Source organism: Atheta coriaria, unplaced genomic scaffold (genome assembly GCF_025399875.1).
Source record: "Atheta coriaria isolate IRGN ID8LTWV9N9 unplaced genomic scaffold, Caltech_Dcor_3.1 hic_scaffold_5_pilon, whole genome shotgun sequence".
Classification (NCBI taxonomy): Eukaryota; Metazoa; Arthropoda; class Insecta; order Coleoptera; family Staphylinidae; genus Dalotia; species Dalotia coriaria.
The window spans coordinates 11,213,361-11,500,428 of NW_027045447.1; the positions used below are offsets into that span (position 1 = coordinate 11,213,361).

The 287,068-nt window shown below is 36.2% G+C and overlaps 29 protein-coding genes and 4 long non-coding RNA genes across 50 annotated transcripts in view; 17 read left to right on the forward strand and 16 right to left on the reverse strand.

Annotated features, from left to right (window-relative positions):
• Positions 1-8,353: 8,353 nt before the first annotated feature.
• Arp10 (Actin-related protein 10) lies at positions 8,354-9,938 on the forward strand. The gene is made up of 4 exons (XM_065302230.1): positions 8,354-8,533; positions 8,586-9,100; positions 9,215-9,634; positions 9,699-9,938. Exons 1-4 carry the CDS (start codon positions 8,463-8,465, stop codon positions 9,818-9,820), a joined length of 1,128 nt encoding a protein of 375 aa, XP_065158302.1. The 5' UTR covers positions 8,354-8,462; the 3' UTR covers positions 9,821-9,938.
• A 108-nt stretch (positions 9,939-10,046) lies between these two features.
• Positions 10,047-11,808, reverse strand: ND-39 (NADH:ubiquinone oxidoreductase subunit 39). Its single transcript, XM_065302229.1, is given in 4 exon segments — positions 10,047-10,900; positions 10,903-11,134; positions 11,313-11,512; positions 11,648-11,808. Coding segments are annotated over 4 exon segments (1,191 nt in total). The 5' UTR covers positions 11,685-11,808; the 3' UTR covers positions 10,047-10,178.
• Positions 11,809-11,906: 98 nt separating this feature from the next.
• Positions 11,907-14,062, reverse strand: LOC135791725 (N-acetylglucosamine-6-phosphate deacetylase). Its single transcript, XM_065302228.1, has 8 exons — positions 13,809-14,062; positions 13,376-13,631; positions 13,050-13,324; positions 12,863-12,992; positions 12,725-12,813; positions 12,516-12,660; positions 12,283-12,459; positions 11,907-12,231 (listed from the first exon to the last, which is right to left on the reverse strand). The coding sequence occupies exons 2-8, from the start codon at positions 13,578-13,580 to the stop codon at positions 12,056-12,058; spliced, it is 1,197 nt and encodes a 398-aa protein (XP_065158300.1). The 5' UTR covers positions 13,581-13,631; positions 13,809-14,062; the 3' UTR covers positions 11,907-12,055.
• Positions 14,063-14,383: 321 nt separating this feature from the next.
• Ork1 (open rectifier K[+] channel 1) lies at positions 14,384-19,611 on the reverse strand. The gene is made up of 6 exons (XM_065302793.1): positions 18,738-19,611; positions 18,483-18,669; positions 15,888-16,064; positions 15,521-15,642; positions 14,685-14,907; positions 14,384-14,613 (listed from the first exon to the last, which is right to left on the reverse strand). The coding sequence occupies exons 2-6, from the start codon at positions 18,634-18,636 to the stop codon at positions 14,384-14,386; spliced, it is 906 nt and encodes a 301-aa protein (XP_065158865.1). The 5' UTR covers positions 18,637-18,669; positions 18,738-19,611.
• Positions 19,612-20,732: 1,121 nt separating this feature from the next.
• Positions 20,733-21,691, forward strand: eIF3k (eukaryotic translation initiation factor 3 subunit k). Its single transcript, XM_065303228.1, is given in 4 exon segments — positions 20,733-20,892; positions 20,996-21,215; positions 21,272-21,616; positions 21,618-21,691. Coding segments are annotated over 4 exon segments (648 nt in total). The 5' UTR covers positions 20,733-20,839; the 3' UTR covers positions 21,648-21,691.
• A 119-nt stretch (positions 21,692-21,810) lies between these two features.
• LOC135791620 (mitochondrial disaggregase-like) lies at positions 21,811-24,241 on the forward strand. The gene is given in 8 exon segments (XM_065302066.1): positions 21,811-22,311; positions 22,373-22,566; positions 22,635-22,861; positions 22,917-22,926; positions 22,929-23,030; positions 23,082-23,576; positions 23,635-23,724; positions 23,727-24,241. Coding segments are annotated over 8 exon segments (1,860 nt in total). The 5' UTR covers positions 21,811-21,985; the 3' UTR covers positions 24,143-24,241.
• Positions 24,242-24,308: 67 nt separating this feature from the next.
• LOC135791621 (uncharacterized) lies at positions 24,309-35,100 on the reverse strand. Of its 6 annotated transcripts, none has more exons than XM_065302068.1 (12): positions 34,751-35,100; positions 33,859-34,653; positions 28,571-28,842; positions 28,309-28,510; positions 28,108-28,119; positions 27,546-27,756; positions 27,228-27,305; positions 26,437-26,597; positions 26,239-26,376; positions 26,012-26,177; positions 25,817-25,958; positions 24,309-25,755 (listed from the first exon to the last, which is right to left on the reverse strand). In XM_065302068.1, the coding sequence occupies exons 2-12, from the start codon at positions 34,021-34,023 to the stop codon at positions 25,518-25,520; spliced, it is 1,785 nt and encodes a 594-aa protein (XP_065158140.1). In that variant the 5' UTR covers positions 34,024-34,653; positions 34,751-35,100; the 3' UTR covers positions 24,309-25,517. The 6 variants fall into 6 exon arrangements, with proteins under 6 accessions (XP_065158140.1, XP_065158141.1, XP_065158145.1 ...); XM_065302069.1 differs by having other exon boundaries at positions 33,859-34,216; positions 34,374-35,100; XM_065302073.1 differs by lacking the exon at positions 34,751-35,100 and adding an exon at positions 33,212-33,281 and having other exon boundaries at positions 33,859-33,983.
• Positions 35,101-35,531: 431 nt separating this feature from the next.
• Positions 35,532-39,287, forward strand: LOC135792309 (uncharacterized). Of its 2 annotated transcripts, XR_010548257.1 has the most exons (5): positions 35,532-35,765; positions 35,922-35,978; positions 36,042-36,142; positions 37,574-37,610; positions 38,834-39,287. It is a non-coding gene; the product is annotated as an uncharacterized lncRNA (long non-coding RNA). The 2 variants fall into 2 exon arrangements; XR_010548258.1 differs by lacking the exon at positions 36,042-36,142.
• On the reverse strand, positions 36,972-45,688 carry LOC135792310 (uncharacterized). 2 transcript variants are annotated; one of them, XR_010548259.1, is made up of 2 exons: positions 45,616-45,688; positions 36,972-37,746 (listed from the first exon to the last, which is right to left on the reverse strand). It is a non-coding gene; the product is annotated as an uncharacterized lncRNA (long non-coding RNA). The 2 variants fall into 2 exon arrangements; XR_010548260.1 differs by having other exon boundaries at positions 45,631-45,673.
• LOC135792652 (uncharacterized) lies at positions 39,424-40,990 on the forward strand. Its single transcript, XR_010548420.1, has 3 exons — positions 39,424-39,500; positions 39,619-39,655; positions 40,883-40,990. It is a non-coding gene; the product is annotated as an uncharacterized lncRNA (long non-coding RNA).
• Positions 45,689-59,116: 13,428 nt separating the features above from the next.
• On the forward strand, positions 59,117-63,230 carry LeuRS (Leucyl-tRNA synthetase). The gene is made up of 4 exons (XM_065303829.1): positions 59,117-59,284; positions 59,392-60,078; positions 60,149-62,795; positions 62,883-63,230. Exons 1-4 carry the CDS (start codon positions 59,282-59,284, stop codon positions 63,086-63,088), a joined length of 3,543 nt encoding a protein of 1,180 aa, XP_065159901.1. The 5' UTR covers positions 59,117-59,281; the 3' UTR covers positions 63,089-63,230.
• On the reverse strand, positions 63,094-67,045 carry Hmt4-20 (Histone methyltransferase 4-20). The gene is given in 5 exon segments (XM_065303830.1): positions 63,094-64,613; positions 64,680-65,252; positions 65,255-65,792; positions 65,917-66,230; positions 66,649-67,045. Coding segments are annotated over 4 exon segments (2,214 nt in total). The 5' UTR covers positions 66,223-66,230; positions 66,649-67,045; the 3' UTR covers positions 63,094-63,816.
• Positions 67,046-67,157: 112 nt separating this feature from the next.
• Positions 67,158-72,126, reverse strand: LOC135792989 (probable phosphorylase b kinase regulatory subunit alpha). Its single transcript, XM_065303827.1, is given in 13 exon segments — positions 67,158-67,477; positions 67,524-67,781; positions 67,844-67,993; positions 68,059-68,531; positions 68,590-68,973; positions 69,031-69,201; positions 69,253-69,417; positions 69,881-70,028; positions 70,126-70,235; positions 70,291-70,557; positions 70,560-70,677; positions 70,751-71,430; positions 71,433-72,126. Coding segments are annotated over 13 exon segments (3,540 nt in total). The 5' UTR covers positions 71,821-72,126; the 3' UTR covers positions 67,158-67,249.
• Positions 72,127-72,326: 200 nt separating this feature from the next.
• LOC135792464 (G1/S-specific cyclin-D2-like) lies at positions 72,327-80,846 on the reverse strand. Its single transcript, XM_065303111.1, has 5 exons — positions 80,294-80,846; positions 78,947-79,162; positions 76,352-76,511; positions 74,694-74,836; positions 72,327-73,760 (listed from the first exon to the last, which is right to left on the reverse strand). The coding sequence occupies exons 1-5, from the start codon at positions 80,495-80,497 to the stop codon at positions 73,575-73,577; spliced, it is 909 nt and encodes a 302-aa protein (XP_065159183.1). The 5' UTR covers positions 80,498-80,846; the 3' UTR covers positions 72,327-73,574.
• Positions 80,847-113,102: 32,256 nt separating this feature from the next.
• LOC135792801 (splicing factor YJU2) lies at positions 113,103-114,685 on the forward strand. Its single transcript, XM_065303534.1, has 3 exons — positions 113,103-113,263; positions 113,326-113,538; positions 113,599-114,685. The coding sequence occupies exons 1-3, from the start codon at positions 113,240-113,242 to the stop codon at positions 114,379-114,381; spliced, it is 1,020 nt and encodes a 339-aa protein (XP_065159606.1). The 5' UTR covers positions 113,103-113,239; the 3' UTR covers positions 114,382-114,685.
• Positions 114,469-124,395, reverse strand: LOC135792799 (sortilin-related receptor-like). The gene is given in 9 exon segments (XM_065303532.1): positions 114,469-115,637; positions 115,695-116,071; positions 116,074-116,446; positions 116,508-117,590; positions 117,654-120,647; positions 120,707-120,946; positions 121,011-121,172; positions 121,229-121,462; positions 124,139-124,395. Coding segments are annotated over 8 exon segments (6,153 nt in total). The 5' UTR covers positions 121,433-121,462; positions 124,139-124,395; the 3' UTR covers positions 114,469-114,917.
• On the forward strand, positions 121,457-123,970 carry LOC135792800 (monocarboxylate transporter 3-like). The gene is made up of 5 exons (XM_065303533.1): positions 121,457-121,780; positions 121,837-122,082; positions 122,135-122,664; positions 122,731-123,187; positions 123,677-123,970. The coding sequence occupies exons 1-5, from the start codon at positions 121,516-121,518 to the stop codon at positions 123,937-123,939; spliced, it is 1,761 nt and encodes a 586-aa protein (XP_065159605.1). The 5' UTR covers positions 121,457-121,515; the 3' UTR covers positions 123,940-123,970.
• Positions 124,396-126,728: 2,333 nt separating the features above from the next.
• On the forward strand, positions 126,729-241,107 carry LOC135792928 (uncharacterized). Of its 3 annotated transcripts, none has more exons than XR_010548491.1 (9): positions 126,729-127,007; positions 127,116-127,152; positions 129,920-130,128; positions 240,257-240,308; positions 240,420-240,471; positions 240,584-240,635; positions 240,748-240,799; positions 240,913-240,964; positions 241,076-241,107. It is a non-coding gene; the product is annotated as an uncharacterized lncRNA (long non-coding RNA). The 3 variants fall into 3 exon arrangements; XR_010548490.1 differs by having other exon boundaries at positions 126,731-127,007; positions 129,920-130,121; XR_010548492.1 differs by lacking the exons at positions 126,729-127,007; positions 127,116-127,152; positions 129,920-130,128 and adding an exon at positions 239,676-239,735.
• Positions 141,571-155,227, forward strand: LOC135793054 (ATP-binding cassette subfamily G member 4-like). Of its 5 annotated transcripts, none has more exons than XM_065303912.1 (11): positions 141,571-141,814; positions 149,337-149,454; positions 150,668-150,866; positions 150,933-151,078; positions 151,141-151,379; positions 151,501-151,599; positions 151,876-152,015; positions 154,145-154,313; positions 154,368-154,468; positions 154,520-154,675; positions 154,742-155,227. In XM_065303912.1, the coding sequence occupies exons 1-11, from the start codon at positions 141,586-141,588 to the stop codon at positions 155,075-155,077; spliced, it is 1,932 nt and encodes a 643-aa protein (XP_065159984.1). In that variant the 5' UTR covers positions 141,571-141,585; the 3' UTR covers positions 155,078-155,227. The 5 variants fall into 5 exon arrangements, with proteins under 5 accessions (XP_065159984.1, XP_065159982.1, XP_065159981.1 ...); XM_065303910.1 differs by lacking the exons at positions 154,145-154,313; positions 154,368-154,468; positions 154,520-154,675; positions 154,742-155,227 and adding exons at positions 152,739-152,907; positions 152,970-153,070; positions 153,235-153,390; positions 153,455-154,052; XM_065303914.1 differs by lacking the exons at positions 141,571-141,814; positions 154,145-154,313; positions 154,368-154,468; positions 154,520-154,675; positions 154,742-155,227 and adding exons at positions 142,225-142,626; positions 152,739-152,907; positions 152,970-153,070; positions 153,235-153,390; positions 153,455-154,052.
• On the reverse strand, positions 155,269-156,010 carry LOC135793056 (cytochrome c oxidase assembly factor 6 homolog). The gene is made up of 2 exons (XM_065303916.1): positions 155,711-156,010; positions 155,269-155,633 (listed from the first exon to the last, which is right to left on the reverse strand). The coding sequence occupies exon 2, from the start codon at positions 155,594-155,596 to the stop codon at positions 155,342-155,344; it is 255 nt and encodes an 84-aa protein (XP_065159988.1). The 5' UTR covers positions 155,597-155,633; positions 155,711-156,010; the 3' UTR covers positions 155,269-155,341.
• Positions 156,102-157,874, forward strand: LOC135793055 (ATPase ASNA1 homolog). The gene is made up of 3 exons (XM_065303915.1): positions 156,102-156,336; positions 156,392-156,525; positions 156,588-157,874. The coding sequence occupies exons 2-3, from the start codon at positions 156,416-156,418 to the stop codon at positions 157,477-157,479; spliced, it is 1,002 nt and encodes a 333-aa protein (XP_065159987.1). The 5' UTR covers positions 156,102-156,336; positions 156,392-156,415; the 3' UTR covers positions 157,480-157,874.
• On the reverse strand, positions 157,866-160,001 carry LOC135793057 (synembryn-like). Its single transcript, XM_065303917.1, is given in 6 exon segments — positions 157,866-158,561; positions 158,564-158,593; positions 158,642-159,180; positions 159,234-159,464; positions 159,520-159,659; positions 159,750-160,001. Coding segments are annotated over 6 exon segments (1,626 nt in total). The 5' UTR covers positions 159,828-160,001; the 3' UTR covers positions 157,866-157,953.
• LOC135792646 (facilitated trehalose transporter Tret1-like) lies at positions 177,524-179,309 on the reverse strand. Its single transcript, XM_065303305.1, is given in 3 exon segments — positions 177,524-177,910; positions 177,913-179,127; positions 179,190-179,309. Coding segments are annotated over 3 exon segments (1,374 nt in total). The 5' UTR covers positions 179,227-179,309; the 3' UTR covers positions 177,524-177,788.
• LOC135791853 (insulin-like growth factor-binding protein complex acid labile subunit) lies at positions 187,131-227,585 on the reverse strand. The gene is made up of 4 exons (XM_065302410.1): positions 227,371-227,585; positions 208,186-208,254; positions 191,539-191,661; positions 187,131-188,265 (listed from the first exon to the last, which is right to left on the reverse strand). The coding sequence occupies exons 3-4, from the start codon at positions 191,659-191,661 to the stop codon at positions 187,138-187,140; spliced, it is 1,251 nt and encodes a 416-aa protein (XP_065158482.1). The 5' UTR covers positions 208,186-208,254; positions 227,371-227,585; the 3' UTR covers positions 187,131-187,137.
• On the forward strand, positions 228,240-232,696 carry LOC135792923 (DNA repair protein XRCC1-like). The gene is made up of 6 exons (XM_065303723.1): positions 228,240-228,401; positions 228,472-229,009; positions 229,073-229,790; positions 229,860-230,051; positions 231,645-231,881; positions 231,998-232,696. Exons 1-6 carry the CDS (start codon positions 228,351-228,353, stop codon positions 232,173-232,175), a joined length of 1,914 nt encoding a protein of 637 aa, XP_065159795.1. The 5' UTR covers positions 228,240-228,350; the 3' UTR covers positions 232,176-232,696.
• LOC135792927 (DNA repair protein XRCC1-like) lies at positions 230,159-231,881 on the forward strand. 2 transcript variants are annotated; one of them, XM_065303730.1, is made up of 4 exons: positions 230,159-230,542; positions 230,606-231,323; positions 231,381-231,584; positions 231,650-231,881. In XM_065303730.1, the coding sequence occupies exons 1-3, from the start codon at positions 230,209-230,211 to the stop codon at positions 231,574-231,576; spliced, it is 1,248 nt and encodes a 415-aa protein (XP_065159802.1). In that variant the 5' UTR covers positions 230,159-230,208; the 3' UTR covers positions 231,577-231,584; positions 231,650-231,881. The 2 variants fall into 2 exon arrangements, with proteins under 2 accessions (XP_065159802.1, XP_065159801.1); XM_065303729.1 differs by having other exon boundaries at positions 231,381-231,572.
• On the forward strand, positions 232,859-235,897 carry LOC135792926 (parathyroid hormone/parathyroid hormone-related peptide receptor-like). 2 transcript variants are annotated; one of them, XM_065303728.1, is made up of 8 exons: positions 232,859-233,266; positions 233,319-233,581; positions 233,725-233,893; positions 233,964-234,120; positions 234,182-234,312; positions 234,375-234,433; positions 234,532-234,682; positions 234,918-235,897. In XM_065303728.1, the coding sequence occupies exons 1-8, from the start codon at positions 233,090-233,092 to the stop codon at positions 235,143-235,145; spliced, it is 1,335 nt and encodes a 444-aa protein (XP_065159800.1). In that variant the 5' UTR covers positions 232,859-233,089; the 3' UTR covers positions 235,146-235,897. The 2 variants fall into 2 exon arrangements, with proteins under 2 accessions (XP_065159800.1, XP_065159799.1); XM_065303727.1 differs by having other exon boundaries at positions 232,861-233,266; positions 234,375-234,463.
• Positions 235,172-238,665, reverse strand: Cnx99A (Calnexin 99A). Of its 3 annotated transcripts, none has more exons than XM_065303724.1 (7): positions 238,509-238,665; positions 237,955-238,054; positions 236,734-237,900; positions 236,534-236,674; positions 236,186-236,320; positions 235,903-236,102; positions 235,172-235,786 (listed from the first exon to the last, which is right to left on the reverse strand). In XM_065303724.1, the coding sequence occupies exons 2-7, from the start codon at positions 238,027-238,029 to the stop codon at positions 235,714-235,716; spliced, it is 1,791 nt and encodes a 596-aa protein (XP_065159796.1). In that variant the 5' UTR covers positions 238,030-238,054; positions 238,509-238,665; the 3' UTR covers positions 235,172-235,713. The 3 variants fall into 3 exon arrangements, with proteins under 3 accessions (XP_065159796.1, XP_065159798.1, XP_065159797.1); XM_065303726.1 differs by lacking the exon at positions 236,186-236,320 and adding an exon at positions 236,357-236,482; XM_065303725.1 differs by lacking the exon at positions 238,509-238,665 and adding an exon at positions 238,145-238,279.
• A 16,410-nt stretch (positions 241,108-257,517) lies between the features above and the next one.
• Positions 257,518-265,069, forward strand: LOC135791507 (calpain-D-like). The gene is given in 11 exon segments (XM_065301899.1): positions 257,518-257,902; positions 260,803-261,388; positions 261,463-261,695; positions 262,040-262,237; positions 262,297-262,488; positions 262,546-262,664; positions 262,667-262,981; positions 262,984-263,028; positions 263,085-263,376; positions 263,379-263,585; positions 263,637-265,069. Coding segments are annotated over 11 exon segments (2,880 nt in total). The 5' UTR covers positions 257,518-257,687; the 3' UTR covers positions 264,115-265,069.
• On the reverse strand, positions 264,979-272,887 carry LOC135791504 (cilia- and flagella-associated protein 44). The gene is given in 13 exon segments (XM_065301896.1): positions 264,979-265,449; positions 265,505-265,754; positions 265,812-266,011; positions 266,069-267,565; positions 267,628-267,885; positions 267,948-268,133; positions 269,320-269,506; positions 269,678-270,059; positions 270,121-272,007; positions 272,073-272,336; positions 272,339-272,381; positions 272,431-272,593; positions 272,645-272,887. Coding segments are annotated over 13 exon segments (5,907 nt in total). The 5' UTR covers positions 272,851-272,887; the 3' UTR covers positions 264,979-265,065.
• On the forward strand, positions 268,191-269,277 carry PI31 (Proteasome inhibitor 31 kDa). The gene is made up of 2 exons (XM_065301898.1): positions 268,191-268,264; positions 268,324-269,277. Exon 2 carries the CDS (start codon positions 268,373-268,375, stop codon positions 269,240-269,242), a length of 870 nt encoding a protein of 289 aa, XP_065157970.1. The 5' UTR covers positions 268,191-268,264; positions 268,324-268,372; the 3' UTR covers positions 269,243-269,277.
• Positions 272,888-273,000: 113 nt separating the features above from the next.
• Positions 273,001-275,964, reverse strand: LOC135791505 (arylsulfatase B-like). The gene is given in 8 exon segments (XM_065301897.1): positions 273,001-273,665; positions 273,668-273,979; positions 274,087-274,222; positions 274,288-274,445; positions 274,509-274,764; positions 274,883-275,109; positions 275,592-275,751; positions 275,893-275,964. Coding segments are annotated over 8 exon segments (1,851 nt in total). The 5' UTR covers positions 275,950-275,964; the 3' UTR covers positions 273,001-273,120.
• A 7,700-nt stretch (positions 275,965-283,664) lies between these two features.
• LOC135792394 (arylsulfatase I-like) overlaps positions 283,665-287,068 on the forward strand; it is a 4,535-nt gene continuing 1,131 nt past the window's right edge. The window contains exons 1-6 of the mRNA XM_065303020.1: positions 283,665-283,763; positions 283,881-284,027; positions 284,860-285,121; positions 285,191-285,643; positions 285,851-286,078; positions 286,218-287,068. The exon at positions 286,218-287,068 is cut by the window's right edge and continues 226 nt beyond it. Coding sequence (XP_065159092.1) covers positions 283,689-283,763; positions 283,881-284,027; positions 284,860-285,121; positions 285,191-285,643; positions 285,851-286,078; positions 286,218-286,447 — 1,395 coding nt within the window. The 5' untranslated portion in view covers positions 283,665-283,688 and the 3' untranslated portion in view covers positions 286,448-287,068. The remainder of the gene's footprint in view (positions 283,764-283,880; positions 284,028-284,859; positions 285,122-285,190; positions 285,644-285,850; positions 286,079-286,217) is intronic.

The following is a 287,068-nucleotide window of genomic DNA, read 5'->3' on the forward strand; positions in this document are numbered from 1 at the left end:
TTTTTTAATCTATATATATATAAAAATGAATTGCAGTTCGTTAGTCTCGCTAAAACTCGAGAACGGCTGAACGGATTTATCTTATCTTGGTCTTGAATTATTTGTGGAGGTCTAGGGAAGGTTTAAAAGGTGCGAAAAATTCGAATAATTGCCGGGAAAATCCTCAAAACAGCTATTTTCTATAGAATAAAATTTTACATTGAGATTCAATCATAGTTATAGTTAAATAGTTGAATTCGAGATGGCGCGCTGAAGTGCATTATTGACAAAACTTTATATGTAATTAATTTCTTTAAATTAAAATTGCTAATCTTAAGCTGGATAGAATCTGACTTTACTACGAGTATGTTCAGAATTCAAGAGAGTAAAAACGAATTACATTTTTATTAAACACTGCCGGAACGAAGTCGTGGCAACAGCTAGTTTAAAATAAAACTGTTATTATTTAACCTAATACCATGGCTGCCGGGTAGCGTGAAAATGAAATGATATAATCAAGCTAATTACTAGTTACTCACCGACGCTTGGAGGAGATGAGGACGGCAGAGATTCATTAATCTTCGCCAATTATTAAAATTAGCACAATGTAATCGAATTATCCACCTTCCATCATCTTCCTGGCCGGTGTACAAACATATCACCCAAGCACCGGATACAAGTTGAACGCAGTGACGCAATCCCACGTAACACGTCTTCATTTCCGCGTGGTGGAGGCGGATATGTTGGCGGTGCTGAATAAATATATGTGTTACATGTTGACGTAACCCGCTGCGGCGTGGGGCAAGGATAATTCGGTTAGGATTTAATTTCAAAATTTAGGTTTCACCTTCGTTTGCATTTCCATCGTTGAACATTACATGCGGATATTCATACTAAACTCAACATCTAAATGTAAACATAAACAAATAAACATAAAAAAATAAAAGTTATTAAAGTGCATCCTAACGACATCTCGCGGTGAATTTTATAACTAAAACATTATTTATGTATTTTTAAACATTTCCAAGGTTAAAAATATTTTTAACACTAACCCCATCATTGTTTATGCATGAAAACGTTTAAAAATTCACGTTTGCGTTTAAAATATTCTTATTTTAATAAAATTAAGATTTTTATGTTTTTTAAGTGATTAGTAAAGATTAATGAAATATAAACCCATCGTTAAACTAAATCAAACGTTGACAGACTATTATAAATTAGATTGATTTGATAGGAGAGTTCCGCCGTTCAGCCCCGCAATAAAAATTCGCCAATACACACGCAAATGTGAATAAATAATGCGATTTGAACGTTGCCGGCAAGCGCGCCGCAATCGATCATGGATGACACGTGTTGCAAAACCACAGGTACGCAATTTCACCCAAAATCCATCTCGGCACCAACTCGAACACCAACAGATTTGAAATTTTGGTAGCATCTGGTTCTTGGGGTGTAACATCCTGCAAATATATACGAAATCTGTAAGCATGAAGTTGTAGTATTGGTATTACTGTCTTAGAAGTCGCAGAGGCCGTAGGAATGTCCGACATGATTAAAGCGTTAACTCGCCGACAGGTCTATGAAGCACTTTACGCTCAGCCGATGACAAATATCTCGGCAAGCACGCGAACACGTCGCGTGCGGACGGAAACTTATCAGGGCAATGGCGAGCGAGGGCGGTTGGTGTGACGGTTTTCGAACTGCTTCGAATGCGGCTTGCGATCGGCATTCGAGCATTCTCCGAAGCAGGCATGCGAATTCAGTAATTCGTGCATGGTCGATGGACGAAGCGGTGAATTCCGACGCGCTGAGCATCGAACGTCATTGTTGGATTTCAACTTGATTTCAACTAAAAACCACATTAACTTTTATAACAATGGTTGCAAATTTTATTACTAATGCATCTAAACGCTTCGATGATTTTATTCAACATTTTATGATTGAAAATATTTTATTTTAAGTGCTTTGTATTAAAATCTAAAAATAAAACAAATAGTTTTAAAACAAAACAAAACAAAAAACATTATTGAAAGATAAATCGATATTTAAAAGCTTTCTAGTTTAATATGGTAATAGTTGCTGCAGCAACAAAAAGAATGTAATAATGGTGGAGGCGCCGAGCGTGTTAATTTGCTTGCCCGCTTGCATTTGCAAACTGATTAACGAGGACAAAAGAGTTTACAACTTCGGCGACCTCGTCTACAAACTGCATACAGAGTGCAGTATTTTTTAATCCCGCTGCTGATGCAGCAACGCGCCCCCGAAATAATAATTTGGGTTTTTAGCATCAGCGAGCGCGAAAAACTTTCTACGTTTTTACGCCGCGTCGCATTTAAATCGGATTTGGCGAATATTTTGAGACAAAATTATTACGTTTTCATTAATGTAGTCGAATTCAGAAAGTTTGTCGACGTTCGAGACATTCAGGAAGGTGGAAGAACCTGCGAGCGCAGCAGTTTGGAGAAAAGTCGCTTTTAATATAACTTGATAAGTCAAAATGGAAATGAGAAAGTTTCGTTTTTTTTGTGTCACAGCAAAGGAAATGTTTCTTTTTTACGGAAACCAGCTTCGCATTTCCCACGTCATGTGACATTATATTATACAAAGTGTTAAAATACCTTTTTATCATAAAAATTGTAATTTTTATAATAAAATTAATTTAAATTTCTTGTAAATAAACGTAAATAATTAATTTTTATGTCAAAAAGTGAAATATCACTTGGTATGTTATAAAATAAGAAATACCTTGGTGAAAATCCTAAATTTCCCTCCTTCATCAGTTGAAGAAGCCAGTAAAAGCATATAAAACTGAGCCTGGTATTCCGCACGCTGAATACAGGGTTGATGAGCACGAGGTAACAAACACCAGATTCAGCTCACATATGCTATTATTTTGGCCCCGTTCCAGCTCCGGCCCCCGAAACACAGCGGCGAAATTATGTCATTTCTCAAACACCATCTCATTTGAAGCTCATTGTAACCGGAACACGCGTGCATCTTCGTTTTTCGATATTCTTCACGCTGCTTCTCGCTTTCCTACCCTCTGCATGTCTTAAAACCTTGTCTTTGACAAACAAGTCGCTTTTGAATTGCGTTATTTTACTCCTCGCGAATGGCCTAATCTGGCGCAATTGTTCGTTTATTTTTATTCGGATTAAATGCGCTATGAATCGGCGAGGAGTGAGACACGTTTTATATTATTTGTTTGCTCCGAAATTGTGAGATTCTTTGAAATTGAAATTACTTTCAAAATCAGCAGGAGTTTGTACAATAATTTTGTTTGTTTGTATGTAATATGACAAAAAAATTTATAATTGTATTATTTATTATTATTATTAACAATTGTATTAAAATGCTTATGAATCAAAAAATAAAAATTTCATGTTTTGTTATAATTCTGTTTTTGTTGTGTTGTTATATTTTAGACATTTGTAAATATAGAATTTTTGTGTTCTAGAATAATTTAAAATATTATTCAGCAATTTTACTGTTTGCATTGCGGTGTCAATCCTCTTGCAAATTTTTATTGCGATTCAAAAAAGGCAAAACTGGTTCGTTGACAACAGGTTGATTTGCAAACTGTATTTCGCTGGCGTTCAATGCGCATAACTTTGTTTGCATCAACTTGACAGCGTTTAAAAACTTTTCGTTTCCACTTTCCAATGCACCAACACTCCAAACTACATTTTTAAAAACTTTTCTATTTCAAACTCAAACTCCAACTCAAAATCTAAAACTCCAACCAAACGTCCAATCTTTATCCTGATCTGTATCTTTATCCTTCTGTTATTGTTGTGATATTTTGTATTATAGAGATGTATTTCGGTTACAGCATGAATTGTTTCACTCCGAAAGGAAATGTGCACAATGTAAACAACAAATGTATTCGTTACGTCATCGCCGCGAAAATTTATCAAGCGCACACGGGCCGGAAACAAATATGAAAGGGCGGGCGAGCCGAAAGCCACTGACAAATCGGCGCGATTTTTTTCGTCCGGTTCAGTTTTGGCACATCTTGAATTGTCACCGTATCCGATGTCTTCTTTTTTGTTTTTATTGCGCGCAGTATTTATGAGGAAAGTTCAGCGCAACTTTTCGGCGTGGGTTAATACTTGGAATCTTTCGATTAATCTCACATCTTAAAAAAATCACAACAGAAGTTATATTTGGAAGTTATATCTTCGAGTAAAACCACAAAACTAAATAAATGTGGGAATTTTATTTTCAGATTTCGTACAGATGGAGACATCTGTTAATTTATTTAGGGAACTTTATATAAACAATCACAAAACAAGTTTAAACATGCAATCAATGTATCTATATATATATATATAAAAATTAATTGCTGTTCGTTAGTCTCGCTAAAACTCGAGAACGGCTGAACGGATTTATCTTATCTTGGTCTTGAATTATTCGTGGAGGTCTAAGGAAGGTTTAAAAGGTGAGAAAAATTCGTATTGCTATAGTTTGGGGATTATATGAAATATTTCAATTTTTAGATGATTGCGTCCGATTTGATTATGGATGTTTGTGTCGCTGCGTTCGCTTTGCAATCACGCATGCATCACGAACCAACACACACCATATGCCAATCGAAAATCACTCATTTTTTACACTCCCACTCGATTATTTACAATTTCCACATCAGATCACAGTGTATATTGATTGGATTTTCATAGTGCGAGTGTACATCCACTAAACGAGGAGGTGATGTGCGTCAGCGTTAATATTTTTCGAAATTTAATCGAATCTCCACGAACCGCATGCAAATGGAAAAACAATTCGTAAAATGTAATTAAACATATGTATACGTGCAGTTTATTGCAACTAACTGAGTTTTCACCGTAAAAATACGTTGGCTACTAATTTACAGGCAATTGGATTGATTTTTATAAATAATGAAATTTAATAATATGCTGAATGTTAATTGAAAACCTTGTCGTTTGTGATTTGTTTCATCATCGTGTTTTTTGCTTTGGTTTATTTTGTAAACAGTAGAAGCGCTTTAATTCCATTGGCAATTTGAATGAATAAAATATTCGACATTTAGCATTATGGGTGCATTTTCTCCGGATTCAATGCTTTGTATTTATCGAGAAAACTGATCCGGAACCGGGAAGATGCACTTTTCATGCTAAATTATTCCGCCGGATGCTTGCTCGTTTTGTTTTCGTGTGCACGTAACGATTCCATCATATCCATTACATTACGGGAAATTGCACATAAAAATTCAACCCGCCAAAATTGGAAAACAAAAAATTACACCTGTGCTTGATGACAAAAATTACTTTATACTCAAAGTATATTTGGTTGCCTATAATTAGTAGCATAACCACAAATCTGAAGTATGTGTGCAAACATAGCGGATTTTTTTACTTCCGCGAAAGTATTTCAAACAACAATATAAGATTGCAGCAGTTGGAACATATTTGTCTTACTTTATAAGTTTTCCAGCCATGGCAGACGGCGAAAACTTAAAGCACAGAAGAAAAAAATGCGAAGAACTTTTAGGCAAGGAGCAACGATTCGCCGAGCGAAACTATTTTAAAGTTTTGCCTTTGTCTCTTCATGAAAACTAATTAAAGTTTTAGTTCTTGTGCCGGCGTTGAAAAACTTATATTTTTACGCAATCTGTCTCATAAAACAATACAAAACTAAGCTTTTTTTGTTAACGTATACAACCAATTTTATAATAAAAAGTTTTTTAAAGTGTTAATTACATTATTGATGCTTTTTGTTGATTTTATTTCTAGGGTGTTTACTTTCTGACATCCTACATTTAATGCTATTGTTAGGATTAATTCTAAAAACGTATAAAGCGAAATTTAGCAGCGTAGCCTAATTATCCGCGTTTAATTAAGGTACGTCCCGGGGATTCAATGCGTAAAAAGAATGCTGCGAGACTTTTTACGCCGCACATGTGTATAATTAGTGCGTGTGCTTAATTAAATTGTATCGACTGGGTGTTGGGCGAGATTTCTACTGGGAATACGTAAGTTGCCCACGTTTCGCACGTTATTTGCATTTATATCAAGGGTTAGTACACGTAATATACTTTTGTATGTTAAATTTTCATTTTGAAACATCGAGGTCAAAATATTTGAAGATTTTATGTTCAAAATTTTAAAATTAAATTTTTTTCAACTAAATAAATGTAATAATGTAATAATTATTATACAAAAACTAATTAAAATATAAATAGTTGTTAATCTGATAATTTTTAGTTAAATTTATTAAAATAAAGTTTTTATATAACCCGGAACACACGCCGACATAATGTTAATTTACGCGAAGCACCTAAAGTAACACAAAATATGTTTTTGTTGGGCTTTAATTCGCGAAATTTGCGCAACTTTCGCAAAAACACTCTGACGCACTTGGTGCGAACCAAGCAGGTGAGCGGCTAAATACTAAACATCACATCACGACATTTATAATTTACAATCTCCCACATTCTGAACACACAGTATGTGTTTTCTTCCCTGAAAGCAAATACCTCTGAAAATTAATTAATATAGATTGTACACTGAAGTGGTAAACTTTTTTCTGTTTGCAAAGTCTCCTACGAAGAAATCAAAACATCGAAAAACATATAAATGTAAGATACGAGTATACCTAACCACAATTCGTGGTTCTACTTGTTTAATATTGATGTCAATGTGATTGTCTTGTGTTTTGTTTTGTTGGTTGTCTATAGTCAGAGGATATAATATGTGTTTGCTGGGATTCTGTGGTTTTTTCGCTCAATTCCGTGAAAACTTCTTTAATAACCCGAGAGTCCTGCGCTCCCATGATATTTATAACCACGCTTATATACTATATTCTAGCGAAATTTATATCGCGCCTGAGCGGCGGGAGCTTGCAGCCCCCGGGCATAGTTCTGGCACTCACCGTGAACACTCCTAGTCGTAGTTTGCCGACTCCACACGCCTGTAAAAAAGTTCAATTATAAAAAGGCATTCCACGGCGAATATCGCGCGCCTTACAAATATAACGATCCGGCATTAAAATTTGCATATTAATGGAAAAATCTGTTTAATTAGGTGAAGTTTATTCGTGGAGACGGCGTCGTTCGAATAAATGGCAAGTAATTACTTTCAATTTTCATTCGGCGCGCGCGACGCATTAAAAAGTAAATAAACGCGGCAACGCGCGCACAGGCGCAGGATGTGAATTTAGTGAATCAAATTGCACGTTGACGCGCTGGAAATGGAATATAAATTCAGGCGAGGAGCAAAAGTCACTGAATTACCAATGAGAAATTTGTGAATGTACGATTTAATCAAGTGCATAATGTAATATTTGTCGCAAATATCGCAGCGTTTTAAGAAGAAAATTAAATTTTCACGAATTTATTTACATTTAATCGCATTTTCAATGAAAAAATATTAATATCAAACATAATAAAAAATAAAGGATATAATTCTGTTAATTTTGATGTTAATAAAGTTACCTGTGAGATATTTATTAAGCGCAAAATGGAAAATCAAGTTTTTTTCTTTCATTTTATGTTTTTGTTAATTTAAAAACAAATCAATTAATTATTGTTCATTTACCAAACCAAATAGTTTAATACTTTTATGCTATAAATTCATGTTATGAATTTATCAAATAATGTAGAGCAAACATCGCTTCATCATAAAAGAACTGCGTAATTAAAAATTTCGATATTGAAACAAACATTAACGCAACAAATAGTTTGGTTGTTACATGAGTGGCTTCCATTTCATCATCCTAAAATAAAATTAATACTTATTAACTAATTTTCGTTTAAATATCGTAATCTTACCTCTGGAATATTTTCTATTCGATAAATAACTATTTGTTTCATTATTTTGTATTTGTTTTAATGTATTTAATGAAGAACCACAATTGGAGTCACAAACGTGTTAAATTAAATTATTCTATTGAATGGAATAAATCAGAAATTCACTTTCCAAGAATATAATGAAAATGCAAGGAAAGGGAAATTATACAATTGCAATTTATTCGCATATTAAAATATTAATGTAATTATGGTCAAACGCTGGTGATTAATTTATTAGCTTATTAATTTTGTTAAAAACACAAGTAATGTGAGCAATTTTGTTAATTACTTCGGCTATTTCCTATATTATTACTAAAATTAACCGACATTAATTAAGCTTAATTAATTTTGCAATAATATTAATAATATTTTGCAAGCGGAAATTAATTTAAACTCAATATTTCAATATTTTTACTGGTATTGTATATTATAGTTGGTAATGTTATTGTTTGGTTTTTTATAACTCGGATAGATAGATAACTCGACCATAGTAAACAAGCAAATGATAAAGGCTCTCTTTACCTGAAATAATAAAATAAAACGGTACATCTAGCGACATCTATGTGTGCTAATGTAGAACCACTTGAACAACCTTGACGTTTGAACATCTGTTTCTCTGCCTTTACTTATATTAACAAACACAGTTTTCTTAAATTGATTAATATAACTTGTTAAAATGCCTATTTACGAAAGTGAATCTCTGATAAAACTCCATATTGTCCTAGAAATAGGCACAGCTTACACCAGGTAAAATCTATAACAAGACAATTTACTATTTAGTTAAAAACATTTCTCGCAGGTTGGGATTCAGTGGAGAATTTGCACCAAGATTCATAATAAAATCCGAAATACGATGCAAAACCACCAACAAAATGAGGAAGCTTTCCGATTACAAGGACCAGAATGATCTGTATGATATGCTCGTCGAATTTATCCAGTTAATTTACTTCAAATATGCATTAATATCACCTAAAGATAAACCAATTGTATTGGTGGAGTCAATTTTATGTCCTACATTATTCAGATCAACATTAGCTAAGGTTTTATTCAGTCATTATGAAGTATCTGCAATTTGGTATCTACCCTCACATCTTGTGAGTTTAGCACCATTGGAAGTGGACACTGCATTGGTTCTTGATGTTGGATATTCTGAGGCTGTAGCTGTGCCAATTTGTCATGGTTATCCAGTGCTGCATGCATGGGAAGCCCTGCCAATTGGTTCTCAGCATGTTCAGAAGAAAATAATGGAGTTGCTGTCCAGTGACAATTTGGGTGTGCAAAACTTGAATGAAGATGTTTTAGAAGATATTAAAGGTAAATTATTCTTTAAAATCCATTTGTTGGTTAAATTTTGCATGTATATATGAATTGCTTGTTTAAAATTTGATTTTTTCAATAATTTTGTGTTTAAATTTGCATTTTATTTAGATAGATGCTGTTTCGTGACCAAAATCGACCGCGCAGAAAACTTTTCATCTGCAAAACCTACAATTACACCGTGTCCGGAAGTTACCTACCCATTAGGAGGCAACAAAATGTTGAAAGTCAGCGGTAAACTTCGTGAAACTGCATTTGAAGTGCTCTACAATGAAGATGTCGATGGCCGTTGCCTCACCACGATGATTCTAGACGCCCTGTTGAAAGTGAATGTTGATTTGCGGCTCAAACTTGCCGGCAATATTTTACTTACTGGGGGGACTATCATGACGCCTGGATTCAAGGCGCGTTTGAAGGCAGAGCTCCACAAACAACTTGAACTTCCCAAGTACAAACATCTAAAAACTGAGAATTTTGTTTTCAAGTTCCACAATCCACCTTGCAAGGACAATTATACAGCTTGGTTGGGTGGTAAGCACCAAGTTTCATTATTAGGTGATGAATTTAAGTGTTGTATGTTTGAATTTGTTTCCAGGTGCAATTTACAGCTGTACAGAGTTGTTTGCTTCGAAAGCTTTGACCAGAGATCAGTATTTGAAAGAAGAGAGAGTTCCAGATTGGTCCAACATGAGAGATAATGTCAGAAGTACAGCTTAGAGACCAATTGGTATGGTAAATTGCCTTTTCTAATTTATTTTATACTTTTAATTAAAAAAGTCGGCAATATTTTATTTCTATCTTCAATTTTGTGCAAAATAAATAATATTTGCTTCAAGTTTCATAAGTCAACTTAATTTTTAAGTTTAAACTCATTTTTGACTGCTTTTCACTTGATTATACTGGAATCTATCATATATTGTGCTCAAATTCTAAAATTAGAATATTTTCCTCGGTTTAAACTTCGTGGATTCTATTTGTCGACCAGTAAATCAGTAATATATACATTAACAAATAATTTCTCTAAGATTACACAGGTTTTCAATTGGTTTTATTTTTTAAATATGTTCCTTTGTTTTTAATTCGCTGGCCTAGGTGGTGGAGGCTGAGCAAACGGCTCCTCAGCCGCCTGCGCATAATACAAGCCGTAATTATACGGCCGTAACTCCCATGGGACTTGATCTTCCATTCGCGTTAAATTCACGCCCAAATCCTCTAATGTGGGCAAGTTGCGTTCGACCACATCAGTTCCACACTCTCTTTCCAACCTCTCCCAATGTAAATTCGCCATCGGATGCGATGGACTTATCATTTTCGTCATAGACACCTTCATTTGGAAGAATGGGTCCCATTTCATATCATACCTCCAATAACCCCATTCTTCATCCTTTTTCATTACTTTATAGAACCAATCTACCAAATCGGATAGGTAATACCTGGTTGGGCCTACAGCTTGATAGATTTTCCCGGCAGTGTCTGGGTCTTTTAATGCAGCGACGATTCCAGCTGCTACATCGCTGACAAACACGGGTTGTTTAATGGTGCTTTCACCTTTCTTGTACAATGGCATCCATTGTACTTGCCTCCTCCATGCGTGCGCGTAATACCGCAGAAATCTATCTTCCTGGCCGTAGATATCCGAAGGACGAATGATTGTGGCTTCGGGGAATTCGGAAAGCACGGCTTGCTCGCCGCATGCCTTGCTTTTATAAAAGTTAGACCCTCCTTTGAGTAGATAGCTAGCTGGATGTTCATCAGCGTTGAGACATGAGACATGAATGAACCGCTCAACGCCAGCTTTTTTGCTGCTCTGGCTAAGGCCTGAGCACCAACGCAATGAACATCATTGAATTTGAAGTTTGCGGTCTCCCAATCGCGACCGACTAAGTTGATTACAACGTTGGAATACTTGACGGCTTTGTCAATTGATGCTTGATCTTTTAAATAGAAGGGAGTGAAGAGGACTTGGCCAAGATCGCCGCATAGACGCAAGCGGAGTGGCTCGTAATTGTCACCTCTATAAGGGATGATTAACTGAAAACATCATGAAATTCATTCAAAATTGTGTTGATTTTCAACAGAAGCAATGAAAATTGATTAAAAAGAACATTAATACCTTATTTATATGCACACAAATATTTTATAGGCCAGTAATTGTTGTCTCCAGCTATGTTACCCCTATTTTCTGTATTGTTTTGTGTTTATACCTTACCTGAGAGCCAATCTTGCCAAGTTTATTACACACATAGCGACCTAGGAAGCCAGTAGCTCCAAAAACAGTCGCAACGACGCCGTTGAAACTCGACCGGCCACCAGTACCACGCTTCAAGGAGCTGAGATTGAACGCCTTCTTCTCGCTGCTGTAGTTATTTACACGAACGTATGCAATGGAGACAATTCCAGTTTGTTGCTCTGTTAAAAGAGATATGAGGTTAAGTTATGTAACTTGTTTTAAATATTTCGAAAGGAAATTTGGCACTTAGCTTCGACCCATTTTGTGAGGGGTAGCTTGCATAACGGTATACAAATTATAAAGGTATCACTTACTTAAAAGTTGGGCCCCAGTGCAGATTACCGCTGCCATTGCGACGATTACATTCGATGGCAGAACTCAGATGTTTGGGTGCTAGATGACAGATAACAAGATTTTGTGGTTGCATACCAATCATGTTGGTAGCCTAGCTACAATAATGCCTCATGTTTATGAAAAATAATTGAAGATTCAATTTCAGTTTCTTCATCATTATAAGAATTATACACAATTCTTGTAATTACTTTATGCAGGGGCCATTATATACATATCTCCTTTAATATGTATATGTATATTTATATATTGTATGTTTAGCAATCATGTAAAACTTATGAAAGATATAAAATTGTGTATATGTATAAAAAGCTATAAGATTCAGACTAATTTCAATAGTTAGTAAGCGCATATTACTTAATTTCTAAAACTTAAACCTTGTAAACACATTCGCCCGCAATCCACGTTGATATTAAGTTCAATTCATCGTCTACAAACACCAAATCTGCATCGCAGCCAAAATCCAAGCATCCCTTGCGGTCGGAAATACCTAAAGCTTTCGCCGGGTGAAGAGAAGCTGCTTCAAGAGCAAATTCTTTGGTACAAGCTAAAAAAAATTTATAGTACATCCATAAATATCTATTAACATTTAAATTACCAGTTTCTCTGTGAAACTTTTGAACGCATTCGTTCATGGTGGCGATGCTCCCGCACAAAGTCTCCGTCCCAGCAATGCACGCACGTCCATTTTTTATATCAATCAGGAACTGACCAATATTATGAGTGCCTTCTTGCAATCCCATCGCGGATATTGCATCTGTGACTATTACTAGTCCTTAAAATATTATTTAATGATTATTAAAGTATTAATTAAACAGTTTATCAATCAACCTTCAGGATGAGCTTTGTAAGCTATCCTTAACGCTGCTGGATGCGTATGAATCCCGTCTGGGATAATTCCAAAGTATATTGTTCTACCTGCTGGAATGTTATGTGATTGCAGAAGGCCTACTAAGCCTGGATCACGATGGTGAAACTAAATACATTGTTTACATTCATATTTTGTTGCATTTAATAAGTTTTACTTGACCACAACTTACAGGAAGCATAGCATTAAATAAATGCGTTATCAACGATGCACCTTCCTTGACTGCAGCTTCACCCTCAAGTAAATTAGACATGGAATGCCCTAGAGTAACATTTTTAAGCAATTCTTAATTCTTTTGTTTATAACTTACCAACTGATGTGACAATTCCTCTTGCCGTGAGTTCTTTGATAACTTCTAAGGCGTTTGGCAGTTCTGGCGCTAAAGTAATAAGTGACACGTTGTCGATTGATCCGTAAGTGTCCATTAATGTTTTAAATCCCTAGGAATTTACTAATTTGTTAAAAAAAGGAAAAAAGTTTCTGATTAAAACACTTACATTACTTAATTCTTTTATACAATGAGGTGGATGTGCTCCTTTCTTCTCTACATTAATAAAAGGTCCTTCCAGGTGCAATCCTAAGACAGTAGCTCCATGTTTACCTCCTGGGTGTCTTTGGATATTCTTTATTATCTTGTGGTAGACCTCCACTGGTGAAGTAACCATTGTTGGACAATAAGAAGTGACACCATGTTGCAATAATCCTTTGGAGATTGTTAAGATTTCTTGCTCGTAATTCTCACCAAGATTTGAGAAGTCAATACCAAATGCACCTTTAATAAAACTTAATTTATTTAAATCAGCAATATTATACTATATCTTACCATTTATTTGAGCTTCTATAAACCCAGGAGCAATGATACATCCATGACAATCAATCTGAACATCAGAGCTTCTCCTTTCATCAAAAAACACCTGTTCAGGATTCACAATTTTACCATTGCGTACCCACAAGTCATCCTTCACCAGAATGTGATCTCTGAGGATACGACAGTTGATAAACTGGATTAATTGTTCATCCATTGTCATTACTGGTTTATTTCATTCACAGTACTGCCCAGTACATGCCTTTTTACGGCTCTGAAATTAATATACTATTTTATTTACTTAATTATCAGTGCAGTTCAGTGACCTGTCCAAAGTTATTTGATTTAACATTTAATGTAAATGTTTGGAAGGCAAAATGACCTAGATTTATTTACTCCGCGTATATTTATTCAAACAATATATTAATTGATAAAATAATGCATAACTTACGATTTATACGTTTATTATTAAACTTGTTGAACAAAGTAAAACTCTAACCTTAATAAAACGATTTGTTTCTCTTCTTTTGGGCATATGAGTGTGGCAATATGACTGTAACAGCACATAAAGAGCAATTAACTCTATAATTACAGGAATGTGATCAAATTATCATCATAGATAGCGATAAGTAAACAAACCACTTGGAACTTTAGTTTATTACACTTTTTTATTTATTTCAAATGTGATAGACTACCAAACATTCATCAGTGGGTGAAAAATGTCAAAAATGAAAATAAAATAATAAAAACTAAATAAATAAGATGAATTTTAGTTAAAACCTCTCAATTTCTTTATTTGGAAACTACAAGTTTTCCCTTTTTGTCTCTATCAACTCATCAACCTTGGTTCTACTTACATTATCTGTTGATAAATTAACAATTGACATGTTTGTAAATTAAATTTATATCAAATCTACTAAATATTAGTAATATTACTAAAAATCAATAAAACAATAGAAAACAACACGGAATAAATACACTATCTCCTAATATATCCTAGATAATATTTGTTCATAACAGTTTTGTTTACTGCAAAATCTCGTAGACCATTGATTTGAGAGCTTTGAATTTCAGCGGAGTTTGACGTATGTTGTTGACTAGAAGTTGTTCCATTTCTTGGACCTTTTTACTGCGCATTCCTCGAGTTATGAAACCAAGTACCATCACCACATAACCCAAACCAATGATAATCCAGACAAGGAGGAAGATTTTATAGGTTGTGAAGAGAAGATCACCAAATTTATTATCTTGCACGCCTTAAATTCAAAAAAATAACAAAATAGTAAATTGTGTATTTGGTTGCCTACATTGTAGTAACAAGATTTACCTGCAACGTAATCACCAAATCCTATTGTTGTTAATGTAACAAACGCGTAGTAAACCGCCACATCATAATCCCATCCTTCGAATATCATAATGGCGACAGAAGGCAGAAAAATAAGTAAAAGAAATCCAGGTAGTAGATAAAGTACTATTTGCCCTAGGAGGCCGAGATTTGCGGTTATGTTATGGATTTTGTCACTTTTCCAATTTGAATAATACTTTTGTATCTGAAACATTAAATTATAATCAACAATCTATTTAATTATCAAAGATATTAACCAATATTTAAACTTAAATCAAAATAATGTTAATTTAATTATCATTTCCCAGTTAATTTTATTATATCTTAAAAACTAAAGATGTCTGATCAGCTTTTTTGCAATTTATTACATCTTCATGTTTTTAATTAGCAACGTGTCTACTAGCATTGCTTTTCTGTGTTTATTTAAAAGTACTGAAGGTGTGAATTTTCAGGCGTAATTCGGTTGCCTTGTGGCGTCGCAACAGACGTCATTTGGTCTTTTAGCGCGTATCACGCAATAATAATAATTGGCGGCGTAAATAATAATTGTCGTTGATTCATAGAAATTGCAAACTCACAGCGATCTCATCTCAGCGTTGTGTTTTCGTAAAAATTTACACGTGATTCAACAATCCTGATACTCTTGACTAATAATTTTTATAAACAATTAAATTATTTGTTAAATAATTGTTTAAAAAATATTACCAATGAAAAATTAATGTTTATTATTAAAATTTGTATGTTTTTCTTTCATTTATTGAACTTTTGTATTGAAATATTTGAATTTTTAGTAAATTATTAGCAAATTTTGTATTTACCCTTCTTCCGAACATTCCACCAAGAGTTACCATGACGATACCATTCAGTGGGATGCCAAAAAGTCCGTAAAAGATCATCACAATTCGGCCTTTCATTGTTGTTGGTGCTAAATTGCCGTAACCTAATAAAAAATTGATAAAAATTAATAAAAGCAGTAAAATTTTATTAAATTTAAAGAAAATTATTTCACAATGTGATTAAAAACATCTTATGACTTTTAAAATTTTTCTAGATTAGTCATTTAGTTATTATCATCAAATTTTCAATAATAACTGCAACGTTGCTTCGATAAGATGCAAAATTTTGATAAAAAATAAAAAATACAAAAAAAAACAAAAAAATACAAAATTTTTAAATAAAACCTACCAATGGTACTGACGACAGTAATAACAAAAAACAACGAATGATAAAAATCCCATCTAAGGGGTGGAATATCCTGGGACATCCTGGCATGCATGGGTTTCCCACAATATTCAGTTAATTTCTGAAATATTTCTTCCTGCGTGGCATTTTCCGTAGGGTGATAGTGATAAATTAATAACTCTATAAAAGAAAATAAACAACATCAAATAAAACAATAATTAAAATAAAACGCATTTCGTAAAGTAAATAAATAAATAAATAAAGCACCGGATTAAGATAAAAACATAATGATCAACATTTTTGACATTTTTAAAACCCATTGATTGATTAAACTTTCAATAAACTAATCGGATTAATATTCAAGTGTTTTATCAAATTTCCCGTAACAAATTCACATTTACACTGATAAATCACTGATAATTGAAATCAAATTACGATAATTGCATTGTAAATTGTAAATTTTTTGTAGTGATTTCTATATATTTTGTAATATAACGTTCAAGTGTAAACAAATGGCGGAAAATTACGATTACAATAAGATTAGCTGGAATGCTGGCAACAAAACGTGAAACTTGAGTTTGACATACGTGCAGTTATCAATTAATTACCAATTGACAACGTTGGCGATAATAATTGGATGCGGAATCACCGATACTCGTATAAAACTTGAAAACAAAAACGTGATCATTCCTAAGTGCAAAATTTGTAACAATTGCAAATTGCGCGTATTGAATCATGCAAAGGTTAATATTTTTTATGCACTTACTGAATTATCGTGTGAAACTTCCCATTACGTAGAAATTTATTAATTTGTTTTATTTTTTTAGACGTAAGTAGTTGTTTGATAAATTTATTTTATATTTTACATTAAAGGTCAATAAAGGTTTCTCCTATCAGTAATTTTATACTACTTTTAAACAATTTGTTGATTCATGGCACGCCAGTGCATATGATAATTTAATTCATGTCTTGTTCCTGACTTTGTGTTTATGTAGATATTATTATTTATATTAACTTGTATTACATAGCCTTGTTTTAATGCAAATGAAGGAAATTGAATGTTAATATTCATGTTGTGTTTTGTCTTTATGCTGAAAAACTGAATACTTGAAAAAAAAAAAGGTTAAAATGGAGCATAATTCGAGATAATATTAAATTAACTAAGTGTATTGCTATGGTAACCAACATAAACATAATATTTTTATGTTTTACATTTGTTTATATAAAAATCTATATAGGTATATAAAAATGAATTGCTGTTCGTTAGTCTCGCTAAAACTCGAGAACGGCTGAACGGATTTAGCTTGTCTTGGTCTTGATTTATTCGTGGAGGTCTAGGGAAGGTTTAAAAGGTGAGAAAAATTCGAATAATTGCCAGGAAAATCCTCAAAACAGCTCTTTTCTATAGAATAAAATTTGACATTGAGATTCAATCATAGTTATAGTTAAATAGTTGAATTCGAGATGGCGCGCTGAAGTGCATTATTGACAAACCGTTATATAATTAATTTCTTTAAATTAAAATTGCTAATCTTATTGATAGAGATGACTCTTACTACGAGTATGTCTAGAACAAGAGAGTAAAAACGAATTACATTTTTATTAAACACTGCCGGAACGAAGTCGCGGGCAACAGCTAGTTTGTTAATAAATGTTACCTTTGACATTGATCTAACCTTAAAATTTTAACCTCACAAAAGGACTACTTTTGAATTACTCATAAGAAAAATGAAAAAAATAAAATGCTATATAAATAAATCGCCTGATAATATTTCTAATGAATATCATGTTACCAGGTAACGAAATTTTGGAGTTTTTAATCCATGTGGAGTGCGTACATACATTATACTATAGACACGTTAATTGTAATGGGGCAAGGTTTGTTTTGATTGTCTAGGCAAGTGATATCAACATTTCAAAGTTAATAATATGAAAAACTCATGTTTTTAGAGATGTGGATTCACCTGGTGATAGACTTTCACTCTCTGGCACTTGCAGAATACTGGGACAAATGATTAAGTTTAGAGTTTTATCAATTCTGTAATTGAATGTTTTATTTCATTAAGCCAATGTAATTGTTCATAATTGTTATTGAATTTGAACTCGGTTAGAAACAAGCAGAGGTCATAAATGTTTTTTAAACCTCTCAGGTTATTTACAACTGCAAAACAGAGTAAAAAGTTTAAGAAAACAGAACAATATAATTTTTTAAAACGTTTTTTGTGTTTTTATGTTAAATATTCGTAGAAATCTTAGTTGAAGTAGATAATAAAAGAAAAATTAGTATTTTTCTAGTATAAATTAATTTAAATATAGGTAAACTTCTTAATTTACGTTTCCATTTATAAATTTAAAAAGTATTTCTGTTATTAGTATACACCTACATTTTTTGCAATTGATACTCGTAATCATAACAGTTTTGTCGTCGATGTTTTCATGTTTGTTACTAAAACCGTATGAAATGTCGTTGTAAATCAACTTTTACTACACATACATTGTTTGAGCTACTCGTAGTTTATTAGTACACATTTCTAAACTTACTGCTAGTTATTTATTCCCTAATAAATAAAATAATAACGACTATTCTCGTAAACCAACCTTCAATTTCTCTCCTTTCCTCTCTTTCCACTTCCAAACGATTTGTCTCTTCTAAGGACTCGATCTGATAGAAGAATCCAGCGCCCAACAGAAGATAACTTATTTCTAGACACAAAAGCACGAACCACTTCCTAAAGGACATTAACGGCTCCATGATTACAGTTTTTTATATATTTTTTATATAATTCTGCAAAATAAACAAAAAAAAAACGGTTTTATTTTATTTTATTTCATATTTAAAGTTTCTATACTTACAAATCAGACTTTTAAGGCAATTTAGCTTTAATTCTCACTTCCACTTTAATTTTCACCAAGCACAATAAGAAAAGTTATATAACAACAGTTTAATTAAACAAAATCACACGAGTATTCGAAGCAATCCGTTGATTTAATACTGATTTGAATTTTTTCGCACTCCTTGTTCCAAATTATGTACGGTTTTAAATGTTCGATTACGCGATGAAAAGCGATCGTCAAATGCGCGCGTTTTCAGGTAGGTCCAGTTGCAACAAAAGCATCAACAGCATCAACTCAATGAGAGCAACAATGGACCATTTGTTGAAGGAGTGTTCCTGCTCCCGTACGACGCGCTTTTCAGCACACGACACGATTTTCCGCTTCACATCCATTGTCACAACGTTGAACCAGGCAAAAATTAAATGTATTCATCACTTTATATTTAAAAATTCGCTTTTTGGATTAAAAACTTTTTCGTTGTAACTTTCAAATGAAGCAGTGACTAACTGAAATCTTGCGGTGTTATTAGAGCGTTGTAAATCGTGGCATCGATGTTTGTTTAAGTAATTTTATCTGTTTAGAATGTAGCGCGTATTATATTGATGATGACACTCGAAGCGTCCGTACAATGCGGTGATTTCAGGTTGTCGATGTATTTATGATAATGCGTACGATTTCAGCCGTCTCAGGTGCCAGTAGAGGGGCATCTTGAAAATTACAGCAAATATAACAAACACACACAAGTATACAGTTTTATTTTCACCGCTGCACTGATTTAAATGAAAATATATTTAATTATTTTCAAGGCGAAACATTTTTACACGTTTTATTCGTTGTTGTCGGCTGCGTTGCTCTTGAAGCAAGACAAGCTGTCTTAAAAAATGATTCTGCTTGCATCAAGGGCTTGCAAATGAAATTAAACCTGTCTTACAGCTTTCACGTTCGTAAAAAACTTTGTCTGGAGCAATTTTTATTGATTTATTTCGTTAACGGATTTGCACTCGTTTATTTAAGACTTTAAGTGTATTTAAAGTTGCATACATTTAGGGGCATAAAATGTGTGTAACTGGAAGACTATTTTAGGGATAAATTCGGATTTATTGCGAATAACGCAAGTTGTGTTTACAAAAATCAGTTTTATGTTTTATCAGTCATTATGTCACTTTATCTATAACGGAATTCCATCTTAACATACAGGTTTATAGTCCAAATCATCCAAATTAATGATTTTACGCAAAATTCCTAAAATTTTGCGCAATACTCAATTTCAAGCTCTATATTAATAGAAAAGGGGATTCCATCTTTTATATAATTGTAACTAAGTGAATGATTACTCTGGATTACCAAGAAAAAGTGTATAATATAGTGATATGATTTGTGCATGTTTAAAAGTGTGTCAAGTGTGTAGTATTGTCCTCTCATGTACGCGCACGTACGATGTCCATGTAAAAATGACTTTATTGACGCACTATAGACGCAGACGTAAAAAATCAGATGTCTCAATACGCTGCAAAATCGTAAACACTTCGAAGATAACGGAAAATTAATTCAATTGTGGAAAAACTTTTGCTTGCAATAATTGTTTCAAATAGAAAATATCAACTTCGGAAATTTTAGACGAAATTTGCTTTGTTTTAAAATTTGCGCGTTTAATTGTTTTGTCTACATACTCTATATTGTATCATCGTGCTGTGAACAGGTCAGTGCTAATTATTTTGCGCGATTACGGTCAGAAATTGGTTCATTGAAACCAAATATTTTTGCATACAATTAGTGTAATTATTATTTACTAAAGAAAATGAAACTAATGTTGTATAGTTTAATTTATTAATTAAACGTTGTTTTTTACATGATGCAAAAGAAATAATACAATGTACTACTGTTAATATATCTTATATTAACTTATATTATTTTATTTAACATTAAAGAGGCCATTTTAGAAACTTTTGCGCACCCACGTTGTGACGTTACTGACATCTGTCGGGAAAGTTGCGAACTAAGTCGCACTTTGACAATTTTAATAACCCTCAAGTTTCTTTTCGGCTTTGCCAGTGCGTCAAGCATTGAATCTGCGTGAAAACTTACTTCAAACTCATAAGAATACTTTTCCTAAGGCAAAAATGGCAGAAGCTATGAAGAAGACCGTTGCTGGTATGCTGAAAGGTATTGAAAGGTGAGTTTATCCTCAGGAAAATACAAAACTATACAAATAAATATTTCTTATAGGTTATGGTGTGTTATGCTTGAATATGTTTAATGTTATTTTGTTTTTTAAGGTACAACCCGGATAATTTAGGAACTCTGGAGCGTTATGTCGAGATTCAAGCCAGAGAAAATGCATATGATCTTGAAGCTAACTTAGCAGTGCTGAAACTGTATCAGTTCAACCCAAGAATGTTCAATATTGACATCACTCAACTGATTCTCCTGAAAGCACTCACAAACTTTCCTCATTCAGATTTTATTCTGTGCAAATGCTTATTAAATGAAGCAAAGGTACTTCTTATACTAATTTTTTCTTGTTTTTGTCTATAATTTTTACTTTTTTAAAGCTTGCACAAGAGCCAATCAACCAAATCATTTATCTTGCACACATTTTGGAAGAGTGTGACTTCCAGTCATTCTGGAAGAGAGTAATGGCTGCTCCAGAAATGACATCAAAGATTGCAGGTTTCCTGGACTCAATCAGGAAATTTGTATGTCATGTGGTTGGTATTACTTATCAGACAATCGAGCGCGGGCATTTGTCACAGTTGCTCGGCGATATTGACGACATTACCATGAAACACTGGATCAAGAAGTATGGTTGGAAGGAGGAGGACAAGCTAGTGTTTATTGCCAACCAGGATGAAAACATTAAAACCAAGAATATTAATGAGAAAATCGATTTTGAATCTGTCGGGGGCAGTTATGGCGGCTTCACGCTGATTCAGTATTCAATTTCCTTAATAAAATTTTATAAAACAAGTAAATTTTTCCATTTCAAAATCAGGAACTTTATTTTATAGTCTTAAATTTCTCATCAATTCAACATACACGATGATGGATAACAATTTTTATCATAAAAGTCGTTTTTATCCAAGTTTACTTTATTGTCGTCATTGATATAGATGTGTATGTGAAGTTGCCTACAACATCACATTTCCAACCTCATTTAGTTGTCAAACCATATGTAATGTCTTTAATCAGTTAAAAATCAACATTTTCAAATTACATCATTTCACCACCAAAAATCAACCAAATTACAGCAATAGGTCAATAGAATTATGCAGAAAATCTACAAATGCATAAGCTACCACAGAGGTAAAATCATTCAGCTGCAATGCTGTTTTCATCACAAACAACATTCGCTTACAAAGCAAATCATCCTTGGAAGTTACAACAACTACCAGCAGCATAAAAATGAACACAAAAGTTTCTTTGACTGGCTGAAAAGTTTCAAGCAGAAGTTTTATTCAGTTGCATTTTTCACTGGTGCTGTGTCATTGTCAGCACTTACAATAAATTGTGATGCATTGATCAACAACACCAATCATTTCGAGAAGAGATTCTTTAGGTCAGTTCAATATGGAATTGAACAAGAAGTAAAAAGGTATGACAACAATCATTGCATATTTAAATTAAATTATTTATAAGTTTATCTGATTTAATAGAATGTTAGTCTCAAATCAAATAGATGTAAATGCAAGGCACACACTTGGATGGACAGCATTAATGGTGGCAGCTGTGAATGGTAGGACTGATATTTGTAAATTATTGTTAGCCAAAGGAGCTGATCCAAATTTAGGTGATATGTACAAAAGTCCACAGAAGGTAGCACATGAGTTAGGACTTCATGTACTAGAAGGTATAATATAATTCATTGTTTAAAATGAATAACAAATTTGGTTTTAAAAATATCGTAAATTATTTTAGTTTTGCTTATGAGAGATGAAGAGTTCTGTAATAAATTAAACAACAAAGCAACTTTTCTTGGTTTCACACCTTTGCATTATGCTGTGCTTGCTGATAATTATGAAACAGTGAGGATTTTGCTTGAAGCAGGCGCAAATCCTTTGCAGGAGAATGATTCTGGTCACAGAGCTATTGATTATGCAAAAGATGGACCTATCAAGAAGGTTTTACAGGACTATACAGCAAAGGTGCAAAAAATTTAAATAAATTTTATGTTTTCATCAATCATTTGATTTATTTTAGTTTGATGCAATTAAAAACAAAAAGAACTTGAGGAACGACGAAGATTTCCGCTTGAACAGAGAATCAAACAGTTTATTGTTGGACAGGAAGGTGCAATCACAACAGTGGCTGCTTGTAAGTAAAACATTCATTTAAATTACCGGAAATAAATTCAAATATTGTTAGGTGTAAGAAGAAAAGAAAATGGATGGGCAGATGATGATCATCCGCTTGTATTTCTATTCTTGGGTTCTTCTGGCATTGGTAAAACAGAACTAGCCAAACAACTCGCATCATATATTCACAAAGATAATCCAAAGTCATTTATACGTCTCGATATGTCTGAATACCAAGAAAAACACGAAGTAGCCAAGTTAATTGGAGCGCCACCTGGGTACATTGGTCATGAGGAAGGTGGGCAGTTAACAAAAAAGCTGAAGAAATGCCCGGATGCTGTGGTTTTGTTTGATGAAGTAGACAAAGCGCATCCTGATGTTTTAACGGTTTTGCTGCAGTTATTCGACGAAGGACGCTTAACTGACGGACAGGGTAAAACAATCGAATGCAAGAATGCTATTTTTATTATGACTTCTAACTTGGCAAGTAATGAAATTGCTCAGCATGGTTTGGAAATTCGCAAGGAAGTGGAAATTATAAAGAAAGAACGTTTACAAAAGAAAGGTTTGTATTTTTTAAATTTTTGAATTAAATAATGATTATTTTGATTGAAATTGTTTAGAAACCGCGGCTGAGTGTATAACAATCTCAAGAAAGTTCAAAGACAATGTGGTGAAACCAATTCTACAGCGACATTTTAAACGCGATGAATTTTGGGTCGAATTAACGAAATTGTTTACTTTTTGCCATTCTCCCGTAGCGAATTATACGAATTAGTCGATAGAGAGCTGCAACTGTGGGCAAAACGAGCGCAGGACAAGCATAAGATTATCCTGAAATGGGACGGAAGCGTTAAGTCTGCTTTAGCAGACGGTTATGACGTAAATTACGGGGCAAGATCTATTAAATATGAAGTGGAGCGCAGAGTCGTTAATCAATTGGCGTTAGCGCATGAAAATGGAGTTATTGACTGTGATTGCACCGTTAAGGTGTCCGCGATTACTTTGGAGAATAATCCTGAGACACCAAGGATTAAAATCAGCGTGCAGAGGAAAGGAGTGAAGGATTTTGTTGATTTGGATGCAGGAGAGAGTCCTATTAAGAGAACTGGAGGAATATTTGGCCGGTAAAATAAGAGTGATTACGGTTGCATAACTTTCGATGATGCTAACCTCAAAAACTAGTAAAAATTAACGAACAAAAGAGAATAAAGCAATTTTGAATACGAATCACTTTAACTGATTTTAGTGTGTTTGTGTCCTGGGTTGTTTTGTTTGTGGGTAAGTAAACTTTAAATCAATAATGATCCATTTTTATTTTAAACGTGTACATGTGCGTGCTAATACGTAAATATCGCTTTAATTCCTTCACATTTCCCAATTTGCATGTTTGTAGAAATATCTCAATATTTACTTTAAATATATCATGATTTCTTTGGCGCATTTTTCTCATATCGTCGATTCGAGTATAATAATTACATTAATTACGTTACAAATTAAATATTCATCAAAAGATTAATTTTCCAAAAAACGCACGTCAATAGTTCGGCACAGAATATTTAAATAAAATAAAAAACGAACGAATTATAAATGCAACATTAAATCAATGTTTGTCTGCAAGTTTTGTTTGTGCTAAAGACTTATAAATCTTGGTGTTACGAGTATCAATGATAATAATTAAGAGACGTATTTAAAAGAGATAAAAATACAATTACGTTATAAATAACACAAAGTATGTTTGCGGCGTCTTTAAAACTTAGCTTATGATTGCTCTTGGTTAAAATGGAACACAAATAAGTATGGAAACATGACTGAATAGAAGATTTGTCGCGTCTTACATCGTTAGCGAGTATAAATGCACAAGAAAAACATTTCCTAACGTCAGCACATTTAACACTACGTTTTCATTTTTTTTGCAAACAGTTACCCTGTAGTAAATAGCGAATGTTCCAGTCATGATTTGAGTGTTGTACATTTAAATTAGAAAATCGAATTGAACAAAGTAATGTGCACGTAAATTTCATAATTACACAGCGAATCTTCTCTAAGCAGTAGATTAAAATTAACTAAAAGGTACGAATACAAACGCGGTGATGTTTACATACAAATACAAAATAAAAACGGTTCGAGGAATGACTCAAGATGTACATTTCATCCAAATATTAAAATCATTGGTCAATCTTATACAATCTAGTCTCTCATCCGTTCTTGCATCATCATATCGTCACATATAAAGTTATTAAACATTAATAATAACACGCATCCGCTCATCTTCACATTACACACTATCATATCAATAATTTTAATAAGTTTAAAATATAAAACGTTGAACAAAAAAGCGCGCAGCGCGTGCGCGCGTTGTTTCTCAATTTGGTTTCGTGTTTGTTTGTATAGAATATAAAAATACAAGTATTGTATATGAATAAATCGTTGGCACTCACAAGTTAAGTTGTTGTTGTCTTTGTAATAAGCGTTTTCTTTTTTTGTGTTATTATGTGTTGTGTATTCAAATTCGCGGCTTGTAGGTGAGTGTAACGTGTATCGTCTCCGGTACGGTCTTGACGCCAGTGTCCAGCGCTTGACCGCCGACGTTGTTCACATCAGGCGCACCGCTGCCAGCGTCTGAAGGGCATGAACACAACTCCGCTTTGCTTTTGAATGAACACGATCGCGGTATGTTTTCGTACTTGAGTTTGAAGCTGCCGGAACGTGAGTTCGTCGCTTTCAATTCGCGTCCTTTAAAACTGAAACAATATTTATGCGTGTGTTTATAATATATCGAAAGTAATTGCATGCTCTAGTTACCTATTTGAACGTGAACTGGTTACTTTCGCTCGTCGGCTTGTGGATCGGTGCAAGTAGGAGCGTTTGTCGCGCGAGTTGGAGCGACGAATGCTTGGCCGTTTTTGTACTGATTCTGCACTTAATGACAGCCCAACTGCACCAACTAAACGAAAAAAATTATTAATTTTATTTCTTTTGTAATTAATATATATTTACCAATGGTTCCTGAAGATGATTTGCGTAAAAGAGCACTGGTAAGTGCAGACATGTCGCTTTCATCCAATGGAATATCCAAAGAACCGCCACAACTGGTGCATTCCACCGAAGGCGCTAGGAACCATTGCGAGCGCGTTTTCATGCGTTCAGTTTGCCGTTCATGCACCTAATAACAAATTAAATATTAAAGCGTAAAAGTTTTGTTTGCAAATAAAATCTTCTGATACCTCTGGAAGATAACTCAAACTGCGAGTGCTTTCTGCATAGCGATTGACATCTCGCAGCTCATCAAGAGTCATGTGCGGCCCTGAATGGCTTTGGCTTGTTTTAGAGGAATGACTGGCACTGGACGAAGTGCTATTACCCTAAACAAATAAAAACATCATTAAATTTCAATCTTAGATACTAATATATGATAATATCACCTGGAAAAATCCGTTTTGCTCTAAGGAAATGGAAAGTCTCGTGCAGGACTCAAGAAGAGAATGCTCGGCAATCATACCCAGACTGGTGGAGCTAACCGACGTGGTCGGTAGTCCTGTTTCCACCAGCGCGGGTGTCGACTGTGACTCGTCCTGCGCCATCGCTACAAAGACCGAAAACGTTTCAATGATCGATGGGCGTGAATTTGAGGGTAAAATAATATGATTAGTGATATTAAATGAATATGAATCAAGTGCGAGCGTTAAGTAACAAGTTATTTACATGACATTCAATAATCAAACACTAAAATCTAAAAAAACACATTCAATAAACAAATTAATAGCAATTACAGTGCAAAATCATAAAAAAGAAAATATGTATAACACAAAAATAAACTAGTAGTAAATGTGTTTATTACAAATCTTTGCAAAAATCATATCACAGTGCCATTATCATTATAATAATAGGTAGTAATCGCAGTTAACAGTGCAAAACATTTGTGAACAAAAGGTCGGTGCACGCAAAGCCGCATTCCGCAGTTAGTCAACCAAACATCAACGCTAGGAAGTCTCAATGAGCGTGACCGCCATCATTTTTTTCAATTTAAAACCTCCTCCAATCTCTCTCTCTCTCTCGCCATGACAATAAATATAACACTAAAATTTGTACCAGAAAGGAAAAAAAGAAGAAAAACCAAACGAATAACGGAATGAAACAACTCTCGGCCGAGGGAATCAAAACTTCGAATCGAAATCAATGCACATTATTGAATGTTATGTTTTCTTTCGTTTACCTTCGAGTCGGTACTTTGTGCGCCACCGGTCGCTTTCGCATTGCAACCAGGTCTTTTCAACCTCCATTGATATCTGCCCTATATTCGATCAGTGACAGGAGAAGAGAAGCAAAAAACATAACATTTGAATGTGCGCTTCCAAAAATCGACATATGAGAAAGAAACACAAGTGGTGGGCAATTGCCGGCCAATCGCGCACACAATTCAACGCTTAGAAAAGTTGAAGGCAGTCAACAATAGTGCGATCGGCTGGCTCTTAGATATCCACCTGAATTGCGGCAACGGTAAAGAGCATTCGGAGTAGAGGAAGTTGCTCACCTAGGAAGTAGTACTGCTCCAGTGCGCTCAGGTGATTGCCAAACATTTGATTCTTGTTCGCTGAAGGGGGATACTGGAACGAGCAGATCCATTCGCCCTGCACGCGCAGGACTCGTCCGGTAACACGTGCGTAAAACTCGTAATTCTCGCGTCCGAAGAGGTCCGATGTGGCAAACTCTTCAATAAGGTGTTTCATCACTCGTGTGGCGACCTAAATACAAAACACACATTAACATAAAACACTTACATTTCAAACTGGGCAACAAGAACAAGACCAACAAAATGTAAACATGAATATTTCGAATTAATTCGTTTCCTGCGTGTGTTTGTGTGTATATGTATGTATTTTACCTCATTAGTCAAGCATGAGTTAAATTACCAATCGAGTTTCGAAAGTGTAAAGTGGAAAGCGTAATTTTAATTTTCTCTCCCAATACCCTGATACAGAAAACAAAAAAACGTGCAGAAAATTATTCGACATCAAAACAAAATCATCTAACGAATGAATGAAAGTCGAAGAAGATAAATTGTACAACTGTAGCTAATAATAATTAAAACTTACATTCACTTCGGCCTGCATGTTGCAAAAAAGTAAAGCGTTGTACAGCATAAGCAGTCAAAAACGTGAATCGATCATTATATTCATCACCAAGTTATATTACCAACAAAATCGTCTACCGACTCATCTCTCATTTTATCATGTTCAAATAAATGTACTAAATGTAAGAAAAAAACCTAACAAGAAAACTATATGTGAACGCACCTTGAACCGCATCACGTCTTCCATTTTAGCAGTTTTGCCATCACTGACGCAGGTATGAAAGAAGCTGGGCGCCACGCTCACTCCTAACGCTTCGCTCGTCATTCCTGTGGCGGCGCGATCACTATTCGCGGAAATCACTCGAAATGTGCCAAATAACAGCACTAATAATCTTTGGGTGTAGACTGGAAGTGATGCAATTATTCTGAAAGTAAAAATGTCAATAAAAATAAACATGATTAAAAAACAGGCAAATATTTTATACCTGTGAATATCATCGCGTTGTTTCTGCACGTCACTCATCTCGATGATGTCGAAAAACTGATGCTCGATATCTCTACCGAAAACACCACCGGGTATCTTGCGCAGAAACTTTTTGAGAACGCTGGCAATGGTGTAGACACTAAAATTCTCCATATTGATGAGTCGGCCGGTCTGCAGGAAGTGCGTGAGCTTCTTCATGGCGCCCTGGTTGCCCGGTGCGCGGAAGACATCTTTTCTGTACGGCGCTTCTTTGTTAAGCTTTAATATCAACACCTGCAAATATTTCATTTCATTTCAAGTTAGATTTTATCTAATTATTACAATAAAATTATTGTTAAACTACTATTCTATTCGAATCAACAAACAGAAGGACGTTAGTAACATTATTGACAATGATGACAAGCGAAAAATGCAAATATTTACAACAAATGATGAAAATTTACGAATAATTCTTCAGATTTTGATTAGATGCCTATATTTAGCAGGTCGTAGTAATTTGTAATTGCCGACGCGCTTAGAAATTGAATCCGTAACGAAGGTGGTTGGCGTGGGTGGAGGCGCGCGCGACCACGCACATCAACCCATCGCCACGGCAACCAATACGCTCATATCTGCCCTAGATTCGCGAGTGCAAGCCTGCAGCTCTCCCAGGCGCTCAAACCTCCGAGTGAAGTAGCCATTGTAAATAAATTCGAAGAATGCTCGACGAGCAATTCAAGCAACACTCGAGGTTTCTTAGCGCAGATTTTCCCAAGCAAAGCGAGTTGGAAATTTGTATACTACATAGAAATCACGTTTTTTACTTGAAACTGAGCCTGAAATTTAGCAATCGTTTGAAATTCAATGGATTATGCAAGGTATTACTAAATAAAACCCACATATTTTTCTTTGTAATAAATTCTTGAAAAAAATAAAATGTTAGTAATAGTAGGACTCGCCCAATATTCAATATTTGATTAGTTGCTTTAAAATTTATTCAGCTTATGATAAATTGTCGATAAATATCGTTTCCGATCAATGAAAACTGTTTAATTTGTTGATACGCTAAACACATAATGATAATAACAGACATATTGAACTAATATTAAACTGTTTTAAATTGTGTATCATGATATCGCAAAATGACTCGATTTATTGCAAATTTTATGATTTAACAATAAAAACTGTCAGTTAATTTCACCAATTAATATTACAATGATAAAATAATCTATAACGCCTACAAAAAATATGCTTATGTTACAAGCATCCGTGACACTGCCAGACCAAAAATAGGAAAAAATATAAATAATATTTATATTCGACTTTCCAGTATCCAGTAATGACGTATTAGGAATATGTAATAACAAATATTGCATTATTACAACAATGGAAAATTATTATTTTGCTGCTGTCGTCAACTTCACTGGTTTAGACAATAAACAAGAATTTGCTTCAGAAACTGCAGAATTTGAATTAAAACAACCAAAAAATCATTAAACGATGATTCCCCTTTATTAATTTATACTATAAAAGTGCAAAATATATTAAGAAACTACATATTTATCTAGATTTTGTATTGTATTAGATGTTGATGTCGATTTGCACGTTGCACGTTCACATTGCTAATTATTTATTATTGCATCGTCGCCAGTTGGCATTAGAAGCGTGTTTGCATGTTTGCAGGCACATCGTCGATTGCGCGATGCAACAATATCGAATGTCTTATTCCAAGCATAAATCACGTCGCATACATGCTAGTGCGACCGCGAAAACAATAAATACATGACTCATACGGCAGCGCGCGAATTCCCCGTATTTTAATAAGGTACGCACAACGCATGTCTGTGCGCTCACATTGTTGTTGCATGGTGTACGTTATGAATAATGTTATGAAAGCGTAAGCGTCGCAGGATATAGCACGAATTCATATCAACTATTAGGTATGCATGTCCAGACGCACGCAATTGTAGTAAATATTTAAATTTTAAACAAATCATCAAATTATTCCTCGTTTTTCAACAAAAAGTAAATAAATAAATCAACTATGACTAATTTGAAAATAAGCGAATAGAAAATATATACTCGTAATTGCAGTGACTATAAGGACTCAAGAAAGAACACATAAATTCTGCAAACTTTATCCCTACTAATATTATAAATGCGAAAGTCCTGATGTTTGTTACAATTTCACGCAAAAACTACTTAACCGATCATCATGAAAATTTGTACACATATTCTTAGTGGTCCCCGAATGGTTATAGGTACTTTTTATTTAATAAAAAAAATTAATTTTTAAATAAAATAAAGAAATTGTTTAGCCAATAATACCTCTGCATCTGGCTATTTGACTACTTTAACGCCATCTAGCATTCCAGCAATGCAGCTCAAACCTAAGTACTATAGTACCATCACACTGTATTATCACACTGTATTACCGACAGCTACGTCAACATCAAATCCAATTGACTACACTATGGAGACTGTACACTATACTTCCATAGACTATACTTTCAGCCATTTTAAACTTCCCGCCATTCTACTTCATTGTTACTTCTTCTGTGACTACAGACGCTTACGGAAGCAACTTCATTATTTTAGATATTCGCGAGCGAAGCCGCGGGTTAAAGCTAGTACTCGTATTTCATAAACATGTTTTGCGCAGCATAAGACTTTCATAATTAACGCTGTAAAAGAAAGTAAATAATAAACATTTACCTAATCGCAAATTTCCGCGACTCCAGCCTAATCTGTTGAAACGTAGGTATTCACAGAATTGAAAGTGTTACTAAAGCAGATGAGAAATCTTGCGACTAACGCAAAGAGTCAGTCAAAAGTTCCGAGAGGATGTATGAATCACAGCTCGCATTTTGTCAGCGATAACCTCCTATTCGCCTAGTTCACGATAAATAATTCCATGCATTAGAAACGCATCATAGCATAACTACACAACTAGTTTCACAAGTTGTCATTATTGTGTAACGATTGCCCTTGAATTTTAATAATTTGAGAGCGCAACTCATTCTCATTATGATTTATCGGAGTAAATAGCAATATAAACCATATTTGGACTTAGCTAGCAGTAATTGCATTATTGTACAAATGCGGTAATATCAATAAGTAATTAATTTAATAGTTTCATAAATGGAATAGGTAGCTACGTGGTTCAAATGAGAATTTATCCTCTTGAATTAAAATTATGTCAATAATTCTGTTGTTATTATTTGCAGAATGATAACAGCAACTCTGGAAGTTATTTATCACGAAAAATAGCTATCTATTGAGGTAATAAAGCTGTGTTGATTTAATTAGAAGTAAAGTTTACGTTGTGAGTAATAATAAATGCGTTTTGTTTCAAAATTGTGAAAATATGTGGGCATAAACAAACAAAAACATTTACAAAATTTCGTTGCGAAAGTTAATCGAGCGTAGGTATGCACGTTCTCAATTTCAGTACAAAATTTATTCAATTGAATTTAATTGCATGAATTCATTTATTCAAAAACTTGTTTTTAATGCATGGCTATACAAATATTTCACTGCAAAATTATCACAATTTTAAACGTTCTAATTAAACAAATAAAAATGTTAACACGTCAATAAATTAAATATGATGAATCCATGATGATTCAATTTTTCGTTTTATTGTGCACATTAAAATGAATCACATTAAAAGCTGACTGGAATGCTAATTAAGAAGAATTTATCAAAGTCCACAAATATCAGACATTCCTAACGACAACTGCGTCGAGACACTTTCCTGCATTCATTGAATATTACTTAAGCTGTAAACCAATCGAGTCAATAGTAAATATTAAATATTACTATATTTACAAACCGTAATACGTAAGTCTGCGCTTCGCAGCGATTAAAATAATGAGTCACAATAATAACAATCAACAACTATCACAATAATAAATGCTTTATAATTTATTTTTGATTCGCCACAATATAATATAATGCATTCCTTTGTTATATTATTATTCCACAATTCAAGATAATCTAAGTGTCATCAGGTAAATGACGCTTGCAAAATGCGAAAAAAAAACACAAGAAACATAAAAAGTTCCGTTCTTAATTATAAAATAATTGTTTCATTCACATAGTGTCTTCGGGCACATCAGCGTAAAGTTAAACACAATTTTCTCTTCTTCATCCTTGATGACTTGATGATGATTGAGGTTCATCGACACAAAACATTAAACGTCAAGCGGTTTAGTCACAAGTCACAAAAGAAACAAAACGGGAACGAAGCATATAGAAATGACAAGATGCCAGAGATACGGTTCTGATAAAGAAGATTAAGATGATGGGCAACGGCATTTAATAACAATAACAAATATATAAATATAATGCTAGTGAGTGAAAAGAAACTACTCGTCAACTCGTTCAACTCTCAACTCCACTAAGCATGAAATAACAACAATTGAGATAATGTCGTTTTGGATAATGTTGGATAGATTGTTAAATTGTTTATAAACATATTTTACAAGAGTTCGGTGATTCGGTGTGATGAGAATGTTGCGTAATGTACTTGCTGGTTGTTGTATTTTTTAGTGTTGTTCTGTTTGCGGTTGGGGTTTTATTTTCATGAATGGCGTGTTCGTGTGCGTAGTGTGTAGTAATTGTGCGCTCGCCACACACACCAGAGCAAAACGGTACTTACGACCGAGCCATCTCATCGACATCATCTTGTTATCTCTCGACGCGCGCTCGGTAATCGCTCGACAAATCGGCTGCCGCGAGCAGCGAATCGAAATTATTTTCACGACACCGAAACGAAAGAGAAAACAAGCACAAGATTACAAATTATTTCCTCTGCATTCGCTTACTTCAATCACAGAGTGTCAGAAACAAGATTGAAACATCTTATATTAACAATTAAATTATTTATTTAGAAAAAAACTGTGTTTTCTTATCAAAAAATTAACTTTTTGTGACTAAAAACGCGATCAAACAATCAAACTCTTTGAAAATACATTTTTTTACTAATTTTACTTCATGAAACTCTCAGAAAGTTAAAACAAATAAAAATTGATCAAAATTTGAACTTTTTTATATTTAAAAAGGTTTTTATTGAATTCACGAACTTTAAATTTAAATATCTCGTTGAATTAATAATTTAAAGACCTGAAAAAGGTGATTTACCCAAGAATATCTTGCCGTGACACTCTGTATCTGACATAATTCAAGAATATGTCTTAACCTATGCCGCCTATGCGGACAATTGCATAATGCGGTTCACGAAATAGTTTTCGAATACAAACAACTATGAATGGACAGTAGGTAGTTGTGCATTTCGTAGATACTCACCAGCAGCGGCGCGGGTATATCGTTCTTGCAGACCTCCTCGAGGGGCACGCCAAATTTGACTTTGTCAAGGCGGCGCGGGTAGGGCCCGGACGGGTGGCCGCACGACGTGACCACATTGCCGAACGTGGCGGCGCGCCGATGCATTCTTGCCGCCCAACTGCTCATCGTCGTCGTTCGGTGCCCGGACGCGCGCTCACCGGTGCATCGCCCGGCCAATTTCACACAATGACACACTTCACTGGTTATTCATTACACGAATTATTTTTTAATTTTAAATTTTAATCAAATAATGAATTTTTTGACGAATTTTCTTTTCTCTGCGTGCTGATGACTTGTGTGTTGATTGTTTTCACCCAAACTGAAAATCAACAAGTTGTAACAAGTTGTAAAGCACTGGTTGTGGATGTTTTCGGTTGTTTTTCTCCCCCAGGTGATGGAAATAAACAAATTGTTTTGTTGCAATGTAGCGTTGCGCTTTGTGATGATTGAGTTATTTATGTAAAATAATTATTTACCACGCCTCCGTTGTCGCGCACATGCGAATTATCGATCGACCGTCCGCCAAACACTGAAGCAACTGAACTGAGCAGCAGCTGTTTTCGCCGAGCGACGACTGACGACGCCTCGAAGCGCTTCGAAAGACGGGGGAAGCGCCGAACTAGACCAGACCACTGGGCTAGACGTGCGAGCATGAACCGCGCTCAACTTAAGCTGTTGATAATTCGTCCACCACCCACGCTCAATCAAAATTGGATTTTCGAACACGAACACACAACACAAATGTGTTAAAAGTTTCTAAAAAAGCAACAAATTGCATTCGACTAACCAAAATTGCTTGAGGTTGTTTATAATCTTGATTCACGAGTCAGATTACAAACAAAACGACGCTCACTTGATTACACACTTCTTTATCACAGCAAAAAATGCCTAGATTTTTGGTTTGCATGAATGTTCATCAAACTTTTGTCAAATTGTCTGCCCAGGTATTTGTAGGCCAGCACTTATATCCCATTTTGTTTGCACTCGTTAATTTATACTCGCGCGCGTCGTGATAACCGCTGAAGGAAATTATTGAATGAACTACCGTTAGTACATGGACCTGAGCCGCTCTAGCACCATGATCGCTGCCCATGAGAGCATCTCGACACGTAGATCTCGACACCTCTCTGGCCGAGATACGTGATATCAATTTACAGCGGTTTTTAGGAAAATTTGCTTGTGTTACGTATGTCAAAATGTCGCTCACAGATGACAGATGACAACCGGTTTTAAAATGGTTGGTATCAAACAGGTTTCAAACAGTTTTTAATTCTGGTATGTACTGATTAAGTATCTCGGTGGTTAAAGTAAATAATTCCTAATTATTTCTGTAATTAAGTTTTCATATCAGCTTTAAAGAAAGTATACTCATAACATTGCAAATTTAATACCTCAACATAGGCAACACAGTATTCGCAATTGAATGAATTAGAATAAAACATTTTCAAATAGTTTCTTGAATTTGTCTAAATTTGTTTTTGATAATTTAGTTTTTATTGTTGCACTTGGATATGCATACAATTTGTTTTATCAAAGCACAGTAGCTAATTTTACTTTTGTAATTATTTTTCCACCTTTTGCCATCCTTCTGTGATTCAAGTTGGCAACACTGTGCTAGTCGTCGATGTCATTTTCGCACGTCAGTATGAATTCGTCCGTTGCTTGGAGCCCGTGACTCGTCGTTTTATTCATAACTTTTTTAAATATAAACAACACTGTTTGTACTTCGTTTTCTGTTAAACTAAAGTTTTTGTACTGTAATTTATTCGTTTTCTAAATAGATGTTATTGCCAAGATTTCGCGAAGCAAATATTGTGCAATCATTGTATTTGCCGATTTTGAAGATGTAGTATCATAATTTGATCTTGGTAAGTTAAATTTATCGCTTCAAGGCTTAATTTAAACATTAACTAGCTGTTAATGGATGATCTGAATATCCGAGAACCTTGTTTGAATGTTAATACGCGCAATTTGAATGTTTTTGCACGTTTTGTTTGATTTGTTTCTTTTTTTGTTTGTTTTAGGGCTTAACCAGGTCAAAAGGTAGTACTAGAATAGTCACAGCATACATTAAAATTAAGGTAATTAAGTTTTCTTTGTTATAAATTTCATTCATCGTTGTACAAACAATGTTTTCATTGCAGTTGAATTAAATCCTTTACGCTTGTCAATCCGGTTCCCCCACAGAAAAATGACAGATTTGAAAGAAATACTGTACGCAATTACAGATTTCTACAAAAATTGGGTAATTTTGGCCTCCGCCAACAGATGGCGCGAGTAGTTTTAAATCGGTTTTCCACTTTCTTTTTCGACATTATTTCCTGCGCTGATAGATGGCGCTGCATGTATTTTCAAGTGTATTTTGTTTGCAATTTAGTTTCTGTCAGTAGTTTTTTGGTACGTTGGTGTTACGCGACTTTCGCCAGTTTTAAAGTTCATTTCTCGTTGAGTGATCGTAGTCGAAACTATCATAAAATGTATGTATTTTTGCTCTTTTCCTTCGAGCGCATTACAGTAACTTGAAAATTTAATTTTTTATTTTTTTACCGAATACGTAATCTACTGTTAAATTATATATACTTATTTAAATTTGAACGTGTTTGAATTTCATGGTGTTGTTGAGTTAAACAAGTTTCGCCTTGGGGGCATCGTCCGTTTTTTTTTTCATGCAATTTCAAAAAATATATGTGCTCATATGACAAATTTATACTTATATTTATGCAGTATATAATGTTTATTTATTACAAATTTGATGAATATTTGCATTATAATTACAAAATTTGATTTATTTACTTTGAATAAGTATATCCTTGCGACGTCTACATTTGAAGTTTCGAGTTATGTGTAAAAATTGCTATTTGTTTAATCATTCTTAGTATCTGTTTTCCTGCAATTAGAAAATTGATACCTTAAACTTATTGTTGCGGAAATTTCTTTTAAGCATTCCGCCGAAAATTTGAAAAGGGCAATTCAATTTTTTTATTGCCGATGTTCAATAAAACTCAAATCATAAATCATAATTTCATGATTTAAATTTTAGTTCACTAGCATGAACTAAAAATCATAAAATAGAATTGTATTCGTTTTGAAGACAAATCTATTATCAACGTTTGTGTATAAACAACTTTCTTATCGCATTAGTCGTGCGAGATGCTACGGGTAAGATTCTGGTCGCGCTGTCGCATGCAGCACATTTTACTCGTAGTTTAGTTCTTATTGCATTAAGTACGTGTCTATTGAATTCGCGGACAAGGTCGCGTGCCATCGACGCGCCGCCGGCTTTGCGCATCTATTGCTTTCTTGTCATAATCTGTCGCGTTGTTGCTTGCACAGTTGGGAGCCAGTTTCGTGCCGGTCTTTGGTTGGTCCAGACGTATTTTACGCGACTCATGTTGTTTGTCCCGGCATCTACTTTCCAAATTTGCATTATATTCGATTCTCAATCGACTATAGTAATGTTATTTACTGTTTGCGCGTATATAGTCCATAGAAGCCGGTTAAGTGCATCGCCCCCATGTTGATTTGATATTCATCATTAGGATGACCCATTGTGCTGGTGTAAGGAACTTTTTAGTAAACAGCCCAGATTGTTTGTTTTTCTCCGCTGTGTGATTATAATTACTAAATCGTATGAATTATTTTTGTTTTAATTTATGCTTTCTCTTTTTATTTATAGTATTTGCCATTCCTTGGAGTCCATGAGTCTTGCATTGGTAAGTTTATCATTAAATTATATTTTTCGTTTTAATTTCTGCGTCCTCCATTAGTTTGTATTTACGTTGTTTTGATTTATCGCGTTCCACAGCGTGTTGCAAATACATTAGATAGTCGCGTACTCGGTTGATACATCTAAAAACAAGTTTTAGTTTAGTTTTTTTTTATTGAAGATTCTATATCTTCGGAAAATTCTTTATAAGATAAGGTATTCAAATTGGGAAAGTAGGTGAGGTCGAGAATAATTCATAAACAATTAGCTAAGGACAAGGTTTGTTATTTTTATTTTTAGGGGAATTTTAGATATTGGTTTGTTTTTATTTACTGTATAATTCATAGATGGGACTAGCATAAACCAGAAATTGCTTATTTATCAACATTTTTTTTTGTCGCGTTGCCATCTGCTCATATCATATGCAGCATATTTTTGTTTAGTTTTGATGGCAAATACCCCACGGAACAGAATTATTTTTATTTTTTCCCTGATAGAGAATTTTCCAATCTTTCATATTCTTTGATCTGTTGTTCGCTTGCGCTTTTAATTTTAAAAAGGGCAGCGGTAGAATTGACTTGTATTCAGGGCACCGTACAAGGGCAGCGGTAGAAGTGACTTGTGTTCAGGGCACCGTACGTAGATGAACGTATAGCTGACTCCCATTTGCCCATTTTTATTATTTCATCTCTTAGATTTTCAATTTAACTAGCTTATCTTATAGAGAATTTGCTGTAGATTAAGAGATTGAAATCCTTTTGTTTGTATTAAGTTAAGCTGATAGTTTATATTATTATTTATTTTAGTTTTACGATGTGTATAGTTATAAATGTATCACTTCTGCACTGAAATAGAAATAAGCAATATTTTACTGTTCACACATGTTTCTGTTAAGTGAGCCTTCGTTGTTGTACATAAAAAATACTACGATAAACTACGAAAAACACCCCCAAAATTCAGCAATATTTCGCGCATTTTTAGTGTGTTGCGATGGAAATTGCAATTAACTAGTTTAACTTATAGAGAATTTGATGTAGATTGCCAATCTACAATCAATTCCTCTCTATCTCCTTTGGTATCAGTATTCGTTTGTGTATAAACACGTTTTCGTGTCGCATATATATCATATTTTACACTTCGCGCAGAAGTTTTATTGCATGTTTTGTCTCTGCTTTATTTTATCATTACTTGCACGCAATGTTCTAACTATCGTTCTCTTCTTTGTTTTAGCAATTGCCTTCGAGTTCCGATGCCCGAGTCACGAGCTAAATTAGAATGCGAATTTCATTCGCTTCGTCGTTCGACTCCCGATTTAAAATAAAATAAATATTGACACCTTCCCACATTTCCCTTAACAATGTCATTTATTTCACAGATTTTATCATCTTCAACAATAGTCTTGAGTGTTACATCGAGTGAAATACTGGTATGTGGTATGTGTAACTAAGTGTTTGTTTTGTACTTATCCCCACGTGCTGGTAATATGTACGTCTTTTTAATCATTGAGCGCGAGCTGGGCGTCACACAAACTCGAGCGGGGTGTCTAGAGTTGTAGAATTAAATTCTCCGTCGGGTTGTATTTGTTTGCGGTAGAAGTGACTCGATTCAGGGCACCTTACGAGGCCAGCGGTAAAAGTGACTCGTGTTCAGGGCACCGTATGAACCCGGCGAAAATTTTCATGAAAAAATCACCCTTTTCATGAAATGTTTGTATTTTTGTGTTTGCGCGCGATTTAGGCGGCTCACTAACTTCAGCGTAGCGTCTAGAGATGCGGAAATAAATTCTCCGTCGTGTTGTATTTTACTGTTTGCGCGTATATAGTCCATAGAAGCCGGTTAAGTGCATCGCCCACATGTTGATTTGATATTCATCATTAGGATGACCCATTGTGCTGGTGTAAGGAACTTTTTAGTAAACAGCCCAGATTGTTTGTTTTTCTCCGCTGTGTGATTATAATTTCTAAATCGTATGAATTATTTTTGTTTTAATTTGTGCTTTCTCTTTTTATTTATAGTATTTGCCGTTCCTTGGAGTCCATGAGTCTTAAATTGGTAAGTTTATCATTAAATTATATTTTTCGTTTTAATTTCTGCGTCCTCCATTAGTTTGTATTTACGTTGTTTTGATTTATCGCGTTCCACAGCGTGTTGCAAATACATTAGATAGTCCGGTCCCCCTTTGATACATCTAAAAACAAGTTTTAGTTTGGTTTAGTTTTTTTTTAATTGAAGATTCTATATCTTCGGAAAATTCTTTATAAGATAAGTTATTCAAATTGGGAAAATAGGAGAGGTCGAGAATAATTCATAAACAATTAGCTAAGGACAAGGTTTGTTATTTTTATTTTTAGGGGAATTTTAGATATTGGTTTGTTTTTATTTACTGTATAATTCATAGATGGGACTAGCATAAACCAGAAATTGCTTATTTATCAACATTTTTTTTGTCGCGTTGCCATCTGCTCATATCATATGCAGCATATTTTTGTTTAGTTTTGATGGCAAATACCCCACGGAACAGAATTATTTTTATTTTTCCCTGATAGAGAATTTTCCAATCTTTCATATTCTTTGATCTGTTGTTCGCTTGCGCTTTTAATTTTAAAAGGGCAGCGGTAGAATTGACTTGTATTCAGGGCACCGTACAAGGGCAGCGGTAGAAGTGACTTGTGTTCAGGGCACCGTACGTAGATGAACGTATAGCTGACTCCCATTTGCCCATTTTTATTATTTCATCTCTTAGATTTTCAATTTAACTAGCTTATCTTATAGAGAATTTGCTGTAGATTAAGAGATTGAAATCCTTTTGTTTGTATTAAGTTAAGTTAATAGTTTATATTATTATTTATTTTAGTTTTACGATGTGTATAGTTATAAATGTATCACTTCTGCACTGAAATAGAAATAAGCAATATTTTACTGTTCACACATGTTTCTGTTAAGTGAGCCTTCGTTGTTGTCCATAAAAAATACTACGATAAACTACGAAAAACACCCCCCGAAATTCAGCAATATTTCGTGCATTTTTAGTGTGTTGCGATGGAAATTGCAATTAACTAGTTTAACTTATAGAGAATTTGATGTAGATTGCCAATCTACAATCAATTCCTCTCTATCTCCTTTGGTATCAGTATTCGTTTGTGTATAAACACGTTTTCGTGTCGCATATATATCATATTTTACACTTCGCGCAGAAGTTTTATTGCATGTTTTGCCTCTGCTTTATTTTATCATTACTTGCACGCAATGTTCTAACTATCGTTCTCTTCTTTGTTTTAGCAATTGCCTTCGAGTTCCGATGCCCGAGTCACGAGCTAAATTAGAATGCGAATTTCATTCGCTTCGTCGTTCGACTCCCGATTTAAAATAAAATAAATATTGACACCCCTTCCCACATTTCCCCTTAACAATGTCATTTATTTCACAGATTTTATCATCTTCAACAATAGTCTTGAGTGTTACATCGAGTGAAATACTGGTATGTGGTATGTGTAACTAAGTGTTTGTTTTGTACTTATCCCCACGTGCTGGTAATATGTACGTCTTTTTAATCATTGAACGCGAGCTGGGCGTCACACAAACTCGAGCGGGGTGTCTAGAGTTGTAGAATTAAATTCTCCGTCGGGTTGTATTTGTTTGCGGTAGAAGTGACTCGATTCAGGGCACCTTACGAGGCCAGCGGTAAAAGTGACTCGTGTTCAGGGCACCGTATGAACCCGGCGAAAATTTTCATGAAAAAATCACCCTTTTTCATGAAATGTTTGTATTTTTTTGTGTTTGCGCGCGATTTAGGCGGCTCACTAACTTCAGCGTAGCGTCTAGAGATGCGGAAATAAATTCTCCGTCGTGTTGTATTTGTTTGTTGCAGGAATTCGACCTGAAACCCGCGACAATTTGCGTTAAATGGTGATTTACTCACCCTTTTTCGTGCAATATTTGTATTTTTTCCGGTTTGCACGCGATCTTCGTGTCTCAATAACTTCAGCGCTTCATCAAAAGATGCGGAATTAAATTCTTCGTCGGGTGGTATTTGTTTGATGCAGGAATTCTGCTTGCAACGAGTGAAAATTTGCATTAAAAGGTGATTTAATCACCCTTTTTCGTGTAATATTTGTATTTTTTCGGGTTTGCACGCGATCTTCGCGTCTCAATAACTTCGGCGTGGCATCAAAAGATGCGGAATTAAATTCTTTGTCGGGTGATATTTGTTTGATGCAGGAATTCTGCCTGCAACCCGCGTAAATTTGCATTAAAAGGTGATTTACTCACCCTTTTTCGTGCAATATTTGTATTTTTTCGGGTTTGTTCGCGATCTTGGCGTCTCAATAACTTCGGCGCGGCATCAAAAGATACGGAATTAAATTCTTTGTCGGGTGATATTTGTTTGATGCAGGAATTCTGCCTGCAACCCGCGAAAATTTGCATTAAAGGTGATTTACTCACCCTTTTCGTGAAATATTTGTATTTTTCGGGTTTGTCAGGGCACCGTATGAACCCGGCGCAAATTTGCATGAGAAAATCACCCTTTTTTCATGAAATGTTTGTATTTTTTCGTGTTTGCGCGCGATCTAGGCGGCTCACTAACGTCAGCGCGGCGTCTAGAGATGCGGAATTAAATTCTCCGTCGGGTTGTATTTGTTTGTTGCAGGAATTCGACCTGCAACCTCGAAAATTTGCATAAAAGGGTGATTATTGACATCCTTTCTCGTGAAATGAATGCGCTGTCCCGCACTTCCTCTCATTAATGTAAATTATTTCCAAATTTTTCTCATCTTCAACACTGATCTAAGTGTTGCAATACTGGAAATATATTTTGTTTGTTACAGATTTCATCTTTCCAAGACGAAACTTCAAAATATCCAGGAGAATTTCGTGATTTTCCATTCCGGTTATGGCGTCAGTCTTGACGTCGAATGATATTCGTAGTTTTAAAATGTTTTTTGTTTTCACATTAAATTTTTCATTAGCAACACCTTGTATATATGTTTCCATTTTCAATCACCTAGAAAATGAGCTATTTGCCAACATGTGCGTGGCTATGCAGGTCGTAAGTCAACATGGCGGCACGTATTTGTTTGACTTATAAAATCTAAACATGTATTCTATTGAATAAAGAAACAGTAAGATATATTGACTTCTTTGATTTGTGTGTACCCCTTCTATGATTATAGGTACAGTTCCCTCTCTTTCTATTAATACAGAAGTGGAGAAAGGACATTTTCAGTTTTAAAGAGCAGGTCAAAAACTATCTGCGCAATAGTGCTACAAGAGCATAAATGGCTTCGCATTATGTTTTATAGAAAATGATATTTTTAAAAACTAGAGTACGACAAATTATTGAAATCTTTTACTTAAAGGCAAGAAAATAAATTGTAATTTGTATTTAAATACGATTACCGTTTTAAGAACACACGGCTGATGAACTCGAGAACCAAGATAGCATTGAAAGCAGTAATCCATCGCGGTGACATGGCAGAGAAAATTTTACCTGTGATATTTCAGATATCAGTTCTGAAAACAATTAACGCACAACACTGGTCCATCGCGAAAAGGGCGAATCGGAAGATAATTTAATAAATTTTGGAATGGGTACGTATGGATTAGGCCTGCTGGGGATACCACGATAAAAAAGCAGCGCCACGTACTCTACCTCATGGTGTGGTGAGGAAATGAAGTTTTTTTAGCTGCAAACGAATGGTAATTTTATATGCCCGTACGCTAAAACCAAAGGGAGAAATGTATTATTTTACTGGGCTAATAACTGTTTTGTAAATTTTTCGGATTTAGGGGCCCCAACTGATTTAGTATTTAGCCCCACTGAAGCATAATTCAAGACTGATCTTAAGTCTCCCACAAGTCACCAAGTTTCTTCAATAAACTGCTTTGGAGGCTCTCATTTAAGTAAAAATTGACCCAATAATTAATATCTCGGAAATATTTGATCTAAAATCGGTCAATCTTTTAATTGCATGTCATAAATTTAGTTTTTTCACAATTTTAAATAATTAATCTAAATTAAAGCATCTATTACTCCAAAATACTTATAGATGGCACTAGCATGGACTAAAAATCGTGTGTGTAGGTTTTATTGCTTTATTTCTATATCAGCAAACGTGTATCTGACAAGAATTGCGTTTATTTTGATCACAACTTACACTTCTTTATCGCATTCTCCGCGTGTATGTATGCAACGCATGAGATTATCTCACAAATTGACTTCCAAAAATTGCATTTTTATGCTTGAAGAATTTCACCTTTTGCTACTTGTGGATTTTGCACCCTTGAGTCTTACATCGTAGAAGTATATCTTAAAATGTATCGTATACAAAACTCCCCTTTACTATTTTCTTAAATACTCTTTTATGGATATTCTCAACAAATTTAGACCTAAAATTGCATTTTGGCGTTTGAAGGGACCTGTTCCTTTATGGTTTTAGGGATTTGCCAAAATTCCTGAATCTAGATCGTAGAAGGACCATTCTTGCACTTCAGATTGTAGTGGTATTAACTGCAGTAGTAGATTACCTCACAAATTGACCCCAAAATTGCATTTTTATGTTTCAAAGACTAATTTTTGCGGTTTGTGGATTTTAAACCTGAGTCTGACATCGTATACACCACATATTTTGCATCAGATTGTAAGTATTACGTTTCTTTACTTCCTGTAAATAACTTTTTGTGAATATCTCATAAATTAACCCTAAAATTGCATTTCATGTTCGAAAGACTTAATGGTTTGTTTTAGGATTGTAATCTGAATATGACATCGTAGAAGGATTCATTCTAGTATCAGACTAGTACCAATTCCTTTATCATTTTCCTCACAACTTTGTGATTATCGTACAAATTGATCCCTGAAAAGTGCATTTTATGTTCGAAGGACTAATTTTGATGGTTTTAGTGGATTTTGCAACCTGAGTCTATCATCGTAGAAGGACCATTTTGGTATCAGATTGTAAGTACTCAATTCCTTTATCATTTTCTAAATAACTTTGTGATTATCGTACAAATTGATCCCAAAAGTGCATTTTATGTTCAAAGACTAATTTTGCTTGTTTTAGGATTTGCACCTGAGTCTGACATCGTAGAAGGACCATTCTAGTATCAGATTGTAAGTAATTAATTCTCTTTATCATTTTCTAAATAACTTTTAGAACATTCACAAATTAACCCTTAAAATTGCATTTTTATGTTCAGACTAATTTTTGCTTGTTTTAGGATTTGCACCTGAGTCTGACATCGTAGAAGGACCATTCTGGTATCAGATTGTAAGTACTAATTCCTTTATCATTTTCCCCAATAACTTTGTGATTATCGTACAAATTGGATCCCAAAAAGTGCATTTTATGTTCAAAAGACTAATTTTGCTTGTTTTAGGATTATGCACCTGAGTCTGACACATCGTAGAAGGACCATTCTAGTAGTATCAGATTGTGTACTAATTCCTTTATCAATACTTTTCCCTCAATACTCTTGTGATTATCGTACAAATTGATCCCAAAAGTGCATTTTGGCGTTCGAAGGACTAATTTTTGGCTTTGTTTTAGGATGCCAAAATTTGAGTCTGACATCGTAGAAGGACCACTTGGGGTATCAGATTGTGGGTACTAAATTCTTTTATCATTTTCTAAATGCTAACTTGTGGATTATCAAATTGATCCTGAAAAGTGTATTTTATGTTCGAAGGACTAATTTTTTGATGGTTTTAGGATTTTGCAACCTGAGTCTGACATCGTAGAAGACCATTCTGGTATCAATATTCATATAAACGTTTCTATTCGTGCGAGGTTCACCATTGGTAGATTAATGCACTGGTGACCCACTGTATTAATGACTCTAGAGTTGAGATAAGTATGTTCAGATGAGTTTTGCCTTACTGTTACAGAATTCCCACCTGCTGCTTTGTTATTGTTGGTTTTACGTGGAATTTTGTGGATTTGTAGCGTTAGGTGGTGAGTTGTTGGGCCATTGCTGGTTATACTCCCTCAAGGACTCAATGGCGGCCGACTTACAGTTCCATTACTCACAGGATTCAAATATCCTTCTGGTGAGTTGACAGCGCTTCTTCTTGGACTTCTCTTTGGTTCTACTGTTTTGCATGTTGCATGTTTAGTAACCATTCACATCCAGACCTTCTTTCACCTATGTTTCTCACTTGATATTATGCTGTAGGTAGTTGAATAATTGCTCAGCTCTTGCATTTGAATGCAAATATGCCTGGCCTAGGTGCTAAATACTGCTGATTTCAGGTAGTTTTTAGTTAGAATTTATAAGGTATCTGGATACAAGCCTGAGACGACGCGGCAGCCATTAAAATGTTTGCTAAGGAGAGGAGTGAGAAATTAAGAATTTGCTGTTGCGATATATAGGCAACCCAAATATACAGCTCTTATACCTGGTATTATATTGGTATTCAATATTGTTGCAAAATTATTAAAACAACTATAATCTTTATTTATATTTATCAAAAATAAATATAAAACGTTTAAAAATCATGAGTTATGCCAAAATTCTAGTCAAATATTTTACTTGTTATGATAAAATTATAATTTTGTTCCCAATGACTGATGCGAGCACAATTCCAGTTTAATTCCAAGGTCAAATCTAGTAAAAAGTTTTTAAATCAAAAACCTGGAGGAGTGGAAAATTAAGTATTTGCAGTTACAAATAGGCAAACCCAACATACACCTCGATTTTACACTAGGCACCACATATATTCAATATTGTTTGCAAAATTATTAAAACAACTAATCTTTATTTATATTTATCAAAAATAAATATAAAACGTTTATAATCATGAGTTAGTACACATTCTAGTCAAATATTTAGTTGCTATTATAATGTATCATAATTTTGTTTTAATGAATGATTTATACACCCAGTTTAATTCCAAGTGTCAAATCTAGTAAAACTTTTAAATCAAGAACCTTGAAATTAAATCTCATTGGGGTGTATAAATCTTTCAGATTTTGCACCTGAGTCTGACATCGTAGAAGGCCACCATTCTTGCATCAGATTGTAAGTATTTAATTTCTTTATCATTCTAAATAACTTTTTAGATTATCTCACAAATTAACCCTTCAAATTGCATTTATGTGTTCGGAAGACTAATTTTTTGCTTGTTTTAGGGATTTTGCACCTGAGTCTGACAAATGTCGTAGAAGCAATTCATTTCTTCCTGTAATTTAGACAGGTATTTAATTTTTATCATTTTCCTAAATAACTTTTGTTATCTCACAAATTCAACCCTGTAAATTGCATTTTTAGGTTCGAAAGACTAATTTTTGTTTGTTTTAGGATTTTGCACCTGAGTCTGATATCAGAAGCAAATTACCTTGTATCAGATTGTGTTATTTTTATCATTTTCCTAAATAACTGTGATTATTCAAATAAAACTTAAACTTGCATTTTATGTTCGAAAGAATTTAATTTTGCTTGTTTTAGGATTTTGCACCTGGAGTCTGACGTCGTAGAAGCACCATTCTTGTATCAGATTGTAAGTATTTAATTTCTTATCATTTTCCTAAATTACTTTTGGTGATTATCTCAAGGCAACAACCTGAAAAATTGCATTTTTATGTTCGAAAGACCTAATTTTTGCTTTTTCTGTTTTAGGATTTTGCACTCTGAGTTCGACATCGAAGGACCATTCTTAGGCATCAGATTAGTACTAATTCTATCATTTTCCTCAATGTAACTTTGTGATTATCTCACAAATTGTCACCAAAAGCGCGCGTTTGGTGTTCGAAGGACTAATTTTCTTGTTTTACTTGCACCTGAGTCTGATATCGTAGAAGGACCATTCTAGTAACAGATTGTAAGTAATTAATTTCTTTTATCATTTTCCCAACTAACTTTTGTAGATTATCCTCACAAAACTGTCCCCCAAAAGTGCATTTTTGGTTCGAAGGACCACTTGCTTGTTTTAGGATTTTGCACCTGAGTCTGACATCGTAGGAGACCATTCTTTCTGCATCAGATTGTAAGTATTTAATTTCTTTATCATTTTCCTAAAATAACTTTTGTAGAATATTTCATACCAACCCTTAAAGTTGCATTTTCATGTTCGAAAGACTAATTTTTGCTTGTTTTAGGATTTGCACCTGAGTTCTACATCGTAGAACCATCTTCTTGCACAAGATTGTAAGTATTAAATTCTTTATCATTTTCTATAAATAATTTGTGTATTATCACACGGGAAAACCTGCAGCAAAATGTCATTTTGTGCTTCTGATAATTTTGTTTGTTTTGTACTCCAGTAGCGAACAAAATTGTCCTAGGACAACGATTCTTTCATCAGAATGTGAGAGTAATGAATTTGTTTATCATTTTCATAAATAATTTGTGCGGGATTATCACATGGGGAAACCTGCAAAATGTCATTTTGTGCTTCGATATGTCCAATTTTTGTTTGTTTTAGGTGTCTTAGCAGGCGAACAAATTGCCCTAGGACGTCGATTCTTCTTTCATCAGGAATGAGTAATGAGTTTGTTTATTATTTTCATAAATAATTTGTGATTATCACACGGGAACCCAGAAATGTCATTTTTGTGCTTCTGATATGCTAATTTTTGTTTGTTTTAGGTGTCTAGTATAAGGAACAAATTCAAGTTCTAGGATAACGATTTTTTCATCAGAAATGTGAGTAATGAATTTGTTTATCATTTCTTATAATAATTTGTGTGATTATCACACGGGGAAACCCGCAAAAATGTCATTTTTGTGCTTCGATGTGCTAATTTTACTGGTTTTAGGTGTCTAGCAGGCGAACAAATTGTCCTAGGACAACGATTCTTTCATCAGGAATGTGAGTACTTGAATTTGTTTATCATTTCATAAATAATTTGTGTGATTATCACACGGGAAACCTGCAGAAATGTCATTTTGTGTTTCGATATGCTAATTTTGTTTGTTTTAGGTGTTCAGTACAGGCGAACAAATTGTACCTAGGACAACGATTCTTTCATCAGAATGTGAGTAATGAATTTGTTTATCATTTCCATAAATAATTTGTGTGATTATCAATGGGAAACCTGCAAAATGTCACTTTGTGCTTGATATGCTAATTTTGTTTGTTTTAGGTGTGTCTAGCAGGCGAACAAATTGCCCTCAGGACAACGATTCTTCTATCAGAATGTGAGTAATGAGTTTCGTTTATCATTTTCATAAATAATTTGTGCGATTATCATACGGAAACCTGCAAAAATGTCATTTTTGTGCTTCGATATGCTACTTTTTACTTGTTTTAGGTGTCTAACAGGCGGTAAACAAATTGCCCTAGGACAACGATTCTTTCATCAGAATGTGAGTAATGAATTTGTTGGATCATTTTCATAAATAATTTTTGTGGGATTATCACATGGCAAACCTGCAAAATGTCATTTTTGTGCTTCGACGTGCTAATTTTTGTTTATTTTAGGCGTATAGCAGGGCGAACGAAATGTCCTAGGAACACGATTCTTAACTAATCTAGATTGTAGTATTGAATTTGTTTATCGTTTTCTATAAATAATTTTGTTTGATTTAACACACGGAACATTTGGTGCAAATTCCTAATTTGTGTACTTGAAATAAGTTAATTTTGATGATTTTAGGACAACGGTCCTATGATATTATTGTGTGGAAATTGAAATTGTTTCTCATTCTTGTAAATAATTTTCATGTTTGATATATAATGAAAGTAAATTAAATATGTTATTTTAAATATAAGCAGTATATTTACTTACAGATTTCTGTCTTAATTCGTTTCTTAAGTTCGCGTCCCAAAACCAGATGGTGCCACTATAAGGTGCAAGGTCAGCTAGCTATTTTGTTTCTTGGGACCACGCCAGATGGCGCTTCTAATGATTTAGCCGAAATCTTACTTCATTTCTTTTGTTTTGTTTTTATGCATGTGATTGCGGTGCGCACGTCACTTTTGCATACACAACTTTTATGTAAAAAACGAAAAATAACGAAAGTTCGATTTTTGTGCTTTCGGTTGTTTTAGGTGTCTAGCGGGCGAACGTGATATCGTAAAACAATCATTCTTTCACAAGTATTCGAATTGTATATGTATTAAAAATATATTTATTTATTAAAATTCCATGTGATTTTTTTGATGTACAGTTTTATTTTTGAGTTTAATATAAGGTCCTTGAGGGCATCTTCAAAACTGTTTCAAACCGTTTTAGCTTAATTTAGCGAATTAAATATGAATTAAAGTCACAAATCACAGCGCATCTGATTTGTGTTTGTTTGTTTTTAGACGTCCAGGAGTTGAACGTGATCTCGGTGTACGAGATCGTGCAATCGTGCCTGCATTCAATTGTAGTAGAGTATTAAAATTTTATCACTTTCATATCTGCTTTGTTCACGTAGCCTGCCATTCTTTCCTTGTTTACGTCGATCGTGCGATGGTTGTCTGGTAATAATGCGTTTGGTCTACAAGTCGATCTCGCAACTAATTTGCGCTGCTTCTGTGATTTTTAAATGGTAGTTGAATTAGAATCGATCGTAGCAAAGATAGCATTTAGAATTAATGGACTAGTGTGGTGCGCAGTTAATGAATTATCGCGCGTGAAGCCAGGAATTTGTGTAGTTACATTGTGCGCACGTCTTTTGCTGTCGGCCGTCGGATATCTCGTCGACACGAAGAATTCTTACTGATTTATATTTTTGTAATATTTATTAAATAATTCAAACGTAAAATATACTTGATTGTTTCCCGTGTGAAATGAAGTCCGTAAAATCTAATCCGTGCACTAGTACTTGTAGCATATGTAATTTAAATTCTGTAAATAGACTAACTTGTATATGTACTACCCTTAATTATATGAGTTTGAAATAAAATATAATTCTAATAGTATATTTAAAAGCAGTCATCTATATCAATATTCCTATTGGTCGTTTTCTAAATTCAGATTTAAAGATCATATCGATTACCCGTGTTTGAAGTTCTTATATATGAGAGAATGCTGTTGTTTTAAAAAAAGGTGACAAAAACAAATAAATACAATACCTGAAACGAATAGAGTTTGATAAGTGAGTTAGGTTTGTGTATGTGCATATAAGCAATATGCTTGAGGTCTGTGGATCGAATCTCTCAGCTAGAAGGCAATTTTATTACAATAAGAAATTTACGAAATGTGGGTTGCATACCACAAAACTCAAGATTCAAAATGTTAGAAGCCAACTTGAAAGCAGAGTACACGAAGCACAGTAAGAATAAGTGAGAAGAGACATGGAGGAGTGCGAAAAAAGAGGCAAGTGGTGAGAGCAGCAGGAGAGAATAGAGAAACAAGAAGAGAAAGAGAATATAGAAGAGAGTACAGGAAGAAAAGAGGAATAAAGTACAGATTTTAAATTTTTTGGTACGTGTTGCTTATAAGACAGTAGGCCCACTACTTCTGATGCGTCCATTGTTCTGCCCATCCTACAGCTACATGTCTCTGTGCCCATCCCCTGAAATTATCAGGCATATCAACAATTTCTATGGTGGGGATCATCCCCAGAGAGAGGGAACTCTAGATCCTTTTAAGAACTTGTAAAATATTTCAAATTTTAAGTCGTCTAAAAGAGGGACACCAAAAATATTCTACAAGTTCACCCGTAGCTGAAATGAAAGATGAAGCACACAACCATAAGCAGATACCCAATACCATAGTGTATCCCCGAGTGGGGAGAGAACTTCTTGAGGGTCTTGTAGAAGAGTTTCGAAAGTGCTGCTGCGCTTCCCTCAGGAGCCGACCATAACATCAGAGAAATACTTAAGCAAGTTGTGATCTGCGTTCGCAACGAATGTAGCATAAAGTACAAGTTGCGTTTCAAGCTATTGCCTCAACATTTCATTAACAAACTAAATACAAATATGTTCATAACTTGTATGTTCAATAGTTACAAAAACATACGTCATTTCAAAACATGTTACACCCGTATAGCCGCGCTTAGCGCTAACGGCTGCGAAATTACAAAACATAACACTGAAAAATAATAAATTACGCATTGTTTCTGACATCAGAGGAAAAATTAAATACAGGTGTTGGCCAAAGAAAATCTTTTAATTAAAAAGGCACGCGCCTGCGTGTTACAACAGCATAATTCCTAGCGCTACGAGTACCATGCGCGGCGCAAACACAACTTTTAATATAACTCGCGCATAAATTGCAAAATATATTTATAATACTCTGGGAGATGTAAAATTAAATTCTGCATTTGGGGAAAATTAACTGAACTAATTATGCATTAACGTCGCGTCTACCTGTTATAACAACAAAAAAACTGTTAATTCCTAAAGCAAACGAGTACTACGGCGCAAAACACAACTTATTATAACCCGCAAGTTACGGCATTTCTTCTGGCAAAACATTTTATACCGGGAGATGCAAATTTAATTCTGCATTTGGGAAAATTAATCCGAACTATTCATACCGCGTTCGCGTTATAACAAAACCACATACCCTAGCGCAACGAGTACCAGTGCGCGTATATACAAAACAACTTTCAATATATAACTGCGGTACGGAATTTTCTGGCAACACATTTTTTATACTGGGAGATGCAGAATTAAATTCCCGCATCTGGATAAAATTAATCTGAATCCGATTGGCGACACCGCGTTCCAGCGTAAAGAAAATGCAACCATAATTCCTAGCGCGCCGCGAGTACTTACGTATGCAAAACACAACTTTCATTATACCGCGCGCGAATTTCTGGTAAAAACATTTTATACTGGAGATGTAAAATTAAATTCTGCATTTGGGAAAATTCATCTGAAATCCAATTATGATTAACGCGCTCCACCTGTTATAACAAAAACTACAATTCCAGCGCAACGAGTACCAATGGCGCAAAACCCAACTTCTACCATCCCTGCGTTAGCGAATTTCGGCAAAACATTTTTATAATCACGCAAAATTAAATTCCCGCATCTGGGAAAATCAATCTGAACGAACATGACACCGCGTTCGCGTTATAACAGTACCGCGTCTTAGCGCAACGAGTACCACGGCGTAAACACAACTTTCACTATAACTCGCGTTACGGAATTTTCTAAAAACACTTTTATAATTGGGAGATGCAAAATTAAATTCCGTAATCTGGAAAAATTAATCCGAACTAATTATGACACCGCGTTCGCGTGTTATGTAACAAAAACTACACCCTAGCGCAACCGGTAAATTAGTGCATATATAATATTAAACTTAACTATAACTCCGTACAAGCCGGAATTTTCTGGCAAAACATTTTTATACTGGGAGAGTAGAATTAACTCTGGCATCTGGGAAAATCTAATCCAACCACTATGACAACGCGTTCATTATTATAACAAAAACTACACCCGAAAGCCAGCCGGCAAAACACAACTTTCTACGGCAACCTGCGGCATATGGAATTTTGCAAAACATTTTGCACGTAGATGTAAAATAAAAATTCTGCATTTGGGAAAATTAATTCGAACTAATTATGACAATCGCGTTCACCCGTTATAACAAAAACTACAATCCGTAGCGCAACGGCGCACGTGGCAAAACACAACTTTCACGGTAACTCGCGTTACGGAATTTCTGGCAAAATATTTTATACTGGAGATGCAAAATTAAATTCTGCATCCGGGAAAATTAATCCGAACTACTGGCGACACCGCGTTCGCGTAGCGAGAACAAAAAACTACAATCTTCAGCTAACGAGTACCAGCGCGTAGCGCCACACAACTTTAACTATAACCTCGCGCTACGGAATTCTTTCCGGCAAAACATTTTATATACTGGGAGATGCAGAATTCAAATTCCGTATTTGGGAAAATTAATCCAAACCAATTGGCGACACCAGTGTTCACCTATTATAACAAAAAAAAAAACTACAATTCCTAGCGCCTGTGTAGGTACCACGGTGGCGCAAACACAACTTTCATAACTGCGTTACGGAATTTTGGTAAAACATTTTTAAAATGGGAGACGTAAATAAAAATTCCTGCATTTGGGAAAAATTCACCTCGAACCACCAGACACCGCGTTCACCTGTTATAAACAGGAAAAACTACACCCTAGCGCAACGAGTACGGCGCAAACACAACTTTCACTATAACCTGCGTTACGGAATTCTTCTGGCAAAATATTTACTGGAGATGCACTTGCATCTGGGAAAATTAATCCGAACTATGACACCGCGTTCGCGTGTTATAACAAAAAAAACTACAACGCGCAACGAGTACCAGTGCGTATACATACACAACTTTAACTATACCCGCGCTACGGGAATTTCTGGCAAAACATTTTATACTGGAGATGCAGAGAATTAAATTCTGCATCTGGGAAAATTAATCCGAACTAATTATGATTGACCGCGTCTGCGTGTTCTAACAAAAAACTATACCCTAGCGCAACGAGCATGGCGCAAACATAATTCTCATTATAACTGCGTTACGAAATTTTCTGTAAAACACATTTATACTGGGAGATGCAAAATTAAAATCTGCATCTGGAAAAATAAACTGAATCCACTATGCGACACCGCGTCTGCGTTATAACAAAAAACTACAATTCCTAAAGCGCAACGCAACAGTAAAAACACAACTTTCTACCCATAACCTGCAAGCTACGAAATTCCCTTCTGGCAAAACACATTTATACTGGGAGATGCAAAATTAAAATCTGCATCTGGGAAAAGGAATTAATGGCGGATACCGCGTTCGCGTGTTATAAGAAGAAAACTACAATTCCTAGCGCAACAAGGCACTACGGCGCAAAACAACACAACTCGGCATTATAACTCGCGTTACGGAATTTTCAATGAAATAATTCAATGAAATATTTAATCAAAAGAATAGAAATACTAACACCGATAAATAAGTAGAAGTCAAATAATTCTCGTGCGCAAGCTGTAGGTACGGAATAGCTTTATCTTGTTTCATTTTTGCGCATCAACCGGCCCAGCATCTCACATCAGTCGGGAAGCAAACCGTGAAAGAAAGTCAATAAATCTGCATATCAGGGCATTCCAGTGTAAAATATTTAAACATCAGTGAAAAATAAGCATTCTAGCGGCAATGTATTAAATTTATAGTAATTCAAACCGGAAATGACAATTACAATGAAGCGAACTAGAACTATGCCTCATGAAATGTACTTAATTATAATCTCACCCATGTACTCTCTCCACGTGTATGGTAACTCATGGTCTCACTGGTACTTCACTACTATAATAAATGAATAAAAGTTAAAACATGTTATATAAATGCAAAATAAAAGAATGTATCAATCTGCATCAAAACACGATGTTTGTTGTCGAAATGGTGCACGGTGCATCTCCCACACACGGCGAACGATAAGAACATTACCTGCCGTAAACAAACACCGATAAGCGTCAATAGTCGAAGTTATTTGAACACAGTGCTAGTTGGCAATGTCGGCAATGCTAGAAACGCTTAGATTTTAATTTGAATTTAATAAAAGATGCAAAACGTTCATATGAATTTACTGTATTAATTAGGTTTTGGTGATCGTATTATTTGCAACAGGAGGCGCAATACTGGCAGCGGCCATGCGATGCGCCTGAAAGGGGAAATTACATGCACGGTGAACGCGACGTTATATCGGATACCGACAGGCGCATAGAACGGAAAACTGGGGTCTCAATTACATTTATTATTCTAACTTTAAATTAAGTCCAATGCTATTTACGCAAGTGCAGAATAAAAATAAATACCACTCTTACCAATTGAAGATGGCCGACGCCACTTCACAACAAGTAAACAACATAGCCGCGATACATTTACGCGCAAATAATAAAATAACAATACTAAAGTTGTCGCTAAACAATAGGTCAATTGATGGATCGAATATAATCTGAATTGCAGTAGAACCGGATAAACAATAGAGTCGCGCAAAATGTCCGGATCAACCAGCGACCGGCACAAACTGGCCGCAAGCCGCATAAGCAAACGACGAGGAAGCCGGCGATAAGAAAACAGGTGCGCAAAGCCGGCGCGTCACACGCGACCTTATGCGTGAATTGCAATAGATGCGCAACTGAGTGGCGCGTCGTTGGTACGACCTGGCGCGCGAAATTGCATCAGCCATCTTCTGGGATCAAAACTAAACTAAGATGGCAACATGCGGCGAGGTGCTGGCAAACGTGACGACACGGCAATGTGATAAGAAAGTATATTGTGTTCCAACAAAAGGACAAATGCTTTATTTTACATTTTTAGTCCATTCTAATAAGCATCTATAAAATGATACAGTGGTTTCTGAAATATAGACAGTATAATAAAATTAAAAATTCGATTCGCGTACTCTTGATATTTATTCTCTGATATTCTGATATTTAATTGAACATTCATCGTTTTTCCTTCACCAGGGAACATATATAATACTTTGAACTGTAATCATCTGTTGCTGATAATAAAAATGCATTAGAATTTATAAAATTCAGCTAGTTATATTCATGAAAGAATGTGAAGCTAAGGTTTATTTACGATCCCAATATAATAAACAGCAACGGTGCGTTTTGATTCCACGAAATAAAGATTCGATACCTGCAGGTAAACAAACTTATCTCTTTGCGCTAAAATCGCGTGATTCACACCGCACGGTAAAACCCACTACCGCCAACAAATGCTAAATATTTTAATGCAAAACCGTAAATCTTAGCGCCATCTAACCTTTGAAAATATTAATCAACTACAAAACACGTTTATCAAATATGCAACAAAAATATGCAAAAAAGTCAATACATATCGGGAAATGAGGTAAATAAATTTCACCACAGGGAGATACAGAATTCAAATTCCGCATCAGGGAAAAAAATGATTTCAAACCTATTGTGACACCGCGTTCGAGGCCATATTCAATCATTTCATTTTATTCAATCGCGAATATCTCGCAAACTAAAAGAGATAAAAAGGTACAAATTGCAGAGATTATTCTACGGACCATTCTATAATGATAGGCTAAACCAACCGGTGGTAAAATGGCAAATAATTATATTTCCTACAGTAAAGGTCGAAAACGCGACCAAAAGTGCTAAAAGTGACATTTTGCAATTTTGCCCATTTTATTCAATCGCGAATAAATATCTCGTAAACCAACAGAGATAAATACAGACCTGGATCGCAGCGTCTTATTCCGGACCAATCTCATCAGATAGGATAGCTAAAAAGGGAAACCGAGAGATAAATTTTAAGTCTTGCGAAAAATTCGCTAAGGGGTGTTTGATACTTTTTCTTCGACGATTTTGCGTACCCATATCTTAAACTAAACGAGATAGCTGTACCAACGAATTATTGATTATGAAAGATTGAAAAATTCTCAATCAGGTAAAATATAAAATAATTATATTTCCTACAGTAAAGGTCGGAAAAACGGGGCGACTGTGCGCTAAAAGTGACATTTTCAATTTTGCCCATTTTATTCAATCGCGAATATCTCAAAACCAAAAGAGATAAATAAGATCTGATCGCAGCGTTCAATCTACGAATCCAATCTCTATCAGATATAGATGCCGCGGAAATCTGAGAGATGTTCTAAGTTCAGAAAAAATTAAGCGGCGGGGGTGTTTGATACTTTTTTCGACGATTTTCAAAAATTCATATCTCTTAAACTAAAAGAGATAGCTACCAAATCTGTTGATTATGAAAGATTGGAAAATCTCAATCAGGTAAAAATATAAAATAATTATATTTCCTACAGTAAAAGGTCGAAAAACGCGACTAAAAGTGCTAAAAAGTGACATTTTGCAATTTTTGCCCATTTTATTCAATCGCGAATATCTCGTAAACTAAAAGAGATAAATAAGATCTGATCGCAGCGTCTTAATCTACGGACCAATCTCTATCAGATAGGATAGTTAAAAGGGAAATCTGAGAAATACAATTTTAAGTCTTAAGAAAAAATTGCCAAGGGGGGGTGCTTGATACTTTTTTTCGACGATTTTCAAAAATTCATATCTCTTAAACTAAAAGAGATAGCTACCAACGAATTGTTGATTATGAAAGATTGGAAAATTCTCAATCAGGTAAAAATATAAAATAATTATATTTCCTACAGTAAGAGGTCAAAAATCGCCACTAAAAGTGCTAAAAAGTGACATTTCTCAATTTTTGCCCATTTTATTCAAACGCGAATATCTCGTAAACTAAAAGAGATATTTAAGATCTGATAGCAGCGTCTTAATCTACGGACCAATCTCTATCAGATAGGATAGTTAAAAGGGAAATCTGAAATCTATAAAATCTATAAAATCTATAAAATAATTATATTTCTAACAGTAAGAGGTCAAAAATCGCCACTAAAAGTGCTAAAAAGTGACATTTCTCAATTTTTGTCCATTTTATTCAAACGCGAATATCTCGTAAACTATAAGAGATTAATAGGATCTGATCGCAGCATCTTTGTTATTGCAAAAATCAAGGTATGGTGTCGGTAGAAGTGTATAAGAAAAAGTATTGAACTAGTGCATGCTGTACCTCAGCCAAACAAAAAATATCGCAACATTTCATGATGCGACTACCTGCTGCCCGAACGCGTAAAGCCGGCGCAAGGATGGCCCGCGACCTTGTGTACAAACTGCAATATATGATACATGCAATTTAAACAAACATTAGCAGCAAAGCGAGACGAGCGAGGATGGCAACGACCGACAACACACGGCAAGTTGGGCGTAGCTATTCGCACGGCCATAAAAAATCAAAACAAACACAATTCTCGTGTCGAGTGCCAACGTTTTGCTGATAAATATAGAAATAAACAATAAAAGTCAATTTTATAATTTTTAGTCCACGCTAGTGCCATCTATAAATGATTCAGGTAGTAGTCCCACGATTAAGATTAAGTATTAAAATTGATGAAAAAATTAAATTATATTTATGCAACTAAAAATTCTTATGACAAAAGATTGACCGATGTTACATCAAATATTTGCGAGATATTAAGTCTAAAGTCAATTCTTACTAAAGTAAAAACCTCCAAAACGGTTTAATGAAGAAAATTGGTGAGCTGCGACTGCGATCAAATTAATAAACAAGTAAACTTAATTACCTTTCTTTCGATGTGTGTTGTGACCATTCCAGTACAGCCCTTTGAGCTGGTTAACACCTAAATGAAACAAAAAATAAAACAAATCAGACAAAACATTTAAAAACATTCAAATTCCTTGTATTAGTATTCAAACAAAGTTCTCTGATATTCAGATAATCTAATGACAGCTTGTTGATGTTTAAATGAAGCCATGAAGCGATAAATTTGACTTACCGGGGTCAAATGAAGATACTACATCTTCGAAAACGGCGATGATAAAGTCCAAAGTGTGTATGCCAAATTTTCGTTTCGCAAAATCTTGACAATAACATCGATGTTGGAATAGTGAAGACATAAAACGGATAAATTACGGTACGTTTTAGTTTAACGGAAAACTAAGTAAAAACGGCGTTGTTTATATTGTAAAAGCGCGAAATTATGAATAACACGACAAGCAACGCACTACCAACGACGGACGAATTCATACTGACGTGCGAAAATAGCGTGGATGCCAAGCTGCTCGCGGCGAACTGTCATCTGTCATGAACTCCTATGGAAGTACACGTTTCAAAATTTAAAGGTTATTTGCGGCGACGTTTGTGGGATATTCCAGAAATCTGAAAACTAGAATATTGCAAAAGTACTGAGCCCATCTACCATTGGATTAGATATTTGCATTACTATGGTAAATTATATATGTCTTTCTTTTTACAAATCATAATCATAGTTAATAGTATGCTTGAATTTAATTTGTAATTTAATCTTGGGTAACTTGACAATATGTTAAAATAGGCTTCCAGTGAAAGAAAAGGTACTTTCAAAGTGGAGTTCCTCCAAAAGATTGAGGAGGATGTTCAAGAAAAGTGGCGAAAAGACAAAATCTATGAAGAAGATGCACCAAAAACACCCTGCAAGTCAAAGGATGAGAAATTTCTTTGCACTTTTCCATTTCCTTACATGAATGGTAGACTGCATCTTGGGCATACATTTTCTCTATCAAAATGTGAGTTTGCTGTAAGATATCAACGCCTTTTGGGCAAGAAAGTTCTCTTTCCATTCGGTTTCCATGCTACTGGAATGCCAATTAAAGCCTGTGCTGATAAGTTGAAGAGGGAAATGGAGTTGTATGGTACACCTCCCAACTTCCCTGATGATGATGAAGTGGTGAAGAAAGCGGAGGAGAAGGATGTCATACCAAAGGATAAGAGCAAGGGTAAAAAAAGTAAGGCTGTTGCAAAGGCAGGCTCAGCTAAATACCAGTGGCAAATTATGCAAAGTTTGGGAATGGATGACAGTGAGATTGCTAAGTTTGCTGATGCAAACCATTGGTTGGAGTATTTTCCGCCTTTGGCTGTACAGGATTTGAACAGTATTGGAATCCATGTGGATTGGAGGAGGACCTTCATCACTACTGATGCCAATCCTTTCTTTGATTCCTTTGTTAGGTGGCAGTTTATTCGACTTAAGGAAAGAAACAAGGTAAACTTCTAACAATTAATAATAGTATACTTAATATACCATTATATAACACTGATTGTGGTTGAATTAGGTTCAATATGGAAAAAGATACACAATCTACAGTCCCAAGGATGGCCAACCCTGTATGGACCACGATCGTTCCACTGGAGAGGGTGTCGGACCACAGGAATATACTTTGATCAAAATGTCCATGCAGAAACCCTATCCGGCAAAATTGGCTAAACTTCAGAATAAACAGATCTACCTGGTTGCAGCTACCTTGCGTCCGGAAACAATGTACGGTCAAACCAATTGCTGGATCCGCCCTGACATGAGATATATTGCTTTTGAAACCAAGTCGGGAGAAGTGTTCATTTGCTCGGAACGGTCGGCAAGAAACATGTCGTTCCAAGAGATGACTAATGAGCAAGGAAAATATACAATTATCGTTGAACTCAAAGGCGAAGACATTCTAGGTTGCGCTCTTAAGGCACCATTGATAAAATATGATAAAATCTACGCTCTACCAATGTTAACTATCAAGGAAGACAAAGGCACTGGTGTCGTAACTAGTGTACCTTCGGATTCACCAGACGACTATGCTGCTTTGGTTGATTTAAAAAAGAAGCAACCATTTAGAGAAAAGTACGGCATTAAAGATGAGATGGTTCTGCCCTACGAGCCAGTTCCTATTATTGAAGTTCCGGAATTTGGTAATTTGTCCGCTGTAGTCGCTTATGACAAACTGAAAATTCAAAGTCAGAACGATAAAGATAAATTGTTGGAAGCTAAGGAAATGGTGTACTTGAAAGGGTTTTATGATGGAGTGATGTTGGTTGGAGAATACAAAGGCAAGAAGATTAAGGACGTCAAGAAAGCTTTACAAAAGGCTTTGATTGATAAGAACGAAGCAGTCATCTATTACGAACCGGAGAAGACAATCATCTCCCGGTCGGCCGATGAATGCGTGGTTGCACTCTGTGATCAATGGTATTTGGACTATGGAGAGGAGAAATGGAAGAGTCAAGCTGAGAAATGTCTTGCAGAAATGAATGTCTACCACGATGAAGTGCGCAAAAACTTCGTGGCATCTCTCGACTGGTTGCACGAATATGCCTGTTCGAGGACGTATGGTTTAGGTACCAAGTTGCCTTGGGATGAAAAGTGGCTCATCGAATCACTATCAGATTCCACTATCTACAATGCGTACTACACTATCTCCCACTTCTTGCAAGGAAATTCGTTTAAAGGTGACAAACCTAACGCACTTGGCATCAACGCCAAAGATTTAACACCGGAAGTTTGGGATTATATCTTCTTCAAAACCAAACCATATCCCAAATGTAACATTAAAAAGGAGACTCTGGATGTGATGAAAGCCGAATTTGAGTACTGGTATCCTGTGAATCTGCGAGTCTCTGGAAAAGATTTGATTCAGAATCATTTGACTTACTATATTTATAACCATTGTGCTATGTGGCCGGAAGACGAGGGCAAATGGCCGAAAGGTATACGCGCAAATGGCCACTTGTTGTTAAACTCTGCCAAAATGTCAAAGTCTGATGGTAACTTCATGACGCTGAGCGAAGCTGTGAAGAAATTCAGCGCCGATGGCATGCGATTATGTCTTGCTGATGCTGGTGATTCTGTAGAAGATGCTAACTTTGTCGAGAGCATGGCCGATGCCGGCATACTTCGCTTATATACTTTTATCGAATGGGTGAAGGAAATGCTTGCTAATAAATCGACGTTCCGCAAAGGCAAGGCTGATACTTTCAATGATGTTGTTTTCCAGAGTGAAATTAACTTAAAAATCAAAGAGACAGCTGATAATTATTTGAAGATGTTGTTCAAGGAGGCTCTGAGGACTGGTTTCTTTGAGTTGCAAGCAGTCAGAGATAAATATTTGAATTTGTCTGCCATTGATGGACTACATCATGATTTGATCTTTCAATTTATCGAGGTGCAGGCAATTCTATTATCTCCTATTTGCCCACATATCACGGAACATGTCTGGAGTTTGTTGGGCAAAAAGGGAAGCATTGTAAATGCCCGCTGGCCGAAAGTAGGAGCAATCGATGAAGTAAAGATTAAAGCGTCTGAATATCTAATGGAAGCTGCACATTCGTTCCGCATTTATCTCAAGACTTACATGCAAGGTGTTAAACCGAGTAAGCAGAATCCCAAACCAGCTGCGATTGAAAAACCAAACGTGGTGGAAATTTGGGTCGCGAAAACTTTCCCTCAATGGCAGAGTTGCATCCTTTCCACACTCAAAGAATTGTACGACAAGAACAAGGGAGTGTTACCTGATAACAAGCAATTATCTGTTGAATTGGCTAAAAAAGATGACCTTAAGAAGTACATGAAAAGGGTGATGCCTTTTGTGCAAGCTACCAGGGAAAAATTAGAACAGATTGGACCTAAAGCACTTGCCTTAACTTTGGAGTATGATGAAGCAGATGTTTTAAAGAATAACAGTGTCTATTTGGCAAATACGCTGGATGTTGACGAAGTTAGTGTGAGATTTACTGATGAGCCGGGCGCCAGTGAGAAAATGAAGGAGTGTTGCCCCGGACAACCATTTGTGCTCTTCAGTACTAAACCTGGCGTGAAAATTAATTTGATTAATTCCGAGCCGCAAAATGGATTGTTCAATCAATGGGTGAAAATTTCCGATGGGGATACTTTGGAGAAGATTAAATCCAAGCTGATCAAGGAGGTGCGAGTCCTTAAAGGTAAGCATGTTTTAAGTCTTAAACAATGAAGTTTTCTTACTTGTAACACTTGAAGTCGTTGTTAATATAATTTTTTTTTCTTCTTAGAATCGTCGAATATTGAGTTTTGGCGTTTTGAAGATCCCATCAAAGGCCCGATGAGTATTCCAGTTTTCAATGCACCAACCAAAAACAAAGTCCAATTGAATCTTCAAGTGACCTTCAAGGTGGATGTGAACAAGAAGCAAGTTGCTCTACAAGAAAACGGCAAGACCCTGGTAATTGGGGACACATTGTTCTACATCTTAAAGTAAAAATGTAACAGTTAAACGGAAATGTATTATTCAAGTTTTTCGCTGAAAATTCAATTGAAATTCTCGTTTTCTTTACATCTATAGTAAACGTTTGTTCATTTCATGATAAAAAAGACGTCATAAAAAATAAAGAAGTTTTTTTTTTAAATTTAAAATAAAAAAGGAGAATTTATATTACACATTAATTATGCATTATGAAGTAACATAACTATGTACAAGCCTTAAAAGTGAACAGATGATGTTTGTAGAGGTATTCATACCTGATGCCGATGCATTTGCAATCATTTTCTTCTTGTAATCTTTAGGATCGAAAATTGCATGAAGTCAAATATTTTCAATAAATTTAGGTTTCCTTCCCGGCGAATTAAAGTAAAGTGCACGTGTCTTCAGTTTTCGGGAGCATTACCCTCGAATGTGCTATTTAGAATTTCAACAGTTAACGAATTCTGTGCCAATCCACATTTACATTAAACCTGGATAAAACCAAACTGAGTGATAATACAAAAATAATACATGAAATTACACATGTAAAAATGCTAAGAATTCATTCGTTCTCGCGATCTCCTCATTCTGAACTTGCCTTAAACAATCAAATAAGTTACATATTATTTACAAACTCACAGTATACTGATCAGTGTGTTGTATTGTGTATCGTGTGTATGTATGTGGGTGAATGTTGTATGCGTGTGTCGCCCGGCCTAGGAGAATAACGCGATTGGCTGCTAATGTTAGGTGTTGCTAGTGGACGGTATGTCGATCGTGTGGCTCTCGTTGCCGAAGATGAGCCGCAACCGCTTCATGGGCGGATGCAATTTCGGCACCGCCGCCGCCGCCGCTGCCTCTTCCTTGAGGCGGCGTTCGCGCTTGCGGTCTTTGGATTTGTGCCGCTTTTTCCGATGCGAATACGGCGTGGTGTAAGCCTCCACACCCTCAACACGCAGCACCTCGTACTCAGGCTCAAAATTGTCCTCACTCATGCTATTGCCTGATTCTATCACCTCGTCAAGCATCGGCGAGCGTTTCATACGTAGAGTCAACTTCAACCGGCCGCACTTTTCGGGCGTGCGCTCCGGATGGTGTTTTACAGCCGACGTGGGTGTGCTGTTGATTACCATCGGCGGCGCATTCGCCGGTAGGTGTCGTTCTGGAGTACCTGCATTCCGCTTCGCAATGGCAGTTGGTTTGTCGTGGTCAGCCTTGTTTCTCATTTCAATACCGTCTTTGTCAGAGTCACTTTTTATCACAATTTCACTAGATTTACTACTACAGTGGGTGGTGTGTCGGTGGGACGCAGTGTGTTTATCCTCGTCGTTGAACTCGTACACATCTTTATTGCTATGATCAGTAGAGGCAACCGGCGAGCTCACTTCATCTTGGCTCAGTTTCACGCTCGTGCGACTGGAATTTCGCGTTTGGCGTTTTGCACCAACCGGCAAGAATTTTGAGACCTCAGATTCAATCCCGTTTAGTTCTTCTTTATCGTCTTTATGACTTCGAAGTGCACGGCCAAAAGAAATGCTCTGATCTGTATAAAAACAGAAAATTTGGTGTGAAATGAACAAAACATTCTGAAAACACACTAAAAACCTACCTAGAATTGTGCTAGCTGAAGGAACACCTTTTCCACTCTCATGAGAGTCGTTGAACTTTTTGTTCTGCTGTGTGGCATCGCTCACAGGATCATTATCACTATAGGTAGCGCTCGTACTGCTCGTATTGCTCTGCAAATCGTCCAGCAAATTCGCCCGCGACATCTGCAACTTTTCCTGATAGGCAAGCCGCGCATTGCGCTTTTGTAATCGCGACGCCCTCGTATTAACGCTATTGCTAATATTGTTATTGATATTCTTAACGCCATTGACGACTTTCTTTTCGACATTCGTCGCCTCTACAGTCTCAGTAGCACTACCTGAATTTGCACTTCCCGTACTACCTGAACTACTGCGCCGTTGAAACTCACCAACATCGGAAAAATTACATCCCTGTGCAATCAACAGTTCCGCATCGTATTTTGTCAAACCCTTCTGTCGCAACTCCTTGATACTAAGAGGCGCAATAATATTTACATCCACTTTTTCATCACGTTCGATTTCCTCCGGTTGCTTTTCCACAGTATTATCATTCGTCAAGTCGCTGCATCCGTTCTCTATCGTTTTTCCTGCGATTTCTGCTTAGTACGATTTATTCGGTTATCGGTTTCGCGCAATCGATATCCGTTCTCCTCTTTTTTCTCGGCGTGTTTCGCTGCAAACGCACCAGTGCCCCTACGTTCGCAAGTCTCACACTCGCAATAGCAGTTTTTGTCTCCGAAGAAATCTTCGCCATAAAAGCAAGTGATTTCTTCGCCAACTTCAATGTCCCGCAGTACCTTTACACAAGCCGTGTCTCGGCCGGTTGCAACAAACTTACAATTCGCCCGGCAGTCATGATTGATATATGCAGCAGGCCCCAGCCACAGTTGCGCGCAGTTTTTCCGACAGCTGTACATCACAGAAAAGTCGTTCTTACCGGGGTTGAGCAGCATGCTTTCCTCCGCCTCAGTCAGTTCCGCGATGCAACCAACCAGGCATTCAATTTTATCATGCTTGTTCCATTTCTTCGTCGAGGATATTTTCGCACCTTTTTGACCTTCCAGTGAGTAACGGAAACATGGTTCTATCACAAAACCAGATTCTTTATCAAATACTCGTAAATATCGATAAATCTGTAAGAATTATTAATGCCATCATTAAACAAATTAAAAAATTGAACTAAGTTGAGTAATATAGGCAACCACAATCGCAAGTACTAAGGGCGATTGATGAAAATGATTGATTTTAGTGACTTACATGTTCTTCTAATCGTTTTTTCTCGTTTTTGGCCTTCGCACGCGGCATCCACTCGCCCTTGGATATGCGCGCATAAGCTTTCTCATAGTTCTGCTCTTTGATGAACTCAGCCACAATGCCTTTCAATTCTGCATTGTTGATACGCAGCGTCTTATTACGGATGTTCATCTTATGCGTGGTGAAGCCAAGATGCGGGTCCAGGACAAGTGAGGTCGCAAGGTCGTCATTTTCTGACAGCTCCTTGGGATTCATCCCCGCGGGCTGCATTTTCGTCGTCAGCGGTCGCGATTGTACATCAACAACCATTCTGATTACTGCAATATCAGAAAAGCCAAGGACATTGGTTCAAAATTAATTTCTTCCAAAATGAAAATCTTGATCTTAACCTAGGTAAACATTATTCGAGGTTATGGGCGAAGAATTAAACAAAGACAGGAGAAAAAAATCATCCCGACTTGTCCCGCACGAATGACAATCCTAAGGGCACTCCCACCAGCACGTACGCAACTCTAATTGAAGTCGCACGCGAACTTAATTGATCAAGTCGACGGCGGCGGCTTCCAGCGGCCGCAATTCGCAAAAATCACGAATCGCCTAGACATCGCTTACTCGCATAGGAAGGATCGTTAAGGTGCCATTGAACCGACTGCTGGAAGCTGCCGCCTGAGCCGCCCCCACATTCAGCTATGATTGGCAGGCGGACGACAGATTAATATATATAGCACACATTACCACTGCTTGACGATCCAACGGCCACAATATCCACATTATTCGAAAACCAGGCCCTGGTCAGCGGGTACGCGGAGCGAAGTGACGCTTGAAATCAATCATGGCAGGAGCGCGACGGCATCGCAGCGACGCAAGAGCTGAACAATGTAGCTCTCAGGCGAGCGGCCGACAGCGATCACACAAAGTGCGCATCGACGGCCCAGTCGCGGTGGGCCAGCGTGCGGCGGCGGTTGCGTTACGGACGATTTAGCGAATTTAATTAAAAGCCAACGGCTCGCTACATCCGACTCGGCGTTTGACAGTCGCTCGTGTACCGCTTAGTACAGAACACAACCATGTTTGTTGGGTGCGCTGCAATCGTCGATAACTAGCGAATGTGCGGTGTTGCCACGTTGACCTACCTCAACAAAATCAAACAAACTTTATAAAATTCTATCTTGAATTTCTTGTAATTATCAAAATTACGTTTCAATGGGTCTATTCTAAATTGCTATGTTAATATTAATTATAGATTATAGAATTAATCCCTTTTTATCAACGTAAATTTCTAAATAATTACAAAATATGGCCGCCAAACATGCATTATATGCGCAATAATTATAATTCAAATAACGACGCAATCAAGTTCACCACATTTAGGTAACTCCTCAATTGTGGCCACCATAGATTTCGTCATGTAAGTCATTGTACCATATCCACCACTTGGTGCACTATCATAAAAATGTTGACAAATGAATGCGGCGCCTCCACATACCAAGCCGCCTCTTGTTGATGTTTCACGCTCGTGTTTTGGCTTTGCACAGCAAAGGGTTGCATCGCCATCACAATTTATCTGAAATAAATAATTATACAATGATTTAAACAACTGAAAAACTCACTTGATCATTGAGGAAAATCTCATTCGCTGCGTGAACAATCTGTTCAATTTGTATCACACCTCCCAAGGACTTCACTACATTATATTCCGAAACTAACGTGAGCACCATAAGTGCCTCTACTACCAATTGCCGATATTCTGGTTGGGGCACTGAGTTTAATACTGTTTCAAACGCCAGTGCGAATTTAAGCTCTCCAGGCGTCATTTCTTGTGTGAGAGTTTGCGGTAAAACATGGCCGCCAATATCAATTCCCTGGCACTGTAATAAAACAAAGTTTAAGGAAATAAATAAATAAATATCTGGATATGAATACAGCGCACCTTTTCGAGTATTCCCCAAACTCTAGGATAAAAATCGTGTGGCACTCGATTCAAAGCGCCATCTAATCTCCTCCGTCTGAGCCATTGTCCTTGTTTATCAGGCTCAATGGTTTCCTCATGCACGCCAAGGTCTAAACCAATATGACTTCTCTAATATACAAAATATATTAAAGCATTAAAATTAAAATTAAAATCTGCAAATTTAATACTCTTACCTTACTTATCCTACTCGACTTACTACTAACAATCGAAAAATTCCCTCTGCCCACACTACTGATAGCAAACTCTTTGCCACTTAGGATGTGATGCAGCAAATTCTTCATCTCGAACGGGCTAAGGTTGAGTAAATGCTCCGAGGCATCCTCCCCATCGCAGACGAGAGTTCTCGACAGTTCAGTTGCCATCACTTGAATAATCAACCCAACGCGCAATCGCAGCATTTCCCTGAATAATTGTGGCTCAGTGCGGATGAACATAGCGAGATAAACCAACAATTCGTGGGTCAACATTGCAGTCGAGTCATCTTCGCCATAAGCTTCACGAATTAAAGAGCGCAGTTCGCTTTCCGGCAGCGGGGCACTAATTGTGTGCTCGTTATTAGGCGGCATGCCAACGGTGATTTGTTTTTGTCGCACGAGTAAATCAGTAACGGCTTTTGCTAAATCTTCAACTCGTTTTCCCAACATTCCTTTAAATATTAATCATAATTCTACATTTTCAAGTTTATGCTTATTATGAGTATTTACCTGCAGTATGTCGTACAAGTCCCCATAACTTTTGCTGACAAGCTTTTTCATACAATCCTTTGAGCAAATCCCTTAAAGTAACAACCTTACCATATTCCAACATGCCTGTATTGTGGTCTAATCCTTTCTGATCGACCAAATATTGCAAAATATCGCCTTGCTCGTCCAAAGACTCTGACTCACGTAACATGGCGAATAATTCATCAACCTCTGTTTCAGCGTACTGCGTCTCCGAAGGACTTCGATGTCTACCAATCACAATATTAGGCACATCTGGTCTTAACAATTTCGGGCGCACATTAATGGGTGATGGAGATCTGGCTCGAGAATCTGTTTGATCTGTACTCAAGCCTGATCTATCTGCACCTACTGTAAGACTCCCAGCTATACAAATATCAAACAAAATAATTTTCATTACAAATCTTGTTTATAATAACTTACATTCCATGACATTTATTGACCTGGTGCGTTTTATAAGTCCTTTCACCGACATTTTGCGTTTTAAATGTCTTCCACGACGACTTGGATTCGTTACCAAGAGAAGGGACGTTTTATTAGAGAAGCATTTCATTAGGTGTTCCTCTAAATATTCGCCTACACGCGGATTTAACTCTAGAATAAAATATAATACAAAGAATGTCAAAACTAACTTAAACTACTTACTATCAGGCAATCCATCTTCATGACACCCCAGAAAACTCAAATTTGTAACACAACTTGTACTCAGAAAGTCGTTCAGGTTACCCAAAGTCACTCTAGTACCATTGATGTATCCCGATTTTAATTTCTTCATTGTTGTTATCAATGCTAAAGGTATTTTACCCTGATCTAAACAAAATAAGTAATATTTAATGTTTAACATTAAAAAAATACACACAAATAAACATGCAATAATTAATAAATAACAAATGAGACAATTGTTTGAAATTGAAGAAATGAGTGTGGATTACCCGAGTTATCCATTGTGATGACAACGGTAATGGTAGGACGACCGAGCATGTTACGCCAATTGTTTTTCAAGAACGACAGATTCGTGGTGAACTTGTCGATGAGCAAATCAGGATCGAAGTTCGTGTAATGCTCGCCCATGTCAAATTTCTGCATGCAATAACACCACAACATTTAATTTTTGTTTCCAAAACGTCTCGTCCCAACATTACATATAAATATATAGAAAAATTGCATGCAAACTTGATCAATACAATCAACAACTCTGCGACTTTGAACGTTTGTTTAGTGACATTGAAAACAACGTGATGTAATGGAGTTGGTACTGAATGTGAATATATACCTAAGTGAAGTGCTCTGAGAGCAATCGTAACGACGGGCCGACCTAACATATGCTGCCAGCTTGATTTCAAGAAATTGATCTCACTCTTGCATATATCAATCATAAGCTCGTAATCCGAAGCAATATAGTTACGCGACATGTCGGTAAACTATAGAAAAATCATAAAATTACTCCATTTGTTTTAGTAAACAAACACCGCAATAATTTCAAATTAATATTCTGTTGATGTTTATCAAAATCATTACCTGTGGTGTAAAAGCAAATATTTTATCTCCCATTGAATATAATTTACTTGTGCTTAATATTCCTACATCCCTGGATTTTCTGCCTGTGAGTCCCAACTTTTTATTCCTACCTGTTAGTAAATATCGAAATAATGCATGAATTTTAAATTTTAAAAAGTGTTTTACCCAAATACGTATAAAGATGTGATAAAACCCTTGCTGGTTGAACCTCAATCGGAGCAACCTCAGCAATAGTCTGCACTTTGATATCATGCTCAGCTAGTTTATCACGAATATCGTTGTCTTCTGCAAGGATGACCACTTGTACTACAACATCAGGTTTCTTCTCAGAGCAAAGTCGCCGATTTAATGGATCTAGTTCTCCAATGGCTAGAAATCCATCCTGTAGTAACTTTCCTAGGATGTAGAGGGACTGAGCCCAGAGGAAAGTTTTTGACCAAGTGGGACCCGGTCTTGTGAGCCTGGATCTTTATATTCCGCGGCCACCAAGTGTGATGGGACTGCATACAGCTCTGGTACTAGGTTAATTCCATCATCGGAACGTATCATAACCTAATTCAAAATGGATGATTTATATTAACTGTAAATTTTGTAGTTTTTACAGGAAAAGTAGCAAAAAACTTACATTTTCAAGTAGTTGTGTATACTTTATAGAAGATTCTTTATCTCCTTGAAACCAGAAGTCTATTATAAGATAACAAAAGAACAACGGCCATTCACATTCAATATTTTCAAAGATCCGCAACTCCCACGGCTCGTAATACAACCGGTTCGGATCCTCTTTGGGTGTTTTGTACCCATCCCTAAGAAATCTCTTACACCCATACCTTCCTTGCAACTTCCCGACAATATTCTCCCGAGTATGCGTTATTAATCCAGCATCATCAACAGCAAACGCCGGAAAACCAATGACTGACAATATCCCACTATCTGTTTCCTTGGAACTAGATTCCCTGGGCAGCATTGACTGCAACACTGCCTGACACTTCTGTGCTTCATCAGCCAGTACATGAATGACACTATAAGGCCCACCTCTAGCCCCAAACAGATCCAATTCATTCAATGCTTCCAGTGCTGCTTTGGCCATACCAATACTACTAGCATTCAACTCAAGCAATCCATGATTTGTCTTATCACCCCTCTCCCAAATTCCATAATCTGGTGTACAATAAGCACATTCTATATAGAAGACTAAGTTCTGTATGAATGCAACTTCATCTAGAGTGAAAATGATTTGTAATCCTGATGCTGTCATCTGAGCCAGAATCAACAAGTATAAACTGATGGCATCCATCTGCAGGTGCCCCATTCTTTGTCCCCCACAACAGTCTGACCATTTAATGAGGAGTATTTTGCATGCAGTGCATCTAGAGGATTCTGTGTAAGCTTGAATCTTTCTACCTTGTCCTTCTGCTGCATCATAGACATGAGCAAACCTCGCATCAGCTTGACACAGGATTGCTCCAATTCATAAGTTTTGGACCTGTCTTCATCTTGGTCAGCCATCTTCTTATATGACATTGATAAGCCCCACACAGAGAGTATACAGTAAACATTGTCGCGGATCCAGGCATGAGGGTTGTCTTGGTTTTGGGGAAACAGACCAGTGATTGAGTTTTGATGATTTAGTATTACCTTGTGGATGATGCGATGGTAGTAATCAAGACGAACGCTGGAATTACTCCGGCTACGCATTGTGACACTTTGATTAGCACTCAAATTGAAGAATTATTTGTTAAAATGTAAATATGTAAAGTTTTTCAATGTCAACTGAAAGTCAACTGAGGTTAACCTTACTTAACTATTGTTTACTTAGTTTTTTTGTCATTCTTTGGACACAACTTTTAGCAGTAACAAGATACATATTACTAAAATGAGTATTTCTACAAACAAGATTTGATTTTATATAATAGAACGTTTTTAGTGATTATTATTTAAATTACTTTCTTTGGTAGTAAATATATGCGGTGTTGCCAAGTCTCTCACACCCCACTTTACTTAAAACATAAGTAACGCATGGTGCGCAGATCCACGTGCGCACGCGCAGCTTTGTTTATACCAATCATCTGTTTCTTACTTACTTACTTGAGAGCGATTCAAACAACTTCATAATAAGCTACAAACATTTATAGACATCGAACTTGTTTTTAAAATTTACAAACTGAAATCAGGTTGTTCCCCAACCGCACTACAAGCGCAGGTAGAATTCATTTGCATGTTTATTTAGTGTTTCGTTTTCACATTATAAAAATATAGGAATATCGCTTACAAAATATTCGTAAGTAGGTAGCGATCGCAATCATTACAAACTAATAAATCAATTGCAATTGGGCACTTGTAAAATGTAAAAATAACATGTGTTTCATGGTTCATATAATTATATACATTGTTTTTACAACTTTAGTGATATGTATCTCGCTGAATATTTAAAATCAACTTGTCTCTGAGGTAAATTTTCTTGATATGACTTGTAAAATCATCGTATTATGGCAGTGATCGGTGTGGTTGTGTCGTCGTTTGGAAATGTGATACACAATAACATTAATACTAATAAAATTATGACATTTTAAGCACACTAGAATTATCATATGCCCATGCATATTAGGTACTTGCAATATATAAATCACATACGTTCTATATAAAATCAAATTCATTTTGCTTTTTGTTTTGTGCTGTATTTTGGAAGACACATTAAATTTAAACGTTTATATAATATAATCTGGTCAGTCTTTACTAAAATTATGTTTTTAAGTTTTTTTTTGTTGATTTTTTTGGAATTTTCTTGCCCAAGATGCGCGACCAAAGAATAAATTTGGTTTGTGGATTCAAGACGATGATCACTTCTAGCCGCCATCTTGTCCTAAGCTTCGTGCTAACCTAAATTAATTTCGGAACAATCCCGTTGTATGCTTTTATATGTTGCTTAGGAACAGAACTTCGCCTTTGTACATGACTATAATGCGTTATCGGTCCTCTAATTTCCTAATCTTACAAAACTATGCGTGAAACCATCTCGCAAATCCCGCAACGCCAAGTCACACCTCGAGTAATGCCAACAGATTAAGGAACATATGTACAAATATTTCTCTCTTGTGTTTGTGTGCGTTTGACTTGTGTTGCATTCTTCGCTCACTTACAGATTACTTTCACTTTAGGAAGCTGTTTAAGCGGGAGCTTCCTTTCCTATTTAAAGCGTAATTTATTGCCTTCCCCCGTCGCCACGCAATTTACAGTCGTGTTTGTGTCTTGAATGTTTTCGCAACGCACTTCTTAAGTTATTTACAAAGCACCCGATCATTCACATCGCGTTGTTCAATTCGCGCGTAAGACCTATGTATGTGTACCTTCTACGTTATGTACAATTATATAAAATATGTAGCTATAATAAAATTCTTCAAAAAAAAATTACAAACAAGACAACGCCTAACTAACTAGTTCGGTTATTTGGTTCAGAAATGCACGTCCCGCACATCCGTCGGCGTGCCGGCCGTCTCGTGTTCGACAAACTTGTCGGATGTGGTGGGCGGCGGCGTGAATTCATCGGGCCTGTGATGGACCTCTTCCTCCACCATCGGTTCGGTATTGTTCGCGTACACCATGCTCTCGACTTTTCGCAGGCATGTTCGCAGATAATCCTGCAAAAACAAACAAATACCAAATTAAATCCAGCGCCATTTTGAATCCCTACTAATATTATAAATGCGAAAGTCCTTATGTTTGTTACACTTTCACGCAAAAACTACTTAACCGATCATCATGAAAATTTGTGCACATATTCTTAGTGGTCCCCGAATGGTTATAGGCTACTTTTTATTTAATAAAAAAAATTATTTTTAAATAAAATAAAGAAATTGTTTAGCCAATAATACCTCCGCATCTGGCTATTTGACTACTTTAACGCCATCTAGCATTCCAGCAATGAAGCTCAAACCTAAGTACTATAGTACCATCACACTGTATTATCACACTGTATTACCGACAGCTACGTCAACATCAAATCCAATTGACTACACTATGGAGACTGTACACTATACTTCCATAGACTATACTTTCAGCCATTTTAAACTTCCCGCCATTCTACTTCATTGTTACTTCTTCTGTGACTACAGACGCGTACGGAAGCAACTTCATTATTTTAGATATTCGCGAGCGAAGCCGTGGGTTAAAGCTAGTATTACATAAGTTGACTTGTAAAGTCAACAGTGAACAGGTGTCCCACACATGTGTGTGGATTTCAGCCCAGACTGGATGAAAAAATGAGTCTGGACGGTTTTTTGTTGAAAGACAAATTTATGAATGAAACTGATATCTTGCGTCTCCAACAATAACATAAATAAGATTAGGCAAGGCAAGGAGATTGAAGTAATGTGCAAGAGATGTGTTCATTAACAACGCATCATAGGCCTCAACTCAAATTTCTGTCTGTATCGCGATTGAAGGTCCACGTTTGATTTTGAACTCTCACCCTTACACGTCCTGTTTAGATAAAACGCTATCGGAATCCAATCCACATGTAGAAACTTATTTTCAAGTCGAAATACAAATTAAGTAAGAGAATTTATATTTACCTGTTCGATGGAGGTGATGTCGTGAAGGAGTGTGAGAAGGCCGTCGACTGTCCTTCCGCTCCGCGTCCAGCCGAGCCCGATCAACGCCGAGGCTAGACAGGCGCAAGCAATCATACTCGCTGGATGACTCGAAAATTCGTATTCTGCAAAGAGGCCAAGTTATAGTCAAGGATGTGCGACATACGCATCTACGCATACAAATTACATTATTCATTCATTCCGTTCATTCATCCACAACACAATATAATAAATATTCTCCAACATTGGTTGCCTATTTTGAGTAGGGTACATTATAGGTTAGGAGGTCACATCGTGTGGGGTTAAACCCATTAAAGTTGCTTTCTCAGCATCAAGTTGAACGAACGAATCAATCCGGCCCCCAAATTGGCGAGATTAATTCGAGACGGCCGCAAATTGACATCGTGCATGAGAATCGCCAGCGGGGGGACACTTCGAAGAATCTCCGCACAAAGGAAGAACACACATGCGAGCCGAGCAGACATCCGCGGCATGCGCACATGCGTTCGGCGAATAAATAAAAATTTATATGTGTAACTCATTTATTGGCTGGGGTCTCTCAAAGCAATTATTGTCACAGCCACACAGTGCAGATGTTTGCACCCGTCTCCGGGAGTCGCGCAGCGTCACACGATATCAAACATCCTTTCGCAACTCGCGTGAATCAGTCCTATCAAAAAATATGAAAAGAAAAAAAATGTGTCGGATGCCTTTGACCCATTGGAAACACAAATATATTCAAAACGCTTTGGATTTGATAAGAGAATATATGCGAGTTGTACACGTGTGTAAGGAGTATCAGATGATAATGAATGTCGCACGCGGAGAGAAATATAAATCCACGGCTACCTCGGGATACAGAGTCGTGTCGGAATGCAGCTGATCAGCGGATAACGGCGTGTGGGAGTGTAGGCAACACAAAAAAAAAAGAAAAAAAATGAACCATTAATGAAGAACAGGGCAAAATTGAGGTTATGCGTATCGATAATGAAGGTTGGAAAGTATATAAGTAAACACTATGAAGAAATAAACTTCTTCTTCGCCGCAATGGACGATATGTTAATGACACAGATATAAAAAGACAAAGCGCAGACATGCCGCCGGAGTGGTTCGAGTGGTCCTCGCGGAGGCTGTGTGTGCGGGCTGTGTGAAATGCGAATTCGATGTTGAAGATATTAAGGCGACCGCGGCCGAAAACGAGAGTGAGCGAGCCTTTGCAGACCTTGAAGAAGAAATTAAAGAGCCATTCATCTTTTAAGCCGCACACCGCAATGCACACATAAAAGTCTCGAGCGCTCTCCGCGAAATAACTGGTTGTTGCCACAAGCAACCAGAAGAATCAAGAAGATAATGAGAAACCGGCGAGATTTCTGGTATCGGTCTGTATGTATACATAAAACAAGCGAGTGCGTGAAGCGCAGAAACCGATCATGCGAAGGCCGCTGCAGCGAATACGCCACCTTCGAAGCGCGCCTCCGACACTTCGCATAGCTTCGCGAGGCACCCTCATTAATTATACGACGCCGCATAACTCTCGAAGATCAAACGAGGCTCTCTCTGCGCTTGATTGGCATCTCACCCACACATAACAACATCCACCCGTCATAACCCTAGACAACTGGAATGTAAATTCAATTTACCTCTGGCCCATAAGGAGATCAGCGTTTGTGCGTGGCTATTCACTCGCTGGTATTGACTGCTTTCGATGGGTATCCTCCGCAGCAAGTGGCTGAGGAAGTCTAGTGGTGTTACGGCGGCAACGTCCCATTTTAATTTGCTAAGTGTCAATTTTTCCCAATCCTGTAAAAGAATTAAAAAATTAAAATTTTGAATGTATTTTCTTGATAGGAAGAAAATGAAGGTTGTTTTGTATGCCCTGGAGGTACCCATGGAATGCCCATTAATGCTGGTTCAAAAAATTGTGCAAATCGCAATGAAAAAATGAAGAAATTAAAGAAAAATTGAAACGCGATGAAAAAAATAAAATAATAAAGTAGTGCCCTGGTGGCATGGTTTTTACAGCCGCGAATTCCACCGTCTGCGGCGCTCGTCAAGTTGTTCGCATTAAAGCGTTTCATTGACGAGTAAACCGGCATCGGCACCAGCTGAGCGCATGTTTTCTTCTTCTTCTTCTTGCATTCGATTTTAATGCGCGCGAGAGCAAGTGACACATTCCACAAATGACAAATTGACAACTCCATTCCCACGGCCGTCCTCAAGCGCGACTTGCTAAAACAAACTTCCAGCGCCAAGTTTTCATGCGTAAAAAGTAAACATTACCAACTGTTTTCCAGTCATTAGTACACTGAGCACACAGGTACACTAAAGCCATCTTTGTACAGATAATTACATCAAATAGTCTTTTAAGGTTTAACGAATATCAAATGAAACAACTCTGCATTTAATTCAAGCACTTATCAATAATCAGGTATCAGGGATGACAATAAAAGTGACTTTTTATCAAATAATTTCCTTCACTTTGTGTTTACACCAAAAAACCAGCGGCATGCTTTGGAATCTCATTCAGTGGAGTTCCGAGAAGGTGCAATCCGAATTCTACCTGTTACCGGTAATCCCTTTAAATATGTGCCACGTCGTCGCATGGGACAACGATCTCAGGTATACTGGAATTTTTCCCGAGCGCGATGACAGGTAGAGTTCCTCTACCAACCAAAATAATTAACTAGAAGATACTGAAATGTTGGGCGTTTGCCAAAACACAATCTATACACACGCTAATGGACGTAATAATCGAATGTTACATTACGTGCGAATTTTTATGTCGAGTTCAACGCACGATATGAATAAACCGCATAATTAGCACATTATAAATAATAAGATAAACAAAAATTTGTCCAGTAGTCCAGAAAAATTATTCAATTCAACGTAGCGAGTGAAAAATAAAAAAAAAATTAATTTTTGAAAAGTCAGCTGTTGTGAGGGCTGAAAATCGTCTGATAATGTTCATTTATCAATGAAAGATATTTCCATTGCTGGTAATAGATGTGTTGAGGCGAGCTGGCTGGGTGATAAAAGGCGTCGAGGATATCTCTGGCTCGCGGGTCAGTTCGCTCAGCTGTCTTTGACATTTCGTAGACGTGATAAGGGCTTTTTTCGGCGCGCGTGTAAACACACATAAATAGATCGCCGATCGTCCATTCATGAATGAGCTAATTATCGTCAGCGAAACACATTAAGTGAGTTATCAACATGTTTTTGCAACAATGTTTCTAATTTGAGCGAATTTCGGTGAGTGGTGTAACATTTGCACCCGGAACATTTATCGTTCTCGTGATAGCTCAGCAATTACAGGCTGAAATTGGATTTTTTGTGTACTCAATTGTTTCTTATTGCGTTCCACCAGCCGTTGGAATATCTTTATCTTAATCGGCGCGAGCAAACAGGAAATCTCAATTTCCTATACGAGTGTGTTAGCAGAGCTTTTTCTAATCACTGAAAATTTTGTGAGTTATATTATGCTGCACCTTTTGCATGGCATAGAAATGCGGGCCCTAAAAAATTATGAAAACAATACAATATCAACGTGTGGATAAGCTTTTACGAATACCAGGAAGTCCCAGTCCCTCCATTGCCGATAATTGCCTGAACAGGATGTTCTCCACATTTACAAAGCGTTAAAAAGCTCACTTACGTATTAAAACGCGTGAAACTAGTTTCATCAAACATTCAGTATCGTAGTCCCTTTAAATATTAAAAACGACGGTGTTGTTTACCATTTGATACCCGTGCACACGAAGAACAAAAGGCAAGAAGTTGGTCACGAAGAAGAAGTTGATAAGATTGTTTCGGACGATGCCCGCGTCGAGATTAGCCTCGGAAACTAATAAATATGCGCAATCGGGCCGTAATAAATTGCCTGTGAAGCAATAAATAAAAAGTGTCGGAAGAGATTGCGGTCACTGTTGATAGGGAAATCAATTTTCCATAAGACCCTGTGTATGAATTTAAAAGGCGCAGTTTATTTGTTTGGCTTGATTAGAGTACCACCAAGAAATTACACACGTGCGCTTCCAACAACGCAAGCTCTAATGAGCTTAAATAAATAATTATGCAACTGTGCTTCATGGGTAAATAAATTAATCAAAAACTCAAACATTGCATGGGCATTCCAGGTCGTTACACTGACAAAAATTTAAAAGGTTTTTAATAACACGTGCCTGAAATCTTTCACCTTAGTTCTAAATAGTTGAAAATTGAGGTTATGTCTGACTTACCCAGAGTTCCTGTCGTGTAATGCTGTTATCCGTATAGAAAACTAATGTATCCGCCAACAGGGGTTTGGGTTCTCGGAGTTTCGAAGCGATGAGCATGCTGCATGTGCCTAGAAGTTGTAGTTGATTCTTTCGAATGTTGCACGTAGCTAGGAAACGGTCCATCAGGTTCACCGCCAGCGTGAACACTTCATGCTGGCACTTTTGGTCTTCACACACCTGTAAAACAAATCACATCAAATTACTGAATATTTTCTCGGCAGTTACATGAATGTGTGTTAGTCACCACGTCACCAGCGTGGTTTTTTATCTATGCGCGCAAGGACAACAGCATCCGAGAGGCACCAGCTGGGCCGAAAAAAAATTTGCTGCATGTGTAAGGCGAGAACGTGATCGTCAAAATCCGCCTGTTAACTTAAATTCGCAAGAATAAAGTCGTACTGACCGGTTACTGAATTTATCACCGAAAATTTACAATTCAACCTTGGTGTGAAGGCGACGCAATAGATTTAGTTAAAATGCACGAAAAAAATTATTGTAGCTTTGAATGTCATTATAGAATCATCGACTCACTGGCGATGGTGGTGAATGACCCACAACGTTCGGACATGTCTGTCATTTAAAAATTTAAAGGGACTATAATTGCCGAGCAAGCTTTATTCCACCTAATCATCATTTATATTATTCCTTACACATTCATAGAGGATGTTTACAGCAGCACGACGGCTATACAATTCATACAAATCGAATTACATTCAACATTTTGCGACAACATGCAGTTTAGTATTGATAACACGATGCTTTCCGGCGTATTTTTATTTTTTGCTTAGTGAGCTGAGTGAATACCTGGAAATAATCATGCACTACGTATTATTAGAATTGTTGAAGCAAAAGATGTCCTAATTTTTTTAAAGCTAAATAAATGATAAGATTTACAACTCTTTTTGGCGAGAAAAAATGAGATCAAGTAAATTTGCACGGAAAATTGCGTGTTTTATGAATTTTTTAGGTCGCTAGACACGCACTGACATCGCACCGCCGCGTAAGCCTTTTAATTATTTAAAGCGCACACCTAGCGCGAGATTTAAACACCGTGACCGACATATGATAGCGTACGCGGACACGCATATTCAATTACTCGATTACACAGTTTTCGGCGACATTATAAGCTTATTTTGCAATCACACAGCGCAAAAATTTCAATGCGATTTGTGATTGGTCAGATTGCAGCCAACCGGGGCGCATGGTTGTCTCTAGGCAGCTTAAACGCAAATTCAAGCTCACCACGTGGAAATATTTAAGTTGAAATTTTTAGAAAATAAAAATTTAAGGGTAGTGCATTGCTCCTACCTCCATCATCCACTCAGTGACGATCTTACGCATCGCCGGAGTCACTTCCTTTTGGGCATTGAGAAAGTTCACAGTTTGCAGAGTATATCGTTCCTCGGTCTTGAGCAGATTGCGCAGCACTCGTTTGTCGTTAAGTAGAATCGGGTCCACATAGGCTCTATTCTCAACCACCGATGACGATTCACAACAGAGCAAGTCGTTCATATTGTCGCCGGCGAGGGCGAACAATTATTTAATAATTTTCCGATTGATTAGTCTCGCACACACGTTTTGGATTTCGCACACGCGGAGTTTGAAAACTTTGGACTTAAATTATTGTTATTATGGTAGTGCTTAAGTATTATTTATTTTTAGATAAAGCTTTTTCGGACTTGCGTTTTGGACTTGTTGATTGAGTGGATTAGTTTTTAGCTTATGTTGTAATAATTTAAATGTTTTGGCAGTTTGTGTTAAGTTGTGTTTCGTTGGGGTTGTGTGTTAAGTACTGGATGTTTGGGAGAGCGCTTTTGGAATAGTACAGCCCGATACTGGTTCAGCACCACTGTACGCCAGTTGTGAGCGAACTGTGCGGATGCGTCCGTGAAACTTAGCGGTGCCACGATGATGGTGGGGGACTTCACCACGAAAACAACCGAAGCACACACCAGCTTTCTTCTTCTTCGACGAATTTGCCACCCCAATGGCTCAACAATAACTTTTAGTAAAGACAAAATTAAATTAAAAAAATGTTTTATTTTCTGTGCTAAATAATCAATAATCGAGCAAACACGTGAAAATTAAAATTTTGTTTAAAAATTTTGAAAATTTTTAAAATTTTTGAAAAATTTTTTTGAGATTTAACGGTTATTATTACATATTTTATGAATTTTTATGCATCGTTATTTATTCCCAGACGGCGTCATCTGAATTCCTTACTTTAATTACAATTTCTCATTAATTCGTAGCCGTTTAAGATTTCTTCCCCGCTCATATCGTTTCACACAGCCTCCGATTACCAAATGCCGCGCAGCGAAAAAATCGTTAAACGATTTTTGTTATCCGTGCACACACAATCAAAATGAAAACGTAAATACTCACACTCACGATATCATAATCTTGCGTTATTTATTTAAAAACTAACGGTTCGAGAGCATCTCCAGCTCAAATCTGTCGCCAGAGATGCACATATCTACATTACTTCTGGGCCAACGGGCATAATGAGTTGGAATGACATTGATAATATTATGTAGCTATGTTTTATTAAACTTTCCGCTGACCCCAAAATTATAATAGTTTTAACTGACGGAAAAACGAATTAAAAACTGTTATTTTAAGCTCTAGAGAGAAATTTTTCTCTGAATGGATTTTAATTTTTTAAATCCCTGTAATGCGGTGTGAATGACTAACAACTATTGACTAATAATATAAAATGTGTTAGTTGCTGATGCGTCTGGCGCCTGGTACAACATTTCCGCGTAACAGATTAATCGCTTTGCGGTTCAAAATAATTTTTCACTTCAAAAATTCCACGCAGTGAATAAAAGTAAAAAAGAAAGACGTAACGCACGATTGCACTCCCATGCTTTCAATGAACGTTTGGCGCATTTTCCAGTCGATAAACTCGCCGATTTAAAATCGTTTCGCGACGACAAATACAAGATGACACAAAGCGCCAAGGAATCGCAAGGTCTTAATGACAATTTTATTGATGATTGTCTGCGGTCCTCAGGACTTCAGGACTTGCGCATCAAAGGCGGCTCATTGAGACATCAAACGTAAACGACTTTATCACTGCAAAATTCATCGACTCATGCCAACTATTTATTTTAAATTTGGTTGTTATACTGAACAAGAAAAACTTTCGTTTTTTTTAAATTTTATTTTTGAATGTGAATGTTTGCGATGGTGTAAACGTAAAAAATGCCAACGTTTCCGTTCACACATGCCAAGTTAAATATTAATTCAAGAAATGTATGAGCAATGCGCAAGACACCACGATGTGAATTATTTTCGCGTGCTCAGCGCATATACTTGCAGCGCGTGTGAAGACAGATTTTGCACTTGCTCGTGTTTTGCTTGTGCGACAAGTGTTTTCGGTTGTTAATTTTCCTTCACACCGATTTATATTGACATTATGCATTTCTTTGTTCCTTTCTGCAGTTCGGACGAATATTATTTGTTTATTTATACAGAGATTCAGCGTTCATTCATTCATTCATGGATAAATGAGTAATAATACTAATAATACATGCATTATATGATGCAAACGAGTGGCGCCTGTTTCCTGATATAATTTATTATTTTGCTGCGATAATTGAAGCGCAAATATGAATTTTGTTACTCATACCGCTTATGTAAGCCTAATTTGTATGGTTGGACTTCGTTTTGGAATCAAAACGTCCGATATTTCACAAATAATATGCATTTCTGTAAGTTTTATTAATTTTATCAATTTAAACACCTCCTACAGGTAGAAATGAATGTGTCATTCATAAGAATAATTTTAGAATAAACTAGCTGTTGCCCGCGACTTCGTTGCGACAGTGTTTAATAAAAATGTAATTCGTTTTTATTCTCTTGTTCTAGACATACTCGTGGTAAGAGTCAATTCTACCAATAAGATTAGCAATTTTAATTTAAAGAAATTATGCATATAAAGTTTTGTCAATAATGCACTTCAGCGCGCCATCTCGAATTCAACTATTTAACTATAACTATGATTGAATTTCAATGTCAAATTTTATTTTATAGAAAAGAGCTGTTTTTAGGATTTTTCCGGCAATTATTCGAATTTATCTCACCTTTTAAACCTTCCCTGGACCTCCACGAATAATTCAAGACCAAGATAAGATAAATCCGTTCAGCCGTTCTCGAGTTTTAGCGAGACTAACGAACAGCAATTCATTTTTATATATATATAAATATTGTTAGATAAAACTTGATATTGTACTCAAAAATATTACTTTTAAAACGATTATAAAACCACTAAAAGTTTATCCCTAATCTTATTGTGTTAAAATTTGTTGTCATGCAAATATTCAAAGAAAAATACGATTTTAAGCTCTGTTTAGTAATTGCCCAGGCGCCAAGTCTGCGGTAACGCAAAATTTCCAAGAATTTTACTTTTCACTAAAGCCCTAGACGTGCCCCACGTGTTTACAACATGCCGCATTGCTAATGTGCTAATAAAAGTGGGATTTTCAGAAAAATTTATTTTTCACACTCAGTAAATACTCCTAGGCGCCATTTTATATTTAATTCAAATGAATTGATAAAACGTTGCATTCCATCGGTGACTTTTTCATCTTTAGGCGGTGCGAGGCCGACGATTGAAAATATCATTAGTCATTGATTCAGATAAGCGTTATAAATAGACGTCGAGGAGGGTTGGTCACTTCACTGGTCGAACTCTCGGTTCCCAACAATGGGCACACACAGATTCTCACCCCTTTGATGTTTTCACAATGCACGCTTGCTGCATAAACCAAACAAAACGAAGATACTTCGAAAGAGAAGCGCAACAAGTGCTTCTCAACCGAAAACCAGCGAGATATTAGGGTTGATAATTGCATGGGATGGCCTTACGGCATCCTGAGAGAAATCCTATCTGGGCAAGACCAATCGATGGTCAGTAATTAACATACTAAATGAAAACATAAATTTTTTGATTTAAAATTTTTCTTTGGTTAAAAATTAAATTTTTGAGGTTAGGAAACACTCTGTAGTTGGAGGCAATATAAATATTAAATATCCATCGGCGATGTTAAGGGATAACCAAATTAAGAACAGTTTAACCATCGATTAAAGATAATTTTTCAAAATATTCTCTTCTCATCAATTTAATGCAGTTAAAACGTTGATAACGTAAGTTTGTGTTGACATCTCCAGCCGCCATCTTGTTCTACGTCCACAGTCGCCATATTTCTTTTGTCTTGTCTCCTCAAGTAGAAGATTATCTTTCGGCCGTGTCGGAATGCCGCACTGAACGTGAAGCAAAACAAAAGTGAGCTAATATCGCGCGCCGTGCGCTATTGACAACATTGAATGCCTTCGTTTCTTTCGCAGACTGCTGAAGACCTCGAGAGCCGCCGCATTGTGCGCCGGTAGTTTTTGTTATTGTGCTGCACTTGGTTTATGCAGTACGCGCGAGTACTTAACGTTGCCGTTCGCGATTCATCAGATATGTCGCGGTGCATTTTATGAGATAATTCGAGAGTTTCCAGAATTAATTAATTCAAACCATGTGCGTAAATTGTTATATTGATATTTAATTATAGTTTAGTTGTGAGAGAAAAAATTAGTGATTTTAGAATCGTACTTCGGTAACATTCATATTTTAAATATACAATTCATACTCGTATTTCTTCTTGTGTTTTACATTACTTGCCCTTTTATTGTTTTGCGTCGTGGGTCGGCGTGCATGCGGGCGAAATTTCGCATATGCTGGCGCGTGGGAGGGCGCCGAAATTGACATCCGAGAACAAAACCGCCACCGGAGAGAAAACGCACAAACGCACAAGTTCATTGATTGCACCAACAGCGTCCTCGACACATGTACGGCTTGTAAAAACTCTTTTATCGTCACTACACCGCCAAATGAATGAATTCCAAACTCAATTTCGGAATTTTGCTGGGGCCCCGCATGTTTGTGCAGAGTGTATTATAAAGGCTTCTAAATGCAATTTTATTTTTAAAAATACATGGAGAATATTTGGAATGTGAAATTCTACACCAATCGAATTTTATTGAAGCCCTTAATAATATCTAGGGCAATTATTAACCCTGCAGTTATTCCCACGTCTTGTTTTTCGAATAGTTTTAGGGTTATAATCAGTTTAGATTCAAGTTATATCAATTTTTACGATGCCCACGATACGAAAACTTGTAAATGCTAAGTAAACTTTGAAATAAATTCGCAGTAAAATCGACAGTTTGCATGTGACGAAGCAGACGAAGCTAATGAAAACATTTTATAGCCTTTTACACTTCATATCATATTTATGTTCTTTTACGATGGATTTGTTTCTGCTACAACCTATACATTCAATAAAATTTAAAAAAATTAAAAATTTCGTTTTCTTTTCTTCTATCGAAATAAAAATGAAAATTTGGAGTATATTCTACATCTACATCAATATCCGTTTGATAAGTTGCACCGCATCGCCTGTGAACGCGTTCATTCATTATCCTTTTCTTCTGCGCCAAGGACGGCTCTCTAATTAAACATCCGACCGGCTCGGCGGTTGTGAAGGTGGAAGGTTGCCCGCGCTCTCGAGACGCTGGCGCGCACGTATTAGTAAAACGGTCAATGGTGTGTTTATGTGTATTCGTATTTCTTTGCGCATATGATCCATGATCGATGAATTAAAATGCCAATGGTTTCGGCTGCGGTGGACGAACGATTAAGTCACTACCACTTTGTAAAAATTTGCAAGAAAATTGCGTTAAATTATATAGCCTTATTCTCTTCATCATCTTAAAAATTACTTTTTGCTTTTGTCACGCTGATTATGCAAAAAGAAACGAAATTATCGATTATAAAACGATTTCGGCTTGTTTCAAACAATTTCGCGTTGTGTTTACATAAATTTCTCTGAGAAATTGAAAAATTCACACCATCAAACTTAAAATCATGTTTATAACTTCTTAAAATATTAATTTGAAGGGAAGTTTATTTTAAACATGTTTACATGCTCATTCTGTATTACAAAAATTTTAAAAATAAAAATTGCTGTTCATTCAAAAATTTACTTGCATATGTTTACAGAAAAAAATATATAAGAGGGTGGCACCTTCTGGCATCGATAGAGAAAGTCGCAGTCGACTTCAAGATGTGATGATACACATTAATTGCACTCAAGGCTTGTACACTCGATAAAAAATGACATCTTGTTATTAATTGCATTTAACTGTTCGATATCTTCAGTTATGTTTAGCATTACGCGTTTTTCATCAAGTTTTTCAACTTGGCACGGGGTAACTAATTACTAATTGCTCCTAAACTTATTCAAAGTAGATTTTCAATTGGTTTATGCTTTTTTTTGTTTTTTAGTTTCAATTTAGTGGAGGTTAATGTCACATTGTAATTTAATCATTAATGTTGGAACACCCAAAGTGTTCGTAATTGCAAATTGCTCTCCGGCGATTCGCTTCTTTCTTCTTGTGCTTTTGCCGATTTACGCGCGACACGGCACACGGCACCGCAAATTGAGCGGACACGCCGCGGCCGCGGCTTAAGTTTCACTTGCCGCCACGATTTAAACATGTTTACATGCTCATTCTGTATTACAAAAATTTTAAAAAATTTAAAATTGCTGTTCATTCAAAAATTTACTTGCATATGTTTACAGAAAAAAATATATAAGAGGGTGGCACCTTCTGGCATCGATAGAGAAAGTCGCAGTCGACTTCAAGATGTGATGATACACATTAATTGCACTCAAAGGCTTGTACACTCGATAAAAAATGACATCTTGTTATTAATTGCATTTAACTGTTCGATAACTTCAGTTATGTTTAGCATTACGCGTTTTTCATCAAGTTTTTCAACTTGGCACGGGGTAACTAATTACTAATTGCTCCTAAACTTATTCAATTCAATTGGTTTTTAAGTTTTTTTTTTTTTTTTTGGTTTCAATTTAGTGGAGGTTAATGTCACATTGTAATTTAATCATTAATGTTGGAACACCCAAAGTGTTCGTAATTGCAAATTGCTCTCCGGCGATTCGCTTCCTTTCTTCTTGTGCTTTTTGCCGATTTACGCGCGACACGGCACACGGCACCGCAAATTGAGCGGACACGCCGCGGCCGCGGCTTAAGTTTCACTTGCCGCCACGATCCCAAAAAACGTGAATATCGGATTCCTCGCTTACGTTGGAAAGTTCTTCTTGGAAGCGGGGCAACACCGCAGAAATTTTCAGGGCGACAAAATGGGTGGTGGTGAGGAAACGCACGCATCAATTAAGGGCTATAAATAAGGAAAGGTTCAAAAGCCAAATTTGCGGGTACCGAACGGAAGAAAAATTATTACAGTAGCGTAGAAATAGAAATTATTTTAAACTTAAAACTTACGCAGTACCAAACCTCACCCTTTGGTCAATATATAAAATTTTGAATCAGGTGACTCGAGCAAGTGTCTATATATGTGTTTGTGTGTGTAGCCTACTCTTGGAGCCCTTTAAAAACCTTGTTAACTCGCGGCGGTGCGCCGGGAACTTTTAATGCGGCAATTCAAAGCCGAAAAGCGACGGTGCGCCGCGGTCCGAAAAAAGTGGATAGTTAAAACGGCATTCCGATCGACGTTCCCACATGCGCGAGCGCGTGAGAGGGCGAATCGCAGCTTCTCGATGCCTTGAACGTTGTACCACCTTAACCATCGCCGAAATTTCCTCTCTCAAAGGCGCTGTGCGACGCCATGAGCGCCACGGGGATCGAAATCAATGCGTTTTTATCTAATTTAGGAAAAATGTTTCTGACTTAAATAAGGGTGCGGAGATGATGGGCAAGGGCTGAATTTTAGGTTAAATTAGTTTAAAGGGATTAGAGGAGTTTTAGAAAATAATTTTTTCTTGTTTTTGCTTAAATTTCATTAATTTGGTAAAATTTAAAGAAAAAATGAAAAAATTTAAATTTTTATCTTTTTTCTCATTTTTCCAATAAGAAAGTTAAATTTCAAGGACTTGTGTTAATTTGTACAAATTATGAAAGCTGGAATTTAAATGGAAACTCATCCCGGGGTGTATACTTTACTCCAGCACAAATCATAAAGAACGGAACGGCACCATGAAGTCAAAAACGTTGAGGCTTCGCCGAATTTCCGAGAATTCTCTTCGGCGCAACGATGAGTTATGGCTTTCATAGATTATAAGGGATGGCGCAATATTCGTGCGCCCTCCAAGCTCTCAAAATCGGCTCCTTTCACATCTCGCCACCCATTTTAAGTTAATAAATAAATTATGGACAAAGAAAGTGAACACAAATTAAAATTAAACGATTTTTTTCAACGTTTTGCAAAAATCTTCAACTTTTAGTTCTTAATTATTTACTTATTGCATTCCGCGAGCTTATTTGCACGTGTGTGCAAGAGCTTGGTATACTTGCCGTTTCTGAAGGCATACAATTAACGTCGGATTTTATGGGTTTAGGAGGGGCTCGCTCTTCGTTATTTAAAAAGCCATTTTGTTAATGAACAATGCCGTGGCAAGTCTCGTACGCTCGCGCCTCCTGCCTCCTGAAATTAAAAAGCGGCGCTCGATGAAATCAAAAATCTTCTTCATCATCTCAAAAAAGTGAGGCAAGCGAGGTGCGAGTTCATATCAAAGCCAACCAGACTATTAACCAAAAGTTAAGTCCGATTGAGGTTAGGTAGACATTATGAAAGACACCGTGTGGTTATACGTCTAAGATTTTATTGCGTCGTCGGCGCCCTACAGCCTCAAGTGGCATCTCACATCGATTTTGTTTTATTTTTGGCGGACCTGCCAATTTATCAATATGTATTTCTTCTCATCTTGACTGTGGCATCTACGTGTATGTACAAACGGGGACTGCTCACAAAGCCGGCAACGTTTTAATATTCCAGAGTGAATTGCAGAATTTCGTTTTGAATGGGAATTAATCAGGAAAGACAAATTGCTTTCGGTGTAGGTGCGAGTTGGGAGACACCCGCATGCGAATGTGAGTGCGAAAGAGTGCTGCAGGAGCAAGATGGCTGACATGATCGTTATTAATATGGCCGGAATCCGAGTGCCTTGTGGTAGGTAATCGTTCATTCGAACGCTGCGCACAAATTAAAAATAATAGCAGAAAGTGTTTTCAAAAGAAAATCAAAATCATTGCATTATTTGAATTTTTATTTATTCATTCAAAGAATTCCATTTCATGAGAAACCACCCTTAAAATATTTGGATAAAAAACGTATCTACCGTTAGATGGAACAAGTGTGCGACCCTTAGATTAAAGCACGAGAAAGGAGAAGTTAGTTGGAATCGTCGAAAGTAAAATAACACGTTGATGGTAAACCTAGACGCCGTTAACGGTCGAGGTTAGAGAGACTAGGACAAGGACAAACACTTGTCGCTTCACCACACATATGATGAATCTTTATTTAGGGCGCTGCGGAGCTTTAAAGGGCCGCGGAGGAATAAAAAATTAATGGCTGCCAAACAAAAGGGTAACTTAATTTAGTTATTTGTCAGGGATGCTTACAAAGCGGGTAATTATAAATCCTAACCTAAATTATTAAAATATTAAAATTTAGTGAGTATTTAGTTACTTTTTCATGTTGTGGTTCAATACTCGGAAATATTTCGGCGATTTTTATCTACTTGAAGATTTAAATGTCCGCAACCCAAAAGTTAGACATTTCCAAACCTCAAGATCCTAATAGATAAAAGAAAACAAAGAGATTTTTGGTATTGTTGTAATTCTAGACATAATTGTTTAAAATGTCTGAAATTGATCTTTAAAATGTTGAGAGTTACGACTTCCTGTGCGATAATAAACTCGTCTCTGAAGTAGACAAAACGTAATTGTTCTTGGTTCTTAATTCTTCAGGCGCGTGATAAGATTGTGGTCGAAACGTGCGCGCCGGAATAAATACGGATCCACTTTCTACACACTAAGCAGTGGAGGTCTGTTTCGTCCTCGAATTGTAGTGTTTTTCATACAGTTTTACACTGATTTCCTTAGGTTACACACAATACACGCTGAAAATTAATTTCGTCGACGTGTGCAGGAAGAGGAGCCAAAACAACTTATTATCGCCTTGAAATTCTCTCATCGCAGATCATTTCTCGCATCTTGCCCGGCGACATCGTGACACCATCGTGATGATGATATAAATGTATTGTTTCAAAGCTTAAAAATAAATGCAATGCTTCGCACACTTTTACAATCAGCTGTTACAGCGAAATTCGACTGTGCGATAAGGCGAGTGCACGGCGCGCCGCATAATGACCGCAATACAAGTGCAATCATTGTAATCAGCTGTTTTTATATCGTGTGTCTCGTGGAGTTTGTTTGCAGGACGCATTCTTTTCGTGTGTTGCGACGAGCGACGTGTTAAGCTAATTTGGGCAATTCATAAATTATTAATTAAATCACCGGCTTCCAGCAAGCGCCGGCGTTGAGTAATAAGGATAATATTTGCTGACGGGGAATGACTTCTAAATTTGCGCACATATGGAAAACTCCAAATAAATAATATAAATGTCTGATGCTATAAGCCTACTGATACTGCGGTGCATTCACTTTCAAATAAATTTTTAAAATTTTTCTTTTATGTGGAATAAAGTACTTTAGTCACGACCGTGGTTAAAGTATTTTTTGTGTCTTAAAACCGTGAAAAATTAAAAATATTTTTTGACGGTTATTTATTTATCATTGATTGATTTCATAAAAACAGTACTTTAGTCACGGCCGTGTATAAAGTACCAATTTCAGTGTATCAAAATCTTAAAAATGAAAAAAAATATATTTTTGCCGGTTATTTATATCTATCATTGATAGATTTCATAAATACAGTAGGTACTTTAGCCACGGCCGTGTATAAAGTATCACTTTTTGAATCTCAAAACCGTCAAAAATGAAAAAAATAAATTTTTGATGGTTATTTATATTTATTTTTGATTAATTTCATAAATACAGTACTTTAGTCACGACCGTGTATAAAGTATCACTTTTTATGCCTCAAAATCTTGAAAATTGAAAAAATATTTTTTTGACGGTTATTTATATTTATCATTGATTGATTTCATAAATACATATTTAATTTCTAACTGTCGACTAACCTAATATTGACTACCTGCGTTTGTGGGTTATCTAGAAATATTAATGAGGAAGAAAAATCGAGGCTTTAAAAATTATCCACGCCAATGTTAGTTTTCCCAATAACTCACCGCATTGGTGTACAAAACGATGCGTGCTCTAAATACATGAACTCTATTTCAAATTGAGCACAACGTCACTGCAGCGGTACTTACTACGCATCGAGAAGTGCTGTATTTTGACAATGGCACGAAATGTAAATGCGTAACTGCGTAACCAATTTAAAGGGCTTATCTGAAGGTATACACAGTTGTTGTGAAATGAGTACACATATTTTACAATTATGTAAATTCCTGTTCGAAAACAAAATAAAACCACATTGAGTGAATGCATAAATTAAACAAGAAGCAGCCTGGAAGTTGCAAGTTCCGGTCTTTTGACATCCTAACGGCTCAAGACGAGAACAAAACAAGAAAACAAGGGTCGCAAGAAAATAACTCATACAAAGTCAATAATGCTAAGAAATAAAATAAAAGCATCACTTCCTGTTCTTCCTCTTTTCAGACCCCGGACAAAATCATTTGCATTTGTTTGCGCACTTCAAAAAATTTTCGGTGAATTTTAAGGAAACTGAAGAAGGAGACACTCGACACATGTCTTTCATTATACGCTCGTAAATTTCATCTTCATCTTCAACCATTGGTCATCGTAAACTCGAAATGCAAATTGTACTCGACTACAACTGTGAGAAATGTTTCTCACATGTGTGGGCCAGACGTTCATTCATAAATTTGTCATATTATTATTTTAGATTGTGCTACTATTTGACAATTTCAGGTTATGTCCTTTTCCGGTGGTTGTGTAATCATAAAGAAAATGTAAAATCTGTACACATTTGATATCTAATCTTCCAAAGAGGCTGGAAACGTTGCAGACAATAAACAATATTAGATAAAGCCCCTTTCGGCGGTGTTGTATTTACTTGTCTTTCTCGGAATTATCTTTCCTATCTATTTATATTTTAAGAATTTCAAATTGCTTGCCGAGCAAGAGGCAAGAGTGAAATGTTATTGTTTACATTAGCCACTTTTGAGATGTCCAAAGACCTCCATGAAAACGCAAACAAATGTCAAGTGCCAGAATGCCACGTTGTTCATCATCACGTTTAAGTGAGGTTAGGTTTAATCCACTTTAGAAACGCCGACGTTTTTTCTAAAAGCGATTTGTTTTGTTTATAACTCGGTAGTAATTTATTTTGGCAATGTCAAAAGGGGCGCAAAGTGCAAGAAGACAAGTTAATTCATCACAGTTGACGTGTCTTTGGTGTTTCCGCCGCGGCGCCGTCTTCTTGAGGGCGTACTAATCTTAGATTTGGTTGTCAGGCGTGTTTGCACAGGGTGATATGCTGTGATTAAGTCGTTAAATACAGATTCGTCAAAACTTGACATCAAAAAATCCAAACTTAAACACACTTTGTTGTAATACTTTAAATCATCATAATGTTCTATAGATAATTTTATTATATATTTTATTCTATTATACTTTAATTTTTGTTCGTGTAGGCGCAACAATTTGATTTCTTTATGTCAAATTCGTCACGATTTAACGAGAATTAAATCGATTCGTGGCGCAATTAAAAGCGCTTTTATGTGTGCAACAACATCAATGCCAATTAAACAATCTCAACTCTCAAAATAGACATTAATTTCAATCGCGGGCAATCACTGCCAGCGCCTCAACTAAAGACATTAAGCATATTAACACAATGTGTATGAAATCCAGTGGTAAAGTGGGAACAAGATGTAATTGCAATGAGAAATATGTTCATTCTCACGTCGGGGATAATATTTATTGTGTTGGGCACGTACCAAAAATCAAGTACCAGCACCTTTAGTTGAGACCAGGGTGGAATTTGTTTCTTCTTCTCTTCTATACTCCTAAGCGAGTCGATTTGGAATGTTTGGACTATGCGGGCACGTTTGGTGCGTAATCGTGACCGATGGCCATGCGTTTCATGACATAGACCTTCGTTAGGAATGGTTCACTCGGACCTACCCCAACGTTATTCCGATGAAAAAAAAAAAGAAAACAAGTGACTAACAAGCCGGACGGAAATACGGGGCTAATTAAAGAAGAGTTTCCCTAATTGAAATTAATATTTTGAACATTCATTGTCATAAATAAGGGTTATATTAACCCATGAACATGAAATAGTAATTACAATTACGTTATCAGTTCCAGAATGATTTGACTCATGTTTTTAATTGTATCAAAGCAGCCGGGTTGCGTTTTTTCTGTGTAAAATTGATGTGCAAAATTAAAATTTTCATAATTTACGAGCTCATAAATATAAATATGTCTTTCGAATGGGCCATCATCATCATGGATCAAGTTGCTGAAAATATGTTCAGAATTCGGTGTTAATTGGCAGATGTCTCAGCCATTAATTTCCCATTCGTTGCGAAATTCACTACATACACTCTCGCATGATGAATGAGTTCGTTCACACACTTATTGCACCCGTGGGATTACTTTTTTTTTTGTGAATTTACAAGTTAAACTGGATGGTCTCTAATTGTCCAATTTCGCCACTGATTCGTACCTACTGTTAGGTATTGTGACGGGGTGGTCCGAGTATCAAATGTTCGGCGTTCATTCATTCGCTTGTCGTGCTTTATTCTTCACACGGGGGCACGCACGCTCTTATTATGCTTGAATTCTTCATTGTGGTCAGAGTTTAAGGGCAGGAGATTGGGAATTCGTCGAATTGCTTCCAAAAGTAGAAAAATTTATCAATGAACATGGTTTGAACTCAAGTAGTGAGGATTTGCGCTTACAACTTTACAATTTGTAAGAAATTTTTAGTCAGAAAAAGTGGTGTAAACCATTCGAAACAAGCTGATTGCATGGAAATCATTTATGGTGCAATTTTATTGCTTAAATACTGTGGGAATAAATTCATCTTACAAGGTTTAGTATACGGAACTAAACAAATTGGTACACAACCTCCAAATATTCAATAATATTAAATATTTGAATAATGATAATATTTACAATAAAAATTCAAGCGTTTTGCTGGATAGTTTTATGTCGTTGGATGAAAATTAGCATTTTGCTGTGGTCTAGATATTGCATGTGTGCTTTGTGGTCGGCGCCATATAATTAAATGATTTTGCGTAATTTTCTTCACTCGTCGAATTTCATCCTCACATGAGGTTTCGAATATCACGTCGCACAAGCCGCAAAGGCGTATACAGAGTCATTAATCACGCGGCCGTTTGTCTCGAGAATTACCTGCACGCATTAGATTCTTGGAAAGCACCACAAATCTACCATACCAAATCGGGTGGTACCCTCAAACGAACTTGGAAAGAAAAATTGCGGCGCGATCATCAAAACCAACTGAATATTTCACACCTCGGCATGTTGTTAATTATATTGACACCTAGATTGAGTAAAAACATATTATGATCTATTTTTTATTTCTGTGCCATTTTTGTATGCTCTCTATCTATTTTAGTTTACGAAATATTCGCAATCGAAAAAACTTAAAAAATTAAAATTTAATTTTTAGCAGTTTTAAACACGATTTGTGATCCTTTACACCCTGTATATTAATTATTTTCTTGTCTTCTCTTATAGAGAATTTTCTAAACTTTCATAATCTTTAATCAACAAGTCGCTAGCGTTTATAGTTTAAAAGATATTTGCTACCAAAATTTCTCAAAAATATGATGCAGCACCACAATTTTAAAATTATATTTATATTTGTATATAATGGGACGTTTGATATACCTAAACCATTGTTGTTTGCATTTTGCACCATATCTACATTCCTACTTTCCGAAATTTTTTTTATTGTACCCCAATCATACATTAAACACGAATTCTCCGGCGCCAGAATTCCTATGAGAAGTGGAGAGCAATACTTGTACTTCCTGGCTAGCGATGAGAACTGACACAAGTGAAACCAACAAGTCGAACAAATATTAGTTTGAATATTACGTTCCTTAACTGTATTAACCGTCACGATCGTGATTACTTCATTTCACAAACAGATAAAACAAATTTCCGTTGGTAAACCTAACAATTGACAGGTTCTGACGTTTTGCCATCAGATTTCCAAGAATTCTACAAAAGCTGAGAATATTAATACGATATTTCAACAATTAAATATTTCCAAGTAGAGAAAAATATTTCTGAATATGAATGACTGATTATTTTCATCCACGGTCTAATCTGTGACTATTTGGCATAAAGCCTTTTTTATGTTATTAATATGTCACTCGTAAATACCACATTTTATCGTGTTTATTGCCCTACCCCCAATTGCACACCAAATATCATATAATACTGGGTGTACGCATTAATCAAAAATTTATTTGATTAAAAATATTTTTGGGTATTTGTCACACCCGGTATGCAAGCACATGGGTGCGCATGCATTAGTATTACGCGCTGGGTTAAGGATATATTTATGTCACCGTCTGCTCGCCGCTCGCCGGCGGATCCCACAGACTTCTCGGAATTACCCTCGTAGGGTGGGAACTGGAGAAGAAGGCGACCGCCGGCGGAGCGCAGATAAGACCATCATCAACGGAAAGCCGCTCTGGTAGTCTAGCCCAAGGACCATGAAGATGAGCTGCAGTAAAATAAATAAATAAAGAGCTATCTACACTCTTCGATTCTCTTCTTTTTGAGTACCCTTAGAGAAATTTTGCTATGGTAACAAAATCCTTAAAAATTGAGAAATTGGAAAGACAAACGCCACCGCAAAATGTTTTTTCTTTGAGAATCTGGTAAATCTTGTGGCACTGCTTCGCATGCAGTAAATTAATCAGGTCACGCCGGAGTCAGATTTCGTCACGTACAGGGAGTACCACGAAAATTCACCAACTTAACAATTACTTAATTTTTATAGGTATGGTACCCTATTTGCTAAAATTGTACAAATTATTAAACTATTATTTAATTTTTTAGTTGTTTTGATCACAAATGGTTGTCTAAAATGATTTCTGTTGATTTAGTAATTGATATCACTTTGTAAATATAGATATTTGATACCACCCGACCGTTGAAGGTACCCCATGAGACAATGAAGTCTTAATTAATTAATCTGATTAATTGAGTGTCTAATTGTGCGTGAAATACTTCCCCTTTTCGGTGAATTTTATTTTTATTTTGTTTATTCTTTTATATTCGCAATTCCTTTGAAGGTACGGTGGATGTGTTGAATTCCAAAGCGGTACCATTTTATTGCGCCACTTGTCACGAGAATTATGAAATAAGAAAAGGTTCAAACAAGTGCATCAATGAATCTTCGAATCTTCGGAAGACTTTGAACATACCAGCACTACTATGAGATTATCGCCCGGCCGTGTTTTATTTATTTTTTGCTCCTTTGGCTTTTGGATGCTATGGAGACCCATGGTGGCATAATACGTGTTGTGTTTGTAGTCTTATACTTCTGAAAGTGCGGTCATATCCTGTTTGGATTCCTCGATTCCACGAACTCCTTTTCGGGCCATTCATATTCGTCTGTGTGTGGGTACCAAAAATATTATGTGTTTACTGTGACATAGAAATAGAAATCTAAAGTTTAAACAACGCAAACGACCCTGAAATTAAACGTATAATAAATTAAATAAATAATTAGATGTATTTAGATGTGTTGGGTTTGTTTAGAAGAATTTTGAAAACATTTTGGGGTATGCTGTGTGCGGTGCGCTGGCGCTTTAATGTTTATACCCTTGTGGAGCCTCATCTTCCGCGAGAAGCACGTTTCTCATGCGATTCTCGGACGAGTCGTCTCATCTTCCCAGACGGTCGACAAACGCGAACACGATTCGGTCCAGGAGATGATGGTAAACATGGTAGGTAAACCAGCAGCGAATGAATGAAGGTTGAAATTCGACTACTCTCGTTTTCTCACACCGCAACACAAGATCGTATGTAATGCAAATACGTGAAATCAGGCGTTGCTGTTACTCGTCTCGGAGCTGCGTGTATAATGTTTCTTAAAATAAATTTAAAATTTTGGACATATTGTATATGTGGTCGTAATTTTGTTGTTTAGTCGCGTCTGCTCACGCGGAAGTTATTGCTTTAAGTATATTTAAACGGATAATTCGCTTCTTTATTTTAATAGCATTCCTTAGACTCAGATCTGCTACACCCCTCGAAATGCATTCCAAGAAACAGTTGTGGGTCTCAACCGGTCTCCTTGAGGTTTTATTCTGTTATCTGCATTCGGGATGAAAAACACCTCGCCGCAAACAGCAAGGAATAAAGTTGCAAGAGTTCCCAGCCGCCCACTTAATTTCGCAATTTCCAACCATCGCGCCATAATAAACCTTTCGCGAATATAATGCGGACGCTTGAAGCGGCCGAGGAGAGCTAAAACGCTAAAAATTCATCTGAACATAATGTCGGTTAATGTCGGACCGAAACGAAGCGTTTTACTCTTTATGGACTTTTTTCCTGATTTTTTTTCCGCATGCGACTTTTTTCTTCATTGTTTTTCTCTGTTTTCTGTTATTCTACGGCGTGCGGAGGAAAAACAAAAAGAAGAGAATATTACTGTGTATTATATAGCCTCATTTCGGAGAAAGAAGTATCAAAAAACAAAAAATTACGCTCAATTAATCCGCCATTAATATTTCATTCTAATCTACATTTATACTTTGCGCCATTTCGCACTTCATATTTAGTTGAATATTCAGTATACTCACAGCGTTTTGCATTGAGTTTTGTTTGGCAAGTTGAAGGACTTTTTTGTTATTCAACAATCAGCTGCGTTTTTCATTTCAAACCACACGAATAATCTTTTAAAACCGGGCATTAATTGTATTTTAACAGCTGTAATCACGCAACAAAAGTCGACGAAAAACAATTCAATTGTTTGACGCAGACGTGCAAAAACTACGCGCATATAAATTAATACAGAGACGGAAAGCCTAATGCATTCGCTTTGTTTATAACAATTTGTCAAATCACCAGATTAAAAGATTAATTTGTTAATCGGATGAAAGTGTTATTCAAATTGTAATTTTTTGTTTGTTGCATAAACTAACATCGCACATACATTATCGATAATACTGGGACATTGTCGGTGATTACGTAGGCGAACAGTATAAAAACATGAATAAACATTAACGAACATTAATGGCGTATTAATAAATAATTACTTTATTTCTGTAATCGTCTATAAAATTGCTGAAATCAATGTTGGAATTATGAGAATATTAATCAGCACCTGGAGATTAGGGAATATAAAAAAATTTGAATGCAAAAATTTAATTTAGCAAATATTTTGGAAAATTGGTATGTAAAACACCCTGTATCTTCTATAAAAGTGCCAAATTTGATTTTTTTCTATCGTCAGGTCAAAAATTTAGATCGAAATATATTCAAGACAATGAGATGAACTCTTCATTCGTAAATTATTTTTCAAATCGAATAAAGTATAGTATTTGGTAGTTGTGACTAAAGTATTCATTACCAATCAAATAAAGTGCTTTATTTTCACAATATCTATTTTTGATATGAAGTAAAATAGTTACCTTTACCCATCGCGTGGGATTAAAAAAATCCTCGGTAAATATTTACAACCTAAAAATAAATATTTATAAAACAAACAAAAATATACGTCATAATGACATTTTAATGCCAGCTACAACCAACAAGTGTACTTGTACAACATAACCAACTATTTCTACCCACACAAACTTCATATAATACAACCCCTTATAATAAATAAAAACAATCTGTGGATGTTTACAAACAGATTTACAGGATAATGTTATACTTCAATTGTTGATTCGGTCAATAATAAAATAAACAGGTGCACATGTACTCCAGGTAAAAAATGGTATTTTATATAACCGAAAGAGTGTAAATATAAACAAACGAGCCGTTTGCGTCCGGAAAATAAATATACCCTCGGAGTTAACGAGCTAGCAACTATCGAAATGTCAATGAAGACTTACAATGGTTTACAGAGTGTTTCCAAAGCGTTTAGGGACTTTTTGAACGTATAAATGAAAGTCATTAAAGGAAGAGAAATAGCATTAAATTATGCAAAAATCACGTTGGGTTATTTTGTTCATAGAGACGGATTTGGTCCGCACTGAATTCTGCGTGTATTCAATAAGTCGCTTTTGAGAATGTAAACGAGGGGAACGGTTCACAGTCAATCTGAGTACATTATTACGAGTGTTTTGCTATTTGTACTTTGTGCGTTTTACCTTACGCATTCGAAGGACATGTGATTGTGCAAATATTATGAATTTCATGTTTCGATTGAATCAACATAAAAACATGCCTATAACTTTATATCCTACTTATTTATAGGACACTAGCTGTTGCCCGCGACTTCGTTCCGGCAGTGTTTAATAAAAATTTAATTCGTTTTTACTCTCTTGTTCTAGACATACTCGTAGTAAGAGTCAATTCTATCAATAGATTAGCAATTTTTAATTTAAAAGAAATTAGTGTTATATAAAGGAAGTTTTGTCAATAATGCACTTCAGCGCGCCATCTCGAATTCAACTATTTAACTATAACTATGATTGAATCTCAATGTCAAATTTTATTCTATAGAAAAGAGCTGTTTTGAGGATTTTCCCGGCAATTATTCGAATTTTTCTCACCTTTTAAACCTTCCCTAGACCTCCACGAATAATTCAAGACCTAGATAAGATAAATCCGTTCAGCCGTTCACGAGTTTTAGCGAGACTAACGAACAGCAATTCATTTATATATATATATATATAGAAGATAGAAGATTACAGGGCCTTAAATCAATTTTTCTTCTTTTTTCTAAAAATAATTAAAAATATTTTTTTCTTTTTTGTAGAATACGTAATCCATAGTATTCTATACATTCAAGATACTCTTATTAGTTTATCTTGTAAGATTGTAGTTTTTGGTGGAGTTTATTTACAGCACACACAAAAAAATTGCTAAATATTTATGCTGAGTGTGCAATGAACGCCCATGAACTTTTTACGCGCGAAATTCGCTTGCAAAATTCCACATTGATAAATTAATATCCAAATTTAGATATTTTTATATCCATATATTTATTTAAGACATTTTAGAGCTTTGATACTTCGTATTTAAATAGTATTAGTATGATAGCATATCAGCTGAGCGGAAATATATTGTATTAATTTTATCTAAGCTTATCTGAGCTAATATCCGGATCAAAGTGTCGCTTGTGCTTCAAAATTATATAGAATCGGCTTATCACTAAAGTATCACCTGGTACATGAAACTATCAATTGTAATATTTATTTCTTGAAGGTCTATTGAACAAATTATGTCTATTGCTTCATTATTTGATCATTTTTTAACCAAAAAATTAAATTTACTGGAATTTGTAAGATTTTGGAATTTTTATAATAAAATTATGTTGTTTTAATATCAAATTTAATTTCTTTGCGAAAATGATTGATATTTTGGGGTTAATTTGGTGTTTTGATGGATGAAAGCGAAAATTAGGTCAAAGCACTTGAGGTTTAAGAGTATGCGCTTGTCGGCTTTTATGGGGCATTAGGTTGAGCGGGTTAAGCGGTCTCGCTCAGAAATTGCTCATTCTGGGCGGCGTTCCGCGCTTTATGCAGCAATGCAGTTATGCAGACTAGACGTAGGTGAGTGCATTGTTCCGCGCCGCGGCGGCGCGAATCCTCTCCCATCCTCGCCCCGTCGCCCCGTCGCCCCTATCCAGAGATCACAGCGAGCGCAAAGTTAAAACTTAAAAGTTAAACACATTCGATACACCTTCCACCTTCAGTGCCGCTTTATAAACAAAGTGTTCCCGAAAATATTCGCGGAATATTTTTTCTCATTTACTAAATTTTTAAATTCTATGCGTAATAAATGATTTAAATTGCGGAAAAAGTAGAAAATTAATATTTTTGGTTTTGATATTCACGTATTTAAATCAGATGTTTAATGTTTTGTGGACGACTCGGTGTGGTTCGTCTAAGCGCGATGCCGATGTCGGATCGTGTCCCTTCCACCCCCTCGCGGCGCATTCTTCGAGTCGCCGTCCTTGTTCCCGGGCTCGTGGGAAACGCTGTTCCCACCACTCGCGGGCCGCGAGGTGAGCGCGCACAGTACGCTCTCGCAGAGTTCACATATCGTAAGATATTTTATCCTTAGAAGGACAATGCCGACTCGTCTCAGCCGAGGCCTGCGAGCGCTTTTTGTGCGCTGCGGCACAAATTTCGTTTTTGCCAAATTTACATTTTTATTTATTTCGTCATTGTTTTGTAAACTCAATGCGCTTTTGAAAATTTAAACCTCAAAAAACCGAAAAATAAATAAAATAAAATCAACAAAACATTAATTTTTAATTATTTAAATAATTAGGAGCTTATATTTAAAAATTACGAATATTTTAATATTTTATGACTTTGCATGAAAGCAGACTGAGTGAAACAAGTCTCTTTGGTAATCAGCTGGTGTCCAGATTGCACAAATCACATTGTCAGATGTCTGGCCTGAACATACGTTAACAGAGTCTCCCTCCGCGCGGCTGGAATCTCCTGACTGCTTTGCATGCGCCATAAATAATAACGCGCTTCTTGCTTCCAAACCCGACCGGTAGTTTGGCGGCGAACGCAATGAGGGCAATACACACGCACATCTCTCAGTATCTCTTTACAATAAAAGCAGTAAATCATCTCCCACCATCCCACAAAAAACTTTCATTCATCTTGCTTCACAAACATCAAAAACGAATTAAAATTTTCGTTAGGTGAATGCGTCGTAATTAAGCCCGTGGCCGAATTGCGAAATATATAAACCAATCAGAATCGCATTATTTGTTATTGTTGTCGGCGACTGGCGAGTATGGCGAACCTCGCGAAGGTGGTCCAGTGTGAACCTAACGAGTTCCAAGATGAAGTTTTCGCCTTCCACGCCACAGACGGTGGTTGCGAGCAGAGGATGAGCACGCGAGCGGCCCCAAATTGCCATCCATACTTTCGATCTCTGCCAAATTATTACCGGGCCCGGAATGTGGACCAGTTTCAAATACTTTTTTCTTTAATTTCTTTCTGAGGCTGCTTTTAAACCAACCTCAGCTTTAGTGTTCGGCTACAAAAGCTAAAAATTTGCCAGCCAACAGTTTTAATTGATATTATCTTGTTCGTGTCATGGAATAATCAATTAACCTGCAGAGGTAATGAGTTATTAACCATATTATTTGAAATTTAAATGTTTAAAATTACAAACTGGTTTTTGAAATCAGTAAAGAATGTGCTTTTGATAATAATTAAACGATGTGCACTATCATGCAATTTTATTGCGTCGCGCGTATAAAATCGCAATTTGCATAGAGCATAGCGCTGCTCTGTGAAGTTGAAAGTAATCTCGAAGAGGTCCGTCTCGGCCCGGAGAGTCATCAAGACCGCATTGTTGTGGGGCGCAATTAAATTTTAATATCTTTATTACGCGACTGGATGCGTGACGTTAATTATGTTTTATTTTCACTACGCTCTGAAAAATAATTTTAAAAACGCAGTAAAACGATTACCATCTAAGACTATATTTTAGGTTATATCTGTCAGCTACCCTAACCTAAAAACACGTGAAATGTGTCATTCATGAGAGAATACTGTGAATGAAACAGTTTAAGAGTGAATTGAAGCAGATTTTCGTCATACTAACACATTTGTTGACGTTATTTATTTATTTTAATTTTTTTGTGTTTAAAATGTGAAAAACCCTGAAAGGGTTGTTTTTGCCCTGATCATATATTTATTTATGAATGTGAGAAAATTGCTTCTTCCCTTTGTCCCTTGTTTCTGTTTGCTGCTTGCTGCAGAAAGCGATTCATTCATATTTTATGCTTGTTTATACGCTACACTGTTTGTTATTGCACGCCGTGTCTGCGTCCTGCGACTTGTTGAATGCGAATGGATGTACGAGTATGTATCTGTACTTACTCGTACATTAGAGATGTAGTCGGGTTGCAGTTACAAGAATAAGAATCGAACTTAAAATCGCCGGTAAAAGGTAAAAACAGGTCCGCGGGATAATTACGCGCATGCATAAGTAAATTATATCGATATGTGCGCATTATTTAATTATTTTCGCTCACATGTTCAGCGTTCAAGACCTGTGCGGTGGTTATTAAGAGTAATTGGGTGATGTAAATTTATTTAGTCATTTTTTCATAATCTCAATCATATAGAATTATTAAATTCAAGTTTTATGCATGTTTAAAACAATTTCATTCATAATTTTTTTGATTTTTTCATGTTTTACTTTTTTTTTAAGAAATTACCTAGAGGTTATGTTGTCTTAAACTACTACACTACCTGCAACCCGTCTATCACGGCTCAAATTTTTATTTTGTTGATTTTTCTTATTTAAAATCAATTTATTTCTTTTCCGTTAAAATAACACCTTTGATTTTCCACTCTTGGTGTTAGGGGTTGGTGCTTTGTGGGTTTTGGTTTGCCGGTTGATTCCGAGAAAGAAATCCCCAGACATTTATGGCATTTCAGTGCCATTGTGCGCTAACAAAAGAAGTTACACAAGCGACATAAATAAGGCAAAGTGTTACATTGCCGCGGCGCTTCAGGTTGATGATGCGCTCTCTGTGTTAATGGCTGGCGATGACTCTTTGTTGGCGTTAGGATGAAGAATGCGTGCGCGGTGCACCTCACTGGCGCCTACCCTTGCCAGTTTTACCACCTCAAAATAAAATACACCTACGAAACCTTTCCCACCCTTACCGAATCACTTTCTACACTTGAAAAGCATTCAACTCATCGTTTGACGACAGTATCAAGAAGGTACCTTTGGTTACCTGTGATCTGCGTTCGGACATTTATATGAATATGAGTTTGCGGGTAGGCTGTTTATGGGTAGGCTTTTAAATTTTATGTGGTTTCCGGGAACGCATCTCGCTGCATATCCGGTGCGAGTTTATTCGCAATCGCACAATTTAAATCGCATAAAGATAAGCGGGGCGCAGCAAAGGGTTGCAGCGTCTCAGGCGACGTCACGTATTTCTGATTTTTATGTTATTGTCAAAGGTGCAAGTGCGAAGAAGTGGCGGAGAACCGACATTAAAGTGGGACGTGTGGTCGTTGGCGGGGCGATCATTAAGCGGTTTGGTGGAGTGCGGGTGGCCAGCCCACACACACCTCAAATTTATGAATATATTTAGATTTTTATATAAATACTAGCTGTTGCCCGCGACTTCGTTCCGGCAGTGTTTAATAAAAATGTAATTCGTTTTTACTCTCTTGTTCTAGACATACTCGTAGTAAGAGTCAATTCTATAGAAAAGAGCTGTTTTGAGGATTTTCCAGGCAATTATTCGAATTTTTCTCACCTTTTAAACCTTCCCTAGACCTCCACGAATAATTCAAGACCAAGATAAGATAAATCCGTTCAGCCGTTCTCGAGTTTTAGCGAGACTAACAAACAGCAATTCATTTATATATATATAGATATATAGATATATAGATAAAGTTAAATTTTAGATTTTTAAATATTTAAGTAATTAAAAACGTTCTAAAACGGTGTATTTTTTGCTACATTTCTTCACGTGTGTTTTTCTTATTGGTTCTTAATAATAAAACGCACCGAAAGGCCAAGAAAGGAGCAAAAAGCAAAGACTCCAATCGTGAAAGGATAAAGGCATCCGCTCGCCGGCCCAAGAGAGATCTATTGGTCTGCGCGTGGCGTTTAAAAATAACCATCAATGGAAGATCCCGCTTACCGAAGAGACCAACTAACCCTTTGCCTTCCAAAGAAACTCATACAAGTATAAAACAATTAGAAATATTTCAAAATCATTTCTATGTATATCGCATTAATTTTTATCTAAATTCTTACTCAATAACTATTATTAACTTATTGTTTTTAGTTGTAAATAAATAATATGTGGTATCATGTGAACAGCAAGTGATTTTATCTTTTCTAAAACTTTTGGACACTTCTGTACATCATTTTGAATACAATTTATTCTTGTAAAGTTCTCCCATACCTGCAAGATTTCTGAACCTGGGGGCGCATCGCGTATTGTGTTAAGCAGATCGAGATCGATATCTGGCGAAAGAGTCGAAGACTATCCACCTTGGTCGACATAAAAATTCTTCTTTTCCGTTCGCCGAGTTACGGACTCGTGCGTGCCTCCACACACCAAGTGTTTGACCCTTTAATTCTATACAATCCTCTCTATTCATTTCTTTAAACAAAAAATTTACTTCAACACTTTGTAACTTGAAAGTTTAGTTTTAACCACCGTGCGTCTAAGATGGTAGGACGTCCTTTGCAGGAGAGCAACGGACAACCTTCAGGCCACATCCTTATACGCTAGCCGCGAGCGTCGCTGGAAAGTTTAAAGGGAAGAAGCGTTTAAAGGGAAAAACTAACCAGTTTCGTGGCCAGCGACAAATTCTAACAATTTGCAGATGGCAAACGTCGTTGACGACTTAAACATGTCTATCTTGGGGTACAAATTACATGCGTTTGCGCCTTTTACGTATTGATTGATTGCCTGCCGTGGAAAATTAACGAGCGATTAGCGCACGGCGCGAGCTTGCACGTTTTCCACCGCGTTTTACGCAGAAATCGACGCGCAAATTAAAATAGACTCGTATATAAATAAATTATTCGGAGCTTAAAAGCAATAAATTTGATGTTGAACGATGTGTGACTTATTTTTTCGAATACATTGTCATTGCAGTAATTTATTCGTGAGTTTATAGTAAATGTTATCATTAGATATAATATTTGAAGCCGAAAATGTGGAAATATGGAAACAAAATGCAAGCAGCGTGACGGACTTTTAAATTTTAAATGCCATCATCCGACAAACAGGAAGAGCAAAGCTTACCTATGTTAAAACCGGGGTAACGCACGTAAATAATCTTGATATACCGCATTTCCGTTCATAAATTATTTTCTACACACGAAAATATTCTAGTATATTTTAGTGAATAAAAATTTGGTGATTCCTAACCTCAATGGGGTTTAAAATGGCGCCGCTAATGCCGTAATTGGGCCGCGACTGTAAAAAGAAATCGCGGCGCGCCATCATCATCTGTGGCCCCGATGGTTCTCTTTGGCTTTGTCCTTTCGGCGAGCGCCGCCGCGCGCGTTTATTATGCGCGCCCGAAAGCGAAGGGCACCGCAGGTACAGCACACACACGAGCTGATTGTTCGCGGAACGCAACAACAAAAAGATGCAAAACCGGCGCACCGCAGAATGTAAATGCTGAACGCCATATCAACGAGAATAGCAAGTGCGTATATTATTTGATTTTTGTGCAATAATTGCTAATAAATGCATAATAACGCCTAAAATTTCATTCTTGCTTCAATAATTTACTTAGTAAGTTAAAACAAGAAATATTCTAGGTATATATTTATGTTTTGTATGTTTTTCAAGCAGAAAACACACACATTTCAATAATTACCACAACATTGCGCAGATTTATAGCTTATAAATCGATATGCGCACAGATTTGTCAGAGGATAAGATCAACCGATAAGCGGCCATTAACATGCCTCCCAACTACAAAGTGTTATCAAAAGAATTTCCGAGTTTTCCTCGAAAATTGAAAGTTTTCGCTGGGTGGTCAAGTTGGTTGGACACTCGTTGGAGTAAGATAGTGCCAAATTGATAGCCTTGCGCGTTGACCAGATGCCAGCGGGTTATTAAAATCGTGCGCGTCAACGGTATTAATAAGCGTGTAAAAGTTAATGTCGCTGCACGCGGCGCATCGCGAGGACAAGAAATTAAATGCTCGTTAATTATGGCGAATATTTCTTAATATGTCCATCACCATCGGGAGCCGGGTCCGGCTATTTTTAGCCGCGTCGGATTCCTGCTAGTCTTGCGCCACAACTAATTGCATCCAGTTATCCGCAGTTTGAAGAGAAGCTGGTATGCCAACGGACATCTTGGGTGCAGCGGCGCCGCTTCTCGGAAGACTTCGGGGTCCATTATTTGCAAATTGAACCGGGGCTACGTTTTTCGGCGTGATGTATACCTTATTAAAAGAGGGGCTCCAGCGAAGGTAGAAATTTAAGAGTCCTTGAAGGCATTCCGCGATAAAAATCTACGTGGAATAATTACTGCTAGACAAAGCAACGCAGTGGCCGGGGTTTATTTCTGCTTGTAGGCCACCCAAAACTGTAAAACCTGCAAAATTAAACTTAGTATAATGTAGTAATATGGTATTTGAGGTTATGTGTATAGTTGTAGTGTTTACAAAGTGTAGATAGGCTTTGGAAGCCTATAAAGCGCCCGCAGGAATTTCACCTGTACCCCCCATCGGTAGGACGGACCGGGCGGGCTGATTGCAGGTAGGTTCTTTGCTGGTGGAGCTTGCCCGGCGTGAAAAACGAGCGAAAGGCGACTCAGCGCGCGCACAAAGCGCCGAAACGCGAGACCTCGATCGCGTATCCTTCAACGGGCGCGATGCATAACTCTTCGACGACGTGGAGAGCCATTGGAGGTGGCTCTTGGCGAATCTGCGTTCGCGCCGCCAGTGCGTGCATAAATAAACAGGTCTCACCGGTGCGCTGCTCTTCTTTGGACGCCGATGGAATGCGCGGCGATGATGTAAATATTGCTGAAATCGAATACCGCCGGTGCTTTATTACACACGCGAGACAAGCGGATACCAGGTAACCAGTAAGTACATGATGAACGCAACAAAAATAAAATTATTTAAGGTTATATACCAACGAACGACGAAGTTGCAATGCAATGCAATGTAAAATGTGTGTGTTTGGTTGCCGAAAAATAATCGGAATGCAACTTGCAATGCACTCTTTGCATCCTCATTCTGATGGTGTGCAGAAGTGTTCGTGGCTGGTCCCACGGATGAATCAAGAACGTACTCTACTCTCGCGGCAGGTATGCCGCACGGCGAGTATGTCGGCGTGCGTGGGCGCGCACTATTTATTCCTGGAAGTCGTTCCGTTCCGTCTCACCGTCTACACAACACAGGCTCTCATTGAAGGTATAAGCTGGTGTAGTACTTACTTCGCATAACGAGGCGCTTTCGGGTTCGAGGCCAACAAAGGGCCGCGAAGGTACCGCACGGCGCAGGATTTTATTAGCGAATTCGAGCCGCGCCGTGACGAACCTGCGCAGCGCCGGTCACTCGCGGTGAATTCCGCGCGCTTGAGGGTTTTCGGCGAATCGCACGCTGTAAATTATTTATGCCCATTTCGGTCACAATTGAATTAAATTTCGAATTCACGCGCCGCCGGTCGTGACAATTATGTAAGAAGAATTCTACGCGTCATTGTCTGGACTATCAAGTAACGTATTTATCAATTAACATTATGTGACCTAGTTGATTATGTGTTTTTTCAGACTAAAACACCAAGTATATAGAAATGAAACATTGTGAGTTTATCACAAATTGATAAAGCGAAGTGAACGTCACACACCCGACGTTTCATTCATAAATGGCCGAGGCGATAACTCAATCGACTTTCCGTTGGTTTTTGACATTATAACAAACGGAAAACACGCGTTTTAAATTGGGGTACTTTCAATAGTTATTCATTTATAGAATGATAAAACATGCAAATGCAAATACTAACATGAAGTGTTAAGTACTGACTTAACAGTGTAATAACGTCGTAACTAACGACTTACTGAAGATATACAGGATGTTGCATGTTCATGGTTGGTTGTAGTTGAGTGCGACTGTTGCGATACGACAATCGACGGCGTATACCATGCAAATGTGAAACTTTAATTTTACGACCGCCGTGTTAATAATGTTAGCGTTTTATCCCTCACCGACAACGCACGCCGAGCGCTAACTAAGTGCGTCGCGTATTTTTACATCGTACCTTTTTACGATAATGTCGCTCGAAACGCAATTAAAAACTTGTGACTTCTGCGCTCCCAGGGCACAACAAGCAATGCTGCTGCATCAACAACTAATAAACCAATATTCAGCTAAAAATTATTTCATGGGATATTACAAAACACGCAAAATTTGAATCTACAAGCGTTTCATCAAGAAAATGGCAGTAAATTTGGAAAATTGCTTTTAATTATTAATTGCAGGGGTTTTGCACTGAAATATTCGGTAATTCTGAAAGTTTTTCTTTGTGTTTTTATAATTTTCATAAATTTTTGATCAAATTTCGCATGATTCTTTTGAAATTTCCAAAGTTTTATGATAAAAACTCGAGCTTTATTCCTAATTCATGTTTTTGTTGGGTTTTTAAAAGTTTCTATTACCATTAAGCCATTTAAACTTTTAAATACCCAGGAAATGACCCGATGTTCCGCCGAATAAATTCACTCGTTTTATTCCTCACTCGAAAACACTTTTCGAACGTGCTTTGAATGATGCGATCGAGCACTCGAACTAATTGCGAAGCGTGCGATGCCATCCAATTCATTATATGTAAATAAATACCATATAATTTTCATATTAAGCCCTACATTGCGCATTATCCACGCATCACGACCCATAGAGACACTCGGTATTAACGAGGATTTTAAACATTTAAATGTCCCAATGCGCTGCGTAGTACGATATAGTATAGTATAGAGTTTTAGAAGTTGCGTTGTTAGAAGTTATGGAAATGCCGGGACGGTAACGAAAGTAACAAAACGGAACGCCTCTTATTTTAAGTTAATTAGCACTTGAAGGGTTCTAATTGAATTAAGTGCGTGAACCGCGCAAACAAACACAACGCGCAACGGCGCACGATTCTCTTCTAATTGATGCGCGACTCACGAACAAATGGCTCTTTAATTCGTCTTCAGAGTGGACTTTAAAATTTTTCGGCTTTTTAACTTAGAATAATAGATTTATGAATGGTTTTGTGGATGGCACGCGTCTGAATTTACGAGGTTTTTGTATAATTCTATTTTAATTATGAATATAATGAAATAATTAAGTATAAAAGTTTAAAATATTCGTAAAACACTAAAAGCGTGCTTCTGTCGTTTGTTTAAATTAAATTTTATTTAGCATAAATTTAAATTGACTTTTTACTTTTGAAAAAATCGAAAAAATTAATTTAATCGCTGAAAAATTGTTCATTTTGCAAATAAAAATTGTTTTGGCATAATTTTGGTCAACTACAAGTTGTAAATACAATTAAAATCTAATTTTACAATCAAAAATATCAATTTTGTTTGGGTTACTTTGTTTTATAAATATTTTTGTTTTTATTTTAGATTCAAAGTCAATGTTCTACCACCCAACATGGCCGAAATCTGTTATTGGGTCAAATTTCCCATTTTTTCTTCGTTTTTGCTTGCGAAATCAAAGATCTTGAAGCCGGTTAATAACACACAGCGAAAACAAAGCAGCCCGCTTCGTTCTCTGCATAATAATAATAACAACACAACGTTAATAACAACGAACAAAGTCGGACCGACGGTGTTAGGAGGCCGACCGAAAAAGGTGGCCACGGCGTGTTTGTCCTTTTAGCACAACGGCGGCCAAACCCTTTCTGACGCTGGACGACATTTCAAGGTTCTCGCCCGTTAATTCGCATGATCATCTCGGGGCATCTCGGCGCGTTCTCATTTTCTCTCGACGCTCTACTTTGGTACAACTACAGGTGCCTCACCTCAAAACCACCTCAAAAACATTCTCAATGCATACGCGAGAAATTAAACACCCTGTGTGTTGCGCTTTCGGGCATTTCGGTCGCACACAAAACAATGCGAAACCATAAAGAAAATTCGGTCTCGGTTTGTAGAGTGTAGAGTGTGTGGCCTTTTGTTTTTGCCGCCGTGTATAACCCAACTCGGTAAAAACAGAAAATTGTAGAATTATTTCTTATTTGCTGGTTTATTTCGTGCTAACGTGCGGCACGTACATGCAAATGCAAATTCGCCTGGGCAAAACTCAACGCAGTTAATTTTTACATATTTATCTGTGCTTTTTTTTTGTTGTATTTTGAGTCCGACGGAGGACGGACGTCAGTCGATCATTGCTTTTCAAGCGGAAATGGTTATTACTTCAGATAATTTCGTTTACACACGATTTACATTCATCGCAATATTATATACAACAATTTCAACAAAAGCACGAAGCGATGCGTTTTGAATAAAATGTGTTTAGTTCGACTTTCTTTCGTTTTAGTCGGTTTGGAATCTCCGCATAGTTTCACGTTGTCGGTTGAGCGCCTGTAAGGCGAAAAACGAGTTGTTGTCGATGGTTCTTCTCGGCGCGCGCGCTCACCGCGAGAATCTAAACAAAACCAAAATGAAATCTATCGGTTCGTTTCATTGTTGTCGAGGGGATTCGCAAAAATGTCGCCCCCAGCCGGTTTACAAGTGATAAAAGCACTTGTCGCTGTAAACATCAATTAACATTGTATTTTTTGCAAACTGCCAAACAACATATCAACTAAACAATCATAAAATATTTAATTTTGATTATTTAATAGTTTATATTATAATTTCTATGTAAATATGGCGCAGGTTGAGTTTTTTATCGAAACTTTTTAATGGAAGTTTTGTTTTATGCGTCTGTTGAGCCGAGATGGCCTCCCGCTAGGATAAAGACTAGGGGTTGGCTTTTTCATTTCCCATTCGTGCCTCGAAACGATGAAAAACGAACGCTCGTCGCCTGCATTTCTTGTAAATGCGGCATGTAACAGCTACTCACATTAGAAGCTCAAACATACAAAGTGTAGCTCTGTTAACCATTTGACAGCAACCTGCGTGCCTTTCTTAGAAAGTCGGTCGAAAGATTTTTGGATTTTTAGAAGTGTATCGTAATGGTAATTTATTATTTTTCTTTTTTCGTGCGACGAAAGAAAGAAACGCGTTTTGACTGTTAACTTGTAGACTTTGGGGTTTGTTGAGGAGGAATGTTTCTTTCTTTGCAGATTCGGATTCTGATGTTCGAAAGGTTGTTTAGCGGGGGTGACTTTACAGAATTTGAGGAGAATTTCAAGACTATTAGCCTAAGTGCATTTCACTATTGTCGAAATTGTTCACGACGCATATGGCGTTTCAAGTGTTGAAAATTGTATGATTTATTAGTGCTAATATGTCAGTTTGAACACAAAACTAATCTAAGCTCACTTGCAACGCAAGTTTCTTTTGTCAAGGCCATAAAAAATGATTAACATGAGCACAGGAAGGAACTGCGTGCCCGACATGCGATGCTCAACCGCGTTTAATGACTAAATTAACAAATTAACATTAAGATTAGAGTCGCGAAACAATCGCGCGCGGTAAACGCCTCCAATTAGCAAAGTCAACAATGCTTAACTGGACAAACAATGCGTATGTAATCGTTGAGCGGAAATTGCGTCAAATTTCAACGCCGAATTTTAATGCGGTAATTAAGTGCGATGATTGAATTGCACAATATTTTAGTTTCTAGATACATTCGTTTACTATGTAACGTTGAAATGTCGTTTGAACTTGATAATAAATTCAGGGTCGCGCGCGCTCAGTGACAGTAATATGTTCGTCATGTGCTAATGACTGCGCCGGCGGGTTTTTTAAACTTTAAATGTCCCTCCGTGGAGGCCTATTGTGTTAAACGATGTTATGGATATGCTAAGCAGCTGAGCGATCTCCACGCAGAGTTCGCTGACATTGTGGACGTGATTAGTATGCCGACGACGACGCATTTCACGTATGCGATTTTCGGCGGATTTTGTCATTGGACATTCTAATATATGCATGAAACGACTATAAAACACTTAAAATGCAGACGGATTAACGTCTTCGTGATTTGTCCGGTTGCAAAATCTTGAATTTTTGTTGATCGCAGCTTCAACTCAACACAAGGACAACTTATATTCTAAAATTTAATTAAAAACAATCATTCTTCATCAAATTTTATATAATAACTATTAATTTTTATAAAATATTAAATCTATGAAGTTTTTTTCACGAATTTGCTTCATCACGCCGATATATCTCGAAATAAAGTTTAAATGCCTTCGTGGATTTCCGTGACATTGACGCCAGTTTAAATTTATACAAGCATGTTTACTATTTCATTCATGAGTTTAACTCGACTCTACCCGATTGGATTCATCAATGAGTCGAAAATGTACGAACTCGTGTTAAAATTTTACACCGTTGCCACGATTCAACTCCGTCTTGTTTATTTTAAAGGTTACGTTTACTCTGAGTTGCGTATGTACTTCGTAAAAGCAGAAGTAAATAATATTTTGCAGTAAATAAAGTTGTAATACTTCAAAATGTCTGAACGAAAAGTATTAAATGTAAGTATTGAGTTTTAGTTATGTTAAATAACTGTATTATTAATGAGTAAATATGGTTTTAGAAATACTATCCACCAGACTTTGATCCATCAAAGATTCCTCGTATGAAATTGCCCAAAAATCGACAGTATACTGTACGTTTGATGGCTCCATTTAATATGAGATGTGCTACATGTGGAGAGTATATTTACAAAGGGAAAAAGTTTAATGCCAGGAAAGAAGATGTTGAAAATCAAGATTATTTAGGAATACGAATTTATCGCTTCTATATAAAAGTAAACCATCAACATTATATTGTATCACATAATGTTATTATTGCTCAAACAATTTTTTAGTGTACTAGATGTCTACAAGAAATTTCTTTCAAAACTGATCCAAGAAATACTGATTATGAAATTGAAGCTGGTGCAACAAGAAATTTCATGGCTCTAAAATTAGCTGAGGAATTAGCACAGAGAGAAGAAGAAGAATTAAAAGAGGAGGAAGCTAGTAATCCAATGAAACTGCTTGAAAACAGGACTAAACAGTCCAAGAATGAGATTGAATTGCTGGAATCACTTGAGGAGTTAAAGGATTTAAACAAGAGACAGCAAACAGTTGATTATGACACAATGCTGTCTGCATATGATGTTAAACTCAGCGAGCGTGAACGTGAGGAGCGATTACAACAACTTGATGAAGAATACATCAAGACTGTTAAGTTTCAATCAAGTGGTAAGAGAAAAGTTGTCACTGAGGAGGAAATCATTGAAGATGGCGACACCAGTGGGCCTTCAGCAATTAAACAAAGCAAACTTGATTCTAAAACTAATTCTAGTAGTACAGAAATATTAGTAGACACAAGTACAGATACTGCTGCTTCCTCAAGAGTTCTAACAATGTCAGCAAAACCAAAAGCATCTGCTGATAATACTTGGAATAAAAGTATTGGTGGATTAGGTAAGAAAAAGTTGGTTGGGTTGGTAAAAATTAAGTCAAAGGAAACTACAGAGGAAAATAAGAGTTCTACAACAACAACAGATTCAGTTATTCCACAAAAAGCGCCAGAAACTACAGGTAATGGTTTATCATTATTAGGTGCTTACTCAGATAGTGATGAGAGTGAAGCAAATGATTGATTATTGACTTATTTATGTAATAATTTAGCACAATTGTAAAAATTGTTTTAATTTTTCGGATAAACCGTAATCAAAATTTAGGCAACCTATTTTTGAGCTTTGTTTTTATTTCAGTATATTATATTGTTTATAAATTACTTGAATAACAGTCAAATTCCAATAGCGGACACATTACAAAGTCATTCTTCACTGCTTTCATCCTTTAAAAATTCGCTATATATTTGTGTATCACAGAAATTTGACTTAAGGAATAACTTAGTTGTAATTGAATTAACATATTAAACGAAACGCCAAACGAGTATAATACGATTGTTTAGAAAAATACCAGACATTATAAACATAGAAAAAAATCGGCTTTCTTTTGTAGCGTCGCACTCGGATCCAAATAATTACATTAATTTAATGAGCTAAAAATAGTAAACTGTTAAAATTATCATCAGACTAGTATACAACCGGATTGTTGATAAATTCGCCACGTCTCTGCCAATCAGACGAAATAGGTAACTATATTATTATCACCACGAATGTTACACCATTCATGCCACGACAAGCGGCTCGTCATCGGAGAAGCCGCGGATTTGCGGCGTGTCGTCCTCGTCCAGAATGTTGTCATCGAAAGTCGCTGCCTCGGAACGTGTATCGTAGTGAGAGTTAGCAAATCGTGTAAAGCTGTATTGTAAGCGGCGATACTTTACTGCTAGGAAACCGACCGCACCCAGAAGGACAGCAATCAAAAGGCAAACAGGAATTGCAATCGACCAGGCATTACTGGTAGAAGCCTGTGCTGTGCCACCCAGATTTTTCACGGTATGCGTTTCGGAAAGGTCGGAACTATAGCCTGAGTTAGTTCTCAAGCGCACGCTGAAAGAGTACATCGGGGCGCTGTGGTTGTCAAAGATAAACGGTGGAGAACGAACGGTATATCGCGAAGTGGTCGATGCATTCAGATGTTCCCCTTCAGAGACAAGAATTTCGTAGTTATAATCACCCAACGCCTCCGGTAAACTACGTTCGTTCCAGTAGATGACATAGCTGCCGTTCATTTCCTGGACAACCATTAAAGAATGGGGTGGCATTATTGGCGGCGCTGAGTAGGTGACAGGCTCAGAATACTTTGAGTCGATGATGTTGGTTTTTATGCGAATGTCGTACGTTGCACCGTATGACACGTTAAATACTTTGCTCATTTCTACTCCAGTGGCGTTAACGACAGTCACCATAATTTTCTTTTGTCTAACTTTATCGGTGATTTCCAGCTGTACATAAGAAACGATAATTAAATACTTATAAAATAACTTTCGATGTATACTCACCAAATAATCAAGTTGTTTCTTCGGTTGATTCGAATCCGAACAAGAAGGTGCCCACTGCACTAGCATCTGCAGCGGACTATTTGGAACCATTTGTACTGATACTTTCTTTGGTGGAGCTTTGTCATTAATGTAAGTAAATAATGAATTGGGTGATTTGAGAATCGGCCCAGTTCCAAACGGAGCAATCAACCCGACAGAAAACACATAACTCTCGCACGCGTCCAAATTATGTACGGTAACAGTTGTATCGGTCGTATTCAAACGTGCACCCTCTAACAAATCATCAGCCGTCAAACCGTAGTACACGCCATACACCCACTTGACTTTACGCGAATCCTTTACACGATCCCAGCTTATCTTCACCGAGTTACCCATATCTTTACCAAATTCAAATCACGTATTGGGATGGTGGCAAGTTGATCTCCAACAGTGGAAGCAAACGTTTCCAACGATGGTCCTGTATACGACCCTTTGAATGCAGCTACCTTGAAAGTGATTCTTACACCCGGTGGAAGATTATCAATGGTGATGTTCTTTGAGGTGACAATATGATTGGACTGCTTGGGATACGGATATCTAATGTTTACAAGAATCATGAAACCGTCGCATTCATGCGGGTACTTCCAGGACAGAGATACACTATTCGCCGTGATATTAGAGGCTGTCAATGATTGTATCAGTGGCAGATAATGGAACACCATAGTTTTCACTTCCGATTGTTCACTGAGTGCTGCACCATTTTGTGCCACAACCTATTATATCAAACAGTTTGTAAATTAATTATTACTAAGAGTAGTTTTTAGAAGTACTTACATAAAATTTGTATGTAATATTCGGCTCAAAGTCAACATCTAAGAATTGGAAGGTACTATTATCAGCCAGGCGCATCCTAAACGGTGGATACGGAGGGGACCAGTAGATGTCATACGACTTAATCTCTCCATTGGGATTCAACGGTTTATTCCACTCAAGGAGTACACCAGAGCTGTTGGTCTGTTGGACGGTGAGATTATAAGGCGGGCTGGGCACACCTTCAGCAGTGTGCACCAGGAAATACTTTGCAGGTGGGGAAATAGATGCCTCCCTACCATTGACCCGAACGTACACAGTCATGTTATAATCGTGATTCGGCTGCAACTCCTTGAACTGATACTCCATATCTCTGATCCATGTGGTGTTCTTCCATTTGCCATCCAAAGTATCAGCAATCGAGGGTAAAAACTCCAACTTAATTTTGTCGGGTAACGGAATCCACCAGTACAGAAGTGCACTGGTTCCGTTTACAGTTCTAGCATCAACTCCCATTTGTAAAACTTGATAAACTCGTGTAAACGTTGAATTGCTGCAAAGCGTTGCATTCTCGTCCGAACCATCAGCGCAATCAATCTTGCCATCACATCTATTTGCTAATGGGAAGCAGCGGTTCATATCGCACGGGAAATAGCCAATAGAGCAACTAGGAGTAGCCATCCCGGGTAAATGGTTTGCGCAAAATTCCTCGTCAGTACCATCCGGACAATCTAGCTTTCCATTGCACATATCCGACAATGGAATGCAATTACCGTCGATGCGACAACGGAATTGATCACGGCCGCTACACTTGTGAAAATCATCGCAATTATGTTCGTCTTCACCGTTGCTACACTCGGGTACAGAATCGCAAACCCACGCCATTGAAATGCATTCACCCGAATCACACTGGAACTGATTGTTCGAACATGTGGGTGTGAGCCAATGATCATTCTTCGATCCCGATGGACTTGGCGTTGAGGTGTAATTACAGCCAAGTTCATCGCTGCCATCCTCGCAGTCATTCGCGTAATCGCATTTCCACCAAATCGGGATACACTTGTGATTTGCGCATGTGAACATCCACTCTTGACAGGCGCTACCGTTCTGTGAAATAAGCTTCAATATTAATTAAGATATAGATAAACATTTGTAACGTTTACAACTTACAGTTGGTGCAAACGGATTGACGAACGGCGGATTAGTCACACTATCATTCTTGCAGTCCTCTTCATCAGCGCCATTTTTACAATCACGATCTCCATCACAAACCCATGACTTATAAATACACTCACCACTCTTGCCTGGTCCTTCGCAGGAGAATTGAAAATCTGTGCAGGTGTGATTTGTGTTGCAACCCACCTCATCTGAGTTATCTAGACAATCTTTTTCGCCATCACAGCGCCATTGTGACGAAATGCATCGAGTATTCCCTGTGACGCACATGAATTCGTCAATCTTACAAGTATCCGTATTGGGAGCGCAGTTTTTCTCGTCGGAATTATCACGACAATCATTCTCGCCATCGCACTTCCACCTCGAAGATATACATCTGCCATTGTCGCATGTGAACTGACTATCACTACAATTATGCTTAGTGCAGTTCATCTCATCCGAACCATCAGCGCAGTCAGTTTCATAATCGCATTTCCAGTAGTGCGGGATGCACTTGCCATCGCCACAAACAAAATAATTCGGTGGACAGGATGGTCCAACACAGTTCTCTTCATCGGATTTATCATTACAATCATTTTCGCCATCACAGCGCCATTGTTTTGGCACACAGTTACCACTTTTACACGCAAAGTGATCTGCTGAGCAAGTTCCGCTTATTTTCGGACAATTAAAATGATCATCCAACGGTTCTATACCACCTGGGCAGAGACATTTGTTATCTTTCAACTCCATACCATCTGGACACAAGCAAGAATAGAATGGTGCAGTTGGTGCGCCAACACAGATGTTGCTGCAAGGCGAGGGTGTCTGAGCGCATTTATTACTACCTTGTTGTGTGCCATGAGCAATAACTTTAATATCCATCAAACCAGACGTGTTTTCAACCAGGGTACGCACAACACCTCCAAAGTCTTTGTTACTCATGAAGATTGAATCCGTGCGCCAGTCATCCCAGTAGACTTCATCCTTAAACACAGCGACAGCAAATGGATGCGACACGTATTTATTGTCTAGAGCAACTTCCTTGAAGCCGTTGCCATGAAGATCAGTACTGCCAATATAGTCTTTCCGCGCGTCCACCCAGTACACCCTCTCTGCGATGTAGTCAATGGTGATACCATTGGGCCACTCTACATGTGTCTTACCCGCGATGGTAATAATATAAGAACCGTCCAAATTGGAGCGCTTGACTGTAGGATTAACTGATGCCCAATCCGTCCAATACAGATAACCAGCCTTTGGATGGACGGCAATTCCTCTCGGTTTAATAAGCACTTTTGCATCTAAAATAGTCCTCCTCATACGACCAGCATAATGAATGTCTGTACGAATCAGTTCAATTACAGCGCGAACACCATCAACAAAATACAAGTTCTTCGAAACCCAATCCAAAGCCATGCCCTCAACGGAAGTCAAATCACTGGCAACTAAGGTCTCCACCGGTGTACCAGCCTTGTCACAGAAACGCGCAATTGTATCAGTGACGATATCAGCCCAGTAAACACAATTGTTACTCAAGTCGAAATCGATTGCAATCACATTCTTTAAATTCGGTATATCCAAATTACTCTGCTTCAAAGTCAGAAGATCCACCTGGACAATATTCTCGCGTTTGGCATAGAGAAGCATATTGTTAACGTGCGTTGTTGGGCAGGGTATGATATCAGGCTGGTATTGATTTACATACCCATCGATGCAAACATCTCCGCTGATTTTACGATATCCCTTAGTGCGGTTGTAGACCTGACCAGGTTGGCATGTGACTGGTACCATGTACGGATCTTCAATAAAAGTACTGTTCTTAACGCATTGCCATTGTTGGTCGCCACGGCGTAGAAAACCAAAATCACACTCATAGTCAATAAGTTCACATTCGCATGGCTGTTCGGTGATCGGTGGGTTAAAGTCAGCACCTGTCAAACATGCAGCATGTGGGACTTTCCGCTTGTATTGTTTCTGTTTACCCAGGACGCAAGTCACATATTTATTGTGTTCGTCTTTTTGTAATGGCGACCAGAGTTTAAAATCTTCGTCTGTGCAATTTTTATCAAAAACTTTACGCAAATCAACTTTGACTATCAACCACTGATGTGCCTCTGGTAGAGACCCAAACATGGTAAACACAGTTGTTTTTTCTTCGGGTTCAGTCATAAGACCGTACAAACGGATCTCCTTGTTATGGAATGGTGTTTCTATCCACTGTTGACCTTCGTTTGTTGAATACAGTACATGTCGCACCTTACCCATTAAAAGAAGATTCTCAGCAGCAATCATTAAACCGCCATGATCACCAATGTTAAAGAAATAAAAGTCTCGAAGTACGTATCGCCATGTAATACCCGCGTCGGAAGAGACAAACATTCCAAAGTGACCCTTGAGAGACTGTCCCATAACACCAGTGGACATAATAATACCAGGCGCAGATTTGCTAGAAATAATGCTGTAGGATCTAGTATCGGGATAAAGCTGGCTGAATTTTTGACTCAGGTGCAAAGAACAGTTCTTCTCAGCTGTACAATCAGTGCGTTGACCTTCCATATCAAACATAGGCGCAGTTATAGGTCGCCAAGAACCGCCGTGATCAAAAGTAATTCGAGAGGCAAGATGGTGTGGACCAATGTTGGTGTTATTAGGTTGGATGACAATTTGCGACGCAATGTAAATACCAGCAATACCTTCAACTTTGTACACGTCGGCAAAAGCCTCATCTGCTTGCATATGCAGCCAAGAATTCTGCCACGTTGTGTTCGGAAAATGTGCCATTACGTTAGCCATCGATACTGTAAACTGTACCTTGTCATCTCGCCCACCTAAGTTTTCAGACACGTAAAGATTTGACATGGTGCTGGTGTGACTGACGGCAATAAACGCCCGATGAGCTTCCACATCCACGTCGACGACCAGGTAATCCGTGATGAGCAAATTTGTGTCAAAAACACACTTCAGTTTCTTTCCAAACTTATACGAGACGTAAACGTCGTACGAATGCTAAGAAAACGGTACGTTTTTTAATAAAAGCATAAAAATAGAAAGAAAATACAACTTACGCGTTTGTTTTTCATTGCGGTGAAAATATAGTCGTTTTTCATGATGACTTTCTCCACTTCCATTGCGTATATATTAAGCTTTTGTTGTTTGTTGGTGTAGAAAACAGTGGAAAGATTCGAAGGGAGCGCGCGTTCAAAAACCAACTGCTGCTGAGCGGTTTTATCCTCCATCCAGAAGTAAGACTTGACATATTCGTGCACTACGCGCCAATTTTGACCAAAATCTTCAGTCATCCAGAGCTAAGTATTTAAAATTAACAATTAGACATCATAAATTTTTAATTTACAGCATTTGTTTACTTACCATCCGTTTAGCATCTGAAGTATCAAAAGCCAAAAAAGTTTTCGGTTGAAATTTGTGGAAGGATATCTCACTCGGCGTGAATTTCAAGTTGATTTTCGTTATGGTTCGTCCAGTGTCCGCAGTCACAAAAATGACTTTATTAGTAGGGTCAGTAAATATAATCTAAAATAACATTTTAATATTAGTTTGGTGTATTTACATACATTAAGTCACCTTACATGAGAATCCTGTTCGGGATGCACGAAAAATTTCTCGGTAATCGCAAGCGATCCGTTGTCCAATTTAAAAAATTTCGTTTTATCATCGTATGTGTCGCCATAATCGTATGAAATATAAACACTCGAGGGTGTCACCGTGGGCGTACCTGGCGGATCCTTGGTCAAACAAATGATAGCCTTCTGTTTGCACCAGTGCACCTTCATTTGTTTATGCGTATCGTTGAGATGGTTGATCTGTAGACGAAAATTGGCAAAGTGTCAAGTTATTGTCAAAACATGTTTATACAATGGATAAAATACAAAGCACTGAGCCGAGTAAAAAGAGTGTGCGCGTACAGGAAGATGCACACGCCGAAACATTCATTCTAGTACCACCTGATGGCGGATGGGGTTGGTGGGTTGTGTTCGGAGCGTTCGTCTCCTACTTTATTGCTGACGGATTGCAGTATAGCTTTGGGGTGTTTCTCAAGGATATTTCGGATAGCTTGGAATGCACGACTAGCCAAGTGGCATTAGCTGGCGCCATTAGTACATGTGTATTCTGTGTTACAGGTTGTCATTTACATTACAGTAAAACAGATTTTAATTTTTAGTTTAAATTTCGTTAGGACCATTTTCAGCTGCGTTGGTAAATCGCTATGGTTACCGAGCAATATCCATCGTGGGCACCGTCCTGGCGGCTATTTCATGTGTGCTGACTTCGTTTAGCAATAATATCTACTTTGTGATCGGCTACCATGGTGTAATCGGTGGCGTTGGTTTCGGTATGATATATATCACCGCACTCATCGCAGTTGGTTTCTATTTTGAACGATGGAGAGGTCTTGCGACTGGTATTTCAGTTTGCGGATCCGGTAAGTTTTATCAATTATAATATTCTCCACAATGATTGTCTTTTAATATCAGGTATGGGTGGAATTGGTTTACCACCAATCCTCACTTTAATAATGCGTAAAATCGGATGGCGCCATACGTTTCAATGCCTTAGCGTTGGGGCACTACTAATTATCCCTTGTGGTTGTTTGTTCCGCCCTCTGAAACCCACAAAAATTATACTAACCAACCCAAAATCCAGCCGAAGTCAGGAAAGCACTCGCAGCAAAAAAGTGTCATACGTGAGCTTCTATGAAAAGTACCAGAACAAGAACTTCAACACGATGATTGACCAGCGCAGCGTGTACAACAACTCCAGCGAGCAACTTTTTACCACAACTTACACCACCATGGAAAGCCCCAATTTCAGCGGGCTGCGAAGCGTGCGTTCAGAGAGTTTATTCTCAAGAAAAATAAACCAGAGACGATGCTGCTGGTGTTGCTGTCGTAAAGTGATAGAGAGAAAAATTTGGAGGTCAAGACCCATCTACAGAGATGATATATTTTTCACGGGATCATTAGCTACAGTACCAGAATATCGCAGTACACAAATTTTGCATTCGGTAAGAATAATAATAATGCTAATTAAAAAAGATAACATCCCAATACAATTATGTATAATTCATTAGAGACCAAATTTGGAATATCAACTCTCTGTAACCCGCATGCCCACAAATCAAGCCCCTGAGCCTAACTGCTGGAGAAGATGCTGCCCCAATGCTGTGAAACGCACCCTGGCCACCATGTTAGACTTCCGCCTGATGGGCTCCTTCAAATTCGCCATGCTCATCCTGAATGCCATCTTTGTTTCATTTGGTGTGTATATTCCGTACATGTTCATCAAGGACCAAGCAATGCAGCATGACTGGACAGAAGATTCCAGTTCCTGGCTCATCTCGACCATAGGCATCACCAACACGATCGGCCGCATTCTCTGTGGGTTATTATCGGGATCAAGTCGTGTCAGCTCCACGGCAATGTGCTACACGTTTTTATTCATCGGTGGTGTGGCAACCGTGGTGTCCACGTTGTCCTACGTGCTGTGGGTGCAGTTTGTCTATTGTTGTGTGTTTGGCATGGCAATGTGTAAGTAAACATTTTATTTATTTTTATCTGTTATCAGGCGTGAGATATTTCTGGGAAATTAACGGATTTAGAATCGGTATTACCCAAACAAAGAGATCACATGATGCAAGGCCAATGAATTCAATGAATCACTGTCATAACATTACCGCCAATGTTTTTATGTTATCATGGGCCTCAGCGGTTATACGTTATACATTCTAGGATGCGCAATCAGCGTTATTCAACCGGTGCATTAACCAACAAGCAAGCTAATCAAACCATACAGAACTTATTTTGCTCGTTGGTCATCGAATTTCGCGTGATTCGTTCCAAACCGCATAAACAACACGTGTGAGGCACCATTTTGCACACATACATTCGTCATTTGCTATTTTATTTACCGCGCCATGTTGTAATATGTAATTTACTTTTGAAAAACAAGCGCGCAAAACAATTATTAATATTTAATTGGATGATTTCAATTCGTTTTAAATTTCTTTTATGCTTCAGCATCAATATCTGCGCTCCGAACACTCATAATCGTCCAAATGGTTGGATTGGAAAATCTGACGAACGCAATTGGAATTATATTGCTTTTCCAGGGAATTGCCTCATTGAGTGGACTTGCCATCGCGGGCTGTTTATGGGACATCACACATGATTACAAATACTCATTTTACTTCGGTGGCTGCAGTCTAAGCGTGGCCTCGATCTTCCTGCTCGTCTTACATGTTAAGGAGCGACAAGAAGGCAAATACGCCAACAATAGTTAATGATAATAAACGCACAATCTGTTATCAGCAAGTAGATGCGCCATCTTAAATTCTAGATGTTTGTGTTTTTTTCTTTTCTCGCACGCATTGTGACAATGTGCTTTGTCATAGATGTACACGCTTTGGACACACGCCAGGCAAGTCCAAACAACGGTAAATCTAATTGGTATTATTATGATTAGCATGTTTTTGTACGCACCGTTGTGATCACGTTGGATTGATCCGCCGGCGGTGGCGTCTTTACGGACGCGTCTCTCCGGTTCCGTTCGTGAGGCGTCCCCACGCATTGGCGCCAATCCCTTTGGAATCGAAATCTGCATCGAAGGTGAAGGATCGCTCGTCATATGCGTGAATGTGGTTTAAAAAAACGGCGAACAATAGCGTAATGCACAGCCGCGGTAACATGTTGGCGACTACGCGCACAGCTGATGACTGGCCGGTTTCCTGTGTTTTCTGCGTCGCACCGTGACAGTATATAAGGAAAGAGACCGACGTTAGAGACATCTCTTTCTCACATTTGTATCAAACGGACATACGATGCGCATGCGCGTTATTGACACGTAAGAATGTTGTTCACAATGCAACACGGCAAGTATAACTTACAAAGCATGCCAGATAGATCAAATCTCATTAAATTTGAGTAGTAAATATTATAATAATATTTATTATTTAGGATTTTTTGTAGTTTATGATTGTTTCGTTTGTCAAAAAGTTAGTGCAGTGTGAAACAAGTATTATTAACCAAGTCATCTCAAGGTCAAAGTAAGTTGGTTCCTCAATACATATTTACTACGCTTTTAAAAATCACAATCGACCCATATATTTTTTTATCATGATTTCAAAAGGTGTTTTTATCCAATAATGCACAGACAGCCAATTGACTTTTTTTAGATATCATTTCTATCATGGTCTGCAATAGCAGCCATTTTAGTCACACAATCACGCAACTCGTGGATTAAATTAAATAATTGTCTATTTAAATGAGGATATGAGGATGTATTCATATTTCTAGATTGTCGCAGTGACCCGCATGTATTAAATATAATTTATTTACCACTAATCGTGTAATATCGTTTTTACTCATCTAACTATAAATACATTCCATAAACAGCAATTGATAACTCTGAAAAACGACGTAAAGAGGACGAAAAAAATATCAACGTATATGAAATGAAAATAAGCAATAATATGATTCATGTTAGTCATGCAAAACGAAAACTTTTTGTTATATTTTGTGCATGACTAACACTATATACATATGTACATACAATTTTATATGCATATATATTTTCAAATCAATAATATATTATTTGTTGCTTAATATTACAACGTAACAGTTCTACGGAATGATTCACATACGTGATAAGATAACAACTGCAAGTTTAAGCGTGTCTGTTACTTACTGTATTAAATGTTAAATTCGTTGCAAAAATTTTGTTTTGCGTATTTAGAAATAAATAAATAAAAACATGTGAAAATATGTGATTATATGACATATGTACCTAATTTAATTTACTATTTATGCAGTATATAACGTTTATTTATTATTAAATTGATAAATATTTGCATTAAACTTAGAACATTCGATTCATTTATTTTGAATAAGTACATCCTCGCGACGTCTACATTTGAAGTTTTGAGTTATGTGTGAAAATTGCTATTTGTTTAGATAGGGTACTTCAAGCGCACTTTTGTGTTCGTGTGACCCACGGACACGTCCGCTTAAATGCGTGACCACTTACTGACACATATGCAATCGCTCACTGCCTCATATGCACGCCAAACATTTTGAAACACTATGTATTTTTGTGTGGTACAAGAAAGTATCTCTAGATGACGCAACGATTCATATTTTAACTAAAAATATTCCTGCGAGTAAAAGTCGACCTGCACAGTTGTGATGCCGGCACGCAGCTCTTACTTCGTGCGGCAAGTAATAATGCTCCGGCGAGTATTCGTGTTTCTCATTGTAAATTCGGTGTATCACGTTATATTTCATTGAATTTAGTGTTAATTGTCGTGTTTAGTCACTCGCTAAATATTTTTCGCGTTTGTAATCTTTGGAATTCAATATTTTGTGTGTTTATTAAATTTTCGCGTGTATTCGTGATCGGTTGTCGTCGGACGCCGGCCGGTCTTGTCGTGTGATTGTAAATAATATTGTCGTTAATTTTGGTCTTGTGCGAACCATTTTTGTCTTTAGGAGAACTCGTTGGATCAATGTGCTACCTGGTAAGAATACTCATTTAAATAATTGTTACAAATAAGACGAAATTTTAACTTTAAACTTTGGGTTCCGCCGGAATTCATTGTCCGAAATTGTGTAACTAATGTTGTTTCTTCTTTATTTCAGTATTTACTCGCATTTGATTTCCGGTGTTCGATACACTGGTAAGTAAATTTTTGATCATTCTTAGTATCTGTTTTCCTGCAATTAGAAAATTGATATCTTAAACTTATTGTTGCGGAAATTTCTTTTAAGCATTCCGCCGAAAATTTGAAAAGTGCAATTCAATTTTTTTATTGCGGATGTTCAATAAAACTCAAATCATAAATCATAATTTCATGATTTAAATTTTAGTTCACTAGCATGAACTAAAAATCATAAAATAGAATTGTATTCGTTTTGAAGACAAATCTAAACAACTTTCTTATCGCATTCGCCGTGCGAGATGCTACGGGTAAGATTCTCGTCGCGGTGTCGCATGCAGCACATTTCAGTTCAGTTCTTATTGCAATAAGAACGTGTCTATTGCAATTCGCACACAAGGTCGCGTGCCATCGACGCGCCGCCGGCTTTACGCATCTATTGCTTTCTTATCATAAACTGTCGCGTTGTTGCTTGCACAGTTTGCAGTCAGTTTCGTGCCGGTCTCTGCTTGATCCAGGCGTAATTTACTCGACTCATATTGTTTGTCCGGGCATCTACTTTCTAAATTTGAATTATATTCGATTCTCAATCGACTATAGTAATGTTATTTACTGTTTGCGCGTATATAGTCCATAGTTAAGTGCATCGCCCCCATGTTGATTTGATATTCATCATTAGGATGACCCATCGTGCTGGTGTAAGGAACAGCCCAGATTGTTTGTTTTTCTCCGCTGTGTGATTATAATATTACTAAATCGTATGAATTATTTTTGTTTTAAATTATGTTTTCTCTTTTTATTTATAGTATTTGCCGTTCCTTGGAGTCCATGAGTCTTGCATTGGTAAGTTTATCATTAAATTATATTTTTCGTTTTAATTTCTGCGTCCTCCATTAGTTTGTATTTACGTTGTTTTGATTTATCGCGTTCCACAGCGTGTTGCAAATACATTAGATAGTTGCGTACTCGGTTGATACATCTCAAAACAAGTTTTAGTTTAGCTTAGTTTTTTTTATTGAAGATTCTATATCTTCGGAAATTTCTTTATAAGATAAGGTATTCAAATTGGAAAAATAGGAGAGGTCGAGAATAATTCATAAACAATTAGCTAAGGACAATTTAATTGAGTTTCACTTCACAGAAAGGTTTTTTACTTTCATTTTTAGGAGAATTTTAGAAATTGGTTTGTTTTTATTTACTGTATAATTCATAGATGGGACTAGCATAAACCAGAAATTGCTTATTTATCAACATTTTTTGTGTCGCGTTGCCATCTCCTCATATCCTATGCAGCATATTTTTGTTTAGTTTTGATGGCAAATGCCCCACGGAACAAAATTATTTTTAGTTTTTACCTAATAGAGAATTTTCAAATCATTTATATTCTTTGATCTGTTGTTCGCTTGTGCTTTTAGTTTAAAAGATGGCAGCGGTAGAAGTAACTCGTATTCAGGGCACCGTACGAGGGTAGCGGTAGAAGTGACTTGTGTTCAGGGCACCGTACGTAGATGAACGTAGAGCTGACTCCCATTTGCCCATTTTTATTATTTCATCTCTTAGATTTTCAATTTAACTAGCTTATCTTATAGAGAATTTGCTGTAGATTAAGAGATTAAAATCCTTTTGTTTCTATTAAGTTAATTTGATAGTTTATATTATTATTTATTTTAGTATTACGATGTGTACAGTTATAAATTTAACACTTCTGCACTGAAATAGAAATAAGCAATATTTTACTGTTCACATATGTTTGTGTTAAGTGAGCCTTCGTTGTTGTACATAAAAAATACTACGATAAACTACGAAAAACACCCCAAAATTTCCGCAATATTTCGCTCATTTTTAGTGTGTTGCGATGGAAATTGCAATTAACTAGTTTAACTTATAGAGAATTTGATGTAGATTGCCAATCTACAATCCGTTCCTCTCTATCTCCTTTAGTATCAGTATTCGTTTGTGTATAAACACGTTTTCCTGTCGCATTTATATCATATTTTACACTTCGCGCAGAAGTTTTATTGCATGTTTTGCCTCTGATTTATTTTATCACTACTTGCACGCAATGTTCTAACTATCGTTCTTTTCTCTGTTTTAGCAATTACCTTCGAGTTCCGATGTCCGAGTCACGGGCTAAATAAGAATGCGAATTTCATTCGCTTCGTCGTTCGACTCCCGATTTAAAATAAAATAAATATTGACACCCCTTCCCGCATTTCCCTTTAACAATGTCATTTATTTCACAGATATTATCATCTTCAACAATAGTCCTGAGTGTTGCATTGAGTGAAATACTGGTATGAGGTATGTACCTAAGTGTTTGTTTTGTACTTATCTCCACTTGCTGGTAATATGTACGTCTTTTTAATCATTGAACGCGAGCTGGGCGTCACACAAACTCGAGCGGGGTGTGCAGAGTTGTAGAATTAAATTCTCCGTCGGGTTTTATTTGTTAGAGGTAGAAGTGACTCGATTTAGAGCACCTTACGAGGCTAGCGGTAAAAGTGACTCGTGTTCAAAGCACCGTATCAACACGGCGAAAATTTGCAAGACCTTTTTTATGAAATGTTTGTATTTTTTTGTGTTTGCGCGCGATCTAGGCGGCTCACTAACTTCAACACGGCGTCTAGAGATGCGGAATTAGATTCTCCGTCGGGTTGTATTTGTTTGTTGCAGGAATTCGACCTGCAACCCGCGAAAATTTGCATAAAAGGGTGATTTACTCACCGTTGTTCGGTTTTAATTTTTTCGGGTTTGCACGTATGCAGCATATTTTTGTTTAGTTTTGATGGCAAATACCCCACGGAACAGAATTATTTTTTAATTTTTCCTGATAGAGAATTTTCCAATCTTTCATATTCTTTGATCTGTTGTTCGCTTGCGCTTTTAATTTTAAAAAGGGCAGCGGTAGAATGTGACTTGTATTCAGGGCACCGTACAAGGGTAGCGGTAGAAGTGACTTGTGTTCAGGGCACCGTACGTAGATGAACGTATAGCTGACTCCCATTTGCCCATTTTTATTATTTCATCTCTTAGATTTTCAATTTAACTAGCTTATCTTATAGAGAATTTGCTGTAGATTAAGAGATTGAAATTTTTCATCTTTTGTTTGTATTAAGTTGCTGGTTGACACAATGATAGTTTATATTATTATTTATTTTATTTTTACGAGTGTGTACAGTTATAAATGTATCACTCCTGCACTGAAATAGAAATAAGCAATATTTTACTGTTCACATATGCTTGTGTTAAGTGAGCCTTCGTTGTTGTACATAAAAATACTACGACAAACTACGAAAAACACCCCAAAATTCAGCAATATATCGCGTATTTTTAGTGTTTTGCGATGGTAATTGCAATTAACTAGTTTAACTTATAGAGAATTTGATGTAGATTACCTATCTACAATCCGTTCCTCTCTATCTCCTTTAGTACGAGTACTTTTAGTATGTTGCGTCGTATCAGTATTCGTTTGTGTATAAACACGTTTTCGTGTCGCATTTATATCATATTTTACACTTCGCGCAGAAGTTTTATTGCATGTTTTGTCTCTGCTTTATTTTATCATTACTTGCTCGCAATGTTCTAACTATCGTTCTCTTCTCTGTTTTAGCAATTGCCTTCGAGTTCCGAGTTCCTTCGAGTCACGAGCTAAATTAGAATGCGAATTTCATTCGCTTCGTCGTTCGACTCCCGATTTAAAATAAAATAAATATTGACACCCCTTCCCACATTTTCCCTTAACAATGTCATTTATTTCACAGATTTTATCATCTTCAACAATAGTCCTGAGTGTTACATCGAGTGAAATACTGGTATGTGGCATGTATAACTAAGTGTTTGTTTTGTACTTATCCCCACGTGCTGGTAATATGTACGTCTTTTTAATCATTGAACGCGGGCTGGGCGTCACACAAACTCGAGCGGGGTGTCTAGAGTTGTAGAATTAAATTCTCCGTCGGGTTGTATTTGTTTGCGGTAGAAGCGACTCGATTCAGGGCACCTTACGAGGCCAGCGGTAAAAGTGACTCGTGTTCAGGGCACCGTATGAACCCGGCGAAAATTTGCATGAAAAAATCACCCTTTTTCATGAAATGTTTGTATTTTTTTTGTGTTTGCGCGCGATTTAGGCGGCTCACTAACTTCAGCGTAGCGTCTAGAGATGCGGAAATAAATTCTCCGTCGTGTTGTATTTGTTTGTTGCAGGAATTCGACCTGAAACCCTCGAAAATTTGCATAAAAGGGTGATTTTTGTCACCCTTTCTCGTGAAATATTTGTATTTTTTCGTGTTTGCACTCGATCTTGGCGTCTCAATAACTTCGGCGTGGCATCAAAAGATGCGGAATTAAATTCTCCGTCGGGTGGTATGTGTTTAATGCAGGAACTCTGTCGGTCTCAATAACTTCGGCGCGGCATCAAAAGATGCGGAATTAAATTCTCCGTCGGGTGGTATGTGTTTGATGCAGGAATTCGACCTGCAACCCGCGAAAATTTGCGTTAAATGGTGATTTACTCACCCTTTTTCGTGCAATATTTGTATTTTTTCGAGTTTGCACGCGATCTTCGCGTCTCAATAACTTCGGCGTGGCATCAAAAGATGCGGAATTAAATTCTTTGTCGGGTGATATTTGTTTGATGCAGGAATTCTGCCTGCAACCCGCGAAAATTTGCATTAAAAGGTGATTTACTCACCCTTTTTCGTGCAATATTTGTATTTTTTCGGGTTTGTTCGCGATCTTGGCGTCTCAATAACTTCGGCGCGGCATCAAAAGATACGGAATTAAATTCTTTGTCGGGTGATATTTGTTTGATGCAGGAATTCTGCCTGCAACCCGCGAAAATTTGCATTAAAAGGTGATTTACTCACCCTTTTCGTGCAATATTTGTATTTTTTCGGGTTTGTTCGTGATCTTGGCGTCTCAATAACTTCGGCGTGGCATCAAAAGATACGGAATTAAATTCTCCGTCGGGTTGGATTTGTTAGCGGTAGAACTGACTCGATTCAGGGTACCTTACGAGGCTAGCGGTAAAAGTGACTCGTGTTCAGGGCACCGTATGAACCCGGCGCAAATTTGCATTAAAGGTGATTTACTCACCCTTTTTCGTGCAATATTTGTATTTTTTCGGGTTTGTTCACGATCTTGGCGTCTCAATAACTTCGGCGCGGCAGCAAAAGATACGGAATTAAATTCTTTGTCGGGTGATATTTGTTTGATGCAGGAATTCTGTCTGCAACACGCGAAAATTTGCATTAAAGGGTGATTATACTCACCCTTTTTCGTGCAATGAATGCGCTGTCCACTTCCGCTCAACAATGTAAATTATTTCCAAATTTTTCTCATCTTCAACACTGATCTGAGTGTTGCAATACTGGAAATATATTTTGTTTGTTACAGATTTCATCTTTCCAAGACGAAACTTCAAAATATCCAGGAGAATTTCGTGATTTTCCATTCCGGTTATGGCGTCAGTCTTGACGTCGAATGATATTTGTAGTTTTAAAATGTTTTTTTGTTTTCACATTAAATTTTTCATTTGCAACACCTTGTATATTTGTTTCCATTTTCAATCACCTAGAAAATGAGCTATTTGCAGGTCGTAAGTCAACATGGCGGCACGTATTTGGTTGACTTATAAAATCTAAACATGTATTCTATTGAATAAAGAAACAGTAAGATATATTGACTTCTTTGATTTGTGTGTACCCCTTCTATGATTATAGGTACAGTTCCCTCTCCCAGGGGATGATCCCACCTATCAACATTGTTAAGGTATCCTGTGCCATTTTTATTGTTTTATTTGTTCCAAACGGGGAACATAGCTCGTAACATCGTTACTCCTTTAATTAATACCTTACACTTTAATGGAAATGTCACTGCTAGATATGGAAAATAGTTCAAAATCAATTTTATTTTGTATCAATATTAATTTTAAAAAGGTATCACTAGTGTCATCTATCCACGAGTAACTAAACTATGCCGCTATTCAAGATTGCTGGAGATTTAACCTACTGCACTTTCTGCGATCCTAATATTCAAAATTTTGTTACCAATTTCAATGGATTTCTCGTGTAAAAATTTGTTGAAATTGCTAATTCTGCTCATCAGCCTGTAGTATTAGGAACGCAGAGAAGTGGACATAAAATTGATTCTCATAAAATTATTATATATATTATTTCAGTTTGTTTCGGTACATTTTCATTTTTTCATATAAAATTGCAAATAGGGCCTAAGCAGTTAATGCTAAAAAAAATACCAAAAAGAAGAAAATAATTGATGTAGAGAATTAAATTGTCTATCAGAATTCAGAAACAAATTTAAAATTCCTGCACCAATTTCGACCATAAAAGAGAGAAATCTTTTGCCATTTTTTAATAAAATGCAAATTGCCAAAACACATGGTAAATTTTGTTCCGTTTCCGAAAATAACAAGGTTGATTTAACACTAATACAATTGTTTTAAAAAGTATCTGAAGATAAAATTGGCAAGGCATTTATGGTCGACCACCTTGTACGTCGGTCGTGGTCGGGCTGAACACGTGAATAATGTTTTATCGATTTGCACCTCCTTAGCATCATTATTAAATTAAGAAGATTTTACTCAGATCAAATCTTGTACGCTGAAGTTTTCGTTTTCATAGTCTCCACATCTTAATAATATTTACAAAAAATAGTTATTTTTATTCTCTCTAACAACTGCAGATTGCTACGCGCCGTTGCTTTGCCGTCATTTATGATGATGCTTCACCGTCGGTTATTTTATGCAGTTGATGCATCCAATTAATAAATATACATTCGCAATATATTTAAAATGTAAAGTGTTTTATTTTTGTACCATCTTTTGCTCAATATTGTTGTTTATTTTGTGGTTCCCTCTTCATGTTGTGAATATTAACTCCTTTTGTAGTTCTAAAGTTATCTTTTTGTAATACCATGTACATATTAATTTTCTAGCACTACGTAAAATCGCCGATATTTGTGAGTTTTTAGTGTTCCTTGTTCAACTAGAGATTTCTTTCTGAAACACCTGTATAGTCATTTTCTTTATGTCGGTAAGGAAATTTTACTTTAATTATTTGCTTTTAGTGTTTTCCTCATTGCTCACTAGGGAAATTTGTTTCGTGACACCCACATGTGGTTTCGGGCCTCAGGTAAAAACGAATGATATTTATAGTCTTAAAATATTTTCTGTTTCACATTTAATTTTTGGTTGGTGTTGCCAGCCTTAGTTGTTTTATTTTTTCAATCATAAGAAGAGTGGCTATTTGCTGGCATGTGCGCGGCTTCTAAGCGAGGTCGTAAGTCCCTGTTTCAATATGGCGACATGTATTTTTGTTGACTTCTATCATTTTCAGGAACAGGTCTCTAAAGGCGTTCCCTCTCTCGGGATGATCCCCCACTATAAAAATTTGTTAAAGATTATCCTGTATGATTCATTGTACTCCATCTTTCATTTCAGCTACAGGTAAGAACTTGTAGAATATTTTTAAGGAGTATTCCTCTCTTGAGGCGACTTAAAATTAGAAATATTTTACAAGTTCTTAAAGGGATGTCTATAAGGAGTTCCCCCTCTCTGGGGGTGATCCCCACCATAAAATTGTTGATATGCCTGATAATTTCGGGGGATGAAGCGCAGAACGTAAGCCCAGCTGTAAGGATGGGCCGGGTGGCCAGGTATCGAAGCGGTGGGCGATCGACCAGGCATGAACTGTCTTATAACGGCGTGCCCAAAATTTAAAAATCTGATCCTCCCTGTTCTCTTTCTTCTCCTCTCCTCTCCTCTTCTGTATTCTGTTTCTCCTTCCTTTATGTCTTCTACTCTTCTCACACTGTTCCTTCTTCGCTTCTCCTATTTCTCTACTTGCTCTTTCTTATTTCTCATATTGCCTTCATATATTTCAATTTCTGTGTATTTCGTTACGAATTTCATATATACGAAGCCAATTACACACCTGATATTTTTATAAGCTTTGAGAAAAATGCCTTCCATACCTGAGATTCGATCCGTGTGTCTGCTGGCATGCCGGCAGGTGCACGTACTCCACTCGACCACCAGTGTTTTTATTGTTGTTATTTGATTCTTCTATTTATGTTTCTACTTTTATCATGTTTTAAAAACAACAACAAAATACAAGTAACAACAATATATTCTACGCTCGATGCACTTAAGATTTATATGGAATATGATTCAAGACATCAGTCCTGCACAAACGGCAAAGGGGAAACCAGAAAGACATATGAAGAAGTATATAATATTACATTATGTTTTTATTTGTAACATTAAAAGCTGCATTTATTTAAAATCCGAAATCATAGGCAGCTCTAAAAATCTCCTGAAAGTAGAAACTTGCCTTGTAATACGCGCATCTCAAACATTTCTGCACTATTACCAAATACCGAAACATTTACATATAAACGAATTCTACGTGGACGAAATTTTAAACAGAGCATGTGTACACATGAATACATAAAGACAACGCGCGGAAATTTCTAAACCACACCAAACTATTTGTCAATTAAATGTCTTATATACAATTATATAAACGGCGGTTAATGATGTTTTAAATGTAATAATCATCACACATTAGCAAGAGCCATCTCAATGCATGCTGCGTAATTATATACGCAATATAATTTTGTTGCATGATTCGCTGACAGTTGCAGATATATGATTGTATGCAAAAACCATTGCGTCATCGCCGGTGTCTCTAATATCTGGTAATCTTTGGAATATACTGGTTTACCAATTAACTCATTCAAATAGCAGTTACTCGGTTCTATTTCAAACAAAATTACGTATTTAAAGAATTGAAAGCTTTAGTATTTAGATTTAAAAACTTAAAATTTTACCATAAAATTACACTGAAATCCCCAAATCGGTCCGTATTTCCACGGTATGTCCGTTTTCCAGTATCTGAAAAGAATAGCTTTTAAGTTAAGTTAGTAAGCATGGGAATATTTTTATTGCGGTTTTGTTCATAACTTTATATCTTTCGTAGTTGATTAAATAAGTACTTCGATTGCGGAAATGAGTGATCAGATTCGATTCTCTATCAGATAAATATATAAAATAATTATATTTCCTACAGTAAAGGTCGAAAATCGCGACTGAAAGTGCTAAAGTGGCATTTCTCAATTTTTGCCCATTTTTATTCAAACGCGAATCTCGTAAACTAAAGGGTATTTAAGATCTGATCCTGTATTCTTAATCTGGGCTATTTTCTATCAGATAGGATAGTTAAAGAAATCTGAGAGATGAAAATTTCTTAATTCTTAAGGAAAAAATTGCCAAGGGGGGTGATTGATACTTTTTCGACGATTTTTCAAAATTAATATCTTTTAAACTAAAAGCGATTGCAACCAACGAATTGCTGATTATGAAGATTGGAAAATTGTCATATCAGATAAAAATATAAAATAATTATATTTCCTACAGGAAGGGTCGAAATCACTGACTAAAGTGCTAAAAGTGACATTTCACAATTTTTGTCATTTATTCAAACCCCGGGTATATCTCGTAAACTAAAGAGATATTTAAGAATCTGATCGCAGCACGTCTTAATCACGGGTATTTTCTATCAGATAAGGATGGTTAAAGGGAAATGAGAGATGAGAAATTTTTAGTGCCTTAAGAAAAATTGCCAAGGGGGGGGTGATTGATACTTTTTCGACGATTTGCACCTAAAGGTATATCTCTTAAACTAAAAGCGATTGCAACCAACTTGAGTGCTGATTATGAAAGATTGGAAAATTGTCTATCAGATACAAAAATATAGAAAATAATTCATATTTCCTACAGTAAAAGGGTCGAAAATCGCGACTAAAGTGCTAAAGTGGCATTTCTCAATTTTTACATTTTATTCAAACGCGGAAGCTATCTGTAAACTAAAGGGAATCTACGAAGACATCTGATCGCAGCGTCTTAATCTGCGGACTATTCTCGGTATAAAAGATAGGATAGTTAAAACGAAAATCTATTGTGAGATGAAATTTGAATTCGCCAAGAAAAATTGCCAAGGGGTGCTTGATACTTACTTTCGACGATTTTCCAAAAATTAATATCTCTTAAACTAAAAAGCGACCAACGAATCACTGATTATGAAAGGTGGAACATTCTCTATCAGATGACCTATAAAATAATTATATTTCCTACCGTAAAAGGTCGAAAATCGCGACTGAAAAGTGCTAAAAGGAAGTGACATTTCTCCAATTTTTGCCATTTTATTCAAACGCGAATATCTCGTAAACTAAAAAGAATATTTAAGATCTGATCGCAACGTCTTAATCTACGGGCTATTTTCTATCAGATAGGATAGTTAAAAATCTGAGAGATGAAATTTACACTGCATTTACTTAAGAAAAAGTATTTTTAAGGGGGGTGATTGATACTTTTTCGACGATTTTAAAATTAATATCTCTTAAACTAAAAGCGATTGCAACCAACTTAGTACTGATTATGAAAAGATTTGGAAAATTGTCTATCGAATAAAAATATAAAATAATTATATTTCCTACAGTAAAGAGGGTCCGAAAATCGCGACTGAGTGCACAAGTGACATTTCTCAATTTTTGCCCATTTTATTCAAAACGCGAATATCTCGTAAACTAAAAGAGATATTGAAGATCTGATCGCAACGTCTGCGGACTATTCTCGATAAAGATAGGACTTCAAGATTTAAAACGGAAATCTGTGAGAGATGAAATTTTTATTTCATAAGAAAAATTACCAAAGGGGGTGCTTATTACTTTTCGACGCAATTTTTCAAAAAATTAATATCTCTTAGAAAACTAAAAGCGATTGCAACAACGAATCACACTGATTATGAAAGATTGGAACATTCTCTATCCAGATAAATATATAAAATAATTATATTTCCTACCGTAAAAGGTCGAAATCGCGACTGAAAGTGCTAAAGTGACATTTCTCTAATTTTTGCCCATTTTATTCAAGCGCGGTAATGTAAGCAAACTAAAAGAGATATTTAAGATCTGATCGCAACGCGTCTTAATCTACGAAGACTTATTTTCTATCAAAGATAGGATAGTTAAAAAATCTGAGATAAAAGAGTACAAATTTCTTAAGAAAAAAGAAATTGCCAAAAGGGGGTACTTGATACTTTTCGACGATTTTTCCAAAAATTAATATCTATGGCTTCAAAGCGATTGCAACCAACGAATCACTGATTATGAAAAGGTGGAACATTCTCTATCAGATAAATATATAAAATAATTATATTTCCTACGTAAAAGGTCGAAAATCGCGACTGAAGAAGGTACTGTAAGTGACATTTTCTGAAAATTTTTGCCCATTTGACTTCAAACACCCGAATATCTCGTAAACTAAAGAGATATTTTAAGATCTGATCGCAGCGTCTTAATCTACGGAGCTATTTTCATAGAAGATACGGATAGTTAAAAGAAATCTGAGAGGGTGAAATTTTTCATTCTTAAGGAAAAAATTGCCAAGGGGTGATTGATACCACTTTTCGACGATTTTCAAAATTAATATCTCTTAAACTAAAAGCGATTGCAACCAACTTGAGTACTTGATTATGAAGATTGGAAAAATTAATAGTGACTGTCATGAGATAAAAATATAAAAATAATTATATTTCTACAGTAAAAAGTTTATGAATATGGGTTTCAACCATTTCTCAATTTTTGCCCATTTTATTCAAACATACATATCTCGTAAACTAGATATTTAGGAAGGAGATCTGATCACCAACGTCTTAATCTGCGGACTATTCTCGATAAGATAGGATAGTTAAAAGGGAAATCTGAGAGATGAAATTTTCATTCTTAAGAAAAAATTGCCAAGGGGGGGTGCTTGATACTTTTTTTCGACGATTTTCAAAAATTAATATCTCTTAAACTAAAATTGATAGCAACCAAGAAATTGCTGATTATGATAGATTGGAAAATTGTCTTTCAGATAAAAATATAAAATAATTATATTTCCTACCGTAAAAAGTCGAAAATCGCCACTAAAAGTACTAAAAAGTGACATTTTTCAATTTTTGCCCGTTTTATTCAATCGCGAATATCTCGTAAACTAAAAGAGATAAATATCATCTGATCGCAGCGTCTTTGTTATTGCAAAAATTGAGGTATGGTTGCGGTAGAAGTGACTCCCATTCAGGACACCGTACGAGGGTAGCGGTAGAAGTGACTCCCATTCAGGGCACCGTACAAGGATAGCGGTAGAAGTGACTCCCATTCTCTATTAGCTAAGTTAGTTAAATTGGAAATCTGAGAGATGAAAAAATTCATAAGAATAAATGGGCTAGGGGTAGCGAATATCTTCTAAACTAAAAGAGGTAGCAATCAAAGGTAAGAATATAAAATAATAAAATTTGATAGGGTAAAATGTTTAGAAATCGTGACTAAAAGTGCAAATTTTGGCAAATTTTTATTTTTACAAGTTTTTTTCGATTACGTATATTTCTTATTTCTGGAACTAAAAGCAGCAGAAAGGAACGTATTGAAAATTATTAATCTACGGCAAATTCTCTATAAGACAAAGTATTAAACTAGTGCATGCTGTACCTCAGCCAAACAAAAAATATCGCAACATTTCATGATACGACTACCTGCTGCCCGAACGCGTAAGGCCGACGCAAGGATGGCAACGACAACACGCGGCAAGTTTGGACGTAGCTATTCGCACGGCAATAAAAAATCAAAACAAACACAATTCTCGTGTCGAATGCCAACGTTTGCTGATAAATATAGAAATAGGCAATAAGTCTATTTTATGATTTTTACCTTACACTAGTGCCATCTATAAATGATTCAAGTAGTACTCCCACAATTGAGATTAAGTATTAAAATTAATGAAAAAAGAGATATAAATTCGATTTATGTAATTCAAATTTCTTATGCTGAAAGATTGCCCGATTTAACATCAAATATTTAAGTCATATATAAATTTTACTAAGATAAGAAGTTGAGGAATATATCTTACTGAATGTTCTTCAAATAAAATTTTAAATTTCCATTCCTAATTTTGCTTTAGAAAGAACTTTTTCATTTGGTAACATTGCAGAACAACAATAAAACGTAGAACTAAACTGCAGTCTAGATACTCGGCAAACTCTTTCCATTAATAATAAAATTATCTTACTTACCAGTTGTGGAAGACGGTAAATCGATGGTAAGTTGGTAAATCCTGAAATAAATGAAAAACAAAGCATTATTTTCAATCATGTTGAAATTAATTTTAGTTCCGTCGGAACACAATCATTGCATTAAAATTCTTGTTATTCGCATAATAATGACAAGAATGACAATATTTACCAGGTTGCACATCAGTCCATGCTCCTCTGTTGATGAAATATCGCCTGCCGTCGCCCGACGACAACAAACTCACAAACACGCGAATAAACTAAACACGCAAAATTTAGAATTACGAAGATTACCCACGCGATAAATAGCTGATAGCAGATCAAACACGTTTATTAACACTAATTACCACCAGCGATCAGGCAATATAACGCGATTTAGCCAACTTATATTAAAGAATAACACAAGCCGAAAGTGTGGAATGTGTACTCGTTGTTATCGCACCGATGCAACAAAACAAAATTCACTCGCTGGAATATGTCGAGTTAAACCTGCATCGTCGCGCCATCTGAGGACATATAATGAACCTCACAAGTGTTTCGTACAGTATGGCGCGCATGTGCAGCAGTGCAGAATTGTTTATGTAGCAGTGAGTAGTCACGCATCTAGGTGGTAGCGTCCGTGTAACACACGTATACGAATATATATTTTAAATTATACGAAGAATAAAATGCTCTAAAATGCAAAAATAAAAAATAGAAACATTAGTTTCAATTTATCTTTTAGTGAAAAGGCAATACAAAAATATTGCGGTATAAATTTTTGAAATAATTTAACCCTTTACGTGACCCTGTTGCTTTTAATATTATAAATTTTATTATTATTGGCCAATAAGTCTATTTTATGATTTTACCTTACACTAGTGCCATCTATAAATGATTCAAGTAGTACTCCCACAATTGAGATTAAGTATTAAAATTAATGAAAAAAGAGATATAAATTCGATTTATGTAATTCAAATTTCTTATGCTGAAAGATTGCCCGATTTAACATCAAATATTTAAGTCATATATAAATTTTACTAAGATAAGAAGTTGAGGAATATATCTTACTGAATGTTCTTCAAATAAAACTTTAAATTTCCATTCCTAATTTTGCTTTAGAAAGAACTTTTTCATTTTGGTAACATTGCAGAACAACAATAAAACGTAGAACTAAACTGCAGTCTAGATACTCGGCAAACTCTTTCCATTAATAATAAAATTATCTTACTTACCAGTTACGGAAGACGGTAAATCGATGGCAAGTTGGTAAATCCTGAAATAAATAAGAAACAAAGCATTATTTTCAATCATGTGGAAATAAATTTTAGTTCCGTCGGAACACAATCATTGAATTAAAATTCTTGTTATTCGCATAATAATGACAAGAATGACAATATTTACCAGGTTGCATATCAGTCCATGCTCCTCTGTTTATGAAACATGGCCTGCCATCGCCCGACGGCAACATACTGACAAACACGCGAATAAACTAAACACGCAAAATTTAGAATTACGAAGATTACACCCGCGATAAATAGCTGATAGCAGATCAAACACGTTTATTAACACTAATTACCACCAGCGATCGGGAAATATAACGCGATTTAGCCAACTTATATCAAAGAATAACACAAGCCGAAAGTGTGGAATATGTGCTCGTTGTTATCGCACCGATCAACAAAACAAAATTCACTTGCTGGAATGTGTCGAGTTAAACCTGCATCGTCGCGCCATCTGAGGACATATAATGAACCTCACATAAGTAGAAACTGTTTCGAACAGTATGGCGCGCATGTGTAGCAGTGCGGAATTGTTTATGTAGCAGTGAGTGGTCACGCATCTAGATGGTAGCGTCCGTGTAACACACGTATACGAATATATATTTTAAATTATACGAAGAATAAAATGCTCTAAAATGCAAAAATAAAAAATAGAAACATTAGTTTCAATTTATCTTTTTAGTGAAAAGGCAATACAAAAATATTGCAGTATAAATTTTTGAAATAATTTAACCTTACGTGACCCTGTTGCTTTTAATATTATAAATTTTATTATTATTGGCATTGGCATAAATTTTTGTTTTTGCTTTAATATGGTGTTATTAAAAATGGTTTATTCAAGGGACGGAGATATTTTAATGTACAAATAATACGACTTAAGTCTGGTCATCATGTTAAGCCACTTGCATTTCGCAACTCTACGCGTTAGTGAACTTGAAATTGAAACTCGACCTTCTACCCAACTCGGCGAGCCTCCTTGCCTTCTTCGAGCAAGAAAGCAAAAGTTTACCTGCAACAACAAGCAAGCAGCACGCCAAGAAATTCCACCAGCGAAGAGTGTTCGCTGCTTTACACACTCAGTGCGTACGCAAGAGCAAAACGATGTCGTTAAAAGCGAAGGTAACTCGAATAATTAACAACAGCACACTTTTATTACACGCATTATTCGCTCACCAGCTCAGCAACAATCGATGGAAAAATGTATTTCTCGTTCTCTGCTTATTATTCGTCATTGTTCAGTAATTTTTATTCGTATGACTTGTTTTGGTTGAAAAGGGCACGCAAAATGACCTATTGTCATTTATAATAAGTCAATATGAACTATATTTGAGTAACTTAACTTAAGTAAAGTTCAGTCAAGTTAAGTAAACACGCAAAATTCTTCGGAAATCAGTCTTTAGTCGAGACTTAAGTCTAGACTTGATTCTCAAATCATTATTACACTTTCCGTACTTGCAATTTCAGTGAGTAGGCAATGAAATGGAACTGGATGGAAGCGACGGAACTTTCAGTCGGTCGACATCGTGTGCGTAGTTAAGCTAGCTCACTTCTCGCCGATCGCTCGACGGCATCGACGGTGGGTGCTTCGCGCTGCACGCGCCGGGAATTTGCATTCGCGCGTCGATATCACAAGCCAACGGTTCTCGTATAAAACCGCGAAAACACAAGAATCTTCACCTTTGCGGTTCGGTCATCATATACATTTGATACGTGATTATAGTGAAAAGTGTATACAAAAAACTATTTGAAATATATTTTGATGAAAGTTTTGCGGCGCGTGTTAAGTTTATTTAAGTTTGTAATCAATTTGTTGACGTAATTTATTGGAAAAACGATGGCAGAACAGCGGAAAATTTATCTCCAGCCTTCGAAGCGCGAGAAACGCGATATCGAGTTTGATAACTTGAGTTATATCGTCAAAAACAGAAAAGGTTTGTTAAATTTTATTCTATTTTAAATAAATTATGAATTCCGAATGGCAACTCATCCGGTCTTTGTTATCAGTTAATAAAATAGTCAATTTGAATGTAATTTTCTCGACTTTAGTCTATTGCTCGATGTAAATCCGTTTTAAACTTCAATGCAGCATATAAATTCTGAAACTTTCGCTTTTGTTCAGTCTTAGTCATATACTGAGCCTGCAGCTTATCATTATAAGAAAGAAATCATTTATTACCAGCATCGAGTCAAATAAATATTACACTTAAACTTTAAACTTTAACAACAGCAAAATAACATTAAACACGTGTAACTAATTACAAGATTATTTAACATTGTTTAATATTAAAGTTTTTTGTGCAAAAATTTATATTTAAAGCATTTTCTCCGGATTATTTTTATTTCTACTGCGTAAACGTCCAGAATTTTTTTTCGAGCGGTCGTCGCGTGCGTTGTGCAAGCAGTCATTAATGAACTACATTTCAATGTCACGAGAATATTGTGAATGATAATGAACTTTTTTGTTGGGAATAATTGCGTGCATGGTGATGCGACATGAGGAACATTGTATTGTCATTGCAAGCAAACGTTTTTTTGCTCGTAAATTTAAATTTAAAATGTTTCTATTGTTCCTTTTTATATTATTGTTATGTAGAAATCATTACCCAAAATATTAATATATAATATGATGTTGCAGAGTGCCGATAACATTTTAATTCGGAAAATATCGAGGTTATTTGTATAACGAGCGCGATAAATGTTATTAGTAGCAATTTTTCCTCGCTAGAGTTCATGCCCCACAACTCATAGCCAAAAACCAGTCCAACCGATTCTATTGGCCTATTCCACGATTATCGTATTGCTATCATCATTACGGTAAACTCATCGGCATACTCGTATTATACTGCATCAAGCAATAACAAAAATATAACCAAACAGGTTTTTTTCATTTTTAACATTCAAAATTATTATTATGTAAGCTTTGTATTTATTTATTTTTTATGAAATTAAATTACAGTTAGAAATGTCTACGCACATGTGCATTTCTTTCCTTTAATGTCATTCTGTTGCTCTGTAGTTTCGCTCAACTTTCCGCGCAGCATGCAACATTTGCGTCGCGCGCAATTGTGAAATGTCAAATCTTGTTGGGTCGGTTGGCTCAGTTGCTTTTCGCATGCCTGTAAACTCTTACAAACTTTTTCACGTCAATTACGAGAGAATTAGAAAATGTGTAAATTCACCATAAGAGGAATTCAGGAGTCAAACATTCATTTGGTGAATCAGATTCACGTCAAATGCAATCATGTTTTGCAACTCAACCGAAACCGATTTTATCCGATTCATTTCAAAATTTCACTAATGACTGGCTATTTAATTAAGCAAAACGAAGCAAATTAACAAATAAACGCAATTTTCTTCGGTTGTGTCAGAATAAACAAATGAAAATAATTTGTTTTGTATTTAATTAAAAGTCTTTAAAAAGCAAGACATTAAAATCATATTTCAATATCAATTTAATCGAATTCTATTGCATATTTAGAGCATATGTCGGTTATAATGTTAGAATGAGTGGTGATGGATAATACCTAAAAATATGATGAAAAAACTGTAAGTTTTAGTCGGAATATTAAAGTCATGCACCGTTGACAAACGCAAAATTATTGGTCATTTGCGATTACATTGTCATTAAATTGTCGTAAACTGTCGTTGCACTCGTTGCACTTGTTGCGCATAACTAATGTGCACGTGGACGCGCATATAATGCGTCCATGAAGTCATAATAAATCCATTAGTTTACAGTTGGTATTCTAACATCAAATATTGTCTCTAATATTACTTGATAACGCGCAAAAATGTTGCCAACATTTGATGCCTTCGGGTTCTAGATAGATATCAAAACCTATTTGGTCTGAATATGTGACTTTTAATAAAATTAACATAAAATTTTGCTATAAACTCTAACATTTACTTGTAGGTTAAGAGTTGATATAAATTTCATAAGTAAATTTAAATTTCATAAAGTATTGCATTTTCTTTTGATTGTAAATAGATAATCCTTTGTTTATACAAATAATTTGATTACCCAACACGCGCAAGTCAACCGTTTCATGTTTATAACCGATTCTTGTTTGGTTTTCTAACCGGATATGAGCATAATTAATGTCGGAAATCCAATAATTTTGCACAATATCCCATAAACTAGTCGTTCTTTGTCTACAAGACAAGCGGCAATATAATAAACAAACCGTTTTAACGATTATTCTATGTCAACATATAATTTGCACACAATTGAGCAGGAATGCATAAAAATATAAAATATATAATTTAATTATTATAAGATTTATTACTAGTCTTCTTTCCTTCTGTCAAGCCAGACAAATGCCAAAGGACAAAAATGATTATGATGTAATGGAAACCTTATAAATAGAAACGAGTGACCCGCAGAAGAAAATTGAGTGAGTAAGCAATACTTCGATACAGGAAGTACAAATGAGGTATTAGTAGGAAATGCTTGTCGATGGTTCTATTCAGCAATGACAAGAGTAAAGAATATAAGATGAAACTTTCGCTTTCGCCATATATGGGTATTAAATTTTATAAGACGTTGTTGATCTTGTTTGAAAATAGAATAACAATATAACTGAAGTTTTAAGAGAAAATACATGTATCAATTTATGTACATTGAAAATCAAATAATTTTCAAAGACAAGCACGATGTTTTTATGCCAAATTTGCGTCAAATTATTATTTATTATGATTGCCAAAATTTACAAGGAGACCTACTTGTTTTTATCGATTTTAATGTATGTGAAGGTCTCGCGAATTATTTATGATTAGCAGTCGACTAAACAACAAAAACTTGATTAAATTATTTAATAAGTTTATTAATTCATAATAAAAAATCTGAAAAATTGCTCGATCCTCAGCTAATAACGTGCATTTAATTTTTTGTCAACAAAATTTAAATTCTTTTACTAGATAATTATTTGGTTGGAAGTAGAATTGCTATATTTTGCAATTTTGTCAAATTTATTTGCAAAACTCCTACAGGAATTGTACAAATAGTACTGGACGTAATGACTAGTTAAAAAACGACAACTTAATTATTTTTAGATTTAACAATACGTAAAACTATTTCATTAAAACCTACACTTTATTCCGTGTTGCCTATAATTATGCCTCTAACCTATGCTTAGCAACTTTAATTTTCAATGTGAAAGTAGCAGTTATGTGCTTCATTCAGTTCCAATTGTAATTTTGTAGAATTAAAATAAATTGTGTACATATTTTATAACTGAGGTAATACAACATGACAGAAATTCATTATTTAGGCTAAATCTGCTCGACGCGATAGGCAGTAGCAAATGCAGTGACAAAAGCACAAAGTCAAGTATCAATGAACTCGCTCAGTTGATAATACAGCGCCAAATCGCGTATTAATTCAATCTCAATCCAAGGCATCTAGTATTTAAACGCACAAAATTTCACATACATGAAATAATCAGTTTTGAAACTGTGAAATATTTTCTAAATGATTGATGACGAAATATTTAAATTTATTAATAAGAATTTATTGACAGATCCAATGTCAATATCCGTGATTAGGGTCAATCATCGATGGCTAATGAAACGATTAGTAACTAGTGATGGACAATAGCAATAATTATTCAACTTCTCCGCTGCATTATCTGATTTGAAAGTCATCGAAAGTGATAAACTTAGAATTTCATAATTTTTTTTTGAGTTTTGCAATTTATACTCGCATGTGTGATAAACTCAATTACTCAAACGACGTTCAATTGGGTTTTTAGTGTTTTAGCATTTTATTTCAATTGAGTAATATTTGATCGTCTGGTGCTCGTAACAATTTTATACACTCTTTGCGTATCTGCAGAAAGAAGTTGCTGAAATAGTTAAAGGTGTAGTTAGTTACAGTTTGATTGACGTATATTTAAATTTTAATACTTTTGAACTATTGCTCGATTGCTAAACTTTTAAATTAAATATTTTGCAAACACTTTCAATTCGATGTGTTCCATTTTTGAAATTTTACGATGATGGAAAATGATAATTTCATATTTTAATTTAATTATAATTGTATTTTATGCTAAATTTTACATTTAACTAAAAATTATACCAAATTTTTGTCTTTGCATTCGTGATTTTGGTGAATTAATAAAAATTTAAGTTTAATTTATAATAACAATTCTCACGTAACTTGTTATCGGCGCCGCATCAACAAAATTAGTAATAATTGTATATAATGTTGTTGAAGTGAATATTGGTTCAAAAGTTGCAAATCGTGATTATGCTAATTACGCTTACGATTCACAGTGATTATTTCGTGTGACTGGTGCAAAATGTTGAAAATCAAGATTTTTCCATTATAATTAAAAACGCAGACAGAAAGCCAGGCACACATGTAATTATAAATTCAGTAGAAACATGCTCAAGAGAAAAAATTAAAAATATGATGTGAGAATAGTTTTTATACACTTTACACAATTTTAATTAAACATATTAAAGTAACTACATAGTAACTAATTCATTCGGATGGTAATAGGTTTAATTCATTTCAATATTTAACTAATAATTATGTAATAGTGCAAATGGGCCAAGGGTATCGTTATTATATTTTCCAGGTAGAAACACAACTTATTGAAGTGTGAGTAATATATTGATAGTTCAATTGGTTACGTTTCAAGATATTTTCTCGTTTTATAGTTAATGTATAAATATTTATACAGTTATAAGGTGTTAATCATATTATTATCGTCTACGTCAACTGAATATTACGTTTTGCATCCAGAAAATAAAATAAAGAGCAACTAGGGCTTATTTTTCTGGGATAACAAAATATTCTGAACAATTGGACACAATAATTTTTAATCTTCATTAAATAGTTCATAATTCTTCTAAAAATTTACAAAATTTTATTCACTCGTCATCCTACAGATTTATTTATGAATCGAATGCTTCTCATAATGATGTAGCATTCCCATATACGTCTGAGACATAATTAGCAATTAATTTTCCTCTGCACGCGGCATGAATGACACGCGTTACATAACGAAATCTCTAATTGAAAGTGCGCTGCGTCTACGACTGCGACTGTGAGCGCGGTTTTGTAAAGATTGCCTTTTGCACAACGCTGAATTTCAAACGTAAAATTGATCGCGGTTCACAAGAAGCACATGCATTACGCGCTTTGGTTGCAATATGCCGGCGCGTGTCTTAAACTAGTCCAATAGCAATGGGTGATATTGACCGTAATTCCTTAATTGCTTCAAGCACACGCGGCTAACGTACAAAGACACCACGCACCATATATTGCTGCGAAAAATACATCTTAAACTATTTGATAAGAGCTAAAAATAAAATACGTTTGTAATATAAACTTAGTCCAATCTACAGGTTTTGTTTTAAGTAAACATAATGTTGTTCCTGTTCACGTTAAGACAATTTTTTGTCGCAAATTTAATTTATGTTAATTTGAATGAATAAGTATCTAATTTGTGTTTTGATACATCTAAAATTTTGTTAGTCAAGGTTGCAAGGTTGTCTGTCTATCAGGTTTGCTACTATTTTTTGTGGGTTTCTATTAAAATAAAAACAAAATACTTTGCATGCTCTTAGCTAAGATATTTGATTAAAATTGTCGATTATAAATTTTAATAAATGTAAACAAGTAATAAAGTGGCATTTTAAGCATGTTGACAGTAGAATATTGATTGGAATCAAAACAAAATGCAAAATTAGCGCAACTTTTAAATAATTGCTTTGTTAATTAAATGTTTCTGCTTTTTATAACGGTGATTTTAAACGAATATTATTAAATAGTGTACACATTAAAAATAATTACTATTTACAACCTAAAGAATCAGATAGTATATTTAAAAACTGTTTAAAAATTTATTTAAAGTAAATATTTCACCAAAAATGAGTAAAATGTTAAAAATTTCAAAATTTTGATAATAAAACCATTGATTTACGATATCTTAACGAATATTGAACAGAAATTTGATTTCTTAGTAATATTTTTATGTTATGTGCATGGTGCAGGTTTATTTTGATATCATATAACAAAATAATGACATTGGTTTGATCATATTATGAGTATCCAGGTATGTAATTAGATTCCCAAAACAAATCATTAACTATTACTGTTCTTTTTGTGTAATAGTAATAACATTTACTAGGAAAAAACTTCCATAATTCAAAGTCAAAATACGGTGTTGCGTTTTAGCGCTAGAGCGCATGTGCACTGAACCATTGCGAGATATGCGACAATAGATTAACAAAATCGTGAGAGAATGTTGTGTGTACAAATATTTGTGAATGGCTTAATAAAAAAGTTTCGCAAGTTTATCTTTTATTAAGATTTAAATCATTGTGTAAATCTTTGTATTGCAAAATAATGAAACGAAGACTGAGAAAACTCTGTAACAACATTTTCTTATAAATCCTAACCAATTGTGTGATAATTACGAAATGCCTTTTAAATTTCCAATTACATTTAGAAAATGTTGCAGTGAGATTGACGTTGAATACGACAGGAAAATTATCTGAATTTGAATGTCGCACAGTCGTAGTTATAGTCAAACATAATAAATTGCTGTAATTTTATATTCACAGTGAGCAATTTGATTGACTGTGTTGAAAAAGATTTTAATTATGCATAATTTATTTTTTACTGTTGCAGGAACGAAACAAATTCTAAACAGTCTTTCCGGAATGTTTAAATCCGGAGAGTTGACGGCCATCATGGGTCCTTCCGGTGCCGGCAAGTCGTCCTTACTTAATATACTTTCTGGATTTCAGTAAGTGCCATTAACAATTCAATAATTTATTACCCATCACGGAAAAATAAATTTTGTATAAAATTTCAATTAAATTAAACGCATACTTAATTATGCACACGTGGCTATAATTATTTACGAATGTACATTAATTACCGGCTGATACCTGTCAATGAATAATTATCGTATAAGACGAAATCATTTATTTTTTTGATTCATTAGACAATTTTTATATTTTATATGATGTAATTACTATTGATGAATAGCGTTTAAAGTCATTTTGGAGCTGAGATTGCCGTATTTACTTTTCAATAGATAATTAAGTGAATATCAATCAATATACATAAAAATAACGATTTAAAAAAAGATTGGGTAAGGTATTTTAATTCATTATTAAATTTATATATTCGGTAGAGTTAAGTTCCGTGTTTTTACGTTTCAATCGTAATTATTAAGAGTGAACAACCTATAGAGGAACACTGAATTCAATAATGCATTCTCACGTTTAGTAAAAACTTGTTTCAAGGGCAAATCTTGGCTACTAAAACTTCGCTACAGTTTTGAAGAGCAAGAAACCACAAAAACTCAATATAATATCTTGCTTTGAGAACGAATGTTGTTAAACAACATTTTATGACAATAAGCCCCCAAACGGGCAACTATTTTTAATAGCTACACTTTTATTTCCCAATTACTGTTTAATATGTGTCGCGATAATAATTTTTATATCTTGAAAGTAGCGCAATTTTTGCACTTTGCTCAGATGTATTTGTTGTTTTGCGTAAGTGAATCTTTTTAATCTGTAAATTACTTTACTGCTATGTCACATTTACTTTTCCATTAAAATATGGAAATTTTTGAATGTCATCAAGTTATAATTCAAATTATAATTATTCAACACATTGTGTCCATTAATTTCTCCGCGAGAATGACATCAATTAAATTAACATTGATTCCAGCGAGCATAACAATGGAATGACAATGGTATAGCAATGCAATTTTGTAAAAACATAACTACAACGTCAGTTGCTAAGCCACGTGTCATGCCTTCCATGGCTTTTAATTAACATGCGTCGTCACGACACGATTCGTAGAATCAAGTATCGCCACTAATTACTGGTAATACTTTGATAAAGTGAAATTATTACACACTTAATAATCGATAATGACTTATTATTATTATGAGCTAATTATACTCAATAGGTTACGTCAAAAATGTGATTTTTTTGTTTAGCAAAAGTGGCACGTCTGGTATGATTCGATGCACGGGCCAGGAAGTGAAATCCATTGACAAAGTATCTTATACCAAGGACTCCTGTTATATCCTTCAGGATGATATGTTATGCCCGCTTTTCACGGTTTGGGAGACGATGGTTTTCGCGGCCAAGTTAAAATTGGGCACTACAATACCGCCAGAATCACGTCATTGGCTTGTAAGTCACATAATTTTGTCATAAATTGGAAAAAGTTATAAAAAATATTAAAATGCCTACTTTTAGTTGTCAAATATTTTGGAAACTTTGGGCCTGGCGGAAACCATTCACACACGTTGCAATCGCTTATCAGGCGGGCAACGAAAGCGACTCTCAATCGCGTTGGAACTTATCGACAATCCTCCAATTATGTTTTTGGATGAACCAACCACGTAAGCAAAGAAAAAAAATCAACGTAAACGCGGAAATCAAAAATTTTAAATTTTTTTCTCAGAGGATTGGATAGTTTATCATCGTTTCAGTGTGTGTCGGTGTTAAAAGACTTGGCACACGATGGCCGGACGATTATCTGCACGATACACCAGCCGAGCGCGTCAATCTTCGAGATGTTCGACCACGTCTATGTCATCGCGGATGGGCAATGTCTGTATCAGGGCACGGCCCTGAATACAATTCCGTTCCTCGCCTCTGTCGGCCTTGACTGTCCGCAGTACCACAATCCTGCTGACCATCGTAAGTCAAAACAAGTAAAAAAGTATCCATAATTGCTGATCGTATTCCGCATTCCCATAAAACTCGTCAAAGTCACCGATTACTTCCGTTGTAAATAATTACCGATTCATATTTTTTTCAGTGCTCGAAGTGGCAAACTGTGAATATGGTGATTTTAATGACAAGCTCGTGAAAGCCACACGAGAGAGTAACTGGCGTATTAAGCCTAAGCCACATAAATGTAAGTAAATCTTAATCTTGTGAATAAATTACGTATGTTATTTTCTTATAAGTGCGCCAAAAGTTTTGTAACCAAAATTACTTTATTTAATTTTATAATATTAATAACTGAATAATTGTCGTAATTTGGAAAACACGCACGTAATTATTGTAATTTGTTTCTGTGAGAAACAGTGAATTACATTTAATATGTAATTAAAAAACACAATGAGGTCTAGGTGATATATATCTTTATATGACCCATTATTAACGCAAAAATTATTCATTTCCTTCGCAGTGCAATTAATTCAGCAGCCGTCCCGATCACACCTGCTCACAAATGAAGAACGGACGATGGTTCTGGTGCAAAAACCCTCCGAATTTTATCGATTCCGAGTACTTTTACTGCGAAACCTGATACAATTATATAGAGATTGGGTAAGTTTATTAATATTAGTAATAATTTAATTAATTATCGTAAATAAGGTTCGTAAAATGTGCAAATTTCTATAAATTAGTTTTAAACGCAGCAATTGCGTACGCCAACGATTACTTTTATCGCAAACAATTAATATTATTATTGTTTTTATCATTATTGATTTTTTTGCATGTAGGTTTAGTTAATTATTAATTTATGCACCATTTCCTTTCATATGCACCAAAATAAGCACATTTTCGCTCAGAAAAAGCACAAACATTTAGTTTTATATGGTGATTTATTAATTTTAAGTAAAAAGGTAAGTGTTGCTTGAAATACTACCAGCTTAAAGAGTTATCAACCGTCTCTTAATAACCATCGCCTAATTTTAGCGCTCTTTCTGTATTTGTAACCTTCTGCTATCTACAATCTACTGTATATAAATTCTACCATCATTTTCACCTTCAAGGCAAGGCGTAAGTACTGTTAAAAATCAGATACAACAGAACTAAAATCGCACAGATTGACGCCACTTCTGCCAAAGTACTTTAGCAATGCAACAACAATAAACCACATAAACCTCTGTAAATACTCATCAACCAACTCATAAACATATAATAAATAAATAACAATTTCACCACAATGACAATGAAACTTTTTACATGTTAAAACGATACAAACTTATAAAACATGAATGAAACCGTATTAAAATAAATTCTAAAATAGTTTGGTATGATTTACAGACGATTCTGCATCTTAGATGTGTACTGCACGTGCTCGTAGGAATTTTTATTGGATTGTTATACTACGATTACGGTAACGACGGCTCAAAGACGATGAAAAATATTGGGTACTTTATAATATCTATGGTATATTTAAGTTATACAACCATGATGCCAGCTGCTCTCAAATGTAAGATATTATTTTAATATAATAATTAATTAATTATTAATTCACAATTAAACTGTTTTCAGTGCCGTCAGAAGTGCCAATCTTACGAAAAGAGAGTTTCAACAATTGGTTTAATCTGAGTACTTACTACATGTCGTTTATTATGGTCCACATGCCCTTACAAGTAAGCTTAATTTGATTTAAATATGTAAAAATTGCGTTTATACATAAAACAAACACGAATATGTGAGATTTTTAAGTTATTTGTAAGATAAAATCTTATCACTCGTTTATTCCAACGTTAGCTTGTGGTTTATTTGTGTTATTAACTAATTATTCAATTTTAAGATGATCTTTGCCGCCATATATACCGTATCATCATATTTTTTGACTGGCCAAGCATTGGAAATAGCCCGCATGGGGAAGGTCTCACTGATAATGATTCTGTCTACGCTGACAGCAGAATCAATAGGTGTTATTCTGGGCACATCAGTCAATCCAATCGTGAGTAACTTTAAGCTCAAAATATTTACTTACTGCGATATTTACTAAAATGACGCTGTTTCAGAATGGAACATTCCTGGGAGCAATCTCGCTGGCGTTGTTTCTTGTAGTGGCTGGCTTCTTGATGTTGTTCACGCACATGTCGAAAGTGATGTACGGCCTGTCATACCTGTCTTACATTGCTTATGGCATGGAGGCATGCGTAGAAGCGATGTACTTTGATCGCGCCAGTTTGCCATGTCCGGATGATGTTACTTATTGCCACGTGAAGACGCCTAGCTTATTACTTGCTGAACTAGGCATGGATAAAGGCAATTATTACTACGATGTACTGTTTCTGGTCGGACACGTTCTCATCGGCAAATTCCTCGGCTTCTTCACGCTGCGTCACAAGCTGCGCAAACTTATGCCTTAATTGGAGATGAATATCTCCAAACAAAACGATTTTTAAATTTAATTTGGCGTGCAGAATCTGATACGTATCGATAATGTGTTTTAGTCTGTGATGTTTACAATATTACCAAGATGAGCAGCCAATTCGACGACGCGAATAGAGTGAAAATTGCGTTTACACCGAGATATTTAATGTTATTGTTTGTATATTATGTGAATAAGAGATTAATGATAATGTTGTGGAATAAATTAAGTATTTGTAGTGGTAATTACTATATAACATGATATAAGTACAGAAATCTCAACAATAATTACCTATTTATGGCTTTGATAAGTTTTTAATTTGTTAAATTTGTTTTAGACTACTTTTTATTTGAGATTATTGGTGCACTTTTTACTGGGCATATTATTGGGAGTATTCTACTTTGATATTGGTACGGATGCTGGAACACTTATCAATAATATTGGGTTCGTTGGTATTTCGGTTACTTACATGGCCTACACATCAATGTTACCAGCTGTTTTGAAATGTACGTACAAGACAAACTTGTATCAAAAACTAAACAGATTTTATTCTATTCTAGTACCCTCAGAAGTATTATTCGTCCGGAAAGAGAATTTCAACAATTATTACTATCTTTCGACTTACTACGCCACCTATATTACGATTACTGTTCCTCAACAGGTACTGCTTCATTTAGTTTAAAATTTTAAGCTGCAAATTTCTTATTTGTAGATTATATTCGCGTTTACCTTTACTTCTATCACCTACACGATGACAGGACAACCACTAAGCTTGGACAGATATATTATTTACTTATACGGCGGTATTATGATCAACATCATTTCGGATACTGTCGGACAAATCATTGGAACTTTCTTGAAAGCAAGCGTAAGTGTTGTTTTGATTGTATTAACGTCATTATTAGAAATACGAATTATTTTTACTCATTTTCAGAATGGTACCTTTGTTGCCGGAGTTCTTACTGCATACTTACTCCTATTGAGTGGATTCTTCATCGTTGTACGACAATCGACGGTAGCATCTATTTTGGTATATACATCGTATCATCGTTACGTTTTGCACACCCTTATTGATGCAACACTGGGAAACAATCGCGAAAACTTGCCTTGTGTGTCGGATTACTGTCATTACAACGTCGATTCCATCTTGGAGGAGTACTCGCTTAATTCTCATCCCTTTTATGTTGATGTGATTTATTTATTTACCACTTATATTCTAGCCAGTCTCTTTGGGTACCTCGCGCTTAAAGTTATGACCAAAAAGGTATAAATTCCTCTCTAAATTAAACTTGTATATTACTTACTAGGTGCAATTCTTATATCACTGTGTATAATATAGTTTTAGAGCAGAAACCAAAGTGTAAGGTGGCAGCATATAACTTGTACATATACCAAATAAATACATATGTATCAAAAACCATCAATTCATATGATTTTTGTCCCCGCAGGAAGTTACCTACCTTTACTTGTGTTTATATATTTATTTAAACATTATAACAATATCTACTGAACTATATCACACCTTGGAACACTATTATTTATACTTTTCTTCATTTAATGGTTCATATCCATGTTTCTCTACTTTTTCCTTAAACTGTAGATAGCTTCTTCTCCTATCAAAGTGTTTTACCCATTGCGCAGAGCATGATTGCTCGTACATTTTTCTAAATTGGGCACATGGACTGTCTTTGCTGGTGTCATTTTCTATTTTATGCTGGTCCAAACAAGCCCAGAATTTGTCTCGCGCTCCCCAGCAAAGTGCACGTTCTTCTTTCGTTGGAAACGACATTGTGGTCTTAAAATAGAGCGCTATATTCTGATATAACCTAAATGTAAACAATAAATTTGCAATAAAATTTATTGTAGTTGCCAAATGAACGAAATAATCCTAAGTATTACTCACGGTATAGAGAATGCTCGTTCCGGAAGCACTATTTTTATTATATCAATTATATTTTATACGCGGTGTATTGTTTTAAGTAAAATTTGATTTGAACGAACTTGTAAGACCCACCAATAATTTCTAACCTACACTTTCCTGCCGATTTTGAACGACATTTTATCCGATTAAGTTGAAGATTGTTGTTTACAATGGATAAAAATATTTGTATTCCACTGATCGAGACTATTTACAACCACAAGTACGTATTAACTATTACTGGAATTATTATATTTAGTAATATAAATCACCATTTTGAAAAATATATTGCTGACTTTCACAAAGTGTAATGATGTATATTTGGTTGCCTGTCCAATCGCCACATTATACGCCTTACCAAATAATTGCAATTAAACTAGTCCAGTTAATTAAGCCTGTTTAATTATCCTATTGTCTTTTAAATTAAATTCAATCTCGTTTCTTTATGAGTGTCAGCGAATTAAACGTGTATCTTAAACGTCATCAAATCAGCCAATGAGAGTGCGAAAATGTCCGTCAGTCGTGGATGACGTTTAGGGATGCACGTTTTCTAAAATTTGTTTGTGTTCTTCTTAATAATATGCAACTATATAGTACTACACCAATAAAGCGTAAGTCTATAAACTAAGTGCAATACTTCCAACGTCCGAACATCCTAAATTCCAGTTTACTAGTTAAACTGAGTGCAAAATGTCACAATATGATGAGTTACAACCTTCAGTACAAAATATCATCGAACAGAAGACACTGAAGTGGATATTTGTTGGTGGTAAAGGCGGCGTGGGTAAAACAACATGCAGGTAAATACTTACTAGAGATATTCATTCCATAAAACTATTTTTAAATCCACGTTTGTGTTTAGTTCAAGTTTGGCAGTCCAGTTAGCAAAAGTCCGCGACTCAGTGCTGATAATCTCAACAGATCCAGCACACAACATATCCGATGCGTTCGATCAAAAGTTCTCAAAAGTACCGACGAAAGTCCAGGGTTTTTCCAATTTATACGCGATGGAAATCGACCCGAACGTCGGCATGAACGAGCTGCCCGAAGAATACTTTGAAGGCGACCAGGACGCGATGAAAATGAGCAAGAATGTGATCCAGGAAATCGTTGGTGCTTTCCCTGGCATTGACGAGGCGATGAGCTACGCCGAGGTGATGAAACTTGTAAAAAGCATGAACTTCTCCGTCGTAGTATTCGATACAGCGCCCACAGGACACACACTCAGGCTGTTATCATTCCCGCAGATCGTCGAGAAGGGTCTTGGCAAATTACTCAAGTTAAAGTTGAAATTCAGTCCGCTGATATCACAATTTAGCAATCTCTTCGGCGCGACCGAATTCAATGCGGAATCATTATCGTCCAAACTTGAAGAGATGCTGACAATAATCAAACAGGTGAACGAACAGTTTCGGAATCCGGACCAGACGACGTTCGTCTGCGTCTGCATTGCTGAGTTTCTGTCGTTATATGAAACCGAACGATTAGTACAAGAGTTGACGAAGTATAAAATTGACACGCACAACATAATCGTCAATCAACTGCTGATACGGGACGGCGTCAAGGAATCCGGATGCACAATGTGCGACGCACGGTATAAGATACAGAGTAAATATCTGGAGCAGATTGATGATTTGTATGAGGACTTCCACGTTACTAAGCTTCCCTTATTGGAGCGCGAGGTGCGCGGCCCTGAAAGCGTCAAGTCTTTTTCGGAGTACCTGATTCACCCGTATAAACCTGCGGAGAATTGATTTTGTAACTTGTAGGTAATTCTAATTCAAATTACTTGTAATTATTACGTGGGATTTTGTTTTAACTTGTAAAAAGTTCAGTCAATTATAAGTCTTGCCTGCTGTGGGCCTAAACATTGTTTTCTTAGTTGAGGATGTGAAATAAAACTAATTACTTAAAACTAGTTACGAATATCGCTTCATAGCACATAAACATTGTTAATCATTGTGTGGAAGTCTATTTCACAACCAGGAAATATTTGCACTTGTAAAATACTAAAAAATGAAGTGTTCACTGGGTAGAAATATCTACCAATGAATAAATTTGATTAATTTTATGGTTTGGGTAGTCCGATAGCTAAAATTGAGGTTAGAAACACATCATGATACTAAAATAAACAAATGTCTCCATTCAATTGACATTTACTTATTCACAAACATCAACGGTTAATATTTTTGATTATATAATATAAAAATAAATAAAACATATACCTCTTAGTCACTATCACTGTCATTCCTGTTAACTTGCTGACTTAAAATCCCTTGCTGTAACTGCATCACACTCTCCACCGGCTGTGGCCTACCATCTGGGCCTATTCGACATGGTTTTACAACGCCTGTCTTCGTTAAATCATCCATCAGCTGTACTAGTTTCATGGCTTCGTACTCCTTTTGTTCCTCGGTCATATTTGCCGTTGGATTCGGTTTAGGAACTTCGTAGCAACCTAAAACTGGATTTATTCCATGCTTGAGATCTCTGTATTCTTCGGTGTCGCTGTCATCGCTCTCAGAACTATACACTGATGTGTCTGCTGGTGGGCGGCCACCCATAAGTCCTCTGCGTGCAAATAACCCTGCTGCGTTTCCGTAGCCGGTGTATTTAATCATGCGATTGACGTTTTCCTTGCAGATGACGAAGAGGAGTTCGGCGGCAAGGTCGCGAACTTGTGTTATAGGTGTGGTGAGAAGGCGACAGATGCAATTGCGTAAGGTGTTGCCTTGCTCAGGGCGTTGATGAACGTCTTTCAAAGGAGGAAGAATTTGGAGGCGGAGATACTTACGAATGGGACGTTCAACGGTTGCAATTCGTAGCAGGGAGGAAAAACGGGTGAAAGAAGTTCATGTTGATGGGAAACTCCCTAAAAATAGTAAATATACAATAGAATAATTTTAGTTTTAATACATACAGGTTCTTTGTTTAATGTCCTCCGTAGAAACTCTAAGATCTCGAAGATTCCCTCCATGTCTAAATTCTCAAATCGCTTCTCTTTGATTACCATTCTATCATCGCTTATTGGCACATATAAATTCTTAAAAGTAGTATTCGGCATATTTGTCAATAAATTAATGATGTGATTGACCAACTCATGTTTCCTTTCGATTGATTGCGCCCCCGCAACTAAATATTTACGCAAAATGGTTACCAAATTCAATAGATGTGCTTCCTCCTCCTCATCAAATGACACCCCAGTTGGTCTCAGTGTTAAATTAAACAACGTTTTCAATATTTCACAAGCAGTGTTCACCTGTAAATCGGCCAACTCTGTCACTGCTTCGTTCTCATCACCCTCACCACCTAACAAGTGTTCTAAAATCTCTATTAAATAGTTTAATCCATGTAGATCTTCTTTTAGTTTTGGGCGAATGTTGGAACACAGTGCGCTTATTATAAAGAGGATTTTCATGTCGAAAAATAATAATTCGCTTGGTGGTTTCATGTCCCTGTGAAATACAAATATGGAAATTATGTAAAAGAAGAAAGAATGATGATTTACCTTGATTTTTTGAGACGTTGTGTGATTCCTTCTAATGTTCCATTTTTACAGCACATTGTAGACGCAACGCGACTGTTAAAAATCAAATTACAAAGACATTTTACAGACTCCAATTCAATGTTGTAATGTGACGGCTCGTTGAAGTAAACACCGGCTTTAATGCCCGTGTTTTCTATTAGAGTTTCAATTAATTCGTCGGTCATTACATCGTCCAAGCCGCTCTTTTCACGACTACAAAAAATAATTCTTAATTTTTCTGGGGTCAAGATACCTTAAAATCACCTACCTTAAAATTCTGATTGTATTTAATACATCAAGATGTATGGCTTCTGCATTTGGATTGACTAGATATGAAGTTAAAGCTTTCCATATTTCTCGATCTAAGTTATTCTGCTTTAGCTCAGGAAAAGTAAATAATTTATCATTCTGAAAATGTTAAACATAATGCCACTAGAACCTATTTATACCACTAACAAATTGATGTATTATATATGAATAAATAAAAGAATATCAGACCTTTTTGAGGAATTTCTTCAGTGAACCTTTTGCAGCTTTTATATCACCTGATATTATAGCCTTTACGTTCGCGTCCATGATGGTTCACGTATAATGATTGGCACCACGTTAGAACAAGTCAGAAGCACTGATATTGTTCTTTATTTGTTATAAACTATTTGGTGTTTACCGACTGCAATCGATTTGTTTACACTAACCAGTAGATAGCTGACACAAAACAGGTTGGGTTCCACTCTGAACGCAAACGAAATTAAAATCAAGTCAAACCTATAAATTGGTGTATGTTGGGTTGCCTACTAAGAAACCTGGATTTGCATTTAAAATTATCCTGTTGAGTCCAATTTAAATTAATTTCAGGCATTTTGCAATGAAAACACAGTTTTAAACACTTTTACACAGTACCTACAAATAAAAATATATAACTTTAGTAAAAAATCATCATTTCTTTCTGCTTTTTCAATCAATAATAGGAATATTCAAACTAAAACTACTTCATAACTATTATCCTGAAAAAACTTTATAAAATAACGAAGTTTTGATCAAAACTCAAAGTTCATTCTCTTTTTTGCTTCAACGAAAACGCATAATGTAATGTAGCATCAAATATGTATCAACTCTGATTAAACGGACCTCCGGCAGGCAGAAACTTTATGAATTTATTATGATGTTGGTGGCGTTATTAGCATAACATTTTGATTAAGAAATCCGCCTTTGTTCGCGCGAATGAAATGAGTCCCATTAATGCTGATTCGCCAACTGTAGCCGGCAGCCTTTGTCTTAATATCGTTGCAAACTTCCGCAAGCGTTCCCAGCAGTTTCACGCGACTAATAGAATGTAATATGGCGGTTGATTCGGTGCGTCCTGTGACACCAACCACGCAGGTATACACACGTTGCAGAGTCAAATCTGTGCGCAACTTGTAATTGTAACAGCGCAACTTGTTACTGGTTACTGAGAACTTTTAATGATCAATTAACACACGTACACGCAATTGACATTACGATTCGGTAACAAAGCGGACGCGCGTTATCTCCAGCGTTGGTACCCGAGGATTATCTTCGTTTAATTAATGGTATTATTATTTGTTTTGCAAATTAATAATGAAATCCATTCAATTACTTGGTTGACTTTAGGTAATTTTAAGTAATTTTGAAAAACACGCAAATTTTTTGTGGTCGTTAATAAAATTGCGCAGTTAAATCATGTTTATGTTTTAAATTGTAATTACAAAGTTAGGCCTTGTTCGTCGTGCGCTCGTTTGATGCTTTTAGCTAGATTAGTCTCGCATAGTCGCAGAACGAGACGTGCCCGTTAAAGAAAAGGCGTCGGAGGTGATGAGTTTTGATATTAAAGTGCAATAATGTCATTCGGTATTTAAAGTTTCTCAATTACGGACGGGAGAGTGTTGCTGCGATGCGGTATGAATTTTAAATTCGCATCAGACAGGACCACCCCCAATGTACGAGGCTGTGTTGTAGCTGCGGGGTTCTGAGGTGGAGATGGTGGAGGCGCCGCTTACAGACGTCAGACATACCGCTTTAAATCGTCGACAGGCAGACTGACATCTTTATACCCAAGCAACGTCTGTAATGTTTTCGTATTCGACGAGACACTGCAAACGAAATAAGAGAAAATAATTTCAGACAGGTAAACAATGCGCAACTTTACGTATCATAAAATAATATTTTTTGCCGCAGTGTCAAACATGGACCTGATCATGTAATGTTCAAAACGCAAAATAGAAGAGATATTGGTTTGGAATTGTGTTGTGTGCGAATAAAAACTAGAACATTTCAAATATCCGCATGCAATGAGTTGTTACTCGTATTGTGATCGGAGGATCATCAACCAAATGTACAAACAGCAAACAAAATTCGTTACCTAAAACATTTTTATTCCACAAAATGCAAAAATTCAATTTTTAAATTTCAAAGTTTTAATCAATAATTATTATGTATGCGTTAAACTTTCTTGGAAATATTTTATTGTTTCACGCGAATATTCAACTGAAAATTGTGTTTTTAAGGTGGCAGAGTAAAAAAACAAATAAAAGAAAAACAACATCAAAGCAAATTATAATTCATTCATGTCACGCGCCGCCTCCACGCGAGAAACAAACTTTCTCGTGTTGCTCATTCTTAATTTGCCTCCGGCAATAAGTTATGAGTTTCCGCGTTTTTCTCACGATTAGATTTGCGCATTTGCACAATGTCGTCATGAATTATTCACGAATTCAACCGGATATTATTGAGAAGATGATGATTTTCAAAAGCGTGCAGGTTTGAATCGCGAAACTAGACCAACTCTGGTAACTTTCATGCTTGCAGTTGTCCGCAGGGAGCGAGAAATAACTCAACGTTGATACACTCGCCGGCGCGAAAAGTGGAAATTGCAGGACAGTGGAAAATGTCGGCGGCGCGCACTTCTTCAATTTGATGATGCACACGGGTATGTGTTCCCTGAATCATCTCTTCTACCGTGTGCCTCGTGTGTGGGTGGAGCAGGGAGTTGAGTGCTATGTGCCGTGTGCGAAGTGTTCGAGTAATTTATTATATCAACAAGCGCGCGAAGGCAATTTCTCGTAATTACATTTCAGTTAATACTTTGCGCACGGCGGACAGTCTTCGAGTATGTTGTGCGCCAGAGCGAAAAGTTAAGGACTTTGGGTTGCAGCCTTTCAGGAGTTTCTCGGCTTCTCGGCTATTCTTGACTTTGCATTAAATTACTCAACATTTTATTTACTTCTAAAGGACTCTTACTACGAGTATGTCTAGAACAAGAGAGTAAAAACGAATTACATTTTTATTAAACACTGCCGGAACGAAGTCGCGGGCAACAGCTAGTAAACAATAAATTAGACAATATTATGTAAGTTATCGATTCTAGATATCTTTGTGTAATTATCTCTAGATTATATTACTTGCCTTAAGCTTAGGAATTGTAGAGTTTTGATATAAATCTAAACAGAACTAGCGATGGATAATGGATTGGTTTATTATCATTATGATACGAGTATAACAATCACATTATTCAATAATCCCTTAGCTGTACTAAAATGTTTAGTTTATTTTTACTTTAAAAATTGTTTTACTTTTCTGTTTTTCAATTTCTGATTTTGATTTTTTGAGATTTGAAAACTTATCGATATCAGCGCAAAATGGAATTGTTGCTGATCCCGACAGAAAGTTAAAATGAAGAAATTTTCTATTGTAAGTTTCCTACGTTCTACAATACAAATTTCAGAATTTCCGCGCAACAAAAACAAAACGAAAGCCGGCGTCAAACAAAGTCGATACGAAAAGTCCTCGTAATAGAAAAAGAATATTGAGCTTTAAGCAACGGCTTTACTGACTTCTTGTGTTTACCTTTTCGATGCATATTTTCAACGAGAGTTTTGTTTTGTATTTTACTTTCGCGACGTTGATACTCGTAGCAGTTTTGTGTTTCCTTCTTCTGCAACACTGAACTATGTTCTAATTTTATGTGTCGTTGTTATTAAGTTAGATGTCGGAATGTTGAACACGAAATAAAGAAGTGATTTTCCAATAGCAGAGGAGCGTAGAAAATGGCAGATTGCGGACGCGCGAGAAAAGGGATTTTAAAGCGATTTGAAACGGATCGAGGCGCGGCAACTGCGCCAAATGGATTTGCCTCGTCGAATTGATTCGCAATGATGAAATTCTTCACGTGTGCCCAAATCAAATTCCACAAATTCGCATGCGACTACAAGATGTTGGTGCAGCGCCTCCAACGACATCTGTACGACATTTTGTTTCAATTTTCTTTTACAACGGGATTCAATTCTTTCTAAAACTCAACAATTTTCTGCTATTAACAAAGAAATATTTATTTATTTTGAGAGATTTTGCATTGGCATAAAATGAAATGTTAGATATTAAACATAGTAAAGAGTGTTTTCAGTGACCGCATTTCCGACCGAAATTAATATTTACGCTTTCAAGCTGAATTATTTATTCATTTCGAGTCTCCTATTCTGCAAGTAGCAAACATTTGCAAGTTATTTTAATGACGACAGCAACAGCAACAGCAAAAGCTACAAATTAAAGTGAACCAATGCATAGTGAATAGTATTTCTATTCGGTGGTCAGGGTAATAATCCTTGAAGAGGGGCTTTTCTACATGAAATCTGCTTGTACGGAGCAAAACTATATTAAAAACTTTAGTCAGCCAAGAATCATAACAATAAAATAATACAATTATGTAAAACAACTATCAAAATGTATTTTTTTGGCTTTTTAATTTTTTTTTCTCAAAATTAACAATAAAATAAATAAAAACGTATGTAGTTTAGAAAATAATTGTCTAGCATCATAAGAATATTTTAAAATCATGTTTATGTAAAGAAGCATGGCGTGAAAAAGGTTTTTGTTGTTCGCTTTCTTTACATATCTGGTATTTGCGAGATGAAGCACTCAGCTTCTTGGAAGCGCTGCTGATCTTCGACTTCTTATGTCCTCACGTTGTTGCGCCTAGGCATCTAGGATGCGTGCACTCCGGAGGTTTACGACATGGGCTCGGAGCCGGCGGTTTTAAGAGCATTTCGTAATGAAAGGAAAAAGCGCGGCGCAAAGTTGAAAAATGTGCGAATTCATTATTCATTACTCGTTGGCAAACTTTCATAACAGATAAAACTATTTTACAGTTTTCAAAGTTACAAAAACTTAAAATAGTGGTTTTAAATGCAATAAATATATTGAATTAGAATTAAATTAAAGATGCAAAGTAGTAGGTTACATCAAAGAAGTAGTAAAATAAATATTTTGTAAAATTTGAAAATTTTCACGAAGAAAAAGCGTCACGAAGTTTTCCTGCTTGCTAATTCTTACAAAAATTAACTAAACTATACTGTAATGTCTGTATCTGTATATAGGTAACTATTTTTGTACAAAAAGAAATATAATGTTTAAGTGGATTTTAAAAGAAACACACCTTGGCATTCAGAGCACGTACGTTGGGAAAATTATAATTTCTAAGCGCACTTGACTCGCCTACGTGTTTTTAAAGTTTCCAACCCCACCGCAGTCAGTCGCAGTCACACGCGTCACAAGAATAAGAAACCGGCGTAAAGAAACGAAACGAAACAAAAGAATAAAAAGCCACTTTGTGCCGTTAGCAGAAAACGTGAATTAAACATTTTTATTTTCATATTTTACTTAGTTTTAGAACCATAATAATAATATATTTAATTATTTAGTTAAAAATATAACGAAATATCTTTGCACATAATTAACTAATGAGTTGAATTTTCCGCATTATGCAAAATCAAACAGGTGAATGGAAATACCTTGGCTCGTCAAAGTTTGGAAAAGTCTTCGCCCGGCAATCTTTGCACATTCATGTTTGAGTTATCCATCTCAATATCATCGCGCCGAAAAGATCGACGAGGAAAGTTTCCGGTGCGCGCGACGAGAGATAATTCGCCGGTGTTTGTCGTGGGGTTGGCGAATTTTGTTTGAATAACAAATTAGTATAACGAATTAACTTCCGGCGCGCGTCCTCGTCGCATTCAATTTGCGCGAATCGCAAACTCGCTGTATTCTCTTCCACGGATGGCTGGCGATGAGGGGAAGACTCAGCGATTCAATGCGGCGCTGATGAGACGATAGCCTCACCTTTAGAAAATAACTGTATTAAGAACGGGGAAGAATGTTGGTGATAAGGGAATAAGCGCGTGATGATGAGGAAGCGTTAATGTGTTTTCCAATGAAAATATGTTTATGCGCATGCAATATTTAGATACTTGTTGAAAACAAATTTTCAAAAATAATAAAATTTAAATTTTAAATTTTTTATTAAATTTTTGCTAATTTTATTAATAAACTAGCTGTTGCCCGCGACTTCGTTTCGGCAGTGTTTAATAAAAATGCAATTCGTTTTTACTCTCTTGTTCTAGACATACTCGTAGTAAGAGTCAATTCTATCAATAAGATTAGCAATTTTAATTTAAAGATAAATTTAATTAAGACTGAATTTATCACTAACTGGCCGGCGTCTTCGCGTTTTCTTCGTAATTTATTTTTGTTATCGCGCTGCCTCACAAGATGGCACAAAGCAACGCGGTGGGAAACTTTTCCAAAGAGTTTTCTAGTCGTTGATAACCGTTTACCTTGAGTTGGACTTTTTTTATTTTAAGATTAAGAATATTTTAGGTTTATTTTTGATTTGTACTTGATTTTTAGCGATTATTTTGTTGGTTTTGTTAATATTTTAGCAATGCGCATGCGTATGCTCCGCCTCGTGGGTAATACCCGTGACTAAAGTATTTTTTTCCATTTTTATGTCTTAATAACCGTTTACATTAACTTAAACTTTTTTATTTCAAGATTAGAAATATTTTTGGTTTATTTTCGGTTTTTACTTGATTTATAGCTAATATTTTGTTATTTTTATTAATATTTGATCAATGCGCATGCGTAGGCTGCACCCCGTGACTAAAACCCGTGACTAAAGTCTTTTTTCACATTTTTGTATCTAAAAACCGTTAAAAAGTGGCGTTTTAAAGGTGAAAATAGTAAAAATTGATAAAAAAGATTTAATACAACTTACTAAGTAATATATTGTTGAAATATCCACTGATGTAAAAAAACACCTTAAAATAACAACAATAACAGAAAAAACTCTGAGCTCCAATGAAAAATACGTAGTAACACAATCCAAGTGGGAAATCAGTACAATAGTCGGATGCTTTCGGTTGTCGGATGTGTGGAGAGTGGGCGGGGGTGGAAAAACGACGCTATTGTGCTGCGTATCGAGAATTGCACGCGCGATACGCTTGTTTGCGATGTGTGTCGCCGCTATTACTGCACTCCTGCGCCCGCCTGCGCGCAATCGCGGCCGGCATCCGCACCACCAGCAATACGAGAGCTAGGTGCATGTGGATGTTCTCGGTAATATCAAATTGCGACGCATTTATACGTTTTTACGGCCATGCCAACAAAAAAAGCACACTAAACAAACAGAAGCACTCTGCACACAATGTCAGTACTTACCGTTAGCATCGTGGATTCTGCGATTTTTAAATTTTACTCGATTTTCCCGGCGTTTAACAGCGACATCATTAAAATCCATTTTAATCGGGTTTTTATTGAGAATTAGTAGTTATAAAAATCAAAAATATTTAAAATAAAATTTAAATTTAATTCTGTTTGTTACCATTTCGTAAATAATTTCACCAGGACGATAATGAAAATGCGGTGGCATCGTCGACATCTCCCTAGAATGTCGGAAACTCATGCCAAACAAACGACGGCGCCTCCACCAGAAAGAAGCAAGAGCGGAATTGTGAACCGCAGCGAACGCTATGATTTATTAAACTCGAATCCCGATCATTTATTATACAACTCATACAACTCTTAAGACGTGCATCAACCTACTACAGCGATGTCTACACTACTTTACAAAAACAAGCAAATTATTATTTCATTCAAATAAAATTTTAATAAAAATTATTTTACTACGCCACTAAAAATAATTTATATTTATTTACGTAAAAATTATTTTGAATAAATGTTGAAAATTAATTAATGTTTATAAAACACCCTGTATATAATTTATACTCGCTGTGACAGTGAGAAGAAAATATCATTTCGTATAGGTGCTTGAATGCAGATGGAAGTGAACGAAATGAAAACGACGACGAGAATGGGACTCGAAAGGACTCGAGCTCGGTGTGCAAAAGTACACAAAACACAAGGGCGCAAGAACTGGTCTCCAAGCACAACCCTTTCAGCCTCCAGGCGCGCGGCGACGCTTACCTGGAGGGTGTTGATCTTTTTCACGCTTGCGTTCGAGTGTTGTTTTTTTCTCTCCATCCACTCGAGTGCTGTGCTCGTTTCGATAAAAATGCGCCACTTTTACCTTAATTATGCTCTCATTATACCTTCATTATCGTGCGCGAAGATGTTTAACGTTATTTATTCATTATAATTGCGTCCGGAGCGCGATAGCTTCAAGGGTAAAAATCTAATTATGCGACGCACTAAAGACCACTTTATGCGTTCGACCAAACGTGCCGTTTTACATTTTCCGAGTACATTATTATAAAAATGTATAAAACACATTTGTATTGTGTTTTATTATTAAAAAACTTAATGTAAAAAATATTAAAAACGTTTTTTTTTTAACTTTTGACTTTATGTCAGTTTTTTCACGGTTTTAAGACATAAAAATAGCACAGAGCGTGATTAAAGTACTTTAGTCACGGGTTTTAGTCACGGATTGAATATTAAAGTATAAAATCATTAGAAAAATTAATAAATAAATTAATGATGTGTAATTATTCAAAATTAAATTATTTTTGATAAAAATACATATTTTTAGCAGACATGTAATGATAAATAATTTTTAATTAGCTGATGGTAGGTATGATAAAATTTGATTACAGCGGTACGCTGCCACCGGCGGTATTTTTCATCAGTTATAATAACATAACAACAATTTATGCGAGCACCCTCTGCGCGACGATAGGTCATCATAATTTGCAAGCATACATCATGACCGAAATGCGAAAAATCACCATTCGGCGAGGGATGCATGCTGCAGAAAATTAGGCATGAAACGCAACAAATCATTCTACAAATTTAGCGATTTTATTATTCCAAGTTTTGCATAAACACAATTTTTAATTTACTTGACATAATAAAAAAAATTGAATTTCTACACAAAATTATTTCGTTTTTTTATTATTTTAATAAATAATCAAAAATATAAAGTTATAATAATAATTTAATAAAGTTAATGTGAAACCTGATTAAATTCCCCACAAAATGACATATTTTTTGTTACCATCAAAAATTGCATTCGAAAGTTATTACACTTTAAAGTTACAACTTAAAATTTTTTAGTTTACCTCAAGTTTCCTCAACAAATCCGGCAAAGTTTTCAACTTTACATTTCCCCAACTTCGTGCACTTTTGAATACGCGACTAAGATTGCGTCCGCCACACACCGGCGGCGAAATAAATCTGTCTTATGTGTTTATTCGCCCCCTCGACGGCGGCGGGGTCGTGATAGCGCTGCCAAACCGAAAGTCCAAAGTTAATTTATCAACGGCGGTGAGCGACAGCTCGGTAACTCTTGTTGTCTTATACTCGACGCCCCGGCGTCCCGCAGGACTCTTACAAGGCCACCGCCCGAACGTCCTTAATAAATAGACCGCGCGACCGGGCGACAAGGATAATTTCGTTAGGTGAGAGGGTCGAGTGTAAGACAACTACCAAAGAACACTTAATCAGGAAAAAAAATGTTTATTATTAAATTATTATTAATATCCCTACTAATATTATAAATGCAAAAGTCCTGATGTTTGTTACACTTTCATGCCAAAACTACTTAACCGATCATCATGAAAATTTGTACACATATTCTTAGTGGTCCCCGAATGGTTATAGGCTACTTTTTATTTAATAAAAAAAATTATTTTTTAAATAAAATAAAGAAATAGTTTAGCCAATAATACCTCTGCATCTGGCTATTTGACTACTTTAACGCCATCTAGCATTCCAGCAATGAAGCTCAAACCTAAGTACTATAGTACCATCACATTGTATTATCACACTGTATTACCGACAGCTACGTCAACATCAAATCCAATTGACTACACTATGGAGACTGTACACTATACTTCCATAGACTATACTTTCAGCCATTTTAAACTTCCCGCCATTCTACTTCATTGTTACTTCTTCTGTGACTACAGACGCGTACGGAAGCAACTTCATTATTTTAGATATTCGCGAGCAAAGCCTAGTTTTGTTATAAATTTCTTACAATTTGCAACAAAATAAACAAAAATATCATAAAAGATAACAAGTTATTATTGCCGTCTTGTTGAGATTTTGAATTCGAAGTTGAAGCTGACAATAAGAAAACAGCAAGGATTTTATGATCCTTGTCGTTGACTTGGTACCAGACTGAACTCCAACTTCATTCAATTCCAACTGCAACACGCTACGCCAGTTTATGCCAGTGAAGAGGCGGAGCAATATAAGAAATAGCTCATAGCTCAAGCGTCAAGCGTCAACTTGAGGTGGCGGTTGATATGAGTGGATCTTCCGCTGGCTCGGAATCGACTCGAGAGTTCAAACTCGGGTCGGCGGCAGACAGGACTAGATTTACGAGTGTATCTATGTTATTACTTGTGTAAAATGTTCTAAAAGAAACATTGGAAGTGATGATTTCATTTTGTCAAGTTAAATACAAAATAAATAAATAAATTTTATGGTGAATTAGTAAATATCAGTTTTCTTTTGGTTGCTCTCTTGTTTGTGCAAATGTGGGATGTGTTTGCGCGTCGGAAGGAATCTTGCGGTTTATTCGCACTTAGCCGGGAGCAGAACCCGGAAGAGGGTGAGCAGGATTTATGAGCGCAACCGGCGATACGCTGGCTAATTGATAATCGTGATAAAACGCTCGAATTAATCAAGTGCTTTGGTGGGATTTGAATGCTCTTTATAAAAACCTAAACCTGGTTTAAAAAAATTCAACCAATTCGTGTAATTAATTTTATATTTGTAAAACCGTAAAATTTTTATTTAAATTTTTCATTTAATGATGTTTTACTACATAATTTATGACTGCAAATACCTGAGTTATCATACCGTAAAATAATTAGTAAGTAAGTTTTACTCAAGCCGTGACAAATCGCAATAATTGTTCGACGCGTTGAAAATTCACTCCTCTGACTTTTGGATCTCCGCGGCCGGAATTGAGATGTTGGCTTGGGACTGGTTTTGAGTTGGTTTCGAAGCGCGCAAAGAGCAATTTAGATACGAGCACGCCGCCGAAAGTTTTCCCCGAGCCGAAACCGACAGCCATCAGAGCTCTCCGGCCGCAACTACAACTATTTCGCCTCGGCGGCACAACGCGGACGTGTTGTTTCGCGATGCTTTAATATCCGAGCGAGAAGCGAGGCCACGCCAAGAAGAATATATGCATGAAAAGCACCGCCACGCGATGCTCCCGGGAGTTTTCCTGACTTCCAAGACTTCCAACGCTTCCCGAACGCATCCAACGAGCCAACTTTGTTGTTTCAAAGTTCACAGAGCAAGCATTTCATGCACGTAAAGCTCGAGGAGCTGCTTTCTGACTGTAAACTGTTAATAATCGCTATATTATCGTATTCAGGGCATCAAATGACAAGTCATTGATGATATCAGCTAGTATTAAACTATTTTACTAATAACATTTTAAACACAAAAATCAATAAAATTTTATTTTGTTTTGTTTTGTGTTGAAATGTTCATATTGTTATTTATATTTTTATTTCATTTCACCGTACCTACATAAAAAAAAGAAAAGAAAAATGCTAGCGTATTTCTTCATAAAATATCTTTCGTCTTTCCAAATGCCATGAGCAAACAAAGCATGTTCACGCCAAACGGTTGTAAAATTGAATTTCTACAAACATTTACACTGAAAATAAATAAAAATCATTTTCCATCGTAAATTCAAAATAATACATCATTGATAATATCAGCATACAGTCTATATATATAAAAATGAATTGCTGTTCGTTAGTCCGCTAAAACTCGAGAACGGCTGAACGGATTTATTCATCTTGGTCTGCCCGTGGAGGTCTAGGAGGGTTAAAAGGTGAGAAAAATCTTTGAATAATTGCTGGGAATATCCTCAAAACAGCTCTTTTTCTATAGAATAAAATTTGACATTGAGATTCAATCATAGTTATAAAGCTAAATAGTTGAATTCGAGATGGCGCGCTGAAGCGCATTATTGACAAAACTTTATATGCATAATTTCTTTTAAATTAAAATTGCTAATCTTATTGATAGAATTGACTCCTTAGTTATAGAGGAGTAAAGAGGTAAAAATTTGTTTGTAGTTTAGAAATAAGATTGGGTAAATTCTGTGCGCCGAAACTAAGCAAGCGTGAAGGCGTTTAATCACTCGAGAGCGCGTGCTCGTTGCCCGTGGAAGTGAGATAATGAATGTGGCGGTTGTTAACTCGTTTCAAGACGTTCCTGAAGCTTCGCACCGGCGTGTCCTCGTAAATTTCTGTTTGTTTTATATACAAAATGTATCCTAAACCGCAAAAATTAAAAAATAAACTTAGGTTTTAAAAAAATGTGTTTTTAAGGTTATAATTTCTAATTTGTTGTAAAATCGTTGATTAAAGCCAAAGAAAGAGATATACCTTTGAGCTGGTGTTGCCAAAGTCCAAAACCATCTTCTCCCTTTAAAGCATTTAGTCAAGCTAGGCGGATGCACAGTGTAACAAGGAGTAGTTTGTTTGGCAAAGTCTCTAGAGTTTGTTAAACTTTGCCGCTCCATCTTGGCTTTGTCCCGTCACGACTTGAACACACGTTCAAGAGGCTCCCGGCGCATCTAAACACACCCCAAACCTATCGCCACCCCTCGAACTTTGCCGGAAATGCAACATCATCTCTAAATTACCAAAAATCATTAAAATAATAATTAAAACGTTTTATGTTTATGTTTCAGTTAATATGGATGCAAATATTTCGCTGCTTTGGAATCCCTACTGTATGTACTTGCGGTCGACGCAAACGTCTTTAAGGCAACGTTGCGTTCCCTCGACGATCCGCCGGTTCTCAGAGGCCTCGTTTTGAGACCTTTCCTGTTGGGGAAGGCTGGTGCTAGGTGGCCGCAGTCAAAGGATGGCCCGTCTCACTCCTTGATGTTCAACCCACGGAAACCGATTTATTACGTAATTAAATTAAACCGCACTTCATTAATAACCATTATTACGTGGCGCCTCCACCATCAGACTAACATTCCAAGTTAAAGTCTTAGAAATGTTGAAAGTGAAAGGACTTTATGTTTTATATAAATTCAGAAACAAAATAAACAAAATAAACATAATAAACAACATAAAATAAAATCAATTTTAATGATTTAATTAAATTTTTTGTTTTTTGTTTTATTTTTATTTGTTTAAATTTACGTGTAGGAGTATAGCTGAGTATAAGTTTGTATTGGAATTTCTTTGAGGGAGTAAAGAATGTGCGCTAGTCTCGTGTTCCACGCGCGAGGCAAACTTTGCGAGTGAAATTATATTAGTAAACCGAAATGAAACAAAGTTGGTTCGCGTCCGTTTCGTTCGTTTCCGTGAAACTTCTTTGCGTGTCGCGACAATAGATGTTGGAATTTTGTCCAGTTTCTCATCAGGAAAGTTGTTCACTCAAGTACTAATTGGACAAGTAGCAAATAGTAATTAGGAATTACTTACTTAAATTTTCAAGTAATTTTTATTGTAAAAAAACTCAAATAAATAATAATAACGTTGAAAAAATTAATTTTTGTTCGTAAATTTTGTTTGATTCAACATTTTTTAATGAAAATGTTTTTTATCAATCAAAAACACATTAAAAACAGCTTTCTATTAAATTATTCATTAAAATAACAACATTTTCTTGTTAAAATAATTTTTTCCTGTATTACTGCTACTAATTTGTGGTTATAAAAATTTGGTTAGGATTTATCCCTTAAAAAACTTTATTTTATTTTATAATGACATATAAACTTTGTAAATTACTTTCTCTGAGAAGACCTGTGCCTATCGTCATATCCACCACGCGCAGGAAATTATATTAACCCAACCGCCCCTCTGGTTGCGTTTCGACTTTATAACCGAAACCATGGTGCGCACCTCGTCGAGTGTAGACAATACTGAAGACCATGAGATGCGGGCGAGGCAGTCACGTCGCGGGCAAACATTTTTCAACTTGTCTGCGCGCCACCCTCGCCGTTAAACCACCGAAAGTCAAAAAGTGAGAAAAGCAGAACGACACCGCGCCTCCACCAAAAACAGACAAGAATCTCACCAGACTATTACGCAGAGCAAGAGCAAGAACAAGAGCAAAAGGGACGGTAAGTTTTCTAGAGTCATCAGGGCAGGAAGTTGATGTACGAGCACAGCAGCATCATGGCCAGTTTAGTATCAAGACACTCAGGACATAGAAATGTATAAGGGTTGTTTTTGGGTGTCTGTGTAGGTGGTGGATCGTTAACGCGTGTAAGAGTGAGTAATTTTAATTAAATTTTATAACTATTTCACTTGGTAACCTTAGCATCTTGCTTGCAACGACAGAAAAACAGAGTTTAAAAAAGTACAGGAAATAAATTTTGTTCCAGGGTGCGAAATAAAGTTTCAGAGAGTTTAATTAACGAGTCACAATTGTTAAAATAATTTTTATATTGAACTAGCTGTTGCCCGCGACTTCGTTCCGGCAGTGTTTAATAAAAATCTAATTCGTTTTTACTCTCTTGTTCTAGACATACTCGTAGTAAGAGTCAATTCTATCAATAAGATTAGCAATTTTAATTTAAGAAATTATGCATATAAAGTTTTGTCAATAATGCACTTCAGCGCGCCATCTCGAATTCAACTATTTAACTATAACTATGATTGAATCTCAATGTCAAATTTTATTCTATAGAAAAGAGCTGTTTTGAGGATTTTCCCGGCAATTATTCGAATTTTTCTCACCTTTTAAACCTTCCCTAGACCTCCACGAATAATTCAAGACCAAGATAAGATAAATCCGTTCAGCCGTTCTCGAGTTTTAGCGAGACTAACAAGCAGCAATTCATTTTATATATCTAGATAGATTATTGTGAATTAAACTAAAAAAAACTTAATAGAAGCAAATTTATCGAAGAAATTCTCACATAAAACACAAAATAATATGTTTAAAAATAGGTTAATGAAATAAAAACAATTAAAATTCCTGTACAGTCGCCGCTAGTCGAGGTAAACTATAGGTAGGCAGAATCAATAATAAATTTCACGTTTTTGATGTCGGTCCGTGTCCCAGCGGTCGCTCTCCATCACTCCATTTACATATATTCGCTTTTAAGCATTTCCGGCTCCAACCCGAACCTAATTCCTATTCCGGCCGCACTTGTTATTGTTGTTATCGTTATTGTATATTCCGATGCGCTCGCCGAATTTGTGCATCCTTTCGCTGCGCGCGCATGCGGCATGAATTTAAATCTCTCTGGGATTGTCGAAACAAATTCGAAATTTATTTTAGTTCATCATTCGCGATGGAGGAGCCACGACGCTCGTCGCGCTCCGCTTTGAAAGCATCACAAATATATGCGTTTGCAAATGCGCGCAACGCTAACGTTGTTTGAGAATTCGCCGAGAGCTCCACAAACAGACAGCCGCAGAGCATTCTGGATTGCATGCGTCTATCAATCAACATATACAGAGTGTTGTCAGATGTTTTAATCAATAGAAATATTAAATGAATTGATTTTTTAAAAATTGGTTTAAAAAGTGTTTTAATAGAAAATTTGTTTACTTTTTATGTTTTGTGATTTAATTTGGTTTAAAATTGAAATTATGAAGTTTACATTACGTGGTTATGAATAAGAGGCGTCAATTAACAGAACTAGAACGCAATTACTGAATTTGCGTGTTTGTTTGATTATGCAGTTTGCAATCATGTCTTACAGGCTGTTATTGAGCATGTTATTGAGTGATTTTAATGGAAACTTCAAATATTACTGTGTATTTATTGCAATTTTGATAAAAATTTTTTATAAAAAATGAAATATTTTCATCATTTTAAATTTTTCCGTGTATAAAGTTATACTTTACGACTTATCAACGAATTTAATATCGCTTGATTGTTTATGAGCGATATCTTAAGTGAATATCTTTCAGCATGTTTATTTTATAAAGAGCGCATGTTTACATTCCTTGTTGTCGCCCGTTACCGCCTGTTTCCGGAGCATATTCAGCTCCCCCTTTGACATGTCACTGTACACCCGGTAAAATTGTGTCGATTTACTGGAAAGCTCCGCGCGACAACAGCAAAACGAAGAAGAGCGCGTTATTAAATTTAAATTTATATCCGGCTACACATTTTCCGCCGGCTTTTCGCTCTAAACTTTATTATAAATTGTAGTTTTGTGCATTTTGTGCATTGCCGCTAATTAACCGAAACGCGAAAACATATTCCAGAGTTTCGACGTCAAGGACGGCGGGTGGCATGTGCGCTAATAACAAATATTTGAGCCGAGCACGAGTATCGCATTACATAAGTACGGCATAAATATGTAATACGTGTAACGCGCGCGCGACACCACGTCGACGGCGCGCATAAATGCTCACCCCTTTTCAGCTGGATAGGCAACGGTGAGAGTGGGTGAGAATTGCTAACCGAATAAGACGGAGCGAACGCAACATTATTATCTAGGTCGTGTTAATTAGCGTTACGCTTCTCCGCCTCCGCTGTTAACTGTTAACATATTCCTTTAGGAGGCATAATCTGCAGACCCGGGGATGAAAACACCCTATGGGTTGCTGAAGCCAATGACACTGTGACACAATGACATAATGACATCCCGGATAGGTAACTGGAGTCATTATGGTGAAAGTGCCATTCGGATCCATCGAATAATATTATAAATGCAAAAGTCCTGAGGTTTGTTACACTTTCACGCAAAAACTACTTAACCGATCATCATGAAAATTTGTACACATATTCTTAGTGGTCCCCGATAGGTTATAGGCTACTTTTTATTTAATAAAAAAATTTTTTAATAAAGCAAGGAAGTAGAATGACAACATTTGTGATATTTTTTTCATTTATTTTCTTGATTTTGTATGTAAATTAATTGTTAAAGTAAATAATTTGGTAACAAGAAAAATTGGCACCTGTGAAATGAATGAAAATTAAGTTTGGTGAGATTGTCGTGAGTTGGCGGTTTGCAGAGATTGCCGTAACCACCCCCAACAGGTCGGAAACTTACTTCCGCCATCTCGAAGTAAATTCACCAGCGTTTTGCGCCTGCGTATTATAAACAGTTTACACAATATTCATTAAAATGTAGATTACTTTATTGCTTTAATGCGTTATTTCTTCCGGCGGCGGCGGTGGGTGCTAAACGCGTTCGTTGAGGAATTTATAAATTACACTCCGCCGAAGTTGGACGCCGCCGCCACATGGAAATGCGGCGTGGGCCGAGTTTCCGCGTCGCGGTGAAGTTTGTTTAACCGCTTAATTTATGTTTTGCCATAATGTACCTTTCTTCAATTTGCGCTGCGGGCATGCGAGGGAATGCGCGATGCATTATTCACGTGTGCGTTATGCGACGAGGTTGTTACAACTTCTGCGGCGTTGGATGAATAGGCGAGGCAAACTATGGAAACTGCTGAATTAATATTACATATTACGGAAATCCGAGATTTTGGGTGGGATTCTGTATGTGGAATGTTTATGTTTTAAGAAGTGAAATTTTATAACAAACTAGCTGTTGCCCGCGACTTCGTTCCGGCAGTGTTTAATAAAAATGTAATTCGTTTTTACTCTCTTGTTCTGGACATACTCATAGTAAGAGTCAATTCTATCAATAAGATTAGCAATTTTAATTTAAAGAAATTATGCATATAAAGTTTTGTCAATAATGCACTTCAGCGGCCCATCTCGAATTCAACTATTTAACTATAACTATGATTGAATCTCAATGTAAATTTTATTCTATAGAAAAAGAGCTGTTTGAGGATTTTCCAGCAATTATTCAATTTCTCACTTTTTAAACCTTCCCTAGACCTCCACGAATAATTCAAGACCAAGATAAGATAAATCCGTTCAGCCGTTCTCGAGTTTTAGCGAGACTAACGAACAGCAATTCATTTTTATATATATAGATTTAGGAAAAATAACTAAAAATATTGAAAAACTGATAAAAATTGTTTTTTCTTTTAATTTTTAAATTATTTTTCTCTGAAATTCAATCCAATTTCCAAAAATAATAAAAGTTTTTCCATAAAAATTTGTACATTTTATTAAAAAACTATGATTTTTTGACTTTTAATATTGATAATCAAAAAATCTACTTAAAAACAACGTTTTTCTACATCCTACTTTGTTTATTTGTTGGCAGATCCTTATCAATTCCTTATCATCAATTCTCATCACCATCTTTGAATGAATTCTTTAGTCCCAGATAGTAATTATGATCTCAGACACATTTTCATTGCCAGAATCCATCATACTCCTTTCTATTTTCCACAAAACCAAAACTTACTTTACTGATTTAGAACTTTTAGTTAACTCTAATTGAATTTCATCCAAAGTCTTCCCTTTAGTTTCAGGTACCACAGCATAAATCAAACAAGTCCCACAAAATGCCATTGCACTAAAACACCAAAAGCTGAATACATTCCAAGATTCTCAGTCAATCCATGAAATATTTTCGAAGCGATTGTTCCAAATATCACCGAAGTAGAATCAGCCATACCCAACGCATAACCTTTAACCGAAGTAGGAAAAATTTCAGATAGAAATACAACAGGTCCAATACAAAGTCCCAAATTATAAATTGCATAGTAACAAAACATTGCTACAAGTGGAATGCACTTGAGCTCTTCAGCAATTTCATACTCTAAATATTGAAGTGTTAAATACGTCGCCATCAACGCCAGACTGCAACCACATCCGATAGATGATATCATAACCATTGGTCTCCTTCCAAACCGGTCCAGCATACAAGCAGCAAGTGCCACGGATAGAAACCCAATGAAATGAAAAATAATCGCGGAGATTTCCGGGTCTAGGAGACCACCAGCATCGTTGAAAATTGTCTCTGTGTAGAACATTAAAGGATTCGCACCGGAATATTTTGAAGTACCAGAAACAATCAGAAATATCAAAATTGCACGTCGATTTCCTTTCTGGGTGAAAAGATCTGTCCATGAACTATTGGAAACAGCAGCTTCTTGTCTTTTAACAGCTGCGGTAATATCACTAAACTCTTCGTTAATTTTAACATCATCAGAGCTTCTTAAACGTTGCAGATTCTTCTTAGCTGCTTCCAAATTTCCAATTTTTATCAAATAATAAGGACTTTTTGGTAACCACATGAATATAAAGAAATGCACCAGGGGTATCACTGATATAACCAATGCACTTATATAAATTGACATGAAACGTGCCAGGATATTTATAACCAAAAGACCAAACACAGCTCCTACTAGTATTGACGCACTCATGACACCTCGAATACTAGGTTCGGCTATTTCACCAAAATACATTGGTAATGCAGTATAGGTAGCGCCCTCCATTGATCCCAATAAGAATCTTGACACATCAAGAATCCATAATTCTGTTGTGAATGCAATAGCAACAAAGCAAACAAAACATATTGGTGTGATTGATATCAAAATGTTTCGTCTTCCGACTTTATCAACTAAAACACCTGCTAGGAGAGCTCCTGGTACAGCTCCTACAAGAGGCATTACACTACACCAGAATGCTTCATTGCTGGATATTTTTCCAATTGGGGATTGATCACTTTGAAGCACTGGAAGGTACGGTGATGACCATCCAAGGTTTACGCCGGTTAGCAATACCCAAATGGCTCCTGAAAGTAATAAATTATTAAATTTATTATATTAAGGTAACTATTGTTGTTGGTTAAATAACCTGTAGCCATGGCAATGTATTGTGTGCACCTCCCCATTATTACTCGCAGTCTGATGTAAACCACGGTTAATTTGATGTAATTATTTAATGTTTTAAGGTTTAAGCAAATAGAGGTGAAACTTTATTTGCATATTTTACTTTTTATCGTAGGTCATAAACATTCTTATCTTAATTTGTTATACCATATAAATTTTCAGTGGAAAACTATATAATTTGTTACAAAATGAAACAACAAGCGCATTTTTTGTTTAATTATTAGTTTAAATAAATATTTTTATGAATTTATATTTTTTGGTAATTAATGTAATTAAAAAGTTTTTCGAAATTAAAAAAAGTAAAATTTTTCATTAGTCCTAAGACTTGAATGCAAACACAAGATTCTAGCAATTCTCCTCAAGAAAAATATCATCCTTGTTATCCCAGCAGAGAATAAAAGACTGAAACCAAGAAAACGCCCGAGGAAGAAAAATCTATTAGCAATGTCAAACAAGTTGGCTAGTTTTCGGTTCCGGGCGACATTAATTTTATTCCCGAGTCTCCCGACTCCCCAGGTTTGAGTTTGAGCAAACAGACAATAATATATTCCGGACGGAAATGTCTTACTTTCGTACTTTCTGTTTCCAATTTCTACTGGCTGTTGACACCTTTTCTTTCCTTCAAACTCCGCAGGTCGTGAAGTCGAATTTGAAAATGAAATAGAAGAAGAAAAGATTCACGCTGCTTGGTTGTGGTTGAATAGAGTTGAGAAAAAGCTGTGGGTGAATTGAAAAGAGCGAGGGACTGAGTGTCGCTTCGAATCGGTCGCAAACGTACCGTAATGAACTCGAACCCGACAAGATATAACCCGGAAATACGACAAAAATATTATTTATTTCCGGGAAGTCATGATTGGAATGTCAATGTCAAGTCTCGTGTCTTCAAAGTTTACAGGCGCAAATATTTACAGAGGGAATTTTCTATAATCAATCTGTTTATTTCAAGCAAACTCAAAATTTATAGAAAATTGAACAATGTGTGTTTTATTTTATTAAATTTACAATTAAGTTGAGTAAAAAAAATTTTTTTTGGATGATTTTTAACGAATTTAACCGAAAAAATTCATCAAAAATGTTTTTTCCAATAAAAATTGATGTTAAATTAAATTAATGAATAAAATTAATTTAAAAATTTATAAATTTAATTTTTTTCTTATTTTAAAACTCAAGAAAAATAAAAAAAGATTAGAAGCTCCGCTGCCATCTTTACAATCTATTTGCGCACGTCGCATCGAAGACAATAAAACGCGTCGATAATTTATTTAATTCCAATAAGTCGTAGCCATCCATCGGCCCCAAGGGAATTAGTGCGCTCGCAACGTTCGGAAAATTGGATACACTGCTAACCGATCGAATAGTCTTATCTTTCCAGAGGCAACAATTCGAATGACTTGTTTCTACTTGTGCTACCACTCCGCTTTTTTTCGACGTCTTGTTTTTCTTCAAGAAATTCACGAATGCATTCAGCGTTCGTGCGCACATCCAACGAGGCACGTAATTTTTAATTTCGCAACAAATTAAACGCTTTGTTGTTTTTCAGACGAAATTTCTTGTCGGGTAACAACGGGTAACGGGTATTAATTCGGCTTCACAACTATTAAGTGGCAAGAACATTATCGCTAAGCGGACGGGTTTAAACGGAGGTCAAAAGGGGTGAAAAAAAGAAATGGTGAGCGATTTATCGTCCGACAAAAACGAGGACTAAAAGGACACAGACACATCAAGCGAATTTAGTCACAGAAAAAAATATAACAAAATGGAATCAATAGTTTATGAGTGCATTTTAAGATGCAATTGATATTTATTTGCGTTGTTAAACACAATAATGATGACAAATGTTTGCGTTTTATTGACTTGGCCGGATGGTCATCCGAATTATATGTGGGCGAATTGGGAGTCGTGAAACGCCATCGCCGGCCACTAAATTTTCGTAACTCTGCACCGGCGACATTCGCGTATATTGACCATCCGTCTCGGAGGCTAACAGTTGCAAAGTCAGCGATTAAAATGTTCCGGTTCGTGCTGCGCGTACGGAAAACGTGCAAATCTCGAATGGACGACATCCGGACCGATGGCTAAACCACCGGACCTAAAATTTAACATTCTCGCTGTTAATTCAACACAAATCAATGTTAATCCAATTGTAAAAAAAAATAATTAATTAAAAAATATTTTTTTCTTTAACAATAGATGTTTACTTGTTAGGTCCATTGTATTCATGCTAGTTATTTTCGCATCGCATGCGTGCACGTGAATCTCATCGCACATCGCTTAATTACAATGTAGGCGACGACGGAGGTGTTAAATATTGATGATGGATAACGCACACGAGCTCGCCCGCCCCCGAGATAAACCGATATCCTATCGGATATCGAGCCACCATCATCATCACAACCTCATACCATGAATCCAGTGGGGCCGTTGACGCAATGAAGACATGAAACCCGCCCGGCAGCGCAAAAAGGGCGTCATCCGCCTCCACGCGCGTAATTTAAATCTAAAAAGAGGCAATTAAAGTGTAGTGGTCGGATGAGCTTAAATTAGCATATTTCAGGCGGCGGCGCTGCGGCTGCGAGTTCATTAGAGGGCCACGAAGAAAGGCCCGACCAGAATAAGCAATAAGCTCCCTTTACACCCTCTAATCCCGGCGACAAAGGCTTGTTTGTAGCGCGCGCGTCGCCACCGCCGTGATACCGTGCGCTAATCAACATCAATATGGTCTAAGGACCTGACTGCTTAGCTGCCACCCTACTTCTCATCCCCTTTATCCTCCAGGCCTGGAACGGTAAGGTAGTTGTGTGGGCGTACATCCGTAAGTTGGCGTCAACAGTGTGTCGCGCATATTTACCAAAACGGAGGCCGTTAAAGGGGTTTAAATAATACGGAGTGAAAGTCGAGGGCTTTGGTTTGGGGGGTGTTGACGCCTGGCAAATTGCTCTTGTTCGAAATCGCAACTTTATACTTTGATGACCGATAGATAATGCCTGTGAAAGGTCGAAAGTTGAACGTTGTTACAATCCCAACATGTTTCGACCCTTTTATGTTTATAAAATACTCAAATTTTATTTTGTTTTATATTGAATTGATTTTTTGTAGGTTTAGAAAATTATACGTACACTAGCTTTAACCGTACGCGTCTGTAGTCACAGAAGAAGTAACAATGAAGTAGAATGGCGGGAAGTTTAAAATGGCTGAAAGTATAGTCTATGGAAGTATAGTGTACAGTCTCCATAGTGTAGTCAATTGGATTTGATGTTGACGTAGCTGTCGGTAATACAGTGTGATAATACAGTGTGATGGTACTATAGTACTTAGGTTTGAGCTTCATTGCTGGAATGCTAGATGGCGTTAAAGTAGTCAAATAGCCAGATGCAGAGGTATTATTGGCTAAACAATTTCTTTATTTTATTTAAAAAATAATTTTTTTTATTAAATAAAAAGTAGCCTATAACCATTCGGGGACCACTAAGAATATGTGTACAAACTTTCATGATGATCGGTTAAGTAGTTTTTGCGTGAAAGTGTAACAAACATCAGGACTTTCGCATTTATAATATTAGTAGGGATTATTTCTGTTTGTTAATTAAAGCATGTTTTTGCTGGTTTTTACGTCATGTTTCCCGCAGGGTATGAATATTGTATGAACGTTGGGTTGTGATAAAATATTTTAATGTATGCAATACCGATTTTAATAAGCATTAATAACAAAAGTTCACGAAAAGAGAAAGTAAAAAGGAATTGGGAACACCAAATGGCAAAAGTCATCATTCATGAACTCAAAAAGTAACAATTTGTTTTTTTATATCAAATTTTGCCTTATTTTATGCAATATTTCAAAAAAAAAAATGGTTGTTTGTAAAGTAGGTTTACGATCGAGATGTTTACGTGATAACGTCTTATTGGTGATATAAGTTTTGTTTGTTGCAATTGTTGTAACACTTCACTTGCACTTCACATTTTGTTTTACTGTTAAACATTCAACGAAAACTAAGGCTCCCCGCACGCTACAAACTTTTTATCGGCCGATAGTTTGGTCGGGCTTATAATCAGTATGAAGATGTATGCAAGTCAGCATTCTTACAACGATTTTGTATCGGCTGATAAACAAGTTTGATGGGCCAGGCCCAACTGCTTTCAAACTAAAAACTATCGGCCAACCAGAACAACTATCGGCCGACTGCGATATCAGTATGGAGCTTCCCGTCGCAAGCGCGCACAACTACCGATTGTTTAGTCGGCCGAGCAATACGTTTTTAAACCTTCCCTAGACCTCCACGAATAATTCAAGACCAAGATAAGATAAATCCGTTCAGCCGTTCTCGAGTTTTAGCGAGACTAACAAACAGCAATTCATTTTTATATATATAGATTGACTTAGTTTTAATTATTTGGGTAAATAATTAATTTTCAGCCATAAATAAAGTGTTTATTAACTAATTAACTTAATAGATTTTATTTAAATACATAATACACAATGTTAATTAAATTCTGGTCATAAATTTGCATAAAAAGAATAAACATTTATTTTTTTTCAAAATAAATATAAATTATTTATTAAAAAATATTTTTATAACAAATATTTATTAAATAAATTGTAGTTTACTAATCTGTGAGTTGTTATTTATTAATTTCTGAATAATTAAATTTTATTAAACAAAAATTGTTCACAAATCAATCATTTCGATGAATTATTGTGACAGATTGATTTCTTACACGTGTATAAGCAGTAAAGTGTATTAATAAATAATTAGTGCACCATTAAAAGGCAATAAAGGTGTTTTGATTGATTGCAGGTAAACCACTACATTCTTTCTCGTTTCTTTCGAAAAACTTGAACACTTAAATCTAACCACAAAGTTTAACAACAAACTTTAACTAAAAGTAACGTCTAAATATTTGTCTTTTAAACTTTGTACATTTTACATAATTCACTTGACTTTTATAGACGCACTGTATATTTATTAGTGAATTTCGTGTGAGGTTGAGAAAGCATAAAAGAAAAATGTTATCGCGTGCGCGAAATTGCGGCGGTCGCGAGTTGCGAGGCCGGCCGTAATAACGGCCCGAATGATTTTTAATGTTTGACTTTGCGAACTGTGCAAAACCGCCATTCGGAGCCGCCAGTCCCACCTGCGTAACTAAAATAAGCTACGGGTAGATCTAGAATTGCTGTAGGTATACTAAAACTAAGACAAGTCTTCGTCGGCGTTCGATAAAGTACCGTTTATGCTAATTATTTGGTAATATTACAAGAGTTAACTGAATAAAATCAAGAGAATATATTTTGAATACAGTGTGATGAAGAAATACAAATATTAGTTAATGTGGTAGAAAATTAAAGTAAATAAAATTGAATTTATTTAAATTTTCATGTATATTTATTTTTGTTTATTGTTTAAGTATTTTTTGATACACCAAGTAAAAGATATAAATTTTACTAAATGTTGAAATTGAGTTATACATTTTTAAGTCGTAAATACCTCGTAAAGTATGAAAAATGCATACTTACCTTTTTTTAACTCTTTTTAAACACAGAAAGAATATTTAATTGCGTTTTAAAATTATATCAGATGTAATAAACTCATTTTTATAAACATAATTTACATCCACGTACAAAACACAAGTTTTCCACGCTTTTGAGACACAAAAAATGCTAGTTTAAACACGAACCGTGACTAAAAGCCGTGACTAAAGTACTTTTTACACTTTTTACTTCGTTTAAACTTTCACTAAATTCAATATTCTGCAATTTTAAACCACTTTAACCCATTTACCCTTTTCTACCCCGTTCTTGATTGATATTCCCCGACTAACAAGCATATTAATATTTTTTCCTTTGGTTATGTTTTCGAAATTGCGTCGGATACAACTTGATCGCTGTAGTTAAGGCGGCAAACGACGCAATACACGTAATATACTCATGTATCTTTTAAATTAACCTGTCAAAATAATTTATGATTAATAAACATGGAAGGTAATTGCGTTATCAGGACTGATGAATGAACTTGGGTAATGGTTGCAACCGACGACGGTGTGTAATTGAATCTGGAACGTTCCAAACAAAAAAAAAAAACACAAAAATTTTTATTAAAAATTAATTAAGAAGAATAAATAAGAAGAAAAACAAGACAAAAGACAAAAAATATAATTTTTTATATTTTATTTATAAAACCCTTCAATTTATCTGATAATTTCTTAGCCAGAGTACAAGTATACAACGGAACACATGGATGACATTATCCTTAGCTTTATTATTATCCTTAATCTGTAATTAGATTAGTATAGTTATTTACATTCGTATGGAGTTTTATTCAGTTTCATAATATTCTCACAAGTGTATATATTGAATTGATAATTTGATATTCCTTTGTATTTTATTCCAAGTGATTTTAATTGAATCGATTTGAATTGATATCAGTTCCTATCTACTCATAATTAACTCGTAATTTCAGTATTAGTAATGATATTATTGTACACTTAATGTTGATTTCATCTATAACCTCATTTTCTAGGTCTTAAAATCGATTTTAATTAATATTTACAATTTGTACAAAAATTTAGGCACTGGTTTTGTCTTAAAATGTATAAATTTCGTTCGATACTTATAGTCGTATACACAGATTTAATTATAACTTACCCTTTTGTAATTTATCCAATAACATAATATTTACATAATTTTTTTAAGCTATTTATTCATAAAAAAAAATTTAATAAAAAAAATTTAAAATTAAATTTTTAAATTTATAAACATAAACACTTTGATCCTATTTATATTGTAATAGGTATTCAGTTTAGGTTGGCGTGTCGCTGGTATTAATGATAGTGGTAGTCGTACAGATGTTTTATAAAATGACATATCATAACGCGATCGATTAGCGCGCGGTCGGACGATGCGCAAAATGCAATCAATCAGCGCGACAGCAAACAACCTCCACCTCCGCACCCAGCAACCCTTCACCCCCACAATCCATCGCTTCGGAAGTGTCAACGATTTATTCACTCGTATGAGGATTTTTCATATGTAATTGCGCACGTAAACTATTAAATTAATTTACACTTATACAATATTTATGTACAATAAATTATTCTGTATTTGTAATTTTTAATTTATGGATATTGTTTTGATGCTTTTACAAAACTGATAATATTAACGAGTTTACTAGTCTATTAAATTCTCTATCAATAAATATTTGCACATTTTCCATACAGGGTGTAATAATAAAACATTTTAATAATTTATTTTCACTTTTGGCTCAAAATTTGAATTTTTTGACAAAAATTTATAAATAATTATAAAATAAATTTTTTAAATGATTTTTTTGAACACCCTGTATAATATAAATAGCTGTACATTAATTATACCAGTAATTTATCAACGTGTTACGATTGGCCTACTTATTCTAACTTCGTTGGTTTATACATCGTAGTAAATGTACAATCTAATCAGTTATTCAGTAAAAATTGATTTATTGAGATGTTGTTTGGATATTACATAGATTAATTTACTCGTAATAGAAAATCGTAGTTGTGGACGTGTTCATTTTTCGTCGCTGCACCGTGCAGCGAGTGAAACTTATCGATTTGCGATTGTTTGTGAATTTAAACCGTAAATGTAAATAAATGATTGATTGGAATTGCGCGCCGGCAAACGAGCAAGATATTTCGCGAATTAATTACGGTGATTGACGATTTCAACATTTTCGGTTATAAAACAATAATATTTGGGTCAAATTTTGAAGCAAATTATTAAATTAATATTAGTATTGTCAGTTGAAAGCTGAAATTTAATTCGGATGTGTTTCTGTTCCTCCTAGATCTAATAGTTTAGTTTAATTGTAATTGTAAATCGCGAGTATAAAAACCAAACTAATTGACAAGATAATTACTCGTATTTCCGAGCCGCTGGCGTTGTTTCAAGTCGCGTCGGCTGTTTTCGCCATAAAACCATGAACCATTGCTGAATTCATTAAACATACCATCACGGCGGAAAGTAATGGATGCAGTGTGAATTTTGAACCGCGATGTTGAATCCCACTGCTGGATGAAACATCCTTTGATTCTAAGTTACCCCTGGTGACTTCCTCCTGACAGCGTCCGATTGAGTCAAAATCCAGCTCGCTCATCGGCCGCCCGTTGTACTCCATCGGCGAGATGCAGTAATTACGATTGGTGAACTCGTACGCGCTGTCGTTCGTCAACGGACCTTCGAGGAGTGTGTGAATATGGCAATCGCATGGGAAATGATTACCTATCACCGTCAGCCGGGCGACAGCGAAATAAATCGCATCCGTTTTCGGAATGTCAAGGATATGATTCCCTTGAAACTTTAAGTTGCGTATGCGTTGATCAGGCATGAAAATCAGTTCTTGTATCCCATCGATTTTGTTATTCAAAAAGTTGAGGTTACCTATATACGACACCCCATCAAATCCACCCGGGCGGATGACACCCAGGTCAGATTCTTGTATGGATAATGTCCCAATTTGGGACAAACCTCGAAAGGTACCGTTTTTCACACCGGGAAGGTCCATATACGCCAACTTGAGATACCCGATGGTATCTAGACCGTTGAAGGCATCCGCTTCGATGATTCTTATACCAGAGGGTAGTGAAATGCGTTCTACAGTTGATAGTCCACTGAATGCATTCGCTTCCAGTTTGATTAACGGATTGTTGGTGAGCACTAACAGTTTCAGATTGGTTGTACCCGCGAACGCGTAACACTCCACTTTCTTGATGCGATTGTGACTTAAGTAGATGGAAGTGATGTTTTGCAGACCGGCGAAGGAGAATTGAGCGACGGAGGTGAGCGGCGTCTGCTGGATGGAAATCTCGCGAAGGCGTGGAAGCCCACGGAAGGCGAACGGCTTGATGATCGATATGTTGTTGCCGTCCAACGAGAGCTTCTTCAGTGCTTTCAGCCCGGCGAAGGCGTCGCTGCGTATCAGTGGGAAGTTGTTGCGCGTCAGCGACAAGTGCTCCACTGTCGCGGGCAGCAGCTTTACGGGTATCTCCGACAATCCGCCCGAGTTGCACAGCACCTGACAACAGAGGATTGCATCGGATTAGATCACAACTTCTCGAGGAAAGGATTTCACGCACAACAAATGGAAAAAAGCTCAGGTTGCATAAGACTCAACTTTAAATTCCTATAAAAAAACAAAAATTTCTTTAGAAATTCAAATTTTTTTATTTTAAAATAATTTTTTTTTTAATTACAAAAGAACGCGTCTATAAAGGTAGTGATTGATTAACAGGTTTTTTGTTCGCATTTAAAATCCACAAATCCGTTTGCTCCGCATGCGGGATCACGCCGGCAGAAAGAGGTTATCATCGTAAACAAAGGGGGAAATTAATCAAACACGTCAATTATCATCATTGCGCCGCAACGGCGTGCCACATCTACGCCCCAATCCAACTTGAACAATGAAAATTCCCACATTCCCAATTCTCAGCGCTTTTCCGTCGATATCTATATATCTACATCGATGCGCTCGACGCTCTCGGGCATTTAGGGTCGTCAGTGTAACAATGTTGCGACTGCTAGAGGGTTGAAGCGCCAGCCCACGACAGCCAACTTCGCAAATGCATTTAACGCGAATTTGACAGCCGTAGAAATCAATTGATGACGCCTACATGCTTCCAGGCTTCTCTGACGTGTAGAATCAAGATACTAACTTCAAATATACAAGGTGTTACCATATTTATTTATCTTCTATCATCAATTTAAAAACATAATTTTATTTTGTCATTTATTTTGATAAAATTATTTCGTGTGTGGAGGAAATTAAAATGAGATTGTTACTGCGTGTGTAAACAGCTCGTGATTCAAATCGTTTTGTTATCGCCAGTGTCGAGCCGACTGCAGTTTGACTATAATTAGGAACTAAACAGCTTGATTACTTAGCGCCGCATGCAGATCAATTATTATTAAGTTTGCGCCACTGAGAAATTGAATTACGGCGGCTCGTGTCGGGAGAACAATGCGGAAAGTTGTTAAACGTCGCAAATTCCTAGCGTGTTATATAATTATACGTATATGTAGCCTTTAGTGAGTAAAGTTTTGCTTAAATAAAAAAAAAACAAGAATTTTTAGTCAACTTTTACTGATTATGTCATGTTTTAGTCAAAACTTACATATATATGTTTTATTTTATTAAAAAAAAAATTATAATAAGTCGTAATTCATTATTTACTTAAAAAATAAACAGAAAAAGTTTTGATCTTTTATTTCTTTTATTATTAAAAACTATGTTGCCCGCGACTTCGTTCCGACAGTGTTTAATAAAATTGTAATTCGTTTTTACTCTCTTGTTCTAGACATACTCGTAGTAAGAGTCAATTCTATCAATAAGATTAGCAATTTTAATTTAAAGAAATTAATTATATAAAGTTTTGTCAATAATGCACTTCAGCGCGCCATCTCGAATTCAACTATTTAACTATAACTATGATTGAATCTCAATGTCAAATTTTATTCTATAGAAAAGAGCTGTTTTGAGGATTTTCCCGGCAATTATTCGAATTTTTCTCACCTTTTAAACCTTCCCTAGACCTCCACGAATAATTCAAGACCAAGATTAGATAAATCCGTTCAGCCGTTCTCGAGTTTTAGCGAGACTAACAAACAGCAATTCATTTTTATATATATATAGATTATTATTACACATACAGTGTGTTTGCATATTATACATCACATCAATAGTAATAATTTCAAAAACTACAATTCGATAATGAGTGATTAATTAGTAGCAATAAAATGTGATTGATGATTATTCGTGTTGGATGAACTCAATTTAAACTCACGCACACAAATGAATAAATAATTAATCTCCTGATCGTCGAACAAAACCCGAACTTTTATCGTCAATACATTGATTGGTGTTTTTGTGTTCAACACGCACCGCCCCCGCCGCCCCCATTGCTCATTAGCTGAGTAAATAAGTAAATAGTCATTAAATAATTCCAAGCGCAATTAACGCAAATTACAATTACTATTGCTGTATTTCCATACGCATGCGCCTAATATTATGCAACCCAATATACACGCAAATACATTTTAACCTTAAAATAAAGATGTTATCTGTTGTTTTGTAAACTTTTACGTACACGCGTAGAACTCATTGTGATATTGATACATGATACACGCCGCTGCTGTGTTTCTAATTCAAAAAGTACGAGCGCGATTACAATATTGCGATGTAGCATGTTTCATTACATTCGCTGTTGATTGTGCGCCGAGTGCGCGCACATGGCGAAGAGGCGCAACAATGGGGGCGCCCTGTCGCGGCTGATAAAAAAAAAGCCCCTCTCGAAACGCCCGCCGGCGATTTTATTGTTTGCTACACACACACGCGCGCAATACAAACATAAAAACAATGGCGGCTACGAATGTTCATTATAGAAAAATATTCGCATATACAGGCGATACGTTATCTTTACAAGCGTTTTATTAACCTAACCTCATTAATATAAATTCCCGGTAATAATAAACATGATACATACCTGGGGGTTGACCCGACGAATAAAATGACGTTTGAATTTTTCAAATCGCATTAAAATCATACAAGTTACAGCTTAAAATGTTTTCTATACTATGCTAACCTATAACTAATACATGGGGTGGTAGAGTATTGAGGTTAGGTACTCACCCGATCATTCTACGAAGCCTTCGAGTGAAGATCTTCGGCCAGCCTGACTAGTCTTCAACGTGTTCGTTTCCGTTCGGTGTCGATGCGCGTGTGTGTTGTTGTTTTTTTCTTAATAAACAATTGCACGCCGTGCCGCACAGTGCACACAGCACACGGGAGCGTCGTGTGGGTACTGTGTGCGGGGTGCGCGCACCCCTCGCTGCTCGCGGGCTAACAAGTGGTTTTCGCACGCACGCACACACGCGCGCATCCGAAGATGGCGATGCAACAATCGCGCGACACCAACGGTTTCGTTATCGCCGGCTGTCGCCGTTACGCGCCGCGCACAATCTCATCACGCGAGTATAACTTCTCTCAGGTTGTCACACAAGTACACACCCTTACCGTTTAATGTTTATTGTAATCGCTAGCGATGGGGAAATTGGCAACGGAGTCGTCTGTCAAATTTCGGCGCGGTTTATATACGTTGATAGATTTGTACTGTTCGTTAAACGTGAATTTTTCGCTAGATTGTTAAACCTTCCCTAGACCTCCACGAATAATTCAAGACCAAGATAAGATAAATCCGTTCAGCCGTTCTCGAGTTTTAGCGAAACTAACGAACAGCAATTCATTTTTATATATATAGATTTTGTTAATATTTAGTAAAATAACATTTTTTACCTGTGTTTGTGATAAACAAATGCATTCAGGTGGACAGGCAGGAGGAGAAGCAATCATCGACAAAGCAGCAACCTGAACGAATAAAAGCGCTATCGGAAAGCGCCCGGTGAAGACGTTCACCATCTGAAACACAAAACAAGTTTATATAATCAAAATTACAAAATAGCTAAATTTATCAAACAAAAATAATTTCTACAGAATTCAATTATATCTAAAAGCGTACAATGACTTTAATTACTCCTGGTATCCCGCCGTAAAAGATTACATTTAATTTACACTCCTTTGTATCTCGTTAAGTCCGTAAAGTCCTTAAAGCATTCATAGAGTTTCGCTTACTTAGAGCGGCGGTGAATTTATTTTCCTAGAAAATACTTGAACCGCTTGAATAATTCAAGATTATTCAAGCATTGCGCTCAATGTAATGTTTTTTCGCTCTTGAGTTTTCGCTACGCAAACAGCGCAGCCAACTTGGCCTCGCAGAGAAAAACTTTCAAGTGCCATTTAATTAAAATCATGTAGTACACGCTAATTAACGTTTATCGTCGAGGAGTTGCGCACGTTCCAGACACACATATACACACACATAGCTTGAAATCGCTTAAGATTGCATTCATTGTGTGGGTGTGCGACTGCTTTCTCATTTCGCCAAGATGGTGAGTGAGCGCCATCTTGAAATGCATTCTTGGCTGCGTGTTCCATTCAATGCCGCCACACGACAATGGCAAATTCTGACATCTCAATTAGTCCCAATATACGATTAGACGCTCCACACGAGGAGGTTTTGTCCATGGTGCGCTTGAAGATCCTCGTAAGTCTAAATTTTCGCCCGCAAACGGGAAACGATTACGTTTTCTAATTAGTATAAATAGAGTGCATTCGGTGGAGCATTCGGGTCGCAATCGGTTTATTTATACCTACGAATGCGGAAGGGTCGTGTGCAAAAAGGGTCCACATGTTCCGAGCAGCACAACGGATTGTCCCTTTTCCTGCATCTTGACACGTCTTGAGATGCTTGCGCGTCCCTCACGAGGATTAGAAGGGATTTCAGCCTCCCTCCTCTCTGGTAGTGTCCAACCTCTTTTACGACGTTCGCAATTAACTACATGTCGGCCGGGATAACTCGCACATTCTAGTGTTAACCGTAATTAAACTTTTCGACGACTTCTTTTACCACACACACGGTTCGTTTCTGTTTGCTGGGCGAAGATTCCTTCAAAAGAGAAAAATTTTCGGGGAGTGAAAGAGAAGTTGTTTGCTGCGTGGTAGTTTCGGTGATTTTGAAAGGTTGAAGGAAGTTCATTGCTTCCTGCCGGATGCGCTAGTTTGGTTGTAAAAACATCAAGGAAAACGTTTTTATGTTTATACGCTCATTACAGGCTTAATCGGATTAGTGGGAAACAAGGGTTCGGCAGCGTTCATTAAATGCGAGTATCTTTTACCATTTCAACTTGAATCTTTAAGGAAGCGGTAGAAATTTATTTAATTTATCAAAAAAAACAAGAAAAAATTGAATTAAAATTTAATCTGAACTTACTGACACTAAATATGGTTCATATTAATACTGCTAGTAAAGTAGCAACATAGATATTTATTTAAATCAACATCTAGGGACCTAAAGGACTAACAGGACAAAACATTAAACCATTTCAACTTGAAATTTTAAGGAAGCGGTAGAAATTTATTTAATTTATCAAAAAACAGGCTAAAAATTGAAATTAAAATTTAATCTGAACTTACTGACATTAAATATCGGTCTTAATAATAGTGCTAGTAAAGTAGCAGCATAGATATTCATTTATATTGGCATCTAGGGACCTATAGGACAAACAAGACAAAACATTAAACCATTTTAACTTGAATCTTTAAGGAAACGTCAAAATTTATTTAATTTATCAAAAAAGAACAAGAAAAAATGGAATTAAAATTTAATCCGAACTTACACACACTAAATATGGTTCACTAGCTTTAACCCGCGGCTTCGCTCGCGAATATCTAAAATAATGAAGTTGCTTCCGTACGCGTCTGTAGTCACAGATGAAGTAACAATGAAGTAGAATGGCGGGAAGTTTCAAATGGCTGAAAGTATAGTCTATGGAAGTATAGTGTACAGTCTCCATAGTGTAGTCAATTGGATTTGATGTTGACGTAGCTGTCGGTAATACAGTGTGATAATACAGTGTGATGGTACTATAGTACTTAGGTTTGAGCTTCATTGCTGGAATGCTAGATGGCGTTAAAGTAGTCAAATAGCCAGATGCAGAGGTATTATTGGCTTAACAATTTCTTTATTTTATTTAAAAAATAATTTTTTTTATTAAATAAAAAGTAGCCTATAACCATTCGGGGACCACTAAGAATATGTGTACAAATTTTCATGATGATCGGTTAAGTAGTTTTTGCGTGAAAGTGTAACAAACATCAGGACTTTCGCATTTATAATATTAGTAGGGATAATATTACTGCTAGTAAAGTAGCCGCATAGATATTCATTTACATCGACATCTAGGGACACACAGGACAAACAGGACAAAACACCACCGCCATTGTAATTTTCATACGAGTGCATCCGCACGTGTAAATCGCACCTTTATTGGAGTGCGTCCGAGTGTGTCACAATGAATACCCGGTCATAGCCACTGCTCATACAGTATCATCGATATTATAGGTTGCGCCCAACGCACACCAATGGAAATTAATGGCGATAGACACAGAGATGCAGATTGGAGTTAGTGATCGTGTTGGTTAGTATCCAGAGCATGAGTACTTTGACCGTGCAGATTTTCCTCATGCCGGTGGTCGCGCTGCGTTCGGGTCGGTTTGGACGGGCGCTAATTGCATTACCATAATTTAGTTAATATGCAAATAGTACACGTACAATGTGCGCGTGCGCACCACTTTTAAATACGGCGCAGAGGACTGCAGGACGCGGCTGGAGAACGCGTATATTTCTTGCTGAGGCCGATGGTTTCGATAATGGCAGTCCTGTGCTAATTCCTGCGGTGGATACCTACACTCCTGGAGAATATATATTATATCACTCTCGTAGTGTTGAATACTGTAGTTGTAGATTAAAACGTGGTTTCGCATCATATTAAAAGTTTATGTCTCAAAATCTCAAAAAAAATTTATTTATAAAGAAAAATTTTAAATAAATTTCGATTTTGTTTAAAAAATAATTTAAATTAGTTTATTATCAGTATAATTTTATACTTGTAATGTTAAAATGTTTAAAACTTATAATATAAATGTAAATATTCGTAAATTTCAAAAAATAAAACTTTTTTCATTAGAAACTTTAGGTTTTGATCGTAAATTAGTTGAAATGAATAACATTTTGATAATGGTAATTTTGATGTTGTCGATCGTGAAGATTATGCTGATTATGTGGTGATCGTGTCGGGTGTTACGTTTTCCATAACCAATCGCTGCGGTACGCCACGGAGTATTTGCATGTTTGCGCCCGGAGACCCGCCGCCACATCCGCATCGCAAGTGTATATTATTCAGATTATTTTCGAATGTGGGCGGCGATTCGCATGTACGTCGAGTGCATGCATATTGAATGGCTTGCGCTCGTAGCGCGCGCGTTTTAAAGTGATGTGAAATATTCAACGGGCGCCTCTGAGAAGTCATCCAACATCCGGAAACCAAACAAAACAAAGTAAAACAAAACTAAACAAAAAATGCAGTTAAACGTAAACAAACTGTGCACAAATAACTATTTTAGTATAAAGCGATTCTTTGTTAGTTATATGTATATCTATATCTATATATATACATATATATATAAATGAATTGCTGTTCGTTAGTCTCGCTAAAACTCGAGAACGGCTGAACGGATTTATCTTATCTTGGTCTTGAATTATTCGTGGAGATCTAGGGAAGGTTTAAAAGGTGAGAAAAATTCGAATAATTGCCGGGAAAATCCTCAAAACAGCTCTTTTCTATAGAATAAAATTTGACATTGAGATTCAATCATAGTTATAGTTAAATAGTTGTATTCGAGATGGCGCGCTGAAGTGCATTATTGACAAAACTTTATATGCATAATTTCTTTAAATTAAAATTGCTAATCTTATTGATAGAATTGACTCTTACTACGAGTATGTCTAGAACAAGAGAGTAAAAACGAATTACATTTTTATTAAACACTGCCGGAACGAAGTCGCGAGCAACAGTTTTAAATAAATATAAATTGAATTAAAAAGTGAATAACACAAAAATTTACATGAATATCAGAGGAATTGTTATTAATACTGCTGTGTGTATCCAATATTATTCTAAAGACAAGAAGATGTTTGTCGCTAGATGTTACCGGAGGCGGCTGTGATGATAACGTCTCGATGTTTGTTTGACGCCGATGCGATGTCGCCGGAGGCGGCGTGCCGCTCATGTTTACAATACTCGTATATACATAAACACGGAAGTACGATATCCGCAGTCCGAACATCCGGATTTGATGTAAATTGTGCTAAGCAATGATTTGCAACAAAGATAATGTAATATTAACTGATAATATCATTTAATTATTAATTAAATCCATTAAAAAAATATTATTTTAAAAATTTAACTTTCTTCTCACATTTTCCTCATTCTTTTATATAAAATCATAAAATCAACTAAAAAACATTCTCCAATTGTGTTTCATATCTTTCAACTATTTTCGAATCCGTCCGTCCAACTGTCAAACCCATCACACCCGAGGTCTGCTGGGTCGGTGATATATACTTGATTGGCATTATTCTCCCAATGCTTACGGCGCCTCCGCAAGCGTTTCTCGTCGAGTCAGCGCCGGCGATGTCAGAACAAATCGATCAATTTCGGCCGGAGGAACAAATAAATTGGTGGGACAGCCCGAGCGGATCGGCGGGACTTAAACACGCTTCACTGGGTCACACGGGAGACAAACGTTTATACGACATATTTACGTTGTTTTCGTCTTAAAACTTTATAGTTTAATAAAACTTTCAAAATAAAATCAAATATTTTTAAATTTCCTTACAAATAATTGTAGATGATTTTATATTTGTATTTTGTTTGTCAAGAAATAGAATAGCGTATATTTCATATTCTATTGTTACCTTCGTTACGTTGGTAGCCATAGAGCAAACATGTTGTGCGTTCATATAGTCAGCGATACCTGTGTTGTGCGCTTGCGACGATAAAGTGAAACTTTAGACACGTTGCCGCATTGGGGCATCTGCCGAGCGCGATCATTATATCCTGCGTCCTGTCGCCGTTTTTGTGCGAATATATTGCATGTGAACCTCGTTGCGGTCCTACGGTTTCACAATTTCATTGCGCGCCGCCGACAACATAAACGACGACGGTTTGCACACGTGCTGAAAGCAATAACTGCAATCTTTCAAACATAACACAAAACGTTTTGTTTCCTACGACTTCAAAAATATTCACAAACAAATTTTACAACTGCGGTTGGCACCCGTTCTTTCCGCACTTCCTTAAGCATCGTTTCCGGTACATTTATCTTGTTTCCGAGCCATATTCCGTCGCTATCGTGCGCGCTTATCACTTCCTCTTCGATTATCACACGCTTATTATGCTCTCATTCAAAGGAATCTGCCTTTGCAGACATTGAGAGCAGGCGACAAAAGGCGTTCATGTGGTTGGATTAATTCATCAATAAAAAATTAAATTAAGAAAAAGAAAAAATAAATAAATGTTTAGACGTAATTTTTATGTTATAATTCTTCATCTATATATATAAAAATGAATTGCTGTTCGTTAGTCTCGCTAAAACTCGTGAACGGCTGAACGGATTTATCTTATCTTGGTCTTGAATTATTCGTGGAGGTCTAGGGAAGGTTTAAAAGGTGAGAAAAATTCGAATAATTGCCGGGAAAATCCTCAAAACAGCTCTTTTCTATAGAATAAAATTTGACATTGAGATTCAATCATAGTTATAGTTAAATAGTTGAATTCGAGATGGCGCGCTGAAGTGCATTATTGACAAAACTTTATATAATTAATTTCTTTAAATTAAAATTGCTAATCTTATTGATAGAATTGACTCTTACTACGAGTATGTCTAGAACAAGAGAGTAAAAACAGGCAACAGCTAGTATTTTATATATTTTTATAAGCAGAGAACAAAAGAATAAAATTGGGTTAATCTCAACGTGTGGGCGGCATTGTTTGCAGCGATCACCACCAGATATGACATAACATTATCGGCGTGCGAGACGCGCTTAATCCCGGCTAATTGTTCGAACCTATCTCAGTGTGAATTAATGGTAATTATGACGTTTTGCCGCACGTTTCGCACGTTTCATTCACCCTCATCTCCAAACGGCCAGTGGTCATTCTTCGCAGAACTTTACTGGACAATTTATTATTCTGCCTGTGTAATATTATAAAAATAATATTGGCATTAAAATAATATTTTTAATTTTTATAGCAAAAAAGTGAAGAAGTAAATATTTATTAATAAATTTTTAGTATAAAAATAAATAAAAATAGTAATTTAACGTTTGAAAATTAAAAGCTTATGTTGTTAGTTTAACCCTTGAATATTGTTGAATATTCTAGGGGTTGGAGAATGTTTGATTACCGGCTTTGTGCGCGGACGCATTATTGCGATCGTACAACATGTCATTTTGTCATTCCATCAACAAAACGATAGTTTAATCTTGTTGACGAAGGTTTTCCCTTTACGTGCGCCGGGTAGTCGACGTGTGCTGTTGCTGCCGCCGCCCCTGCCCCACAAAGGGGTTCACCGCACATGCAAAGCGCGTATGCAGCCCTTCTATTTTCCGCAATTCCTTTGTGCTTTTGGGGCGCTCGTTTTTGCTTCGCTTTTTCGCCCGGCATCGCATACACAAACGCATATTAAATAACGCGCGGTGCGTGTGGCCTTAAAACTTTCCCATCGCTTTCCTTTTCTCAGACGGAACGCAAAACGTCAGATGAATTTATGATTTACGCCGCTCGGACCGGAAGCATAAACGTCACGAGGGGATGAAAAAGTTGCAGTTTTGCCTAGGATACAAAACCACAAATAAATGTGAGAGAAAAAAAACGAAAAGTTTTTACGGCAACTGAAAAACGTTTCATTTATTTAATAATTCAACTCAAAGAGTTTGCAGCTTCTTAAAAAGTACATTTTATTAATCGTAGTGTTCCAGTAAATAAATAATACTTGTAGGTAATAAAAACTTTGTTTTGATTGCCCATTCCCGACTTAACACGACCGTGGTTTTGAGATGTTTAGGACAAGCTAATAACAACTGAAGTTTAAGTAGAACTCGGTCCATTATCAAATTATGACGCTTGATAATCGCGGCGGAAAGTTGACGTAAAAGGCACACGCGGGCATTTATCGCGTTCGGCTCATCGTCAAATTTTATAATGACGATCTTTTATTTTCCGATGCGCCGTAAACATAAACAGAAGTGGATTTTAGTGTCGACGCAGATGACGCATGAAATGCCAGTCTTCTCGGAAAAACAAATATAAAAGTTGTAAAACACAACAATGCGCGTGGAAAGAAAAATTTGAAAATGAAATTTTTTTATTGCAAACGCGTCTGAAATAATGCATTTATAAAAGGAGTTTTATGACATCCAACGTTGATTTTTTGTTATACATTACAATAAATATGTTTTTCTTTTTATTTTTATCTTTAAAATAAGGTTTTCATTGGTTTTAAGACACAAAAAGTGATATTTTATACACGGATGGCTAAAGTAGTGTTCAAAGTACTTTAGTCACGGGTTTTAGTCACGTTTTACTAAAAAAACGTTCTAGTAAAGTAAAAACCTTTTCTTGAGCTCCCAAAAGCACAAACTTCTTAAACTCGCAAAAAAATTCTCAAAAAACCAACCGCGGAGTTTTATGACATCCAATGTTGATTTTTTTTGTTATACATTACTATAAATATTTTTTTTTATATTTCTATTTTTAAAACAAGTTTTTCCAAGGTTTTAAGACACAAAAAGTGATATTTTATACACGGACGGCTAAAGTAGTGATTAAAATATTTTAGTCACGGGTTCTAGTCACGTTTTACTAAAAAATTGTTCCACTAAAGTTAAAAACCTTTTCTTGAGCTCCCAAAAGCACAAACTTCTCAAACTCACAAAAAAATTCTCAAAAAACAACTACAACACGCAAAAACAACTAAAACGACCGGAAACCGACCGGAAACTCAAAGAAACCAAATAAACACACGCGAAAACAAAAATTGGATCCAGCCAGCACGCACATGTTTAACCACCCATATAAACCCACTCATATGTCGATACAGTTTGTGTCTGGCAGGACTGGCGCGAATGTCCTCAGTGCTGTCCACTAAAAGACTAAAGAGACCAGGACCCATATTCCCACGCTCCCCTGATGGCTGTAACCTAACCGAATTATATACTCGTGCACGTGTCTTTCTCCCGCTTCCTGCTTTCACTCGCCGTTTGACTTGTGATTTCTGACGTTTTCCGGTGGCGGCGCACATTGTTCTCCAACGCAACGACGAGTTAACCGAGTGGCGCGAATAACGCAAAAAGCGTTCCGGTGATTTACCTCGTCGCGCCCCGCATGACAGAGAGGGATGCGTTGATGTCGCGAGTTTTATGAGTGTATCAACAAAAAACGCGCGCGAAACAAATGTACTGCCCGGATTCCCGGAGATTATATTCTTTCATATATAATTCAACGCCTGTGGTTTTATTTTTTGCTACATGGAAGCAAATGAAAGTAAAAATAAAAAAGTAAAAAGTAAAAGTCACAATTTAGTTTTATTTTTATTTTTATTTTTATCATGTTCATTAAATGAGTAAATAAATGAAAATTTGGTTTAAATTCAGTTAAAAATCTGAAATCTGTGTGATTTTCATTTTACTTTTACGTTTATTGATGAATTTATGCGCACCTCTCAGGATGTTATTGTGTTACTATGTCACAAACATAAAAATCAAAAGCGTATTATATTCGCATCACTGCGCAGAGCAATAAAGGATGACATCGTGCCACTAAAGTGAGTTGCTGTGTTTCATCAAATGCCGACCCCGAAGCGATACGCATCTGGTAAACATAAAAGCCAACGAAAACAGAGAACCCAGCGCGCGCTGTGCGAACCGAAATAATCTTATCGACACCCGAAACGGACGGATCCAATCAATCTTGCTTAACATAAAAAAGTGCACGCATTGAACATCCCGCTCCTCTTAAAATCACGACGTATATGTTTACGATTGACGGCGGATATTCACATTTTATTCACTTATTCGAAAATCCCTACTAATATTATAAATGCGAAAGTCCTGATGTTTGTTACACTTTTACGCAAAACCTACTTAACCGATCATCATGAAAATTTGTACACATATTCTTAGTGGTCCCCGAATGGTTATAGGCTACTTTTTATTTAATAAAAAAAATATTTTTAAAATAAAATAAAGAAATTGTTTAGCCAATAATACCTCTGCATCTGGCTATTTGACTACTTTAACGCCATCTAGCATTCCAGCAATGAAGTTCAAACCTAAGTACTATAGTAACATCACACTGTATTATCACACTGTATTACCGACAGCTGCGTCAACATCAAATCCAATTGACTACACTATGGAGACTGTACACTATACTTCCATAGACTATACTTTCAGACATTTTAAACTTCCCGCCATTCTACTTCATTGTTACTTCTTCTGTGACTACAGGCGCGTACGGAAGCAACTTCATTATTTTAGATATTCGCGAGCGAAGCCGCTAGTATATTCATAAAACAAGAAAAAAATTTTTTTTTTAATTTAAAAGTGATTTTAATGTTTTTTTCTGTACTGTATAGAAAAAATTAAAAGTAAAGGTATTTCCCAACACGTGATTCGTGACGCTTTAAATTCGAAGCGTCGACGCGTCGCCGAAAGGAACTAAAACGAAACTACGGGACATTTTTTATTGCTGGAGCTAAGCCAGTTCTCTCTAAAACGTATCCAACGTATCCATTTCCTCCTTGGCTTTGGCTTTTACGCTCCACGCTCAATGTGATACAAAAGTAAGGTCTGGCGACGCACCCCGTCAAAGAGGTCACTCGACGCTTCTTTGACAATAAAAAAACCTTTTCCTCATGCGTCGCCGCGTTTTAGCAACAAAAAGCCAAGCGAAACAGCAGCTCGCAAGGCAGCAGCGTATTGTGTATGCGTCACACCAGCGGGTTTGATGTAAATCGGGAGTAAAACTAGCGAAAGTAGCGGAATAAAACGAAAATGGGGGCGAGAAACGTCACCAAATGTGATGGAAAGGGTTAGTTAAAAGTTAATGTGGTGTTAACTAAAGATATTTGTATTCTGAATTCAAAAAAACTCAAAAAAAAATTCAAAACAATTTTTTTTAGTTTTAAAAACTTTTAAAAATCTTTTTAATGAAAACTTAATAGAATTACATTTAAAACTTTGAGAGATTAATACCGATTAATTTTCGCTTTAATTTTGTTGATGGTGCGATTAATGGATGGCTGCTTTTTGTCTTTGTTGTTCAGTTACTTTTTGCTTTCCGTTGGCAGAGCCAAAAACTCTCGCCCGATTTACTGGCACTTCGTTTGACGCATCGTTTCATCACGATTGTCAATTAACCGTAGCTAATTGAGTGATTGCGCCCGAATTTGTTGCGCCCGCCCGCAATAATTATTGCACTATTAGCCATCATCGCGCTGCCACCATCCATCTATCCATCAGTTGCTGTAAAACTAATAATATGCGATGAATAATTGATGAATTAATTATCGCTCCATTAGTTATGAATAATTTATTTCACGCAGAGAAAATTAATCAATTTTTAATCAGTTGCTGTTTTTATAGAAATTAATAATTAATTTAATGTAGATTTAAATATTTAAAAATATTTTTTTGTCATTTTTTTGTTAATAGATGACGTTTATCAAGAGATAATTAATAATGAAATTAATTGTAATATAGGTTGATTTATATTAAGTTTAAATGAGAAATAAATTAGTTATTTGTTTATATAAAATTCTATTCTTTGCATTAAGTGCTTTTTTAATTGGTTAATCCGATTTGTTTCTTATAAAACTCAAGAAAATCATGAGTACAACACAAGCGTAAATTGCACATGGAATTTGCATTTGCATAGAATGAGCAGTGGATAGTGTTGCAAGTAATTAGTAATTAATACGTTTGTAACTGGTAGCGAAGGTAGCAGGTCTTTGTCCAGGACAACGCGGCATGTCCGCTTTGATAAATTGGAAAGCGGGCGGCGCGTAAAAATCGCTGCCGGAGACAGTGCAATCTTAAAAACTAATTGAAATCTAACCCGGCGCACAAAGGCACGAATACATCTCGCTTCAAGCCCCAGGAGGCGGCCTGCGCGCAACAGTGCAACAGAGCAACAGACTGCAGAGTTTCGAAACGCACAAATTGCTTTTGAAAGTAAAAAACACATTTTAATTTTCTCGTTAAAAGTGGATGTAGTTTATGTTTCAACTCATTTATTTTTTAAATGTAGTTTGGAAATTTTTGTAAATAATGTGGATCAAAGGAGAAAAATGAGTTAATTTTCATTTTATAAAGATTTGTTTGATGTTGAAGTTATAGTTTAGTTATTATTAAGTCAAGGATTTATTTTTTTCTTAATAAAGTTAAAAACTGTAAATGTGGAGGGGCAAGGTACATCCCGTGACTAAAGCCTGTGACTAAAGTATTTTATTGTACTTTTTGCACGTTTTTGCACGTTTTTTGCTCAAAAACCATAGAAAAACACGCGTTTTAAAGGTAAAAATAGAAAAAATATATTAAAAACTGTAAATGTGGAGGAGCAAGTTATACCCCGTGACTAAAACCCGTGACTAAAGTACTTTATTGTACTTTTTGCACGTTTTTTGCTCAAAAACCATAGAAAAACACGCGTTTTAATGGTGGAAATAAAAAAATATATTTTATTATAAAAATTAATATTACATAATTTATATAATTAACTTTTCTTTCAGATAAAACACAAAAAGTTCCAAAATCGATTCTTAAATTTTGTTTCAACCAATAATTCATCCATTTATCTCGTTAAAAATGGCTAAACTTTATCACACGAATCTCACTAATGACTAATGACTAATGATTCCTTTCTTCCCCGGCGCGCACCCGGAAAACACCCCACATATGCACCAATAACGATCGTTCACTAACTACGCGCCGAAGCAAATTTGCTATCAGTTATTTAAAACGCGCGCAGTTCGCGCTCACGCCTGACATATCTAAATCTGAAACTGTATTTCATTGTGAAATATTGGATTAATTTCATAAGAGATTAATTCTAAACGGCCGCATCGGGAGAACACAATCGCGAGGGGGGAAATTATTGAAAAGTCGGCAGAACTCTGGGTGGGAGTGAATCCCGGACCATCCATAATCGTTTCACAATAAAAAAATTGGAATAAAATGAATTGAATTTTTATTTTTATTTTTTGAAGAGTTTACTTTTAATTTTTAAATAAGCAAAACACGACACAGCTGATTTTTATATTTTTTCCCTAAAGTTTATCTTCTTTCAAAAAACGAAATACGAATTGGATTCTGATTTGTCATTTGATCCCCATCGATAAAATCAAACGAAAATGAGCGCAGCGCGTTCGAACGCTTTTTCATTCCGAGTGGATTTTCTCTCATCTTGACTGTGCGTCTCTCAGACATGAGTGGCGCTAGCAAAAGTCAAAACGAACTGATTTATACGCCATAATGCCATCGTCTTGTCGTATACATTCGCCTTTGAACCGACATGGAACGAACTAAAGCAACCCAAAAAAAATACATACGAAACAAGTCGGTGTATTCGATGGACACGACGGCGGAGTTTAATATAAAAAAGAAGGATTTTGATGAAGCACGCGTAGACAACAAAAACGGCGATGGGTTGGTTTTCGGTATTTCAGCGTCAAGCTCGCGCCAAAGCTGGAACTGAAGTGGTGGTTGTGGAATGAAAATGATTTATGGTCGACGCGCGTTGGAGGCGTTTATCTATTTACGATTCAAAAAGCTCGGATAGTAAAGGATGAAATACACAAAAAATGTCATTAGCCCGCTCATTTTCAATGCTGGTGCCGCGCCAAATGCCCGAAAAGGTTAAAACTAAGAAAACGCTAAATTTGAGAATTTACTCTGCGTTTTTTTTTGTTCGGTGTAACAAGAAAAAAAGAACAGCACGTAACATTGAAGAAGGTTTATGTATTCCTGCGGACGTGACGTTACACCACGACGGCGACAGAAATATGAATGGTACACCGAGAAAGATAATCAAATAATTCAGCAATATGGGCTGTGCGCGTGACGCCGACCGGGAGCTGGTGGAGGCGCCGGGCCGAACGAAACTCACCATTCAACACTCAAATGCACGAACGCTTTGCGCATTTTCTAAGGCTATAAATTTATTTTAGCACCCCCCAAAAAACCAACCCTTAAAAATTTCAACCCTTAAAAAATCCACCCTTCCAGAAACTTTTATCATTAATGTTTTTGCATTTATTTTTAAATCTATATTATTTTGAGTAGCCTGTAAAGGGCTGAAGGAAATGCATTAAAATATTTTTATGGCATTTTTATAAATCACACACGAACGATGACAATCTCAAACGGGGCGTCGATGTGGAAATAACATGGGTACCACAAAATGTGTAAAAATTATCTGATTGCAAGTTTCAACATTGTGTTAAGTAATAACTTTATAGTGAAACATATTTTATGAAACATATTTCGTTTTTTTGGTGGCGTAGAATAAAAATAAAAGAAAGAAAAATGCATTGTCAAAAAGAATTCATATCGAAGCTCATAACGTTGAACAGAAGGTTTAACCAAGATTAGAATCAACCCACTCGACCGCAACTCGATGCCTTTTTGGCACTTGCATGCCCCGCACCCAACGCGCAATATCATATATCCGGTGGCGGCGAGCGATGAAAAATGGATTAGGGGTTGACTTAATTTTATGGAGTTATTCGCGCTGTTCTTTGTCGAAATGCGACTTATATGAAGCGAAAGAGATCACAATGGCCGGAGCGGATTATTTCCGAGCGGAGACTTATGCGCTAAGAACGCCGGCGCGAAGTGAAAACCCCGAATCCGACCGCCACAGGCGTTGGACCAAAAGTGAAGTGAACATCTTATCGTTTTTGGGATGAGATGATGCAAGATAGTGGATCGAAGGATGGATGGATGGTTTATTGGCACGTAAAAAACCATGAGAATTTTTTACCAGCACGAGTAATTTAGATATTATCTATTTAAATAGATTTTGAGTAGTTTTTGTAAAAAGTGGCGCCTCCACCAATTGTTAAAAATTTTGGTGGAGCCGCCAATTTTTAAAATTTTAATTTGTGATTTTCATGATATAATAAATGAATTCCCATTGTCACGGTAGAAATATAAATCTTGATATTATCCAATTATTAAATTACCATAAGCCAGCAATAATTGCCGGCGCGCATAATGTTTATTGGAAGGATTATCCGCCATAAAGTGAAAAGCGAATAAAGGCAGCCGTCCCTCTCGCCGAATGCAATTTCGGGCTTTTGCGGCATTGAGTTGTAATGTCCCGTGTTGGCCGTGTACCGCGCGCGCGCCAATGCAGCGCCATTAGCCTTTGTACACCGGCCATTATGTCAATTATCGATGTCCTTGCGTTCGCGCGGCGCGATGCTTTTCGATCCTCTTGATAGTCCTGATTTTGGCGCGGCGCGCACTGCGACACCACTGACACCGGATTTGATTTGCATGAATGTATTGGGAAACTCTAGGCTGACCACTTAATTAAACCAATTTTCTACGGATATTAACGACTGCTGTGGCTGCTTTTATTTACAGCAATAGATCGATATCTTTGGTTTTGTAATTGGGAAATAAGTCAAAATCTTTCGAAAATTTTATTAAAAAAATAAAAAAAATTTATTTTTGTCATTTTTTCAACAGTTTTGAGACATAGAAAGTGGTACTTTAACCACGGGTAGTCCAACCCGTGACTAAAGTACTTTAATCACTACTATTACACTTTTTTCTATTTTTTCTCCAAATAAAACATTAAAATCTCTCTCCCTGTGACTAAAACACATTTTAAACACTCAATCAGCAATTTATTCTATGAAAAAATAGCGAAAATTAACATTTCTTACAAATTATGATTATTAAAGACATTAAAGCATTCTTTTAGCCGTTTTCATACGTTTTGCGGCTTCATGCATAAACACTTAAGCGGTTATTGTCTAAATATAGTCGACTATAGCATTCCGCTCTTCGCTTTTTCGCCTTTCCGCTGGCAAACGCCTAGTTCTTCTCCTTCTCACGGTGTCTGTTCTCGCTACGAGTAGCGTGGCGCCCAATCAGATCGTAAAGGATGAAACATCGTTTATGTTGCGGTTCAAACAGCTTAATAATACAAAGTTACCACCCGTGTGGGATTAATAAATCTCGTCGGACGGCGCGCCGTTTCGCTTTTCGCGTTTTGCAACTTTCGGACGTTCGTACGTGCAGCGCGCAAAGCGTATGCGTTTCAGAATCAGTTTTCGGAAACATGCACACAATGTACACACTGGGATGGGTAGATACCAGCGTGTTATGCTATGCGTAAATCATTCGCAGAAAAAGCAAAAAAACAATACAACAAAAATGTTACATGAATTATGAAATACAACAAGATGCATGCACACAGGAATAAACTGACAAGTTTTTGTTCAAGTTAAACATTTAATCAACAGAAAACAATGGTAAAAAACTAATCTACGATTATTTAGAGCTTTGTTTCTATTTTTCTTTATATTTTGACGTAAAAAAAATTAAAAATTTTATTTTAAACAATTAAACAACTAAATTTGCGGTCATAAATCACTGTAATACTTTAATAAATAACTAATAAATAATATATATTTAGTTTTAAATTAGTAAATTATGAATTTTTGTAAAAATTCACCACAAAATCATTTTTAATTTCACATTTCAATCCAAAAATACAACATTTTCAACCACAGAAATCACATCGTTTGTTTCGTAAATATTCCGAGGTCATATTTATTCCAATAATGCCCGTGCATAGGTACTTTGATTATAAATGACGGTGCTACAACGCCAACTCCTCCGCTGCTCCATTTTAATATTAAAATGTAATAAAATATGGTAATAAAGTCAAGCAGATATTATTAGTCCATCCTCGACTTGTTTCGCAATTCTTACGTTCCGTTCTGTTTGATATTTTCCTGTTATGATCATAATTCACTATTTACCTTTGGTACAATATTAACTTTAGCGTCCTAGCCGACGCAATATAATAGTGAAACTAAGGGAGCAGTTTTCATGCAGCGATGGCGGCCAGAAATGGCAGAACGCCGCCCGCAACGCAAGCGGAAAACTATAAAAATGCCCTCGTTGAATTGCGCCTTTATTTCGTTTAATAACATTTCTATTACGACGTTTGCGTCTGCAAAGGCGACCTTCTGTTTGCTAGTTTTGCGGCCAAGCTAACTTCCGGTCGGAAGCGGAAACTACCCGACAATATTACATTTACGACGATTTTTATACATTGCCTTCGACGAATCTCTCAAGCGGCGCATGGAATATGTGTGGTTGATTTAATGATTTTGATTGCCTGCTTGATGTATTCATATTTATTCATTGGTCTATTTTTATTTTACTCTTAAAAGACTTACTTTAAGTAGATGTAGTTTCTCATCGACCACCTCACGGCCTGTGGATGATCACGTTGGGAGTTTTTAAATCTGTAACAAGAAAATAGAATTTTAATATAAAATATTAAAAATTTAAAAAAATCATTTTCATTGATTTTAAGCAAAAATTTATAAAATTTTCTTTAAAATTTAATGATTGATTTAACAGGGCATAAATTAAATTTAAACCATTTTTTTAAACACATAGTTAAAAATATTTTCCCTCCATTCCGCTCTAAATCACCAGAAACTGAAATTTTATGGCCATTCAGAGGGCAAGGAATGAATTGGTGGACAATGCACGTACGTCGGTCATAAATGAAATAGCAGCTGGTGTGGGCTCACTTCTAATTCAATTCACATCAATGTTTCGAGGCGAAAAGCGCCGAAAAGTAGTAAAGACACAGCAGCCCCGGCTAGTGCGATCAATAACTCGTCTATCAATATCTATAAATTCCTTGCACTCTGCACTTTACACTTTGAATTCGAGGCGAAAACTAAAAATACCGTGCGAAAGCACAAAACACTTAAAACTGTCTTTTATTTAATAAATTGAAGGAAAAATGTAATTATTTTATAGTACGTAGTTAATAATTGGATAATTAATTAATTTTAATAAATATTTACGCATTTTGAGTGAATATTTATCAATTTATTTAAAATTAATTTAAAAAAATTGATTTCTATCAATAAATTCACAATAATTTTACTTTTTAAGTATAAAATTAATTTCTAAAAAGGTTTAAAAGTATTTTAATTTATTTTTCATGTTTCTGATTTTTTCTACATCCAGTATTTTACGAATAGTAAATTTTTGCCGAACAACATTTCACCAACTCGTAATTTCTGCACTAGGAAAAAGCTTTCGGTAACAGGAAATCAAAAAAGTAAAAAAGTTGCAAACCAGAGAATAAATTGATCGCCAGAGAGAAAAGAAATTAAGAAAAAAAGTTAAAGAAAACGAAAAAGAAAAGATTTGCTTCGAGTGGTATTTATCGGCAAATAATTTGGCAGTGCGGGAGACCATCTAGCATTCCAGCAATGAAGCTCAAACCTAAGTACTATAGTACCATCACACTGTATTATCACACTGTATTACCGACAGCTACGTCAACATCAAATCCAATTGACTAAACTATGGAGACTGTACACTATACTTCCATAAACTATACTTTCACCAATTTTAAACTTCCCGCCATTCTACTTCATTGTTACTTCTTCTGTGACTACAGACGCGTACGGAAGCAACTTCATTATTTTAGATATTCGCGAGAAAAGCCGCAGGTTAAAGCTAGTTTATAATATAAAACAATAAATTAGATCAATATTGGATTTTTTTGTCAGTTTTTAATGAATAAAAAGCAGTATTTTTGATTTAAATTAAAAAATTTAAAATTTTTGTTCTTTGTTCTCATTTTAAGCGGTTAAACTAATCACTTAAATTTATCCTCTTGAATTTGCAAATAATTCAATTCATTGTGGTTGACTTCGTCTCCATGTTAGAGAACAATGAGGAAATCGTTCGTAATTCAAATCAAAATCGTGGCTACTCGGTCAGTTTAAACTTCTCTCAGCTTACAAATTGCAATTCACTTTGTCCTAACCGTCGTGCATCTATAACGCTTGATTCTCGAATCGTCCACAATCCTTGCCAAATCCGTCATGCGACGCATTGTTTTCCTTCTCCAACGAAAACAGCATCTGCGCCAGCGGTCGCTTCCTCGTTCGACTCGCGTTGGCGAGTTGACATCGCCGAGTTCAAAATGCGACACCAGAGCTTCGAGGTCCTGAACATTTCGAGAGCGAACGTAGAGAATGATATACCGCTCGCTGGTTGGTTTATTTACACATTACGGACGTGACTGCACACAAGTTGGTGACGCGGACGGTACTGATGACATCACGTCTTATAAAACGAGCGATGGAAACTCAGGGAAGTTAGAGCAGAGAAAAAATGGGGTGCATGCTTGGACAACCAGGAAAGACGAGGCAGAAAGTTAAAAGTTTTGTATTAAAATTTTAGGACGATTACGGCCACCCTAATAAATATCAAGTTTTTTACTAGTTTAGAAAATGTAAGTGTTTAAATAATTAAAGGTAAAATGTTAGATGGTCAAAAAATTTGTTTTTAGACACGTAAAACACTAAATTTTATTTTTATTTTTTTATATTTTACTTATAATTTGTTAAAAAATTATGATATTCCGTATTAAATAAGAAAAAATGAAAAAAAAAAAAATTTTTTTCTTTAAAATTGTGACACAATATTTTGTAATTTTGTCACTATGCAAATACCGTTTGTAATTGCAAAGCGGGCCACAGACAATACCATAATCCGATTAACGCAAATAAATTTAAAGGTAAAACGCAATGCAAGAACACAACTTTTCCGTTATTTTCCAATGGTGGCAGCGCGAAATGATGCCCAGCTTGTGGCAATTAAATTAAATCTGCGTATCGATGCATTAACGAGGGATAATGGCGCGTAATTAAAATCGGAAACCCAAGCAACAACAATTATATGAGAATCGTAAACAACAGATTTCAAAAGTAAACACATTTCACCCTCAAAAACCCCAAATAAACATTTTTAAAGTCACAAAACACGAAATATGTAGATCTATACAACATTATGTACTTGAAACACAAAAAATAATAATACTGCTGACCAAAGCAGAATATTATCAAAATAGTAACCATAGAAAAAAGCAACCCTTTCAGCGGAATTTGAAATTCCGGTTTGGAATCCGTGTTATTACACCCAAAACAACATTTTTGTAGTACTAGTCTAGTTTGTTCGTAACGTGTTTTAATCGTTGGCTGCCACAGTATTTGTACTCTCGCGCATATCAACACCGAGGGGGTAGTATAATGCTTTAATTAAAGATAGGACAAATTCATATCGAAACATCTGTTTGCCACAATCACATTCACATTCGCAACACAACATTCTCGTTGATGTTTAGAGAGTTGTGTTTTTTTTTTCGCGGGGCGTTTTTCAACGCGTTCATGCATTTTCGATGTTTTTTTATTTTATTCGGGTGAACAATGCGGTCGTTTTGTATGCACCGTCGCGCGCCGCCGATTAATTTACGGTGTATCAGTCGGACCGCGCGCGTATTTGCATATTTATAACCTCACAGCTCGTGGCGGTGGTGTGGCCAGTGATAAACTAAATATTGTGTGCATTTTGCTATTTCTACTGCGTTTCAGTAACTGGGCCAGTATTCCAGTATTCCAGAGTTCACCGGTGATATTATATCAAAACTGGTTTATATTGTTTTACATTTTGTGTGCAACAAAACTAAATAATATTATTTTTTATGTTTTCAAAAAAGAATAAGAAAAATTATTTTTATTAATTTACAAGTTCAATTGATGTGTTTGTGATTTTTTATCAAATCAATTTCAATATTAAATTAAATTATGTGGATAATAAATTTTCTCTTCAAAGAGTAGAAAAAAATATTTCAATATCGCAGACATACATTTAATATGTATAATAATATATAAGGCGATATAAAAATAATAATTTCTGCACGAGCGCACGCGAAAAGGAAACTTCTTTTTTCGGGGCTGGAATATTAAAACGTTTAAACGCACACGAGTCTGTCCGCCGGTCCGGACGTTTCCGGTGATATCCTGCGTGCGTTTTTCGATGGTGGCAGCGCGCCGCGCGCGTTTCCATTTCTTTTTATTCGCTAAACTGCTTTGCCACGCCGTTTGCTTGACGCGCGCGTGCATTTTCGTTTCGCTTCGTTTTTTAAATGGTTGACGTCGTTTTGTGACCCGTTCGAGAACCAGAGCGAATTCATGGAAGAGTTGAGCTTAAAATAACGTTTGCACATCTTTTTATTCAACATCATCTATGAAATAATGAGTATTTGTAATGTATGATGAAAAATCTAAGATTTTTGTTTTATTTTTGAAAAAGTTGAATTTTTATATGTTGAAAAGTTAAAATGGTGATTTTTCGAATATGTGCGATATTCGTGATGTGTGCTGATTGTACGATACAAAGTTGTGGGATAGTTGGCAATTCAGAGCACGATTTCTATCAAGAAAATCAAACGAGAGCGCGGCCCAAGACAGAATTCATTTTACAATAACGCTTATATCACGCTTCGGCTTACTCCGGCTGGTGGAGGCGCCGGGCCAATTGAATATGTACCATTGTGTGTGGTACTCATTGGCAATGCAACAATCGTGGAGGATTCTGCGCGTCTTGGCTAACACGAATTCAATTGCAGTGTTGCGCATCGCACTCTTCATCATTGCACGCCGCAGATGCAGTTTGCACTGCAATCAAAAGGTGCTTTCAGCGTCAATGGGAAAAAGTCACGTTTTATTAAACTAAATTTTTAAAAATTCAATTTTTACAAATGACAATTTTGTGTTTTAGTTTTAATTTGATGTCGAAAAGATATTTATGTCTGTGTAAATGTCACATTCTTGCAAACATGTGTCCCTTCTCATCGGCGCGTTTGTACCAAGCTATTGTCCCACATTGGCGCAGTGTTTGCCGGATTTCTGTACGCTACACGCTCTGGGCTGATTTATGGCGACCGCTTCTTGAACTGTCTTCAACAACGCCGGCGCGCTTAATGTGCTTTAATTGCATTCGAATGAGACCAGTCGAAGCCGGAATGCGCCCGACGACGAATTTCACCCGAGCACACTTGAACACACTCCGCACGGATAGGGTTTGCAAATGGAATTTTGCAAATTGCCACAAATAGATGAACATTTTAGATTTAATCACAGCCAATGTACGGATATACTCGTAATTAATTCCAACTAACTTTTGACACATTTAAAATCACTTTTAGAGCAAAAATTGTTTAAAAAAATTTATATTGTTTATATTTGTTGTTCTAACATAGTAAATTTGACATGAACGAAGAAATTAAAACGCGATCGCGTTGAATTAGCCGTCATCAACGCATCAGCACCGATTACCGCATTTTGAAACACGCTCAGCGTACATAACCTCACTCGCACACGCATATAATGGCGCTGGAGGGTTCAAAGTTGGTGCATGAAATTGCTTGTCGATTGTACTTTTTAGTCGCTGTTGTTGTGGTTGTAGTTTGTGGTAGCTTCGGTAGTCGGCACGCGGTAAACTCTTATTTGGGTTAATTCGTTAGTAAAAAGTAGAAAAACGAAAACGTGATTACATTATAATCGAAAAATAGAGTGCATACATTATATTTATAAATAAAAACAGCAAATGTTCAGATATTGAGTTTAACAAAAAAAATTAATTGATTTTATAATAATGAAAGAATTTTGCTATTGTTTGATTGAATAGGGAGCTTATTATAGATTTTTTAGTAGAAAAAGCTTTTTTTATTTATTTTCTTGTTTCTTGAATGTATTATTTGCTTATTCCCTCAGCAAAATATTTAAATTTTAATTTAAATAAATAAAATCTTAAAAATTGACCTAACAATTCGAAATATTTGTGTAAACGGAGTAAAACTAAACTATTTTTAAAAGTGATTGTGTAATTAATTTTTTGTGTTTAGTTACGTCGTTTACTGCTGTTGATTTTAAGTTTTCCCACTCGTGGCTTGTTCCCGTCGCCCGGGTGCTAAGCGCATTCGTTACTGAAGTGGCGGCCGTCGACCGCCATCATAATCATAATCGTTTTGAGTTTTAATAAAAGGCGCTTTTATGCTTAATTAAAGGGCGTTATTATGCTGCAATAATGGCCGTATTTCCTAATGCGGTTTTTCCCAAACGACGCGCGCTCCTCGAATGCGTAAATGCGTGTAATTGGACCAGGAAATGCGAAAACTCAACGCTCAAGGACTCGAAGATATTCGCTTTTCATTAAGTTGAAGTGCCAAACTTCGTATCAATTAAAATTAAAATTATTAAATTATAAGTTTTATAAATCATTCCATTAACCTCATCTAGAAACCTTTCTTGCAACATATGCAACCAAACATACTCTTTAAGCATAAATAGCATACACGTAAAACCTCTCACACGATTTTCTCCTTGTGGGCTTAGTTACTCCTATCGTGATTTCAATATATTCACAGTCCGGGTCCTGATAATTAACGTCACCGAATTGCATGCTGATTTTTCGCCCAGAGCGCGCATTAAAACGTGCCTCGACAAAGAATTATTCACTTCTCTTAATAAACTCACCCCGCGTTCACCCTTCGGCATTTTCACCCGGTGTGGCGCAGTAAAGTTTATTACGTCTTAATTCTTCACTGAAGTTGAACTCCCCGTCGAAGTTTTATTCGAGTAGTACAGCGAGTCGAGGAATTACGCTCGATTCTCTCAAAGAAAATTATGATTTCGTTATGATAAGCCATAGCAAACAACTTATTTCGCTTGTTGTTGATCCCAAGCACTTTACAACATCACTTTAAACTCGAATATTATCGCTAATTAATTGCGCATGCATAAAATCAATAAAAAACTTTAAAAAAATTTATTTTAAGTTTTTAAGCACGTAGAAAGCATAAATTTAATTTTAAAGTTATTGAGTAACATGTCCATAACGGAAATGATTGTTTCGGGAAAGTTTCCGAGGGTTGCAGTTTGAGCCACTCGATTACGGCAATAAATACGCAAACTTCAATTAAACTCAAATCGGAAAACTTACGGGTGTTTCATAGCAATCGGGCAGCGATCTGCACACCAAACACTCACCCTCTCTCTACGTACATCGCGATTTAACCAAAACTGTGTTCGTGATGGTCATTTAAACGCGCGTAACTTTTACTTCGGTAATAAATATCCCTGTAATAAACTTTATTCGCACGCGAGTCGGTTTTTTAATTGCCGTACTATTGATAAATAATTTACTAACAAAAGGAGGTCGGAAATGTTTTCAGAAGCGTTAAAATTAATCTGGAATTATAAATAAACACAAATTCATTCATTTACAGAAATATATAGATTACAAAACATTTACAAAATACACAGTGTAGTTGATAATTGTTTGTTATGTTAAATTTTCGTATGTTTTCATTATGTGTTATTTTATGATGTGGCATGTTATTTTAGGTTAGAATTCTAGGTTATGTAGTCTCATTTTGTTTAATATTGTATGTAGATACAAATTATTATTGCACGTGAGAATTGCAACACAGAAAAACGTTAAAAATCATTATTATTATTTTTATCTTGTTTATGTACTTGGCACAAGGGGATTAGATTAAGTTTGGTCGTAATTGTGTGAGTATAGAAGTGGATCACGATATCACATTGCACGCGATGTGCTTTGAATATACCTTTGGTAAAAAAGTGAACAATTGCCAAAAATACAAAAAAATTACACAAAAAATTCATAAATTTAATAACAAATATTTGTTTATAAATTTTTAGTGTATTTCTATTTCTAAAATCGTAAAATTTGAGAAGATATTGCTGGAAATCAGTAATTTCGCATCTGTGCACGCAAATTCTCATACACTCATCTTCTTTATTCCATTTCGAAGAATGGCAGCAATAAACCCACCCCTTTCGCATCATCCTTCAGACCTTCAACCCGTATTCCTCGCTTCCTGCTTTTCTTGTGGATTGCGGCGATGGGAATGAAAAATGAAAGAGATTATTACACAATTCAATGAAATTAATTCGACGGATTATGAAATGTTCCACTACACTCGGCTGGCGCACGCCAGCATAATTAAACTACGAATCATTCTTGTTTTATTATCTAATGAGGTCTATCATTAATTTCTAGATAATCTCAGCGACCAGGCTAATTGTAGCCAAACCACCAGAATTGTCCGTTTGAAGGCGAAGTATTCATTAGGGTTTTATTGCGATTGTAATTGTTGCAATCACCAGTGGAAGAAAAGAAAAATTTTGTTACTCGTAAGTGATTTAACACTATCATTATCAGATGGTTACATTTATATACAAATATTTTACAAATTTTTAAATTTTTTTTTTTTAAATTTTAATTTTCAGTTGAAGAAAACGTAAATTTTGATTTTAAGCTTTTATTATATTAAAAATGGATTTAAAAGTACTGAAATCACGCAAAATAAACGTTTTTTAACTAAAAATAAAAATTAATAATAAACATAAATAGATTATGCGCTGATCCAACGTTTGTCACTTGAATTTTTTTTATTAAGAAAAAAACCAATGGCCATAAACGAACGAGCGGAGAATAGTGACGGTATAAAAGCTCACATTAAACATACGATCGTAAATAAACTTTCATAAAGTGGACCATAAAGTTTCAAATTCCGTTTTTGGCTAAACTTTTAATCTAACGCATTATTATCATTTTAAAAATGCTATATATCTTGATTTTTCAATGACTCAGATGCCAAATGTTATCTTAAACTAAATTTTTACAAAAATGTTCAAACAGATACAAGTCTAAGTATAAAATATGTATCAGTCTGGTTGAAAACTTGCTCCGTGTTTATTTCAACCCCTCTAACCACCTTGCAGCACACACATATCATTCGTATGATACGCATCGCAAAAATAGACCTTGCTACTCTTTTAGACGTACGAGTACTCGTACAAGGCATGTATTCTTGATGACTAGCCTGTGTAGGAGGTGTAGGTGAAGTTGGAGTTCGAGTTAGAACGCAAAGGAGATGAAATGGAAGAAACGATGAAAGCCCGAGACGGAATTAGGAGGAGCGGAATGCGGATGCGGTGGTGCCGCTTGGGAGCCAAATGCAAAACACTGCTGGATGTGGATGCGGATGTGGGCCACGTACTACCATCGTGGCTTAGCGTGGGCGGGCGTTCAAAGCATTTCGTTTTACTCCTGACACAGTCAGCATATAGCATGATGCTGTAAATAAAAATAAACATTTTCGAAAAGAAAAATTATTTTATTTTCGAAAATTTAATTAAATTTGACTTAATTTTATTTTAATAAATTTAACTGGATGTATTTTTAGAAAATAAACATTTTTTGAGAGGTGGTTTCATGCTGCTGGTGTGCAAATGGAGTGCAGAGTGGTTTTGGATGGAATTCAACACTTCTGGAGTCATGTAAGTGTAAGTACATTCTAGGATGAAATGATCCTAGTAACTACGTAACGATGAACTGGGATCCGGACAAGACTGCATGTGCATGAAGGCAAAAAGTGTGCAAAGAGAAGCTGCATGTATCTATATACATATTTAAGGTGATCATCACACGAGAAAATGGCGCAGAGCGTGGACGAACGCCAATGGGTAATAACAGTGTTTAAGGGTGCTGGGCAATGGGATAAGGGCAGAAAATAGGAGACAAGGTAAAAATATACAAATTTCAAAGATAAAATACTAAAAATGTCAAAATATTCAAAAATTATTAAATAAAAAATAAAAAAAACTGGAAATAGTTTTCAAACAAATCGGGATTGATTTTACTTTACTTTTACATCAATTGAATATCTCCTACTACGTTCTCCAAATGACAACAATCCGAAAATTACAAATTTCCGACCGTATCATATTCAACTATAAATTCGGAACGTTTCCGATTGCATTTATCCCTCCAGTGCTTCAGGAAACAGCAACAAATCCAACTTTTCAGCTTGCTGTTGAAGTCGAAACTCATAATCGCTATCAGGTGAATTTCACTTGATACAAAATAAATGCACAGTTGCATTCTTAGGACTACTACCTAGAAACACTCGACTTTACCTTAGAGTGAGTGAATGAAAATGTACTCGTAGCAAGGATGTGCGCATAAAGGAACCATTTCGACACGCGCTCTAATGTCTGAATATAGTATTTGCTTATGCGCGTTTCGCGCCGTCCGAAAAGCTGCGCCGGCAACGAAACATTTACATAATTAAAGCGTTTTATTCGCCGGCTAAGCATTTCTTTGTTTCCGTATTCACTTCGCAACGATCGTACGGGCGAAATGGCATTAAATTACGAATTTCGTTAGGTTCCCTACTCGAAATATATATTATGTATTGTAATGTGTGTAAATACACAGAAAAAAATACAAATTTTGCTAAAGTTGATATATTTACTAACAAAATAATTATTTCAACATTTTTAACCATAATATTTAGACTTATAAAATAACTAGCTTTAACCCGCGGCTTCGCTCGCGAATATCTAAAATAATGAAGTTGCTTCCGTACGCGTCTGTAGTCACAGAAGAAGTAACAATGAAGTAGAATGGCGGGAAGTTTAAAATGGCTGAAAGTATAGTCCATGGAAGTATAGTGTACAGTCTCCATAGTGTAGTCAATTGGATTTGATGTTGACGTAGCTGTCGGTAATACAGTGTGATAATACAGTGTGATGGTACTATAGTACTTAGGTTTGAGCTTCATTGCTGGAATGCTAGATGGCGTTAAAGTAGTCAAATAGCCAGATGCAGAGGTATTATTGGCTAAACAATTTCTTTATTTTATTTTTAAAATAATTTTTTTTATTAAATAAAAAGTAGCCTATAACCATTCGGGGACCACTAAGAATATGTGTACAAATTTTCATGATGATCGGTTAAGTAGTTTTTGCGTGAAAGTGTAACAAACATCAGGACTTTCGCATTTATAATATTAATAGGGATTATTTTTAATAAAAACAAATTTTTCTTTGCCACTGGTAAAAAAATGACATAAATTAATACAAAACGGATATTACGCAATTAATCAATCACTTTCCTTAATTTTTTATTAATTCCTTATCATTTTCTTGATGATGGTCAGGGTCGTAAGTTGTAACCTTCAAAAAAGCAAATCACGTTTCCTAATTGCCGTGCGGAAGCACCAAATGTATTCATACGGCGCGTGTTTATAAATAATTCAACACTCGGGGAATTTCGAATATCAATGTTGAAATTGAACTAAGATTCCATGTGTGTGTGTATGGCATGAATGCGGATAATATTTGTACGTCAGTAGGAGTACGCGCTGGTCGTGATATTAGATTATTGCTGACATCGCGAACGAGGCGCCGCATTCGGTAGCGACTCACACATTGAGCATTTAACAGGTGTATGTGCACGAATATGTTTGTACCGGCGCGCCGGATGTGTTTGTTGATGTTGAGAGTGGGCGACTAGTGGCATTTTTCAGAAAAAGCGCGAAGCGGATCGGAAGAAGGGTAATTTCAATTTCGGCGCCGAAAAACTTTTACAAGATTTATGATTCCGAAAAATTATATTTGCGAGCTGGAAGACGAATTGCGCGCGGGGCTAATTTATTAAATTTTCAAAACGTCACTCTAGCTCCTGCAAATACATTTTATTTCGTAAATTGGAAAACAATGCGAGAGAATTCAGTTTTTTTTTAATAAAAAAAAAATAAAAACTTAATTAAAAACATAGTTAAATAAAGAATTAAAGAGATTGTATCAGGGAAAAAAACTTTAGTGCTTGGTCAATGATTGTACCAAGTACAAAACACCAAAAGTTCACGTGTCTTGAATAACAATCCCCAAATAAGCTGAATAAGCTGCTAGCTTACCGCAGTTTGTCCTTTTTCGTACGTGAATCCATTTCCAATTTTATTCTACTTCTTATTTTTGGCGTTTTACTCTTATCTTGTTGTTCTATTTTATATTTTGCGTTTTGTTAACTTTTCTAACCTTAAAATTGCAAAAAGATGTAAATATATATTGTTTGAAAGTTTTTAAGACAAAAACAAGTTTATACCACAGCAAAAAAAACAGAGGAGAAGAAAAGAGGAGAGAAAACATGACATTTTCTTCGCAATTTGTTTCTACCCACCGCATGCCTTTACGAGTATCTTTCAGGATGTCCCGGACGTAATATCAGAATATGTTCAGCGGCGGATAAAAGTTTAATCGGTTTTCGAAATGATTTCGTTCAATTTCTTAACGTCGACCAACGCCAACACATGTATACCAACATGCAATGCGTGTTGTCTTGTTTGCTTAGCAAGTAAAATAAAACTTGGCTTTTATCCACGCCTACAGTTTTCTTTGAAAGCTTGTTTGTTTTTTGTGGTAATCTCATTTTAATTTTCATGCACTCAATATAAAACATGGCATTTTACCTTTTTGTCATTTTAGAATTTTTTTTTTATTATTTCTTGATAATTTGACGAAATTAACACAAATTACAGTTTTGGCAACATTTCCACAGTGCTAGAAAATAGCTTATGGCGTCGAGAGTAGCAGAATAAAAGTTTAAAACTTAATTTTTAAAAAGAAGCAAAAATTAGTTCGTATTTTATCTCCCGGCGGGCGTTCAAGAAGTTCATTAAGAGCGACATCGCTCGCAGCGCACTCCTCCGCCGAAGTTAACACGACATGCTGTCTTTCCAACACCCACACCATGCGACACCCGCCTGCCCACCCGCTTGTAAATTGCGCCGAGTGCCCGACGACAGCCGTTGTCCTTAATTTAATCCTTCAATAGGTGCGCATGTGTTTTGTGCTCTTAACTAAGCTCTTCATTTACATCCTGCACACTCTCACGCTATACCATGCAATTTTTATTAAGCTTTGTTCTGAAAAATATATTTTTACATAATTTATTTATACACCTAAAATTATTTTAATAAATTTTTATGATGACAAGTGGTTGTTCATTGCGCATGCGCAAAAAATGCCAATTAAAATTTAATTACCTACATAAATGCTACGCTATGATAAATATTTACGAATATTCTTGTAACATTAACGCTGGCAATTTCACCCTCGTGAATTATTTGCTTGTCTATACGATGTGGCAAAACTCGGCAAGTGCAGTTTGCTCACCTCTGACCTAAAAATAGTAAACACTCCCTCACTCTCGACAAAAACCAGAGCGCACTCATAGTGCTACACATATTCCAAAGTATTCCGAGTATTCCCTGCTAACTACTCAGTACGCAGTCCATATTACCAGTATTACGTACTGTGGTTAAGTATACCATACGTATTAATTAGCACTCCTGCGTTTTCGAGCTAATTTTGCTGAAGAAGTTATGAAACTGTAGTCAAGTCGAAAGTCGCAGAATACAGAATACCAGTTGAATTAAAATAGAAGAGTAAAATAAGTAAAAAGTTTTATTTTTTAATTTTTAGTGTTTAAATAAAGAATTTTGTTATTGATAAAAAATGGATAAGTATTTTACATCTGCAATGCGTCTTTGGAGGTCATCCAATGATGAAATTCTTCGTAAGGTATCCGCTTACGTTGCGCTTAAAAGCATCGTGTCCCAAAACGTCGCGAAATTCAAAATGCAAATTGAAACGAAAACTTAACCTCGCTTACTTTTGCTCGGATCCACTTTGCATGAATTCAAATTTATGCAGAAAATACAAAAACAACCAACAACTGCATTATTACACTAGTAAATTTCAGATTATATTAATCACTAGCTGTTGCCCGCGACTTCGTTCCGGCAGTGTTTAATAAAAATGTAATTCGTTTTTACTTGTTCTAGACATACTCGTAGTAAGAGTCAATTCTATCAATAAGATTAGCAATTTTAATTTAAACAAATTAATTATATAAAGTTTTGTCAATAATGCACATCAGCGCGCCATCTCGAATTCAACTATTTAACTATAACTATGATTGAATCTCAATGTCAAATTTTATTCTATAGAAAAGAGCTGTTTTGAGGATTTTCCCGGCAATTATTCAAATTTTTCTCACCTTTTAAACCTTCCCTGGACCTCCACGAATAATTCAAGACCAAGATAAGATAAATCCGTTCAGCCGTTCTCGAGTTTTAGCGAGACTAACGAACAGCAATTCATTTTATATATATATAGATAATTATAATAAATTAATTACAACAAAATACACTATTTATTATTCAAATTTTATTAATTTTAAATTTTTATGAATTTTCTGTTGAATTTTTTAACATTAACAAAGCTGTCAAATTAAAAACAGAAAAAAAATTAAATTTTTCTGCACTATTTAAAGAATTATGATAAAAATACATAAAAATTTACTTGAATAATGTTTGTTTTATTATTGCTTAGCCATGTAAACACAAATTTTCTGTCTTTTTGCCTAAAATTTTTCCTAGACAAATTTCCCCAGTACTTAACTACTTAAACTTGGAAAATACTTACTCACATTCCGTAATAGCATCGTTTACGATTCGCCGACGTTGACTGGAAAAACTCGGCAACAATTCGCAACTCGTAACACTGCGCTCATTTGCAACCCTGTCAGCGCTGTCTCAACGTCTTTCAGCAGTCCAAACGAAATCATAGTAATTAAACGCTCGCCCGTCTAGGTCTAGAGTTCTAGACAATGCGAGACCAGCAGCCGTAACAATACGGAAAATTTACTGAATTCACCCAAACTTGGCGCAGCGAATATCAAAGATATACCGCTAAGTAAAAGACAATGATAAATTTATGAATAAAACTATTTTCGAGCGTTGCCAACTTTCACGCGGGAATTATTAACATTCATTGTATTATTTTCTTCAAACTCATTTTGTGTTATTCCTGCCTGCAATTGAATGCGAATTGTCAAGTAAATAAGCTTACGAAATAAATTATTAAAAATTGAATGGAGAGCATTGAATAACTGAATAAACTTAGAATCATATTTTCCTACAAAATTCACCGGCTGAAAGATTTGCCATTTGTGCACACACACCACATATAGATATCTAGCAATGTGTGTGTGGGTGGATGCACGCGAAGCCAAAGAGAAAACTTGCATAACCAAAACCATGAAATATTCATAACCTCAAACGTGCGCTCCTCGGGGCGCGGTGCTAGTGCCGACGAATCGCTCACGTGCGCATTCAGTACAAATAGATTTAAATTTTCATTGTGGCGTTTGTCGAGGCGTGCGCACACACCCACATAACCTCAACTCAACGCTAGCCGCTAGGTAAGAACGCATCGGTGCATCCGACCGCGGTGAATATGATGCGATGCATTGTGCTCGCGCGTCGAGCCATCGAATCCGACGGCCAAAGTGTTCAATAATTAATAACTTGACATGTTTGCAGATTTAGCAGGTATGGATTTGCATACGCGAGTACACTGCAGGTCATACAGGATGTTGAATAATTACTAGTCAACTGACAATCAAAACTCGAGTTGAAATGAAGTTTAAAGTATAGATTATTTAGGAATGCCTAAATAAATACTTAGTGTATGATAATTTGGCGATATTAAATTTATTTAAGCTGCGAGCGTATTAATATCACGCACGATTACATCCTGGTCGCAGCTGTTTATATCCGGTTAGTTTTGTAATATTTGAACGGAACGTTTTGTGAAAGCTGCGCGTGGCTTTGAATCGAAATTTCAATTTAAACTGGAATTAATTCTATGTTTTCAATGGTGGCCGCCACGAAATTATCATGAAATATTCGCCAATTTATATTTCTGTTCATTACCAATTCATAGATTTTTTTTTATTATTGCAAAAAGGGTTTGGCGTTTGCTAATCAATATTATAATACCTTCAGGCAAAGAAATAGAAAAAAAATTGCAAAACCAAAACTAAAAAATCCCTACTAATATTATAAATGCAAAAGTCCTGATGTTTGTTACACTTTCACGCAAAAACTACCTAACCGATCATCATGAAAATTTGTACACATATTCTTAGTGGTCCTCGAATGGTTATAGGCTACTTTTTATTTAATAAAAAAAATTATTTTTTAAATAAAATAAAGAAATTGTTTAGCCAATAATACCTCTGCATCTGGCTATTTGACTACTTTAACGCCATCCAGCATTCCAGCAATGAAGCTCAAACCTAAGTACTATAGTACCATCACACTGTATTATCACACAGTATTACCGACAGCTACGTCAACATCAAATCCAATTGACTACACTATGGAGACTGTACACTATACTTCCATAGACTATACTTTCAGCCATTTTAAACTTCCCGCCATTCTACTTCATTGTTACTTCTTCTGTGACTACAGACGCGTACGGAAGCAACTTCATTATTTTAGATATTCGCGAGCGAAGCCAAGGGTAAACTAGTTAAAAATAAAGTTTTACAAAGAAAAAAATCATTATTCTGCATAATTTTGTTTTTTTTTTCCTTAAAAAAAAAGTACTTTTTTTCTGCTTATAAACGTCTAAAAACTGTTAATTTAACACCAATGTACACAGAATAGCAAACAATCATTTTTCCCACACAAAAAAAATAAAACTGTTTGATTTGGCAAATTGGCAATATCGCATCATGTATAATTTAACCATTCATAGCTGTATGATCGACAAACTCAACCTTTTAATTAGAATTCAATATCTATCATCTGCCAAATCACTCTCGTCGAAATATTAACACATCCAAAATTTATTTATGAATTTTCCACCTCAAAAAAATATTATTTAACATAAAGGGTTAAACAACCTTTGCTTTCACCCCATTTTGACAGGTGTAAACCAGGTGGAAACCTAATCCATGCAAAGACTCACAAGGTGTCACTCAAATTCCCATGGAGTAGTTGTAGTCAAGATGACGGAAACGCACACATCCCCCGCACGCGCAAATAAATATGCTAATGAGGTGACTACTCGAGATACATATGTAATGCCAGCGTCACCATGTCAAGCCCCTCAAGATGCAAAACTAGAAACTCTAGAAACCCCTCGAAGCGAGCGTTTGTCGAGTCGTATTATGTCGCGACGCGTCAAGCAAGTGGTAAATTCTAATCCAATGTCTTCGACGCATTGGGTTGCCTACACGCCAGGCGAGTGAATGACTTAACCTCAATAGTAACACAAAAAATGGGCACATACATCCTTGGTTTGACGGTTTTTGGCTCTTGGCAGATGTGTGTTTGTCACCTACTTGAAAATCACGACGATATCGCAATTTGGTGCGTTACTTGACGTTCACTCGCAGAAGGCACTCACTTGTGTAGTTATTTCGCATGCGACGTAATTTAATGCATGTTGCGTCGCTAATGAGCAGAACTCCGCGCTTTCAATTGCAAAGCTGTTGTTGACAAGCTTAGGTGAGCTTCAAATTTTACAAGAAGCGCAAAATCATGCATTTGCACACAAATAAAACAATTTTTCATAAAAAAATTAAATTTTAAAATTTTGAATGAATTTGTTAAAAATTTGAAATTTTTTTAAATCCACTGGTTAATTTAACAACCCCTAGATAAAAATCTCTTCTTTATTTGCTTCCATTCGCAGATTTAGATGTATGCCCAGCGCGTTAGAAGATATAGCCAATTCAAATAGATACATTATCCCTTATGGCTTTCTTTTCCATCCCTTTTACCACTCCTATATATTTCCTACCTTTTTTTTCTTCCTTTCGTATTTTTACGTCTTTCTACAAGTTTCCTCCGGTCTTAACTCGCTCATCACGCCGACTGCACGCTTTGCATTCGTACGCGGTAGCTATCCGCCTACCCCGCGCCCGCTGTGAAAGTTATTTGAATAATTTTCATTTTATACGGCGCATAACACGGATTTCACGAAATGATATCATCGTGCTATCTTTTACCAGCATTAGAGAAACGAGTAGAAGAGAGCCGCTGATGTTCTTCTTGTGCATTGCCTCGCGGACCTCGCGCAGTGTTTGTCTGCGTTTGCAAAGCGCAAACTTTTCCCTGTTAGCAAAGACGGACGTGCAAAGTCTACCCGCAAAGACTTAGCATATGAATAGAAAATAAGATCAGGGCAAATATAATATAATACAATATTATCATTTAGTAATTGTTTTGTTATGAGTTTGCGTATAGAAACTTTCATTTTGTTTGCGGTGAAGTTTTCTATTTGTTTTTGAGGAGAAAAGAAAGTTATTTTGGTTATAATTCGGTTAAAAGTTGAGGGAAACACAAAAATTGTAGTTTTTGATTTTAAATTATCCACAATGAATTTTTGTGTTAATTTAGACCAATTATTCCGATAATAACGGAATTATACTATATATCTGCAGATAAGTGTCGATTTAATTTATATTTCTGTTCATTACTAATTAATAGATTTTTTATATAATTGCTGTATACATGCTAATCAATGTTATAATACCTTTAGACAAAGAAATAAAAGAAAAATTGCAGAAACCAAAACTAAAAAATAAAAATAAAGTTTTTCAAACAAAAAGAACATTTTTCTGCATAATTTTGTTTTTTTCCTTAAAAAATTACTTTTTTGAGCTTATAAACATCTAAAAACCGTTAATTTAATACCCATGTGCACAGAAGTTTTACGAGGAAGTTTTCTATTTGTTTTTGAGGAGAAAAGAAAGTTATTTTGGTTATAATTCGATTAAAAGCTGAGGAAAACACAAAAATTGTAATTTTTGATTTTAAATTATCCGCAATGAGTTTTTGTTTTAATCTAGACCAATTATTCCGATTATAACAGAATTATAATAAATATCTGCAGATAAATATCGATTTAAACAAGTTATTAATATCACATTTTTAATTAATAGTGTTTTAAACCAATGAAAAACCTAAATAAACAGTTTTTGAACGAAATAAACACATTTACGCTTTATCGTTAAACTTTATATTTCGCAATACCTTATTTCATTTTATTCTAGATTAATTGAGATATCATGCGCTGAGAATGCATAAACTTTCATTGCTTTTGTTCGAGCGAGAACAGCGCAGTTGTTTATTTTATTCGTTATTTGCGAGTAAACGTCGACGGGCTGTGATGAAACTGAAAATTATGAGTTATGTTCATTTTCACAAGCCAGCACGAACATTAATGCACCAAGTTCATTTGTGCTAAAGTTACGACCGAGTTACGGCATAGTCCCACGTAGTTTTCGTGTCCTTAAAAGTTTTTTTTTATTATTCTTGTGTACGATAATTAGTTTCGTCGGTAGAAAAACTTTCAAGCCGGAATAAAATTATATTTCACATTCTGCTTATCAATCTCCGGGGGTTTTTCCAGGAAATTTTAATTGAAACAACTGTATTTGAAAAATACAAGTATTCCTGAAGTCTGCGAATTTCGATAAAATCAAATTTTCATTGCATATTAATAAAGTTACGCATTAACTTCGCTGTGTTTACGTGAACTATTCCGATGATTTGTTATTGTATTCATTCACATTGTTTTTATCGATAAAATATTCATATAAAGTTTAATTTAGCGCAAAACAAATTATGTATTGCATAAATCAAGCAATATTTTAATAAAACTAAATATTTTGCGCAATAACAATATTTGTATTTTGGATGTGGGAATTTTAATTAATTTTATGCGCAAAAATAAATTCGGAATCTAGTTGGAACCGGAATTAGTAATAATACGAGTCTTATTCATCCTAATTCCACTTACCATGGACACATTTGTGTTGGCGTTAGCGTGGAAGGAGATGAATGAAGACGGCGAGACTGTGGGAACGTGGAAAACGTTCCAGGCGCACTCACATTATATTCTCTCTGTGTTTGCCGTTTGGTGCGATAATGGTGTACGCCACGCGCAATTTCAAATTTCCAGCGAACTGCGAATTGCGAAAGCGCGGAAAGCGCGACGCGCACAAGCACTTATCCTGAACGCCGAACGTGCACTGGCAGCCGAGGGAAGTTGCCGGCCACCGCCACCGGGAAAACTTTCAAAGCGGGAAAACGCGCGCAAACTCGCCGCGTTGCGCGTGTAACCTGGTTTTCCATTTACTTTACCTACCCCAACAAAAGTCGCGCTTGGTGGATTGGGCTGATAGCGTCAAGCCGCGTATTGTCCTATATTGTTGAGGGAAATTGTGTGGAGTAATCACAATTAATTCACACTTCTACCCGCGATAAACAAATTTACTTTAATAAAGCCATTGCGTGCTTTGTTATATTTGAAAATTACAACACTGCTAAACAGCTGTAGAAATGACAGGTTTGAAAATTAGACTTTGAATATAATTTATAATTAAATTAATTAACAATATATAAAGAATATTTACTAATTCAGAAGAAACATCGTGAATTATTAACTAAAACCATATTATTTTTATTGAAATTATTGAAATCGGGAGTTTGTGATAGGCAACCCAATATACTAAAAATATTTACCTTTCTAATAAATATTTGATATTCAAGACTCTACTTATATTTTAATTTAAAATAAATATAAATATAATATTCCAATTATTTTCATCTTTTTAAAGTTTTAATTAGATGGCTGTGAAACGTTTAACTTTTAATTACCTGTTACGTGTTACCCCACTGTAATTCACATAACCTAGAATGTAATGTTCGTTTGAATTTTGTTTACCATTTTCGCGCATTTTCATACGTCGCATCAAAATTTCAAGTTTCAGGCCAACCATGCCGAAAATTAAAATAGAAAACGTTGTTTCATTTAGCACAGAAGATCCTGTAAGTATTCAGATAATTGCTTTACATTGACACTCTAACTTTAATGAGAAATCTCACATTTTATTCACAGCATCATCCTGCATCTAATATCCTCAATTCAGATCCAGGCAGAAAGTGGAAATGTGCACGCCCAGGTGAAAAGTCTGCCAGTATAGTTTTACAACTGGAGAAAGCAGTTCAGATATCTGGCATTGATATTGGCAATGAGAATTCTGCATATATTGAGGTATTGGTAAGTCGCTCAAGCAGCAATGAGTTTAAACCATTGCTGGGTATGACATCCTTCATGACCTCCTTGGAGGCTAGGAATCATCAGAATATTAATCAAGTGAGAATGTTCACTAGTAATAATTTCTCACAACCAGAAGGCAGTGAGAAGTGGGATAGAGTTAAGATTGTTTGTATTCAACAATACAACAAACATGTACAATATGGGCTATCCTTTGTTACAATGCATTGTAATGAAGGAAGTGGACTTGCTGGGAAAAGGAATGTGAACAAGTTTACTCTGCGGGCTGACTCTCCTACTTCTTTTAGTGTAGGAACTTTGTTTTCTAAAGAACGGGAAAATTTGAAATTGGATGTCATTCCATCAACATCATTAAAAGGTAAAAGATGATTAAGATGACACATTGAACTACAAATTAACATTTAAATACGGAATTATTTAGGTGCAGCTGCAATTAGAGAGGCATCTACAAAACCATCACATTCACCACATAGATTTCCAATCGTCAAACGACCACCAACTTCAAGTCCGCAACCGTCAACATCTAAAGACGATTCGAACGACAGTGAAGAATCAAAAGACAAAAATCGTAATCGGAAAAATTTGCTTTATGATGATGAAGACGAAGCACCCAATGATAAAATTGATCGCCTCATAGAAATAAAGCAAAAAGAAGATGCTGAAAAGCAAAAATTAAAAGAAAAAGCAGATAGTAAGAAGGCGACACCAAATAAAACACCTAAGAATACAAATGGTAAAACTGGAAATAGTAACCAAGTCAGAAAAAGAAAAACAGATACCCAACCAAGTGTGCTTGATCCTGACAGCTCGAAAAGCCCTAAAAATCGGCGAACTGTGGATGTTTTAAAGGATGTTAATACCACGCCACCCAATGCTGGACCATCCTCACCTACCACTTCAAAACAAAAGCGACGATCATCAGAAATAGATGAGAGTAACGAAAGTCCGCGCAAAAAAATGAAGGGAGCAAATGGCGAGGAAAGGAAACACCAAACTAAACGTTATGAAAATTTACTAGAAGGTGTTGTGTTTGTTATCAGCGGTATTCAAAATCCGGAGAGGGCGCAGCTACGAACGAGCGCAATGGCGTTGGGTGCAAAATACAAAGCTGATTGGGATAAAACATGTACGCATTTAATGTAAGTTAAAAAATATACTTCCAAGATATTTATGATTACCATAACATAATAAAAACGAAATATTTCTAGTTGTGCATTCGCAAACACACCAAAATTCAATCAAGTACGTGGCAAAGGTAAGATAGTAAAGAAGCAATGGATAATTGAATGTGAAAAGCAAAGGAAGCGACTCCCATGGAGGCGATTTTGTCTGGATCGCAGAGATAACACCGGAAACGAAAGCGAAGATGAGATTTGGGAGGAGGTTGAGTTATCTGATAGGTAAATTAAAAAGTATGGGGTTATATTCACAGTTATATTACTGAAAATTAATTTTTCTTGGGATTTAATCAGCGAAGAACAAGGATATACTGCAGATCGGGATATTGAGGTATTGGTAAGTCGCTCAAGCAGCAATGAGTTTAAACCATTGCTGGGTATGACATCCTTCATGACCTCCTTGGAGGCTAGGAATCATCAGAATATTAATCAAGTGAGAATGTTCACTAGTAATAATTTCTCACAACCAGAAGGCAGTGAGAAGTGGGATAGAGTTAAGATTGTTTGTATTCAACAATACAACAAACATGTACAATATGGGCTATCCTTTGTTACAATGCATTGTAATGAAGGAAGTGGACTTGCTGGGAAAAGGAATGTGAACAAGTTTACTCTGCGGGCTGACTCTCCTACTTCTTTTAGTGTAGGAACTTTGTTTTCTAAAGAACGGGAAAATTTGAAATTGGATGTCATTCCATCAACATCATTAAAAGGTAACAGATGATTAAGATGACACATTGAACTACAAACTAACTTTTAAATATGGAATTATTTAGGTGCAGCTGCAATTAGAGAGGCATCTACAAAACCATCTCATTCGCCACATAGATTTCCAATCGTCAAACGACCACCAACTGCCAGTCCGCAACCGTCAACATCCAAGGACGATTCGAACGACAGTGAAGAATCAAAAGATAAAAATCGCAATCGGAAAAATTTGCTTTATGATGATGAAGACGAAGCACCCAATGATAAAATTGATCGCCTCATAGAAATAAAGCAAAAAGAAGATGCCGAAAAGCAGAAATTAAAAGAAAAAGCAGATAGTAAGAAGGCGACACCAAATAAAACACCTAAGAATACAAATGGTAAAACTGGAAATAGTAACCAAGTCAGAAAAAGAAAAACAGATACCCAACCAAGTGTGCTTGATCCTGACAGCTCGAAAAGCCCTAAAAATCGGCGAACTGTGGATGTTTTAAAGGATGTTAATACCACGCCACCCAATGCTGGACCATCCTCACCTACCACTTCAAAACAAAAGCGACGATCATCAGAAATAGATGAGAGTAACGAAAGTCCACGCAAAAAAATGAAGGGAGCAAATGGCGAGGAAAGGAAACACCAAACTAAACGTTATGAAAATTTGCTAGAAGGTGTTGTGTTTGTTATCAGCGGTATTCAAAATCCGGAGAGGGCTCAACTACGAACGAGCGCAATGGCTTTGGGTGCAAAATACAAAGCTGATTGGGATAGAACATGTACGCATTTAATGTAAGTTAAAAAATATACTTCCATATATTTATGATTACCATAACTAAATATTTTTAGTTGTGCGTTTGCAAACACACCAAAATTCAATCAAGTACGTGGCAAAGGTAAGATAGTAAAGAAGCAATGGATAATTGAATGTGAAAAACAAAGGAAGCGACTCCCATGGAGGCGATTTTGTCTGGATCGCAGAGATAACACCGGAAACGAAAGCGAAGATGAGATTTGGGAGGAAGTTGAGTTATCTGATAGGTAAATTAAAAAGTATGGGGTTATATTCACAGTTATATTACTGAAAATTAATTTTTCTTGGGATTTAATCAGCGAAGAACAAGGATATACTGCAGATCGGGATACTGATGAGGAAATCGAGCGAATTCATCGTATAATGCAAGGACAAGAAGATAAGAAACTAATGGGGGACGTGAATGGCAACAAAGATACAAAACTAGAGGAGTTACCAGCATTGCCAAACTACTTCTCTGGGCTTAAGTTTTATTTAAGTGAGAATTTGGGTTCTTTAAGAAGGGATCTTACGAGATATATTGTTGGATATGACGGGTGAGTTATCTAGATATTTATATTAATTAACATGTGTGAATCTTTCTAAAAAAAATGGCGACCAGTGAAACTCGCAGGTTGATTGATTTGAGTTAAGATGTCATTGATATTTACAGAAAAATAATAGAAGATTATGAACATATCGATAAGGGAGTGATAGCAATCTCATATAGCCATGAAACGGACGAAATCCAAGAACTGCGCAAACACACTGGTCAATTAATATCGCCGCTTTGGCTCCTCGAATGTCACAATAAAAAGTGCCTCCTTCCATTTGACGACTTTTCTTTGTGAGTTTTATATTTATTATTTTATAATCGTCGCATTAATGGCATCTTCAACTGAAGTGAAGTTACTATCTATTAATTATTATTCAATTTGACAATTTCGTTGGACTCTCTGTGAGTGAGGTTTGTTAATGGTTTGTTAATGCAATTGATACAAGTGTTATTGAACTAATGAAACTTACTTGGGCTGACTGCTTGAGCAGAGTTGATTTGATACAATTAAGGGAACTAATGAAAAGGAGCGCTATCAATCTCGTTAAGCATAAATAACAAATAAAAAAAATACCCACGCCGAAAACACTAGCAATCTTGTTATTGCTCCTTGGCACATTGAAATGAACCACTAAATGAATATGTTTACAACTTATAAGTAAACAGAGTGTTGCATAAAAACGAATATAAAATATCGATATAATAATACATTTCATTGAAAGTGTTTTTTAAAAATAGAATTAACTGTAAGATCTTCTTATTATAATTGATAAATTGTTCAGATTATTATGATTAAAAGAGCTCTATGTCCCTTTACATTTGCGTACGCTGTATTAAGAATAGTAAGATTTTTTGTTGCCGGTTGTTGCGTTGTGTCGAATGTAATGAACGATATGATGAATGCGATAAGAAGACGAGAGCGCGTCGCGATAAAGTTGAAGCCTCGATCGCCGCCGTCCATCCATCAAACATATGTTCAGTCCCCGACCGATCGCCGGGGACAGATAGTAGCAACGCGCGCATGAAGAATAAACATCGCTGATATCTCATAACACACCATCACATCGTACTGGACATACGATATAAATGTATTAGGAAAATTGCACGAAACGGAAGCAGAGAAATATCAAAAAATATAGGAGCGACCTGGACGAGCCGGTCAGTTGTTGGAGGTCGTTGAAGGCGAGCGCAACAACTTTTTTATGCAAGATGGACGTGCGTGAACAAGCCTGTAGAGAGCATCCATTGAATGGCAGCTTCAGTGCACATGAAAAGTTTTGTCAATTGATTTTCGATGGGTTTCTTTGCTGGATGGCCACCAGGGCAGGAGAATTGGCTCATCAACCATGTCCGAGTGCGCGAGCAAGCGACAGTATTGTAAACACTGTAAGTTTATTGTTTAAATGTGTTTTATTTTAATTTTATAAAATTTTTAAAGTTTCAAGCCACAAAACAATGTGATCTTGATGGGAATTGGTATGTTAGTCCTGAGCAAGGGAAAGTTTGGACAAATTACTCAGAATGCGACCTGCGTTCGTACTCTAATGGTACCGCGGTCCTTAACATCAACGTCCGTTTGAATAAGTCTTTTATACATTTGCTACATGAATGGCTACCCACGTTGAAGTGTATTACCCATTATGGATATTGGATATCACTTATTACTCTACTGTTCTGCGTTTTTATATTGATTTCCATAAAGTAAGTCTTAATAGCAATTAAAAAAATTGGACATGATGATCTGAAATATTTGTTTATGAATGTATTTATCAATGTTTCATATGCTAAAGTAATTGTGACATTGTTGGTTGTATTAATCTGGCATCTGTTTGCTCTATTTATAGAAAATTGCATTGTGCGCGGAACGTATTGCACATCCACTTTTTCATGTCATTTATTTTACGCGCAACTGCGTATCTCCTCAAAACGGCCCTTATTGTTGATGGCTTGGCATTCCGATCAGATTTAGCCACCAATTCAAATGGAGTGCCAAATTATATTACTGAACACTTTGTAAGTGAAATATTTACGAATTTATGTGAATTAAAAAAGATGGACGCTTAAAATTTAATTCAAATTTTAGAACTGGGTTTGTAAATTCGTTATGAGCACTTGGTACTACTTTACGCAGGCGAATTTTATGTTTATGTTGATGGAAGGAATTTATCTACACAATTTAATGTTTCTGAATTTATTCTCCGAGAAGAGTAGCGTTCGAATATATTATTTGTTCGGCTGGGGTAAGTCAAAAACATTTTACGATGAAATTGTGCAAATTAAATAACGTTTTTTGCATGGCAGGTATTCCTCTATGTTTTATTCCAACTTGGGCTGTTCTACGTACTTTATACGATGATGATATGTGCTGGACCACATCAAACAACGATTATATTTTGTGGTTGACTAAAGTTCCACGCGATTTGTCAGTTTTAGTAAGTTTAGATGCAATTTAATTTAAAAAATGGCGCACAAATGATTGGTGAATGTGTTTCAGATCAATTTCAGCCTGTTCGTCTCCATCATGCGTATACTGTGCATCAAAATCAAATCGATGTACGTCCAACATAACAAAGTCAAATATCGGTAACACGAAACGCGTCGCAGTGTGTAAATCGTTGGTTGTAAACTTGATATCGGACATTGATTTGCAGCCGCCTCCTGCGTTCAACGCTAACCCTGATGTTGATCTACGCGGTGCCGTACACACTTTCCGTCCTCTGCCTCGGTGTGGTATCATATTACCGGGAGACGATGGTCGAACTGATTTGGATTTGCTACGATCAGATCTTCAGCGCGTTTCAAGTGAGTAAACAACACCATTAAATTGATTGCACTCGGAGAAAAAATCAGATATTGACAGAAATAGCACTCGAACAAGCCGCGAAATGTACATAAATTGATGGATACACTCGGGAGGTGTCATGTGGATTGATTTATTGCGCATCGGAATAATGATTTCTTTAAAAGTTGAAGATTTTCCTGCCAAGTTTATATAAAATTTACCATACAGTCAATATTAATCTGCTTCATTTTACAGGGATTATTAATGGGGCTGATATATTGTCTCCTAAACAGTGAAGTACGTTCTGAAGTAAGACAACAATTCTATTCTTTCCGCTATTCCTTCCAAACTGCGAAGAGAACACGCGCAACTCGCACAATTTCACACACCATGCAATTCACCATTCCGATACCGATCAAGGAAGATCCCGAACATCGCAGGACCACGGATTGCAACTGCTATAAATCCACTGAGAATTTATAAAGGAAGCATATAGACACACAGGTAAATACGAGGACGAGACATATTTATTTATAACTTTGTTTTTGAAACATAAAAAAGAACTTAATGTCCAGCAGCGAAAACGGCAAACTTTAGCTGCTATTGCGCGCGCGCTATTCGTATTTCGTACAAAACGCAGAAACGCTTTTTTCACAAATATGCTGTAATGCACACACATACACACATGAAATGATAATTTTTGTCTATCGCCAAACATGCACACTCACACTCATACAAAATGCGTGTAGTGTAAATTTTCAAACTAATACTCGTTGATTGGTCGTAATGTAATCTTGCAAGAAAAAGAAACATAGATAACAATGTAATGTTGAGTTGCGATGTGTTTCAAATGCTCGTGGTGAAATGTAGGTGTAGTTTGGTGAGCTACAATATTAAGTTTCGACTCTCGAAAGCAGAACGTTCAATTAAACTACTCATGAATCTCCTCCAGCGCGCCCCCTGGCTTAGTCTTAGAAACGAACGCTTATAATTAGAACTATAATGCGCTAGTTATTCGACGTACTGATTGATCATCAATTTGAAACAATTCCTAGCACGTAGTGATTTTACGCTTATTCTTTGCGGGCTTTCCGCTTTCGCACCGGCTCCTCCTTCTTAGGAACCTAGAACGGAACAGAAATCGGTGTTTAAATGTGTGTTTGTACTTAGATAATAATTTTTTTAATGTTCCTATAGCTGTTACGAACAGTAGTAATAGAAAAATATGTGTAATACATACCTCTTTGTACTTTGCCTCTTCATCTTCCTCCTCGACGTCGTCTTCTTCGTCATCATCACCGGAATACTTTTCTTTTCATCATCGTCGGCATCACCATCGCCCTCCTGTGGATGAACAGACATTCCACGCACGATGTCATCATCGGCGGTCACTTCATCAGTCTTTTTAGCTGCTGCAGCACGTTTTTGCTCTTCCTGGTCCTGAGTTTAAGTTAAATTTTATAATGTCATCATAATAATTTGCTACATTTTAATAACTTAGCGTAAAGGAAGATTTTCTTTACCTGACTAGAGGATGAGCTTGGTCTACAGCACAGGTACAAAATAAACACTACTGGAATGCCTAGCACTATAATGTACACAGCCCACAACGCTGGATATTCGTTGGTCAGGGTCGCCAGACGCTCGAATACGCTTTCCTAACAAAAGCAATTACAAGTAATTAGTGATCATACTTCCTGGTAACAATAAACCAAGTAGGAAATGTAGATTGATATGGGGATTAGGCAGTATATGAAGTAAACTGCCCAAGCCTTTGGCCTGTAGTTCATTGCTTTCATCATGCGTCCCCAAAGTGAACCCTCAACATAACAAATATTCATTTTACTCACTTAGACAAAAATTATACTTACAGCGGCTTTGGTGATTTTAGCACGCTTTTTGTCATATGTTTCGGCAGCCCATTCCTGCGCGGCTTCCAGACTGTCAGTGATGATAATATTGTCAAATAATAGATTCTCTGACATGCTCCAAAGTTCAAAACCAACAGCACTCTGAAAAACGCAAAATTCATTTTTAAATATTATGTAAATAGGTATGTGAAGTGACTTACAATAGTATGCATCTTAAAAGGTTGTTTGTCCTCATAGTAATCCGGATTGGGAATCATCCTCGGCCTCCACTTGCCCTTGTAATTTGGATTATCGACCAAAGGTGCCTTCCATTTGCCTTTGTACTCTGGATTGTTGATCAACGGTTGTTCCCACTTACCGCAACCCACGGCATTCGCACACGCGGGGTTTTCAATCAATGGCGGCTCCCATTCACCGTCAATTTCGTTGTCCCAATCGGCGGGTTTCAATGCATTCAGATCCGGAATGGTCTGAGTTTCACTCTCCAACCAACCATCTGGCATCGTCGCGCTTTCATCAACAATCTGTGCAGGCGCATCTTCATCCCAATCCTCCGGTTTCTTCGCTTCAGGATCCGGAATCTTTTCTCTTTCGTCCCAGTCTTCTGGTTTCTTATCGGTGGGATCTTCAATCTCTGCTGGAGGATTCACAGATGGTGTGAAGTCCTCTAACAAGCTACCCTCGTTAAAGACTTTCTTGTCAATCTGCACTTCATAGGTATTATCAGGGTTGATGATCAATGTGAACAAATGGGGCATCTTATCCGTGAAGAGTTCATCGTATCTCTCCTTAGGTTTTTTACAGTGTTTCTCTTCGATAGTGCCATTCTTGGGATTCTTGTGCCTAAAGATAAAGTGAAGCTTGTGATCAGTACCACACTTATCTGGCCCAAACATGATCGTATATGGGGTTTTATCGTGAAACTGCACAAGATTCTTGGTGTCAATGCCGTCGCTAAGAAGTTTCAAGTATGCGCCTCCACATTCTTGGCCCTGTTGGAAGTTAACCTCGTACTGCACAATGAGTGGCTTGGTGTTAAACACGAAAGGTTTGACAAGCCGCGAGGAAATTGCGGCGTGCTTCGCCTTCGATTTCAGGACCATGCCTTTGTCGTTGAGTAAACCATCACGGGATGGGGCCTCCAAAGCCCACTCGCCATCGTACTTGGCGATATCCTCGGAGATGCCCTCCTTCTTAGCCTGAGATTTTACCCATAATTTGTGAAATTGCGACTCATCGTCAAAATGTTCAGCGAGGTAGATGGCGGCTGGATTCGATGGTACTGGTGATGTGTACGGGAAATCGTCTTCGACCGGTGCAGGTTCTTCTGGGCTTAACGTGTCTTGTACCTCTTCAGATTCTACTTCCTAAAATTGATATTTAACATAATATTCTAATTAGAAAATTAACCATCTACTTACAAATTCATCTATATTGTCTGCTGAAATAGCTGCTATGAGAGCCCCAGCCATAAACAATAAAATGTGTAACTTCATGGTGGTGATTACTTCATGTACACACCTGGAACCAGACAACAGACATTACTTATAATGAGCACTAACTATCTTTATCTTATCATTTACTCTTTATTTAACTAGTAAATAAAGTTACCTAACAGTAAAACTCTATTTTACTTCAGTCCTATTCATTAAAATTAATAATGTTTAACGTTATGTCAAAGTAACTTATTTAGAAAATGAAACACCTAACAACCACTACAAAAATGTCAAAAAAATAAAATGTGTCCCCAGTGATTACCACGGATAATTTAATTAAATAAATTATGCATGTGTGACTTGTTCCAATTCAATTTGGCCACGTAGTCCATGCATTCTCTTGTATTCCCTTAATTAAATTTAATTTAGAAAGCCCTTTCTGAGTGTCAGAAGTTAACCTCATACGGGAAGTCGGTCAGCCTACCCGACATGCAGCCGCCGCCAGAAAACTACCAATTAGACTCTAGGGTAAATATTACCTGATGAAATTCTCACTGAATTGCAGGAAATATCAGCACATTCAAGCTTCAATCAGCGGCGAAACTCCCGAATGAAACACGATTTTCACTGGTAATTGAGCGCCGATGTGGTCGAAGCTGAACGGTTGGATGTTGAATGACTAATGACAGCCGCTGTCGTACCGTCGTCAACACAAGCGGCACCAATCGCAGGCGACCAGATGGCAAAGGGCGGAAAAGTAAATGCGAAAGTAAAATTAGCTATTTTAATTTGACAAAACAAATTTTATGCATATTCAAGTGCAATAATAAAAACTAAATTATTGAAAGGAATTTTTGTAGTCTACGCCTTTTTCAAAATCGAAGTTGGCAACACTGCGCCTGGCTTCAACGCCAGTATAATTTCGTTCGTTGTGGGGAGCACGTTGCTCGTCGTTTTATTCATATCGTCGCGTTCATATAATATAAATAACGCTGTTTGTATTTAGTTTTCCGTCAAACTACTGTTTTGTATCGTGATTTATCCGTTTTATATATTCATTATCTCAAAATAGATGATATTGTCAAGATTTCGCGACACGAACATTGTGCACACACACGTTGGACTTTATCTTCGCCGGTTTTGAAGATGTAGTATCATCATTTGCGTCCGGTAAGTCAAATTTATGTTTTCATTTAATCGTTAACTAGCTGTCAACGAATTATCTGAATATTAATACAAGGCATTTGAATATTTTTCCATGTTTTGTCTGATTGGTTTATTTTTTTGTTTGTTGTAGGGCTTAACCAGCTCAAAAGGCTGTATTGGAATGGTCACAACAAACGTGGAAAGAAAGGTAATTAAGTTTTCTTTTTATAAATCTCATTTTCCGTTGTACATACAATGAAAATTGCTCTTTAATTATTTTTTTGCGCTTGTCAATACGGTAACGTTAAAACTGACAGGTTCCAAAGAAATGCTGTAAGCCAGTACAGTTTTCTGCAAAATTGAGTAATTCTGGCCCCTGCCATTAGATGGCGCTGCTAAATTTAAACTTGTATGCAACTTTATTGTGATCACTTTGTATACCGATAGATGGCGCTGCATACGTGTTCAGGCTTTTTAAGTCTGCAATTTATTTTCGATTTAATTTTATGCCTTGAGGTTGTGCGACGTTTGTCGGTTTTAAAGTTCGTTTTTTGTTTATTGAATGCAGTCGCAGCTCACCAAGTTTCTTCATTAAACCGCTTTTGGAGGCCTTTACTTAAGTAAAAATTGACCTAATAATTAATATCTCGGAAATATTTGATCTAAAATCGGTCAATCTTTTTAATTGCATAAATATAATTTAGTTTTTTCATTAATTTTAATAATTAATCTAAATTGTGGGACTATTACCTGTATCATTTATAGATGGCACTAGCATGGACTAAAAATCGTAAAATAGGTTTTTATTGTTTATTTCTTATAAATATAAAAATATTTATTGATTAAAATTACAACGTGATTTTTTTGGATTTACAGGTTTTTTTGTTGAGTTTAACATGTTTCGCCCAGAGGGCATCTTCATAAACTTTATGATTACGTATTCACCAAAGAAAGTAATAAATTGTTTATTTCTATATCAGCAAACGTGGGCATTCGACACAAGAATTGCGTTTATTTTGATCACAACTTACACTTTCTTATCGCATTCTCCGCGTGGTATGCAACGCATGAGATTATCTCACAAATTGACTTCCAAAATTGCATTTTTATGCTTGAAGGACTAATTTTTGCTGGTTTTTAGGGATTTTGCACTTGAGTCTTACATCGTAGAAGGAGCATTCTTGCATCAGATTGTAAGTATTTAATTTCTTTATCATTTTCTTAAATAATTTTTGTGATTACCTCACAAATTGACCCCAAAATTGCATTTTTATGTTTGAAGGACTAATTTTTGATGGTTTTAGGGATTTTACACCTGAGTCTGACATCGTAGAAGGACCATTCTTGCATCAGATTGTAAGTATTAAATTTCTTTATCATTTTCCTTAATAACTTTTGTGATTACCTCACAAATTGACCCCCAAAATTGCATTTTTATGTTTGAAGGACTAATTTTTTATGGTTTTAGGGATTTTGCACCTGAGTCTGAAATAGTAGAAGGACTATTCTTACATCAGATTGTAAGTATTAAATTTCTTTATCATTTTCCTAAATAATTTTTGTGATTACCTCACAAATTGACCCCCAAAATTGCATTTTTATGTTTGAAGGACTAATTTTTTATGGTTTTAGGGATTTTGCACCTGAGTCTGACATCGTAGAAGGACCATTTTTGCATCAGATTGTAAGTATTACGTTTCTTTATCATTTTCCTAAATAACTTTTGTGAATATCTCATAAATTAACCCATAAAATTGCATTTTTTATGTTCGAAAGACTAATTTTTGCTTGTTTTAGGGATTTTGCACCTGAATATGACATCGTAGAAGGACCATTCTAGTATCAGATTGTAAGTAATTAATTCCCTTTTATCGCCTTTCTCAATAACTTTGTGATTATCGTACAAATTGAACTCGAAAAGTGTATTTTATGTTCGAAGGACTAATTTTGATGGTTTTAGTGATTTTGCACCTGAGTTTATCATCGTAGTAGTTTAATCTCATTTTTGGTATCAGATTGTAGTACTACTTTCTTTATCATTTTTAAATAACTTTTATGATTATCGTACAAATTCACCCCAAAATTGCATTTTTATGTTTGAAGGACTAATTTTGCTTGTTTTAGGATTTTGTACCTGAGTCTGACATCGTAGAAGGACCATTCTAGTATCAGATTGTAAGTAAGTAATTTTTATCATTTTCTAAATTAACTTTGTGATTATCGTACAAATTGATCCTGCAGTGCATTTTTATGTTCGAAGGACTAATTTTTGATGGTTTTAGGATTTTGCACCTGGAGTCTGACATCGTAGAAGGACCATTCTGGTATCAATATTCATATAAACGTTTCTATTCGTGTGAGGTTCACCATTTGGTAGATTAATGTACTGATGACTCCACCTCTGTATTGTTAATGACTTCAGAGTTGAGATAAGCATGTTCAGATGAGTTTTGCCTTACTGTTGCAGAATTCCACTGCTGCTTTTGTTATTGTTGGTTTCCCCGATGTGGAATTCTCCTAGGATTTGTAGCTAGTGGTGGAGAGTTGTTGCTCATTGGTTGGTTATACTCCCCAAGGACTCAATGGCGGCCGACTTTACAGTTCCATTACTCACACAGGATTCAAATATCCTTCTGGTGAGTTGGATGTTTTCTTCTTTGACTTCTCTTTGGTTCTGATTGCTTTGTTGCATGTTTAGCAAACTATTCACATCCAGACCTTCTTCACTCATGTTTCACTTGGATATTATGCTGTGAAGGTTGAATAATTGCTCGCTTTCTTGCATTTGAATGCAAATATGCCTGCCCAGGGAAGCGTTGGGGCCATCGTTGATTTCAGGTAGTTTTTAGTTAGAATTTATATGTATTCGATACAAGCCTGAGACGACGTGGCAGCCATTAAAATGCTTCGGTTAAGGGAGGAGGAGAAATTAAGAATTTGCTGTTATGATATAGGCAACCCAACATACAGCTCTTCTACCTGGTATTAATATATATATTCAATATTGCTGCAAATTATTAAACAACTATAATCTTTATTTATATTTATCAAAAATAACATAAAACGTTTAAAATCACGAGTTAGCACAAATTCTAGTCAAATATTTACTTGTTATGATAAAATTATAATTTTGTTCCCAATGACCGGATTTATACACCCAGTTTAATTCCCAAGGTCGTAAATCTAGTAAAAAGTTTTTAAATCAAAACCTGGAGGAGTGGGTATACCATTTGCAGTTACAATGTAGGCAACCTTAACATACACCCTGATTTTACACCAGGCATCTTCACATATATTCAATATTGCTGCAAAATTATTAAAAACAACTATAATCTTTACTTATATTTATCAAAAAATAACATAAAACGTTTATAATCATGAGTTAGCACACATTCTAGTCAACATTTAGTTGTTATAATCAAATTATAATTTGTTTGTAATGAATGATTTATACACCAGTTTAATTCCCAAGGTCAAATCTTAGAAAAACTTTTTAAAGCAAGAACCTTGAAATTAAACTGGTGTATAAATCTTTTCAGATTTGCACCTGAGTTCGACATCGTAGAAGCACCATTCTTGCATCAGATTGTAAAGTATTTAATTTCTTTATCATTTTCCTAAATAACTTTTGTGATTATTCCTTGCCAAATTAACCCTTCAAATTGCATTTTTATGTTCAAAGACTACTTTTGCTTGTTTTAGGATTTTGCACCTGAGTCTGACATCGTAGAAGCAATCTAATTTTGTATCAGATTGTAAGTATTTCTTAATTTTTTATCATTTTCTAAATAACTTTTGTGGTTATCTCACAAATTAACCCTGAAAAATTGCATTTTATGTTCGAAAGACTAATTTTTGCTTGTTTTAGGATTTTGCACCTGAGTCTTCGACATCGTAGTGACCATTCTAGTATCAGATTGTAAGTACTAATTCCTTTATCATTTTCTAAATAACTTTTGTGATTATCTCACAAATTGTCACCCAAAAGTGCATTTCTATGTTCGGAAGGGACTAATTTTTGCTTGTTTTAGGGATTTATTCTGAGTCTGATATCGTAGAAGGACCCATTCTAGTATCAGATTGTAAGTACTTCAATTTCTATCAGCTTCCCCAAATCAACCTTTGTGATTATCTCACAAATTGTCCCCCAAAAGTGTACTTTTAAGTGTTCGAAGGACTAATTTTTGCTTGTTTTAGGGATTTTGCACCTGAGTCTGACATCGTAGGAGTGACCATTCCTTGCATCAGATTGTAAGTATTTAATTTCCCTTTATCATTTTCCTAAATAACTTCTTTTGTAGAATATTTCTACAAATTAACCCTTAAAGTTGCATTTTTTATGTTCGAAAAGACTAATTTTGCTTGTTTTAGGATTTTGCAATCTGAGTCTTACATCGTAGAACCACCTTTCTTGTATAAGATTGTAAGTATTAAATTTCTTTATCATTTTCATAAATAATTTCCAGTGATTATCACACGGGAAACCCGCAAAAATGTCATTTTTGTGCTTCGATATGCTATTTTTGTTTGTTTTAGGTAATTTTCCCAGTAGTAGTTTAAACAAATTGTCCCAGAACAAACGATCTCTTTCATCAGAATGTGAGTAATGAATTTGTTTATCATTTTCATAAAATAATTTGTGTGATTATCATATCGGGGAAACCTGCAAAATGTCATTTTTGTGCTCGATATGCTAATTTTGTTTGTTTAGGTGTCTAGCAGGCGAACAAATTGCCCTAGGACAACGATTCTTTCCATCAGAATGTGAGTAATGAGTTTGCTCTATTATTTATAAATAATTTGTGTGATTATCACACGGAAACCTGCAGAAATGTTTCATTTTTGTGCTTCGATATGCTAATTTTGTTTGTTTTAGGTGTCTAGCAGGCGAACAAATTGCCCTAGGACAACGATTCTTTCATCAGAATGAGTAATGAATTTGTTTTCATCATTTTCATAAATAATTTGTGCGATTATCACTATCGGAAACCTGCAAAAATGTCATTTTTGTGCTTCGATATGCCACTTTTTGTTTGTTTTAGGTGTCTAGCAGGCGAACAAATTCGCCCTAGACAACGATTCTTTCATCAGAATGTGAGTAATGAATTTGTTTATCATTTTCATAAATAATTTGTGTGATTATCACACAGGAAACCTGCAAAAGTCGCGTTTTGTGCTTCGATATGCCAATTTTGTTTTACTTTAGGTGTCTAGCAGGCGAACAAATTGCCCTAGGACAACGATTCTTTCATCAGAATGTGAGTACTAACCTGTTTATCATTTTCATAAATAATTTGTGTGACACACATCGAAACCTGCAAAATGTCATTTTTGTGCTTCGATATGCTAATTTTTGTTTGTTTTAGGTGTCTACAGGCGAACAAATTGCCCTAGGACAACGATTCTTTCTATCATGAATGTGAGTAATGAATTTGTTAATTACTACAAATAATTTTTGCGATTATCACACGGCAAACCGCAAAAATGCTTCGCCTTTTGCGCTTCGACGTACAATTTTTGTATGTTTTAGGCGTATAGCAGGCGAAACGAACCGTCCTGTGAACATCATCGCGATTCTCAATCAGATTGTAAGTACTGAATTTGTTTTATCGTTTTCATAAATAATTTGTTTGATTAACACACGGAACACTGCGCAAATCACTAAAAATGTTCGTTTACCCGAATACTCGCACAAACGTCCCGCCACATCGTAAACTGTACCTACTACCAAAACAAATTTTCGTTTGATATAATGAAAAGCAAAATTAAATATGTTATTTTTAAATATAAGCAGACGCATTACAGATTTCGTCGTAATTGTTTCAGTTCGTGGTCCTAAACCAGATGGTGCCACTATAAGGCGTGTCAGCTAGCTATTTTGTTTTGGGACCGCCACGGCCAGATGGCGCTTTCATCGATTTAGTTTGAAATCTTACTTCATTTTTGTTTTGTTTTTGGTGCACAGAGTTGCGGTGCGCATGTCACTTTTATACACAACTTTTATGTAAAACGAAAATAAATTTTAAAAAGTTCGATTTTTTGTATTTCGGTTGTTTTAGGTGTCTAGCGGGCGAACGTGATATCGTAAAACAATCATTCTTTCACAAGTATTGAAATTGTATATGTATAAAAAATATATTTATTTATTAAAATTCCATGTGATTTTTTTGGATGTACAGTTTTTGTTTTTTGGAGTTTAACATGTTTCGTCCTGAGGGCATCTTCAGAAACTGTTTCTGAAACTGTTTTAGTTAATTTAGCGAATTAAATATGAATTAAAGTCACAAATCACAGCGCATCTGATTTGTGTTTGTTTGTTTTTAGACGTCCAGGAGTTGAACGTGATCTCGGTGTACGAGATCGTGCAATCGTGCCTGCATTCAATTGTGAGTATTGAAATTCTTATCATTTTCATATCTGCTTTGTTCACGTAGCCTGCTATCTTTTCCCTTTCTAGTCGATCGTGCGATGCTGTTCGGTACAATGCGTTTGGTTCACAAGTCGATCTTCGTAACTAATTTGCGCTGCTCTTTGGTGATTTTAAGTCGGTAGTTGAATTAGAATCGATCAGCAAAGATAACATTTAGAATTAATGACTAGTGCGGCGTGCAGTGCCAATAGAATTATCGCGAGTGGAAGCCAGAATTGTGTAGTTTTACATTGTGCGCATCATCTTGCCGTCGGCCGCCTGATATCCTGTCGACACGAAGAATTCTTACTGATTTATATATTTTGTACATTTATTAAATAATTCAAAACGTGAAAAATATACTTCGATTTTTTCCGGTGTGGAATGAAGTCCGTAAAATCTAACTGTACCAGTTTGTGAAGATTAAACATTCAAGCAAGTGTAACTTGTAACTTAAGTCACTTTCGTGAGTCACGTTGAACACAGCGTAATTTAAATTTCACAAAATAGAATTAAATTTGTATATGTACCTATCTTAATTATATGAGTTTGAATAAAATATACTTAATAGGTATATTTTGAAGTAGCATCTATCAATGTTCCTATATTGTCGTTTTCTAGAATTAGATTTAAAGATCATATTATTTGATTACCTGTGTTTGAAATGCATATAAGTAAGTGATATATAAATGTTGTTGTTTTAAAAGGTGATAAAATAAATAAATATTAATACTGAATGAATAGAGCTTCAATAAGTGAGCGTTGTGGCTCAGGTGGCATGTGCATATGCTAGCATGCTGGAGGTTCGTGGATCGAATCTCAGTTGTAGAAGGCAATTTTATTAAATAATAAGAAATTTACGAAATGTGGGTTGCATACCACAAAAATTCAAGATTCAAATGTTAGAAATAACTTAAAAAGCAGAATACGACGAAACAACAGTAAGAATAAGTAAAAGAGATGGCGGAGGAGTAAGGAAAAAAGAGTAAGTGGAGAGAGCAGCAGCAGCTGGAGAGAATAGGAGGAGAAACAAGAAGAGAAGAGAATAGAGAAGAGAGTACAGGAAGAAAAGAGAATAGGGGTGACAGAATTTTTAAATTTTTGGCACGTGTCGTTATAAGACAGTCACAGGTCGATCTCCCAGAGCGCCTCCGGCGCTCTGGGTCGATCGCCCACCGCTTCGATGCGTCCATTGCCCTGCCCATCCTACAGCTACGATGTTCTGCGCTTCCATCCCCGGAAATTACTGTGGCATATTAACACTTTTATGGTGGGGATCATCCTCGAGTGGGAGAACTCCTTATATGACATTCTTCAAGAACTTATAAAATATTTCTTGTTTTAAGTCGCCTCAAGAGAGGCGACACTTAAAAATATTCTTACAAGTTCTTACCTGTAGCTGAAATGAAAGATGGAGCACACAAATCATACAGGATACCTTAACAATTTTTATAGTGGGGATCATCCCCCGAGTGGGAGAACTCCTTGAGGACTTGTAGAGATATTTCTAAGTGCCGCTGCGCTCTCAGAGAAATACTTTACAAGTTGTGACCTGTACCTGAAATGATAGAAAGAAGGGGTGCACAAGTCATAAGACACATCCATTGCCTTTAACATTTCTTTATTAACAAACTAAATACAATATAAGTTCATAACTTGTATGTTCAATAGTTACAAAACATATGACGTCATTTTAAAACATGTTTATAACCTGCATTGCCGCGCTATGCTAACGGCTGCGAAATTATAAAAGATAACACTGGAAAATAACAAATTACGCATTTTTTTGGCGTGACATCAGTGGAAAATCAAATACAGGGTGTTGTCAAAAGAAAATCTTTAATTAAAAAAGGCACGCGTTCGCGCGTTATAACAAAAACAACCAATTCTCAACAATTTTCTGGCAAAACATTTTTATACTGGGAGACGCAAAATTAAATTCTGCATTTGGGAAAATTAATCCGAACTAATTATGACAACGCGTTCACCTGTTATAACAAAAAAACTACAATTCCTACCGCAACGAGTACTACGGCGCAAACACAACTGTCATTATAACTCGCGTTACTGAATTTTCTGGCAAAACATTTTTATACTGGGAGATGCAAAATTAAATTCTGCATCTGGGAAAATTAATCCGAACTAATTATGACACCGCGTTCGCGTGCGTTATAACAAAAACTGGCAAATTCCTAGCGCAACCAGTACCTAGTGCGTATACACAACTTTAACTATAACTCGCGTTACGGAACCTCTCTGGCAAAACATTTTTATACTCGGGATTAAGTGTGCAAAAATTAAATTCCTGCATCTGGGAAAAATTTAATCCGAACTAATTATGACACCGCGCTCGCGTGGTATAAGAAAACCACAATTCCTAGCACAACGAATCACAATTACAGCGCAAACACAATCCATTATAACCTCGCGTTACGAAATTTCTGGTAAACACATTTATAATTGGAGATGCAAAATTTTGAAATCTGCATCTGGGAAAAATTAATCCGAACTAATTATGATACCGCGTCTTCGTTATGCAACAAAAAACTACAATTCCTAGCGCAACGAGTACTACGGCAAACACAACTTTCATTATAACTCGCGTTACGGAACTTCTGGCAAAACACATTTATATACTGGGAAATGCAGAATTAAATTCTGCATCGGGAAAAATTAATCCGAACTAATTATGACACCGCGTTCACCTGTTATAACAAAAACTACAATTCCGCAAGCGCAACGAGTTCTGGTACGGCGCAAACGCAACATCTTCAGCAATTCGCGTTACGAACTTCTGCAAAACACATTTATACTGGGAGATGCAAAATTAATTCCCCTGCATCTGAGCAGTACCAACTGAACTAATTATGACACCGCGTTCGCGTGTTATAACAAAAAACTAAAATTCCTAGCGCAACGAGTACTCAGTGCGCGTATACAATACAACTTTTAACTATAACTCGCGTTATGGAATTCCTTCTGGCAAAACATTTTATACTGGAAGATGCAGAATTAAATTCCGCATCTGGGAAAATTAATCCGTACTATCTATAACACTGCTGCCCGGTGCGTGGTATAAGAAAAACCACAATTCTAGCGCAACGAGTACCTTCATGGCGCAAACACACAATTTTCATTATAACTCTGCGCTACGAAATTTCTGGTTAAACATTATTGAGGTACTGGAGATGCAAAATTAAATTCTGCATCTGGGAAAAATTAATCCGAACTAATTATGACACCGCGTTCGCGTGTTATAACAAAAAAACTACAATTCCTAGCGCATCCAGTACTAGTGCGTATACACACAACTTTAACTATAACTCGCGTTACGGAATTTTCTGGCAAAACATTTTTATACTGGAAGATGCAGAATTAAATTCTGCATCTGGGAAAATTAATTCGAACTAATAATGACACCGCGTTCGCGTGGTATAAAAACTACAAATTCCTAAAGTGCTAACCACGAATACTACGGCGCAAACACAACTTTCATTATAACTGGCGTTACGAAATTTTCAGGTAAAACACATTTATACTGGGAGATGCAAAATTGAAATCTGCATCTGGGAAAATTAATCCGAACTAATTATGATACCGCGTTCGAGTGTTATAACAAAAAAACTACAATTCCTAGCGCAATGAGTACTACGGCGCAAACACAACATTCACTATAACTCGCGCTACGGAATTTCTTCTCTGCAAAACATTTTATACTGGAGATGCAAAATTAAATCTTATCTGGGGAAAATATCCGAACTACTAAGATGGCCGCGTTTCGCGTGTTATAACAAAAACTACAATTCCTAAGCGCAACCAGTACTAGTGCGTATACACAACTTTTAACTATAACCGCAAGTTACGAAATTTTCTTGGCAAAACATTTTTAGTACTGGGAGATGCAAAATACCTGCATCTGGGAAAATAATAAGAGGAAATTATACCAGGAGTGTAAAATCCTGGAGATTGAGAATCGTGAAATTGAAGCCGCGGGAAACATATCGGAGAATGGATTTGCATTAAAACCAGAATACTCAAGCTGAACGGACACCATACCACAAAACCCCGAAATTTGAACTGTACTGAAGAGAAATTTCCAGATCAAATAAAAACTGCGGTAAATCAAAATAATTCAATGAAATATTTAATCAAAAGAATGGAAATACTACAATCGATAAATAGAAGTCAAACAATTCGTGTGTAAAGTTAGAAAATGGTAATGTAAACAGCTTTTTATCTGCTGTTTTTGCTTTTCATGCATCAAACGGCCTACATCTCGCATCACCGGGAGCAAAACCGAAAAAGCAGTCACGTAAATAAGTATTGTCAGGCATTCCAGAAACGTGCCCGTGTTAATAAAAGAGTTTTTGCGTGGATGATAAAAGTTTTGGATTTTGTTAAGCAATCAGAATGGATTTAAAATAATTTTAATTTAATTCAAAATATTATAAGCAATTTCGAAAAAAAATTTGTTTTGCATATTTCTTGTTTTTTCTTATTTAATTTTAAGTTGTAGCAAAATATTAAATTCTGTAATGAATACTTTGTTCATTAAAACTAACTGTATTGTATTTTGTTTATTATGTCGCTTAATGCAGGTTGCACAATGACTGTTATCGCGAGTTAATTATTTTGGCATGGATTAAATATAAGTGATGTGTGTTGCTTCGTTGGCAAAACGGCGGCATGTGTCCTTTGATAGTACCAGCAGGATGCAAATTACGCAAAGAGAAATATGCCAGGTTAGAATTTAAAATTAAAAAAACGCGCAATTTTAATTCTTCTTTCATTCATTTCAATAGTTTTAACACATCAAAAATAAAAATAAGAAGTGATATTATATTGCAACTGATCAAATTCAATAAACAATAATATTTACAGTAAAATACCAAACAGCATTAATATAATACAATATTCAATTATACTATTATCCAAAACTGTTGAATACACCATTGTTGAAATTTAATCCGCCTCTGAATATTATGCTGCATCCAAGCCGATAATTGTAAAACAGTACGCGTGCTCACACAGAGGCAGCTTGTGCACTAATTGTTATTCCGTGTTGTTGCACGAGTGGAAGTGCATGCGTTCCATTCAATTCTAATATACGCGCATATATGAATTCGTAAAGGCAGTAATTATAATTAGAGAATGCCTCTTGATAGACTGTGCGAAATAGAGCAATAATAGCCGCAATGTGAGTGTAGTTTTTAGTAATTTAGATTCTAATGGCGTCTAATGTGCGGTGTGTCGTGGTGTGGTACTGCAATCGCAGTCACAGTCGGAGATGTGTTCTTCGGAATGTGAGTTTACCACCATTACAACTTACGTACTAATTGTAAATGCCGACATATTTTCAAATTAAATGAATGCGCCATTATGGCTGAGGAAATACGACTGAATTTATGTTGTTGAAATAATTGTAAGTGATTACTTAATAATTCTATTATGATTTTATGATTTGATAAAAAACACATATTTTTTATTTAATTAAATTTTGAAGCATAAATAAATTAATTTTAAAGTTGAGCTTAGGTTAAGTCAAAGTTGCTTAAGTTGGTTATTGTATATCATAATAAAATATTCATTCCAAGGTAGTAAAATACACCGCCGTAATGCAAAAATAATGCGCAATTATACGGTAATCAAATTGCCGGTGGTATGAGGTAAAATTAATTGAAAACTCTTGCGCGCTGCCCTTCGCTCGCCACCAACCGCCCGACGATAACAACAAAATTATAGCGCGCTGCTAAATTGGCGGCGGCGCGCGGCGCGGTTATCATAAAAATGTAATTTACGACGAGGGCGAATAAAAGCGACTTGCGCAAATATTGCCCAGCATGAGTGCGGGTTGTGGGTGGAACAGAGGGCGCTATAGTGATGCAATACCTTTGCAGGCACGACCACCAGCTGCACGTCAGCAAGGAGCTATACATAAACAAAGTCGACACCGTTTTTATTATCTTGAGGCGGTTAAAGGCACCGCCACTATTCATCGAGCCGACCACAAACTACGTAAGTGCGCACGTTGAGGATATCGTGCACTTGTAAAAACCCTCGGAATGAGGAAAAAGGAAAATTATGTTGGGAAATTGAGAAATTTATCAGCGAGATGGCTTTATTTGTAAATTACGCGTTTTGTTTTTATATGTGAATATTTATATCAACATTAAATATTTGTTTATTTGACATATCTTGAAATATGCTCAAAACTTCAATAAAAACTATTTGTTCCACGTTGGAAAATTTAAAATTCATGAAACATGCCAAACTGAATCTACCAGCATGCGATCACAAAAAAGCTTACAAACTGACTTGAATCTCACAAAACTTTTATACGTTGCAAAAAATAACATAAGTTTTATCCAAGCTAGAGAATTGTATCAAATATTTCACAAACAAATTTTATTTTTTATTTTCAAATCCGTCAGTTTAGATTATTTGTACTTGTATGATAGTTGCGATTATATCGTGTCTTATCAGCCGGCGAGCGTTGCTTCTGAGCGGGGCGGTAAAACGACATAAATCAATTTCAACTTTTCTCTGTGACTTGTGCAGCACTCGTTGCGCACGTTCAATCTTCTAAGCAGCGCAACACAATAAAAAGCCAGCAGACGAAAATCAGATGTAATCATACTTACTGGCTGAAGGGCTGAAGAGCTGCGACTACAAAGCGAAAGATCTTCGACGGTAGATATCTTTTAGATATTTGTTTTCTATTCGCATTCGCGTGTTATAAAAAAGCAATTTTAGTAAGATATTTTGTGAATTGGCGGGGTTTTGCATACTGATTCTTTTATATTTTGCTTTGCGTTCTAAAGCTTTCAACAAATATTATATATTTTGCTAAAGTATAGTACAAAATATTATATTCTAGAAATTGTAGGATCAAAAATGCATCTATTTCATGTTTTACTCTTTGATTTTAGTTAACTAAGTTTTTTATTTTATTTTTTGAAGTTTTGAGATACTAAAAGAGGTATTTCACACACAGATGGCTAAAACCGTGATTAAAGTACTTTAGCCATGGGTTTTAATCACGGGGTGAAGTTTGCGCCTGCGCATTAGCCTCCATAGCAGTAAAATGCCCAAAATATGACCACAAAAGTTTTCCAACATTAAAAAATTAAATACTTAGTTTATATATGAAATAATAACCGAAACTTTCGTTGGAAACACTTTTTAATAACTCTACCGTGAGCTTTTTATATGAGTTAAACAAATGTTCACATTCCTTGCACCTCATCACGCCGACAATAACAGAAAATCGTAAAAATACTACCCGAGAATGTACCTCTCATTACCGCGACTAAGCCCACTAGCAGACTCCCGCTCGTCCTCGTACAAACTTATAAATCCGCTGCTTAGCTGCTTAGCATACGACGACTCGTTACAATGCGTCCATAAACCGTGCGCCGGCGTGCCGGTGGCTCAAACACCCCCTTCGCGTAACACATATATAAACTTTCCACTCACGGACGCAGCAGTTTCGTGCTTCGCACGTTGCGCTCGTACTTTACGCAAATGTGTCAAACTAACGTCGGCGACATCGTGGCAAAAGCCGGTAAAACTTGCGAACGGAACACGGAAACAGGTGAAAAAACTACGCTCCGCATAATCAAGCCTTTAATTAGCTGCAAAATACCTGGGATACTTTCATTTGTCGTTTTAACTTCATGGGTGTGTTTAAGTAGAAGTAAAAAACTCGACTGTGTAGTAAGAGTTCTTCATGGAAGAACATTTTTGTGAGTTTCCGGAAAATGTCTCAAATAAATCAAACTGGATTAAAAATTAAAGACTTAGCGTCTGTCTTGCCCGGAAATGGAAATAAAATGTATTTTTTACTGAATAAATAGTGAAACTCCTAAGAATTAAATGAGAATTATTTAAAAAATAAGAAAATGCTGTAATTGCTGTTAGAAATTGTGAAATTATTATTTTTAAATAAAAACTTTACAATAATTTAATCATTTGTTTAATTATTATTTTGTAAAATTGTATCTTAAATATTTATTGATTACGAAAGATTGGAAAATTCTTTATCAGATAAAAATATAAAATAATTATATTTCCTACAGTAAAAGGTCGAAAATCGCGACTAAAAGCGCTAAAAAGTGACATTTCTCAATTTTTGCCCATTTTATTCAAACGCGAATATCTCGTAAACTAAAAGAGATATTTAAGATCTGATCGCAGCGTCTTAATCTACAACTCTACAATTCTATAATATAAGCTAGTTAAATAGGAAATTTAAGATGAAAAAAATAATTTTAAAAAAATTGGCGAATGGGAGTCAGCAATACATGTACGGTGTCCTGAATGCGGGTCACTTCTACCGCTACCCTCGTACGGTGCCCTGAATACGAGTCACATCTAACGCTGCCCTCTTTTAAACTAAAAGCACAAGCGACCAGCGGAACAAAGAATATGAAAGATTGTAACATCAGATAAATATTAAAAATAATTTGATTCCATGGGGTATATGCGGTCAAACCTAAGCAAAAATATGCTACATGCGATACGAGCAGATTGCAACGCAATACAAAAAACGTAGTTTATACACAAACGTTGATAAATAAGCAAGTTTTGGTTGATGCTAGTCCCATCTATGAATTATACAGTAAATAAAAACAAACAAATTTCCAAAATTCTCCTAAATATGAAAATGAAAAACCTTTCAGTGAGATAAAACAAGAATTGTCCCTAGCAAATTTTTATTTATGAATTATTCTCGACCTCTCCTATATTCCCAATTTGAATACCTTATCTTATAAAGAATTTTCCGAAGATTTCGAATCTTCAATCCAAAATAGGGATAGTTAGGGCGGAAATCCGCTGAATTGCATCTTCAAGTACAACTCTTGCGCATTTGTAAGTGAGATTTATCAGTCGAGTACGCGACTATCTTATGTATTTGGAACACGCGGTGGACCGCAATAAATTAAAACAACGTAAATACAAACTAATATAGGACGCAGGAATTAAAACAAAAAATATAATTTAATTATAAACTTACCAATGCAGAACTCATGGACTCCAAAGCACAGCAAATACTGTAAATAAAAAGAGAAAACACAAGTTAAAACAAAAATAATTCATACGATTTAGTAATATTATAATCACACAGCGTAAAAAAACAAACAATCTGTGCTGTTTACTTAAAAGTTTCTTACACCAGCACGGTGGGTCATTCTCATGATGAATATCAAATCAACATGGGGGCGATACACTTAACCGGCATTTATGGACAAAAGACGCGCAAACAGTAAATAACATTACTATAGTCAATTGATGACCGAATATAATGCGAATTTGGCAAGTAGATGTCCGGACAAACAATGCGAGTCGTGTAAAATACGCCTGGATCTACAAGAGACCGGCACGAAACTGGCTGCAAACTGTGCAAACAACAACGCGACAGTTTATGATAAGAAAGCAATCGATGCGCAAAGCCGGCGGCGCGTCGATGGCACGCGACCTTGTGTGCGAATTGCAATAGACACGTTCTTATAGCAATAAGAACTAAACTGAAATGTGCTGCATGCGACACCGCGACGAGAATCTTACCCGTAGAATCTCGCACGGTAAATGCGATAAGAAAGTTGTTTATACACAAACGCTGATAATAGATTTGTCTTCATAACGAACACAATTCTATTTTATGATATTTAGTTCATGCTAGTGCCATCTCGGAATAGAATTTACGATGCGACAGTTCACGCTAAGGCTCTGCACCAGCCGCAAGAACCCCGCAGGTAAAAGCAATAGATGCACAAAGCCGGCACGCGACCTTGTGCGTGAAATGTAATAGATGCGCATAGCAGGCGGCGCGTCGATGGCACGCGATCTTGTACCCTAATTGCATGCAAATAATAAAACATAGAACTAAACTGAAATTTAGGTCAACTGCAAACTCTTTCAATAATTAATAAAATAATAAAAGTATTTGAAATAAATACGAAACAAAACGTTATTTTCAACCATGTTGAAATAAATTTTAGTTCCGTCGGAACGCAATCATTGAATTAAAATTCTTGTTATTCGCATAATAATGATTAGAATTAGAAACGTTTTGCACAGTCAATTAATTATTGGCATGCACAAAATATCGCCGACCGTCGCCCGACGGCAACGGACTCACAAACACGTGAATAAATGAAACACGCAAAATTTATAATTAAGAAGATTACACACGCGATAAATAGTTGATAACATATCAAACACGTTTATTAACACTAATTATCACCAGCGATCGGGAAATATAACGCTATTTAGTCAACTTAAATCAAAGAATAACACGAGCCGAAAGTGTGGAATGTGTGCTCGCTGTTATCGCACCGATGCAACAAAACAAAATTCACTCGCTGGAATATTTCGAGATAATCCTGCATCGTCGCGCCATCTGAGGACATATAATGAACCTCACAAAAGTACTAAGTGTTTAGAACAGTATGGCGCGCATGTGTAGCAGTGCGGAATTGTCTATGTAGCAGTGAGCGGTCACGCACATAGATGGTAACATCCGTGTGACACACGTACGCGAGAGTGTGCATGGATCACCTTGTCTAAAGGAATAGCAGTTTTGTACACAAATGCAATAAGTTAAACCTAGATTAGGTGTGATGAACAAATATATAACTGCGTTTTATAAGGTTGTTTCCAAGATTAAAATATAAATGGTATTATATCAGCGCTCTTCTTACAACAATTAGATACAACTCGATAGAGAATTAAATTCTGCATCTTTTGACCCTGTTTTCAAGTTTGTACGGCGCATAGTTTCAAAATTCTTATGCTAAAAGATTGACCGATTTTACATTAAATATTCGAGAGATATTAACTCTAAAGTTAATTTTTACTAAAGTAAAAACCTCCAAAACGATTTAAAAAATAAACTTGATGAGCTGCGACTGCGATTAATCAACAAGAAACTAACTTTAAAACCTGCAAACGTCGCACAACCCCAAGGCACAAAATAAGACCAAAAATAAATAGCAGAGTAAAATATGCATTACAAACATGCCGCGCCATCTATCGACACACGTAATAATGAGTAAACAGCATTTAAATGTCTGGTATTAATACTCAAACAAGGATCTCTAATATTCAGATAATCCATTGACAGGTAGTTGACGATTAAATGAAGCCATGAAAAAATAAATTTGACTTACCGCATTCGAATGATGATACTACATTTTCAAAACCGGCGAAGATAAAGTCTAAAGTGTGTGTGCACAATGTTTGTTTCCCGAAATCTTGACAATAACACCTATTTTGAGATAGTGAATATATAAAATGGATAAATCACGGTACAAAACTTTAGTTTAACCGCAAACTAAGTACAAACAGCGTTGTTTATATTACCAGTACACGAAAATATGAATAAAACGACGAGCGACGCACTACTTACGACCAACGTACTCATTCTGTGGCGTTGCACAGTGTTACCAACTCAAATTTTGAAAAAGGTACGTTTTGATATGACATTTTCAAAACGTGCCCACGGCGAAACATTTTACACAAAAATAAAACCGAATTTTATCACAGAAATACAAATTACAAAAATATAAATTGTATCAACTATTAATTACCTTTTAATGTTTTATTGGATGTGTGATTCAATTTTTGGTTAACTGTTCATGTTTTGTTTAATTGCAAAATTACATTTCGGTTGTAAGTGTTTCGCTTTTGCTGTGTGCACATGAATTAATGGAGTGTTTTTATGTGTAGATCAGAGAATACGATTTCCTGCTGAAAGCTAAATTAAAATATGATTACCTCAATCTTTTTAGTATTGTTGCATGAATCAACTTCCCAGAACTCTCCCTGTAACTAGTACATAATCAGGAATCGTGTTTTGATTATTGTTCTTTGGTGTAACAAGTTATAAATGTATAGGTTGCAGTGCCCTGCTTCTGCTTCAGCGTTTCGATCGGTGGTAGGGAAACAATCTGTGTCTCCGTTGTTCCGCGCATGCGCCAGCAGGAATCGCGCGTCAATATGGCGAATGTTTTGAAAAATAAGTAGCGCACAGTAGCGTCTTCGGTCAGCGGCTGGTGGGGCATCAGCTGTTTAGCCGCGGCGTTCGCGCTCCTCGATAATCGTGCGTCGAGTTCTCTTCGTCGCTGAAGATGAGTACGTGTATGTGTAGTACGATGCGATCATGGGTTCCATCGCCTCGGTGCTTCAGTGGCAGTGTGCGGAGTGCAAGCTAATCAATCCGACCGAGTCGGCCGTCTGCCATCGGTGCGGCTGTCGTCGCCAGCGCAAGAAGTCACCCGACGACGACGACGACGAGGAAGCCGCACGCTGCACTGTGATTAGACGTATAAAGTCCCAACCACCACAGCAGCATCTACGAACAAAAGAAACGCAAAGGTATGTAATCTACAATAATCCAACAACGGGTCCCGAAGTGTCTGGGGATGATGCAGACACGCAACATTGCTACCTGCTCGAGACTGGTTCCTGCAACATTTCTAGAGCAGTGGAGCAATGATGATATCAAGCGTCATAACATCGGCACCTTTTAGCATGTCCTTCAATTGGACGAATCAATAATATTGTCACAGCTGTACGCTGTGTTCGGGGGACCGCCGTGTCATTGTTACTCTTTGTTTGTTTGCATACCTATCATGTTACCAACCCTACCGAAAAAGGTACAAATATGATTCGTAAAATTAACTGTTTTTTGAAATACAATGGTAGGTAGTACGAGAGGGTGAGTATAAGCTGAGTAAAGTTAAGTAAACACTTACTGTACGCTATACCCTCACAATATCGCCAAAACGATATTTTTACTAAACCATTGCAAGTCAATGCAAGTATCCACATCAGGCTTGACAAATACTTGCATTGACTTGCAATGGTTTAGTAAAAATATCGTTTTGGCGATATTGTGAGGGTATAGCGTACAGTAAGTGTTTACTTAACTTTAACTGTTTTTTGTTGTAGTGTGTTCTCAAATTTCAGCCATAAATTGTTCAAAATTATTTTTATTTGATTTTTTTATTTGATTTATTACCATAAATTTGTTGCTCTTAATTTCATGTACATAATTATATACTTATGAAGGTACATAGATACATACGTACTAGTTTTTGTCCTAGAAATATTAATAAATTGTTTGTTTTGTCGAAATTATTATCTGTAATGAATTTATTTATTCCATTATTCTTTAATAGTTCAACTTAATTTTGAGAGGTAACGTGTATATTAGATAAACTTAACTATACTTATGAATTATTTCGTTGGCAGACTGTCTTTTTGTGCGGTCGAGCGCGATGAATCAATTTATTAGACACCCCGACAAGTTGACGTCGCCACGCATCTTTAATTATTTAAAAACTCATGAATACTGAACGTACACTTGCGCTTTCATTGCGGGGTTGACTCCAATCATACAGACATATGTTCTATTCCAATCAAAAAAAATGACGAAAAAACATGGAGGATAAAGTTGTAATATCAAATTTCACGAAAATAATTACAACAAATAGTGTTTCTTTTAATACGTACGTCTGTATTAAATTTATTTTATGTATGTTTTTATGTTTACAGTAATATTGTATACTAGCTTTAACCCTTGGCTTCGCTCGCGAATATCTAAAATAATGAAGTTGCTTCCGTACGCGTCTGTAGTCACAGAAGAAGTAACAATGAAGTTGAATGGCGGGAAGTTTAAAATGGCTGAAAGTATAGTCTATGGAAGTATAGTGTACAGTCTCCATAGTGTAGTCAATTGGATTTGATGTTGACGTAGCTGTCGGTAATACAGTGTGATAATACAGTGTGATGGTACTATAGTACTTAGGTTTGAGCTTCATTGCTGGAATGCTAGATGGCGTTAAAGTAGTCAAATAGCCAGATGCAGAGGTATTATTGGCTAAACAATTTCTTTATTTTATTTAAAAAATAATTTTTTTTATTAATTAAAAAGTAGCCTATAACCATTCGTGGACCACTAAGAATATGTGTACAAATTTTCACGATGATCGGTTAAGTAGTTTTTGCGTCAAAGTGTAACAAACATCCAGACTTTCGCATTTATAATATTAGTAGGGATTATATCAAAGAAATATGAAAACAAAGATGCATTTTGACGTAAATTGTAGAACGGAAGCATAATATCTATTATTTATTTTTCCTTGTTTTCCTTTCGAAACAAAAACATTTTAATGGCTTTAAGTTCCCTCATTAAATATATCGCTTTTAAAATTTGTCCTCAATTAGGTGTAGGTGTACTACAAAACTCCCTTATGGTCATTAATGCAAGGTTCAAGGCTACAAAACTAATCTAAACTTTACTTATCGAGTTTTTTGTTATAAACTATCACATCATATGATTATGATTGATTTTTTCCTTATGACAATAACACCTGGATTCCTCTGGTTTTATTTATCCACAAAAGGCAAAAATGATAAGATAAATATCGGATTAAAACAAATTGAAGATAGTGCAGCATTTGTTGTAATCATTACGGTGATGACGTTAACCGCGTTCACTTTATTCGTGGTCATGAGCAAAAAAAAAGAGTAACATTAATATAAATATAACCACTATTCTATAAAAAAACTACCCTTTCATTATCATCGCTTACCAATCATGTCGAAGTCACGTGTAATGAATGCAACATTGAATTTTATCTATACATATTAATCTAACACTAAAGTTCATGTTCGAAACTTCTTACCCCAATGGGACTTGTCATAGTCATTCTTTTTAAATAAAACATAAATTCCATTGTAATTATTTATTGTTCAGGCCCGTGAAAGTTTTTGACTGAATATTTAATATGGGTCAATGTTGTCCCCGTCATAACGGGGGTGGACAATTTTTTCCGTTCGCGTTATTAACATGAATGGCGATTATCTATTTCCATTCGTAGTCCATGTCCATTCCAGTCAAATGATAAATCGATACGATATTTTTTTCAACAGTCGCATTGTAGGGGTGTAAACGTGGAATCGCGTTCCTCAGTGACACGCCATCGTTCGTCCAGCGACAAATTATTGTCACTGGTGTGGGCATTGCACAACAACCACTAGCACGGCACTTTCGCTCGCAGTAGCCCGAAAGGGATAATTTATTATATTTGTTTGAGGTATTCGAGAACGTTCCCGCGTACAATGAACAAGTAAATATTGAAAGTGGGCCAAAAATCAAAAAATAATTTGTTTATGATCTACTCAAGTAGAGTGTGCGTTAAAAACTTGCATTTCGTTGTGTGCACACGCTGACTACGATTCTATTTTAATCTCAATTATTTTTGTTTCAGTGGTAACTCCCGCTCGGATTCGGTGAGAAGCGTCGGAAACGTTGGTCGCTCATCAAGTGCGCCGGATCTCACCGTCGTCGGCGCGTGCACATCCTGCGGACTCATCGCGCGGTCCGCGTGTAAGACATGCGTTGCGTGTGATCGGCGTATGGCCACGATGAGCGGCGTGTGCAAAGTTTGCGCCGCGCTCACGCTGCCCCCCGTCGAGCAGCCTCCGCAGCTGTACCAATCCTACGATCTGAAGGTGGTCTGCCACTGCCAGAGCCAACCCGCCTCCGATGCTCGCTCTCGACTTCTTGGAATCTCAAAGATTAAAAGCTATAGCTGTTCTATTGGTGGCGGGGAAGGCAGTGGATTCGGAGGGTTGGAAATGCGGCAGAACGTACGCACGACCGCAAGTGGGATCAACTACTCCAAGGAGAAGCACAATCAGTACCCGTGGCGAGTTAAAAGTGGTCCAATGGCTACCTGGACTTGCAGGCGATGCACCCTGTTAAACAATCCTGAATCCATTATTTGTGAGGCTTGTGAATCTCCTTTCTCGCCTGATAATAATAGCAATATCAGTCGTAGTGTGATAATTAAGGTAATGATAGCTTAATGTTTATCTCCCGAAATAAAAAATATGTACTTCAGTACAATAGATCAATTGTGTGTTAGGTTGATAACTGGTCCGATAATGATGCGCTGAGGCAACCGAGTCAGTCATATGCGCACGAAAAACCGATGTACAGGAGATCATTCTCCGAACTGCCGCAGACACAGAATCTGAACACGCCGAATCTCAATCGTCGCTCGTTAGGCGCTGACATTCTGCAACAATCGTTTCCGAAGTCGAGCACATCGATGACGGACATCCAGGCACAGAATACAATTAGCAGTATTACAAACAGGTATGTCCCATACACATGTCCCAGCAGTCATTTTGTACATGTTGTGTTTGGCAAATACACAAATCGGGCATTAAAAAATCTTTAACAATCAACAACATCTTGGCATCCACGCGCAATGTTTTTCTTTTGCATTGAATCAACACTTGGAAATTCGTTTTGTGTTTACACACACTGCTCACAATAACACAACGCATCGCATCAGCAAGTTTTGCATCGTGCACCATTCGTGTGATTCTTGTGTTATCAAGCAGTGGGTTTAACCGAAAACGATTCCGGTGTGATTCTAGAACGGAAGTTAGACGCATTATCGCCCAGTTTCTGACGTTTTCCATTGCTAATTTAAGATACGGCAGTCTGAATCGTTCGACGAGTGATATTAGCGGTTGTGAGGGCGCGATGGCCGACGCCGTGTACACTTACATCGGCATCACCGATCCGGACGGCGGCGATAAGGGCCACCTGTACGAAAACCAGAGCGTGGTCGACGCCGCCGCCGCGCACGGCAAAACGAAATATTTCGATCCCAACAAGCACGAGGCAATGTACTGGCTTATCACGCTTTATTACCATTGATGCGTTATTAATTATTTTAACCTTACAGACTGGAAGCCCTCAAGAATAGCCCACCTAGTAGTTGGAGTCCCAAGGAGAGGCGATGGACCTGTGCGCAATGTTCCTTCGCTTACAATTCGCTCATTGTGGATCGCTGTGAGGTGTGCAATTGTCTTCGAAGTCAACCATGCACCATTACTGTCACAGAGGATATCAACACCCCTTCAAGTTCATTAGCAATGTTTGTTTTCGAATAATTATAAAATTAGAATCTATATTAATAACTCTATATTCTTAGTCCTTTCAAATGGAACGAAACAACATCTCAAGTACCTATAGCAACGTTGGATCAGGGTCTTGAAGACGACTTCCAAACGCTACCGGGTGAAGACTTCCCCGATGATGGTAAATGGACGTGCAAAAATGCACGCTGGTGAATTCGGGCAAGTCTCTCACGTGTGTGGTTTGCTTTGGTTCGAAACTGAAGTCGCTCTCGCTGTCGCACGATATGACACTGCGTAAAGGCGAATTCTGGACCTGCGGGAAGTGCACACTCAAGAATCAGATCGGGACACTTGTGTGTAAAGTGTGCAAGACTGAAAAGCCTTCAACTTTAGCTCTCCCAGCGCCTACTTCAGGTTCGCGGAGTCCATCACCTCGACATCATTCACGCAAACATCATCATGCCGGTAATAGCTCACGGGCTGTTTATGCCAAGGTGAATTATGCACAAAAACGAAAAACAAAGCAAGGATTAATCTGGAATCCGATAGGGAACAAAGTATACACAACTCTATTTCATGTTTTTAATTTTTCTATATGTGTATTTTGATTTAGATGCTTCAACGAGTAATTCAATAATATTACCTTTGATGAAACCTTGGGAATGTTTGATCTGCACGTTTGAAAATACCAAGTCGCAAGTGTATTGCGATATGTGTCTGAACATGCGGCCTGATCCAAGGGAACCTCCCGAACAACCTCAGCGTTTGACAGCTGAAGAACTGGCGAATAAACATTGGAACTACATTGTGCGGTATTGTAAGTTGAAAAAACAGAGTTATATAGATGATACGTTTCCGCCAGCACCGACGAGTTTGTATTACAATCCCCCGGAGAATAAGGATGTCAAAGATCCCAATTGGATCTTTGTGTAGTGCTGTTTAAAGCTCGCAATGCTTCACCGCCGAATATTGGTGCGCTTGTAGAGCACAGTAAACGGCAAGTCAGGGGTTTTGTTGGTTGTAACAAAATGCTCGAACCCGCCGAATATATCGTAGTGCCATTGGCGTTCAATCATTGGCACACTGGCTTAGAAGATGCCGAAGCATATCCTAGGTAATTAAAATTATATTTATAATAACAAATCACTATTTCTCTATATCACAGATACGTTCTGGCGATTCATTCCTCCAAGAAGGTCCTTACCGAACAAATGATACCTCCACAACATATACTCGCTGACTCAATCATCTCACTGACGCTGGCACGTGGGCAGCGTCACGAGGGTCGCGAGGGTATGACCGCTTATTATCTTACCAAAGGCTGGGCAGGGTTGGTTGTAATGGTTGAAAACCGCCATGAGAATAAATGGATCCACGTCAAGTGTGACTGCCAGGAGAGTTACAACGTTGTTTCGACTCGGGGCACGCTCAAAACCGTCGATTCTGTGCCACCGTTACATCGACAGGTAATTATCGTACTCACCCAGCTTGAAGGCAGTGGCGGATTCTCGATTGCCCATCGCCTCACGCACCGCCTTGCAAATTCGCAAGGTTTGTACGATTGGGGAGCACCTGGCACTTCACACGACCCTGAGTTGGACCATCAGACGAGCGGGCTGCACACGCCGCGTCTGATAACGTAAAACAGCTCTCTGTTTCTCCGCGGTGTATGCTCGACTCCCGTTTAAGTGATATTAATGCATAAGGATATTCAACCGTGAACATTGACACTCACTTGTATTGTATTTATTTAAGTTTTGTGTTCGAAATTTAAAAGGATTACGTTTAATAGTCTTAAGTTACGAAGGTTGTGGAGACATGTAGTCTTTGCGCTATTTCCATTCTTGATAAGAATTCGAAACACAACGCCCTGTATATGTTAAGACTGATGCGTAGTTTGTGCTATGTTGTGCCATCTCGAACAATGAAAAAAAAAAAACAGTTTATAATAACGGTCCTAGAGATGATGCCGCTGAATTCGAGGCTGGTTCGACTTTAAACGAAGGTAATACTTTGAACATTCTCACTTACACGTGTTCATTAAATATAGTTTAGTGACAGTATGTGGCGGGACACATTGAAAGAAAGCAAATACTATCAAATCGTAGTCTTCTATCAGAAGAACGCAGAAAGCAGTACACAATATAATTCTAGCACATATAAGTTGCTTACCTTTGATTGCGCAGGAACAATTCACGAATTGTTCATCAACGTCATGCAAAAAATGGGAATAATGTTGGAAAAAGGAACTTCAGGGTAATTCAATTGGACATTCTCTTGAACACAAGTAAAAGTTTTTGGACGGCTATTCTTTCGTTTGGTATTCTTCAATATTAAATACGGCTAAAATTAGTTGAAACAAATCAATTCTCTTGTGGGCGTGTTTTTCCATGCAATGGAGCAGCTTATAATTTTGATTTCATGGCAGACAATAAATGGTCGATATTATTTCTATGTAATTCCAAGACAAGCTAATGCAATGAAAGTGTTTCGCAACGTGGAACAAGTCTGTAGAACAAAGTATATTATTCAATTTAAATTTTAAAAGTATAAGTGTCATATGTGCGGATATAATATAAAACAAATCGTCTAACTTAATCCCCTTCATTCTTGCCAAGTTCTTGGTCCAAGTTTTCCTGCGCTTTCTGAACCACACGATCTAGAAACTCTTCCATCAATATGCTTGCCTCTAATGAGTTCATTTTTATATTATCCAAGCTTCCTTTGTCCACCAATCTTACTTCTGGTACAGAGGCGGCCACTTTGTCTGAAACCGCGTCCATATTTTGGTCTTCCAAGACGTAATGCAATGGCACATTATCAAGTATTTTTTCGACGAGTTTAGTGATCATCTGTATGGGTTCATCTTGAGAATGAACACTGAGCACACTATTGGCGATTTCATGAATTTGTTCTGTCATTCGACCTCGTATAATACGCTGTTCTTCAGTTTCTTCTTCCCCTTCAAAGCTTTCATTCTAAAAGAAGCATAAACATAATTTACATAGAAATATAAATGTTTTTACCACTCACAAATTCATCGACTGTGTATAATTTCTCTGCGGTGAGTTCAATCAAAGAGTTTTGCTCATCTGTCAACCCGTCAGAGTTTGGAATGCCTTTAAGTATATCATTGATAATCTCAGCCACATCACATTTGTTCATCACGGCGGATATCACACTTTTAAGAAGTGATACGACTTTATTGTGTCTTAGTTGTAGATTAATGTTTTTGAAGAGGTCATCCATGATGCCATAGATAACTTCCTGTCTTGTTTTACGTCTACATATAAATATTTTTAGTTATATTTTAAACTTAACGTGATAAACCAATACTAACGCTTCTTGAATTTGTCTATTGGCCCAATATTCTTTTGCGTAGTTCTCTGTGTACATGTAATCATCGATCTCTTCCCATTCTGAAACGAAACTCTGCTCTTCATAAACTTCCTCGTCAGATACGGTGCTTGGTGTTCGACTTTTCGGAACTTGCAACACCAAACCCTTTGTCTTGTACGTTTTGATTTCTCGTCTCAACAGCTGTAAACAATTAAAAGTTTTACACTAAGATTAATTATTTCATAATATATTACTAACTTCAATATCCTCATTCTGTGACTTGATTATCTTATCCAACTTCATCAATTCAACCTTGACTTTATTTGCTTGTTCAAATAAATGATCTATACCAGCTAGGACCTTCTGTTGATGGTCGTATACTTTACTCAAGTCGTCTTTTTCCACCCTCAGCATACACAACAAATCCTGCGAAGCGGTGTTCAGCTTCAACCATTTCATCATCGCTTTTTGATGACCTTTGAACACTTCATACAAATGATTCATCTGTGCATTAAACATGCCCTTAACATCGGATAGTGACAGTCTCAGATCAAATATCATCCGCTTGAGTAGATATTCTTCAAGTTCTTTGATGTCCACTACACTGCCGAATTTAGTATTCATTTCGCGTATGATTCGCGTTTTCAGTTTCTTCATTGTTAAATCCATCACATCGAAATCAGATTCCATTCGTTTCAAATGTAATAAACTCAGGATATGTTTATCGGTTTGTTCCTGGCGCTCTTTTTCAAGCACACCAACACGTTGATACAACGCTGATAAAGTTCTCTGAGAGAAAACTAGCGTGTTTTTGATGTTGTTTAAGCCACCTTCTGGTTTAATATGTTTCAATTGATTAAGTTTCAAAATAACCGTGCATATAATCTGATTGAGTTTCTGTTGTTTTTCCCGTTGAAATAATTCTAATTCATCTCTGCGCACTTTTAATTCTGAATCAATAATACGCATTCGTTTGGCAAGAATTTCTTTGCTTTTCATCTTTGCATCGGTTTCAATGGTGCAGTTCCGATATTGTTGTTCAATTTCATGGCGTTGATTGCGCAGTTGAAATGTCAAATCATAAAAGGTACGATCACAACCCTTTGGACATACATTTTCATCTAATCGTACTATTCCAAAGTCTTTGGAGTCAATGCTAGCAGCGTCTTCTTCTTCACTTTCATCGGAACTTGACGAAGACGATGAAGTATCCGAATCGTCATTAGGTCCTGCAATTTTCGGAGGTTTGTATTTCTTCTTAAATATTCTCTTGAAAAAGTCGAAAAATTTATTATCGGACACTGTAGAGTAAAATGTCTTGTTGATTTCCTTCTCTTGTTCTGTTAATTGATCCATTTCTTTCTTTAAATTGTCAATGGCGGCAACAAGATGTATATTCTCGTCTTGAATATCTAATAATTCTGTACGTTTTGAATTGACATTGTCGGAAAGTTGATTTTCTTTCTCTTCACAATCTTTCAAGATGAGAAGTTCCTGGTGCAAAAGCAACAAGTGTAAATGCATAATATTTGCTTCCACACGCACATTCATTATTTCATGTCTGATACGACTGTGGATCATATCGAAATGATCAATGGCGGTGACCATGCAGCGAATAATGCGATTCTGTTCGTAGCGTTTCACTCGATATCGAATTTGGCGGAAATGATCCTCCCAATCGCTAACAATATCATTTTCTTCTGGATCAACCGTTGCTTCAAGAAGAATCGAGCGTTGAAGTTGATCATCTGATAACTTTATTAACGTTTAAATATTGAATATGTATTAATACAGTACTGAAAATGGTAATAAAATACCTTTAGTGGTTTACTTTTGACTTCTTCCTCTTTAGGCTTGTTGCTGATTGTTGAAACATGTATTTCCAAATATTTTTCCGGGTACTCTTCTTCATCGATTTCAAAAATGGCTGGTCGTTCATAATGGTCACCAGGAAGTAATTCCTCTTGTACAGCTTTCAATCTTTCATCATAACGTATTAATACATCATGTAATGTCCGTTTTTGATCTCTTAAATCGTAGATTTTTAGATTTGCGCCATGAACTAAGTTATAAGACTGAAATAATGTTTATGTTTAAAGTATTATTAATTGTATATAAAAACAAAGCAAAAACTTACTTTTTCTCGGACCAAAAGTAATTGTTTGTACTTTTTAAATGTTGTTTCGCGATGCAGTTTATGAACTTTATAATCAGGAGCTGATTTAAGTTTGAAATCTCCAATCATCTCTTCCGCTTCCTGAATGGTCTCTTCGTCTTCATCTCCAGTAGTTTCGGTAGGCATAAGGGCATTATAAATGTCCCACTAAATAAAATCAATTAAACATAGAATTAAATCCTGATACGATTCTGTTTCTACATTATCCCTACTCTAATATTATGCCGGTTGCGCATTTAAATCAAAACATAACCGCTAAATTCATGTACAGTGACAAAGTAAAATTTTCATCGCTTTGTTTTATCATTCATCAGAGTTAATTGCATTAAATCAACAGCTTGTAGGGGTGTGAAGACCAGGCAGAGAACAGACCAGATTTATTCAAAATGTCTACCAATAGCTTCTTTGGATGGAATCTTCTCTACAACAGTGTCACACAAGACATCAAATCAAACCAGGATGTCTTAATATGCCTTGCACATTATGTCTTGATATCAAATGGCTTTGAATGCATTGGCATTGGAGACTCCAAGAACATGGATGGTAATGAACCCAAGTCAGAAGCTTTGCCTGCAGGTTGGGTAGATCATCAACTTCGATATGTCTATCAAGGCAGGTTGTATCTCCTTCAAGGTACTAGCTTAGATGATGGCATCATGATAAATCTCATTAGAGTAGATGAAAGAACCACATCTATGATACAATTAAACAGTAGGACTGTTCTAAGGAGAACCGGAAGCATTGATGACATGATTCCCAACAACAAAGAAGTTGTCAAACAAATTAAAGAGCAACTGATTGATAAGGTAATCATCAGCAGTAAGAGCAAAGATAGTGGCAGTCAGACAGCACCACAGGAGGCCCAGAGAACAGGATCTGCTACAAGATTTATTGATCCACCAGAACCTGCCAGGAGTCTACCTGGTAACCTTGGACTTGGCCCTGGTAGATTTGGAGGTGGGCTTGGTAGTGATGACCTGGATCCATTGGCAGGTATAGGTGGACCACGGTTTGGACCCGGAGGCAGTTTTAACCCAATAGGTCCGCTGGGTGGTGGTGGAGGAATGTTATTTCAGCCACCAGGGCGTTTTGATCAGCCTAGGGGAGGTGGAGGGGTTCCTCATGGTAGTATTCCACCTGGTGCAAGGTTTGATCCATTCAGGCCACCTGATGTTGATGGTTTACCGCCTAGAAGGCGCCCGAGACCAGATAATGACGAAATGCCACCGCCGGGATTTGATGATATGTATATGTAATTCTTAACAATAAAACCCCCCACATTTTCTACACATTTCTACGCATTAATTAAACAAATTTAACTGGAAACACTGACCTCTCTTTTGCGGTTGTCTTTCCACTCTTTTCTGGCACGGTATTTACGCAGAATTCGATTGATTGGTGGACCGAGTTTGTTTTCGATTATATCCGGCGATAAACCAATCAGAAAGTATTCTAATTTATTTTCCATCCTGGGAGGAGTCTGCGCACGTATGGGTACGGCAGTTGCACGTGAAGTTTGCCTAGAATTCATTTTAATATTTAAATTTTTTGTTTGTTTTAGGAGAAATTCATGATTTTTTTTACATACTCACGATGGGTGTGTGTATTACCCTTTGTACTTTCCAACGCAAGTGTGTTAAATATCAATCAACAATTATTTTATAACATGTTGAGATCAAATTGAGTACTACCTGCTTTTTAAATCCTCTTCCGCCATTTTCCTATCTACCGTATCTAATATTTCTTGAAAATCAGCACCCAAACAATGTTGTTTAATAATTCTGATTGATTCATTTGTTCTTATACTATACACCCGAATGGGATACACATCCATTGAGTCGATAAAATGATGTCGGAGTTTCTCCAAGCGTACACGTGACTTCTCCATATTGAATTCAAACTTTTTTCTCACCAATGCTTCTTCATTTGCGAGCGTTTGTTCCAAATCATCTTCAACGCGTTGATCTACCATGAGTTCTTCAATGGTTAACTTCTGAGATGGTGGTAATGCTTCGTTGGATTTAAGGACTTCTTCGTAGCGTTCGCGAAGTGTCACAATTTTTGCTTGGTAAGCTACCAAAGTAATAAAAAACATGATTTAAACATAATTTACAAAATGTTTCACAGATCTCACCGAGTTTATTCTCTTTTGCAACTTTGTTTAATCTATCAGCTTCCATGTTAACAATGGTCTCTTCCAAACTGGGCATGGTATTACAATTCACATTATCAAACAATTTATACGTTGACAAATCCGGTATGATACGTTGAGGAATATTAATCTTTGGTTTAGGTTCATCGGTATTGAATTTAAACACAAATACATTGCCATCATTCCCCGAAGTGAGGAAGTATTCATTATCATAGGAGAAACTAAATCCGGGAATATATCCATTGTAGTTGTCATGCATCGCCAGGGACCAATAATTGGTAAGATCATGCCAATCATTTGGGTTTATACGGTTTATTCTTATAGACCCATCAATCATTGCAAATAGTAGGTATTCTTTATTATGACTGTAAACATAATTAGCTACGTCTGTGTTTTCCGCGCCGGGAATACTCATGAATCGAAATGGGACTGGATCACTCTGACCCAGTTTATATTCGTATATGAACCCTGCATCATAACCAGCCATTGAAACCCAAAGCGTATTATCAACGGTATGTTGAATCCAATAGATTTTATTTGGTTCTTCTGGAATGTATAATTCCGGAAGTACTTCCTCAGATTCTGAGTCTTGTAGGAATAGTTCTTCGTCTATATCTAGACCAGGGTTATCATTACGTATTTTGATAAGGTTTTCCATCTTTTTCTCGCGTTTTGCTTGCTTTTTTGCTTTGATATTCTTGATATGAATATCCCGATATATTTGAGATTTATACGAGTGAAACCTTTGTGAAATTGGCATCGTAACCAACTCAAAACTAGTTTTTGTGTAGGGTTCAGGTAATGTGGGTAGTTCCATTGAATAGATCTGCCCATGTGTACAACCAACAATAACAGTATTTGGTTCATCATTATGCCATGTGAAACACGTAGGACTGTCTTGGATTGGTATAAATCCAATTGGCACCAGCCTCGGGTACTTCATAGGTTCATACAAAACCAAAAGCACAAATATTGTATAATCCTCAGCTCCTGTAACCAATAATTTCCCGGTCTTGTTTAGTGACATTGTAGTAATATTTTTATTGTGCAGTTTCAAAATTTGTATAATGCTTATTTTGTAACTAGCGGGCGGCCGTTCTTCGATTTTCCATACTCCCACTCTGACAGTACCATCACCAAAACAAGCTAGGACGACTTCCCCCGAACGATCAAATTCCATGGGCATCCAGAGGATTTGTGATCCTGGTGCCGGGAACAGTATTATCGTGAGTAACTTCCTGGTGAGGTAGTTGTATAAATGTACCCATCCACCTATTCCGATGGTTGTAAAATACGGTCCCCAAGGACACACTGCTAATCCCTTGGTAATACCTGCGTGGCTTTTAAGTAGACGCTCACTTGGTGCAGCTTCCTCTTCGATGTTAAGATCTATTCTCCAGATGGCGCCTTTGGCATCCTGTGCGAAATAGTAGGTGTTTTCTGGATCTTGATATTGTTTTGCAATACACATGAAACGAGCACCAGGAGTATGAAAATCATATGTGGGTTCCATGAGACAAAAACGGTCTTCATCTGGAGGATCTGCTTGATCTATTGTATCATAGAACCACATTTTTACATGTCCGTCAAGGGACACTGTCCATAATTCACCATGATGGTAGTTGAACTGGACAATTGCATCATCGTGACAACGTTTACGGTTTTTACGACAGACTTCAAGTTTGATCAAACCCTCTTCCCATACGAGGATGTTACCCCAGTGACAACCTGAGATGACTTTCTCGTCGGCCATTGGGAAGATGCCGACAATGTCTGAGTATTCAGTTTTGCCAAAACGGCCTAGATTCCCTTGAAGTTTGAGTCCTGTGAATGTATTTGCTATTTTCCAGAATTTTATGTGTGCAACTCCTTTAAATATCCCCATAAATGAACAAATTTAGTTTTATATTATTTTATTATAATTTATTGGTTACCTGAAGAGGTTAGGTGTCCAGGGACGTATGGAGAGAACATAACTCTCAACACATCGTTCATGTAAGAGCGAGTACGTAAAAGAATAACTGCTTTGGACCAATTCCAAACTGTTATCATATAATCAGGTTCTCCTCCCTGGGAAACAAGGAGGTCGCCATTGGGACTGTAATTCAGGTGGGTGTATAACTTTGAAGTGCCTGTACCTCCTTTGAGGACACAGACGATTTCTAATGCCGGCCACTCGTAGATAATAATGAGTGGATTTTTCCATTTTCACCAACAGCAAAATGGGGAAATGCTGGATTATTCTGTAAACAAAACAATTTAAAACCATGCAAAACACGAGATATAACTTACTGTAATATGACCAATGCCACCTCCTTTGGCACTTCTTCTGTACCACATTTCCACAGTGGTTACATCAAAAAAATGTATCAGATTACCAGAAGCAAAGATTATAGTGTGTTCATCGATAACAACCAGGTTGTAAGGTTTCTTACAGTCATATCCATATGAAAAACTAAATAATCAAAATTTAGTAAAAAATAACAAAAATACTTTGAAAGATTACTCAAATTCCAAAATGTTCTCTTCTATATCAGACCCATGACTACAATAAGGCCGAGAGATGAAATCTTCGGTGCGATATTTAATAGGACCTTCATAACCATAATAATCATGCAAATCTTCACCCTCTTCTTCACCACCGACTGATATGGCATAATAGTATTTTTCAAATGGGTCAGAAACAGTTGTATTCACTTCCGTAGAGGACATTTTCGAATTATGACGTTAATTCAATGTAGTATCATGAGATTTTGTTGTCAAAGTGTACACAAACAGCTTTCAGAATTCCTAGCAACAAAATTATCGATTTAATAAAGTTTTTTAGGAGTAAATTAGTAGATAGGTTAAAAAAAAAACGAATTTTAAGTTAAAAAGTTTTTATTTTATATTATTTATTTTAATATCTGACCAATTATACAATAATTCACTTGAAAATTATGTTTCAAATTTTAAGGAATTAATTTTCACTCAGTTATCGATTCAAACTCTATTGACATCTATTTTATTTCCAGCTAAATTAACACTGTCTTCCTCTGTCGCGGATATATCATATTCTTTCTTATGATTCCTCTGCGTTTTTCGTATATTTTTAATTTTTAAAAACACAATAACCACGGCGATTGCAAGCAGAACCATGGTAACACCAGCGACAATCAATATAATATTAATAGGTGTTAACAGCTTCTCGAAAGCTATACGTTCATCAAGATCGTAATCCTGCCAATTCGTCCACGTTCCATTCCAATTGTTCGGATCCGCTTTGGGGTCTCTCGGAACATTAATCGGCGCCCTCACCGTCCGCCGGACGTTCATCAACGCCGCCTCCAGATTGATCAGCATTAAAGGTCGCACATTGGCCAAATTCACGCGCTCACATGGATCAGTTTTTATATTAAACAGACAGGGTGATATCAGTGGATCACATTTTTCACTCGGTGTTTGTTCATCGTTTGCTGTCACCGGCCTGCATTTAAGTGTCGCATCATTACGCAATTTTTGAATTGTCGGCGCGCTTAATAATTGCGTTCGTGCATTGGACCCTCCGCGATTTGACGATAGGTGTTTAACGCGTTGAGAGCAACCCCGGCTGATGAGGATAAGATTTGATTTTCTGTGTATGTATAAGAGTGGTTTCCTGAGGAGCCGTACCATTGATCAGTCATCATATTAGAAGTGCGGTAGATGTACTTCCAATCACCTTGGCGAATTGCAGCGTAGTTCCAAATATCGTCGATATTGTAAACGAAATCCGTGCGAGGACTTTGCGCGCCTTCAGAGATCATGTCCCACATGTCTTTGCCATCGATTGCTTCCGATGACAGCTCCGACTTGTTGAGACCTAATTATCCACAGGGAGGAAGACATAAAGCTTATTAGGAGGTTTGATTGGATTGTAATCGAAGCATTAAGCTTTTAAGAGCATTTACGCCAAGTCAATTCAATTACCTGCAGCTGAATAGAATGTAGGCAACCAATCGGTAATGTGCATCATTTCGTAGGATACACGCTGTGGTTTTTTGATTAGAGGACTCCAAATTGCTGAGACACATCGCATTCCTCCTTCCCAAGGAGAATTTTTTAGCTGAAATCCAAAAATATCAAAAATTTTAAAACAAATTTAAAAAATTCTTATATAAAACAACTTACCCCACGTAATGGATAATTAGAACCATGATTTGCATGTATTCCCTCTGATTTTGCCCCGTTGTCAGACATAAAAAGAATGATTGAGTTCTCCAGCATGTGTTTCTCGCGCAGGGCGACGATGACTTCACCGATGCTTTGATCCAACATTGAAATCATCGCTAAAAGTTTATATTTATCTCAGTACATTTAAATTCACTTTTAAAATAAGTTGGTTTTGTTACCAGCGTAAATTCTCCGTTCAGGATCTTGTATATGAGAAAATTTTGCGATTTCTTCATCTGGGGCTTGCAGAGGCTCATGATCGTTTCCGCTGTGCGGAGCCAAGTGAGCCAGGTACATAAACATCGGATTTTTCACGTCGTGTTCGTGTATGAGTTTGACAGCTTCTTGCGTGAAAAGTGTCGTGGAGTATTTGCCTCTTGACTCCCAATCTACTGACATGTTGCGACGCATGTCATAACCAAACTCGGAAGTGTACTACAACATAACCTCAATTATTAGCTATTGAATTGTTATTTTGATTGTTTTTGAGGTTAAAATTGATATTAATTTGGATAAATTTTGATTTATTGATGAATTTAGTTTTATTACTTACTGTAGCGTGTACTGTATGATCGTAATAGTCTTGCATTCCTTGCCAATAACCAAAATGAGAGTCAAATCCTCTATATGTTGGTGTATAGTCTTTTTTATAAAAACCAAGATGCCATTTCCCAATGGCGTGAGTTTTATATCCATTGTTTTTAAGACGTTGTGGAAGTAATGTTTCATTTAGTGGTAGACCCCATGGTTCTGGTTCCAAAATAACCAAATGTTGCATTCCTAAAGAAATAAAAAAAATTCTTTAATTAATCTCTACGAGACTGTGAGTGTCATTAAAGGTTGGAATTAGAATTGCACCGCATGCAAATTTTCCACCTCTAAACCATCCCCCAAAGATGCAATCACACATGAGGGTAATGAAGATCCGCCTTCGTTTGTGAATCGATAACAGCTCGTTGAGTTCCAGCTTCGCCGCGTACCCAGAATAATTGGAGCGTTAACAAATTTAAAATTATGCCGGGTCTTGCAAAAATTTAGCTTTAATTTACACGCGAGTGCAAACTCACAACTTACAAGCACGTACTTGACACGGGTGCTTGACTCTGGATGTTATTCCGAATTCAGATTTGTTTGAGCACTCCTCAAGTTAAATATTCGTTTTTTTTTTGGTTTGGTTTGACAGTGAAGAGAGGAGGACGAAATAAATTTTGTGGTTTGTTGATTTGCGGCGTGAAAAGTGTCATTACAGTAAACTCACTCACCGAGGTGGATTGGATATTTGCCAGTGAGGAAGGCTGCTCTCGAGGGGGTGCACAGAGCTTGCGTGTAATGCGTATTGAGAATAACTCCGTTGTATGCTAACGCGTCAATGTTTGGTGTTGGGATTTCGTTACTGCCATGAAAGCCCACATCGTTAAAACCCTAAAAATATATAAAAAAAAATATATATCCAACAAATTTAAACATAAAAAATATTTAAAAATAAAAAAATAAATTTATTTATTTCTACAACAAATATAAAAATTGCACTTGTGCGTAAAATTGTGCGTGAACAGAAAAAACCTTGCGATTGTATGTCGAACTCGTTTGTTTCATCTGAATTCGTTCAATGCCAGCCATCGCCAGACGCCAAGAGGTTGAGAAACTATAACCTACAGCCTCGAAGCAATTAATTTATTGTTGGAATAAAAAATAACTTGTTGAGATAATACTGTTTACATTCTGCGGCTTATTGCTTATATTTTAATTGTTTCCTATACGAGTATTACATGGAAAATCCAAGTCATGACCATGATCATCAATTTATTATTATTTATAAATCAAGAGAGAACAAAACAATTAAAGTACGAGTATAAATACCAATGTATTATTTAAGATAAACCACAAACATGAAATGAAATGAATTCGATAGTTGATTGTTTGAATGAGCTACATTGCAACCTTCACGGTTTGATCGATTTCACCCAATGCAATCAAACAACAAATTGCCAAACCAAATCAAAACTGAACCACTAGATCAAATCCCAATTTATCTGTATATATAAAAATGAATTGCTGTTCGTTAGTCTCGCTAAAACTCGAGAACGGCTGAACGGATTTATCTTATCTTGGTCTTGAATTATTCGTGGAGGTCTAGGGAAGGTATAAACGGTGAGAAAAATTCGAATAATTGCCGGGAAAATCCTCAAAACAGCTCTTTTCTATAGAACAAAATTTGACATTGAGATTCAATCATAGTTATAGTTAAATAGTTGAATTCGAGATGGCGCGCTGAAGTGCCTTATTGACAAAACTTTATATTGCATAATTTCTTTAGAATTAAAATTGCTAATCTTATTGATAGAATTGACTCTTACAGTATGTCTAGAACAAGAGAGTAAAAACAAAATTACATTTTTTATTAAACACTGCCGGAACGAAGTCGCGGGCAGCAACTAGTTTTTGATAAAAATTTACGCAATATAAAAATACATGCTATAATATCGATAAAAATATTCTATGATATAAAATTATTCTGTAAGTACTTGTATATATGTGTAATATGCAAATGATGAGTTAGTTAGTGTGTAATTAAGTGCTAAAGTCGTTTCTTTGGAAGTAACTTAAATTATACATTTTCAAGCTGATTTCTTAACTTTTTACACACAAACAAACAGAGTAATCGTTCTGTGTTCCTGATTCATAATTTATATTCTTTAGTCATATTCGTCTTATCAATTACTTACTATTTTTACTGAATTTTATTACAATACATTTATCAATTAAATGTACCGTTATCTCTATACCCCATTCTAAATATAATTGCTACAAAGACGAAATTATTATCTTTGAGAAAATCATCGCAAAGATTCAACAGAAATAGTTTTAAATTAAATCGAAAATTATTTGACTTGAGAAATTGCTCTTCGCGATATTGATTTTACAGTAAATTTACAACTCAATGTTGATTTTATTTCTGTGCCAAACAAGAAGAATTAACTATCCGGAATGATATTTAATATTGAATCTATTTCTCACACAAAAATCATTTTTACGTCAAGTAAGTGAAAATATATTACAGAGGATTCGTCACCACCAATTTAGGTCTAATTTTGTTTGAATTTGGTACTTCACAACGACCAGCGTACCGGCACAAACGTTCACTAAAATGCTACTTTACCTCCCTGTCATGCACATCTTCATTTAAATTACCGGTACGCTGTCCAACGTTATTATAACGGGATGTCAACAGTGAACGGTACACCGACTGTCGCTTTATTCTGCGATCAGATGCCTAAATTGTTGTTCCGACCCAGTTATTAATCAATAATACCCATTGCGACATGAATTCGATTCATCTCGAGCAATTAACGCTATTTACACGCCCTAAAATCAATACACGTTCGACTATGATTACCATCCGAAATGCGAATAAATTAAGTAAAAACAGCGTATGTTGATAATGAAAGTCATCATCAAACTTTAATAATTTTGATACTGTGAACTTTTCCCTGCAAGCTGCCAAACTTTTTATATTTTATTTACTGACAGTTGATGCTTCTTTTCGCCGCGGCATGAAAACTTTTTCACTTTAATCACTGTTTTGCTTTAGGCTTCATTAAATAAACACAAACAAAGCTTTAGAGACTTTCGTTCTAATTCAAATAAAACTAAATTTTTAACAAACGAAATAAAACAGGATTTATTCATTCGATTTATAACAGTCGCTTTATTCAAACGCTTGCACTAAAATATTAAGCATACGAAGCTAAACCAAAGAGGACGGGGCTAACAAAAGAAGGATTCTTTATATCGCGGTATTTTATCCAACCGAACGTACTCTTTGGAGAACCGCTGCTGCTCGCGCGCGCATGAGAAGTAAGGCCTGGTAGTTTGTCGAGAGGAAAGTAACCGGTTTCTGGGCAACAACAAAACCCCGCACGTACGTCTGAATGCCTGAATCCCCTGCGCCAGACGCTCACACGGCGGGCGCGCCTTTTTCTTAGTCGGCCGCATCTGCCTGCGTGCAAATTCACACTGCTGAGCGCGATTTTGAGGAGCCGGATTAATCCGATCTGGGAAGAAAAGCGACGAACGTTGCGATGAAATGAAAACGCGCGCGCGCCGAACACAACGGAGCGAACGGAGTGAAATGAAAATCCAATTAGCGTAATGAGCTTTGATCTGCGCAGATTGAATATGGTCACCGAGTGATGATAGAAAGATGAATAGAAAATTGGAGGATTATTCAAAACATGAATCCGGATTTGGTTTTTTATACCAAAAGTTTTTGTTTTCTTTGGGATTAAGTTACGTTTATAAATGCACAAGAGAACGGTCATGAACCCCCGCGCCATTGCATCGCCTACTACCAATCGTCATGTGATACCGATACATCTGCTGTTTGTTTTGCGAAAAGGCGGCGTCGGCAGTGAATTTTGCTCAAAATAATAAACAAATGATTTACACTACTTGATGCACTGTGAGTAAACAAATACTAATATGAAGTTTAAAAACCCCGTCTCACAAATAACTTTAATTTAACTTGATTAAATCAAAAATTAAATAAAATCTCATTCTGGCTTAATTTTTATTTAAATTTAATTTTTATCATTTACAAAATTCATGGAAAAGCCAAAAAATTAATTCTATATAAAATCCCCTTTCTATTTATGTCAACTATTATCAAAATTTAATGAATTCGTAAAAAGTTTGAACAAAAAACTTGTTTTGACATGAAAAAAGTTAAAATAGTTGTGTAATATTAAAACAAATATTTGCAGAACAGCAAAAACCGCATGTATATGTATATACATGCCCATGTATTATTATATTAGCACAGAATTGCTTTACAATGTGTATAACTTTGTACAGCGCACACGAATTTACGAGATGCGCGCACATGCATATTTTGTATCTCATCTCAGTGCCCACATACCTCACTCTACGTAGAGTTCTACGTATCCTCGGTTTGCATACTCTCACAAGTTCATTTCGACGATTTCCCGCAGCCGGAATTTGAACCCATACAGCGCACAAAATATGAAATGCAGAATTCAAAACCCAGGCTGGAAAAATTCAACAACAAAAAATTGCGGAATTTTTGTACGCTTGAGTCGCACATGTGTGATGTTGTTACTATTAATTAAAACATCGATGTATCAATCTGCTGCGCTTGAACCTCACTTTGAATAGACCCAGCTCTCGTGAAACCCTCGAAAGTTTCTTAATTAACGCGCATGCGAAACGCGGCAATTACTCGCCTGGCATTGGACTGTTTGAATTACCAATATATCAACCTAAATGTAACCATATTTAAAAAATCAATGTTTGAGTTATATTATATACCAAACACTTTGTCACACTATTGCTGCCCAAGTAATTGCCCTGGCAGTGTTTACAAAATGTAATTCTGCTTACTCTCTGTTCTATTACCGTAGTAAGAGTCAATTTCTATCAATAAGATTTAAAGTAATTTTAATTTAAAGAAATTATGCATATAAAGTTTTGTCAATAATGCACTTCAGCGCGCCATCTCGAATTCAACTATTTAACTAAAACTATGATTGATTATCAATGTCAAATTTTATTCTATAGAAAAGAGCTGTTTTGAGGATTTTCCCGGCAATTATTCGAATTTTTCTCACCTTTTATACCTTCCCTAGACCTCCACGAATAATTCAAGACCGAAAGATAAATCTATTCAGCTGTACTCGAGTTTTAGCGAGACTAACGAACAGCACTTCATTTTTATATATATATATGATTTTTTGTAGATGATTTTGTGTGTTCATTAATTTGATTTTTATTTCACAAACAAAAATCCTGTAACTTTTAGTAAACTTGCGCTGCTTATTAAATATAATCGTGCAAGAAGCTGGAATATAATTTCGCCGCGACACTGTAATCTCCTGTTTGGCAAAGTTGAAACACAGTCAAACAGTGAGCGCAAAGTTTTCGCACTTAAATCTCGACTTGTCTCGAGATAAGTGGAAACATGCGTGCGAATTTAAACGAGGACATTATGATAATAATAACACCAACACGCGTTTGCTAATTTAAAGTTACGGGAACAAGTTGGATGGACTTGAAACATTTAAATTTCCAGTTTTAGTTGAAATACTTATTCAATAGGAATACAATAGCGCTGTTTATATATTTTTTGTGTGTATTATCTGTATGCAAGGACGGTTTATATTAACGCTGACAAAGTGTTGGCTATCTGTTCGGCCACGTTATCGCACTTCCGTGTCGTTGTCGCGAAAAGTTCATTCAACGTGTAATGAATATGCTCAGAGTAGTTGCGAGGTGAGAATACCTGACACGTAAATTCATTTTTTCTATTTGCATCTTTAAAACGCGTTTTTACGATTTTAAGCAAAACACGTATGCAAAAAACATGTAACAGTGGAGTGCGCATTAAGAAATTACTTTAGTACTTTAGTCACGGGTTTTAGTCACGGAGTGGAATATAATTGCACCAGAAATAATAAATTACTTATTTAGGCAACTTTTATTAAAGTTTACTCGGAAATATTTATTTTTATAATTTTACTGCATAAATATATTGACAAACCAACTACTCCATTGATAAAATAGAAGTTTTGCGGTGACAGTCATCGGCGTGTAATTGCATTGTCATATTGTACGTGCATAAGCCGCGCAGTGCGTGGAATGGTGGATATTGAAGACATAATAAGCGCGGCGCGTGTAACGGATTCGCGTTATTGTGCGTTTCGTTCGGAACGGTGCTTTCGATTCGCGCAGCAGCCAGCAGATCGTCGATGTCAGCTCGCCCGCTCGCTGAGAGTTGAATAGACTTTGTTGTAGTTGTCGTTATTTCACGTGCGCGCGACATGAAAGCCCATGAGGACAATGCTGATGCTAATGAATGCTAATTTGAAGTTTTAGACTACACGCATTTTTGCTGCTATTCATGCATAGGTGGCGCTGTTAGAAATTTATTTGCAGTGGCGGTTAACCGAGATTTCCGGAGGTTAATAGCTGAAAATGCAGAAAAATTTTCGGCACAAGCCACTCGACCACTAGGATCATCCCGGCGTGATGGATGCACTCGACTTGAGCTCGTGTCATTGCCAAGGCACACGAGTATAAAAAAAAAAGCACAAATCTCCATTCAAGCTTTCTGTGCGCGGATGAGATATTTTGAGACTTGAAAAGTGCAGCGTGGAAAGTAGAAAATGGAAAAGTTTAAAGTGAAGTTGATAATTGATTTCTCTTCCACCACTCACTACCATTACTACTCTATATATACTACCATCAGTAGAGTAAGTACTTACTTACTTACTAAAAGTCAATGGGGGGTGGGACGTAATCATGCAAATGTGCCGCCGCCGCCGTTGCCGCTTGAAGAAAGCGAAGCGCACGAGTCCGTAAAACCAACCCACCCACCCCTCTATTGATTGATTGACCCAGATTCGGCGCGTTTAAATTCAATTGTTCCTGTTAATATTTATGTAACGTAATCACATATTCAAAGCGAGCCGAGGCGGCTGAGCAAAACGATGCCGCGCCGCTGGTTGGCCTATTAATCTTTGGCGGAAAATGCACGCCGATAAATACGCATTGTGTTTACGAAAGCGACGCCGGGGCCCAACACACACGCCGCGGGAAGAAAGCGTCGGCATGCCGCCGCCGCCACCGCCGCCGGGAGGAGGAAACGTTCGAGCACGAACGCGAAAGAGATTTATGTCATGACGCTCCGAGCGCTGGCACACGTTCCGCCTGGGGAGCAGCTCCCTCAACCCCCCGAGTCGAATCGTATCATGTCTTTTAACCTTAAAAAAATCAAATTTTTGACTTAACACAACGCGCATGCGCCATAACTACACTTATACAACAGCGCCATCTGGTATTAAAGTAGGCGGAGCATAGAATACCTTAAAATGCTTAAAATGTCTTCTGGGTAAAAGTTTTAAACATTTAACTCGTTATAGTTTATGATTCTCGGAACACAAGCGCGTTTTCAACTTTATACGTCCTTCTGCTGCATTTTGTCTTGTCTCTTCTTGTGTTGTGTTGTTGTCTTGATTAAAAGGTAAAATAAAGCTAAAAACCTTAGAAGCAGTGAACGCAAAGGTGAAACACACACACACGTGCACGTTTTACGTTTACGACGCTGCTGCAAGAGGCGAAGAGACGAAGGTCAGCAACCGGTTTACGTGCGCGAGCGCACTTACTTCTTCGGCGGGTTGTGTTCCCGAACGCATCACACGTTCTTGTCGACTGCGTCATCGGCGCGCGAGCCTTAAAATGTTACAGTATGCTGGGCATGCGCAATATACATTACTACTAGCGCCATCTGTACATTTCAATGAGTTTAAAATATTAATTTCATTAGTGGTGAGTAATAATATTGCGGTTAAAGCAATAATCATGATGAGTAAGTGATTTTAGTCATAATTGGAATATCAATTAATAGGAAATCGTAAATAGCACAACAATAAAATTACACTCTGCTTGCAATAACAATAATTAAATTTATTATGCTTATCATCGTGTTGCGTTGTCAAAAATATTTAAGAATGTTTAATGAAAATAATTAACTTGTTTTTCGCAATAATTAAGACCAAGTGCGTCATAGCATAGCGAAAATGGGAAAATTTGTAAACAGTTTAAGATTTACAACTTCTAATGTAAACGATTTGTTCACTTTTTTTGATTTTAATATGCTGCAATGAAAATAAATCAAACGTTTGAGTGAATCAGATCGGAAAATGAGGAATTGTGTTGAATGTGCGAAATGTGGTCAATGCCATCGCACAAAAATGTTACTTGTGACGATCACACACATTACACGAACAATAAAAGTGTAACTTAATTTAGGTCACGTTTGTCAATAATGCACTTCAGCGCGCCATCTCGAATTCAACTATTTAACTAAAACTATGATTGAATCTCAATGTCAAATTTTATTCTATAGAAAAGAGCTGTTTTGAGGATTTTCCCGGCAATTATTCGAATTTTTCTCACCTTTTAAACCCTCTCTAGACCTCCACGAATAATTCAAGACCAAGATAATATAAATCCGTTCAGCCGTTCTCGAGTTTTAGCGAGACTAACGAACAGCAATTTATTTTTATATATATATATATATAGATAATGATGAGCCAACATTACAATTTTATCAAAATTTCTGTTAAAAACTTGATTTTTTACACACAAAAAATTAAAATTTAAAAATTGATGTTTTAGGCATTATTTATGTTTGTGTATCTTAAACGAAGTGTGAATTTGTCCTGATGTGCAATATTTTATGCTTGGCTTATGTCACGTGTGTTGGCTTAACCAACTGTGAAGATAAACTTTCTTGTAAGACATTTCAAAGCACAATTTCTACCGAATATTTATTTGCAGGAATGCACGGACCAACTAACAAACCAGGCCAGACTGAAAATCTGCCCGACAGTAAACTTATGCCTGAATACTTAAAAGTAAGATATTTCGATATTAAATTTGCCGAATCGAATCAAATTGAATTTATGTGAAGAGATTTAAATTTAGGTATAAATGTGTTTTATATATTTTTATTCATACAATTTTTTCTTTAGGATTTGGGCTACGAGACGCACTTAGTCGGCAAGTGGAACCTCGGTTATTCACGATGGAACGCCACTCCGACGTTCAGAGGATTCGATCATCATCTCGGATTTTTCAACGGTCATGTCAGCTATTATGATTATCTCACTACTCATAAGGTAAATATATTCAAATAAAAATTATAAATCTTGGTGAATTAATGAATTAAGCAATTGTTGACTGAGTTTAGTTTAGACAAACAAAATTTAAATTATCTCTACTTGAGTATAACTCCATTTAAAGCATTATTCAGGTTTTAGTTGCTGGTGGTAGTAAAACAAGCAAAAATATTAATAAAATATTAATATATTAATCATGAGATTAATTTGTTGAATTTGTTTATAAAATATTTCAATTTTTGAATTAAGAAGAATATTTGGCTGTGGCTGTATTTAATCCGCGTCGTCGTCGAGAGATTTACGGCATTCTTTCACGGCGTTTCCTCTTAGTCGGATTACGCTGAGATTATCGCACTATTTACATTGGTTGGCGAACGCTCGTTCGCATCAACCCCAGAGCTCGTTGCAATGCATCGCAATGAGCGCCGCGCCTCGCGCAATGAGCGTGCAGCGATTTAAATTTCATAATTTTAAAATTACATATTCAGGACACGCTTTCATCGCCGGCTTTAATTGAATTTTCATCTGCAGCCTTTTCAATATGCTTTAAACCAGTAAATAAACTCAAAAGAAAATATTAGGATAGAAATCTTATTGAAGAAAAAAATTAAGTTCATACAGACAAAATACAAAAAAATTTAAAATTGTTATTTTAAAATTAATTTTGCATATAAAAATCTTTTAAAAAGGTTTAGTAAAATTTTTTTTAAATAAAATAAATCTAAAAATTTTTGTTATCATGCTGTATTTATGTAAAAAGTGTTGAAAAAGTGTTTGGCTTCTTGATGATGAAAATTCATTCTGTTTTGCTTAATAAATAAAACATTCACAGGTAGACGGCAAGGATTACACTGGTTTTGATTTGCGTCGCGACACGACGCCGGCATGGGACCTCGCAGGACAGTACGCCACCGACGCATTCACAGATTACACAGTCAAGACGATCGAGAAGGCCGACGGCAGCAAACCGTTCTTCATCATGCTATCGCATCTCGCCGTTCATGTGGGCAACGAGGGTAAATACCTAGAAGCACCACAGGAAACAATCAATAAATTGAAACACATCGATGATTCCAATCGTAGAACTTATGCTGGTAAAATAATAAAAATAAAATTTATTTTTTTATTTTATTTTTTATATTTTAAAATTTGAATTTAAATAGCAATGGTATCAAAAGTTGATGACAGTATGGGTACAATAATGTCCGCGCTTTTAAAAAAGAACCTTTTGGAGAATACAGTGATCGTTTTTGTGAGCGATAACGGAGCGCCTTCAATTGGTGTAAGTCACAATTGGGGCTCAAACTTTCCCCTACGCGGGATAAAATCCACACTATTTGAAGGCGGTATTCGAAGCGTGGCTTTTGCCTGGAGCCCCTTGTTTGTGCAGACCGGCCGCGTGTCTTTGGAACTGATGCACGTGACGGACTGGCTGCCGACCATCTTCACCGCCGCCGGCGGCGATCTCGGACTCTTGGAGCCTGATCTCGACGGCGTCGATCAGTGGAGCAGTCTGCAATACGATCTGCCTTCACCCAGAGACGATATTCTCATTAATATCGATGAAATCACACGGAACGCTGCGCTTAGGTTTAATAATTGGAAACTTATTGTTGGTACGTCAACTAAATCTTTCTAAATTAAAGAAAAACTTGAAAAAATTAAAAATTACAAAATTAGAATTTTTTTCAAATTTTTCAAAATTTTTTCAAAATTTTTCAAAATTTTTTTTTTCAAAATTTTTCAAAATTTTTTTAATTTTTCAAAATTTTTCAAAATTTTTTAAATTTTTAAGCAAATTTAAATTAAATTTTTTTAATTAGGAACAACTAGCAATGGAAATTTTGATTCGTACTTCGGTGATTCCGGTAAAACTAACATAGAAGAACAAAGTTACAATACATCCGCAGTAGCTGACAGTCCAGCTGGTCAAGCAATCAAACAAGTGACCTACACACCGTTATCAGAAAACGAATACATTTCCTCGCGCCGACAGGCGACTTTGAAGTGCCTCAATCCGAAAGCAAAGCGGACACCCTGCACGCCGTCCAGTAAGTGCCCTAAAACTACCAAATCCACACATTTTCATTCATAATATGCACAGAATATTCACGTGTGCACAAAAACTTCAAATTCAAGGTTCTGCGCCTGAGTGTATGAATACTAATTGGTAATTTTCGCGTTTCGCAGACGGTGAGGTGTGCCTCTTTGACATTCGCATCGATCCATGCGAGGAAAACAATCTGGCGACGTTCCTGCCGTCCGTGGTGCGTCGGATGAAACGCGCGATGGTGGATTACCGAGCAGGACTGGTGCCGCAGCAGGCGCGCACGGTGGACATCGAGAAGGCTGCGCCGGAACTTTTCCAATTCACATGGAACCCCTGGCTGGATTGTGGCGATGCGGAATGCAAAGCCTAATTGAATATTTATTTAAATTTTTTACCAGTCGTAAGTTTTGCCACGCCAACTAATCGAAGCGAATCGCGAGCGAAAATTTCCAAATATTCTCATAAATATTTATTTACGTTTTGTACCATATATTAATATTCTGTATGTTTTGTGTGTAAGTTTTGTTTAAAATGTTTTTACGTTTTTTGTTTTGGATTAATTCTAGGAATAGAATAAAAGTTGAATTTTAGGTTTTCAGAGTGCAAGTTTATTTTTCAGTCAATTTTCGTTGTTATTAAATGAAATATCCAAAGGTTAAGGTGTGGAAGAGGTAACTGAAAATGCCAACTACTAAACGCACCACGGTGAATAAGCTGTCTCCCAAGGAATATAATATTGTCCAGCCAATTGATGTTTCCGATCCGGTTTCTGAAGCTTCTTCACAGAAGACGACGTGGAGCATAAATGCCAACAAAACAATGACCAGCAAAGTAGACTAATAAAATATTATTAAATATTAATATTATATTAAATTAAATATAAATTTTAACACTACATACCTTCATTTTTATTTTTGGGGAATAAGAAGCAGTTAACTTGTAGTTTAGTAAAGTTAAACTTGAATTACTATCAAATCGAAAATTTAGCTAT

Excerpts from the sequence above, each read along its gene's own strand:
- Arp10 (XM_065302230.1), top strand. The coding sequence starts at position 8,463 with ATGCCTATTTACGAAAGTGAATCTCTGATAAAACTCCATATTGTCCTA. Across the intron at positions 9,101-9,214 it reads TGTTTTAGAAGATATTAAAG|ATAGATGCTGTTTCGTGACC; the intron begins GTAAATTATTCT and ends CATTTTATTTAG. Across the intron at positions 9,635-9,698 it reads TTATACAGCTTGGTTGGGTG|GTGCAATTTACAGCTGTACA; the intron begins GTAAGCACCAAG and ends ATTTGTTTCCAG.
- LOC135791725 (XM_065302228.1), bottom strand. The coding sequence starts at position 13,580 with ATGACAATGGATGAACAATTAATCCAGTTTATCAACTGTCGTATCCTC. Across the intron at positions 13,325-13,375 it reads TATAGAAGCTCAAATAAATG|GTGCATTTGGTATTGACTTC; the intron begins GTAAGATATAGT and ends GTTTTATTAAAG. Across the intron at positions 12,661-12,724 it reads TATTTAATGCTATGCTTCCT|TTTCACCATCGTGATCCAGG; the intron begins GTAAGTTGTGGT and ends CAATGTATTTAG.
- Ork1 (XM_065302793.1), bottom strand. The coding sequence starts at position 18,636 with ATGGAGCCGTTAATGTCCTTTAGGAAGTGGTTCGTGCTTTTGTGTCTA. Across the intron at positions 16,065-18,482 it reads GGAAAGGAGAGAAATTGAAG|AGTTATTAATTTATCACTAT; the intron begins GTTGGTTTACGA and ends TTTCTTTTATAG. Across the intron at positions 15,643-15,887 it reads TACTGTCGTCAGTACCATTG|GTTACGGCAATTTAGCACCA; the intron begins GTAGGTTTTATT and ends ATTTTTTATTAG.
- LOC135791621 (XM_065302068.1), bottom strand. The coding sequence starts at position 34,023 with ATGAGCAGTTGGGCGGCAAGAATGCATCGGCGCGCCGCCACGTTCGGC. Across the intron at positions 26,598-27,227 it reads CACAAAGTACCGACTCGAAG|CGATGGCGCAGGACGAGTCA; the intron begins GTAAACGAAAGA and ends CGGTCTTTGTAG. Across the intron at positions 25,756-25,816 it reads ACCAGTTCACGTTCAAATAG|TTTTAAAGGACGCGAATTGA; the intron begins GTAACTAGAGCA and ends ATATTGTTTCAG.
- LeuRS (XM_065303829.1), top strand. Across the intron at positions 60,079-60,148 it reads GACTTAAGGAAAGAAACAAG|GTTCAATATGGAAAAAGATA; the intron begins GTAAACTTCTAA and ends TGGTTGAATTAG. Across the intron at positions 62,796-62,882 it reads GGAGGTGCGAGTCCTTAAAG|AATCGTCGAATATTGAGTTT; the intron begins GTAAGCATGTTT and ends TTTTCTTCTTAG.
- LOC135792464 (XM_065303111.1), bottom strand. The coding sequence starts at position 80,497 with ATGAACGACTTGCTCTGTTGTGAATCGTCATCGGTGGTTGAGAATAGA. Across the intron at positions 76,512-78,946 it reads TTACACGACAGGAACTCTGG|GATTGGGAAAAATTGACACT; the intron begins GTAAGTCAGACA and ends ATTCTTTTACAG. Across the intron at positions 73,761-74,693 it reads ACATCACCTCCATCGAACAG|GATTATCTGCGAACATGCCT; the intron begins GTAAATATAAAT and ends TTGTTTTTGCAG.
- LOC135792801 (XM_065303534.1), top strand. The coding sequence starts at position 113,240 with ATGTCTGAACGAAAAGTATTAAAT. Across the intron at positions 113,264-113,325 it reads CTGAACGAAAAGTATTAAAT|AAATACTATCCACCAGACTT; the intron begins GTAAGTATTGAG and ends ATATGGTTTTAG. Across the intron at positions 113,539-113,598 it reads TTTATCGCTTCTATATAAAA|TGTACTAGATGTCTACAAGA; the intron begins GTAAACCATCAA and ends ACAATTTTTTAG.
- LOC135792800 (XM_065303533.1), top strand. The coding sequence starts at position 121,516 with ATGGATAAAATACAAAGCACTGAGCCGAGTAAAAAGAGTGTGCGCGTA. Across the intron at positions 122,665-122,730 it reads GTACACAAATTTTGCATTCG|AGACCAAATTTGGAATATCA; the intron begins GTAAGAATAATA and ends ATAATTCATTAG. Across the intron at positions 123,188-123,676 it reads TGTGTTTGGCATGGCAATGT|CATCAATATCTGCGCTCCGA; the intron begins GTAAGTAAACAT and ends TTTATGCTTCAG.
- LOC135793054 (XM_065303909.1), top strand. The coding sequence starts at position 141,586 with ATGTTAAGCCACTTGCATTTCGCAACTCTACGCGTTAGTGAACTTGAA. Across the intron at positions 141,815-149,336 it reads CGATGTCGTTAAAAGCGAAG|GAACGAAACAAATTCTAAAC; the intron begins GTAACTCGAATA and ends TTACTGTTGCAG. Across the intron at positions 151,380-151,500 it reads CCACAATCCTGCTGACCATC|TGCTCGAAGTGGCAAACTGT; the intron begins GTAAGTCAAAAC and ends TATTTTTTTCAG.
- LOC135793056 (XM_065303916.1), bottom strand. The coding sequence starts at position 155,596 with ATGTCGTTTCCAACGAAAGAAGAACGTGCACTTTGCTGGGGAGCGCGA.
- LOC135793055 (XM_065303915.1), top strand. The coding sequence starts at position 156,416 with ATGTCACAATATGATGAGTTACAACCTTCAGTACAAAATATCATCGAA. Across the intron at positions 156,526-156,587 it reads GTGGGTAAAACAACATGCAG|TTCAAGTTTGGCAGTCCAGT; the intron begins GTAAATACTTAC and ends GTTTGTGTTTAG.
- LOC135791853 (XM_065302410.1), bottom strand. The coding sequence starts at position 191,661 with ATGGTGAACGTCTTCACCGGGCGCTTTCCGATAGCGCTTTTATTCGTT. Across the intron at positions 188,266-191,538 it reads TTTGTTTATCACAAACACAG|GTGCTGTGCAACTCGGGCGG; the intron begins GTAAAAAATGTT and ends CTCTGTTGTCAG.
- LOC135792923 (XM_065303723.1), top strand. The coding sequence starts at position 228,351 with ATGCCGAAAATTAAAATAGAAAACGTTGTTTCATTTAGCACAGAAGAT. Across the intron at positions 229,791-229,859 it reads AAAACATGTACGCATTTAAT|TTGTGCATTCGCAAACACAC; the intron begins GTAAGTTAAAAA and ends AAATATTTCTAG. Across the intron at positions 230,052-231,644 it reads GAGGTTGAGTTATCTGATAG|CGAAGAACAAGGATATACTG; the intron begins GTAAATTAAAAA and ends GGATTTAATCAG.
- LOC135792927 (XM_065303729.1), top strand. The coding sequence starts at position 230,209 with ATGACATCCTTCATGACCTCCTTGGAGGCTAGGAATCATCAGAATATT. Across the intron at positions 230,543-230,605 it reads TCCATCAACATCATTAAAAG|GTGCAGCTGCAATTAGAGAG; the intron begins GTAACAGATGAT and ends GGAATTATTTAG. Across the intron at positions 231,324-231,380 it reads AGAACATGTACGCATTTAAT|TTGTGCGTTTGCAAACACAC; the intron begins GTAAGTTAAAAA and ends AAATATTTTTAG.
- LOC135792926 (XM_065303727.1), top strand. The coding sequence starts at position 233,090 with ATGGACGTGCGTGAACAAGCCTGTAGAGAGCATCCATTGAATGGCAGC. Across the intron at positions 233,894-233,963 it reads ATTATATTACTGAACACTTT|AACTGGGTTTGTAAATTCGT; the intron begins GTAAGTGAAATA and ends TTCAAATTTTAG. Across the intron at positions 234,121-234,181 it reads ATATTATTTGTTCGGCTGGG|GTATTCCTCTATGTTTTATT; the intron begins GTAAGTCAAAAA and ends TTTGCATGGCAG.
- Cnx99A (XM_065303724.1), bottom strand. The coding sequence starts at position 238,029 with ATGAAGTTACACATTTTATTGTTTATGGCTGGGGCTCTCATAGCAGCT. Across the intron at positions 236,321-236,533 it reads CTAAAATCACCAAAGCCGCT|GAAAGCGTATTCGAGCGTCT; the intron begins GTAAGTATAATT and ends TGCTTTTGTTAG. Across the intron at positions 235,787-235,902 it reads AAGAGGCAAAGTACAAAGAG|GTTCCTAAGAAGGAGGAGCC; the intron begins GTATGTATTACA and ends GTTCCGTTCTAG.
- PI31 (XM_065301898.1), top strand. The coding sequence starts at position 268,373 with ATGTCTACCAATAGCTTCTTTGGATGGAATCTTCTCTACAACAGTGTC.